The 269833-nt window shown below is 28.7% G+C and overlaps 9 protein-coding genes across 9 annotated transcripts; 6 read left to right on the forward strand and 3 right to left on the reverse strand.

Annotated features, from left to right (window-relative positions):
- The first annotated feature begins 1537 nt into the window (after positions 1-1537).
- On the forward strand, positions 1538-136014 carry ss (spineless). The gene is made up of 13 exons (XM_065498719.1): positions 1538-1930; positions 51882-52072; positions 90381-90511; positions 114018-114107; positions 127721-128118; positions 128191-128297; positions 128362-128440; positions 128503-128830; positions 128893-129273; positions 129340-130085; positions 130401-130693; positions 133872-133948; positions 135316-136014. Exons 1-13 carry the CDS (start codon positions 1875-1877, stop codon positions 136012-136014), a joined length of 3576 nt encoding a protein of 1191 aa, XP_065354791.1. The 5' UTR covers positions 1538-1874.
- Positions 136015-149237: 13223 nt separating this feature from the next.
- Positions 149238-154220, forward strand: LOC135964038 (solute carrier family 22 member 3). The gene is made up of 6 exons (XM_065516091.1): positions 149238-149810; positions 149880-150034; positions 152769-152937; positions 152997-153313; positions 153371-153505; positions 153566-154220. Exons 1-6 carry the CDS (start codon positions 149257-149259, stop codon positions 154144-154146), a joined length of 1911 nt encoding a protein of 636 aa, XP_065372163.1. The 5' UTR covers positions 149238-149256; the 3' UTR covers positions 154147-154220.
- A 20110-nt stretch (positions 154221-174330) lies between these two features.
- LOC135949458 (solute carrier family 22 member 13) lies at positions 174331-194065 on the forward strand. The gene is made up of 6 exons (XM_065499029.1): positions 174331-174467; positions 191056-191691; positions 191748-191902; positions 192577-193080; positions 193141-193281; positions 193355-194065. Exons 2-6 carry the CDS (start codon positions 191150-191152, stop codon positions 193756-193758), a joined length of 1746 nt encoding a protein of 581 aa, XP_065355101.1. The 5' UTR covers positions 174331-174467; positions 191056-191149; the 3' UTR covers positions 193759-194065.
- An 8587-nt stretch (positions 194066-202652) lies between these two features.
- Positions 202653-211021, forward strand: LOC135949233 (putative fatty acyl-CoA reductase CG5065). The gene is made up of 8 exons (XM_065498731.1): positions 202653-202689; positions 202926-203150; positions 203212-203375; positions 203481-203639; positions 203701-203996; positions 204059-204336; positions 204395-204611; positions 210910-211021. Exons 1-8 carry the CDS (start codon positions 202653-202655, stop codon positions 211019-211021), a joined length of 1488 nt encoding a protein of 495 aa, XP_065354803.1.
- An 810-nt stretch (positions 211022-211831) lies between these two features.
- On the reverse strand, positions 211832-219856 carry LOC135964037 (uncharacterized). The gene is made up of 9 exons (XM_065516090.1): positions 219603-219856; positions 216352-216731; positions 215078-216294; positions 213504-215000; positions 212877-213444; positions 212667-212810; positions 212329-212612; positions 212101-212262; positions 211832-211991 (listed from the first exon to the last, which is right to left on the reverse strand). Exons 1-9 carry the CDS (start codon positions 219808-219810, stop codon positions 211844-211846), a joined length of 4608 nt encoding a protein of 1535 aa, XP_065372162.1. The 5' UTR covers positions 219811-219856; the 3' UTR covers positions 211832-211843.
- Positions 219857-220992: 1136 nt separating this feature from the next.
- Xport-A (exit protein of rhodopsin and TRP A) lies at positions 220993-224695 on the reverse strand. Its single transcript, XM_065498732.1, has 2 exons — positions 224473-224695; positions 220993-221126 (listed from the first exon to the last, which is right to left on the reverse strand). Exons 1-2 carry the CDS (start codon positions 224693-224695, stop codon positions 220993-220995), a joined length of 357 nt encoding a protein of 118 aa, XP_065354804.1.
- Positions 224696-231835: 7140 nt separating this feature from the next.
- RhoGAP92B (Rho GTPase activating protein at 92B) lies at positions 231836-255638 on the reverse strand. The gene is made up of 5 exons (XM_065499031.1): positions 255353-255638; positions 254748-255007; positions 243769-243944; positions 233341-234304; positions 231836-233144 (listed from the first exon to the last, which is right to left on the reverse strand). The coding sequence occupies exons 1-5, from the start codon at positions 255400-255402 to the stop codon at positions 232039-232041; spliced, it is 2556 nt and encodes an 851-aa protein (XP_065355103.1). The 5' UTR covers positions 255403-255638; the 3' UTR covers positions 231836-232038.
- A 156-nt stretch (positions 255639-255794) lies between these two features.
- On the forward strand, positions 255795-257264 carry Surf6 (Surfeit locus protein 6). The gene is made up of 2 exons (XM_065499032.1): positions 255795-255998; positions 256479-257264. Exons 1-2 carry the CDS (start codon positions 255893-255895, stop codon positions 257234-257236), a joined length of 864 nt encoding a protein of 287 aa, XP_065355104.1. The 5' UTR covers positions 255795-255892; the 3' UTR covers positions 257237-257264.
- Positions 257265-258841: 1577 nt separating this feature from the next.
- ClpX (Caseinolytic protease chaperone subunit) lies at positions 258842-266524 on the forward strand. Its single transcript, XM_065499033.1, has 6 exons — positions 258842-259277; positions 261472-262408; positions 262474-262750; positions 265314-265463; positions 265542-265763; positions 265823-266524. Exons 1-6 carry the CDS (start codon positions 259205-259207, stop codon positions 266006-266008), a joined length of 1845 nt encoding a protein of 614 aa, XP_065355105.1. The 5' UTR covers positions 258842-259204; the 3' UTR covers positions 266009-266524.
- The last annotated feature ends 3309 nt before the right edge of the window (positions 266525-269833 follow it).

Raw genomic sequence — 269833 nt, forward strand, 5'->3', positions numbered from 1 at the left:
TTAGGACCCTTTTGGTCCCACCAAATACAGATAGTTACCTTAGCGTCATGGATTTTTGGCTTTGGTGTCGATTTGGCTGGTTGGCCGGGCTTCAAGTACCATCTCTTCGTAATGTCGTAATGGCTACATTACGCAAGTAATTATTCGGTGCAAAAAATATCTTCTTTTATAGCATTTAAGCAGCATTTCAGACATGCAAAATGTTCGTTCAAAGTCTCTCGGTTTCAATTCGTATGGTACCCAATTTCCCTGCTTTTAGATGAATCCTGCTGCTCGCAAACGTTTTGAAATTGCTGCTTGAGTAGCTCCCAATGACCTAGCACTGGTCTTGTTGAGTTTGACAACAATCATCATAGAGTAATGCTTTCAATTCATAGTCTTCAAACTTTTTTGGCTGGCATGAGCGATATTTGTCTTCTGTGTCAAGATCACCACTTCATCGCTTGCTCTTTGAAACCGGTGGAACACATTCACCATAAGCTTTGGTGTGCTTCAGCCGAACTTTTTTCAAATTAAAAATGTAAAGCAAAACTTCCCGCATATGACGCTTTGTTGGCACAACATTCGTTGCTTTCGAAGCAAAAATAAAATTGTTGTTTCCATTATAATGTTCAATAACTAAGTGAGAATAAATTACAGATACGTACTCTTCAAAATGACATATAATTTATTAAAAACAAAAACTGCGTTCAAAAGATACGCAGTTTTAAGTCATTCACACAATATTTTGAAAACTTGATTAATTCCGCTTTTACATTTCAAATTTTACATTGATCGCCTAAAAAGTTCTATTTATTTTGCAAATGATTTTAAAATTTTCTAGATTTTAAGGAAAATTTTTTTATACAAATTTTATTGTTGAAATTATTTACAAATTTCTGAAAAGTAGACACAATTTCCTATTTAATGATATATAACAAGTCTATATCTTTATTTAAACATATTAAACAAAAGGCAGCCAAAGAAATAACTTTCCATTTATGAGGTTTTACCTTGGGCTCCTTGTAGCATTAATTGAATATAAATTTTAAATCTATTTAAATAATATTTAGAAAGCCTAACACCAACTCTATTAATATAGCAAATTTAATAAACATCAGTTTTATAGTTTAGAAGTTATATCGATTTTTATCTGTCCCATTGTGTATTTAAGTTATTTTTTAGAATATATTTTGTTTTTAAACTTCATTTCTATAAAAAATCTAAAAAAATTTCATTTCAAAAACTAATTTTTATAAAAATTCTCTTCATTTTCTAGATCTTCTTTATAAATAATAATAAAAAAAGTAAACAACCCTTTAAAAAAGTGCAATAATTAAACAGAAATAATACAATAAAATAAAATAATCAAACAACAAATGCCCAAAAATAAAAATTCCTTTTAATTCCTCTGCAAAAAAAAAAAAAAAATCTAAAGAAAAAAAGTTTTAATTAATTAAAAAATCTCTTAACTAATGACAATCGTGTTAAAAATAACATAAATTGTAAGATAACAACCAACACAACAAACAAAAAAAAAAAAACATCAACTAACTAAAATAAAAAAATAAATAAAAAGTAAAAATCAAAACTTCCAACAAAAGTCTTTTAAGCGAAATAAAAACAGTGAACAACAAAAACAAAATCTCACGCCTTAAAAAAACAAAAACAAAAAACCTAAAATAAAAAATTAAAATAAAATAAAGAAGCAGCCAGCTTTAACAAACAACACAATCATTTAAACAAAGACAAGAAAAGTGCTGGGGCTGCAAGTTGGGGATTGTGCTGTTGTTACTGTTACTGCTGTGGCTGCTGCTGTAGTTTGAGCTTTTTTTGTGCTGGTTAGAGTAACAGAATCCTTCAAAACGGCGACCATAACGAACTCCGCCTTAGCAATGAGCCAACTGGGCACAGTGTATGCCACCAAACGGAGGCGACGTAATGGCAAAAGGTAAGTTTTTGTTTTTTATTTCTTTCTTTAGAATTCAATTGATGGTGATTTTTATTTAGTTTTTATTGTGGTTGAAAAAGAGAATAGAAAAAACAGGCAACCACTTTGGAAATTTGATAAGAAATTTTTGAATTATGAATGAATGGACTAAATAAATAATGAATTGAAATAAAAGTTAAGATTGAATGTGGGCGCATTTTATTTTCATGCGTTTTTAAAAGGAAAATGTCACTCATTAAGACCGTTCCAAATTATTAAACTTCTGAAGCGATCAGAACCAAATTTGCTATTTCAATAGAACAGGAGTTAAGCTTTCAAAATAGAGCTTTAATTAATATTATTAGAAGAATTTTGTATACATTGCAGTCCATATAACTTCTACATTTCTAAACCGATTTCTACCAAACATGCTTTATTATTACACAGAAAAAATTATATTTCAATTCAAACATTTATCCCATATTGAACTGGTTTCAATTATTTCATAATTAAATCAAGTATTCATTTGCTCAAAAACAAAATTTCTTGATATTTTCTATTGAATTTGATTATTTTGTCAATCGAATATACAATTTTCGTTATTGGTTCAATTTCAAATACAAAAATTATTGAATAGATAATTTTCGTAATTGAAAACACATTTTTGTTATTTTTTGTGTTTCAATTACGAAAGTTATCTATTCAATAATTTTTGTATTTGAAATTCAACCAATAACGAAAATTGTATATTCAATTGTCAAAATAATCAAATTCAATAGAAAATATCAAGAAATTTTGTTTTTGAGCAAATGAATACTTGATTTAATTATGAAATAATTGAAACCAGTTCAATATGTGACAAATATTTGAATTGAAACGGTTTAAGAAATAGTTTTTTCTGTGTAGAGAAAGACTTAAATCTACGTTTACAATGATGGAGTACTCCATTCGGCTAGCTCTTTTTATTCCTCATCAGAGTCAAACAACTTCTACTCTAGAGTGTAGATTATTTTTTATCATGGTTTCTTTTAATTATGGACAGATTCATTCATTCATAAGTTGTTTGAGAGAAAAATATAGGATTCTCGACTTGCTTGACTGTCAAATTATTTTCGTTGATTCTTTGATTGTGAACCAGAAAATTTCAGCGAGCGTGTTGTATTTCTCTTAATGTTCAAAAATTCGAACTTAATTTCGAAAATATTTTCGAACCCAGAAAAAATTTTTTGCACCTACAGATTTTAAATAAAATACAAATTTTGTATATTTCTGGCTTTATTTACAAGTTTTTTAATGTTCGAAAATTCGATTTTAATTTCGAAAATATTTTCGAACTACCAAAAAATTTGTTTGCTCCTACAGATTCTAAATAAAATACCAATTTTGTATATTTCTGGCTTTTAATGTTCAAAAATTTAAAATTAATTTCGAAAATATTTTCCTGCTGCAAAAAATATTATTTTTTTTATATTTCTGACATTATCTACAAGTTTTTTAATGTTCGAAAGATCGATTATAAGTTCGAAAATATTTTCGAACTACCAAAAAATTGTTTGCTCCTAGAGATTCTTAAAAAAATAAAAATTTTGTATATTTGTGGATTTTTCTAGCATTTTTTTAATGTTCGAAAATTTTTTCGAACTACCAAAAAATTGTTTGCTGCTAGAGATTCTAAAAAAAATATTTTTTTTTATATTTGAAGCTTTTGCTAGCTTTTTTTAATGTTCGAAAATTCCAGCTTAATTTCGAAAATATTTTCGAACTACCAAACAATTGTTTGCTGCTAGAGATTCTAAAAAAAATAAAAATTTTCTATATTTGTGGGTTTTTCTGGAATTTTTTTAATGTTCGAAAATTCGAACTTAAGTTCGAAAATATTTTCCGAATTACCATAAAATTGTTTGCTCCTAGAGATTCTAAAAAAAATAAAAATTTTATATATCTACAAGTTTTTTAATGTTCGAAAATTCGATTATAATTTCGAAAATATTTTCGAACCACCAAAAAATTGTTTGCTGATAGAGATTCTAAAAAAATTAAATTTTTTTATATTTGTGATTTTTTCTAGAATTTTTTAATGTTCGAAAAATAATTTTTTAGATTCGAAAATATTTTCGAACCACAAAAAAAGGTTGCTCCTGGAGATTCTAAAAAAAACAAAAATTTTGTATATTTGTAGCTTTTTTTACAAGATTTTCGAAATTTCAACTTAAGTTCGAATATATTTTTTTGGCCAGAAAATACTTTGGCCGTTAAAAATTGTAAATAATAATAATTTTCTATATTTTCTGTAATTTTTTAAAATTTCTTTAATGTTCGAAAATACAATTTTAAATTCGAAAATTTTTTTTCTTACCAAAAAATTCTTTGGGAGTTGGAGATTGTAAAAACATAAACATTTAATATATTTTCAGCCGTTTTATAGCATTTTTCTTAATGTTCGAAAATTCGAACTTAAGTTCGAAAAAATATTTCATTATCAAAACCTTCCTTAGGTGCTGGAGATTGTGAAAATATAAGAATTCTCTATATAAAAATATTTATTTAGTTAAAACCATAGAGAAATACACATAGAGCGGAAACTATAAAAAAACTTAAACCAAAAAATTACACAAAATAATCACACCTTTGAGTATTGTTTTTGTTTTCACATAGTTTATTATACTATTACATTCTCACCACTTAGGTTTTTACAACTGAGTTAGGTCTTTGATAGGAGAGTTTCCGATCTATGTAATTTTGTTGGAATTTAATCAAACACCCTACATTTAGCATTGTTAGAATATCAAATATTTTTCAACAAAAGTTGAAATATTGATCATATATGCAACATTTCTTTAGCTTATTCCAATTCAATTGTTAATTTCTTAATAATTTTTTTTACAGAAGATTATAGAATAACATGTTTATAACAATTTGGTCAATAAATACTGAAATCTACATACAATTTTGAATACGCGAGACAATTTGGAGGAGGAAGTCATATTTTTACCACACCAAAGTTTAACATTTCAAATCTGTATCATCACGTAGAAAAAGTTGATTTTTTTGGAGCTAAAAATAATTAAAATTTTTCGCTCGAAAAAAAGTAGAGCTACTGTATTTATAACAATATTACGATAATCTTTTTATAAATGAGAAAATCATATTTTTAAGGACATGTATTTAATATTAATTTTCAAAAAAATATTTTGAAAAATTTCGTTATTTTAACTAAAGTTAGTATATCTGGAATCCTCACATCTTAATCAATAAAATATATAAAAATCATTTCAATCTCTACTATTGATGCAAACATATTTGCAATAAAGTTTAAGTAAAATAATCATAGAATTATAATTTCATTATTTTTTGTTTTTATAACAAAAATCTTTAACGAATATTAACATTTGTGAAATATTTTTACATTTTTGAAAATTAGACACAATTTCCTATCCAATGATATATAATAAGTCTAACTGCTCATTTTCAAATGTGTAATAAATGGAAGCTAAAAAACAACTTGCTATAATTTTAGATATTTCTTACTCACTTCTAAAATAGATTTTCTATGCAAAAATTGGACTTTATCAGTCATAAATGTTTAATTTATAAATGTATCTCCACAAATTGCGCTCCAAATAAGTTCTATATACACAAAATTCATGTCACCAAATTTTGTTACGATCGGTCCATAATTAGTCATAGCTCCCATATAGACCCGCTTCCGAAAATCACTTTAACGTGAATAAATCGCTTAAAAATGTTGGTATACTCACAAAATTCAACATAGTAAACTTTCATACAGACACAAATCACACGACCTAATTTCACTTCCGAAAATCACTCAAAAATATAAATTATTCTTTTACTTAGTGTAGGGTATTATGTGGTCGGGCTTTACCGACCATACTTTCTTACTTGTTTTATCCTAGATTTAACAAATGGTCTCATTTTTAGATAAGGTCTTCTTTAAAGATTCAATTGTTTAAAAAACTTAGATATTTCTAAAAAATAGCCATAATTTCCTATCCAATGATATACAAAAAGTCTATTCTTTCAATTCCCTAGGTTAAATTAAGTTTAAGTGTTAAAATTATAGAAATAAAATTTTCACAATTTATCGTTTTTATTACAAAAGTCTTCAACAAAAGATAACTTTAGTACTTTTTTTTGTATACATTTCTTAAAACTAGTTATAATTTCCTATCCACTGATATACAATAAGTCCAACATTTCACTACCACATGTTAAACAAATCAAGGCAAAAGTCACAACTTACTATAAATCTGCCCAAACTGTGAAATTTTTTTCATATAAAAGTTACTCAACTTTGGCGCACTGTAGCAAGCTTTAAGCAAAAGTTTATTATATCTTTTAAGCTTTACATGGAAAGCTTTCCTGTTGCTTTATTTATGTTCGAAATTTGTTAGAGATCAATTATGTGGTTTAGAAGTTCTGTACTTATAAACATTTATAGCTTTCTATCCGCCCTATTCTGCATTTCTGTTATGGCTTGCATAAATTTGCAACTGATAGGTTGTTTTATTTATTTGCTTTATAACTTAATTTCATTAAAAAAACAATATTAATTTAAAAACGTTTTCTAAAAAAATCTAGTTTAAATTCAGCTAATAAATAAATAATGTAAACATTTATTCCATTTCAATATAAAAGCTATAAAATGAGTGGGGGTTTAATTAAATGCGAATATTTTTACAATATTTTTATTAGTAAAACGTTGTAACTTCCGTTTTTTTTCAAACCAAACAAATTTTTAAATTTTATTTATTATTAAACCTGGTGTGCAGCTTAAGCTTAAAAAAACTTTGGCATCTATTCTCTTTGATATCCCAGGACTTTGATTGCTTTATTACAACTAGAAAAATCTTTTAAAAGGATGTTTTACATGATTGCAACAAATGATCCTTTTGTTGTTTTGCTTAATTTTCTTGCTGTGTTATTGTGAACCCCTGGGGTTTTCTAGTGGCTTACATTGTTAAGCAACTTTCTTCCATTTCTTTTCTCCTGGGCTACTCAGTTTCAGTGATAATTGTTAATCATTTATAACCAGCATAATGTTGGTAGTTAATAAAACATTTATACAAAAATTTCCTGCGTAATTTTTGGTATATTTCATTCATGTTGTTATATGATGATGTTAAATCTCATCTTTGACTAATGATGTTAAAAATATTATTTTGACATTTATTAGATAAAGGAAATTTGTACTTGTATTATAATAATGACAAATAAAAGGTAATAAAATGTTATTTCTATAAGGCCAGCATAAAGTTAACAGTGTTCTATTAATCACAAAGAAATCAAAAGGTTTAAAAGTTAAATAGATTTGAAATAACAACGGTTCTATGACACTCCAATCTATAACAAGTTTTTTAATACCAAAGTAATTTTGTTAGGTCTTAAACCATGTCAAATATGTAAAAAATAGAAAAAGATACTTAATTTCTCTTAGAATTATAAAAATTTAATAAAGTTTTCATTGTTTACCTGGTAAATTTAGAGAAATTCATAAAAACTAAAATTTTCAATAATTTTTTTTTTAATAAAAATATAAAATTTTTTAAAGAAAGTATAATTTTTACATTGTTTACATGGTGTAAAATATGTAAAAAACCCAACAAGTGTTCAAGTTTATAAATTAAGTTAAAAATGTGCAAATTTGAGTTAAAATTAAAGATTTACATAATTGTTTACACTATGTCAACAATGTAAATAATTGGAAGGTAACACAGAAACTATAATTTGTAATACATTTAATTATTAATTCATCAGACAACTGATAAAACCTTAATTTACATGGTTTACATCATGTCAATAATGTAAGTAATTGCTTAAAACCTTATTTTATTTTATATAGAAATTGTAAAATACGCTAAAGAAAATATATTTTACATTGTTTACACGGTGTTAAATATGTACAAAAATCTGCAAGTGTTTAAAGTTTATAAATTCAGCTAAAAATGTGAAATTTTTTTATAAAGTTTAGGATTTATATAATTGTTTACATTGTGTAAACAATGTAAAGAATTGGAAAATATTGAAAAGCCTCCAAGTTTTAATAAACTTTATACCGTAAATCTTGAAATTAATAATAAAAACTTAATTTACATTGTTTACACCATGTCAACAATGTAAACTATAGGTAAAAACTTTAAATTTAATTGTATAATGGAAATGTAAAATGCACCAAATAAAGATAACTTTACATTGTTTACACGGTGTAAAATATGTAAAAATATTGGCAAGTGTTTAAAGTTTATAAATTAAGCTAAAAATGTTAACATTTTTAATAAAGTCTAAGATTTACATAATTGTTTACATTGTGTAAACAATGTAAATTAATGGAACAATTTGAAAAACCTTCAAGTTTTTATAAAGTTTATACCAGAAATCTTCAAATTATTAATAAAAACTTAATTTACATTGTTTACACAATGTCAACAATGTAAACTATTGGTAAAAACTTAAAATTTTCATAAATTGTATAATTGAAATGTAAAATGCACCAAATAAAGGTTACTTTACATTGTTTACTGCGTGTAAATTATGTAAAAAAATCGGCAAATGTTTAAAGTTTATAAATTAAAATAAAAATGTGAACATATTAAAGAAAATTATGGATTTACTTAATTGTTTACACTATGTCAACAATGTAAAGAATTAGAAAAATGTTGTAAAACTTCCAAATTTGAACAAAGTTTGTATTGAAAATTTGTGTATTTTTAGCGAAAAATAAATTTACATGGTTTACTCCAATGTCAACAATGTAAATAATATGTTAAAACCTTAAGTTTATATAAAACTGAATGTAAAATGCCCCAAAACAGGGATATTTTACTTTGTTTACACGATGTAAAATATGTAAAAAAATCGGCAAGTGTTTAAAGTTTATAAATTGTGCTAAACTACGCAAACTTTTATTAAAGGCTAAGATTTACACAATTATTTACATTGTGTAAACAATGTAAAAAAATAAAAAAAATTGTAAAACCTCCAAATTTTATCAAAATACATAATTGAAATAATTACCTTACAAATGAAAAGTTAATTTACATTGTTTACACTATGTCAACAATGTAAATAATTGGTTTAAGACCGAATTTTACATTAATGTAAAACTGGAAATGTAAAAGTTTTATCAAATTCATATAAAATATGCTTGATATTACTATATAAAAAGTATTTAATGAAAATTTTTATTAATTATAATGTTTATTAGCTAAAAGTGAAAAACAATTGATGAGAAAAACTCCAAATTGTTTTAAAAAAAAGCCTAGGAAAAAATACAGAAGTTAAAATTACAAATTTAATGCTCACTGAATCGGTTTGAATTTTTTTTTTGCATAAAAACTAAACAAAAAAAAAATAACTATATAAAAAATACCATTATTAAAAACCAACACTTTAAACAACAACAAAAGCAAAAAAAAAAAAGACACTAAATTAAATTTTATATTGAAATCATCGTCATCAGCAGCAACAAACTATACATCAAACATATAAAAATTCAGACATAAATGTAATGACCACATTGTTGTTGTTAGTGTAAATTTATAAAAAAAAAAAATAAAACACAGAGAGCCAACCATCGAAGCTTATCACTCAACAATGATCTTGGCTGCTATATATGAACACCCAGCACAAAAAAAGGTGATCTTTAATATAATTTGTTGCAATTTTCTTTGTTGTTGCAGTTTTTTTACATCAACATTTCAAACCAAAAAGGGGGGAGCTCATGCACTAATACCTGATAATAATTCCCTTTCTTTGAGCATTGCACTTTAACATTGACAGGAGAGTGTGGCGTATGGAAAGAACAAAAAACTAAAGCAATAAAAACATAAAATTTAATACAGCAACAAAAACAACATTTTACAACACCTTTTGTAAATGAAAGCTGCCTGGAAAAAAGGGTAAATTTAAAAAAAGTGCAGGAAAAAGAAGAAAAACTTTATTATTATTTTTTTTGGTGAGTCTACGTCCAGTCTAATTGCTGTAAGGAAAATGACAGCAACCATAAAAATAAAGCAACATTATATTTCACGTTTATATTACACCAAATGAAGGCAAGAAAATAGCAAGAGCGAGAAACAAATTTAAGCATCTACCCTTCTTTTTGGTCAAGTGTAATTAATTCAATAACAAACAAAAAAAAAAAAAAAAACAATTGATGGATGATATTTGAAAGGCAGCAGTATAAAAGAACAAAAGACAATTGTGTAAATTTATTAAAAAAAAAATAAAGAGAATAAAATTTTCCGAAATTTAAAATTTACTCAAGATTCAAAAATTTACATTGTTTACTTGGTGTAAAATATATTAAAAAATCGGCAAGTGTTCAAGGTTTATAAATTATGCTGAAAATGTGAAATTTTCATTAAAGGTTAAGATTTACACAATTGTTTACACCATGTCAACAATGTAAATAATTGGAAAGAAACATAGAAACTGCAATTTTTAATACACTTAATACAGGAAATCTTCAAATTATTATTACTAATGAAAACATGATTTACCTTGTTTACACCATGTCAACAATGTAAAAAATTGGCGAAAACCTTAATTTTTCATAAATTTTTTATAGAAAATATAAAATGTACAAAAGAAAAAAATATTTTACATTATTTACATGATGTAAAATATGTTAAAAAATCGACAAGTGTTCAAAGTTAATAAATTATGCAAAAATATGAAAATTTTTAATAAATGGAAGGTTTTACATAATTGTTTACATCATGTCAACAATGTAAATAATTGGAAAGAAACATAGAAACTGCTATTTTTAATACACTTAATACCGGAAATCTTCAAATTACTAATTAAAACTTATTTTACATTATTTACATCATGTCAACAATGCAAAAAATGGGTTAAAACCTTAAGCTTTCATAAATTTTATACTGAAAATATAATATAAGAGTGAATAATTTCCATTGTTTACATGATGTAAAATATGTAAAAAAATCGGAATTTGTTCAAAGTTCATAAATTATGCTGAAAATGTGAAATTTTCATTAAAGGTTAAGAATTACACAATTGTTTACACCATGTCAACAATGTAAAGAATTGTAAAAACTGGTATTTTTACTAAAGTTTATTTTGGAAATCTTAAATTATGTAAAGAAAAGTTATTTTACTTTAATTACACTATGTCAACAATGTAAACAAATTTTAAATTTTCCAAAAAAAAAAAAAATTAAATTTTTTTTAATAAAAAAATATTTTACATTGGGTAAAATACGGTTAAAAGTAAACAAAAAATTAAATATATAATTTCAGTTAAAATTTTTAAAATAATATTACAGATTTTGCTCTTTAGACTATTGTTTACATTATGTCAACAATGTAAACAATTGATAAAACCTAAAATTTTAACAAAGTTTATACTGAAAGTCATAAGTATTCAAACAAAAATTTATTTTACATATTTTAAAAAAAATTTTGTAAAAAATAAAAATTTAAAGAAAAAAATTTTTTGATTTCCTGGATAAAATATGTAGAAAATGGACAAGTGTTGTAATAACATTGATTTTCTAATAAAAATCTTGCAATTAATAAAGCTTATTTAGAATTACACCATTGTTTACATTATGTCAAAAATGTAAACAATTGCAAAAAATTTAATAAAACTGGATTTCTTTAATAATTTCATACTGGAAATTTAAAATATATTCATCGAAATTGATTTTACATTGTTTACACCATGTCAACAATGTAAAAAAATTATAAAAATCCAAAATTAAAAAAAAGTTTTCGAAAATTTTCTAGATTTTTAATTGTTTACATCTCAAAAAAAATTAGTTTACATTGTTTACACTATGTAAATAATATAAAAACTGCTTTAATTTTTCAAAGATTACACTGTTTTAAATTTCCCTCAGCTTTGTGTGTGTTAAATAGCGCTTGTATTTTCCTACATGTAAATTGCACAATAAAATACGACACATAATGACAAGCGTGGCTTAATTACTCCGTATTTGCCACAAAAAAACAAAACTAAACACATTTTTGCCACAGAAAACTATTTATGATGATGTTTTGTTGTGGTATGTGCACTTTATACATTCTATACTATACCAAGTAGTTCTTATCTTTTATAATGTTTAAGCTTTTAATAATGAAAAAATATAATTTAAACATTTTCATTACTTTCCTACAAAAAAAAATGAGAAAAAAATTAAAAAGAATGTGAAGAAGTTTAAAAAACAGGAGCTGTCTAGTGTTTTATGTTCTCTATGGTCGAGTGACAATTTAAATTGAACCCCCCGTCCTGTATCATTAAAAACGCTTTCAATTGTCCGCCTGATGTTTTGTGAAAAGCCGCTTATAGTTTATTCATTTTTAAAGTAATGAACACCTGTAATTATATGAGTCTTGTAACAATTTTTATACTTTGTGAATTTTTGTTATGTTAAGGGTTTATTTTTTTTTTAAATAAAAGTGTCAATGCTAGAATACAAAACAATGAAAAAGCCTTATTGATGTTTTTAAGAATATAAAATGGTATTTGAATAGCTTATACATTAATATAATGAAGCTTTTAATGAAATATTAACATCTGCCTTTTTGTTAATAGGTTTTCTATTAAGGAGTGAGATCGAAAAATTCTTAACATACATATATGTTTATAAAAAAGAAACCACTAAACTTACAGCTTTAATTTTTTTTTTATTTGATTGAAATTATTATTACAATTTACAAAAAAAATTATTTTTATAGTTTTAATCACTAGTGATGAAATTTTGAACCTTTTTCGGAAACCCTTCCATTAACGTTTTTATAGTGCTTTCTGTCACTTTGCTCGAACATGTAGTCCATCTCCGTTTAAAATCTACCACACTTTTGGACACCTTTTTTGTACTCTTCAATTCTCTTTTAACAAGAGCCCAATATCTCTCCACTGGCCTTAGCTCCGGGCAGTTTGGAGGATTTGCCTCTCTTGGTACAAATACCACATTATTGTTCTTGTACCACTCAAGGGCTTGTTTGCCATAGTGACAGGATGCCAAGTCAGGCCAAAAATAAGTGGACACATTATGAAGTCTTATGAATGGAAGCAGCCTTTTTTGTAAACATTCCTTGATGTAAATTTCGGTATTTATAGAGCCCGTTGTAACAAATGAGTGGCTTCTTTTGCCGCAACTGCATATTGCTTGCCATACCAAGAACTTTCTGGGAAATTTTGTCTGCTTTTGGGTCCTAAACTTTTCTTCAACATTCCCTCGAGCATCAGCAACATAAAATTTTTGACCTGGAAGTTGCGAAAAATCTGCCAGAACATACGTTTCGTCATCCATTATGCAGCAAGAATATTTTTTTATAAAACTTGACTTCAATTTCCGTGCTCTGTTTTTGGCCTCTAAATTTTTAGTAGCGTTCCTGTCAGGAACTTTTTGAGCCTTGTATGTTTTTAAACCTGCATTAGCTTTAACTTTTCGTACCAAATAGTCCGAGCACTGAGCTAACCGGGCTGCTTTCCTACCGGATGTGTTGGGAGCTCTTTTGAAAATGCGTTCTATTTTTTTGGCTTTAGAAACATCATGTGGACCATTCCTTCTACCTGAACCAGGTTTTCTATCAACTGACAAGTTCTCCCGGTACTGTTTAATAACATTGGAAACAGTTTGACGGCAGACCTTTGTATGCTTGGCCAACTTTTTGTAAGACCAAGTTGGGTTTTGTTGAAAATATTTAATAATTTCAGTACGCACTTTTTTCTGGTCACTCATTTTAATCAGATTAACAAAAAAATTAATATAATTGACATTACACATAATAACTGACATGTTTTTCAAAGGTAACTTGATCAAAAAAAAATTCAAATAATACTTGGGTTAAAAAATGTAATGAAAAACGTGTGTTAAGAATTTTTCGATCTCACTCCTTAATACAATTTTAATTAATAATAAATAAATTTATGCATATTTACCTTTAAAAACAGAGCAGCAATATATCTGTAAAGATAAATAAAAAAATTGATGAATAATTATAAGGAAAATCGTTCCAATTTTTCATTACTAAGCTGTAAAACCTAGTTTAAACTATTAGTATTAACAAGTTTAACGGTAAAAAAGTTATCCAAACATAAACAAATAAAACAAATTTTAAAAGTCGTAAAAAAATTTTTGTTAATCTTTGATTCTAAAATTAAACGAAGTTTAAACAAATTTTTATTTGAGAGTTTAACTTTAGAAAAGTTAACTAAAGCTAAACAAATTAAAAATGTATTTAAAATCTTAAACAAATTTTGGGTAAACTTTGATTTCAAAACTAAACCGAGTTTAAACTATTAGCATACTTGAGTTTAACTAAAGCAAAGTTCATCAAAGAAAAATAAATTAAATAAATTTTCAAAATATTAAAGAAAATTTAGCTAATCTTTGATTCTAAACTTAAACGAGGTTTAAACTTATTTTTGTTTGAGAGTTTAACTTTAAAAAAGTTAACTAAAGCAAAACAAATTAAAAATTTATATAAAACCTTAAACAAATTTTGGGTAAACTTTGAGTTCAAAACTAAACCTAGTTTAAACTATAAGTATAAGTGAGTTAAACTAAAGAAAAGTTCACCCAAGAAAAACAAATTACATATATTTTAAAAATTGTAAAGAAAATTTAGCTAATCTTTGATTCTAAAATTAAACGAAGTTTAAACTTTTTATAATTTGAGAGTTTAACTTTAGAAAAGTTAACTAAAGCAAAACAAATTAAAAATGTATATAAAACCTTAAACAAATTTTGGGTAAACTTTGATTTCAAAACTAAACCTAATTTAAACTATAAGTATAAGTGAGTTAAACTAAAGAAAAGTTCATCCAAGAAAAACAAATTAAATAAATTTTCAAAATTTTAAAGAAAATTTAGCTAATCTTTGATTCTAAAATTAAACGAGGTTTAAACTTATTTTTGTTTGTGAGTTTAACTTTAAAAAATTTGACTAAATCAAAACAAATTAAAAATTTATATAAAACCTTAAACAAATTTTAGGTAAACTTTGAGTTCAAAACTAAACCTAGTTTAAACTATTAGTATAAGTCAGTTAAACTAAAGAAAAGTTCATCCAAGAAAAACAAATTAAATAAATTTTCAAAATTTTAAAGAAAATTTAGCTAATCTTTGATTCTAAAATTAAACGAGGTTTAAACTTATTTTTGTTTGAGAGTTTAACTTTAAAAAAGTTAACTAAAGCAAAACAAATTAAAAATGTATATAAAACCTTAAACAAATTTTGGGTAAACTTTGATTTCAAAACTAAACCTAGTTTAAACTATAAGTATAAGTGAGTTAAACTAAAGAAAAGTTCACCCAAGAAAAACAAATTACATATATTTTAAAAATTGTAAAGAAAATTTAGCTAATCTTTGATTCTAAAATTAAACGAAGTTTAAACTTTTTATAATTTGAGAGTTTAACTTTAGAAAAGTTAACTAAAGCAAAACAAATTAAAAATGTATATAAAACCTTAAACAAATTTTGGGTAAACTTTGAGTTCAAAACTAAACCTAGTTTAAACTATAAGTATAAGTGAGTTAAACTAAAGAAAAGTTCATCCAAGAAAAACAAATTAAATAAATTTTCAAAATTTTAAAGAAAATTTAGCTAATCTTTGATTCTAAAATTAAACGAGGTTTAAACTTATTTTTGTTTGTGAGTTTAACTTTAAAAAATTTGACTAAATCAAAACAAATTAAAAATTTATATAAAACCTTAAACAAATTTTAGGTAAACTTTGAGTTCAAAACTAAACCTAGTTTAAACTATTAGTATAAGTCAGTTAAACTAAAGAAAAGTTCATCCAAGAAAAACAAATTAAATAAATTTTCAAAATTTTAAAGAAAATTTAGCTAATCTTTGATTCTAAAATTAAACGAGGTTTAAACTTATTTTTGTTTAAGAGTTTAACTTTAAAAAAGTTAACTAAAGCAAAACAAATTAAAAATGTATATAAAACCTTAAACAAATTTTGGGTAAACTTTGATTTCAAAACTAAACCTAGTTTAAACTATAAGTATAAGTGAGTTAAACTAAAGAAAAGTTCACCCAAGAAAAACAAATTACATATATTTTAAAAATTGTAAAGAAAATTTAGCTAATCTTTGATTCTAAAATTAAACGAAGTTTAAACTTTTTATAATTTGAGAGTTTAACTTTAGAAAAGTTAACTAAAGCAAAACAAATTAAAAATGTATATAAAACCTTAAACAAATTTTGGGTAAACTTTGAGTTCAAAACTAAACCTAGTTTAAACTATAAGTATAAGTGAGTTAAACTAAAGAAAAGTTCACCCAAGAATAAAAATTTTAAAGAAAATTTAGCTAATTTTTGATTATAAAACTAAACTTAGTTAAAAACTGGTGAGTTTACAGTTTGCACAATTGTTTACATTTACATTTTTCTTAAATAAAATATAGATTTTTCTTTGTTTATTCAAAACAAAATACTTATGCAGAATAGTTTTAAATTTTTTTTAATTTCTCTTCAAGTTTAATTACATTTTACCTGACCTCAAATCATTTTTAAACTTTTCATATATTCTCTGATTTCATTTAACATTTGCTCCATCCAGCCTTTTCTTTACCTTAAATAACTTTTAACATTTCCTTTTTAAACCCATATTCTGATTTTAAAACTTAATCTGCTTTAGTTTTAACAAATCTGTTACTAATTCTAATTTCTTTGCCATCTAAATTTGAACCAAAATGATTTGTTAGATTAGATTTTAATGCTCTACTAAGCTCTGTCAACAAAATGGTTTTACTTACAAACACACACAATTCCAAACACATTAAATTGACTCACTCACTGACTGTTGGGGCTGGCGCTCGCTGCCAGCTTGAGTAGAAAGAACAATTATACATTTTGCTATCGTTTTTAAACCATTTTTACACAAACACACACAACACTGCCTTAAATCCCCTCAGCTACTACAACAACAACAAAAAATACCACATACCATCAATAGCAGTAATAACAACAATGGAATTTTTGTTACTATTACTGTTATTTTCTGTTTTCTTGTTGTTTTGCTTTCCTTTGCTTTGTTTTTTTTTCTATTTCCATTTTTGCAGTCCTCCCGATTAGTTAAAAGGTGTGGGTGGGTGTGTCTAATAACTCAAGTCGCAGTAATAAGTCGTCACATTGTGTTGAAGAGAACAGACCCCGTCTATGTTTTATTTTTAACACAAAATCGACTTTTACTTTAAATGCCCTTTGGATTATTTTGCATAACCACACACACACCTAAACATATTGTACATAAATCCCTCTCCTGCCTACATTTGTGTAACATAGAGTGTGTTTGTTTTGCATAGAAAATGAAAATGACAAGTGATATTCGTAAACAAAAATGCAGCACTGATGCCAGATGGTTTATTTTTAGAGAAATACAACTTGATAATTAAGGAGATACAACAGAAATTTCAAGAAAATAATTCAAATCCATAGTAATTTGGCATCATAATATTGGAGAAATTATAAACTTAGTTTAAACTCTAAATATGGATGAGTTTAACTATAAAAAATTTTATTTATGAAAAGCAAAATGAAATATAAAATAAAACAATAAAGTAATTTTAACTAAACGTCTAAACTTAAACTTAGTTTAAACTAATAGCATTTTGATCTGCATTTCATTGAAATTATTATAATAAAAGCATATAAATCAAGAAAACTAAGAAATTAAAAACTTTGCAATTGTTTTTAATAAAATTTTTCATTATAAAACTCTAAAACCTAGTTTAAACTATTAGTATTAACAAGTTTAACTAAAAAAAAGTTGTGCAAACATAAACAAATTAAACAAGTTTTAAAAATCTTAATAAAAATTTGGCTAGTCTTTGATTTTAAAATTAAACTAAGTTTAAACTTTTTATGATTAGAGAGTTTAACTTTAGAATAGTTAACTAAAGCAACAGCAATTAAAAATGTAAATAAAAACTTAAAAAAAATGTTGGGTAAACGTTGAGTTCAAAACTAAACCTAGTTTAAACTCTTAATATTAGTGAGTTTAAATTAAGAAAAGTTCATCCAAGAAAGACAAATTGAATAAGTTTTCAAAATTTTAAAGAAAATTTAGCTAATCTTTGATTTTAAAATTAAACTAAGTTTAAACTTTTTGTAGTAGCAAGTTTAACTGCGGAAAACATAACCAAACATAAATAAATTAAGTAAGTTTTAGAAATCTAAAAAAAAAGTTTGCTAATCTTTGATTTTAAAACTAAACTAAGTTTAAACTTTTTATAAATCCAGAGTTTAAGTTTAGAAAAGTTAACTAAAGCAAAACAAATTAAAAATTTATTTAAAATCATAAAAAATGTTGGGTAAACTTTGATTTTAAAACTAAACTTAGTTTAAACTATTAGTATTAGTGAGTTTAAATAAAGAAAAGTTAAACCAAGAAAAACAAAATTTGCTAATCTTTGATTTTAAAATTAAACGAAGTTTAAACTTTTTATAATTTGAGAGTTTAAATTTAAAAAAGTTAACTAAAGCAAAACAAATTAAAAATTTATTTAAAAACTTAAAAAAAATGTTGGCTAAACTTTGATTTCAAAACTAAACCTAGTTTAAACTATTAGTATAAGGGAGTTAAACTAAAGAACAGTTCACCCAAGGAAAATAAATTAAATAAATTTCCAAATTTTTAAAGAAAACTTAGCTAATCTTTCGATTACAAAACTAAACTTAGTTTAAACTTATTTTTATTTGAGAGTTTAACTTCAGAAAAGTTATCCAAAAGCAAAACAAATTAAAAAACCCAAGAAATATGACAAAAAAAATGGTGCTATATACAAAATCTATAAAATAAATTAACTTTTCTTAACAATTTTTAAACCTAAACACTTTTCTAACTCTTTTCTATACAAAATTGTATGAATTTTCCTATATCCTTGCTAATTTTTGACTATAAAATCCCTTAACATTAACCAGCCCTTTAAAAAAGGAATTACAATCAAAACATTTAAAGGAATTTCAAAGAAAACCTTAAATGGGCAACACTGTTAAAGAGAATTGCTTAAGTACTCTCCTGTACATACATACATGTATGTATGAAAGTATGTAGGTGTAATTTTAGTTGTTGTTGTTTGGTTGGTCTCTTTTATATTGAACATGATGGCTAGTGTTGTTGTTATTATTATAACGGTGCTTATCTAAATCTGTCGCAGTTTTTTTTATTGTTGTTGTTTTTTTTGTGCATTTTTCTTGTTCTTTACTGTTATTGTTATTGGAGAGTATTTGTTTACGTTTTTTTTTTTGCTACTAGAGAGTAGAAAAATAATAGAAATTATTGTTTTAGTGTAGGCTTGATTGTTTATTTGTTTTTGTTGGTTGTGTGGAAGAGAAGTGTTAGAAGGAAAAAACAACAAAATATGGTATTTGTGTTAGTAATTAACACCATTGCGTAATGCAGCGTATCGAAGCCAGTGTAATGCTTAATTTTCATTATTAACTTTGGTTTTTTTTTGTGTTTTTTCGTTGGATTTGATAGTTGGCTAGAAGAGTTTAGGAGGTATGTTGCTTTTTTCCTTAAAAATAATGTAAACATTAGAGCATTTTATAGGTATTTGTCACTTGTTTTGATTTTTACAAAAGTGTGGTTTAAATGTTTAGAAAATTTTCTATTTTTTTTGTATTACTGGAGTTTTTGTGTTAATTCCATTTAAATAGGAAATTGAAAATGAAGGTTTTAGTTTTTTTCAAGGGATTATTAAAAGGATTACAGTCTAGTTGGGTATTCAAATATAATTTGAAAGGTGATTGAACAAAATTATAAAGGTAATGGATGAAATTTTAGTATTTTTAAAGTAAATTATTGATTTTTTTTGTATTTAATCTATTTCTGTTACAAAGCAGCAGTTCAGTTTCTACCTCCTATCTCTACAGCATATTGACGAACATATGTTGGACTAAGTTACACTCCCTCTCTCTCTACTTAGGCTATAAAATATTTAAAACATACGCCAGATAGCAGTAGTGAAAAAAAACATAATAAATTTTCATTATACCAAAATAAAAATAGAATTTTTCTACTAAAGAGTAATAAGAAACAAAAAGGACGAAGGAAAATAAAACCCAAAAGCCAGCGACCACTGACCAAAGAAAATTTTATTTACGAAACACACAAATAAGACTGAGTTTAGAAACAAAAACAACAAACACAGGGTTTTAAATAATTTTCAAAGGTGGTTGACTGACTGGCCAGGACACGAGTTAAATGTAGCACAATTTTTGTTTGTTGTTTTTATATGAAAATGATCCTAGTTTTCAAATTTTGTTTAAGCTGTTGTTATTGTTGCTTGTGTGGTGTGAATTAAATGGGGTTAAAAACGAAATGTCTGTCTTTTATCATATATTTTCTAAGGTTAATTAAAGAAATTTTGTTTTTTTTATTTTCAAATTAAACAACTCATATGTGTAGTTTAAACTACAGATATAGTTAATTAAAAATTAAAATGTTATGTAGTTTTTAAACGTCAGCTGGGCTTAAATGTCTATTAAAAAGGAATAAAATTTTAAGGATCTATATGAAATGTAACAGCAGCAGCTGTTAGAGTCAGGGTTTTACAGAAGTTGGCATTTTGTGGTTGAATTAAATAAATAAACAAAGCAGAACGATAAAGAGGGTTTGAAAAAAGTTTGAATTTGAATAAATTTTGCAAAAAATATTATAAATTATTAAAAATTTCATGGAAAATTACATAAAATATCTAAAATTTTATAAACTGTAGCCTATAAATCTCTTAGATTGTTTTGTTATTACAAAGATTTCTTAAATATTTTTATGAATTGCTAAGAGTAATTGATTTTTTTTTATAGAAAATGCAAAATTAGTTGATATTTGTAAAATTTTAAAATTTTTCTCTCGAAAAGTTATCAACTTTGGCTTACTATAGCGCCTTTTAAGTCTAAATTTATCAACTAACCAGTCTAGATTATGAAAGCTTAAGTCTTGCTCTATTAATATTCCATGTTTTGTATAGATCTTATTAGTAATTTAAAAGTTATACCAATAGTTATCTGCATAGAAAGTAATCAATTTTGAGCCACTGTACAGTCCACTGTGTCAAAATTTATACAACAATCCAACAATATTATAAAATTTTAAGTCCTCCTCTATTACTACCACAAGATTTCTTTAGATCAACATACAAAAAATTATCATTATTTTATAAATAATATTTATTTTGCCTCCAGGTCCACTGTATAACTAACATCTTTTTCCTAATAATTTCTCTAAAATAAAACCTAAAATCAATAAATTATTTATTAACCAAAGAAGTATCTTTTTTTTGTTTGGCAATTTAGCTACTGAAACGCCTTTTATTTGCTTAGAAAAAAAAATTCAAATTTTTTGCAAAATTAATTAGAAACAATGCAATATTTTTTTGCCAAAATGTTATGATGAAAAAAAAACTGACAAACCAGCCAGTCAACGCCTTCTTAAAACAATAAGCATAAGACAAAAATAATATAAAAGTTTAACTAAAAGCGCTAAATTAGCTTTGAAGTTTTTGAGAAAGGAAAAATACACACAAAAGTCAGGGGTGTGGATAGATATAAAGGAGTGAATTCATGAAATATAAAATGAATTTCAATTTTATTTAAAATTATAATGAAAAGTAATTTAACATAACAAGAAAACTAATTTTTTTTGAAGAATTTAAAAACTTTCCAATTTTTTAATTAAATTTTTCATTATAAAGTTCTAAAACCAAGTTTAAACTATTAGTACTAACAAGTTTAACTATAAAAATGTTATCCAAACATAAGCAAATTAAGCAAGTTTTAAAAATCTTAAAAAATTTTTTGCTAATCTTTGATTTTAAAACTAAACTAAGTTTAAACTTTTTATAATTTCAGAGTTTATGCTTAGAAAAGTTAACTAAAACAAAACAAATTAAAAATGTATTTAAAATCATAAACAAATTTTGGGTAAACTTTGATTTCAAAACTAAACCTAGTTTAAACTATTAGTATTAACAGGATTAACTATAAAAAAGTTATTCAAACATAAACAAATTAAGCAAGTTTTAAAAATCTTAAACATGTTTTTGCTAATCTTTGATTTTAAAACTAAACTAAGTTTAAACTTTTTATAATTTCAGAGTTTATGCTTAGAAAAATTAACTAAAGAAAAACAAATTTAAAATGATTTCAAATTTTTAACGAAATTTTGGTTAAACTTTGACTTCAAAACTAAACCTAGTTTAAACTATTAGCATAAAAGAGTTTAACTATAAAAAACTTAACACAAGAAAAACGAATTAAATAAATTTTCAAAATCTTAAAGAAAATTTAGCTAATCTTTGATTACAAAACTAAACTTAGTTTAAACTTTTTGTAATAGCAAGTTTAATTGCAGAAAAGTTAACTAAAGAAAAACAAATTAAAAATATATTTAAAATCATAAAAACATTTTGGGTAAACTCTGATTTCAAAACTAAACCTAGTTTAAACTATTAGTATTAAAGAGTTTAACTATAAAAAAGTTAACATAAGAAAAACAAATTAAATAAATTTTCAAAATCTTAAAGAAAATTTAGCTAAACTTTGATTTTAAAACTAAACTTAGTTTAAACTTTTTGTAATAGCAAGTTTAATTGCAGAAAAGATAATTAAATCAAAACAAATTAAAAATGTATTTAAAATCTTAAACAAATTTTGGGTAAACTTTGATTTCAAAACTAAACCTAGTTTAAACTATTAGTATTAAAGAGTTTAACTATAAAAAAATTAACACAGGAAAAACAAATTAAATAAATTTTCAAAATCTTAAAGAAAATTTAGCTAAACTTTAAATATATAATTAAACTTAGTTTAAACTTTTTGTAATAGCAAGCTTAACCACGGAAAAGTTAACTAAAGAAAAAAAATAATATTTTTAAAGTTTTATAAACTAAAAATTTGTAATTTGTTGAAATTTATTTAACTAAAACCAGTTTTAATTTCCATTTTGAGAAAATTTCAGCAGGCTTTATGTTCTTTCTAATCATTTGTTTACATAAATCTCATTTAATGTTGTATATATCTTCCGTATCTTTTTTCCCCTTGTCGTAAAATTGCGTGCAAATATTTTATTAGAAATTTATTTAGAAAACAAGCTGATGCAAACAAAAAAAAAAAAAAAAAATACAGAAAATAATTTCAATTTGGTAGCAAATACTTGGCACTCATAAACTTCAATTTAAGTAATTCATGGTCTGCACACACTCATCTTTTCGATACGGCTTAAGGTTTTTCATTTCATACTCATGTTGTTGATGTTGTTGCTTTAGTAGGCATGTTAAATCTCCAGCTAACTACAAGAATTGTTAGTTGCTACTCATGCTGCCAATGTTCCTTAGAAAACCAACTAATAAACTACAACTTAAAAAAGAAGAAACACACACTTCAAACTGCAACATCGTTTGCAACTCCGTACATATTCAGGCGGTTAACTACTGTAAGATTTTGGCGGCCTAAACACACACAAGGCAAGTTTGCAGCAACAAAACAAAAAACAAACAAAAAACAACAAATTTTGTACAAAATAAATATAAAAAATTTAGTTTTTTTTTTTATAGATTTGTTAAGAAAAAGTTCTTGTTTATGTAATTTTGTATAAAAATTAGAAAATATCTGTTAAAGAAAGTTATATTGAGAAAATTCTTTAAAAATTTCCTTTAAAACTGAAAACATTGTTTGCTGTTTAAAGAGTTTGAGTTGTAGTCCTAAGCAACAACAAAATATCAAGCAAAACATAATAATAGCAACAAAAATAACAACTACCACAATAATAGCAACAACAACAGCAAGCAACTAAGATTCATTTATTTTATCGATTAAACATTCGCGATGAGTGTAACATATTTTCTCTTTTTTTGTAGTAAAACATTTTTTTATTCAGCAAAAGCTAAAAAAAATAATAGAAAAATCAGTTTATTATTAAAATTATTCTTTTGTTTAAAAGTAAAGCACAAAATAATGACAATTTTAGCTTAGACACAATTTTTAAACTTGATTAAACTGAAATAATCTACCAAAATATTAAAACTTGATTTAAACTGTTAATATTGAAGATTAACTATCAATAATATTACTAAGCACAAAGCAATTCAAAATGCTTCAAAAATTTTTAAGAAATCGCAGCTAAACTTTAACTTTTAAAACAAACTTAGTTTAAACTGCTTCAATGTTTTTAAATTAAAAGAGAAAAAATTCCAAAAAAAAATAATTAGAATGTAAAAAACGCAAGATTTTTTAAAACTTTACATTAAATTGATACATCAAAAACATTAAACTTAGTTTAAACTCTTAACATTGATAAGATTAACTATAAAAAATGTTATTAAAGCAAATCTAATTTAAAGCTAAAATAAAAAAATTAAGAAATTTTAACTAAACTTTGATTTTTAAAATAAACTAAGTTTAAACTTTTTATAATAAAAAGTTTAACTATAGAAGACTTAACGAAATAAAAACAAATTAAAAAAGCTTTTAAAATCTTAAAGACATTTTAGCTAAACTTTGTTTTTTAAACTAAACTAAGTTTAAGCTAATAGTATTAGTGAGTTTAACTATAAAAAAAGTTATCCATAGAAAAACAATTAGATACATTTTAAAAATCTTATGAAAATTTTTGCTAATCTCTGATTTTAAAATTAAACTAAGTTTAATTATTTTATAATAACAAGTTTAACTAAAGAAAACTTGAATAGAGAAAAACAAACTAAAAATATTTTTAAAAACTTACAGAAATTTTAGCTAAACTTTGATTTTTAAAACTAAACTAAGTTTAAGCTAATAGTATTAGTGAGTTTAACTTTAAAATAAGTTATAAAAAGAAAAACAATTAAACATATTTTAAAAATCTTAAGACAAATTTAGCTAATCTTTGATTTTCCAATTAAACTAAGTTTAATTATTTTATAATAACAAGTTTAACTAAAGAAATCTTGAATAGAGAAAAACAAATTAAAAATATTTTTAAAAACTTTTTAAAATTTTAGCTAAACTTTGATTTTTAAAACTAAACTAAGTTTAAGCTATTAGTATTAGAGAGTTTAACTTCCAAATTATTTATAAAAAGAAAAACAATTAAACATATTTTAAAAATCTTATGACAAATTTAGCTAATCTTTGATTTTCAAATTAAACTAAGTTTAATTATTTTATAATTACAAGTTTAACTACAGAAAACTTAAATACAGAAAAACAAATTATAAATACTTTAAAAATCGTAAAGGAATTTTAGCTAAACTTTGATTTTTAAAACTAAACTAAGTTTAAGCTAATAGTATTAGTGAGTTTAACTATAAAAAAAGTTATCCATAGAAAAACAATTAGACATATTTTAAAAATCTTATGATAAATTTAGCTAATCTTTGATTTAAAATTAAACTAAGTTTAAACTTTTGATAATAAAGAGTTTAAGTGCATAAAAAATTTAATAAAATAAAAACAAATTAAGAGTGGTTTTATAATCTTAAATAAATTTTAGCTAAACCAAGTTTAAACTTGTTATAATAAAAAGTTTAACTATAGAAAACTTAAATAAATAAAAACAAATTAAAAATGCTTTCAAAATCTTAAAGACATTTTAGCTAAACTTTGATTTTTAAAACAAAGCTAAGTTTAAGCTATTATTATGAGAGAGTTTAACTATAAAACAAGTTGTACAAAGAAAAACAATTAAACACATTTTAAAAATCTTATGAAAAATTTAGCTAATCTTTGATTTTAAAATTAAACTAAGTTTAAACTTTTGATAATAAAAAGTTTAATTACAAAAAACTTACCTAAACAAAAACAAATTAAAAATGCTGTTAAAATCGTAAAGACATTTTAGCTAAACTTTGTTTTTTAAACTAAACCTAGTTTAAACTATTAGCATTAATGATTAACTATAGAAAAGTTAAACCAAGAAAAATAAAATAAAAGTATTTCAAAAAAATTAAAGAATTTTTAGCTAAACTTTGATTTTAAAACTAAACTAAGTTTAAACGTTTTATAAAAACGACTTTAACTATGGAAATGTTAACTAACGCAAAATTACAAAAAACTTACCTAAACAAAAACAAATTAAAAATGCTGTTAATATCGTAACGACATTTTAGCTAAACTTTGTTTTTCAAACTAAACCTAGTTTAAACTATTAGCATTAAAGATTAACTATAGAAAAGTTAAACCAAGAAAAATAAAATAAAAATATTTCCAAAAAATTAAAGAATTTTTAGCTAAACTTTGATTTTAAAATTGAACTAAGTTTAACCTGGCAATGAATATTATTATTTTAGCTAAGATTACAAGAACAACAAATTATTTATTATTATTTATAGCTATGTTTTGTATACTTGAAGGTTTTTATTAAATTTATAAGCCTAAACTTAGTTTAAACTAAAAATATTAGCAAGTTTAACTTAAAAAAAATTGTATTAAAGAGTATTAAATTTAAAACTTTTATGAAATCACAATGAAATGTTTGTTAAACTTCAAGTTTTCAGTTTAAACTTAGCTTAAACCATGGTTACTTTTGACCTTAATTATCCTAATTACAAGGTTAAATCAGCAGTTATATTATGCTGAAACTTTTTTTGTAAAATTTTTTAACTTCTTGGTTTAAACTTTGTTTAAACCATTATTGGGCGAGTTTAACTATAGAAAAGTTTACTAAGTTGAAATAATTTGAAAAAATTTTAAAAATCCAAAAGAATTTTTTGTCAAACTCGTGGTTTATGTGTAAACTTAAGTTAAACTACTTATATTAAAGGGTTTAACTAGTGAAAATGTTACTTAAGGTTAAACAAAAAACAAAATTTATAAGGATTAAAATATTTTCGAACTTTTCGTTTTAGATTTAAATCTACGTAATGAATATCTTTTCTTTTATTCGCCTTGCCTTTAAAAAGTACCTTCAATGTAATTTTATTTTCCCTTTAAATATTTTTGTGTTTAAATTTATATATCTTAAAATATTTTAATTTCTTAATCAGCAGTTTTATTCATTCTGTATGTGGATTAAATTGTTTCGATATCTTAAACTTTATGTAAGAAAAAATCTCAAAAAATTGCAAATTTCAATTAAATTGTACACATGCATTGCTGATCAATTAATATGCAAATGTAACACTAAATAAACTGTCGCACCTTCATCACAATGCAACAGCAGCAACTGTTGCAAGTTGCAATAAAAGTAAAAACCAACAAAAATATATCAGCAACAGTAGCTGCTTAACAACTTCGGTATCTAAAGTACAAAGACGGAAAATTCAAAAAAATAAAGCAACCAAAACTCCTGAAAACAATCAGTAGCTGGAGTAGCAGCAGCAAAATTTTTGTTTATCTTAAAGATACAAAAAAACACACAACTAAAGTTGCAAACGAAAAAACAAACGTAAAATAAAAACTTTAAATATGCAAATAATGTGTTGACAACTTAATTCTTTTGGTGGCTGTATTTTAGTTATTTTTTGTTTGCATCTAGAGCGGCATTTAAATTGAAATACACTTGTGTGTTGGAAAAAAAATAAAAACAAATATAAAAAAAATCAATTAAAATTCATGGAGAGACAGACATAGAATCAAAGCAGGAAAAAAATAAAAATTACGCAAAAAATTTAACCACAAACAAACAAACAATCTATAAAAGAAACGCGTATAGTCGTACAAAATGTTTTAACAATGCGACGACTACGACGACGTTTGCCTTTTTGCCAGTCAGCCAACCAGCCAGCTAAATTAACAACAACAGCAGCATTACACTGATGTGGTTGTTGTTTTTGTTGTTAAAAAACAGTAGCAAAAGGCCAAGTAGATTTGTTAAGTTTTCTTTCGATGGCTTTTGGCCACAACATGGACCATGTTTATATCGTTTGTTTTTCTGTACGATTGTCTGTCCGTATGTCTATTCATTCATTCATCTTGAGCTGGTGTTGAAAACTTACTTTAAGGGGAGGGTTTTAAAGAAGTAGTTTAAAACAGAATTAAAAATACTCGTTTAAATATTGTTAAATAAATCTAAAGCAACTTGAATCAGTTATCAGCAAACCAAGTGCTTAGTTTTAATGATATTTGAAAATTTTAGTAATTAAAACTTAGTTTAAACTATTAGCATTAATGAGTTTAACTACCAAAAAGTTTACCAAAGAAAAACTATTTTAAATATATATCAAACTCTACTAGAATAATTAACTAAACTAGTAACCTTTAGCTTAAACTTAGTTTAACTACTGAAAATATTATAAAACAAAATAGAATCAACAAATATATTAAAATCTACAAAAATTGTTAGTTAAACTACAAACTATTAATTAAACTCAGGTTAAACTACTATATTTTAAGAGTTTAACTTCTGAAAAGTTTGTAAAATAAAATAAAACTTATAAAGATATAAAAATCAACAAAGATTACTAGTTAAACTAGAAATTTTTAGTTTAAACTCAGTTTAAACTAGTAGCTATAAAGGCTAGTAGCAAAATTAATTTAAGAATTAAGTTATAAAAATATTTAGTTGAGCTTACAATTTTTCGACTAAATTTAGTTTGAACTAAGACTTTAACTTTGGCTTTAATCTTAGTTTAAACTACTTAGATGTGTAAGTTTAACTCTAAAAAAGTTCACTAACATAAAATAAATTTGAAAACTTAAAAATATTATCACTACATTTTTGTTAAACTTTAACTTTGGAGCTAAACTTAGTTTAAACTAACAAGATTTGTAAGTTTAATTCAAGAAAAGTTAACTAACATGAAACTTAATTAATTACTTTAAAATATTAGCAATAAATGTTTGTTTAATTTGTATTTTGTACCTAAACTTAGTTTAAACTTCTAACTGTTGCAAGTTTAACTGTTAAAAAGTTCTGTAAAAAGAAACTTTTTGATAAACTTTTATAAATTCTTATAGACCTTTGGTTAAACTTCAATTTTGGTTGTAAGCTTAGTTTAAACTACTAACATTTGTTAGTTTAACTTAAAAAAAGTTCTCTAGAATACTACTAATTAAAAAACTTGAACAAATTTCAAATAAATTTAAGTTAAACTTTAACTTTGAAACTAAACCTAGTTTAAATTTTTAACAATGGTAAGTTTAACTGTTTAAAAGTTTTTTAAACATAAACAAATTAATAAACTTGTAGAAATATTAAAATAATTTGTGTTAATCTTTAACTTTTCCTCTACTAATTAAAAAATTTGAACAAATTTCAAATAAATTTAAGTAAAACTTTAACTTTGAAACTAAACCTAGTTTAAATTTTTAACAATGGTAAGTTTAACTGTTTAAAAGTTCTTTAAACAGAAACAAATTAATAAACTTGTAGAAATATTAAATTAATTTGTGTTAATCTTTAACTTTTCCTCTAAACTTAGTTTAAACTTCTAACATTTGTAAGTTTAACTTAAAAAAGTTCTCGTAGTATTCTACTAATTAAAAAATTTGAACAAATTTCAAATAAATTTAAGTTAAACTTTAACTTTGGAATTAAACTTAGTTTAAATTTTTAGCAATGGTAAGTTTAACTGTTTAAAAGTTCTTTAAACAGAAACAAATTAATAAACTTGCAGAAATATTAAAATAATTTGTGTTAATCTTTAACTTTTCCTCTAAACTTAGTTTAAACTACTAACATTTGTAAGTTTAACCTAAAAAAAGTTCTCTAGAATACTACTAATTAAAAAACTTGAACAAATTTCAAATAAATTTAAGTTAAACTTTAACTCTGAAACTAAACCTAGTTTAAATTTTTAACAATGGTAAGTTTAACTGTAAAAAAGTTCTGTAAAAAGAAACTTTTTCATAAACTTTTACAAATTCTTATTGACGTTTAGCTAAACTTTAACTTTGGCTGTAAGCTTAGTTTAAACTACTAACATTTGTAAGTTTAACCTAAAAAAAGATCTCTAGAATACTACTAATTAAAAAACTTGAACAAATTTCAAATAAATTTAAGTTAAACTTTAACTTTGAAACTAAACCTAGTTTAAATTTTTAACAATGGTAAGTTTAACTGTTTAAAAGTACTTTAAACAGAAACAAATTAATAAACTTGTAGAAATATTAAAATAATTTGTGTTAATCTTTAACTTTTCCTCTAAACTTAGTTTAAACTTCTAACATTTGTAAGTTTAACTTTAGAAAAGTTCTCTAGAATACTAATAATTAAATAACTTGAACAAATTTAAAATAATGTTAAGTTAAACTTTATCTGTGGCTCTAAACTTGGTTTAATTTATTAGCATTTGTAAGTTTAACAACAAAAATGTGTTTTAGAAAAATTAAAATTTAAAAATTTAAGCACATTTTTAGGGAATTTTAGTTAAACTTTGCTTTAGTCTCAACTTTGCAACTGGTGCTTTTGAAGCCCCTTTAACTACATTTTTGCAGTGGCTTATCTGCGACACTTTTTGCACGTTTTTTCTTCTTATATATGATTTTTTTTTATAATTTGGCAGTGGAGTGAGTATTCTATAGCTTTTTAAAGAATTGTTTTAAATGTACGTTTTTCATTTAGTTTGTGGCGTTGTGCTGTGGTTGTGGGCCCATTGGAGTTCACAGCTACTGTAGTTTTTTAATGATTTCTTTAGATTCCCTTTAACAACAAAATAAACAACAACAAACAAATCTACCCAAATAAAAAGCGAGAAAAAAACCTTTTAGCCATTTAACATTTTAACGGCCTCACAAAACAGACAACGAGTCATTTTGTCTGGCTGATTTCCCGTTTTTTTTATTTTGTCTTGGTGTCTCCAGCTTTTTAAAGGTGACAAATATTTGAATTCCTTTAGAGCTGTTTTAGTCATACAATTTTAATGAGAGTCTGTCTTAACACCTTAGACCCAAAAGACCTTTTAAAATTTAACTTTTTTTTAGTTTTAATTTTCTATCTTTTGCTGCAAAGTTTCTGGTTTTAGTGCGAAATGTATGCGTGAACTTGACGCAAACGCATTAAGGTTTTTTTGTTGTCTTGGTTTTAGTCAGATTAATGCACATTTTTTCTTTTTCTTTTTGTTTCTGTTTTGGGTTATAAAAAAAGTGCCTTTTGATATCATGTTTTTATTGACAGGTATTTTAAATTTAATGGCGCTTAATTTAAATATTTTGTGTAACAACAACAACAATTTTAACTTAATTCAGTTTAAAGAAAAAGAGTTCCAGTTTTGTTTTTTTATCTTAAATTTAACTAAGACATCATATATAAATGATTCATGACTAAACGAACATTTTACACAATTTTCTGTCACAAGTTATTGACAGAAAATGTTTTAAAATTAAAGAGAATCTTAAGGAAATTAAATAACCTTTAGGAAGTTAAAACTTTGGAAGCCACATTGTTGAAAGAAAGTGTACAATTCTATAAGGTATTTAACAAAACTTTAAGATTTTTAATTATTTAAGAAAATTTTTAAGAAAAACTTAAAATTTTTTGGTGTAAAATTCATAGAGCCGAATTAGTTTAACTATAAGTTACTGCTTTTTATATGTAGTTTTGATATTTTAAATGAAACTGTGTATTATATCTAGAGATTCATGCAAATTTTGAATTTTAAAATTTTTATTTATGATGGCGTATGATTAATATTAATTATTGAGTTTTCAGGCAAAATCTTTAATATTTCTTAAACTAAACAAGGTTTTTTAAATATTCAAAAGCATTTAGAATTCCAACAGCTTAAGCTTTTATTTCTTAAACATTTTAACGTAATCAATAATATCTTTATATTAAAAAAATCCTTACGAACTTGGATTTTATACCAATATTCCAAAAAACTCTTTTGTAAATATTCATAATAAAATGTGTTTTTAACAATTGCTTTAATAAAACAAAACCCTGTATGTATTTGTAAAATAGTTTATTATTATTATGAAATAATATTTAGTTTTTTTTTGTGCCACCACTTTAATAGTTTGTGTTTTTTTTCTTTTCGGTCATTGATTTCAATCGCTTTGGTTACAAATTTGTGTACATTATGACAATGACCTTTTTTCCTACAAGAGCTTTTGCGATACCAATCATTATATGGTATACATACAAAAAACAAATGTTTTTTTGTATAATAGTATTAATAAATAACATATAATTAATACAAAACCGAAAACAAAAACTAGCAAACATTTATTTTAATCAAACAACATTTTATAAAATACAAGAGATATGATACTTTATGGAAGGAAAATTAACAAATCTATTAACGCTTATAAAGAGAGACAGATCAGATAGAAATTATTGAAAAAATTCTATAATTTTTGGATATTATTGTAAACTGGTTTCTTTTAATAGAATTTAGTTAAAGTTCTTTCATTCAAACTACAAACATTTGTAAGTTTTTCTACAAAAAAGTTCAGTTAAAGAAACCTAATTGAAATACTTAATTAATGTTTGTTAAACCTAGTTTAAACCACCAAAAGATGTAAGTTTAACGTCCAAAAAGTTGACTAGAAAACTAATTATTAAAAAAATTTACAAAATTTTAAAGAAATTTTGTTAAAATTTAACTTTGGAATTAATCTTAGTTTAAACTACTAACAAATATAAGTTTAACTAAAGAAAATTTCACTAACCTAAAACTTATGTAAATACTTTTCAAAATATATAATACATTTTAGTTAAACTTTAGTTTTGGTTTTAAACCCAGCTTAAACTACTTATTTCTACAAGTTTAACTTCTAAAAAGTTCACTAAAACTTAATCTCTTAATAAAATTTAACAAATTTTAAATTAATTTTTGTTAAACTTTAACTTTGATTCTAAACTTAGTTTAAACTAATAACTTTTGCAAGTTTAACTTTTAAAAAGTTCACTAACAAATAATATATTTATAAAATTCAACAAATTTTTAATTAATTTCGTTTAAACTTCCACTTTAGCTTTAAACTTAGTTTAAACCACTAACCATTTTCAAGTTTAAGTAAATAAAATTCCACTAAAATACAACTTATTTAAATACTGTAAAAAATTAGTAATACATTTTTGTTAAACTTTAGCTTTATTTCTAAACTTAGTTTAAACTACTAACTTCTGCATGTTTAACTTTTAAAATATTCACTAAAAATTAATTCATTGATAAAATTTAAAAAATTTTACATTTATTTTTGTTAAACTTCAATTTTGGCTTTAAACTTAGTTTAACTTAACTAACAATTTTTAAGTTTAATTAAAAAAACTTCACTAAAATAAAACTTATTTAATTACTATACAAAATGTGGAACATATTTTTGTTAAACTTTAGCTTTGGTTCTAAACTTAGTTTAAACTACTAACATTTGAAAGTTTAACTTTTAAAAAATTTTCTTAAAATTAAATTGTTGACAAAATTTAACAAATTTTAAATTAATTTTTGTTAAACTTTACATTTGGCACTAAACATAGTTTAAACTACTAAATTAATTTAAGTTTAACTAAACCAAATTCCACTAAAATAATATTTATTTAAATATTGTAAAAAACTAGTAATACATTTTTGTTAAACTTTAACTTTTGGTTTAAACTTAGTTTAAACAACTAATTTCTGCAAGTTTAACTTTTAAAAAGTTCACCAAAACTTAAGTTGTTGACAAAATTTAACAAATGTTTAATACATTTTAGCTAATCTTCAACTTTGGCGCTAAACTTAGTTTAAAGTACTACCCATTTTTAAGTTAAATTAAAAAAAAAATCTACTAAAACAACATTTATTTAAATACTTTAAAAAATGTGTATACATTTTTGTTAAACTTTAACTTTGATTATAAACCTAGTTTAAACTACTAACTTTTGCAAGTTTAACTTTTAAAAAGTTCATTTAAAATTAAATTGGTGATAAATTTGAACAAATATTAAATTAATTTTTGTTAAACTTTAACTTTTGGTTTAAACTTAGTTTAAACAACTAACTTCTGCAAGTTTAACTTTTGAAAAGTTCACCAAAACTTAAGTTGTTGACAAAATTTAACAAATTTTTAATACATTTTTGCTAATCTTCAACTTTGGCTCTAAACTTAGTTTAAACTACTAACCATTTTTAAGTTAAATGAAAAAAAAAAATCCACTAAAACAACATTTATTTAAATACTTTACAACATGTGTAATATATTTTTGTTAAACTTTAACTTTGATTATAAACCTAGTTTAAACTACTAACTTTTGCAAGTTTAACTTTTAAAAAGTTCATTTAAAATTAACTTGGTGATAAATTTTAACAAATATTAAATTAATTTTTGTTAAACTTTAATTTTTGGTTTAAACATAGTTTAAACTTATGGCAGTTGTAAGTTTAGCTAAAGAAATAATTGCTAATAAAAACTAATATAAATACCATTAAATTTTGTTAAATTAATTTTCTTAAACTTTAACGTTGGCTCTAAACTGAGTTTAAACTGCTAACCTTTACTAGTTTAACTGTTAGAAAGTTCACTAAAATGCATCTTATTGATAAACTAGAAAAATTCTAAATTAAGTTTTTATTAAACTTTAAGTTTGGCTCTAGACCTTGTTTAAACTACTAATATTTCCAAGTTAAACTAAAGAAAAATTAAATTAAAACTCATTTTAATACTTAAAAAAATGATTAATACATTTTTTCTAAACTTAAAATTTGGATCTAAACTAGCATAAATTGCCAACATATGTAATTTTTACCAAAGAAAATTGGTTTAAACTTGAGTTTAACTATGGAAAAGTTTATTGAAAAAATAAATTAATTAAATTTAAAACAAAAACTTAAATAAATTCTTAGGGAATTTTTGTTAGACTTGTATTTTGGGAGTTTAACTAAAAATAAGTTGACTAGATATTAAATAAATGAAATATTAGGAAAATGTTTAATGAAATACTTTTGTTTAACTATAATTTCGTTTCTAAACTTAGTTTAGAACTTAAATATCTATAAATCTTTTCAAAATTGCAATTATGCTAAAATTTTATGAATTGATCAAATTATTTTTCAAATTATTATAAAAATAATTTAAATTTCATTCTTTTGTTTGATGAATATTTAAAATATGGAACTTTGTTTGGTTTTTCATTATTTGTTTAAGAAAAATCTAAAAAAATTTAACATATTTAAGAGGAAATATCAAATATTAAAATTTTGTCTATGGTGACGTATGATTAATATTAATTAGGGACTATTTTAACATAATCGTTCATAACATTAGAAATAAGCAAGATATTAAAAAGATTTAAAAAGCAATAAAACAAAAACATTTCGTAAGTTGAACTGTGATATCTTAAGTTTTTCAATGATTTATAATAAAATATTTATATGTTTTTGTCGCTAGAATTCAACAAAAAAAAGAAAACCCCTGAAGAAGTTTGAAACAAACAAACGAAACGTTGGGTAAATAATAATAAAAATGAAAATACTTTGATTTTTATTTACACATTTGGTAACAAATGATTGACCATAAATAGCCCGTAAGATTGGAATCTTAAAAACTAAAAAAAAAAAAAAAAAAAAAAAAAAAAAAAACATTTCAAGTTTTAATTTGCTTATGATGTTGAATAGTTCAGGTGCTGCTAATAATTAAAAAATGTCAGTTGAACTTAAAAAAAAAATTTTAAAAAAATATTTTTAATTATTTAATATGAGTTTTGAATTAATAAGGAATCAGTTGTTTTAAGTTTTTCATTTTATAAAACATTTTCAAAATTGCGAAAGTTATCAATAAAATTTAATAAAATTTAATTTTTTTTTAAAAATCTTAGTTTTATTTTTTAATTTTTTGCGTAAACTTATTTAAAATATGAAATTTTGTTTAGGTTTTCATTAATTGTAAAGGAAATTGAATACATTTTAATAAGTTTCAAGGGGAAATTTCCAATATTTAAAATTTTTACGGTGACGTATGATTAATATTAATTAAAGAGTATTTTATTAAAAATATTCATAAGTCTGGAAATATGCCAGATATTAAAATTATTTAAATGTTATTAGAATTAAAACAACTTAAGCTTTAAATTGTTTAAGATTTTAAAGACTTTAATTAGTCTTTAATAATAGAAAATGTAACATAAACTTGAAAAAATGCTGGGAAAATTCTTAATATTATGCAATGATTTGCTATTTTCGTTGATTATTTATATGATATTTTTGTTAGTTTTTCAATGTCATGGTTAAAAATGCGTATGCGTGCCGGAATCACTGTCTGTACTCGTGGTACAAGCAGTTAACAGGTCTATATATAATAATAAGGAAAAAAACGAACAAAACAAAAAAATACTACGACTAAATGTGTGTCTACATGCAACTAAATTGAACAACATACCTCAGACAGACAAACATAGAGACAGACAGACAGTTAGTTAGTTGGTTTTAGTCAGAAATCATTCATGATTTCAAATTCAAAATAAATAAATACAAAAAAAAGAGCATGAGTGTAAACAAAACAATGCTAAAATACTTTTAGTTTTTTTTATTAGTATTTTGAAAAACGTTTTAGAAAAAAAAACGCAAGTTGGCGTGTCCAAAATTATGCGAATCCTACAAACGTACTTTTTTTCAAATAAATACTAAAGTATTGTTAACAACCCCAAAACCTAACTAAAATGTGTGTAAGTGTAACAAAGAGAGGGAGAGAGTCAGACAGAGAGGGTATGAGTGAGTAAATTGTGTAGGATGATTATGTTTGTGAGTGTGTGGCAGGGATTTTTCAAGTGCATGTTGCACAACATTTTACAAAATTTTGCATGTTTTTTGCTGTTGTTGTTGTTGTGTGGTAAGCGGTACTAACGCCAAAGGCGCTGTATGTCGCACATTCTTAAGTTCGTGTTAAAAAAATTGTTGTTTTTAAAATCAAACTCTCACACACATGCACACGGTACATGAATATATTCCCGTGCATACAAATACAAATTGTACAATTTGTTTAACAAAACTAAAAACTGCAAAAATAAATAATGAAAGAAAGAGTAGTTCAGTGGGTCAGGTTTGCATGAAATTCATCAGTTTTCATGTTTATTTCTCAATAGTTTTTTGTAGCCGCTTTTGTTTTTTGTATTTGTTTTTTTTCAAATTTCATCATAGTGTTGTTATAAATATTTTTAGTGCATGTTGAATACAACAACTTTTTTTTTATGTCCATGTAAAGAGCAACAACATCAATAACATACAACAACCAAACTATAAAATGCGTATAAATATGACGTGTTGGTTAGAAAATTTTCTTTAGACACATGAATGTGTATGAAACTTTTATTGAAACGTCATCAATGTTGCATGTTTGAAGAAATCAAGTCGATATAAAATTTGCCACCACATGCTAAAAAATTTTACTTTTCAAATTTGAAACACTTTTAAACAGTGACGTGTTGGTGTTTTTTTTTTTATTTTTTGAAAAAAAAGGTCAAGAACCTTTAAAAACGCAGGTTTCTTAAAACATATATTATCACTTAAGAAAAGCATTTAAAGATGATACAATGAGTTCCAATAATTCTTTTTAATTTAATTTGTATGTTTCTCACAAAAATTTGTACAACATTTCATTTTAAAAGGCCTTTAAATGATTTTGAAAAATTCTCATATGAAGTCGTATGATTAATATTAATTATTAAGTATTTTAACAAAATCTTCTCTAACTTTCAAAGTTACAGAGATTTTTTAACCATTTCAAGTGATTTTTAAATAAAAGACATGCAGCTTATATTTACATACAATTTAAATGTTATGCACCTATTTGAAATACATAAAAGTATTAAAGGAAGTGAAAATTTTTTTTCAAAAAATTTCAAAATCTTAAACATTTCAAAAAAATTTATTTAAATTAAACTAAAAATGCTAAATTAATAAAACTAAAAATTTATTTTAAAAATTTTTAAAATTTTTTAAGAAAATTAAAAGAAAAAAAATATAAATAAAAAAAATTTAATTCTTAAACATTTCAAAAAAATTTACTTAAATCCAACTAAAACTGATAAAATAAAAATTTTATTAATATTAAAGAAATTTAAAAAAAAATATTTAAGAAAATTAAATTGCTTTCAAAAATTTTGAATTTTTAGACAAATTCTTCTTCCCTTAAGATTCAGGGAATTCTATTAAAGAAATTTCTTTTAGGTAGCTTATTTCAAACAGAAAACTGCCTTAAATTTCTTATTAAAGGTAATTTTTCATTGGTTTTAAAGAAAATTGTATGCAGGCGTATGATTAATATTAATTATTGGGTATTTTAAGAAATTTACTTATAACTTTGTAATTTTTAGAGATTTTTAAAACATTTTTACTGAATTTCAATTAAAACACTTACTGCTAAATGATTTATATAAAAAACCTGTTTCTTATATTTAAAATACTTAAAAATATCGAATTAAAATCAAAATTTTTTTCAAGAAATATAAATTTTTTTTTAGAATTTTATAAAATTATAATTGCTTAAGAGCCTGATTCAGAAACATGAAATGAAAACAATTTTCAAATTGTTGTATGAAAAACACTTAAAAATTATTTAAAAACTGAGTGATTTTCATACAAAAATTTTAAAAACGTTTAACTTTTGTGTTTCTGAATCAGGCCCTAAATTTATAGTTATGTTTCAACCTAAAGTTAGACAATTTTCCGACAATAAAACTATAAGTTAACATATAAACAGACTTCGTGTTAAGGGATAGTTATTTTTATTTAAACAATTTAATATTTTTTTAAATTTAACTTTTCTTACTTGATTCTTCTTCCACTAGGTATTAAAGGTTTTTTGTAAAGTAAATTGGTTTTTAATTTTCTTATTTCTAACAAAAACCACCTTAAATTTTTGATTTAATATCATTTATATGGTTTTTAAAAAAAACTTTTTCAAGGCGTATGATTAATATTAATTATTGTGTCTTTTTTCGAAAAACATCTCAAAACTTTTGAAGTTATTGAGATATTTCGAAGATTTTAATATATTTTTAAATGAGACACCATAGGCTTTTATTTTTATGTAAAGTAAATGCCCTTACAATAATAAAAATGCTTCAAAAAATACCATTCAAATGAAAATAATTTTAGGAATATTAAAAAAATTAAATTGGAAATTTTAACAAACTTACTAAAACGAAAGAGAAAACACTTAAATTAAATCCTGTTTTAGCCAGCAAATTAAATATAATCTTACAAATTTAAGTTTGAATAAAAAAAGTTCTGTTCAACAAAAAAAAAAAAATAGAAAAAATCCTAACCCTAGTTAAGTGCTGTGTAAAATTTTGTTTTCAAAATTATCATTGTTGTTAGTAGTTTTACTATTGCTATTAAACTTGTTAGTTTCCTAAGCTATTTCCCGTAATTTAAAAAAAATAAAATTTTTTTGTGGGTGACGTATGATTAATATCAATTGGGGAGTATTTTTACAAAATTAGTCTTAACTTCTAAAGTAAATTAGATATTGGAAAAATTTAAAAGGATTTAAATTGAAAACAATTCAACCTTTAACCTGTAATAAATATAAATAATAGCCAAGGCAAAAGATGTCAAAGAAATTCCTATAAACTAAAAAAATTTTGTATAAATTTTTGTGAAAGTCTAATAAAACCCAAAAAAATTAACCAAAAATCATGTAAACAAAACTGATAATAATATGAAATTATTACTAATATTAACCATTGCTGGTAATCTTAAGAAATTTTTAAATTTTTCAGGTTGACGTATGATTAATATTAATTAGGCAGTATTTTTACAAAACTAGCTATAACTGCTAAAGTAAAAAAGATATTGGAAAAATTTAAAAGGCTTTAAATTGAAAACAATTCAACCTTTAGCATGTAATAAATATAAATAATAGTCGAGGCAAAAGATGTCAAAGGAATTCCTATAAACTAAAAAAATTTTGTATAAATTTTTGTGAAAATCTAACAAAACCCAAAAAAATTAAACAAAAATCATGTAAACAAAATTTAAATACTCCATAATTATTAAAGGTTCTCTTATTGCTTTTCAAGTTATTACTACCATTAACTATTTCTTGTAATCTTAAGAAATTTTTAAATTTCCAAGTTGACGTATGAGTAATATTAATTAGGCAGTATTTTTACAAAACTACATATAACTTCTAAAGTTAGTTATATATTTAAACAAAGTAAATGGCTTTAAATTAAAAACAATTCAACATTTAACCTGCAATAAATATAAATAATAGTCGAAGCTAAATATTTCAAAGAAATTTCTAAAAACTTGGAAATGTTTTTTATAAATTTTTGTGAAAATTTAATAAAACCCCAAAAAATTAATCAAAAATCATGTAAACAAAACTGATATACTCCATAATTATTAGTAATTCTCTTATAGCTTTTGAAATTATTACTAATATTAACCATTTCTGGTAATCTTAAGAAATTTTTAAATTTTCCAGGTTGACGTATGATTAATATTAATTAGGCAGTATTTTTACAAAACTAGCTACAACTGCTAAAGTAAAAAATATATTGGAAAAATTTAAAAGGCTTTAAATTGAAAACAATTCAACCTTTAGCATGTAATAAATATAAATAATAGTCGAGTCGAGATGTCAAAGAAATTCCTATAAACTAAAAAAATTTTGTATAAATTTTTGTGAAAATCTAATAAAACCCAAAAAAATTAAACAAAAATCATTAAAACATAACTGAAATACTCCATAATTATTAGTAAATCTCTTATTGCTTTTGAAATTATTACTACCATTAACTATTTCCTGTAATCTTAAGAAATTTTTAAATTTCCAAGTTGACGTATGATTAATATTAATTAGGCAGTATTTTTACAAAACTAGCCATAACTGCTAAAGTAAAAAAGATATTAGAAAAATTTAAAAGGCATTATATTTACAACATATCCACCTTTATTCAGGAAAAATATAAATATTATGGAGTTATTACATATTTGAAAAAAATTCACACAAACTTGAAAATTATTTTTGGTGAAATATTTGAAAAATAAAAAAAAATAAAAGAAATTGTAACAGTTAGTAAACAATGCAACCAAACTAAAAGGCTTCTAAACTATTAATGCAAACTGTCGTTAGTCGGAATATTTCTGTATTATTATTTAAATTTTTAATCAATAGATTCTAAAGTTTTTCTTATAATAAATCATATAGAAAAGATCTTATTAGCAATTACTATCTCTAGCTTTTAATAAATATTTTGACTTTAATTAACTTTGAAAATCCTGCTTTTTGAAACAGTGTTAAAGAAATGTGTCTGATAGCATTTAGTTTATTTTAACTTGAGTTATTTTTTTTTCCACATTTGATGACTTTGTCATATTGACAAAACTTTTACATAGACTTACATTACGTTTCTACTCCTTTATAATGAAAACTAAATTGCCTGTATTGTGTGTAGTTATTTCAAAATAATGATACGATTGAAGGGTGTTTTTAACTCATATAAAATTTATATGATTTGCTAAGTATTTTTTCCACTTTTGTGCAAAAAAAAAAAAACAAAACAAAAGACAGCAAAAATTGCAGGTTGTTATTTATGGAATTATTTTTTTGCGGTAGTTGTTTAAATTATTATTATATTGAAATTGATGTGAGTGATTATTGAATGTCATTGTAAAGTAGTTGTTTTTTTGTTTAGTTATTTATTGCTAAACAAAAAGGGTGGAAGAGGAGGGGTGGGTGTTGTTTTTAAATTATGATTGTAATGGCAATTTTGATTAATTTTTTTTATTTTTTTGAAATTTGTATTTATTGTTGTTTAGTTATACATGAAATTAAAGTATATTTTCGATAAAATAATAACAGTAACTAAAAAGTTTGTAATCTATAGTTTTATAATAGTAAATTAAAATTGTTTTCATATATTTTACAAGGCCTAAATGGAAATTGCAATTGCTTTGACTAGTAGCCTCAATTTGATTGGTTGGATAATTAGGTTTTTTTTTGTGTTTTGTTTAAAATATATAATTTTGTATTGTAAAACAATACAATTAAATATAAGGTTTCTCTTTAAAAACAATAAAAGCTAAATAATTTTATAACAAAAATATTGAACTTCAAAAAGTTTGGATTTTTAAAATAAATACTTTATGATGAAATGCTTTTTTTTCAAACATATTAACTAATTTTCATTTTTAATTAATTGGTAATAATATTTTGCTATGTTGTCTTTATAAAGCCTTTTAAATTTAATTAAAACCTGTGTTACTTTAAAAGTTATAGTTAGTTTTGTAAAAATACTCCCTAATTAATATTAATCATACGTCACCCCTTGAAAATTTTTTAATTTTTGAATATAATCGAAAATAGCAAATATTAGCTATGATTTTTAATGGCAAAATTGGAACTATAATATTTTGTTGCAATTTATGCTTTTGTATTTAAAACATAATGAAGTTTTAATGAAATAATTGAAGGGTTTTGTATAGTGTACGCTATATTTTTGTTCATGTCCACAGCTTCGGTTTTCAGTATAGTTAAATTTTTAGGCAAATACAGGGGCGGATTTAGGGGGTTGAAAAAATTAAGTCCCCCTCACCATTGAAATGTTTTAATATGAAAAAGAGAAAAATTTAAAATAAATTTTACTTTATTTCCCCCCTTCCAAATGATTAACCTGGATCCGTTCCTGCTCTAATAAATTTATGCTTTATTTATTGCATTGTGTTTAATTTTGTTTTAATGTAGTATTTTTGTTTTAATAAGTTTTTGTTGGTTTTTATTAATTTTATAAAAAATTTCAAATACTGGCTTTAACAAATTTCCAGTTTGTTTGCATTTTTTTATAATATTTAATAGTGCTTACTATTTAAATTTCTATCCAATAAATTGTGAAAATGTTTTAAATATAATGCTTTTTAAATTGTTCAAATATATCTTTTACTTTAGATGTTATGGCTAATTTTGTTGAAATACTCAGTAATTAATATTACTCATACGTAATTTTGAAAATTTTCCCAATTTGTTAAAATAACGAGAAATATGTAATGGAACAAATCATTTTTAAAGCAATAACTAATTTATTAATAATAAAGAATTATATTTGTTTTGTTGTTTTAAGTTTTTGTTTAAATTTTTTAATTTATTTAAATTTTTCAAATATTTAAAAAAAATATTTTCAAGTTTGTGTGAATTTTTGTTTAATATTTAATAACTATTACTAGTTTTATTTGTTATAGATGAAAGCCTGTAATGATTTAAATAAAAAGCTTTTTAAATGTTTCAAATATCTGTTTTAGCTAAGCAGTTATGGCTGATTTTGTAAAACATCCTCGTAATTAATATTAATCATACGTTAACATGGAAAATTTCTAAATTTGTTAAATTTACAAGAAATATGTAAAGGAACTAACAATTAAAAGCAAAAACTAATTAACTAATAATAAACAATTATATTTGTTTTGTTGTTTTAATTTTCATACATTTTTCAAATATTTCCCAAAAAAATATTTGCAAGTTTGTTTGAATTTTTGTTTATAATATTTAATAACTGTTACTTATTTTATTTATTATTATGAAAGCCTGGAGTAATTTAAATAAAATGCTTTTTAAATGTTGCAAATATCTCTTTTCGTTTAGCAGTTATGGCTAATTTTGCAAAACTACCTTCTAATTAATATTAACCATACGTCACTTTGAATTTTTCTAAATTTGTTAAGATTACAAGAAATAGTTAATGGAAGTAATAATTTCAAAAGCAATAACAGAACCACTAATAATTATGGAGTATTTTAGTTTTGTTTTAATGATTTTTGTTTATTTTTTTTTGGTTTTATTAAATTTTCACATCTATTTATAATTTTTTTTTTCAAGTTTTTAGGAATTTCTGTGAAATATTTAGCTTTGACTATTATTTATATTTATTACTGAATTGTTTTTAATTTAAAGCTTTTTACTTCTTTTAAATATGTAATTTACTTTAGAAGTTATGGCTGATTTTGCGAAACTACCTCCTAATTAATATTAATCATACGATAACCTTGAAAATTTCTAAAATTGTTAAAATTACAAGAATTAATTAATGAATCATATAATATTAAAAGCGGTAACAAAACTACTAATTATAATGAAATATTTATGTTTTCTTTAATAATTTAAAGTTAAATTTGTTGATTTTTTTAGATGTTTTAATATTTCCTAAAAATTATTTTTAAGTTTATAGGAATTTCTTTCAAATATTTTGATTCTTTTTTAATTTATATTTATTTACAGATTAAATGTGTTAATGTTTTTAATTTAAATCCTTTTAATTATTTTAAATATCTCCTTTATTTTAGAAGTTATGGCTAATTTTGTAAAAATACTGACTAATTAATATTAATCATACGTCAGTTTGGAAAATTTCTAAAATTCGTAAAATTACGAGAAATATGTGATGAAAATAATAATTTTAAAGACAATAACAAAATTTGTTTTTATTAAGATTCAATAACTGTTTGTAAATTTTTTTTGGTTTTATTCAATTTTTAAAATATTTCCCAAAATTTTTTTTTAAGTTTATATGAATTTCTTTTAAATATTATTTGCCTTAACTATTTGTAGTCATAACAGATTAAAGCTGAACATGTTTTTAATTCAAAGCCTTTTACTATTTTCAAATAGCTCTATTTTTTCAAGAGTTATGGCTAATTTTGTAGAAATACTGTGTAATTAATATTAATCATACGTCACCTAGAGACATTTTTTAATTTGTTAAAATTGTCTAAAATGTTTATGGTTAGCCATGATTTTAAAAGCAATATTAAAACATAAATTAATAAAGAATATTTTGTTTTAATTTGTGAAAACTAAAAACAATTCAAAAGTTATAAATTTTGAATGCAAAAAAAATTTATAAAATTTCAGTTATTAAAAAAAAAAAATTTCCAAAGCTTTTAAAATAATTTGGTATTTGCTTTTATATTTAGATTCTATTTCAAATGCTAAACCTTTAATAATAAATTATATACAATATTTTCTTATTTACTTGTTTTTGCCATAGAGTTAAATGTAACATATCCTACATTATATGCCATTTCCTTTGTCTATCCTTGAATAGCCAAAAATGTTAAAAATAAATGGAAAAAACTAAAAGAGATGTATTTGGGAGGGGGTTGTAAAGAAATAACATTAATTTTTTTTTGGAATAAAAAAACAAAATCGAAAATGTGGATAAAAAAGAAAGAAAAACATGCTGCAGAAATAAACACGCCTTTATACTAAAGTATAGTTTTTGCTGCTGTTTTTTTGTATTTATACTAAAATGAAATTTGTACTTTTTTGGCCAAAAGTAATTGTGTAATTTTTTTAAAAGCATTGTGGAATGTTTTCCGAACTATAAGAAGAATAAGAAAAGAGAAAATCCTAATTCACAGATAAAGCATTTAAATGTTTTGTTTGTACAACTTCAACAACTTATGTCTTTGTTGTGTATGGCCCTCAAAATACCAGAAACTGACGTTATTTCTGTTTTCTTTAATGGCCTTAAACATCCTTGTAAAGGTTTTTAGTTTCTCCAGTCTTAGGAGGTTTCGTTTTTCTTTGTTTTGTGTACATTTTGTATACAGTTTTGTTTTATATTTATTTCATTATTTCTTTGTTTGAAATTTCATTTATAAAGGTTTTTCTGGGAACTAAAAAGTTTTTTTTTCTTTGCTATACACAAAACAATAAAGGATTTTTGGTCATATAAATAATAAGAAAATTATACGGCTTTTAATTTCTTTTGTTTGGCAAATACCTTTAATTTTCTTGCAATTTATTTATTTTGCCAAAAATATTTTTAAATAAAATATAGGAAAATACTAAAATTTATGGTAAAGAAATATTTCTAAACAAATTACGAAAATTTTTGTTTTTTTGACCTTTCATTATAAATCAACTAAATTTGCTATAAATTTAATGATTTTATTTTCTTTCATGTATTTAATATGCTTTAATTAATTCTTTTTGTGGAATTCTAGGAGAAAATTTGTTTTAATTTGAGTTATTAAACATTTTGAAAAAACCAGTATTTTTCCAATATTCTACATACAGTTCCTCTAATTTGCTCATGTTTATATTAGAAAATCATTACCCTTGCTAAATTTAAGAAAACTGAGTTTTAAATTAAGAAAATAAACATTAGAAAAAAAACAGTATTTTTCAAAATCTTTTATATTTTATTCAATTTGCTTCAATTTTAAGCTGGATAATAATAATCTTAAAATTTAAGAAAATTATCGATTTCCGGAAAACCAGTATTTTTTTAAATATTATTTTTTTTACTCTAACTAATTCTTTTTATAAGATTCTTTCGAAAATTTTGTTTAAAATTACAGAACTTAGCATTTTGGAAAAACCAGTATTTTTTTATCTTGAAGAAATCTTAAAATTTCCTAAGTTTTTCCTTTTTAAATTAATTTTTCTTACTGTATTTTATTCAGTTTATAAAATTCTTTAAGAAAATTTGATTTAATTAAAAAAAATTTAGATTTTAGAAAAACCAGTATTTTTAAAATTGTCCAAATTTCAGCAAATTTGAATATTTTTTTAAAAAAAAATTGTTGTTTAAGCTGCAGTTCATTCAATTGATAAAATTCCTTGAGAAATAAGGTTTTATAAAAAACCAGTATTTTTGCAAACTTTTTCTTAATATTTCTTAGGTTTTCTTACTTTAAATTTCTTCTTTTTATTTTAATTGTTTAATTTGGAAAAATTCTTAAAGAAAATATGTGTAAAATTAAAAAAAAAACTGATTTTGAAAAACCTGTATTTTTTTAAATTTCCAAATTTCATTATTTTATTACAAAAACTTTAGACTTTTTTGTTTTTTTTAGGCCAATTAATTCTTTTTAAAGTATGTTTTGGGATATTTGATTAAAAATTAAAGAAATTAGCATTTTTGGAAAAACCAGTATTTTGCAAATCTTTAAATTTCTTAAGTTTTTTCACTTTAAGTTTGTTGTTCTTTATTTTAATTGATAAATTTGAAAAATTTCTTTATGTAAATTAGTTTGAAACTAAAAAAAAAATCAGTTTTTGGAAAAACCAGAATTTTTTAAATTTTCCAAATTTCTACAATTGATAAAATTCCTTTAAAAAATTAGTAAGATATTAGAGAAATTAAGTTTTTTAAAAAACTGGTATTTTTTTAAATTCTTTTAGCTGCAGTTTTAAGAAAATGTTGTTAAAATTCAAAAATATCAGTTTTTGGAAAAACCGGTATTTTAATTTTTTTTTCAAATTTCTGCAAATTTCATTATTTTATACAAAAAATTATTTGTTTTAGTTGCAGTTTTAAGAAAATTTGTTTAAAATTCAAAAATATCAGTTTTTTGAAAACCAGTATTTTTAAATTTTCCAAATTTCAGCAAATTTTATTAAATTAAATCAGTTGATAAAATTCCTTTAAAAAATTAATAAGATATTAGAGAAATTATGTTTTTTTAAATTCTTTTAGCTGCAGTTTTAAGAAAATGTTGTTAAAATTCAAAAATATCAGTTTTTGGAAAAACCGGTATTTTATTTTTTTTTCAAATTTCTGCAAATTTCATTATTTTATACAAAAAATATGTTGTTTTAGTTGCAGTTTTAAGAAAATTTGTTTAAAATTCAAAAATATCAGTTTTTGAAAAAACCGGTATTTTAATTTTTTTTTTTTTAAATTTCTGCAAATTTCATTATTTTATACAAAAAATATGTTGTTTTAGTTGCAGTTTTAAGAAAATTTGTTTAAAATTCAAAAATATCAGTTTTGTCGAAAACCAGTATTTTTAAATTTTCCAAATTTCAGCAAATTTTATTATTTTTTTTGAAAAAATTGTGGTTTTAGCTGCACTTAAATCAGTTGATAAAATTCCTTTAAAAAATTAGTAAGATATTAGAGAAATTAGGTTTTTAAAAAAAACCGGTATTTTTTAAATTCTCCAAAAATCTGCTAATTTGTTCCCTAAACAGTTTTTAAATTTTGTCTGGTTTCTAAACGTTTAGAAATAACGGTTAGTCATTAAAATTGTCTTAGTTCTTAATATTTTTAAAAATTTGATTCTAATAGCAGCATTTATGGCCCCTTATTTTAAAGTAAAAATAACAAATATTGCTAATTTTCAGGGCAAATTTATTTAATAATAATTCCTTTTTAAATTCCCTAATTTCTATACTTAAATTCTGTTGTTGTTTTGTTTATTTCTTAAAATTTTTGAAAATAAAATTTTTATAGTAATTGGCCAAAGCTATACAAAATTTCTCTTAATCATTGCGGTATTTTCAAATTATATTATTTTTGTTTTAGTTGTTGTTATTGATCATGCACCCTCTACTGTTAAATTAGTGAGTGACTCGTTTATACATTTAATTAAATAAATTAGTTTGTGGCAATGATGATGATGTTGGTTTCAACGACTGACTGTCTATTTGTAGTGGCCTGTGAGTATCTCTGTCTGTTTTGGATTTTTTTTTTTTTTTTTTGGGTTTAAAACCAACCTTTATTTTCGTTCCTTATGTTTTAGTGCTTTTGGTTTTGGTGGATTTTTATTGTCTTTAAATGTTGTGTTTTTTTTTTACCAATTTCTCTATATATTTTTAGTGGCTTTTGGTTTTAATAGTGGGGTTGTAAAATTCTTAAATAATATAAATGAAAAAAACGACTGCAATTTCTATTTTGTTTTTGCGCTCTGCCATACAATTATAGCAACCGTTTATTATGCTTTTATGACGTTTGTGTCTAAAATTTCTTAGGAATTTGAATGAAAACGAAATCCTTTACAATTTACTTAATATTCAAAAGAAATTTGCCAAGTATTTCTTTTGTTCAGCTAATTTTTTTTTAGTTTTATAGAGGAACAGGGAATTAAAGCGAAACATTTTAATATTAAAGGGAGAATCCATCCTAAATTGGACAGAAAATTGTTATTAAAGGATTTTTCCAATTCGAAATGTTGTTTAAATCTTTGGCAAACACCAAAGAATTTTAATATTAAAGGTTTTTCTGTTTAACAAACTGCACGTATTTCCTTAAGTTTTACAAAATACAGTTTAAATTCTTTAAACTGTTTCAGTTTAGCATATTTCCTTAAATTTCATTAAATTTTTGCTAAATTATTCATGTTAAATACATTAACCTTATGTTTTTTTTTATTTTGCTATTTAATTCACCCACAATACTACAATCTTCTTCAAATTCTTTGCCTTAATCATTCCCCCTAACCAAACATATGGTTGTTATAAACCTTAACAACCATAATATTGATTAACCTCAACGGGTGGTAACCACTCTACAATCCAATGCTAAAGATTCTACTACTTTCCCTGGTGATGATGGTGGTGGTTACAATGAATACAATGACTAGGATAAGCAACAAAAATGGTAGAAGAAAAAAAGGATTTGTTTTAGCAAAAAAAAAAATAGAAAAGAAAAGAAAATTATACAAGTTAAAGCGAATCATGTTGCACAATTACCTTTATTTGAATCTTGTTTAAAATAGTACTGCAAAATAAGGGGTGATTTTTGTCTTGAGTTTTACAAACCACAGGATATTCATGCTGCTGCTTGTCTTAATGTAATTATAAGATCAAGTGGCCATAGATAATCGATTTGTAATGAAAATTTCATACCAAATATATTCATAGATTTTTGGTTAGATTCAGCCTCCCTCCCCCTCTTGGAATAAATGAATTATACCCGTAATAATACTAACCACCCCTGCCTTAACAACATTTATGGGAAATAAACAACAAATGATTGTTAAATAATTGAACAAATAAACAATACATAACGAACATTAACACATAAACCATCCACCAGCAAACTTTTGGAGAGAAAAGGAAACAATTTTAAGAATTTAATAAAAAAATAATAAAAAAGAATTTTATAAAATTAATTAAGAAAAGCAAGCAAGTTTAAAGATTTTTATGATTTTTAATTTGAAAAAAAAAATCTATTAAGAACAATTGCTGATTTTTAAAAAATTTAAAAATACAGGTTTTTCAAGAATCAATAATTTTCTAAATTTAAACTAATTTCCTTAGAAAATTTTATAAAATTAATTGATTTCTGCAAAAAGAATAAATTTCCAATTTAAAAACTTAAAAAATTTTAGAATTTCTATAATTTTCAAAAAATACTTTTAAAATGTTAATTTCTTTATTTTGGAACAATTTTAAGCAAAGAAATTTAATTACAGTCTAACAATCAATTTAAAGCAATGAAATTTTAATTTTTAAAGGATTTAAAAAATACTGGTTTTTTAAAAATCGAATATTATTGAATAAACAAATAAAACTATAGCGAGAATAATGAATTTTAACAGAAAAATTGTAATAAATTTAATGATTTCTAAAATTTTGAAAAATACTGGTTTTTCAAAAAATTTATATTTCCTTATTTTGGAACAAATTGTTCAAAGAAATTTATTAAACGAATTACTTTCAGCCAAAAAAACATTTTACAGCAATTTTTAATGGATTAAAAAATATCGTTTTTTTAATTTATCTTTTAATTTCTTGATTTAAAACAAATTTTTTTAAATAACTTTATAAAATGAATTAAATACAAAAAGAAAAAAATACATTTAAAGTGAAAAAAACTTAAATGACATGGAGATTTCTTTAATATTACAAAAATACTGGTTTTTCCAAAACAAAAATTCTCCAAAAATTTCATGAAACTAATCAAAAAAACATAAATTTTCAGTTATAAAATCAAGAAAATTTAGAAATATTTAAAGAAAAAACTTAACAAAATTGAAGATTTTTAAAAAATTTAAAAAATACTGGTTTTTCGAAAAGCTTATTTTCTTAATTTAAAACACATTTTCTGAAAGAATTTTATTAATTGATTTATTTCCTCAACTTGAAACATATTTTCTTAAAGAATTTTCAAATTATTTAATGGATTTAAAATAATACTGGTTTTTTCAAATGCTTATTATCCCAATTTAAAGCCATTTTTTCAAAGAATATTATAAAAAGAATTAAATTCAGCAATAATAATAGATTTTGCAGCATTAAAATGAAAAAAAATTGTGGAATTATAAAAAAATTAAAAAAATACTGGTTTTTTTCAAATTTAAAATTCTTTAATTAAAACCAAGTTTCTCTAAAAAATTCATAAAAATAATTAATTTTAGAAAGCATAATAAATTTTCAACAAAAAAAATCTGAAATTTTTTAAAAAAAATTAAATTTCATATTGAGAGGTCAAAGGTCACACTATTAAAAACTCGAATTATCCAACTTTTTATAGAAATTTATTTTGTTTTAAATAAAAATTAAATTTTTACTTAAGTTTACTTTAATAATAAGAAATAATAATGATTTTTTCAATATATTTCATATTGAGAGGTAAAAAAAATTGAAATTTCATATTGAGAGGTCAAAGGTCACACTAATAAAAACTCAAGTTTCCATACTTTTTATACAAATTTATTTTGTTTTAAATTAAAATGTAATTACCCTTAAGTTTACTTTAATAATAAGAAATAATAATGATTTTTTCAATATATTTCATATTGAGAGGTCAAAGGTCATTCTAATACAAACTCAAATTTATCTTCCTTTTATAAAAATTTCTTAGGTTTTTAATAAAAAATCATATTATTAACTTTATTACACTTAAGTTTCTTTTAATATCAAAAAATATTTATGATTTTTCATTAAAATGTTTGAGAACCCCTTATATTTTATAACCTCAAATAAAACATATGCTTTAAATGACTGTCCGTCTGTCTGTCTGTATGTCAGTCTATTACACTTAAATGTTGAGAGGGTGGTTGATTTAGTGGAAAAAAATTAAACACCTTTTCTTTGTTACCCATTAAATGTTGTCTAATACCAAAACTGTTATATAAATTTATATAAAAAGCATTTGGAATGACTCTTGGAAAAATACAAAGGAAGGCATTTAAAGGGAGGGGGTTTAAGGCTATAATTGAGAAAGGTATAAAGGAGAGTGTAGGTATCTAAATAATAAGCGGTATCAGTTATTTCTTTAACATTTACATTTAATATTATTTTGAGTCCCTGTAATGAAATGTAATTAACAATTATGCTGGGAGTTGTGCTGACCTTTTCATCAAAGTTTCCTTTTCTTTTGTTTTTTTTTAGTTTTTCACTTTTTTATAATATTCAAAACTAATATTTCGTTGTTTCTATTTCATTTACAGTTTAAAACCTCCTCCCAAAGATGGCGTCACAAAAAGTAATCCGTCAAAACGTCATCGAGAACGTTTAAATGCTGAATTAGATTTATTGGCTTCATTGCTGCCATTTGAACAGAATATTTTAAGTAAATTGGATCGACTGAGCATTTTAAGGCTGTCTGTTAGTTATTTAAGAACAAAAAGTTATTTTCAAGGTGAGTACAAACAAAGTTTTCCACAATAACAATATACAAACATAATTACAAATTTTACAAACTTTAACAAATGCCTTCAAAAAATAAAACTGTAATTATATATTAATTTAAAGGAAGTTCAAACATTTAATAAACCTTACCATGGAAAATTAAACATTTCAAAAACACTTTAATGACCCAATTGTAGCTATAATTTCAACTTGATATTAAATTTCTAAACAAATTTAAAAAATACTGGTTTTTTCGAAACATTTGTTTCTTTAAATTTTAGTTATTGTTCTAAAAGATTTACTTAAAAATAATTAAATTAAGCAGGAAACATAAATATCTAGTAAAAAATCTATAAATTTGTTTATTTCTGCAAGATTTTAAAAATACTGGTTTTATAAAAATTTCTATTTCTTGAAAACATTCAAAGAATTGCTTTTTTAAATGGATTTTCTTGGAGAATTCCCTGGCATTAAGTAATTACTGCAAGAATTAACAAATTTCCAGCCAAAAATTAAACATTTATCTGATTTTTAGAATTTTTTAAAAAATACTGGTTTTTCAATAACCTATTTTTCTAGAAATTTTAATGGATTTTCTTGAAAACTTTACTAGTATTAATTAATTACAGTAGAAATAATAAAGTTCCAGTAAAAAATTAACAAATTTAAAAATACCGGTTTTTTGAAATTTAATTTTTCTTATAATTTGAAAGAATTTTCTATAAAAAATCCTAGAATTAATTAATTACAGTTAGAATTATAATTTTTCAGTTAAAATATAAACAAATTCAAGGACTTTCAATAACCCCCATTAACACGAAGCCTGGTTATGAATTAACTAATAGTTATACTGTCGTTTAAAATTATTTATGTATGAAAACTGTCAGTATAACTATTAGTTAATATGTATATAACCAGCCTTCGTGTTACTGGGGGCAACACTAATAAATTTCGAGGGAAAAAATTTACTAATTTAACGATTTTTAGAAGTTTTTAAAAATACTTTTTGTTTAAAATCCGTATTTCCTGAATTTTCTTGAAAATTTTTTAGAATTAATTAATTGCAGTAAGAGAAATAAATTTCCAGTTAAAAAAATTAACAAAATTAAGGATTCCTAAAAGTTTTAAAAAATACTGGTTTTTGAAAAACCGTATTTTCAATGAATTTCTTGAAAAATTTCCTAGACTTAATTTACTGCAGCAAGAATAATAAGTTTCCAAGCAAAAAATTAACAAATTTAAAGATTTTTAAAAAATTGGAAAAATACTGGTTTTTTGAAAATCCTTATTTTTTGGGATTTCAATGCATTTTCTTGAAAATTATACTAGAATTAATCAATTGCAATAAAAAATATAAATTTCCAGTTAAAAAATTTACAAAATTAAGGATTTATAAAAGTTTGGAAAAATACTGTTTTTTTAAAATCCCAATATCTTGAATTTTCAATGAAATTTTCTTGATTGAATTCTTAGAATAAATCAATTGCGCAAAAATAATAAATTTCCAAGCAAAAAATTTACAAATTTAAAGATTTTTAAAAGTTTTTAAAAATACTGGTTTTATGAAAATCCCATTTCTTGGATTTTCAATATATGTTCTTGAAAAATTTCCTAGAATTAATTAATTGCAGTAAGAATAATAAATTTCCAAGCAAAAAATTACAAATTTAAAGATTTTTAAAAGTTTGGAAAAATACTGGTTTTATGAAAAGCCCTATTTCTTGGATTTTCAATATATTTTCTTAAAAATTTTCCTAGAATTAAATAATTGCAGCAAAAATAATAAATTTCCAAGCAAAAAAACTACAAATTTAAAGATTTTAAAAAGTTTGGAAAAATACTGGTTTTTGAAATTTCTTATTTCTAGGCTTTTCAATGAATTTTTTGAAAAATGTCCTAGAATTAATTAATTGCAGTAAAAATAAGAAATTTCCAAGGAAAAAATTAACATATTTGAGGATTTTTAAAAGTTTGTAAAAATACTGGTTTCTTGTAAATCCATATTTCTTGAATTTTCAATGAAATTTTCTTGATAAATTCCCAGAATAAATTAATTGCAGCAAGAATAATAAATTTCTAGTCAATAAATTAACAAATTTAATGATTTTTAAAGTTTTTTAAAAATACTGGTTTTTTGAAAATCCCTATTTCTTGAATTTTCAATGCATTTTCTTGAAAAAATGCCTAGAATTAATTAATTGCAGCAATAAATATTTATTTCTAGCCTCAAAATTAACTGATTTGAGGTATTTTAGAAAATACTGGTTTTTCCAGAACTAATATTTCTTGAATTTATAATGCATTTTCTTAAATAATTTAAGAAAATGAATTATTTAAAGCACAAATTAGCTAAAAAATCAACAAATATAGACAATTTTAAGAAAATACTGGTTTTTCTCAAAACCTTAATACTTCATTTTATCATAAAATTGTTAATAAACTTTAGATTTTGCAGCTGTTAAATGCTAAAACATGGAATAAATATAAATTTTTCGAGACTTAACAAAAAAGCCTAAATTACCATTAAAAATTTTGAAATATTTCTTTTTTTTGTAATTTGTATTTCAATGTGTGTATGTTAACTGAAGTTTCTTTGCCCTATTACTTTAAACTCCAAAAAAACAACATCACTTTTGTCTGTAATTTGCAAAATTATAATGTTTTTCTTAGTTCTTTTTGGTTTCATTTGCAACTGCAGTATTTTAAATCAGAGCAAATTTAATTTCAAGGTCACATGGTCAATGTAAAAAACACTATAATCAACATAAATGCATAACGGTAACCAAAAGACAGACAGACAGAAAGTCAAGCATTCAAACGGAGGGACGGACGGACAGACAGACAGACACACAAAAACAAAATAAACATATAGGAATTTTTTTGCCTGCGTGTTTAGAATTAAATTGGTATCCTGATTTGCCTATATTAAGGCTGTTATTACTTGTTGTTGGTCATACAAAATTACTTATGTATAAAGACAGGGACTCTTTTAAAAACTCAATACTGAAGAAATTGTTATAAATTTTTAATAGAATTTGAATTTGAAATTTGCATTTGTGTGCCAAGCATTCGTTATTGAATGAATGCGTTTGTTTGCCTTTATTTAAAGTGTTTTGTGTTTATTATTACACATTTGTTTTTTTTTTTTTTTTCATAAACTGACATTTTTAAATATTTTATAAGACTCAATCATTGAGGCTTTTTAGACCGCTCGCTCAATTTATAGACTTCCCACATTCCCAATACGAAGGCATGAATGAATGAATGACTGACTCAGTGAGTGAATGAATGGATGATTGTAAGCATGATTTATTTATAAGATTATTAAAGGCATTTTTTTAACACTTACCTAGTTTTTCTTCATTTTTATTTGGTGTTCAAACTGTGTGTGTGATTTTTTTTTATTCCATAATTTTATTGTAAATATGCAATTTTTGCTGCTATTGAAATATTTATATTGTTTTGGCAGCCCAGAAATTTGATGTGTTGCTGACGTTTGGTCGTTTCGTCGTCGTAGGTCACGCTATAGTCTGGTGTTGTGACTGAAAGTAGACAAGAAAAAAAAACGAAAAAATATTTTATATTTTTACTCATATAGAGTCAGTCTCTGCTGGTTTTATATCAAATATTGCGTGACTTTGCCGTTGTTTGTTTGAAATTCATTTAAAGCTGCATTTAGTTTAAGTTTATAACAGATTTTTCCTTGTCGTTGCTGTTTTAGTTCCCTAGTTGTTGGCAATTTTGGTTCGTAAATCTTTGATATTTAGTAGGTCTTTATTAGCTTTTTATTTTTGAAAAAATACATTTTTTTTGGCAAATTTACACGTCAATAAATGACAGTACAGGGGAGAAAATTAGCACAAACATGAATAAGGAAGAAAGAAAAACTATTAATGAAACTGTCTGGTATTTCTATAACCGGTTCAAACTTGGTTTTTATACGATTCATATTCGATTAAAACTCAATTTTTATAAGAATCGAACTAATAATCAACCTCAGTTCATAAAATGTTTCCAAAATATTTTTCCGGTTACAAACCGGTTTTTATCCGGTTAAAAACCGGTTTTTATTCGGGTTTTATCCGGTTTTTATCCGGCTCATGAACCGGTTTATATTCGTTTCCAAATTAATTCATATGAAGATTCTATCTAATAATCAAAACCACGTTTTATACGGTTCCCAGCAGATTGACTAAGAAGCAACAAAAATATTGAGAAATTTTAAAAACTCTTAATGCAACCGGTTTTTAACCGATTCAAACTCGTTTTTTATTCGATTCAAGCTCAGGTTCGAACTAATAATCAACCTCAGGTCATATAAGGTTTCCAAAACATATTTTCCAATTCAAAACTGGTTTTTATCCGGTTCATTAACCGGTTTTTATTCGGTTCCAAATCAATAAATATTCTTTTTTTATTAAATTTAAACACGGTTTTATAAGTTTCTAACTAATAATCACGGTTCTTAGTAGTTTTTTTTGGCGGTTCAAACCAGGTTTCTATCCGGTTCAAGAACCGGTTTTATTCGGTTCCAATAAATATTTTTTTTTTTAATTCAAACACGGTTTCATAAGATTCTGACTAATAATCATGGTTCTTAGCAGTTTTTTTCCGGTTCAAACCCGGTTTTTATCCTGCTCAAAAATGGTTTTTATTCGGTTCTAATTTGATTTTTATCCGGTTCATTAACCGGTTTTTATCCGTTTCAAAATCAATAAATATTCTTTTTTTATTAAATTTAAACACGGTTTTATAAGTTTCTAACTAATAATCTCGATTCTAAGCAATTTTTTTGGTTCAAACCAGGTTTTTATCCGGTTCAAGAACCGGTTTTTATTCGGTTCCAATAAATATTTTTTTTTTAATTCAAACACGGTTTCATAAGATTCTGACTAATAATCATGATTCTTAGCAGTTTTTTTTGCGATTTTTATTTGGTTTCAAATTGGTTTTTGTAATTCCATTAAAACTAGGTATTAACTCATAATCATAAGATTTTCAGCAGTTTTTTTACGGTTCAACCCCGGTTTTTATTCCGCTCAAAAATGGTTTTTATTTAGTTATTATTTGATTTTTATTAGGTCTCAAATCGGTTTCTTTTTTCTGTCTTAAAAAATTAATGAATAGGTTTTTATATTTTAATTTTGATTTTAATCCAGTTTTTATTCTAATCAAAATCGGTTTTTATTAGCTGTGTTTTCATGAGCACATTAAAAATAATTAATAAAAACCTGTATAATTTTCAAAACTGGGTTTTATTCGATTAAAACTCGGGTTTTATTCGGTTCAAACTCGGATATTATTCGATTAAAACTTGGTTTTTATTCGTCTCAAACTCCCATTTTTTTTATTGTGGTTCAAACTCTATTTTTATCATGTTCAAACTTTTTATGCGAATCAACGCTGATTTTATTCGGTTGCTAATCGGTTTTTATTCGGTTAATTTTTTTATTCGGGTTTGGGTTGGTTCTAAATCCATTTTTATCACAATTTGTATTCGAGTCTAACTTTAGGTTTATTCGATTCATACTCTATTTTTACCATGTTCAAACCCGCTTCAGTTTACTACCGATTCGATTCCAAACCGATTTTCATTCGGTTCTAAATTGGTTTTTAACTGCTGTTAAAAATTTCCAAAGTCGATTTTTTACAATTTGAACTCGGTTTTTATTCGATTCAGACTTTAGTTTTATCATGTTCAAATAAGCTTTTGTTACGACTCGAACACGGTTGTTAATCGTTTTATAATCGGTTACTATTCGTTTCCAAATTGGTTTTTATTCGGTTAAAAAATCCGATTCAAACTCGCATTTTTTTGTGGTTCAAACTCTATTTTTATCATGTCCAAACTCGGTTTTTATTCGATTCAAACTCGGTTTGTCTCAACTCGCTTTTTTTTGGTTCAAACTCTATTTTTATCATGTCCAAACTTTTTATGCGAAAACCGAAGTCGTTTTATTCGGTCCTAATCGGGTTTAAATCGATTTTCAAAACCTAATTATTATTCGGTTCTGAATCTATTTGGTTTAAATCTTATTGAAAGTAGTTTTTATTCTGTTCAAAACTGGTTTTTATTCGATTAAATTTCGATTTTAAAAATCGAATCGATATTTATTCGGTCTTAAATCGATTTTATTATCTGCTTGTAGAAATTAATCAGAAACTTTTTAAAAACCGGTTTTGATCAGAACGTAACCCGGTTTATAACCGGTTCAAATCTAATTATTATTCGGTTCTGAAGCGGTTTTTATTTACCGATTTTTTAAATTAATGAAAAGCTCTATTATTTTAATAACTTAAAGTCCGATTTCTAACCGAATCAAACTCGTTTTAATCGGTTTCAAATTGGATATTATTGGTTTTTATTATAAGGAAAGTACTAAATTTTGTAATAGATTTTCCAATTGTACCCGTCTCCCTCTAACTTTGGCTATTTAAATCCTTTACTTATAATCTTTAAACTATCTTCGATTTAAACTCCAAATCCTTCAATTGCTAAATTAAGCCCCTTAAACCTGCTATTTTTGTTTCCCCTATTGTTGATTTAGGTTTGTTGATATTTTGATGAGTTTGACATTTTATGATTTCTTATACCTAACACTGACTGTCTCGCTCTTTAAAATCCCCTATGTTTTGGAAGATAATGATGACGACATTGTTTGTTTATTATTATTATAAATTTTGATTTTTTTGTTACTGTTTTTTTTCTACATATTTTGCTCCATGTTGGAATAAATAAATGTCAAACGTCAAATGTTTTGCAACATTTATAGCTTTACGCCATTTTGTTTTGTTGAGATTTGTTTTTCAGTTCTTTTTTTTCCTTGTAAATACAACATTTACAGACGGTTTTCTCTACATATCCATTCACATACATACTTATATACTTATCTGCAAGATTTGTATTATTTTTTTTTGTGCTAATTTTTAGGGTGGGGTTGTAGCGATTTTTTGTGTTTCTTTTCAAAGATGTCTTTGTAATATCTAAATGTTTTGTTGTTTTGTTCTTTGGTTTGGTTCTTTCGTTTTGTTGCCCTTTTTTTATTAGGGTGTGTTTTCTTCTATGGCTTTTCTGAATTGTTAATGCTCTGCAATATCTATCTAAACGACGCCATTTTATTTGTAGCTGGAATGTGTTTTTGTATCTTCTTTAACAACCCCAGCAGAGGCAAAGATTTGTTAAAGTTTTTCTTTTACATTATTTTTTTTTTGTTATTTTCCCATTTTCATTTTGTGTGTGTTTGTAGTTTTCTATACTCATAAACATTTATTTTCTTTTATTTTTTTCTACTTTAATCATTGCGATGGGTTTTAGTGTTTCTTTTTTTTTTTTGCTCTATAGAAATGTTTTTCTTTTATTTAGCCAGGGAGGAATAGTACTTTTTTTGGAGGGGGTTTTTTATTCCAATAAAAATTGGTATTTATTTAGTTCCAACTCGTCTTAATTCGGTTCCAAAATGATTTCTATTTGGTTATAACTCGGTGTTAATTAGATTCCAAACAGATATTTAATTGTTTTTAAATCGGTTTTTATTCGGTTCAAAACCAATATTCCAATGGTTTCAAGTAGATTTTTAATTGTTACTTACTCGGTTTAAACCCGGTTTTTATTCGGTTTAAACCCGGGTTTTAATCGGTAAAAATTTTATTTTTATTCGATTCCAATCCAAATTTCTAATGTTTTCAATTCGGCTTATTTCCAGCATCAAATCGATTTTAGTCGGTTTAAATCCGGTTTTTTTCGGTTTAAATCCGGTTTTTATTCGGAAAAAATTCAGTTTTTATTCGATTCAAATCCGTTTTAGTTAAGATTTCAATTCGGCTTATTTTATTTTTTAAACCGCTTGTTATCGTTATGAAATGGTTTTTATTCGGATAGAATTTTGGTTATATTCGGTTTTTATTCGATTCAAATCTGATTTTCTTAGGTTTTCGGCTTATTTTATTTTTTAAACCGCTTGTTATCGGTATCTAATGGTTTTTATTCGGATAAAACCCGGGTTTTAATCGGTAAAAATTTTATTTTTATTCGGTTCCAATCCAATTTTCTAATGTTTTCAATTCGGTTTATTTTCAGCATCAAATCGATTTTACTCGGTTTAAATCCGGTTTTTATTCGGTTTAAATACGGTTTTTATTCGATTCAAATCCGTTTTAGTTAAGTTTTCAATTCGGCTTATTTTATTTTTTAAACCGCTTGTTATCGTTTTTTATTCGGATAGAATTTTGGTTTTATTCGGTTTTTATTCGATTCAAATCTGCTTTTCTTAGGTTTTCAATTCGGCTTATTTTATTTTTTAAACCGCTTGTTATCGTTTTTTATTCGGATAGAATTTTGGTTTTATTCGGTTTTTATTGATTCAAATCAGATTTTCTTAGGTTTTCAATTCGGCTTATTTTATATTTTAAACCACTTGTTATCGGTATCTAATGGTTATTATTCGGATACAAATTGGATTTTATTCGGATAAAACCCGGGTTTTAATCGGTAAAAATTTTATTTTTATTCGGTTCCAATCCAATTTTCTAATGTTTTCAATTCGGCTTATTTCCAGCATCGAATCGATTTTACTCGGTTTAAATCCGGGTTTTATTCGGTTTAAATACGGTTTTTATTCGGTATTTATTCGATTCAAATCCGTTTTAGTTAAGTTTTCAATTCGGCTTATTTTATTTATTAAACCGCTTGTTATCGTTATGAAATGGTTTTTATTCGGATAGAATTTTGGTTTTATTCGGTTTTTATTCGATTCAAATCTGCTTTTCTTAGGTTTTTAATTCGGCTTATTTTATTTTTTAAACCGCTTGTTATCGTTTTTTATTCGGATAGAATTTTGGTTTTATTCGGTTTTTATTCGATTCAAATCTGCTTTTCTTAGGTTTTCAATTCGGCTTATTTTATTTTTTAAACCGCTTGTTATCGTTATGAAATGGTTTTTATTCGGATACAAATTGAGTTTTACTCGGTTAAAATCCGGATTTTATTCGGTTAAAATTTGGATTTTATTTGATTCTCAAATGGTTTATATCAGGTTATACATAATTTTTATATGGTTTGAAGTTTTTCCGGCATCAAATTGATTTTACTCGGTTTAAATCCGGTGTTTACTCGGTTTAAACCAAGTTTTTATTCGGTTCCAATCCGATTTTCTTAGGTTTTTAATTCGGCTTATTTTATTTTTTAAACCGCTTGTTATCGGTATCTAATGGTTTTTATTCGAATACAATTTTTTTTTACACGGTTAAAACCCGGGTTTTATTCGATTCAAATCCAATTTTCTTATGTTGTCAATTGAAACCTGGGTTTTATTCGGTTAAAATCCGGGGTTATTTGATTCTAAACATTTTTTTTAAATAGTTTTATTCTATTCGAAATTGATCTGTATATTCGTTTCAATCCTGGTTTTTAATCGATTTCAGTTTTAATTTTATTCGTCTACGTTTTAAATTTGATTGATTTGCATTCGATTAGAAACTATTAGTAGCAAAGTGGTTTTTATTCATTCTTCGATTTCTTTTTTTATTGTATTTATTCGGTTCTAAATAAATTTTTATTCGGTTAAAAATCGAATAAAAACCATTTTTTTAATCGAATAAAAACCATTTTTAAATCGAATAAATACCATTTTTAAATCGAATAAAACCTTTTTTATTCGAATAAAAACCGCTTTTTAACCGAATAAAAATTTATTTAGAACCGAATAAATACAATAAAAAAAGAAATCGAAGAATGAATAAAAACCACTTTGCTACTAATAGATTTAAAAACGGTTTTTATTCGATTGTGAATATGACTGGCTTTCTTCAGTTTTAATTGTATTAAAAATTATTTATTATTCGATTAATCTCAGTTTTTATTCGTTTCCATTTTTGTTTTTATTTTGATAAATTCTATTTAAATTTGACTATTATTCGTTTCAAAATCAATTATTATTCGATTAATTCCAAAGTTGGTCTTTAAGTGATTTTTTTATTGTGTTCTAAAACAGTTTTTATTCGGTTCTAAAAAGATTTTTATTCGGTTAAAAAACGGTTTTTATTCGAATAAAAAAGGGTTTTCTTCGATTTAAAAATGATTTTTATTCGATTTAAAAACGATTTTTATGCGATTTAAAAACGATTTTTATTCGAATAAAAATGGTTTTTATTCGATTGTGAATATGACTGGCTTTCTTCAGTTTTAATTGTGTTAAAAAATATTTATTATTCAATTCATCTCAGTTTTTATTCGTTTCCATTTTTTTATTTTCTTTTATTTTGATAAATTTTATTTAAATTTGACTATTATTCGTTTCAAAATCAATTATTATTCGAATAATTCCAAAGTTGGTCTTTGAGTTATTTTTTTATTGTGTTCTAAAACAGTTTTTATTCGGTTCTAAATCAATTTTTATTCGGTACAAAATCGGTTTTTATTCGATTCTAAATATGACTTTACTCTGGCTTTCTTTAGTATTTATTGAATTAAGCAACAGTTTTTATCCGATTCGAATCCAAATTTAGTTATTTTATTCAAAATCGGTTTCTGTTTATTTCAGACGCTGTTTTATTTCGATTTGAAATCGTTTATTTATTGTACAAAATCACCAAGCGAATCCTATTTGTATTTGGTCCACTATAGTATCAGATTTCAATCGGATTTTTATTCGATTCGAACTCAGTTGTTTTCCTTTCGATTCAAAACAGTTTTCAAAAAAGTACTTTAAAGTACGAAAAAGTACCTTGAAGTTAAAAAATAGCCCATAATAGTAAAATTGATCCTTGATACATTTTTAGTTTAACCTTTAATAGCCTCCTTTTTGTTTTGCCTCCTAAAAGTTTTTGCTTTAATCCCCCTCTGCTCTCCCCCTTCGACGTTTAGTATCTTCCACATTTTGTTTACTGGTTAATAAAGCAAGTGGAAATGTTGGTAGTTTATTTGTTGCCCTGTCATTTCCTAACGCTCCCTGGGTGCCCAGCAAAATATTTAACAAAGAATAACATTATGCGCTTAATAGCGCTCACTGTCTCTGTGGCAGTGTTTTTTTTGTCTAACCAACTGACGCACCCGCTCCTTTACAAAATTGTATATTCATTCGTAATAAAAATCGCAAGTTTGTTATAGACGGTCTAATTCTTTTTCTTTTTTTTTGTTGTAACTTTTTTTGGGGGAAATGGGCCACCTATGAATGAAAAAAACTGTGTTTTTTTTTGTTAATGTTAAACATTTAAACAGATAGAGGGTTGTTAGAAAATAAATAAATAACAAACAGCAGCAACAACAAAAAAACAATTTATAGAGAAAAATTAGTATTGGTATCAAAATAAAATTTACTACGAGGACTTGTACTACAGCTGCTACTAACTACTACTTGACCCTGACTTGCGCAGTTTTTCGCAAAAAATAACACAAATATTAGGAAAAAAAAAAGTAATAGCTAGAATGTGGTAACATTTTTATTGAAAATGTGTGTATAATAAAATACCAAACTAATGAAAATTGTAATTAAAGGTAAAAAGACCAACAACGTTGGGGTTAAAATTAAATTTTTTGGGAAAAAATTTTTGCTAAAGAAGCTTAAAGTTGAGGTAAATTGGATAAAAGATGACAATATTGCAGGCAAATTGTATTGGATTACAAGAATGTTATTGAAAAATTTGTGATTTGAAAAATGCTAATTTTACAAAGAAATTTTTTACCAGAAAAATTCCCTCAATCGAGATTTAAAATATCTGGGATTCATTTAAATCCTCTAAAGAACCTTTAATTTTGTGTTAAAAATTTGATTATACAAGAATTAGAGCTTTTTAAGAATTCCCAAAACCATCCCAAAAATCCCAATTTCTGGGGAAGTACAAAACAAGCATAAAAATGCAAAAACTTCATTTCAGAATAATAAAAACCCCACAATTTATACAATTTGAGGTTTTTTGCCGAATTCCCATAATGAACAAGAAAAATTTTCTAAACCGGGGTTTATGTTTTTTGGAAAGAAATCCCCAATTTCTGGGGAAGTAACAATTTTACAAGATTATACAAAATAATAATAATTTTACACAGTGAAAACTTTATATTTAAACAGATTTTAGTTATTTTTGGAATTCCTAAAAAATACCAGAAAAATTCCCTCAATCAAGATTTAAAATATCTGGGATTCATTTAAATCCTTTAAAGAACCTTTAATTTTGTGTTTAAAATTTGTTTATACAAGAATTTGAGCTTTTTAAGAATTCCCAAAACCATCCAAAAAATCCCAATTTCTGGGGAAGTAAAAAATAAGCTTAAAAATGCAAAAACTTCATTTCAGAATAATAAAAACCACACAATTTATACACTTTGAGGTTTTTTGACGAATTCCCATAACCAACTAAAATAATATCCCAATTCTGGGGAAGTAAAAACAAAAGCTTAAAAATGCAAAAACATCATGATACCATAGCAAAACCTTGCATTTTATAAAATTTTAGGTTTTTTGGTGAATTCCAAAAAAGTACAGAAACAAACAATTCCATCAACCGAGATTTATGTTTTCTGGGAATCTTTCAAATTTTTAACTAAATTCTTTATTTTAATACCTAAAAACATTTTTAGAAAAGCTTTCATGAATTCTAAGAATTCCCAAAACCAAAGAATAAATCCCATTTTCTGGGGAAGTCTTTAAGTAAAATAAACTGTTAAATAAACATTTTAAAAACATTATTGTATGATTGCGAAAACATTTAATTTAAATAAATTGAGGAGTTTTGGGAATTCCTAAAAAATGACAGAAAAATTCCCTCAATTCAGAATTATATTTTCTGGGATTCATTTAAATCCTTTGAAATACCTTTAATTTTGAACAAAAAATTGTTTATAGGGAAATAAGAGCTTTTTTGTGAATTCCCAAAAGCAACGAAAAAATTCCCAATTTCTGGGGAAGTACAAAACAAGCATAAAAATGCAAAAACTTCATTTCACCATTAAAACTAACTCACAATTTATACAATTTGAGGTTTTTTGTTGAATTCCCAAAAAGTACCAGAAAAATTCCCTCAACCGAGATTTATGTTTTCTGGGAATCATTTAAATTTTTAACTAAATTCATTAATTTGGTAACTAAAAACATTTTTAGGAAGATTTCGATGAATTCTAAGAATTACCAAAACCAAAGAATAAATCCCAAATTCTGGGGAAGTAAAATAAAATGTAAAATTAAAATTTGAAAATCATTATTTTATCACTGCTAAAATATTAAATTGAGCAGTTTTGAGAATTCCTAACAAAATTACAGAAAAATTCCCTCAATTCCGATTTATATTTTCTGGGATTCATTTAAATCCTTTGAAATACCTTTAATTTTGTGTTTAAAAATGGTTTATACAAGAATTTGAGCTTTTTAAGAATTCCCAAAACCATCCAAAAAATCTCCAATTTCTGGGGAACTCAACCGAGATTTATGTTTTCTTTAAATCTTTAAAATTTTTAACGAAATTCGTTAATTTTGAAACTAAAAACTTTTTTAGGAAGATTTCGATTAATTCTAAGAATTTCCAAAAGAATCCCCAATTTCTGGGGAAGTCAAAATTTAACAAAACCATACAAAATAATAATTTTGCACAGTGCAAACTTTATATTTAAACAGATTTTAGTTATTTTTGGAATACATAAAAAATATCAGAAAAATTTCCTCAAATTCCCAAAAATAACAGAAAAATTCCCTCTGGGATTCATTAAAATCCTTTAAAGAACATTTAATTTTGTGTTTAAAATTTATTTATACAACAATTTGAGGTTTTTAAGAATTCCCAAAACTAGCGAAAAAATCCCAATTTCTGGGGAAGTGCAAAACAAGCATAAAAATGTAAAAACTTCATTTCACCATAAAAAAAACCTCATAATGTATACAATTTAAGATTTTTTGAGGAATTCCCAAAAATTGCATGAAAAATTCCCTCAAACGAGATTTATGTTTTCTGGGAATCATTAAAATTTGTAACTAATTTCGTTAATTTAGTAACTAAAAACTTGTTTTGGAAGATGAATTCTTAGAATTCCCAAAACCAACGAAAAAATCCCATTTTCTGGAGAAGTCTTTAAGTAAAATAAACTGTCAAATAAACATTTTAAAAACATTATTGTATGATTGCGAAAAAATTAAATTTAAATAAATTGAGGTGTTTTGGAAATTCCTAAAAACTGGCAGAAAAATTCCCTAATACGAGATTTATATTTTCTGGGATTCATTTAAATCCTTTGAAATACCTTTAATTTTGAGCAAAACATAGTTTATAGGAAAATAAGAGCTTTTATGTGAATTCCCAAATCCAATGAAAAAAATCCCAATTTCTGGGGAAGTACAAAACAAGCATAAAAATGCAAAAACTTCATTTCTCCATTAAAAATACCTCACAATTTATTCAATTTGATGTTTTTTAAGAATTCCCAAATCCATCCAAAAAATCCCAATTTCTGGGGAAGTAAAAAACAAGCATAAAAATGCAAAAACTTCATTTCAACACAATAAAAACCTCACAATTTATACAATTTGAGGTTTTTGACAAATTCCCAAAAAGTACCAGAAAAATTCCCGCAACCGAGATTTACTTTTTTTTGGAAATTATTTAAATTTTTAACTAAATTCTTTAATTTGGTAACAAAAAACATTTTTAGGAAGAGTTTGATGAATTCTAAGAATTCCCAAAACATGAGAAAAAATCCCCAATTTCTGGGGAAGTAAAAAACAAGCATAAAAATGCAAAAACTTCATTTCAGAATAATAAAAATCCCACAATTTATACAATTTAAGGTTTTTGAGGAATTCCCAAAAATTGCAAGAAAAATTCCCTCAACCGAGATTTACTTTTTTTTGGAAATCATTTAAATTCTTAACAAAATTTGTTAATTTGGTAACAAAAAACATTTTTAGGAAGAGTTTGATGAATTCTAAGAATTCCCAAAACATGAGAAAAAAATCCTCAATTTCTGGGGAAGTCAAAAGTATTCAATATATAAATTTTTTTAATTCCTAAAAAATATCAGAAAAATTCCCTCAACCGAGATTTATGTTTTCTGGAAATCATTTAAATTTTAAAAAAACGTTTGTTGAATTCAAATCTGCTGTAAATTTTGGTTCATCCTATATGAGAGGGTTTCACAAATCCTTACTTTTCTTTAATAAAATAAGATAATAAAGAGTTTTTTTTTAATTTTCTTTTAAAAGATATTTTCTTAATTTCACTTCCTTTTAAATGCCTTATGTTTGATTAGTTAAAATTGTGTTAGGAAAAAAAAGGATAATGAACCATGACTCATTCATTCATTCGAGTTAAAAAAAAACATTAAAAAACCAAACCACAACTAAACAAAACTCCTGGCCTGTTAATGAAGTGAACATTTTTAATACACGTGCCTTTTTTCCTACTTTTTTTTCTTTCATCCATTATTTTATAACATACTTTCAAACACGGATTAACATGAGTTTTACAAAAAGGACTATTAGTTTCAGTGGCTGAATGTTGTTGTTGTAAGGTAAATTATTACAATAAAAACAACAACAAAAATAACCATAAAGAAATATGAAGAAGAAATGGTCTAAATAATAAAAACAGAGCAGAGCATTGAAATGAAATGAAACACAGACAAAGAGAAAATCAACAACAAAACATATGTTCTCTCTAAGGGTCTATTGTTGATGTTGTTTAAATTGTTGTTGTTCCACTCCAAGACAAATGACCAAACAAATGAGAGGGTATAAAACACAACACAATAAAAACACTAACAAATGTTGCCGGTTTTAGAAAATAGGGAATTTTTAATGGTCAAAGCGTATTTTAATGTTTTTCAAAACATTAGAATAATAGGGGGGAGGGTGAATTTTTAGCAAACCAACATTACAAAGGATAAATAAATAAATATTAATAAAAAGTAAGAGTTAATAGACCATTGAGTAGGACATTGACTCATATACAAAACTTTCTAAGCAAAAAGACACTGAGAAACATTAGAAAGGGGCCCAGCCAGCCAGTCAGGCAGGCTAATAATAAATTAATTTTGTTTTCTTACTCTTACCCTTACAACAGATGATACTTGTTTATTTTATTTGACGCTGACGATGAATAATAAATGACGTCTGTTTATAAAAGTTCAACAAAAAAAGACATCAAATTCTTTAGATCTACAAACAAAAAAAGAACACAAATGACAGGCCACAAAAACAAAAGTTATAGAAAATTAAATTTAAATTAATTAAACAACAACATCAACATCAGTAATAATAATAAAATCATCCACAACAACAACGAAATGAAATTGATGAATTGCTTTAATCATTAATGTCTTCATTAACTAAACAAGACAGAGAAATTACAGAGATACAAAGAAATTTGTTTAATTGAAAAATATACAAAAAAACAAAGAACATGAAAAAACAAAGACAAGCCCCAAAAGAACTTTAACTTAATAAAGGGTAAACCAAAATTTAAACATGATTTGAATTAAAAAAAATCATTTGTTTTTTACATGGAATCATAATAAAACATTCTCAAAACATGTCAAATTTAAATTTCTCGCAAAAAAATCAATTATTTTTCTTAGTTTTTGACTTCCCCAGAATTTGGGATTTTTTCTTCGGTTTTGGGAATTCTTAGAATTCATCTAAATCTTCCTAAAAATGTTTTTAGTTAACAAATTAACGAAATTAGTTAAAAATTTTAATGATTCCCAGAAAACATAAATCTCAGTTGAGGGAATTTTTCTGGTACTTTTTGGGAATTCAAAAAAAAAAACTCAAATTGTATAAATTGTGAGTTAGTTTTAATGGTGAAATGAAGTTTTTGCATTTTTATGCTTGTTTTGTACTTCCCCAGAAATTGGGGATTTTTTCGTTGGTTTTGGGAATTCACAAAAAAGCTCTTATTTTCCTATAAACTATTTTTTGCTCAAAATTAAAGGTATTTCAAAGGATTTAAATGAATCCCAGAAAATATAAATCTCGTACTAGGGAATTTTTCTGTAATTTTTAGGAATTCCCAAAACACCTCAATTTATTTAAATTAAATGTTTTCGCAATCATACAATAATGTTTTTAAAATGTTTATTTGACAGTTTATTTTACTTAAAGACTTCCCCAGAAATTGGGGATTTTTCATTGGTTTTAGGAATTCAAAAAAAGCTGTTATTTTCCTATAAAATATTTTTTTCACAAAATCAAAGGTATTTCAAAGGATTTAAATGAATCCCAGAAAATATAAATCGGAATTGAGGTAATTTTTCTGTAATTTTTTAGGAATGCCCAAAACACCTCAATTTATTTAAATTTAATGTTTTCGCAATCATACATTAATGTTTTTAAAATATTTATTTAACAGTTTATTTTACTTAAAGACTTCCCCAGAAATTGGAATTTTTGGGATGGTTTTGGGAATTCTTAAAAAGCTCAAATCCTTGTATAAATGATTTTTAAATACAAAATTAAAGGTTCTTTAAAGGATTTAAAAGAATCCCAGAAGAAATTTTTCTAGTATTTTTGGGAATTTGAGGAAATTTTTCTGATATTTTTTATGAATTCAAAAAATAACTAAAATCTGTTTAAATATAAAGTTTGCACTGTGCAAAATTATTATTTTTGTATAGTTTTGTAAAATTTTGACTTCCCCAGAAATTGGGGATTCTTTTGGGAATTCTTAGAATTAATCGAAATCTTCCTAAAACAGTTTTTAGTTGCAAAATTAATGAATTTAGTTAAAAATTTTAAAGATTTAAAGAAAACATAAATCTCGGTTGAGTTCCCCAGAAATTGGAGATTTTTTGGATGGTGTTTGGGAATTCTTAAAAAGCTCAAATTCTTGTATAAACAATTTTTAAACACAAAATTAAAGGTATTTCAAAGGATTTAAATGAATCCCAGAAAATATAAATCGGAATTGAGGGAATTTTTCTGTAATTTTTTAGGAATTCTCAAAACTGCTAAATATAATATTTTCGCAGTGATAAAATAATGATTTTCAAATTTTAATTTTACAGTTTATTTTACTTCCTCAGAATTTGGGATTTATTCTTGGTTTTGGGAATTCTTAGAATTCATGAAAGTTTTTCTAAAAATGTTTTTTGGTATTAAAATAAAGAATTTAGTTAAAAATTTTAATGATTCCCAGAGAACATATGTAAATCTCGGTTGATGGAATTTTTTCTGTACTTTTTTGGAATTCACCAAAAAACCTAAAATTTTATAAAATGCAAGGTTTTGCTATGGTGACATGATGTTTTTGCATTTTTAAGCTTTTGTTTTTACTTCCCCAGAATTTGGGATTTTTTCGTTGATTTTGGGAATTCCTCAAAAAACCTCGAATTCCATATATTGTGAGGTTTTTATTATGCTGAAATGAAGTTTTTGTATTTTTATGCTTGTTTTTTACTTCCCCAGAAATTGGGATTTTTTGGATGGTGTTTGGGAGTTCTTAAAAAGCTCAAATTCTTGTATAAACAAATTTTAAACACAAAATTAAAGGTTCTTTAAAGGATTTAAATGAATCCCAGAGATTTTAAATCTTGATTCAGGGAATTTTTCTGGTATTTTTTGGGAGTTGCAAAAATAACTCAAATCTGTTTAAATAAAAAGTTTTCACTGTGTAAAACTATTATTATTTTGTATAGTATTGTAAAATTTTGACTTCCCCAGAAATTGGAAATTTTTTCGCATGTTTTGGGAATTCTTACAATTCATCAAACTCTTTCTAAAAATGTTTTTTGTTACCAAATTAACGAATTTAGTTAAACATTTTGAAGATTCCCAGAAAACATAAATCTCGGTTGAGGGAATTTTTCATCTACTTTTTGGGAATTCCTCAAAAACCTCAAATTTTATAAATTGTGAGGTTCTTATTATGCTGAAATGAAGTTTTTGCATTGTTTTGTACTTCCCCAGAAATTGGGAATTTTTTCGTTGTGTTTAGGAATTTATAAAAAAGCTCTAATTTTGCTATAAAAAATTTTTTATACAAAATTAAAAGTATTTCAAAGGATTTAAATAAATCCCAGAAAATATAAATCTCGTATTAGGGAATTTTTCTGGAATTTGAGTTTTCATTTTGGGTTCATTGAACCCTAAATGCCCTTTATGAAACTATTTTTGCACAAAAATTTCCTTGACCACTTCTCCTCGTTCATGGCAAACTTTCCAACAATTTATTTATTGTATTAAAATTCCCATAAAAAAAATTACAACTTTAAACATTAAATATTGTACAAAAACTAAAACTCCCAACCATAAGACGACAATATTTTATAATTTTCCTCAATATTATAATTATTGTAAAAATTTACAATGTAATCATAAAGAAATCTCTCATGATTGTCTTTAAGTTTATTCCTGGGAATTTTCCATTTAGTTTTTCTATTTAATTTTCATTTTTGTAGTTGGAAATAAGAAGATTTAATCATAATAATAATAATATGTATAATATAAAATATTTGCTAGAGTTGTAGCTGGATGAATGATGAACAAAAAAAAGATGGTTGTTTGGGTGGCTGAATCAGTCATAATAATAATTTCATTCACATGCCATTAAAGATTTTTAAAAGTTAAAGATACCGCTAAAATACTGTTTTATGTTAGGAAATTTGAGCTTTTAAAGCGGTTTAAAAAGAAATGAAAAAAATAATACAAAAAAAATTAATTGAAAATGGGTCAATAAATATAACGCATAATGCACAATGGGGCAGATTTTTCTTCTAAACTTTTGCTCTAATTGACAAACAATGTATAGGAAAATTATAGACCAGGACTTAAGCTTTAAAAATGTGAAACTTAAAACTAAATTGTTTAAATAAAAGAACTAGTTTTCGTGAATCAAAATTGGTCATGTATGCTTGAATTTCTTCTAGGCAATTTTCCCAAGTGATTAATACAAATGTTTATAACTTCTAAACTATAACTCTAATTGAAAAACTATATCCAGGAAAATTATAGACAAGGACTTAAGCTTTAAGAATATAATTCTTAAAACTAAATTATTTAAAGAAAAAAGTAGTTTTCGTGAATCAAAATTGATCATGTATGCTTAAATTTCTTCTAGGCAATTTTCCTAAGTGATTAATACAAATGTTTATAACTTCTAAACTATAACTCTAATTGAAAAACAATATCTAGGAAAATTATAGACAACAACCTAAGCTTTAAGAATAAGGATCTTAAATATGGTCTATTTGAATTTATAATACGAGTTTTTGAGTCTCAATGTTGATCATGTAAGCTTTGATTTTTTTCTAGGAAATTTTACTGATTGATTGAAAAATATGAAAATAACTTATAAACTCCTGGTAACATAAAAATATAATAATAAGAAAATTGTAGACAAGGACTTAAGCTTTAAGAAAATTATTCTTAAAACTAAATTGTTTAAATAAAACAAGTAAGAGAGCTATATTCGGCTGTGCCGAATCTTATATACCCTTCACCAAATTATACTTTAAAATAAATTTTTTCAAATATTTTTAGGTAAACAAAATTTAATTTTTTTTCAAAAAATTTTTTTTTAATTGTTTTTCAAAATTTTTTTAAAAATTTTTTTTTGGAAAAAAATGTATGACAAAAAAAATTTTTTGATGAAAAAAAATTCGGGTTAAAAAATATTTTTCCCGATTTTGAGCCATTGTAGGTCCAACATACTATAGCCTTATCTACATCGTTGTAATGGACTTTGAAATATCTATCATTAGATATCCATATTGTCTATAGTAATGACTTAGTAATCCAGATATAGATCAAAAATAGGTCAAAAATCGAGGTTGTCCCGGTTTTTTGCTCATATCTCCGTTATTTATGGACCGATTCTCGAAAGCATGTCTGACAGAATTATTGAAGATTTGGATCCCGAAGATATCTGGGGTCTTCAGAAAATTGATTTCAACAGACAGACAGACGGACAGACATGGCTAAATCGACTCCGCTATCTATAAGGATCCAAAATATATATACATACTTTATAGGGTCGGAAATGAAAAATGTAGAAATTACAAACGGAATGACAAACTTATATATACCCTTCTCACGAAGGTGAAGGGTATAAAAATGAGTTGTAGAGTGTCAAAGTTAATAAAAATTTTTTAAGGCAAATAAATAGTTTTCTCACAATTTCCATTAAAAAGCTGCTCCATTCTTAGAATAAAAAAGATCTTGTTATAGCTAATGAATGTTGTAGCAAGTTGTTGAAATGTATTTGCATTTAAAATAATAAATTTTCTTTTGTCTCAAATAAAAAAGTACAATTTTATTGCAAAGCCTTGAGTTCGGGTTTATTTTTTTTTGAGTCCAGTCAACTGTAATAAAAAAGCTCCCTAAAGTATGCAGTACAAATTTAGATATTTTATTTGCAAATAAATGAGAACAGGCAGGTGTATGTGGGTTGAAGAAACTTGAAGAACTAACATTAGTAAATGCTACCGGGCGAAGCATTTAGTTTTCATTCACGACAGTAAAATTAGATATATTTTATATTAAAATAAATGGAATTGTGTCTAGTTTGTAAAATTGTATAAATTGTTTTAAAACTTTATTACAACAACAACAAAATTAAAACAATTATGTGGAAAATGCAAGAAAAGTGCAAATTTATTGCAAGACCTTAACATTGACTCCATTTATTTGCTATAAAATAATGTAAAGATGGTTTTAACTTATATCAAATTTAAAGAAATTGTTTCTGCTTAAAAATATATATAATGTATGATTTAAAATTTTAATATAAAAAAAATTTGAAAAAAAATGCAAGAAAATTGCAATTTTATTGCAATGCCTAGAGTTCGAGCGTATTTATTTGTTAAAAAATAAAAGACAGATGTTTATATTTTATATCAAATTAAAGAAAATTTTCTCTACATTTTTAAAATTCATAACATCGATTAAAATTTTAATATAACAAATCTGTTTTAAAACATTTTCGTAGAAAAAGCCAGAAAGGGCAAATTTATTGCAAGGGTTAAGTTTGAGTTGATTTTTATTTTTTAAATTAAAGGAAATTATGTCAGCTAATAGTTTTGTTTTTTAGAATAATTAGAATAATTAGTTTTTTAGAATAATTACTCATTAAAATCGACTTCCTGTTTCTATTAACGAATATTAATTAAATGTTTTATTAATTTTGTCAATTAAATTATCATAAAAATTGTTCTTTTATTGAATATATAGCTAATAAAAAAGGGTTAAAAACTTTGCCAATAAATGAAATTAATTTCGAAAATGCGTGCCTTAAATTATCTTTCCAAAATAAATGAACAATTGTTTTTGGCATTAATTTAATGACTTAATCACGTGTCTAAGATGGTCACCTTTGGCAATTGAATTACTACTAACATTTTATGATCTTCCCCTGCTTGCTGTTTTCCAAAGGCCATAAATTGTCATCTAAGTAAATATTTAGACAATTAGCGGTCAATTTTATTTGATGTTTAATTATCTTTATTTTATATTTTTTTTCTATTTCTCGTGTAAACAACAAAATGACTTCCCCTTTAACCTCTTCCTTTTAAATAAAACTCTTAATTTTAGTTGAAATGTTTATAGGTTTTGAAATAATTGCAAACTTTTCTATTGACATTTTCTCTAAAAGCATTTAAATCTATGGCACGTGTCCTCTCTAGCTGCCTATTTCTTTCTCTAACTCTGTGTTTAAACAACAACACCTTTGTTGGTTTTAATCAAGAATTTCCTATTCGATTTCTTATGTTTTCTAGTGTACAACAATTTCCTAAACACAGGTCATTTTGTTATTTCTCTCAAGTGACACGTGGCTCTCCTGATGTTGTTGTCTGTTGTCATCCTGTTTGAGATCCTTTTATAAATTTCTAATACATTTTAGGTCTTAATTTTGTAAATTTTCTAACAAACATTTTGTTTATTTATTGTTTGTTGTCATTTGTTTGTATACTTTACGTTGATTATCCGGCAGACGGTGTGCATTGCCTCCCTATCTCTCTCTCCCTCTCTTTCTATCTGTGTTTGTTTTGGGTTATTTTGTGTTTTTGTTGTTACTGTTTATTTTACAAGTACTGGCCCGTGCCACTGTACTGTCAAATGGTCTTTTGTTTAATTTCTTTGTTTTTTTGGGGAAATTTTGCTGAAAAGTTAATGGACCAGAACCTATAACCAAATGCTTTTTTTAAGTGATACTCACTCACAAATGGATAGAGACAAAATGCCAAACAACCTTATGACCCCTTTGAGTTAAATAGAGGTCAAAGTTTTATGATTATTATTGTTTTAAAATTGACCAAAACAAAGGGAAATTAATGGTTTTAAAAAGCAAATATAAGTAGAAACAACTTGTTTCAACATTTTGCTAGTATGACAAAACTGTTATTTCCAGAATAGGGCAGATTTTATTAATGCTAGAACATTAATAGGGAAACTATTAATGTTCTAGCAAAATATCATATCAAAACCAAGGAAAATTAAGTGTTTTAAAAGCAAATAAGTTTGAATAACTAGTTAGTAGTTAACTGAAGGTATGACTATATCATGATGCTAGTAATAGGGCAGATTTTGTGGAAATACTTTGAATTTTTAGTTAATTATTTATTTTTCTTAAAAGAAACTTAATTATTTTAAACAATTTATTAAATATGTCTATCTTTACTTTCTTTTATAACAAATAAATGGTGTCAAACTAAGGCCTTGCAATAAAATTTGCACTTTCATTGCAAACAGGATACAATTTCCTTTATTTTGATATGAAATATGTAAATCTTTGCTACCTTTTATAGCAAATAAATAGTGTCAAACTAAGGCAATAAATTTGCACTTTTCTTGCATTTTCCATATAATTGTTTTATTTGTTTTGTTATATTAACGTTTTAAAACTATTTATACATTTTTGAAAACAAGACAAAATTTCCTTTATTTTGATATATAATATGTCTATGTTTACTTTCATTTATAAAAAATAAATGGTGTCAAACTTAAGGCTTTTGCAAGAAAATTGCACTTTTTTTCATTTTTAAAAAAAAATTTTAAATTTTATCACTATTTTAATATATTAGAACTATTTATAAATTTTTGAAAACAAAACACAATTTGCTTTCTTTTGATATATAATAAGTCTATCTCTACTTTCCTTTATAACATATAAATGAGGTCAAACTTAAGGTTTTTGCAAAAAATTTGCACTTTTCTGGCATTTTCAGCTTAATTGTTTTACATTATTTTTTTGATATATTAAAGTATTAAAATTATTTATTAATTTTTGCAAACACAAGTCCATCTTTACTTTCCATTCATCTTTACTTTCTTTTATCACAAATAAATGGTGTCAAACCTAACACCTTTCAACCAATTTGCCATTTTTTGCATATTTTTTAAAATTGTTTTAAATTTATTTACTATATTAAAATATTAAAACTATTTATTAATTTTTGCAAACAAGACACAATTTCTTTTATTTTGATATAAAATATGTCTATCTTTACTTTCTTTTATAACAAATAAATAAATTTCAACTCAAGGCTTTGCAATGAAATTGCCCGTTTTGCATTTTTTAAAGAAAGTGTTTTAAATTTGTTTACTATATTAAACTATTAGAACTATTTATACATTTTTACAAACAAAATACAATTTCCTTTCTTTTGATATATAATGTCTATCGTTATTTTCCTTTATAACAAATAAATATTGTCATACTTAAGGACTTGCAATAAATTTGCACTTTTCTTGCATTATCCACCTAATTGTTTAATTTCTTTTTTATTATATTAAAATATTAAAACTGTTTATACATTTTTGCCAATAATAACAATTTCCTTTCTTTTGATATAAAATTAATCCATCTTTACTTTCTTTTTTAATAAATAAATAAACTCCAACTCAAGGCTTTGCAATAAATTTGCATTTTTCTTGCATTTTCCACTTTTTTCTAATTGTTTTAATATTTGTTGGTATTTTAAAACTATTTATACATTTTTGCAAACGAGACACAATTTGCTTTCTTTTGATATATAATATCTCTAACTCTACCTTCTTTTATAACAAATAAATATTATCAAACTTAAGGCCTTAAAATAAATTTTGCACTTTTCTTGCATTTTCTCAAAAATTGTTTCAGATTTTTTTTGTTATATTCATATTTTAAAACGATTTATAAAATTTTGCAAACAAGACACATTTCCCTTTATTTTAATATAAAATATGTCTATCTTTACTTCCTTTTAAAACAAAAATATTTGTCATCATATTTAAAGTCTTGACATACAATTTGCACTTTCTGGCATTTTTTTAAAAATTTTATATATTGAAATATTAAATATATTTATACATTTTTAAAAAGTAGAGACAATTACCTTTCATTTGATATAAAATATGTCTACCTTTACTTTCTTATTTAACAAATATATAGTCCTAAACTTAACACCCTTCAACAATATTGCACTAAAATATGAGAAATCTACAAGCAAGTTCAATTTCACTGGGTCAGTATGTTAAGTTTAGGAGCTTTTATTTGATAAGTAAAATCAAGAAACTGGACATTTTTTATATCAAAACCAAGGAAATCCGGTTTTCTTTTCAAAAATGTATAAAATAATTTATTAAATTGAAAAAACTACAAAGTTATTTCCTTTAAAATGCAAAACAGCTGAAAAGTTCATCTATGTTAAAAGTTTGCCTGCATTTATTTAATAAATAAAAAGATAAATAATAGACATATTTTATATCAAAAGAAAGGTAATTGTGTCAGCTTTTCAAAAATGTATAATTTTTTTTAATATTTTAATATATTAAGCAATTAGAAAGACTTACATAAATTATTGAAAAATGTAAAAAAAGAAATTTTTCCAAATCTTTGTTAAAAGTTTGCATATAATTATTTTTTATATAATAAAGAAAACCTAGACATATTATATAGCAAAATAAAGGAAATTGCGTTAACTTCATAAAAATATATAAATATTTTAAAAAATTTAAAAATTATAAAAAAAAAATTTCCATAAAATGCAAACATTTTGTGCATTATTTGAAATCTAGGTTAAAAAGTTTGCTCTCAATTTGTTTAATATTTAGGAAAGACAAGCTAGATATATTTTACATCAAAAGAAAGGAAATTGTGTGTAGTTTTCCATAATGTTTAAATATTTTTAATAAATATTTTATTTTAGTAAAAAAAACTACAATGAATTTCATGAAAAATGCAAAAATTTCAAAAAAGTGCATTTTGTGATAGAAATTGTTGCCTTTCAATTATTGCAATAAAAGAAAAACTAGACTTTTTATATATCAAAATAAAGGAAATAGTGTATAGTTTATAAAACTGTATAATTATTTAAATAAATTGTAAAACTATTAAAGCCTTTTGTAAAAAAATTAAAAATTTTGAGAATTAGATTTTATGAAATTAAGAAAAGTTTGTGTGCTTTTATTTAACTAATAAAAAAAGAAATAATAGATATATTTTATATCAAAAGAAAGGAAAATGTGTCAACTTTTCAAAAATACATAAATTTTTTTAATATTTCAATATATTAAACAATAAGAAAGACTTTCATAAAATATTTAAAAATGTAAAAAAAGAAATTTTTCCAAATCTTTGTTAAAAGTTTGCATACAATTATTTTCATTTTAATAGAGAAAAACCTAGACATATTTTATAGCAGAATAAAGGAAATTGCGTTAATTTCATAAAAATATATAAATTATAAAAAAAAAATTTCCAAAAAATGCAAACATTTTGTGCATTATTTGAAATCTAGGTTGAAAAGTTTGCTCTCAATTTTACATGTAGGAAAGGGAAGCTATACAAATTTTACATAAAAAGAAAGGAAATTGTGTGTAGTTTCCCGTAATGTATATATATTTGTAATATATATTTCAATTTAGTAAAAAAAACTACAATGAATTTCATGAAAAATGCAAAAATTTCAAAAAAGTGCATTTTCTGATAGAAATTGTTGCCTTTCAATTATTGCAATAAAAAGAAAAACTAGACTTATTATATATCAAAATAAAAGAAATTGTGTGTACTTTATAAAACTGTATAAATATTTTAATAAATTTAAAAACTCTTAAAGACTTTTGTAAAAAATTTAAAAATTTTGAAAATTAGATTTAATGAAATCTATGATAAAAGTTTGTGTGCTTTTATTTAACTAATAAAAAAAGAAATAATAGATATTTTTTATATCAAAAGAAAGGACATTGTGTCAACTTTTCAAAAATGTATACATTTTTTTAATATTTTAATATATTAAACAATTAGCAAGACTTTCATAAAATATTTTAAAATGTAAAAAAAGAAATTTTTCCAAATCTTTGTTACAAGTTTGCATAGAATTATTTTTTATATAGTAAAGAAAACCTACACATATTTTATAGCAAACGAAAGGAAATTGTCTCTACTTTATAAAACTGTAAAAACATTTCAATAAATTAGAAAAATATTAAAGACTTTTGTTAAAAATTAAAAAAAATTGAAAATTTAATTTTATGAAATTAAGAAAAGTTTGTGTGCTTTTATTTAACTAATAAAAAAAGAAATACTAGCTATATTTTATATCAAAAGAAAGCAAATTGTGTCAACTTTTCAAAAATATAAAAATATTTTAATATTTATTTATTTAAAATATCATTTTAGTAAAAAAAACTACAATGAATTTCATGAAAAATGCATAAATTTCAAAAAGTGCATTTTTTTGATACAAATTGTTGCCCTTTATTTATTGTAATAAAAAGAAAAACTAGACTTTTTATATATCAAAAGAAAGGAAATAGTATATAGTTTATAAAACTGTATAAATATTTTAATAAATCTAAAAACTATTAAAGACTTTAGTAAAAAAATTTAAAAATTTAAAAATTAGATTTTATGAAATTAAGAAAAGTTTGTGTGCTTTTATTTAACAAATAAAAAAAGAAATAATAGACATATTTTATATCAAAAGAAAGAAAATTGTGTCAACTTTTCAAAAATGTATAAATTTTTCTTAATATTTTAATATATTAAACAATTAGCAAGACTTTCATAAAATATTGAAAAATGTAAAAAAATAAATTTTTCCAAATCTTTGTTACAAGTTTGCATATAATTATATTTTATATAATAAATAAAACCTAGACATATTTTATAGCAAAAGAAAGGAAATTGTGTATACTTTATAAAACTGTATAAACATTTTAATAAATTAGAAAACTATTAAAGACTTTTGTAAAAAATTAAAAAAATTGAAAATTTAATTTTATGAATTCTATAAGAAAAGTTTGTGTTTTTTTATTTAACAAATAAAAAAAGTAATACTAGCTATATTTTATATCAAAAAAAAGGAAATTGTGTAAACTTTTCAAAACTATAAAAATATTTTAATATTTATTTAACTTTAAAAATGTTCTCTCCTTCCTACAGTTATCATTTGTATAAATTTTTGTAAATTTTTTGTAAATACTTTAGAGTTCCAGCCAACAATTGTTATGACAGTTGTTAAAACAATTTCAATTTCTTTGTTTGTTTTTTTATATAAAAAAATATTGTAATTTTGTTTGCAGTTGTTATTGTTATTGTTGTTATTTAGCTCATATAAATACAAAATAATAAAAATTTATTAACTTAAATCACCATAGTAACTCCAAATAGCAAATAAATAATATTTATAATATTAAAAACAAAACCAACAACAACCAGCCAGAATTGTTGTAAATGTTATTATAATTCTATGCAAGCAGCAGCAAAAAAAAAAAAAACTAAAACTACAAACAAGAATATAAATTTTAATGGTGTCACTAATATTTTATTACACAGACCCAGTTTATTTATGTTCTTATAAAAATCCACCAAACCCCCCTACCACCTACTCCTTCCTGGCAACCTTTTAACCCACAGCGATAACGCCAAAATAATCAGCAGCTATACAAAAACTAAAGAAAGAATGTTGGTAAATTATGACATTTATAATAGTTTATTAATATAAAATTCTAGTAAAGCATTTTCTTTGATTGCCAAAAAAAGAAATAAATTTAGAAATTTTAATAAATTTGTCAACCCAAAAAAAAAATAATGTTAAACAAAATTGATTTATAGACTGACAAAATGCTGGGTAAAACTAAAATAAACTTTTATTTCATTTTGCTAAAATAACAAAAGTTTTTCTGTTTTTCATATATTTTCTTGGCAACTGGCTGATGTCATAAATTACTGATTTTAATCAGTAATCAAAAATGTAAAATAGTTAGTTAGTTACTTTGTTACTTACTAATTTACGCATGAAAAATTTGTGATAAAAGTAGTGAGAGAGTGTTAATGTGATTAAAACAACCCTGCCCACCAGTAGTACCTTTTTAATACAACCCTGTGTGTCAGCAATGTTTATATTTTCTCCCCACACTCATTCACACAACAACAACAACACATTTATTGCAGTTTACACCACACCAGCAATAGCAACAACAACTAAAACCACATTTAAAATTATGATTCCTTTTTCTAATGTAACATTTTAACATTATGACTTGTTAAAATATTAAATATCCCGGCTGTATGAAGTACGAGTATGATGATGGTTTGAGAAAACAACATTAAATAAAAAAACCTCAAATATTATTTAAATGGACACTCCTTTTAAAGAAAACTGAAACAAAAAAAAAAACAAAAAAAAACATTAACAACTTTGTTGTTATGACTTTAGATTACAAATTTCATACTCTTAATTTGTTTGCTCTTCTAAGAAACTACACTCAAAGCGATTAAATAGTAAAAAATTGAATCGTTTATTTCAAAAACCAGTCAAGTAACAAAAAAAATTCGAAATTGAGTTATGGGGCGATTAATGTTTTGTAAAGGTAAACAAAAAATACTGCCCCCTATTAGACTGAAGCAAAGCCGAGAAATCCCTGGTTAGTGCAGAAAGAAGTCAAGTGACAGCGACTGGCCGTAATCTATTTTTTATTTTTATACCCTTCACTTTCGTGAGAAGGGTATATATAAGTTTGTCATTCCGTATGTAATTTCCACAATATATACTATAAAGTATATAGATAGCGAAGTCGATTAAGCCATGTCCGTCTGTTGAAATCAAGTTTCCGAAGCCCCCAAATACAATATCTCCGGAATTCTTCCGGCTCGGCTGATATTTAAAATCGAGAAAATCGGTCCACAAATGGCTGAGATATACTAAGGAACACGACAACCTCGATTTTTTACCTTTTTTTGACAATATGTACATCTAATGATAGACATTTCAAAGGCCTTTGCAACGACGTATATAAGTCCATAGTAAGTTGGACATACAATGGGTCAAAATCGGAAAAAATATTTTTTAACCCGAACTTTTTTTTCACCAAAAGTTTTTTTCGCTAAATATTAAAAAAAATTTAAAGTTTAAAAACAAACAATTCGAAAAAAAAACAACCTACAAATATTTAAAATTTTTATTTTGATGTATAATTTCGTGCAAAAAAAATAAAAGATTTACAAACTCTAAAACCCTGCTTAGTTGGATGTGAAGAATCTTATAGGAATAATTTTTAAGAAGTTTTCTTTGATTTACTCAAAATCAATAATTTGTTGCTTACCTGGTTTTTGAAATAAATGATAATTATGATAAAAATGAACATAAATATCAATATATTGTGAGTATGACTTATAACTGCGGAATTTTTTTTTTCAAATGTTTAGCTTTTATTTTGAAACATTTGTTCAATATAAAGTATTGGCCATTGTATGCTATGTTCTTCTCCCATCTTTCTGGCAACATATGGATTACGATCCAAAAGAACTGTTCATCTTTTGAGGCCAAGAACGAATCAAGCCAATTTCGGATACTCTGTTCCAAAAGGAAGAGTATCCCAGAGAGAGCGTTTTGTATCGATCAGAACGCTCTCTCTGACCGACAGGTATTGAAACATGTGGCCGAGCTTTGTCATGATGCAATATTACTGCTTCATGTCTCTCCGAATATTCTGGGATTTTTCGGCCCAAGGTCGCCAATTTCCCTGCTTTTGGATGAATCCTGCTGCTGGTAATCGTTTTGAAATTGATGCTTGAGTTGCGCACAAAGATTTTTCAAGCTCTTGTTGAGGTTTTAGAACAATCTTCATGGGGTAATGCCTCCAATTCCTAGTCCACAAACTTGTTTGGCTTACCACTATAAGCTTCTGTGAGCAATCGGTGTGCTTCAGCTATATATGCTTTGTTGGCACAAAATTCTACATTTTCGAAGCACCTGTGGTTCATATTAGGAGCAAACTTATTCCATTCAGTTCTGTTAGACGATTTATGCTTGATTTCTCTCCAATTATCTGAAATGCGTTATTTCGCATTCAAGTTGACGCCTCCATGTGTGCAATGGACGGCCTCTTTTTCGCGTATTACCCTGGTGTCTCCAGTCAATGGCGGTTTTTGATATGTTTTCTGTGGACCTTCGCAAAGTTTGGCTAATCCATCGCCATTTTCGATTGAGTATTTCAATCTGGATTGGTCGTTCATTTGTTCTGCTTCATAGATTTGCGTTTGATATTGTTACAGGAAAGAATATCAGAAGAATTCTTCACAACCATCGGTTGACAAATACCTGCATAGCGAGCCACGTCTCGGTGTCATATAGGAGGATATAGGATATATTGGTGTTGAAAGAGATGACGTTTGATTTCCATATTGGACTTGACATGCCGAATGCTTTATTGGCTTTTGATATCACTAGAGCCGTCAGTGTTCGTAATAGGGATGCCAAACGGGACTGGGTTTTACAAATCCCGGGATTCGGGATTTTAGAAATGTAAATCCCGGGATCCCGGGATTTTTCGGGATTTCGGGATTTTTCGGGACTTCGGAATTTTAATTAAATGTCAAAAAACATCAAGTTCAAAAATAAAAACTATTTATTTCGTTAATACACTAAGTAGAAATATAACAAAGCAAAAACTAATGGATTGAATTAATATATATATATAAAGTATTGAGGAAACCGGGCTACATTTGTCCCTAGTCCCCATACATGGTCCCCTTCAGAAAATGACTTTAACATTCATAGTTGTCTTATAATAATTAAAATAGTGATAAAATTGAATAAACAAGTTGCATATGAAAATTAATCTTTCTACCAACTCTTGTGAGGGCCAGTCCATAATAATATAACCTCTATATCAGAAAATATTTTATTGTCAATAAATAATTTATATATAATGATATTAACATAAATTTCATTCATTCATTCATAAATACTGATTCAAGTCCCCATAGAAGACCAAAACTACATATTGATGGTGGGTATAAAAGATGAATATACCACTCTTAGTTGTTTTATATTAGTATTATAAGTATGCTGAAATTTAGCTTTCTAGGTTTCATCCTAAAATATTAAAAAATCTCGTAATTTTCGGGATTTGTTAATCCCGAAAAATCCCGGGATTGTTTTTCACAAATCCCGGGATTCGGGAAATCCCGATCCCGAAAAATCCCGGGATTTTCGGGATCGGGATTTCGGGATTGGCATCCCTAGTTCGTAATGATGCTACCAAGGTAACAGAAAGATGTTACATCATCCAGGTAGACGTTGCATATCTTGAACCTGTTGATGTTAATGGTGTTACATCGTATGCCTTTGCTCTTGGCAGTGTTTATTTTTAGACCAGCCTCTGCCGCTTCGAGATCTAGAGCCTTGAGTTTTGATGCCTTGTCTGACTCCTGTTGGTAGTTCAAAGCGGTTGCTTAGGGTATTGTTATGCACAACTCGGTAACAAAGTGATTGGATAAGACTTATAAGTTTTGGTGGAATAATTTTAGAAGCAAGAGAGCTCCATATCGCGTCGTGTCTTAAGGTATCACACGCTTTTTGGAAATCGATAAAGACCGTGTTCCAAGGTGATTGCGGACTTTTCCGCAATCATCCACAAATTATTGCTGTGAGCAGTGCAAGACTTCTCTGGACGGAACCCAGCTGGGTCATGCCAAAGTTCCGGCAAAATAGCTTGGGATATTCGGGTATTTCTAATGTGCGCTATGATCTTGTTTACTGCGCTGAATACCACTCCAATTTTGAAGTCTCCTTTTTTGGGAATATTTACGATAACACCTTATTTGAGCTGGGGATCCAATCCTTTAGTAGACCAGAAGGTTTGGATCAGTGGTTGTAGGAAGGATGATGATGTTTGACTGTCCGCTTTGATCATTTTCGACTGAGACAGCGTTTAATATTTCGTTAAATTCGGGAGCTTTAATTGGGACATGCTTTCAGTAGCAAAGGGTGGGTTGGACATCGAGCTAGAATAGTGTTGTCTCCATATTTCAAGTTGTTCCGACCGGGATGTTGTTCACACTCCCTCGCTCTTCTTTAAAGGCTTTGTAGTTGCGAAGTTTTTACCAAAGATCTCTGTAGTCTGTGCTCTTCGGCATCGCATGCGAGTTTTGTGTAAAAACGTATTTTGTCGCTTCGTTTCACTTGTTTTTCTTGTCGGCTGTAGTCTTCCTTCAGCACAACTTTCTCCGATCAAGTTCTGGCTGCATTAAGTTTTGATTTAGCATCTCTTCTTGTTTGTATCAGATACCAAGTGTCCATTGCTTTTTCCATAGTGTTCTGTAACCAATATGATCTCTGGCAGCGTTCTCGAAATGTGATTGGATGCTTGGCGTTCGACGTTTAAGCCTTCCTTAAGCTGTGTGATGTAGTTATACCTCTTAGCAGGGATTATCAGATTCCTTACATCGTATTTATTCGCTGATGTTTTGGGTCTTCGAATTGCAGAGACCTAAAGACGGATAGATGCTATTAAAAGGTGGTGATCCGAAAAGCAGTCCAACCCGCTTTTAGCTCGTACATCAACAAGGCTTTTGCCTTAAATAAATGACAGTTATGTTGCCTTCAAAATAACTTATAATTTATTAAAAACAAAAGATACACCATCTCTTGTAAATCCCGCATTTTTAAGTCATTAACCCCAATATTATTTTCTAACTTATTCTTTTTGAAAAACTCCGTCAATGTAATTTTATCCCCCCAAACTTTGTGAGTGTATGTTAGAAAACAACTCACATATTATAATCCTTGGAAAATTTATGTAGATTTTCTTTGTTTTTTTTTTATTATTTTTTTTTTGATATTAAAACAAATTTGAAATAACATTATTATGTTCATTGTGCTGGAAGTGCGATAAAACAAAATGTCGTTAGAGGTTTAATTTCACTCCAAACCAGAAAGAAACAAAGAGTTTATATTATTTCTAGGAATTAGTTTAAAAGGCTCTACATTTTTGGTTAATTTGTAATATTTTTTTATTTATTTTTTTTTGTGTTACAATAGTTTTTAAAGCAGGTAATAAAAATTCACTGACAGAGATTGCATCACACTTGTTTCATGAAATCAACACAACATAAGTATTACTAGCAAGGTGCGTGTTAATTTATTTAACTGAAAGCTACTTTCAAAAACCCCAAACCCTGTCTTCAATATCACTTACTCTAGCAGTCATTTGCTCTGTTTTTTTTATACCCTTAAAATAAAGGTAATTAATTCATAATTTTAATTAGTCTTTTTCATTATATTTTTTTAAGTTCTAGTTAAGGTTTTTTTGAGCACTTTTGTTATTTTTATTATTGTACTCGTGCATAAAAATATTAAATTAATTTTTGCTTTTATTTTATTTTTTATTATTTATGTCCCCCCATTTTCCATTAAAATAAACTGATTATAAGCGAGAGAGAGAGTGAGAACGAGAACGCGACATTTGTATTAAGGGTCCTTTTTTATGATTTATTTTTGTTGTTTTTGTTTTAAGGATAACAAATCTGTTTTATTTGCTTAGTTTTGTAGTTGTTGTAATTAATTTTTACCAGGGAGTGTTTTGCTTACACATTTGTAAAATGAGCTCTAGTTTTATGACCTCAAGCTTTGTTTATTAGTTTCTAAGAAATTTTTGTGATTTTTTTTAAGGAAGTTTTATAGTAATTTAAACAAAATTTATTACATCCTTTTTATGCGTTTTTTTTTGGTGAGATTTTCTGGCTTTAATCATGATTTAGTGAATTATTTTTGGGGGTAATTTTTTGAAGATTTATTTTGTTAAGAAGCAATTATAGTTTTAGGATTAAAATATATATAAAAAAAAACTATAATATCAAAAAGGTTTCAATGTCCTAAATAACAAAAACCTTTAAAATACATTAAGAACTTTCAAAAGCTCTAGGTGATCATTGTGGAAATATATCAATCTAGTATTTTCGTTAGATTATTCATGAGACTTCTAGAAGATGGCGCTGTGTATATAAATAGTAACAGCGAGTTGTCAGTGACTGAGTGTATCGTAGGTGCTTTTGAACACCTTATGAATGTCAAAAATAAAAGCAAAATTATTTTAGAAATATGCAATAGCCCCGGGACTTTGTGAAATTCGGAAGATATTGGAAGATTAACAAAAATATTATGATAACTAACCAAGCTTTAATTTAAAGCAAAATTTTAAAACCGGTTTCTAACCGGTTCAAACCCAGATTTTATTCGGTTCCAAACCGGTTCATAACCGATTAAATTTCAATAATGCAACTAAATGGATCATAATTTGTCTTTAAAAAAAATTAAAATTGTTTAGTTTAAAACTAAAATAAGGTCTTGGTGGTTTTAAAAATATCAAAATTTTTGTTGAAAATATTTTCCAAAACTTGTTTTTTAAAATCTATAGAAAACACATTTAAATTTGAAGCAAAAATTTTGCTTAACCGATTAAAAATCAGATTCTAACCGGTTCAAACCCGGGTTTTATTCGGTTACAAACCGGTTCATAACAGATTAAAATTTGTTTCCATTATTCTGTTATTGTCAACAATTCAATTAAATAGCTCATAATTTGTTTTTAAAAAAAATTTTAATTTTTTTCTTGCAAATGAAGGAGATTTCTGAATTCAAAAAATCTAAATTTATTTGTTGAAAATATTTTCCAAAACTTGTTTTTTAAGATCTTTAGAAAACAGGGTTTTATTCGATTCCAAACCGGTTCATAAGCGATAAATTTGTTTCCATTATTCTGTTATTTAATTTTAAGAAAATTAAATTTTTTAGTTCAAAACTAAAAAATACTCACAAATGAGGGAGATTTCTGAATTAAAAAAAAATTCAAATTTTTTTTGAAAATACCTTCCAAAGCTTGTATGTATTTAAAGATCTTTAGAAAACAAATTTTAATTTGAAGCAAACATTTTTCATAACCCATTAAAAATCAGATCTTATCCGGTTCAAACCCGGGTTTTAGTCGGTTCCAAACCGGTTCATAATCAATTAATTTTTATTTTTCTGTTATTGTGTATAATTCAACTAAATGACTTATAATTTAAGTTTTTTTGTTCAACCTTAAAATAGTTAGATTTCTAAATTCGAAAAAAATCTAAATTTTTGTTCAAAATAATTCCCCAAAGCTTGTATTTTAAGATCTTTAGAAAACAAATTTTAAATTAAAGCTAAAATTAATCGTTTAAAACCGGGTTTTGAACCGAATGAAAACCGGTTTTTATTCGATTGAAACGCGGATTTTAATCAATTTACCATTTTGTTTTATTTTTTACATAAATAATATATTTTTATTTTAGAAAAATATAAATTTCTTAAATCAAAACTAAAATAAATTCGTCCGAAATCCCTGGATTTTTAATTTAATATGGAAAATTAAAAAAATTTTATTTTTTTTTACAAAAAATATAATACTTAGAAAACATCCTCAAATTTACTAAAAACATTTTTCATAACCGATTAAATTCCGGTTCAAACCCGGTTTTTATTCGGTTCGAAAACCGGGTTTTTATGGATTAACCAAATTTTATATATTTTATTTTTTCTAAACATCATTTATAAATTAAAATCTATGATAATTTTCATTAAAAAAATTAAAATTTTTTAGTTCAAAACTAAAATTGGTTAAAAAAAAAACTCAAAATAAAAAATTAAAAAAAAAATTTGTGTTTATTTTCAAAAATATTATTTGTATGTATGTTCCTTAGAAATTTGTTGCTAAATTTTTTGCAAAATTTTAGCATAACCGGTTACCATAACCGATTCGAACCCGGTTTTTATTCGGTTCAAACCGGTTTATAACCGATTTACTGAATTTTTTATATTTATTTTTTTTTGTCAATCATTTACAAATGATGAATTGACGATTTAATTTTCTTAAAAAAAATTTAAATTTTTCAATTCGAACTAAATAGCGGCCTAGAATTGGTTTAAAACCACGAAATAAAAATTTTTAAATTTAAAAAAAAATATTTTTTATATTCCTTAGAAAATTGTCATAAATTTAAAAAAAAAAATTCATATGCGGTAAAAACCCGGTTCTTAGACCGATTAAAACCCGGGTTGGAACCGGTTCCGAATATTTATTTAGCTTAAATAATTTTTTTCCCATAATATAAGCTTTCGTTTTGTATTTTTATTATAAATTATGTTTTAACATGTCTAAATTTAGTTATTTATTAAAGTTTTCGAACCGGTTATGAACCGGGTTTGAATCGGTTTTTTTATTTTGAAGTGAAATTTAAAAATTTATCTTTTTTATTATAAATTATGTTTTATTATGTCTAAAATTTTGGTACATAGCTGATTTTTCGAACCGGTTATAAACCCGATCTGAACCGATTTTTTTTATTTTGATGTAATATTGAATATTTTAGCTTTTATATTATAAATTGTGGTTTAACATGTTTAAATTTTGTTATTTAGCTAATTTTTCGAACCGGTTATAAACCGGGTTTGAATCGGTTTTTTTATATTTTGAAGTAAAATTTAAAATTTTTTTATTTTTATTATAAATTATGTTTTAACATGTCTAAATTTAGTTATTTATTAAAGTTATTTAGCTTAAATAATTTTTTTTCCTATAATATAAGCTTTCGTTTACAAAAAAAATCGATTAATCGGTTTTTAATCGGTCTAATAACCGGTTAGGAACCGGGTTTTTACCGGTTATGAACATTTTTTTTTGGTTATAAAAAATCGATTAATCATTACCAAATTGTTTTTTAATCGGTCATTGAACCGGTTCCAAACAATTTTGGAAAATATATCAAAATTTTTAGAACAAAAACTGGTTTTGCATCTATTTCAATAAGATTTTTAATCCATAGAAGAACCGGTTCTAAACGATTCAAATACCAGTTCCAAAATGTTTCTAATAGTTTCTGACAATTTTTATATAAATTAAATTATAGTTTTTATAGAAATATAAGAATCTTTATTTCCCCTCTTTTCAAACTAATCTCCTGTATTTTTTAACCTGCATTAATTATTCATTTATTTCCCCAAAAACTAAAAAAAAACCATACATTTGATTAATTATTATATGAAAATTGTTGATACATCTTGTTGTAATTGTTTTTATATTTATATGTTTTCGTTGTTGTTGTTGTTATATTTCCAGTTGTTATGCATAAGGATAAAGAAGAAAATGGTAATAGTGTCTTACCTCATATACACGCACATGATGGCTATCGGACACGAGAGCTGGGAGCTTTCGAACATGGTCTATTAGATGGTGATATGTTCCTGCAGGTAAGCAATTTACACAAATTATTTATTTTTTTTATTAGAAAGAAACCACAATACCACACACACTACATATATACTCGTACTTTTACTGCGAAAAAAAACAAAATAATTGAGAAATTAAGACATTAATAAAACAAAAAAGATTTAGTTTGATTAATGCCAAAGATAGAAAAAAAAGTTTGTTGAGAAGAAAAGTAAATGAATAATTAATATTGAAGACAATAATAATTATTAGCGGAAAAGAAAATACCATTTCCTAAAAGAATTTCGCATTTTTATGCTCAGAATTTTCTTATTTATTCGCAAAAAAAAAAATAATCGATTAAATAATCGGCTAAATAATCGAATAATATTTTTTCTAAATCATAATTTTTTTTCTATGAATTATGATTTTAATTTAACAAAATTTGTATATTTATAAAATTTGGCGAGTTGGTTATGTTTCGGCTTTTAAATTTAGTTTTTGATCAAATTTCCTAAACCGGGTTCAAACCGGTTATGATTTATTTTAATTAAAATTCAAAACTATTTAATTTTTATTGCTAAATATGTTCTAAACATGTATAAATTTTGTTAATTACTGAATTTTATGAATAGGTTATGAACCGGTTTCAAACCGGTTTTTGTTTATATGAAGTAAATTTTAAAAAATTTTAAATTTTTTATAAATTATGTTTTTAGCATGTACAAATTTGGTTCGTTAGGCAGTTTTTCGAACCGGTTATAAACCGTTTTTTTATTTTGAAGTAAAATTGAAAAATTTAGCTTTTATATTATAAATTATGTTTTAAAATGTTCAAATTTTGTTATTTAGCTAATTTTTCGAACCGGTTATGAACCGAGTTTGAACCGGTTTTTTTTATTTTGAAGTGAAATTTAAAAATTTTGCTTTTTTGTTATAAATTATGTTTTATTATGTCCAAATTTTGGTACATAGCTGATTTTTCAAACCGGTTATAAACCGGATCTGAACCGGTTTTTTTTATTTTGAAGTAATATTGAATATTTTAGCTTTTATATTATAAATTGTGGTTTAACATGTTCAAATTTTGTTATTTAGCTAATTTTTCAAACCGGTTATAAACCGGGTTTGAATCGGTTTTTTTATATTTTAAATTAAAATTTAAAAATTTTGTATTTTTATTATAAATTACGTTTTAACATGTCTAAATTTAAAGTTTTCCAACCGGTTATGAACCGGGTTTGAATCGATTTTTTTTTATTTTAAAGTGAAATTTAAAAATTTATCTTTTTATTATAAATTATGTTTTATTATGCCTAAATTTTGGTACATAGCTGATTTTTTGAACCGGTTATAAACCGGATCTGAACCGGTTTTGTTATTTTGAAGTAAAATTGAAAAATTAAGCTTTTATATTATAAATTATGTTTTAACATGTTAAAATTTTGTTAATTAGCTAATTTTTCGAACCGGTTATGAACCGGGTTTGAATCGGTTTTTTTTATTTTGAAGTAAAATTTTAAAATTTAAGATTTTCATTATAATTTATGTTTTAACATGTCTAAATTTAGTTATTTATTAAAGTTTTCGAACCGGGTTTGAATCGGTTTTTTTATTTTGAAGTGAAATTTAAAAATTGAGCTTTTTTATTATAAATTATGTTTTATTATGTCTAAATTTTGATACATATCTCATTTTTCGAACCGGTTATAAACCGGATCTGAACCGGTTTTTTTATTTTAAAGTAATATTGAATATTTTAGCTTTTATATTATAAATTATGTTTTAACATGTTTAAATTTTGTTATTTAGCTAATTTTTCGAACCGGTTATAAACCGGGTTTGAACCGGTTTTTTTTATTTTGAAGTAAAATTTAAAAATTTTGTATTTTTATTATAAATTATGTTTTAACAAGTCTAAATTTAGTTATATATTAAAGTTTTCGAACCGGTTATGAACCGGGTTTGAATCGGTTTTTTTTATTTTGAAGTGAAATTTAAAAATTTAGCTTTTTTATTATAAATTATGTTTTATTATGTGTAAATTTTGGTACATAGCTGATTTTTCGAACCGGTTATAAACCGGATCTGAACCGGTTTTTTTCATTTTGAAGTAAAATTGAAAAATTTTGCTTTTATATTATAAATTATGGTTTAACACGTTTAAATTTTGTTATTTAGCTAATTTTTGGAACCAGTTATGACCGAGTTTGAACCGGTTTTTTTTATTTTGAAGTAAAATTTAAAAATTTTGTATTTTTATTATAAATTATATTTTAACATGTCTAAATTTAGTTATTTATTAAAGTTTTCGAACCGGTTATAAACCGGGTTTGAATCGGTTTTTTTTATTTTGAAGTGAAATTTATAAATTTTGCTTTTTTATTATATATTATGTTATATTATGGCTAAATTTTGTTACTTAGCTGATTTTTCGAACCGGTTATAAACCGGATCTGAATCGGTTTTTTTATTTTGAAGTAATATTAAATATTTTAGCTTTTATATTATAAATTATGTTTTAACATGTTTAAATTTTGTTATTTAGCTAATTTTTCGAACCGGTTATGAACCGGGTTTGAATCGGTTTTTTTATATTTTGAAATAAAATTTAAAAATTTTGTATTTTTATTATAAATTATGTTTTAACATGTCTACATTTAGTTATTTATTAAAGTTTTCGGTCAAATTTTGTTATTTAGCTAATTTTTCGAACCGGTAATGAACCGAGTTTGAACCGGTTTTATTTTTATTTTGAAGTAAAATTTAAAAATTTTGTATTTTTATTATAAATTATGTTTTAACATGTCTAAATTTAGTTATGAATTAAAGTTTTCGAACCGGTTATGAACCGGGTTTGAATCGGTTTTTTTTATTTTGAAGTGAAATTTAAAAATTTAGCTTTTTTATTATAAATTATGTTTTATTATTTCTAAATTTTGGTACATAGCTGATTTTAATATTTACTTAAACAGTTATGAAACGGTTTTGAACCGGTTATGAAAAATAATAACTGGAAGTCGAAGCTCTGACTTCTTCAAACACAGAAAAACGATTATTCAAATATTTCTTAGGAAATTTAAATACATTTTGAATAATTTCTTATAAATTTACAAACATACAGAAGAAATTTCTTTAAATTTAAATGGGTTTTCAAAAATCGTTTTATCATCAATCATTTACAAAATGTATTTATGTTTTCGGAAACAAAGTTAAGTTTAATGTAGTCTTTATAAAACTTTCCTAAAAAAGTGAACATTTTTTTTGGACAATTTAGCTAAACACTTGACAAAGAAACTCCAAACAATTCATTTCAATTCATTCAAATGCAAATTTGTTCTATAATCCACCCCCTGTATGAAAAAAAACTGCACCTGCATTTAAAATGCACATTTCTTTCTTAGGAAACGAAACGTCCGTTATTTTTAGGGGGTTGAGCAGCACCTTTCCTGTTAAACATTTTCAAAAATTTCTAAATTTTATTGGGTTTTTTTGTTCGCAACACATGTGTGTAACAGAAATTATTCGTATTTAAGCAGAAAGTGCATTTATGTGTATGAATTTGTTGTCTTAGAAAATGCACCTTGTTTTTTAATGTTCCGTTTCCCAAAAGCTTTTTTTTCTTCTTGTTTGTTTTAGGTGGAAACTAGCGACAAAAACAACAAGTTTGATGGAAATATGCCAAAATTGTTATCAAGTTGTTGTTGTTATTGTTGCTGGGCAAAGCCAACAACATATTCATATTCATACACGTTTTTACTACATGAAATCCAAACGTTTTTTTAGTTTTTTGCTTAAAAGTACTTAAATGTCTGTGTGTACGAACGAGTGTTTTAAAAGTTTTTCAATAACACCTCTCATGTTTTCTAGTACTAATTGCTGAGTTGCACAATTGTGCACTTCCGGCCATATTTGTCCTGACACGTCACGTACTCTGTGTCAGTTCATTCATTCATTCCTTTTTATTCGTTGCACAACCCAACTCCTTGGTTTTTCTTTCATTCTATTTTTTTGCACCCATGAGAGCAAAAAAATCCTTTTTCTACAAGGAAATGCATTTTTGTATGCAATTCGTTGAAGAAGCCTGTAACACAAAAAACCACTCAGAGTTTAAAATTTCTTATTTTTTTTCGGTTTTTTTTACCTGTTGATGTTGGCTGGTTGTTTGGTTTGGCTTGGCTGGGTCGAGCAGGATTTTGTACTCAATTTACTCACTCGGTTTTTGTGTGTTTTTTCAGTTGTTTCTATTTTTTTTTGCATTTGTGAGAAGTCCTAATCATTTTCTTTAAAAATGGCATTTTGTCACGCATCCCAGTCGGTAAATATTCGTAAATATGTTTAACAAGTGAACTTGTTAGTAAAATAATAACAATAACAAAAGCTACAACAAAAACAAAAATATTTAACAGACCTATTGGGAGTTGTTAAATATTAAAGGAATTTTTATGTTAAATATTTGATTTTTATTTGTAGTTGTTGGCCAACAAGTTTTTTCTTTTCCAAAGAAATAAATAAATAAAACAATTTAATTGTTTTTCAAAACAGAAATTAAAATTCTTGACAAACTACAGGAAATACTCGATGTAATATTAAAATTTTGAGTTTTTCCAAACGGTTTTGAACCGAGTTTTTTAAGTAAACATTTTAAAAATTAACTTTTTATGGCAAATCTTTATTGAAATCTGTAAAAATTTTGTTTTTAAAAAATTTTTGAACCGGTTATGAACCGGGTTTAAACGGTTTTTTGTTTTTTTTTTCGAAAAAAACGGTTTTTTTTTAAAAAAATTAAATTTTAGCATTGTACCTTTTTATGGAAAATTTTTTTTGAAATCTGTAAAAATTTTGTTTTTTGGAAAAAATTTTAATCGGTTTTTAATCGGTTTTGAACCGAGTTTGAACCGGTTTTTGGTTTTTTTTTTAAAAAACTTGAAAAATTTTAAATTTATTGTAAATTTAGTTTTAATTGATTAAAACCTACACACATTTTGTTATTTAAAACAATTATTGATTCGATTAAGAACCGGGTTTGAACCGGTTTTTGGTTTTTTTTTTAAAAAACTTGACAAATTTTAAATTTATTGTAAAATTAGTATTAATTGATTAAAACCTATATACATTTTTTTATTTAAAACAATTATTGATTCGATTAAGAACCGCGTTTGAACTGGTTGTTTAAATAAAAAATTTAAATTTTATAATTTTGACTTTTTATGGCAAATTTAGTTTGAAATCCGTAAAAATTTTGATTTTAAAAAAAATTTTAAATCGGTTACGAAACCGGGTTTAAACGGTTTTTGGATTTTTTTTGTAAAACTTGAAAAAATTTAAATTTATTATAAATTTGGTTTGAATTGATTGTTTTAAATAACATCTTATTATTTATTTAAATAAATAAAACGGTTTTTTTAAATAAAAAATTTAAATTTTTGCATTTTGTTTTTTATGGAAAATTTTGTTTGAAATCTGTAAAAAGTTTGTTATTTAACAAATTTTTTGAATCGGTTATGAACCGGACTTTATCCGGTTTTTTGGGTTTTTATGTAAAACTTGAAAAAAATTTTAAATTTATTGTAAATTTTGTTTGAATTGATTAAAACTTATATAAATTTTGTTATTTAAAACAATTTTTGAATCGGTTAAGAACCGGGAAATTTTTTAAATAATTTTTTTTGGCTTTTTATGACATATTTTGTTTGAAATCTGTAAAAATGTTGTTACTTAACAAATAATTTGAATCGGTTTTGAACCGGGTTTAAACCGGTTTTTTTGAGTTTTATGTAAAACTTGAAAAAAATTATAATTTATTGTATATTTAGCTTGAATTGATTAAATCCCAAATAAATTTTGTTATTTCGGAACTTTCACGAAACGGTTAAGAACCGGGTTTAAAACGGTTTTTGAGTTTTTTAGTAAAACTTAAAAAAAATTGTAAATTTGGTTTAAATAATTAAATCCTATATAAATTTAGTTATTTAACACATTTTTAGAATCGCTTACGAAGCGGGTTTGAACCGCTTATTGTATTTTTTTTAATAAAAAATTAAAATGGTTGCATATTTATTGTAAATTCTGTCTGAAATCTGTCGAAATTTTGATATTTTAAAATTTCACGAAATGGTTAAGAACCTAGTTTGAACCGGTTTTAGTTTTTTTTTGTATAAAATTTAAATTTTTGCGTATTTATTGTAAATTTTGTGTAAAATCTGTCACAATTTTGATATTAAGTAAATTTCACGAAACGGTTAAGAACCGGGTTTGAACCGGTTTTATTTTTTTTTAGTATAAAATCAAAATTTTTTCATATTTATTGTAAATTTTGTCTAAAATCGGTCACAATTTTGATATTAAGTAAATTTCATGAATCGGTTAGGAATCGGGTTTGAACCGGTTTTTAAGAAAAAATAAATTTTTAGCTTTTGATTGTAAATTTGCTTTCAGTCCTCCCAAATTTTAGTTTTTTAACGTATGAACCGGTTTTTGTGTAGTTAATAAAAATTACCAGTTTTTGCTATTCATTGTAAATTTAGTTTTAAAACTGTTGAAATTACTTTATTTAAAATTGTTTCGAAACGGTTATGAATCGGGTTCAAACCGAGTTAAAACCGTTTTCTTTTTTGAGAAAACATGACAAGTTTTACCTTTTTATTGCAAATTTTGTTACAAATCTGTCTGAATTTTGTTATTCAGCAAATTTCTGGAATCGGTTATGAATCGGTTCTTATATTTTTAAGTAAAAATTAAACATTTTTTATTTTTATTGCAATTTTTTTTAAAACCTGTCAAAATTTAATTTTTTAACAAATTTCACGAAACGGTTAACAACCGGGTTTGAACCGGTTTTATTTTTTTAAGTTTTGTTTAAGCGTATCAAAATTAAATTTTTTTAAAAAATTTTGTTAATCAATTAACACCGGTTAAAACCGGTTTTGTGTTTTTAATCAACATTTAAAATTTCTCAATATTTTTTGTAAATTTAGTTTTTACATGTTTCAATTTTATAATTTATCAAAATTCGTTAATCGGTTATGAACCGGGTTCGAACCGGTTATCGGTTTTTTTTTAAATATTTTTTTATTTTTATTGTAGAATTTAACAAAGTTTTCGAATCGTTTTTAAATCCGGTTCCAATCGGTTTTTGAATTCTTTTTTTTTTACAAATTTCGTAATTTTATTGTAAATTTAGTTAAAACATGTGGAAATTTGGTTATTTACCAAATTTTTTGAATCATTTATGAACCGATTTTTTTAATTTTTAAATTTTACAAATTTTGATAAAGACTTTTGAAGCATCATTCCCTTTTTTATTAAATTAATCAAAATCCTGTAAAAGTTACAGGTTTTAAACACTAGAATTTAGCACTTAGTGTGAAGAGAAATGTGTGTGTGTATTGTAAATTGAAGATGTTTGAAATCTTTGTTTGGCTGACTGACTGGGTTATCATTGTTATAGTATCATTATAATCACTTTGACTTAATTGTTTCTTTTGTTTTTGTTTTGAGTTTTTGATTCAGTTTCAGTTCGTCTTAATTCAGGTTTTATTTTTTATTACTTTAATGTGTGTGTTATTGCTCTCAACCTTTTCCTTTCAATCTCAAGTATAACGCCATAAAACAGTATAAAAACTTGTTCATTCCTTTGTGATTCTTGCAATTATTTTGATTCAAATTTATTTTGTTTTCAGTTTTTGAATGTTTTATCAATGTGTCTTATTGTGTGTGTAAAACACTTTTACATCCCAAATGCAAAACGAAATTAATTTAAATTCACTTCAAATGTGTATCATTGCGCTAAGTAGTTTGCTATTGAAAATCAGCTAAATCGGTTTAGAAGAAAAAATTTTAGAAAAATTTTGAAAGCGACGTCAGTTGTGTAGGATATTTAAAATTCGTTTTAGCCGTATTGTTGTTTTCTCTCTCATCCGATCTTTCCATTTCCATTTACGGTAATCATTCGTTTAAAATTGCTTTTAAAGAAAGAAGCTGGACGAATGAAATGATGAAAATTGTTTCATCTCAACTGGTAGTTTCTAATGAGTTTTTAATAATACACGCCTGCGCTTTTGTTTTGTGCATTATCTGTGAGATTTTAATAACAAAAAAAACGAATTTTAATTGGTTGTATTTAAAAACAAAAATGCTGACATAGTTTTTACAAAAGAAGATACAACTTTTGACAACAAATTATTGAATAGATCAAATTCCTCTTTAAAATTGTTTTTTTTTAAGTATTTAATTGGCGTTTATAGGCCAAATATTTTCTTCGAAATGCTTTGTCTTGAAATAAGCATTTGTCTTACCTTTTTAGCATCATCTACTTTTGTTTAGTTTCGGGTTCATATCCTCAGTTCCATGATTTATTTCAAATCACAATTTGTGGCATGCACAATCATGCCTTAATTTAATATTAAACAAGTAAGAGAGCTAAATTCGAATGCCGAATCCTATATACCCTTCATTAAATTATACTTTAAAATAAAAATTTTAAATATTTTTATTTAAACAAAATTAATTTTTTTTTTTTTCAAAAATTTTTTTTTTCGAAATTTTTTCAAAATTGTTTTTCAAATTTATTAGTGTAAAAAAATTTATAAAAAAAAATTTTTTTTTAGTGAAAAAAAAAAATTTTTTTTAGTGAAAAAAAATTTGGGTTAAAAAATATTTTTCCCGATTTTGATCCATTGTATCCATTTTAAGTGTTTAATTGGCGTTTATAGGCCAAATATTTTTTTCGAAATGCCTTGTCTTGAAATAAGTTAAGCTGAATTTGGCTTACCTTTTAAGCATCATCTACTTTTGTTTAGATTCGGGTTCATATCCTCAGTTCCAGATTAAATTTAAATCACAATTTGTGGCCTGCACAAGTATGCCTTAATTTAATATTAAACAAGTAAGAGAGCTAAATTCGAATGCCGAATCCTATATACCCTTCATTAAATTATACTTTAAAATAAAAATTTTAAATATTTTTATTTAAACAAAATTTAAAATTTTTTTTCCAAATTGTTTTTCAAAAATTTTTTTTAAAAAAAATTTTTTTTACTAAATTTTTTCCAAATTGTTTTTTAAATTTATTACTGTAAAAAAATTTATAAAAAAAAAAATTTTTAGTGAAAAAAAAAATTCGGGTTAAAAAATATATTTCCCGATTTTGATCCATTGTATCGATTTTAAGTGTTTAATTGGCGTTTATAGGCCAAATATTTGCTTCGAAATGCCTTGTCTTGAAATAAGTTTAGCTACATTTGGCTTACCTTTTAAGCATCATCTACTTTTGTTTAGTTTCGGGTTCATATACTCAGATCCATGATTTATTTCAAATCATAATTTGTGGCATGCACAAGCATGCCTTAATTTAATATAAAACAAGTAAGAGAGCTAAATTCGAATGCCGAATCCTATATACACTTCACCAAATTATAATTTAAAATAAAAATTTTAAATATTTTTTTTAAACAAAATAAATTTTTTTTTTTCAAAATTGTTTTTCAAAATTTTTTTTAAAAAAATTTTTTTTTTCGAAATTTTTTCAAAATTGTTTTTCAAATTTATTAGTGTAAAAAAATTTATAAAAAAAAATTTTTTTTTAGTGAAAAAAAGTTTTTTTTTAGTGAAAAAAAAATTTGGGTTAAAAAATATTTTTCCCGATTTTGATCCATTGTATCCATTTTAAGTGTTTAATTGGCGTTTATAGGCCAAATATTTTTTTTCGAAATGCCTTGTCTTGAAATAAGTTAAGCTGCATTTGGCTTACCTTTTAAGCATCATCTACTTTTGTTTAGTTTCGGGTTCATGATTAATTTCAAATCACAATTTGTGGCATGCACAAGCATGCCTTAATTTAATATTAAACAAGTAACAGAGCTAAATTCGAATGCCGAATCCTATATACCCTTCACCAAATTATAATTTAAAATAATAATTTTATATATTTTTATTTAAACAAAATTTAAAATTTTTTTTTTGAAAATTGTTTTCAAAATTTTTTTTAAAAAAAATTTTTTTTCGAAATTTTGTCCAAATTGTTTTTTAAATTTATTAGTGTAAACAAATTTATGAAAAAAAAATTTTTTTTGTGAAAAAAAAAATTCTGGTTTAAAAATATTTTTCCCGATTTTGACCCATCTTAGGTCCAAATAGCCTTATATACATCGTTGTAATGGACTTTGAAATATCTATCATTAGATAACCATATTATCTATATTACTGACTTAGTAATCCAGATATAGATCAAAAATAGGCCAAAAATCGAGGTTGTCTCGGTTTTTTCCTTATATCTCAGTCATTTAAGGGCCGATTTTCTCGATTTTTAATAGCAACAGAGCCGAGAGAATTCTATATATTGATGTATGAATCATGTATGTAAGTTATTTGGGGGCTATGGAAAGTTGATTTCAACATACAGACGGACAGACGGACATGGCTATATCGACTCCTATCTATAACGATCCAGAATATATATATTTTGTGGTTTCGCAAATGAAAAATATAGAAATTACAAACGGAATGACAAACTTATGCATGATTTTAGTAACCTTGCATTAGTAAAATCAAGCGAATAGTGGTGGATCGGGATCGAGTTCTTCAACAACCGATCTCTGACGATCCTCAACAATTTCGTGCAGGAGAGAATGAGAAAATTGGAAATCAATGAAACACAATCTAGTCTATTAGGGAGTTTTATCATCAAAAATCAAATTATTAGACTTTTTTGAAAGAAATGATCATAAATCTCTTGTGAGTTTTGAAAAGCTAGCCCCTCTCCGTTAATAACACTCTTTTTAATTGCTGTTTATTGCCGTTCATAGTTTATGTATGTCTGCCTGCCTGAAAAGATGGTGGTAAATAATACCTCAACATTATTAAACATCCGCTTAAAAAAAAAAGATCATCACGAGGAGTTCAAAGCTAAGAGAGGGAGAGAGAGAAAAGAAACACAACCAAACTGATCTCAACAGTTTTGAGTCTGTGCTGTTGTGCGGTTTTCCGTCTGTGATCTTTATGATGATTATTGATGAGTTGGTGAGCTTGTGAGGAAATGCCCCTTAGGCTTGATGACAATGCCATATCCTTTAATACTTCCATATAAACAACCATGTGAGATACTGATATTCAACACACAGAGAGACTGAACGATCGCAGCCAAAGTTTTTTTTTTTGTTGAGATTTAACACTGATGCATTTTAAATTATGACGCCACTTAACATTTTATGATCATCTACTAAATTGTATATAATAAAGCTGGAGAGCAGGAAGGGAGGAAGGGGGAAAAGAAAAAAAGTATCAGTGAACTGTTGCAGAGCTGGGGCGTTAATGATCCATGCTGTGCGTTTATTATCATAAGCCAGCTTTTGCTTTTGATTTCTTTGTAAAATTCTTTTTTTTGTAGTTTAATTTCAGGCAAATGCGTGTGGTTTTGCTTTAAAAAAATTCTTATTGTAGCTTTTGGCTCATTTGTCTACTTCACCAGTTGTGTCCTCCCCTTTAGAGAGGTTTTGTGCTGCAATTCACTCATCCATCCACTAGTTATGCACACAATTTGTAGCAGAAAAGTAAAATCCCTCTTAGCGCCCCTCAAACTCAAGTGATATTTAAATACTCAAGTATTAATTGTTCATACTTATTTACTTGGCTTAAGCCCCCTCCCTTCTAGTTTCATTTTATTCTAAATACTACTCGTTTTTTTTTTTGTGAGGCATATTTAATATTCATATTTTATGCTGTTAATTTTAGTTTTTTCTTATTTAAAATAAGAAAAAATTTAAAATTTTACAAATGATCATGTTGTCGTCATTAGGTGTAGATGAAATTTATCTTACAAAGTTGCCAAGTTTAAAACTCCTTTAATATATGTGCGGCCAACCAGTTAGCCAGCCAGCCAACCAGCCGGCCGGCCGACCGTGTGTTTTAATTGTTAAAGGAAATTTATTATTTAATTGTTTATTTTGATCGTTATGGGAATAAACAAGTTATTAATGAAACTCTATAAATATATTCAAAATGAATTCAAAAACAATATTAGCTAAAAGTCCAATTTAACTGTTCTTAATACATATTTGTTTTGCCAAACAAAGGTTTTAGTTGCAGCAACAGAAATCGGTAACTCTAAACAAAATAGGCTCTTCTAGGTTAGAAAATTGAAAGGCCTCTAGCCAGACCATCACATGGAACCTGTTGTTGTTCGAATCATGTTGATAAAGGGAAAGATTTATTTGTCAACCACATTTGAAATACATTTGAGAATAAGGTTTGAGAAAAATTTTAATTCGCAAAGTGAAAATAAACTCTACTTTTTATTGATCAAATCAAGTAGCAGTATTTGTTATTTGAGAAAGGAAATGATTTATTAGTTATTCACATTTGAAATACACTGGAGAATAAGGTTTGAGAAAAATTTGAGAACATTTGGAGAAAAATTGTATTTATTTAAATACCATTTAAATGAATTGGCGACAAATGCAATAATATCTAACATTTTTTTTTTCATTTATTTGCCATCTACATTTGAAATACATTTGAGAAAAAAGTTATTTCTCAAATTGAAAATAAACATGCCTTTTTTTGTTGTTCAAATCATGTTGAGAAAGGGAAAGATTTATTTGTGATCCACATTTGAAATACATTTGAGAATAAGGTTTGAGAAAAATATTAATTCTCAAAGTGAAAATAAACTCTACTTTTTATTGCTCAAATCATGTTACAGCATGTGATATTTGAGAAAGGGAAAAAATTATTTGTTATTCACATTTGAAATACACTGGAGACTACAACTTGAAAACAGTTTGAGAATAATTGGAGAAAATTAGTAGTTCTTTAAATAAAACTTGAGTGACTTGGCGACAAATTCAATAATGTCCTACATTTTTTTTTCATTTATTTGCCATTCACATTTGAGAAAAAAACTATTTCTCAAACTGAAAATAAACTTCACTTTTTTTGTTGTTCAAATCATGTTGAGAAAGTGAAAGATTTATTTGTTATTCACATTTGAAATACATTTGAGAATAAGGTTTGAGATAAATATTAATTCTCAAACTCTACTTTTTATTGATTAAATATTGTTATAACGTTAAATATTTAAGGAAGTTATCAATTTCAAATCATGCTCATAAATTAAGGATTTTTTTTATAAAAAAAACAATTTTTTTTCCTGTTTTCCCAAATTTCTTTTGATTTCATGTTAATAAGGTGCGAAAACAATTAAAGTTTTTTTTTTAATATTTTGAAAAATAAATTTATGAAACCCACCATTATTATTAAACAAGCTAAATAAGCAACATGTTTAAATAAATTTAACAATATTGGCTTGAATTAAACATAATGTTTATGATTTTAATAAAATTAAATGATTTTTTTTGGTTTTGTTAACAACAAATCTAATGTAACAAGGTGGCTTACAGCATAAATAACATACAAAATTCTTTCGGTTTAAAAACATTTAAATGTTGGTTGATAACCCAGCAGAAAAATCAAAAACATTAGACACATTCAAGAAATCATTCACTAAATCACTTATTGATTATTTAAAGCAATGTTTAATGAAAACAGACATGATCAAACATGAATAAGCACGATTTTGCATGAAATATATTGAGCTAATGAAACATTTGTAAACAAGAGTGTGATTAAAAGAGCCTTGTCAGGGGAATGAAGTAATTTTTTTCAAATAGAAATTCCATTACTTTTTCACTTCCTAGGAAGTTGTTGTGCTGTTTTTTGCTGGGTTGCAATATTTAAACTAAAACCACATTATGACTTGTGAGATACATGTGGCAGATTAAGTGTTAAATAATTTTTCATTTGTCCATTTGTCTGTGTCCGTTGTCCAAGTGTCGTTTTTAAGCATCTGTAAATAAATTAAAATTGATTTTAAAATGCATTTTTTTGTTCTTTTCAAATCTCTTAAAGTTTTTGGTGTTTTTTTGTAGTTTATTTTTATGGCTTAAAGCAGTGGTGGCTTTTAGTATGTGTTAATTGTTGAAAATCATGCGAATTTATACATATTAATAAATAAATATATAAATTTATCTAGGTTTTTTTATAAGCAAAAACTTTATTTTTTATGATGTCTAGTCTGGGCTTTGGTTTGGCTTGGTTTTTCATTTTCTTTAAACAAGCAACCGTAAAATGTATAATTTTCGGTTAGTACAACTAACAAATGTAGTTATTAATAATTTTAATAAATATTTATGTTTTGAAAACAGTTAACCATAAATATTAAATAAACTCATACGTGTAAAAACTTTATTTTTTTACTTTACTTTGCTTTGCTACGTTGAAAATCATTCGGCGTTTTTAGCGCCAAAACATGATTATTTTTTTCTTCTTTACTTTACTTTGTTGGCTTTAAAATCATGTATTTTCACGCTCTGGGAATTAGATTTTTTTTTTTCAATTTCATTTATATTTTTTTTCATTATTACTCATCATCTATTAAAGAAATGTTATGAAAAGCTGGCCACAAATATTGTAATATTATAAGACGATTAAATCGTTGCTTTGCTGTTAAAACAGGAAAAAAAATTGTTTCAATTTAATCTTGAAATAGATCAAAAATGGTCTTGGCAAAGTCGTCGGGGATATCAGTTACAACAGGTTGCTGTAGGATTTGAATTTCTTAGCAATTTGCTTCACAGATAAGATAAGAAAAGTTGCGGGAAAAATTTATTTTGGTTTAAAATGTGTCATCGGAAAGTTTAGTGAACTTTTTAATAGCAGATGCTATAAGTGAGAAATGTAAAATTTACTAACAAAAAAAAAATCAGTTAAAAAATTTTCTTTCTTAATTTTTGTGAAGTTTTTGTCTCAGAATTTGAAATAATATTGAGCATAATTTGAAATTGATAACTTCTTAAAATTTCAAAGGTTGTAATATGTTTTGATCAATCAAAAGTAGAAATTATTTTTTTTTTGAGAATTAATATTTTTCTCAAACCTTATTCCCAAATGTGAATGACAAAAAAATCATTCCATTTCTCGAATATCAAATGTTGTAGCATGATTTGATCAATAAAAAGTAGAGTTTATTTTCAATTTGAGAATTAATATTTTTCTCAAACCTTATTCTCAAATGTATTTCAAATGTGTTTAACAAATAAATCTTTCCCTTTATCCACATGAATTTAACAACAAAAAAAGGGAAGTTTATTTTCAATTTGAGAAACAGCTTTTTTCTCCAATGTATTTCAAATGTGAATAACAAATAAATCATAACCATTCTCAAATATCGATCATTGGAACATGATTTAATCAATAAAAAGTAGAAATTATTTTCAATTTGAGAATTAATAATTTTCTCAAACCTTATTCTCAAATATATTTCAAATGTGTTTAACAAATAAATCTTTTCCTTTCTCAACAAGATTTAAACAACATAAAAAGGATTTTTTTTTCAATTTGAGAAATATCTTTTTTCTCCAATGTATTTCAAATGTGAATAACAAATAAATCATAACCTTTCTCAAATATCAAACGTTGGAACATGATTTAATCAATAAAAACTAGAATTTATTTTCACTTTGAGATTTAATATTTTTCTCAAACCTTATTCTCAAATGTATTTCAAATGTGTTTAACAAATAAATCTTTCCCTTTATCCACATGAATTGAACAACAAAAAAAGGGAAGTTTATTTTCAATTTGAGAAATAGCTTTTTTCTCCAATGTATTTCAAATGTGAATAACAAATAAATCATTATATTTCTCGGATATCAAATGTTGTAGCATTATTTGATCAATAAAAAGTAGAAAATATTTACAATTTGAGAATTAATATTTTTCTCAAACCTTGTTTTCAAATGTTGATCACATATAAATCTTTCCCTTTCTCAACATGATTTGAACAACAAAAAATAGAAATTTATTTTCAATTTGAAAAATAGCTTTATTCTCAAATGTATTTCAAAGGTGGATGTCAAATAAAAGAAACAAATTTAAGACATTTTTGAATTTGTCAAACGTTGGAACATGATTTAATCAATAAAAAGTAGGGTTTATTTTCATATTGAGAATTAATATTTTTCTCAAACCTTATTCTCAAAGGTATTTCAAATGTGGATCACATATAAATCTTTCCCTTTCTCAACATGATTTGATCAACTAAAAATAGAATTTTATTTTCAATTTGAGAAATAGCTTTTTTCTCAAATGTATTTCAAAAGTGAATGGCAAATAAATGAAAAAATGTAAGACATTATTGAATTTGTCACTTAAGTTTTACTTAAATTGTCCATCCTGCCTTATTCTCCAGTGTATTTCAAATGTGAATAACAAATTAATCTTTCCCTTTCTCAGTTATCAAACGTTACAACATAATTTAATCAATAAAAGGTAGAGTTTATTTTCTGTTTGAGAATTAATAATTTTCTCAAATTGTTCTCAAGCCTTATTCTCAAATGTGGATGACAAATAAAACTTTCCCTTTTGTCATCATGATTTGAACAATAAAAAAAGGGAAGTTTATTATCAATTTGAGAAATATATTTTTTCTCGAATTGGTCTCAAACCTAATTCTCAAATGTATTTCAAATGCGGATGGCATTTGAATTTGTCGCCATATCGCTTAAGTTGTATTTAATGAAAACTATTTTTCTACAATTCTTCTCAAACTGTTTTCAAGCCTTATTCTCCAGTGCATTTCAAATATGAATAACAAATAAATTATAACTTTTCTCAAATATCAAACATTATAACATGATTTGTTCAATAAAAATTAGAGTTTATTTTCACTTTGAGAATTAAAATTTTTCTCAAACCTTATTCTCAAATGTATTTCAAATGTGGTTGACAAATAAATCTTTCCCTTTCTCAACATGATATGAGCAACAACAAAAGTTAAGTTTATTTTCATTATGAGAAATACTATTTTTCTCCAATTTTTCTCAAACTGTTTTCAAGCCCTATTCTCAAATGTATTTCTAATGTGAATAACAATTAAATGATTCTCTTTCTCAACAAGATTTGAACAACAAAAAAAGTGAAGTTTATTTAAAATTTGAGATATAACTTTTTTCTCAAATGTGGATTCCAAATAAATGAAAAATTTTAAGACATTTTTGAATTTGTTGCCATGCCACTTAAGTTGTATTTAAAGAAATACTATTTTTCTCAAACTGTTTTCAAGCCTTATTCTCCAGTGCATTTCAAATATGAATAACAAATAAATCTTTCCCTTTCTCAAATATCAAATGCTGTAGCATGATTTTTTCAATAAAAAGTAGAGTTTATTTTCACTTTGAGAATTAATATTTTTCTCAAACCTTATTCTCAAATGTGTTTAACAAATAAATCTTTCTCTTTCTCAACAAGATTTGAACAGCAACAAAGAAAAGTAAAGTTTATTTTCAGTTTGAGAAATAGCTTCTTTCTCAAATGTGGCTGGAAATTAAATGGAAAACTGAAATTTTTCTCAAATTGCTCTCAAACCTTATTCTCAAAAATGTTGTGGTTATCTTTAAACTAATTTTATTTAGCTCTCATTAAACAACCCTCGCTTTTTTTTGAATTTATAATAATAATTTTTTCTTGGCTACTGTATTGTTTTAACTATAACAAATATTTTACCGCCCCCAGCTTATAAGATTAATCATTCGTACAATATTTGAAAGCAAATCATTGATTTAAACTAAATGTAAAGTTTTAATGAATGAATAAATTCCTATCTATCCCTTTTACTCTCATTACGATCGTGAGCATTATCAATGTTGAAAGTAATTACTTGGATGTTGGATCATTCTAGTCTTAAACTACTTACATTAATACTTGAACACAAGTAAAAATGTGCTGCTTAGAGCTGCTGTGGGTCATTATATGTAACTACCTGATCGTGTGTTTGATCGGTTGGTCGGTCTGTTTGTGTCAGTTAGCCCAGGAAATGAGAGCTAATTAAATCAATGATTCTGTTTTTTGTTTTTTTTTTTTGTACTGATCTGCTTTTATTTTATTGTTTCTTGAGTTTTATTCATTCATTTATTACAATTCTACGTTTGTTTCTCTTCTTGTCAATGTGATTTGTTAACAGGTTCTTCTTTTGTTATTATTCTTCATTTAAATCATGAATGAATTCATAATTTCTGTTGTTGGTTGGTTTAAATCTGATTTGATTTGAAATTGTTAAACAAATGTATGTCAGTCAGTTCTCTCATCATCATCAGTTTTGTGTCTTTTTCTTTTTTTTTTTTTGATATCATCTTAAATTGTTCATAATTATAGTTTTCAAATATATTTTGAGTATTTTCTTCTTTGGTTTTTGGTTGTTAAGGAAAAGGTTTAATTTCATGTAAACTACCAGTTTTACACATTCCTAATTACATTTTAAATATTTGTTTCATTTGTTTTCTTACTTATTCAAGTACTGTCTTGTAGTTTTATTTGTTTGACTGCTTTGATTTCTTCGTAAGTTTAATGAGTTTTTAATTTTCCAAACAAAAATGTTAGAAATTTTTGAATTTTTTTTTTAAGAAACAGGAAGTAGAAGGCGCCTTCTTTTGGGAGACTGTAATGGATTATAAATCTGTGCTTAAATTTGTTGTTTGTGGGTCAGTTTCAAATAACTTTTCTCCCTTCCTTCGAATATGTCCAGTTAAAGTGATGTATAGTATTTTTGAATTGCATTCAAACTCGAATAAATATTTCATCAGTCATAGCTAACTGTCAAATTAAGTTATGAGTTTTGCCATGTTCTAAAATCTAACCGAACCTGCAAATTATTTTCAAAAGCTTTTTCATGTTTTTCTTTACAAAAACTTCCTCTTTTACATATTTTAATTATAACTTTACAATGTTTGCTATTATTTTCTATTAGCATTTAGATGCAATAATTATATACAGCTACAATATCTCTCTCTCTCTGTATTAAATGTATAATTTATAATTATAAGATGATGCGTTCAAAACTTTTTATTTAAAATTTTCATAAATGCAACTTTGTTGCAAATTATTATTTATAAATGAAATTACAATGAAATTTAAATCATAATTTACGTACTGATTATTTAATAAATTAACCGTTTAATAGGAAAACAATTATTAATGAGATTTTGTTGTTTTGTTATAAAATAACAATAATCAGGAAGCATTTGGAAAAAAAAAACTTAAAATTAATTTAACACGCATCTTAAAAAACCAGAGAGGAGGGAGGGGGAGACATTTAGATAATTCTCTGAAATCTGACCAGACCTGTACCAAACGCAACTGATTCGTTTGAAGCGAGCATTGGCCGAAAAACGCCCCGAATATGAGGCCAGACATGAAACCGTAATATTACATCATGACAACACTCGGCCACATGTTACAATACCTGTTTAAAAGTATTTAAAATGAAGTGGTTGGCAGGTTTTGCCTAACCCGCTTATTAGTCCAGACCTTGCCCTGTCCGACTATTATTTGTTTCGATCGAAGCAGAACGATCGCTCTGGGAAACGCTTCACTTTCTAACATAGTATCCAATATTTACTTGATTTGTTTTTGGCCTTAAAAGATGAGCAGTTCTTTTGGGTCGGAATCCATATGTTGCTAAAAATCTATAAAATTATTTAAGGCTTTTTCCTAAAAAAAATGCATAAAATTCTTTTTCCTAAAAATCTATAAAAAGCTTTTCTTATAAAATCTTAAAAAGACTAATGGAAGCTTTCACCTAAAATGCTAAGAATGCTTTTAACTAAAAAGTTATAGAGCTTTTTTTTAAAAAAATATATAAAAAGCTTTTTCTAAAAACCTATGGAAAGCTTTTATCCAAAAAGCTATAGAAAGCTTTTTTCTAAAAATCAATACAAATTTTTTATTAAAAGCTTTTTCCTAAAAATCTCTAAATTATAGATGGCTTTTTCCTAAGAAAAAAATGTATAAAAAACTTTATCCTAAAAAGCTTTTCTTATAAAATATTAGAAAGACTACGGAAAGCTTTCATCCAAAATGCTAAGAATGATTTTACCTAAAAAGTTATAGAAAGCTATTTTTTAAAAGAATATATAAAAAGCTTTTTCTAAAAACATATAGAAAGCTTTTTTCTAAAAATCAATACAAATTTTTTATATAAAGTTATTAAAAGATTTTTCCTAAAAATCTATAAAATTATAGAAAGCTTTTTCCTAAGAAAAAAATGTATAAAAAACTTTTTCCTAAAAATCTTTAAAAAGCTTTTCTTATAAGATCTTAGAAAGACTACATAAAGCTTTCACCTAAAATGCTAAGAATGATTTTACCTAAAACGTTATAGAAGTTTTTTTTCTAAAATCTATAAAAAGCTCATATCTAAACAGCTATAGAAAGCTTTTTTCTAAAAATCAATAAACATTTTTTACATAAATCTTTTTGCCTAAAAATGTTTAAAACATTGCCATCTAAATCTTTTATTCGAAAAAGCTTTTTCTCAAAAAATTTAAAAATACTTTTTTCTAAAATATATTAGAAATTTTTTTAATGGAAAGCTTTTATCTAAAAAGCTATAGAAAGCTTTTTCTAAAAATCAATACAAATTTTTTATATAAAGTTATTAAAAGCATTTTCCTAAAAATTTATAAAATTATAGAAGGCTTTTTCCTACAAAAAAAATGTATAAAAAACTTTTTCCTAAAAATCTATAAAAAGCTTTTCTTATAAAATTTTAAAAATACTACATAAAGCTTTCACCTAAAATGCTAAGATTGATTTTAACTAAAAAGTTATAGAAAGTTTTTTTTTTCTAAAATATATAAAAAGCTTTTTCTAAAAACCTTTGGAAAGCTTTTATCTAAAAAGTTTTTTTCTAAAAATCAATAATAATAATAATTGTTAAAACATTACCTTCTAAATCTTTTTTTCGAATAAGCTTTTTCCCAAAAAATTTAAAAATACTTTTTTCTAAAATATATTAAACAACTTTTTTAAGTAGTAGCAAGCTTTTTTTACAAAAATTCTATAAAAATCTTTTTTTTTTCTAATATGTACTATTAAAAACTTTTAAGAAACAAACTACTTTCTAAATCCTTTTTTCTTAAAAGCTTTTCCCCATACAATTTTAAAAAAGCTTTTACGTTTTCTTATGCTAGCTTTATTCTAAAGAAAAGTTTTTCATAAAAAGCTTTAAAAAAGTTTTTTTTTCTAAAAAGCAATAACAAAGCTCATTGTAAAATGTTGTAAAAAAAAGCATTAAAACCTTTTTTTTTTCATAAAAGTTTACAACAAGCTATATTCTAAAAATTTTTGAAAAACCTTATTTTTAAGAATGTATTAAAAATATTCAGGTCTATTCCTAATCTCACTTTCACCATTCACCGTATTTTTGGAAACATAATTACAACAATATTTATATTGTTACGTTTTAACCTTTTTAAAACGCTGGTTTATTTCCTTTAAATAAACCGGATACTTTTGATTGCAAATAAAAGCCGTTTAGTAGTTTGAAAATTGTAACAACTCTTAATTTATTTAAAATGTACAACAACAGAATTAAATAGTCACTCAATGTTTTTTTATACACGTTTATAAATTCGCAGAAATACAGACACAATTTATAATGTACACGAATTCACTTGAAAAACACAACACACTTTAAGGCACTCAGTTGATGTTTATTCGAAAAGCGTCTCTGATAAACTCACTAACGACTGCAACCTCTGCCACTATTTATAACACTGCCATCTGCACTCTAGATTGTTCTTTAACTGTCTAGAGCTTTCTAATACATACGCCATCTGTGGTGTACTTTCTACAATGTTCTTTAACTGAATATTCGAATTCGAATATACGGTCGCAGCAAACAGCTTTGCCAACTTACGATCAATGGTCAACTGAAAGCTAATAATGCCCACAGATTTGTTACAGTTTGCTATTACAGCACTGCTATTTAATAGCATTATGCTACTTTTAAATCAGCCGTTAAAATCGTTATATCTGAATTTGAATTCAAGTACAATTTCGTAACAATATTAAACACAGTTTATAAAATCATATAATTAAGGTTAAAAAAATCACGTGTAAATATTTGTAATTAGAAATGCTGAGGAAATTGTATAATATTGTTGTAATTATGCTTCCAAAAATACGGTGAATGGTGAAAGTGAAAACAGAAATAGCCCTGATTATCTTTTATAATAAAATATATTTCATAACAAGTAAGAATCTATATTCGCTTGTGCCGAATCTTATGTACCCTTCACCAAATTATACTTCAAAATAAAAATTTTAAATATTTTTAGGTAAACAAAATTTATTTTTGTTTTCATTTTTTGTAAAAAAAAATTTCGAATTGTTTTTTTAACAAGTAAGAGAGCTATATTCGGCTGTGCCGAATCGTATATAACCTTCACCAATTTATACTTTAAAATAAATTTTTTTAGGTAAACAAAATTAATTTTTTTTTTAATTGTTTTTCAATTTATTTTTTTTTTGAAATTGTTTTTCAATTTTATTTAAAAAAAGTTTTTTCCAAATTTTTTTTTTAAATTTTTTTTTTTTGGAAAAAAATTTATGACAAAAAAAATTTTTTGTTAAAAAACAAATTCGGGTTAAAAAATATTTTTCCCGATTTTGAGCCATTGTAGGTCCAACTTACTATAGCCTTATCTACATCGTTGCAATGGACTTTGAAATATCTATCATTAGATATCCATATTGTCTATATTAATGACTTAGTAATCCAGATATAGGCAAAAATTGGTCAAAAATCGAGGTTATCCCGGTTTTTTGCTCATATCTCCGTTATTTATGGACCGATTTTAAATAGCAAACTTCTCGAAAGCATGTCTGACAGAATTATTGAAGATATGGATCCCGAAGATATCTGGGGTCTTCAGAAAATTGATTTCAACAGACAGACGGACAGACAGACGGACATGGCTTAATCGACTCCGCTATCTATTAGGATCCAGAATATATATACTTTATAGGGTCGGAAATGAAAAATGTAGAAATTACAAACGGAATGACAAACTTATATATACCGTTCTCACGAAGGTGAAGGGTATAAAAATTTTTTAAATTTTAAAAAGTTTGTTTTTAAAATTTTTTTTTGGATTTTTTTTTAAATTTTAGCGAAAAAAAACTTTTGGTGAAAAAAAATTCGGGTTAAAAAAATATTTTTAACCCGATTTTGACCCATTGTAGGTCCAACTTACTATTATGGTCTTATATACGTCTTTGCAAAGGTCTTTGAAATATCTATCATTAGATATCCATATTATTTCTATTAATGACTTAATAATCCAGATATAGGTCAAAAATCGAGGTTGTCCTGGTTTTTCCTTATATCTCAGCCATTTGTAGACCGATTTTCTCGATTTTAAATAGCAACCGAGCCGGAAGAATTCCGGAGATATTCATGTATGAATCGTGTATATATGTAAGTTATTTGATGGATTCGGATTGATTTCAACAGACGGACATGGCTTAATCAACTCCGCTATCTATTAGGATCCAGAATATATATACTTTATAGGGTCGGAAAAGTTAATTATTAAATTAACTTATATATACCCTTCTCTTGAAAGTCAAGGGCATAAAAAACAATTGTTTCCTTAAAAAGTATTTATTTATTTCTAATAATATCTTTTAATTTCTCTGTTTCATTTACAGGCTTTAAATGGTTTTCTCATGATACTCACCTGTGATGGCGAAGTATTTTTTGCCACCCACAGTATTGAAAGTTATTTGGGGTTTCATCAGGTAAGTTATATGCCAAAAATAAACATATACAGCCCAATTATGAATAAAAAATCCCTGGGAGTTTTTTCCCCTTTCCTATTTTCAACATTGAAATTTGAATAGGAAAAATACATCTAGCAAATTGTCTCTAATATTATCAAACTTGCAACAGTTGCATCAAACTGATTCAAGTTGCAAAAAATATAAATTCGATTTTATCAAAGAAAACTAGATCAAACAAGAAATGTCTCTAATGCTATCAAACTTGCAACAGTTGCATCAAACTATTTAAAGTTGCATCACACTACATTCAGTTTGATGAATCTAAAAAAAATACTATTTAACAAGCAAATGGTCATTGATGTCTATAATTTGTTATTGATTTCTTATTCCTTTTCCTTTAATATCAAGTATGTAAAACTAGGCTCTTAATTTCAAACTTCTAATGTCTGTTATCAAATTCAAACTTTATTTTTCATCTTCTAAAAACTTCAAACGCGCCATAAAATTAAATCAATTTGTGGAAAGAACAGCCAAAATCGGTAAACGATTTTAAAATAAGAAGATTTGTTCATTTCTATTACATTCCGAAGCTTGTCCAACTATCTTCTGTTGCATCAAACTAAAAGGAGTTGCATCATACTAAAACTTAATAATCATTGGGTTTTTTCCGAAATTAACTGAGAGTCTCAAATAGTTCAGTGTTATTGCATCTATTTGGTTTTGAATTCAACTATAAACAGGAGGGCATTTGAATTCATTAAACTTTAACTGGTTGCATCATACTGCTTTTGGGGATTAACAAAGCAATTCAAAGTAGAAATTATATAAAAAAACAACATCAATTCCCAAAAGAACATCAAAAGCACTTGAGAGTTATGAAAATAATAAGATTTTTTAAATTCTATTAGACTTCCAAAGCTTGTCAAACTATTTTAAGTTGCATCAAACTAAAACTAGTTGCATCATACCAAAAATATACAAAACAAACTTTGAAGTTTAAATAATGAAGTCATAAAACCTAAATTGAATTCATTTCAAGTATGTCCACGAAGAAGCCTGAATTCTTAACATTATATAGGAGAATTTACCTAAATTTCATAAAATTCTTGTGAATAAATTTCACAAAATTTTAGTTCATATTCCAATGAACCCTTTGCTGGCCAAAAGTTTCTTTCAAATGATACATTTATATTTCATATTTCTTCGTTTTCATTTGTTTAACTTTCTTATCAATAAACAAACATCTTTAATAAACATTTGTATAAAACTCTTTAATATGAAATCGCTTTCAATAACCAGAAGTAGAAGAGCAAATACTGTTCAACCTGTTTTCTTATATTATTCAATATTTTTATAGCCTTCACTATGAACTGAAAGGGTTGCAGTATTAGTTTGTCATTTCATTTGTATTTAATTCAAAATTTATATTCTGGTTCCCTATAGTTTGAGGAGTTGATTTAAGAACGTTCGTCAGTCAGTTGAAATCATTTTTCCAAAAGCCCCTGAAGAACATATTATTAGGAAATTGCACTATCAATTTGAATTTAACGATCTGTAGCAACTGCTTGCAACATTCATCAGGTTTATAAACATTTCTATCAGTAGAAACTTCTAGTTATCAACAATGTTGAGAACACGCTGTTATTAACATTGTTTGTAACTGTTAAAGCTGCTAAAAGCTCTAGAAATAGAACATTCTAGTTTTGTCCGTTAGATAATTCATGAAACTACTAGAAGATGGCACTGTTTATATAAATAACTAGCATATTACCCATATTTCTATGTCCATTATTACAGAAAATTCAAAAAGGTACCATTAGAATATAGAAAAAGTACCAAAAAGCAGCCACTTGTGGATTCCCACCCACTCGGGCCCATGTAAGCTTTATTTCATGTTTCTAGGTTCATTGGTGAAGAAATTACAAAAAGTACCATTCGAATAAAGAAAAAGTACCAAAAAGTTTTCCCCTAGAATTCTCATTCACTTAGGACCATATATGCTTAATTTCATGTTTCTCAGTGCATTGTTATAGAAAATTCAAAAAAGTACCATTAGAAGAACAAAAAAGTACCTATAGTTCAGTTCACACATTTTGGTACCTAAATATTATCCCCTATTCCTAACACTAACTTCATTTAGAAGCATATCAGCTAACTTTAATGTCGATAAGTGAAATAATTTAAAATATTAAAAAAAGTACCATTAGGAGAAAAGTACCAATTTCCCTTTTCCTCCTTGAACACCCCTCAAATTTGAAATTTAAAAATATTTCATTTTGCAAAAGTTGTTTATGCTACAAACATGTCTCAATCGATTAAAATCTGTGTTAATGTACTTAAGAAAAAATATGTTTTAAAAAAAATACCAAATTGTTTACCCGGATTTGGCCCAATATTACACCTATTCACTCGAGTTCCAAATAACACCCTGTTAATTAATTTATGTTAAAAAAATTATCAAAATTGGCTTAATAATTTCAAATAAAATGTATTTTCCCGGATTTATCCCCTTTTTGGTACCTTTTTTATCCCCATATTTTATTCATATAATTTTCTGTATCGTGGTGGGGAGCTCATAGTAAAATAGTCGTATGTCTATGTCAATTTATAGAAAAACATATTTTATGAAAAAGTACCAAAAATAAACACAATTTTTATCCCTTAAGGGTTCGAATTTCCAAAAAGTACCAAACTTATATTTTTTATTTTTTGATAAGTAAAGAATACGATTTAAAATTTGTTTCTATGTTTATTGGTTTAAAAGATACATAGGGTGTCAAAAAAGTACCAAAATACAGTTTTTACCCGTTTTCTCCCCTAAAAGGTTCGAATTTTGAAAAAGTACGAAACACCTGTCAGCTTATTTTTTGAATAGAGTAACATGCAATTTTAAGTTTTTTTATATCTTTATTAGTTTTGAAGATATACGGTTACTGTATTTACCCGTTTTTACCCCCTAAACTTTCGAATTTCCAAAAATCCCTTCTTTTCGGATCGTTTCGGGGAGGGAGGAACCAACAGTTAAAATTTCATGATTCTAGCTTCAGTCGTTTGGGCTGTGCGATGATGAATCAGTCAGTCAAAATACAGTTTTTACCCGTTTTCTCCCCTAAAAGTTTCGAATTTCGAAAAAGTACGAAACACCTGTCAGCTTATTTTTTGAATGGAGTAACATGCAATTTTAAATTTTTTGGTATCTTTATTAGTTTTGAAGATATAAGGTTACCGAATTTACCCGTTTTTACCCTTTTTTACCCCCTAAACGTTCGAAAGTCAATAACGTTACTCTACACTAACTCCTCTGCCAGTTGCAGAAGAGTTAGTGTATTTTAGGCCCTGTTAGATTTAACATCAACTGTATTACCAGTTTGATTTTAAAGTTTGTAATATAAGTGTGTGTAATAAAAGAAAGTGATTAAATAAATACTGATCGCTTTTATTCGCAATTAAAAGAATTAGATTTATTTAAGGGTAAAAAAACCACCGTTTTAAAAGGTAAAAACATAACAATATGATCCTGAAAGATTCATCAATATGTCAGGTTTATTTCTAATAATTTTGTTATTGAAAATCATGGAAATTGGATCAGTAAAATACACGAAAAATAAATATTTCTTTGCTCTACACTTCACCATAAGCAGTGATCATTTCTTGAAATGGCCCAAGCAACAACTCAACTCAAGAAGGATTTAGATGGGTATTGTTTGCAGAATTTCAATTCCAATAGAAAATTCATTAAGAAGAGTAAACAAAATTCGTTACATTCCTTTAAAAAAAACTTTAACTTTATTCTTGATCAATATTTTTGTTTTTGTTTCCAATAACAAGATCATCCTCAATAGTTTGTCTCTACACAAAGCAATAAATAATAAATCAGTGTTTGAACAGCGGCGGGAGGATTGCGCAATCGCATTGTATTACAATTCTGACTGTTCTGTTCTGTTCTGCAAATGTACGATCATGTGTATGATCTCTAAACGTACAACATTGTAAATGAATCGATCGGCTTTAAAGGAGCTCGCTCACATGTGCACATATATGATGTTGTTTGGTTGGCCTTACGGCAGCCGTGTTAATGTTTGTTTTGCTGGATTTGTTTTTATTTTTTTTTCAGTTGTGTTATGTTTATTATTTACATACAACACATGTGTTTTATATTATTAACTTGTTTTAAAATTATTTTTTTCTAAAAAGATTTGTTCAAAGTAAATTGAGTATTATTTTAAATGGGCTGGGAAATGTGAGGAAAACAAACAAATGAAAGATCGTGTAAAGAAGACCCAATAGGAAAATTGTTGATAGAGAAGCAACAAAATTTAGTAGAAGTATTCCAGAGAAGTATTCTAGGAAACCAACCTAAGGAAGTTAAGTTAGTTTGATAGAACCTTTCGAATCGGTTCCTGCTGCCTCAAACTTCAATTAGTTGTTTTTGTGGGGCTTCAAATCTTCGACTAACTATGCCTTGTTGTATCAAACCTTAGCTGGTTGCATTATACATAACTTGAGTTGATATCTCTTCTGTTTCAATTATACATTCAATCTTAGAGCTGCCTGAAACTAGCGTTCAGTGAGGTTCAAATATGTACTTCAATTAGTTGTTTTTGTGGGGCTTCAAACCTTCGACTAACTATGCCTTGTTGCATCAAACCTTAACTGGTTTCATCATACATAACTTGAGTTGATATCTCTTCTGTTGTAATTATACATTCAATCTTAGAGCTGCCTGAAACTAGCGTTCGATGAGGTTCAAATTACACATCATGTACTCCAAGGAATAATATTCAAATATGATTAATATCTTTAAGAGGTTTCAGTTAACTCCACATATACAATTTCCGATAGAAAACTCTAGAAAAAAAACACTTTTCAAACATGTCAAACTTTAATGTGTTCCATCAAACCTTATCGGGTTGCATCACACTACTTTAAAAGCATATCAAACCAGTTATCCTACTGCCCTAGGTAGGAATGCAACTCGAACTGTCGTAAAAAAATCATACCTTTCAAAAATTACTAGAAAACTCCATGAATTTTCAGCATCATGTTTCAAACATTTCAAGCTATGCCAAGTTCCAAGTTTTCCATTCTTAGCTATGACCTTTTCCCATCATTCTGGCCACATATGGATTCCGAGCCAAAAGAACATTTCAACTTTTGAGGCCAAGAACATCAGAATCAAGCCAACATCGGATACTATGTTCCAAAGTCAATCGAAACAAATAATAAACTGACGGGCAACGGTCTGGACTATAGAACGGATGAGGTAAAACTTCCCAACCACTTCATTCTAAATAGTTTTCAACAGGTATTGCAACAAGTGGCCGAGCGTTGTCATGATGGAATATTACGGTTTCATGTCTAGCCGCATGTTGTGTGCGTTTTTCGGCCAATGCTCGCTTCAAACGAATCAGTTGCATTCGCTACAGGTTCCCTGTGATGCTCTGGCCAGATTTCAGCAGCTCATAATTGATAGGAGCCTTTTGCTTCCACCAAATACGGAGAATTACCATAGCGCCATGGATATTTGGATTTGGTATCGATTCGACTGGTTGACCGACCTTCACATAAGATCTCCTTCGCTTCGAATTATCGTAATGACTCCATTTTTCATCGCAAGTAATAATTCGGAGCACAAATGATATAAAATCGTCTTTCAAGGTCTCTCGGCTTCAATTTGTATGGTACCCTGCTTTTGGATGAATCCTGCTACTCTTAAACTTTTTGAAATTGCTGCTTGAGTAGCTAACAATGATTTTGCAAGCTCTTGTTGAGTTAGACAGCAACCTCCTTAGAGTAATGCCTCCAATTCTTGGTCTTCATAAATTTTTGGCTGGCCTGGGCGATATTTGTCTTCCTTGTCAAACTGACCACTTCTGAAGCGTACAAACCATATCTCGCACGTTGAAACCGATGGAACACATTCACCATAAGCTTTGGTGAGCAATAGGTATGCTTGAGCGGCATTTCTTTCAGATTAAAGTAGTTGCATTATTTCCTAATGATTTCTTTAAAAATTGTTCCATCAAACCTCAACTGGTTGCGTCAAACTACCTTTGAAGGATATCAAACCACTTAAAGTTGTATATTCTTGTCTTTACATCAATTCTTGCTGTTTGAGTTGACATCACAGTACTTTAAAATATTCCAAATCTTATTTAAAATGATCCTCTAAAACTGTCACACCATTAAGTTTGACATCAAACATTAACTAGTTGCATCAAACTGCGTTAGAATGATATCCAGCCACTTCAAACTGGATCTGTTTTTCTTAAAAACAAAGCAATGCACTTAATAGATGCAGGATATGTTGAAAGGTTTCTTTAAAACCACGTTATACCACGTCATACCATTTGGTGTTGCATCAAACTACAAACTAGTTACATCACTCTTCTTTTAGGATTCGATATAACCGTTTCCTTCGAAATGTTTGGCAGTCTATCTCTGACATGAATTGAATTGAATCGAACAAATGGCCGAACATTAGAAAAGACTTTGTACAGCTTAAATCCTACTGGATTTTTTTAATCAATCCCCAACTGAAAGCCATCATGAAACTGTTCGCTTCAATGTTTTGAATCCAAGTCTAGACTATGTTTGTCATACCATTTAGAGTTGCATCAAACTACAAATAAGTTGCATCAGTCTTTTACTGGAATAGTATTAAATCGTTGCAAGGGAAACTCCACTCCACTGAATTTATATCGACAATAAATACATGACATGATCTCAAAAGCTTGAAACGGACTACAGACAATATTTTCAAACAACTTCAAGGTTAAACAATAGCAGAGCTTTTATATCTTGTTATTTAAAAAAAAACAAACACTAACTGCAAAGCGTTTTGCTTGTCTGCAGATACACTTAGAGGCTATGGTGGGAATCGAACCCACAACCCTCAGATATATAGGCCAGCTCAATATCGTCGTGTCTGGTTACAACCATAGAGCAAAACTACAAGGAAGAATGGATCGAAACGAACAAATTAAGACGGACCTTGACGAAGCATATATGAGGAATTATGATTGATTCGAAGCGAAGGAATTCAATTGAAAACTGAATCGTTAGATTTAGAGTGACATGCAAAAATTGATGCTAGACTTTGTTCATCACATAACAAAGCTTCTGGAATATTCAAGAACATAATGAAATAGACGGTCTCTTCATTGATTGAACCTATTCATATGTCAAAGTCATGTTGACTCCTAATTTCAACTCAACTTCAAGAATAAAAGCATCGAAAAGAACATATACAAATTAGGACGGACCTTGACGAATCAAATATCTCTCCCTTATGAGGAATTATGATTGAATTGATGGGTAGGAATTCATGAGATTTTAGAGTGACCTGCACAGTTGATACTAGAGTTTGTCCATCATATAACGAAGCTTCAGGAATATTCAAGATCAAATTCCATTCATTGATCGAACCAACTCATATGCCAAAGTCAAGTTCAACTTAACAAGTCCTGTTATTGCTTCAAATGGTCTGACTTATTAAATCAGTATTTCGAGGATTTGTGATAAAAATTTAGTCTAATTGTGTCCTAAACTCAATGGGGTTTTAGCAAAGTTCTTCTTTGAATAATAAAGATCAACGAGCATGTCGTCAATTACACCACTCGTCAAGCAAATTCTTAAGTCAGAACTTTGAATCTATAGTTATTTGTCTATGATTGTATCCATGTTGTAAAGACGACTAGAAAGTTAAGTTTGAATTCAACAAATGGCTACATTTGGAACGAACTCTACAACCATTTTCTCATTAAAATATTTTGAGAGATTAATTGTTTTTAACAGCTGAGTTTGGTTACCAGCTCTAACGACCATGCCTATTACTGGAACCATAGATAAATACACATTGATCGGAAACTATATAAAAATTTACCACTTAGGTTTTTGACAACTGAGTTGGGTCTTTGACAGGTGAGTTTCCGATATATGCGAACTTATCTATGACTGTAACCCTTAAACTGATCCACATCAAACTAGTTTATGTTGCATCAAACTTCAACTAGTTGGAACATTTCAAAAAACCCAAAAATAGTGAAATATCAATATTTTACAAAACCTAGAACCCTAAAGAATCCAACATTTAAATTTTCTTTTCCTCAATTCAAAATAAAAAAAAACACTTTCCCCAAAGCTTTCCAACAATTTATCGAGAAATTATGTTGTGCAATTTGTTGCTTAAAACCCTAACAATTATTAATTTCTGGTAATTTCTCTTCTTCCTCAAAAAAAAAAAAAACAGAAACCTCCACATTTCCATTCCAACTTCTGGCCACACTCTCTCTCACTCTCTTCCCACAAAACAACATAATTTTTAATTGAGATACTAAAGTGGGCGTAACTATTTCGTATTTATTTCTCCAACCAACAAAAAACATTTCACTTCACTTCATGCTTGTGATGTTTTTCAACTGTTTTTCTTTTTAGTTGTTTTTATTCTTTACACATTTACAAGTAAATTAAACGAACTCCAGCCAATGTGACCATCAGTCCGCGCCAGCAGAGCAGAGGCAGGAGGATTGAGTAGTCTGCTTTTTTTTGTACTTAAATCAATATTAAACGAAATGTTATGTTGCATTTAAACTGCAACACGTTCCAAATGCTCATGCAATAATAATAATATTGTTATTATTTAAGTGCCGATGAAGTTGAAGTTTAAAAATTTCATTTCAATTTCTTACATTAAACTGGACGCGCAATTGTTCGTTGAGTTTTTATTGTCTTAAAAAATTGAGAAGAAAAAAAAATACGTTTGATTTTGTATGTGCCGTCATGTATGAATGGGGGGGACAGTCATTGTTGTAAATTGAGTGTGAGAGGTAGAGAGAGATATTCTGGGCTATTCAGGAAAAAATAATTTTTAAAAAATTCTAAAAAAATTTCAATTCAGAGTAATGGAAATGTTAGGATCAAATCTTAATCTTAAATTTAATTAAGATTTTATCCTCAATTTCAAATACCTCTTTTCATGTTTCGCATTAAGTCCAAGTTTCTGTTTCATCATCAGGGCTATTCATTAAAATTGATCACTGATCTTTATATTCCAACATTTTAGATCGAATTGTTTTCCAGAATGGCCCTGTTTTTTCCAATAAAAAAAAAAAGAAATGCGTGGCTCGTGTGTTTTCAAACGTATGCGCGCACAATTTCCAATCGATGACGCTGATGTTAGTGTTTTACTGCTTCTGCTAAATGTTTATACTTGTGATCGTTTGATTTTTTATTATTTTTTTTTTGTTGTTCATATGTTCTTCACTTGTTTTGTAGTTATTTGTGATGATGTTGATGATGACGATGTTGAGGATGGTGGTTTACAGTTCGTATGTTTTGGAATATTAGTTATCGTTAAGCAAACAAATATTGTTTGGTGTAGATGGCTGCTTGGCCTGAGAAATTAAGGGGCTGGTAGGAAATTCGAAAATCTGAGTCTGTAAAATTCTGCTTTGATCACATCACATTAAATCGTTGTTTATGGACTGATTCATAAACTCGATTGAATTTTGCAGAGTTCGTCCTTGCGGATTCCCATTCGAATTTGGATCCAAATAGTCATAGGCCTGAGATGTGAGACACCTAAATTTAAATTTTAATTTGCCCGCTTTGCTTTCAAATCACTGCTCACATTAAATCAGTCTTTCTTGGCATTTGTTTTCCAAATTTAGTCGTTTGTTTCCCAAACTCTATTGCGATCTTGGAAAGTTCTTCTGTGGTTTCCCTGTTCCACAAATCCTCGATTGTTTGATATCAAATGTATGTCTATGATCACGTTATTTATCTGTTCTTCTGCTAATAATCTTCATATTTAAAATATTCAGATCATCAACGAACTCTCACATCCTAGTTTAATATTAAATCAGTCATTCGAAGAATTTGTTATCCAAATTAGGTCAAGTTCTTCTGTGTTCTACAGTATCTGGAATATTAAAGATTACAGAGGATCAAATTATTCATCGTTGTAAACAATGTTCAATCTAAATCTCCACACTCTCCTTTTCGAGGATTATCCAAAAGATTTTATCAAATCAGAGATAAACGACATCTAAGATGTCGTTATTATCTTATTTCAGGTTCATGATGCCAAATTGAAATCTGAGACTTGTTGAAGTTGGTAAACCTGAGTTGGTTGGCTTCAAACAACTGAGTTGCAATCAAATTATCCACAAAGCTTGGAGGATTATCAATCGCTGAATGGGAATGCTCAAATATCCTTCTATTATTCATATCAACTAACATCATGCTGAAATCTAAGGTACACGACATCTAAGATGGGTTCTTAATTCAAGTTCATGATTTCAAGTTGAAATCTGAGACTTGTTGAAGTTGATAAACCTGAGTTGGTTGGCTTCAAACAACTGAGTTGCAATCAAATTATCCATAAAGTTTGGAGGGTTACCAATCGCATCACTGAAAGGGAATGCTCGATTATCCTACCATCATTCGTCTTAACTGATATCACAAAGATGTGTGTGAGAATTCTTCCTGTTTTTTTTTTTAGAATCTAATCCTATTTTCCTAAATACAAACATTGTGTTTTTCTTTAAGACGTATTGTTATATTGCAAGATATTTAAAATATAAAAGCTCTTCCGGAACCACTTCATTGAATAGTGTTAATAAGTCTCACGCTTGGACCATTAACTCAATTCCTTTTCGAATACACAAATATCACTTCTTTTCATATCTTCTCATACTGAACGTCTTACGCAATCCTCTCATCTGACTAAAGGAGGAGAGTAGGCTCCAATATCCTGTTATTATTGTTCCCTTTAACTGAAATCCTAGAGTTTTGAGTAAAATTTCTTCCATTCTTTTCGGGTGATCAGTGAAACTCTAGAATTTCTTGGAAATCTAAGACTAAATTTGTCGTTGTTTCGTTTAAGTCATATTGTTATATTCAGTTTCAAATAGTCAAATATCTTCTCATATTGAACGTCCTAAGCAATCCTCTCATCTGACTAAAGAAGGAGTAGGCTCCAATATCCTCTTATTATTATTCCCCTTAATTGAAATCCCAGAGTTTTGAGTAAAATTTCTTATTTTCTCTTCTGGTCATCAGAGAAAATCTTGAATTTCTTGGAAATCTAATCCAAAAAATTTTCGTTATTTCCTTTAAGTCCTATTGTTATATTCAATATCAAATTGTCGAATCTCTTCTCATATTCAACGTCCTAAGCAATCTTCCTAGCTAACTAAAGAAGGAGTAGACTCTAATATCCTCTTATTATTCCCCTTAACTGAAATCCCAGACTTTAGAGTAAGATTTCGTCTTTTCTTTTTGGATGATCAAAGAAACTCTAGCATTTCTTGGAAATCTAATTCTAAATTTATCGTTGTTTCCTTTAAGTCCTATTGTTATATTCAGTTCCAAATAGACAAATTCTTTTCTATTGAACGTCCTAAGCAATCATCTCATCTAACTAAAGGAGGAGTTGGCCCTAATATCCTCTTATTATTGTTCCCCTTAACTGAAATCCCAGAATTTTGAGTAGAATTTCTTATTTTCTTTTTGGGTTATCAGAGATACTCTAGAATTTCTTGGAAATCTAATCTTAAAATTTGTCGTTATTTTCTTTCAGTCCTATTCTTTATATTCAGTTTCAAATAGTCAAATATCTTCTCATATTTAACGTCCTAAGCAATCCTCCCATCTGACTAAAAGAGGATTTGGCTCTAATAACCTCTTATTATTGTTCAACTTAACTAAAATCCCACAGTTTTTAGCAAAATTTCTTCTTTTCCTTGCAGGTGATCAGAGAAACTCTAGATTTTCTTGGAAATCGAATCCAAAAGTTGTCGTCTTTTCCTTTAAGTCCTATTGTCACATTCAGTTTCAAATCGACAAATCCCTTCTCATATTGAACGTCCTAAGCAATCCTATCATCTGACTAAAGGAGGAGTAGGCTCTAATATCCTCTTATTATTATTCCCCTTAACTGAAATCCAAGAGTTTTGAGTTGCAATCAAATTATCCTGAAAGATTGGAGGATTTCAATCACATCGCTGAAAGGGAATCCTCAAATATCCTTCTATTATTCCTCTTAACTGACATCACAAAGGTGCTACACGAATGGTATTGGAATCACATCTAAATTGGCATTGACATTTCAGGATGCCTACGAAAAACAAACTCTTTTAATGTGGGACTCTCAGTCTAAGGATTGGACCATTAACTCAATTCCTTTTCAGTTTCAAATATAAAATCTCGTCTCTTATTGAACGGAATCTTCTCAAATGTCTAAAGGAGGAGTAGGCTCTAATAGGAGTAGGCTCTAATATCATCTTATTATTGTTCATCTTAACTGAAATCCCAGAGTTTTGGGCAAAATGTCGAATTTACTTTTTGGGTGATCAGACAAAGTCTAGAATTTCTTGGAAATCTAAGACTAAAATTTGCTGTTGTTTCCTTTAAGTCCTATTGTTATATTGCAAGACATATGGAATCTAATTACTCTTATGATTACTCTTAAATCTGGCATTTCTAAACGGCTGGTCCTATCGGGATAAAATTTGTCGTGACCGTAGCCAAGGAGTATTCGAGTTTAAGATATTAAAATGGATCCTACAAATGCTCCAGGGGCGGCGTTATGGGTGCTCAAAGTAGGGTACCTTCGACATGTAAAATTCCTAAAAATTGGAGCGAAAATCCCAAAAATGGTGTTTTTTTTTTTTAAATTTTGCCATTTTTTTGAGCATTTGTAGGATCCATTTTAATAACTTAAACTCGAATACTCCTTGGCTACGGTCACGTTAAATTTTATCCCGATCGAACCAGCCGTTTAGAAATGCCAGATTTATTTCCAAAAAATTTCGATTCTGCCCCACTGTGCACCAGTGGATAACCTTAATGATCCTGTTAATAGTTCTTATAACTGTAATGGAATCAGACCTAAAGTTAAATTGACACCTTGGGATCCCTACCAAAGACACAAAGGTTTTAATGTGGGAATTTAGGTCCACTCAATTCTATATCAGTGTCAAATTGACAAATCTTTTCTCATATTGAAAAACCAAAGCAATCCTCTTATCTCACTAAAGAAGGAGTATTCTCCTCTACCAATAAAGAACCCAAAACATCTACCAAAAGCTATAGTTCTTCAAACACCTCGAATACTTCAAATCTAATGATCCTTTTTCCCTATCATTTATCATATTGTTTGGCAGTTGGCAACCCATTTCTTATATTGATTTGCAATCCACTTGTTTCAATTAATTCCATAAATATTTGTTTCTTCATTTGTTTTGTTACTAAACTTGATCTCACCTTTGAGTTTAGAATTTGGCGAAAAAGTAAGCCACAGAAGATTGAACACTTAAACAAAAATCAAATATTTAAAATAAAACAACACCTTCTTTTGGAAATTATAACTCAATCTGCTACAGCTACCTGCAGAGTTAAGCAGCAGCATAAAAACCAAAGCATACAAACAAAACAAAATTGAGTTTTCAATTTAGTTTTAAAGATGATTTATTTAACAGCAAAAAACTGAAATAAAACAAAAGAAAAGGGTATGAGAAATCAATAATAAAAAAATCTAAAAAAACCCACAAATTTTGAAACAAAGTTCTTTAACCCTAAAACTTGAATTCATATCTCTTCCTCTTTCATTTTCTGTTTCCTTACAGTCCGACATTGTCCACCAATCGGTGTATGAACTGGTGCACTCCGAAGACCGTGAGGAGCTGCAAAGACAACTACTATGGAATTCCTTTTTACCAGCCGACATGTCGAGTATGCAATTGGCCGAGACTTTGGCTCCCGACAAGACCATCTATTTGGAGCGCAGCTTCACGGTAAGATTTCGATGTCTGCTGGATAATACCTCGGGTTTCTTGAGACTGGATATACGGGGCCGCATTAAAATACTGCATGGCCAGAATCGTAAAACCGAAGAACCTCCTTTGGCTTTGTTTGCCTATTGCACGCCATTCGGACCACCCAGTTTGCTGGAGATTCCTCATAAAGAAAATATGTTCAAGTCTAAGCATAAATTGGATTTTTCTTTAGTGTCAATGGATCAAAGGTACGTACTGCGCTCTCCCTCCATAATATATCAAGTTATATGAAGACTAAGCTAATGTGTTTCTACTTTTAGGGGCAAACATATTTTGGGTTATTCGGATGCGGAACTGGTGCATATGGGTGGCTATGATTTGGTGCACTATGATGATTTGGCTTATGTGGCCAGTGCTCATCAGGAATGTAAGTTTTGTTTTACTCAAAAATAAACTGAAATTTAAATTAATCTGTTTTCTATTCCATTTAGTGCTTAAAACTGGTGCTTCCGGCATGATTGCCTACAGATACCAAAAGAAAGATGCTGAATGGCAGTGGCTGCAAACTAGGTGGGTTTTTAAGCCTTTCAAATAAAGTTTAAATCAATTTTTAATCTTGAATTTCCTTAAAGCTCCCGTTTGGTTTATAAAAACTCCAAGCCAGACTTTGTGATTTGCACACATCGTGTGTTAATGGATGAGGAGGGCTATGATTTGTTGGGTAAACGCACCATGGATTTCAAAGTCAGCTATTTGGATACCGGTTTAGCTTCCACCTATTTCTCGGAGGCTGATCAATTGGTGGTGCCGCCCAGTAGTTCTCCCAACTCCTTGCCTCCTCCCGTCACACCCACAAGACCCAATAGAAGATACAAAACTCAGTTAAGAGACTTTTTGTCCACCTGTAGATCCAAACGCAAAATGCAGCAACAAACTCAGCAAACCTCTCCTCTGGGACAGGTAATTTCTAATGAAATTTTAGCAAATTAAAAAGAACTGTTACAAATTTCTTTGCTATTTAGGTCTCCTCACCCGCTCCTGTGGTAGAATATCTTCCAGATCCTGCGGTGGCTGTGGCGGCCGCTTACTCCAATCTCAATCCCATGTATACAACTTCACCTTATGCCACTGCAGCCGATAATATTTATATGGGCACTTCGGTGCATTCCACCAATTTCTATCCAGTAACCGAAAATCTTTTCCATCAATATCGTCTGCAGGGTGTGGGCGGTTACTATGCTGATTATCATCATACGGCAGCTCCCGCCTCTGCTTATGTGGCCAATGGTTTTCTGTCCTATGATGGTTATGCCATAACCTCCAAAGAGGAAAAATGGCAGGATACGGGCAAATACTATAGCGGCTATAGTAGTGGCTATGGCAGTCCCACATCCACACCACAGGTAAGTTTTCACCAATATCTCCATAACTTTCTATAAAATTTATTGCAGTTTTCCACTAATTTCCAGCAAGTTCCTTTAAAAACGCCAAAGTCTTCACCTCATGTCATGGAAGTGGTATCCTGTTCATCGGATGGTCCCTCTCCGGTGGCAGGCTCTGTGAATAGCCTTAATAATCCTGCTAATAACTCTGCGAATGGTGTTGTGGTGACACCCAAAGTAGAATTAACACCCCAGGATCCCTATGAAAGACAAACTGTTTTAATGTGGGGCTCTCAGTCCAGCGGTGTGCCCATTAATAGTCTACACAATTCCACAAATCGTCAAATCTCTGCTCATGCCGAACGTTCGCCACAATCTACGCCTTTAACAAATGGAGGCGGTCTTAGTTATGCCAATAGTGAACCAGAAAACACCAACAAATGGAATGGTTCCACAAATAACACGGCGACAACAAAAGATGCTAAAAGTGCTTCCACTCCTGATAGCTATCAAATGCATCATGATGATTCGGGCCTGTACTCAGCCTCATCGCACACCACCTCTCCCCAGCATAGACTCAGCAGTAGTGGCAGCAGTACGGGTGGTGTGCCAGGCGGAGGAGCAAGTGGCAGTCATAATACGGTGGCTGAAAGTCTTTCTACTAGCTCAGCAACAGCACATCATAGCAATCATCAAGCCACTGCACCCACAACACCAGCACCTACGCCAGCTACAGCTACTACCGAAAGCAATAGCCTAATGGCTGGGCCACAACTGGCCAACACACATGCAATGCACCAATCACAACAGCAACAACAACAACAAACTCACACAAACAATGCTCAATTACAAAATACGGTGCATCATCATCAACTCTCACCACATCAGGTGGCGGCAACCTCCGCCACAGCCAGCACAACACATGCGCATCTCACAGGACAAACACATCAGCATCATCAACATCATCATATTGCTGTATCACCACATCATCATCATGGTCACACCACCTCAAATGCACATCAACATCATGCGCATCATCCGCCACACACGCACCACCATCATACACAGCATCATCATCCACCACCACCGCCAGCACCACCATCTGCAGCATCAATAGCAACATCCTCAACACCACATCATCCCCATCTAACACATCCGCATCCGCATCATCATCACCACCACCACCACCCTGCCCATCATCCGCATTCGCATCATCATCATCATGCAGCAGCCAGCTCTAATAGCACCTCAGCAACCACCCCCAATGGCAGTGAGGTATGGAGTCCTGCATCCTATGCAACCCAATATGCTTCACAATATTTCTCTTATGCCCACCATGCTCACGCTCACCACCATCACCATCATGCTCACGCTCATGCGGCAACGGCTGCCAGCAGCAGCAACAGCACCATCACCACTACGGCACCTCCACCACACATTAGTAGCAGCACTCAGTAGTTTGTTGTTGTGTAAAAATCACCGTTTACTTAAAAAATTCGCTAAAAAGAATCTCAGTATCATATCAAGAAAAAACCCTTAAACAAAGAAAATTCTGTTTAGTTTTTTTTTGTTTGTTGTTGTATGGGTTGCCCTAAGAAAAAGAAAAGTTCGGGTGTGTAGACCAAGTTGTAAAATGTATTATATGTTGTAGTATGACTTTATTACTTATGATATCTGGTAGAGGTTTGAAAGGTTTAAAGGTTGCACTTTTGAATTGCATGTCATAAAATTTGTATATTCTATTAACTTCTCTTTGTCTTTAATTAATTAGAAAATCTTTAAAAAATCTCACCACTATTCTTATTTGGTTTCAAATTCCTTCTCTATCGTTTTTCGAAATCAAAAGATTCTTATTATTATGCTCTTTTCATGCTAACAAATCTTCTTGTAATAAAAATTATTATATACTAGCTGACCCGGTGCGCTTTGCCACCCCAATTAGAAGAGTGAAATAGTACTATTAAGTCTCCCTTTGTGAATCTGATTGTAAATGTCTAATTGTCTAATTTCTGGGTCCATTATTATAGAAAATGCAAAAGAATGTTACCACTAAAGTCACCTTTTGTGAATTCAAATTCATTCAGAATCATGTGTGCCTAATTTTAAATTTTTAGGTTTATTATTATAAAATAGTACCATTGCAATAAACAAATACTTAGTACCATTGATTATGACTTTTGAATTCTCACTCACTAAACCATAACCTGTCAAGTGTGAATTTTAAATTTGTATAGCCTTTCCTATATTATCAAATAATTTTGTTTCTATAACAATTAATATTTAAAAATTATCATAAAACCGAAAAAAAAACGAAACCGCGGTTTTGAAATTCTTGGGTTTTTTGGAAACTCTAGGTCCGTTATTATAGTAAATTCAAAAAAGTACCTATGAGAATAAAGAAAAAGTACCAAGAAGTATGGCCTTGAATTTTCACTCACTTGGGACCATAGACGCCTAATTTCATATTTTTATGTCCATTTCATATTTCTAGTACCATTAGAATATATAAAAAGTACCAAAAAGCCCCCACTTGTGGTTTCCCACTCACTCCCATATAAGCTTAATTTCATGGTTTTAGGTTAATTGGTGAAGAAATTACAAAAAGTCGATTAAAGAAAAAGTACCAAAAAGTCTACCCCTAGAATTCTCACTCACTTAGTACCATATATGCTTAATTTCATGTTTCTAAATCCATTGTAATAGAAAATTCAAAAAGTACCATTAGAAGAATGAAAAAGTATCTATAGTTCAGTTCTCACATTTTGGTACCTAAATATTGTACCCTATTCCAATCACAAACTTCACTCAGATACATATCAGCTAACTTTAATGTCGATAACTGAAATAATTTAAAATATTACCATTAAAATAGTACCATTAGGAGAAAAGTACCAATTTCCCTTTTCTTCCTTGAAACAATCAAGTTCGAACATTAAAAATATTCCATTTTGCCAAAATTGTTTATGCTACATGTCTCAAAATATTAAAATCTGTGTTAATGTGCCCAATAATAAATATGTTTTAAATAAAGTACCAAACTGTTTACCCGGATTTGGACTAAAATACACCATGGCACTCGAGTTCCAAATAACAACCTGTTAGTTAATTTTTGTATGAATCCAGGAACCAATGTTAAAAAAAATTATCAAAATTGGCTTAATAATTTCAATAAAATGTATTTTCCCGATTTTATCCCCTTTTTGGTACCTTTTTTATCCCCATTGCTTTGGTAAAATTTAATTCAAATAAATTTCTGTATCGTGGTGGGAGCTCATAATAAAATATTCGTATGTCTATGTCAAGTTATAGAAAAACATATTTCATGAAAAAGTACCAAAAATAAACACAAATTTTATACCTTAAGGTTCGAATTTCCAAAAAGTACCAAACTTATATTTTTTATTTTTTGATAAGTAAAGAATACGATTTAAATTTTGTTTCTATGTTTATTGGTTTAAAAGATACATAGGGTGCAAAAAAAGTACCAAAATACAGTTTTTACCCGTTTTCTCCCCTAAAAGTTTCGAATTTCGAAAAAGTACGAAACACATGTCAGCTTATTTTTTAAATAGAGTAACATGCAAAAGTTTTTTTGTATCTTTATTAGTTTTGAAGATATAAGATTACCGGATTTACCCGTTTTTACCCCCTAAACGTTCGAATTTCCAAAAATCCCTTCTTATTGGATCGTTTAGGGGAGGGAGGAACCCACAGTTAAAATTTCATGATTCTAGCTTCAGTCGTTTGGGCTGTGGTATGATGAATCAGTTAGTCAGTCAGTCAGTAACGTTAATCTTTTATATATATAGATAATTTGTAGAGTAAAATATAATGGCTTCCGTTTATAACCTAAATATTGATTCCAATTTCCTGACTGAGTGTTCCAATAAATGAAGCTTATTTCAATCATATGACCTGATAGTTTAGATGATTGTGAGCTGGACTATCAGTCTAACGCTTGCGGGTTCGATTCCCGTTCGGGTTGGAGACAAAAGCCATTGTGAAATCAAATGAAATCAAATTCATCATAGGAAAATGCTGAATCCTTAAACACAATATCTGGAGTGTTATTAAATTTCGTCTCTTGATTCGTCTCAACCATTAAGAATAATCTCCACCAAGTTGCATAATACGTCCGTGACTTTATGAATGAAACACAGATAAACAATTATTTAATTTTTCAACATAGTCTTCTTTGAGCTCCAGACACTTTGTCCAACGTTTCTCCAATTTTGTATCCCTTCCAAAATATAAGATTTGTCGAGGTCATTAAAATAGGAATTTTTTTGTGAGATGATTTCATTGTTGTTGTCAAATCTCTTTCCACCGAGACATTTCTTCAGGTTTGAAAACAAGCAATAGTCAATCGCGGCAAAATCCGGAGAATAGGGCGGATGAAGGAGCATTTTGTAGCCTAATTTATGGATTTTTGCCATGGAAACTGCACCATTTTCTGCACTCGATTGTGAGCAAATGCGGCAGCCATCTAGTGGAAAGCTTTCCCCTCATATCCAAGTGATCATTCAAAATTGAAACCAATGAGCCATATCATATGCTTCCACAATCTCTGGCACTTTCAATCTCCGTCTAACATGAATTATCATGAATTTTTTCAATAGTTTCGGGTGTAGAGACCTCAACTGAGCCTCCAGAACGTTCAGCATCTTCCGTTCTGGTACGGCCACAACCAAATTCAGTAAACCACTTTTTATACCCTACATCACCATAATGGGGAGGGTATTATGCGTTTGTGCAGATGTTTGTAACGCCCAAAAATATTAGTCTAACACCCACCTTAAAGTATACCGATCGACTTAGAATCACTTTCTGAGTCGATTAAACGATGTCCGTCCGTCCGTCTGGTCGGCTGGCTGGCTGTCCATGTAAACCTTGTGCGCAGAGTACAGGTCGCAATTTTGAAGATATTTCGATGAAATTTGGTACATATTATTTTTTCGGCTCAAGGACCAAGCTTATTGAAACTGGCTAAAATCGGTCCATTATTTCACCTAGCCCCCATACAAATGTCCTCCCGAAATTGGACTTTATCGGTCATAAATGTTTAATTTATATATGTATCTCCACCAATTCCGCTCCAAATAAGTTTTATATATACAAAATTCATGTCACCAAATTTTGTTACGATCGGTCCATAATTAGTCATAGCTCCCATATAGACCCGCTTCCGAAAATCACTTTAACGTGCATAAATCGCTTACAAATGTTGCTAAACACACAAAAATTCAACATAGTTAACTTTAATATAGACATAAATCACACGACCTAATTTCATGGTGATCGGTCCATAATTGGTCATAGCCCCCATATAACCCCACTTCCGAAAATCACTCAAAAATATAAATTATTGAAATTTTAAAAGAAAATTGTTTTGGTCTTTTACTTAGTGTAGGGTATTATGTAGTCGGGCTTGACCGACCATACTTTCTTACTTGTTTTCAAAATGAGTTAGATCTAAAGTTCCTTAAGGAGATTTTCTTTTTTATTGAACTCCATTCCTACCTTAATTGATTTTTATTCCTTTGCAACAACTGATTTCAAACAGTCTAATCCTGGACATGATTTGTCCTTTATTCCCATTCCTTGTCATAATTAAAATGTTCCTTTCATTAACCTGAAAGATCATTAAATTTGAGATGTTTAGGATGATGCTTTTTTTTAAGTTATTTCGCCTAGGGGCTATGAGTGTCGATCACTGATCTAGACAAAGTTAATTAAAAATATAGAAATGAGAGAAAGGAACTAAGGCTTTGAAAATAAAAATGGATTGATTAACCAGAAATGAGAACCTCTTATACTAATTTTCACTATCTGAAAATAAAGCTAATTTAAGTAATATTTAGAGTAATCAACACAATTTTTTTTTAATTTTATCACCAGTCGAAGCACTTTAGCACCTTAAACACTTTTTGTTTGTTATACACAATTTTTTTTTTAATTTGTTTTCATTTCTAATGAAAATCCCTTACAAAACACTAACGAAAAACATATTTTATTTTTGAATCCTCAACAAAAAACAACTCCAACAACTACCAACCACAACAGATCATGATCAGTCAACAGTCACAACATCAGCAAAACCAACAACAACAACATAACCATCAAATCTTACAACTCAGTGCATACAATCAACATTTACAACCGCTCGAGTCATTGGCATCCGGAGTTCAAGTTAGTTGCCACAATACCATCCTAACAACAGCAGCCTCAGCCAGTTCATCACCTTCCTGTACCTCCCCCATCACCCAGACTCAACAATTGCCAGCCATTAGCAGTGTTATAAATGGATTAAATGGTGGCTCTTTGCATCACAATGGTTCACCGGGCTCGGCAGGTCTTACAGTTACCTCTTCGCCCTATCATCAGTTGGCCATAATAGCTTCGCCCATAGTCATAACCTCAGCTACTTTGGATGGTTGTGGAGCTGAAATGGGTGCTCAAAGTGTGGCTTTGCAGCAATTGGGAGGATCTCTAAATGCTGGTAGAGTGTCTACATCTCTGGGTCAGTTAGGAGGAGGAGTAGGAGGCGGTAGCGGCTTAGGATCAGCTGTTGGTTCTTCCTTTAAGAGAGGCAGTAGTGTAATGCATCCTTCTTCATTGGCTTATGCCACCAATGCCTATGTTATTGGGGCTCCTGGTACAGCCACAACCTGTGCCTCAGCTTTAGGTGGCTTGGAGCAAACTATGGATGGCAGTCCTTTGCTGTCGTTTTCCGAAGTTACTAATACTCTATTGAATCAGTAGATGTTAAAAATCAAGGACTTTAGAGCAAAAAAAAAAAGATGTGCAGAAAGTGAGTTATGAGAAGAATAATAATTATGTTCGGCTTTAAAGTTAAATTTCTTTAATTATGTTAAACTGGTAGGGAAAAACCTTTATATCTCCAGAACTAAGACTCTTTGATTAAAGTTTTCAAATATTATTTGGCCACAGCCGTTAAAAATTAAAGATTGCACTCTTGCCACATTAAAAGTATTTCTCTCAAATCAATAATTTAATATCTTGGCTAGATTAAAGAGCGGTTTAGCCAAGCATACAGTTAACCGACGTTTAGCTAACCCAACCTTCAAGCTTAAAAGAGAGTAGCATGAAAATAAAAGATCGTAAGTTTTGCGGTAATCCTGTAAAAATACCGAAAAACTTATTTTAATTTAAATTTTGTTTTCAAAACCAATATTAATGAATAATCTCCATAACGAAAAACATTCCATAAATTGTATTTGTAAAGAAAACTAAGGAAATATTTATGTAATTATATAATTTTTGCCAAATAATAAATAGACTATCGTATCTTCCATAATCATATCCGCACTTAGTAACTTAACATAACAACTTTTTCATCATCAACACAACACAATACAATTGAAAAATATTGTAAAAAATAATGAATTTATAAAAGAGGGAATGAATTGTAATAAGAATCTGTAGATTCCTTAAAAAATCGTTCTATATATAGCTGATATTTAGTCAATTAACTTCAATCTAACATCATTATATTCCACATAATTTTTATCACACTTTCCTTATTATTAAACTCCTGAAAATCGATTAATTGAAAACAGTATTCGGTATATAGAGAACGTGACATTATGCTCGTTCTTTCTCTGACCAGCTATTTATTATATGTTTTATTTTTATGAACTTCTTTGACATTAATTTTGTCTAAAGGTAAACAAGCAAGAGAGCTATATTTATATACCCTTCACCAAATTATACTTCAAAATACAAATTTCAAATATTTTTAGGTAAAAAAAAATTTTTTTCCAAGGTTTTTTTCCTCATTTTTTGAAAAACAAATTTTTCGAATTGTTATTTAAATTTAATTTTTTTTTTTAAATTAAAAAACAAATTTTTTTTTTTTTTTAAATTAAAAAAAAAAAAATTCAAATGACAGTTCGAGAAAATTTTTTTTCCAAAAAATTTAAAAAATAATTTTTTTTTTGGTGGAAAAAAATTCGCGTTAAAAAATATTTGTTCCGATTTTGACCCATTGTATGTCCAACTTACTATGGTCTTATTTTTAGGTAAACAAAATTTATTTTTAGTAAAAATAATTAAAAAATTTTTATTTTTAAATTTTTAAAATTTTTTTTATGGTCTTATATACGTCGTTGCAAAGGTCTTTGAAATATCTATCATTAGATATAAATAGTGTCTATATTAATGACTTAGTAATCCAAATATAGGTCAAAAATCGAGGTTGTCCTGTTTTTTCCTCATATCTCAGCCATTTGTGGACCGATTTTGCTGATTTCAAATAGGAAACTTCTCGAAAGCATGTCTGACAGAATTATTATTATTATTTCCCTATATATAATTTGTCATCATATCTATGGGAGGTGCCATGCCCACTATTGTTAATTTGCTCATTTTTGGCCTAAATAATTATTTCATACCAAGATTCAATGCTTTACATATCACAATTATACAAATAGATATGAATTGTAGTATTTAGTTTGTATGTATGGGAGGTGCCACGCCCTTTGTGACTACTACTCCCATTTTTGCTTCAAATATTAATACAAACGGTGGAATTGCTCATGCAAATTTTGATGACTATAGCTATTATAGTTTCCAAAATATTTGATATTTAAAATTAACTTTGTATGGGAGGTACCACGCCCACTTGAAAATTCAAAACAAAAATTATCCTATTGTTCCTTCCAGATATAGAAAAACATACAGTCAAAATTTCAAGCAAATCTGGTTAGCCGTTTAGCCGTCTATAGACTTCAAACCAATAAATATACATATATACATATAAACACACATTCACTTTTATATATGGGGCATTTCATGTCAAGTGAACCAACTTTTGAAAACGATGTTTCCGATCGGGATGAAATTTGCACCAAGGTTAGTTCTATTGGATAGTAACTCAGACTAAATTTTTCAACAAGATCGGTCTAGAACTCTCTGAATCAAGATATACAATTTTTGATTTTTTTGGCAAAATCAAAAACTTTTTGACTTTTTTTTAAATGGGCCCTTTTTGTAATTTTTTTTTTGCTATAAGAAAGCTTAGGTCTATTCCTTTAAGATGGTTTTGGTCGCTTAGTGTGATGCGAGTGGAATATATATCAAAATAAATGTTTTGTAACTCAAGACATACAATTTTTGTGTTAAAACATTTATATTGATAGATATCCCACTCGTATCCCACTATGCGACCAAATAGGTCTTAAAGGTAAAGAACTAAGCTTTCTTTTGAGCAAAAAAAAAAATTTAAAAAAGCGCCCATTTTGGAGAAAAATCGATTTTGCAAAAAAAAAGTCAAAAATTGTATTTCTTGAGTTATAAAATATTTATTTTGATATATATCCCACTCGCATCCCACTAAGGGACTAAAAATATCTTAAAGGAATAGACCTAAGCTTTCTTTTGACTAAAAAAAATTTTAAAACAGGGCCCAATTCAAAAAAAATTCGAATTTGCAAATAAAAGTCAAAAATTGTAAGTCTGGAGTAAAACAATATTTATTTTGATAGATATTCCACTTGCATACCACTAAGCGACCAAAAGGGTCTTCAAGAAAAATATCTAACCTATTTTTGAGCTAAAAAAAAATTAAAAAAGGGTCCATTTTGAAAAAAAAAGTCAACATAGTTTTTGATTTTGCAAAAAAAGTAAAAAATTTTATGTTTTAAGTTACAAAATATTTATTTTGATAGATATCCCACTCGCATCCCACTAAGCGACCAAATAGGTGTTCAAGGAAAATATCTAAGCTTTATTTTAAGAAAAAAAGGGATCATTTTAAAAAAAAATCAAAAAAGTTTTTGATTTAGGAAAAAAAAATTTAAAAATTTTTTATTTTTTTTTTAAATATTTTTTTTTCGAAAGATTGAAGAAAGAGCTATCTAAACTATTTGGGACACATTTTGCTAAGAACAATAGGTAATAAGTTACATGGATAAGAAAAAACACCTGCTTGACCAAAATGTCAAACTTTGACCCCCTCTAACTCAGAGAGTTCTCGAGTTACTACCCAATAGAACTAACCTTGGTACAAATTTCATCCCGATCTGAAGACATCGATTTCAAAAGTTGGTTCACTTGACTTTATAGGGTCGGAAAATCCCTTTTTATAAGTTTGTCATTCCGTTTGTAATTTTCACATTATAATTTTCCGACCCTATAAAGTATATATATTCTGGATCCTTATAGATAGCCGAGTCGCTTAAGCCACGTCCCTCCGTCTGTTGAAATCAACTTTCCGAAGCCCGCAAATAATTTACATACACGATTCATACATCAATATCTCCGGAATTCTTCCGGCTCGGTTGCTATTTAAAATCGAGAAAATCGGTCCAAAAGTGGCTGAGATATAAGGAAACGAGGATAACCTCGATTTTTTTACCTCTTTTTGACCTATATCTGGATTACTAAGTCATTAATATAGACAATATGGATATCTAATGATAGATATTTCAAAGACCTTTGCAAAGACTTATATAAGACCATAATAGTAAGTTGGACCTACAATGGGTCAAAATCGGAGAAAATATTTTTTAACCCGAATTTTTTTTTCACCAAAAGTTTTTTTTCGCTAAATATTTAAAAAAAAAATGAAAAAACAAAAAAAAAATTTTTAAAATTTAAAAAAAAAATTGAAAAAATTTAAAAAAACAAGAAAATATGGTCGGTCAAGGCCGACCATATAATACCCTACACTAAGTAAAAGAGCAAAAACATTTTTCTTTTAAAATTTCAATAATTTATATTTTTGAGTGATTTTCGGTAGTGGGCCTTATATGGAGGCTATGACCAATTATGGACCGATCACCATGAAATTAGGTCTTGTGATTTGTGTCTATATTAAAGTTAACTATGTTGAATTTTGTGTGTATACCAACATTTTTAAGCGATTTATGCACGTTAAAGTGATTTTCGAAAGCGGGTCTATATGGGAGCTATGACTAATTATGGACCAATCGTAACAAAATTTAGTGACATGAATTTTGTATATATAAAACTTATTTAAAGAGCAATTTGTGGATATACATTTATAAATTAAACATTTATGACCGATAAAGTCCAATTTCGGAAGGACATTTGTATGGGGGCTAGGTGAAATAATGGACCGATTTCAGCCAGTTTCAATAGGCTTGGTCCTTGGGCCGAAAAAATAATATGTACCAAATTTGATCGAAATATCTTCAAAATTGCGACCTGTACTCTGCGCACAAGGTTTACATGGACAGCCAGCCAGCCGACCAGACGGACGAACGGACGGACATCGTTTAATCGACTTAGAAAGAGATTCTAAGTCGATCGGTATACTTTAAGGTGGGTGTTAGACTAATATTTTTGGGCGTTACAAACATCTGCACAAACGCATAATACCCTCCACACTATGGTGGTGTAGGGTATAAAAATTCGAAAAAAAATGTTTCCCAAAAAATTAAAAAAACAACTTTGGAAAAAAGTATCAATAGCCATCACTCGTATGTTGAAACCGATGGAACCACATTCACCATAAGCTTTTGGTGAGCAATCGGTGTGCTTCAGCGGCCCAATTTTTTCAAATTAAAGTAAAGTAAAGCAAAACTTCCCACACATGACGCTTTGTTGGCACAAAATTCGTTACTTTCGAAGCGAAAAAAACTTTGTTTTTTACTCTATTATGTTCAATAACTAAGTGATAATGAATGACAGATATGTAACCTTCAAAATGACACAGAAGTTATTAAAAACAAAATCCGCCTTCAAAAGTTACGCCATGTATTGTAAATCCCACATTTTTAAGTCATACACCCAATATTTTTCCCAAATTTGATCTATTGTATGTCCGAATTACTATGGCGTTATAGACATCATTGGAAAGGCCTTTGAAATATCTATATTGTCTATATTAATGACTTAGTAATCCAGATATAAATCAGAAATAGGTAAAACAAGTAAGATTTTGGATCCCGAAGATATCTGGGGTCTTCAGAAAATTGATTTCAACTAACAGACGGACATGGCTTAATCGACTCCGCTATCTATAAGGATCCAGAATATATATACTTTATAGGGTCGGAAATGAAAAATGTAGAAATTACAAACGGAATGACAAACTTATATACATATACCCTTCTCACGAAGGGTATATGTCGTGGTTTTTTGCTTATATCTCAGCCATTTGTAGGCCGATTTTCTCCATTTTAAATATCAACTGAACCGCAACTATAGCGGATATATTGATGTATCAATCATGTTTGTATGTTATTTGGGGGCTACGGAAAGTTGATTTCAACATTCAGACAGACAGAAAGACGGACATGACTATATCGATTCCGCTATCTATAACGAGCCAGAATATATAGACTTTATGCCTGTCACTCATGGTAAAGGTTATAATTCTAAACAATTGTTGAACATACCTGTAAGCGGCCCAATAATATTGTAGAAAGCCAAAAATCTTTTAGTGTTTTAATGATCTGAAATGACATAAAAAATGGAGTTCAATTAGAAAAGTTTGTTAATAATTGTTTCCACTAGTTCTCATGCTAGCGATCTGAGACTTAAAATGATCGAGAGTATTTTCAATATTTTGTTGGAATAGCTTCAACACAGAGAAAATTTAAAGGTCGAATAAATGGAATTAGTAACCAAATCTTATATCTTTTCTATCAGATTTAAAGGTTATAACTCAATATTAGTAGAAAATAGAACAAATAAAACCCTTAAAACCTTTTAAAAAAGTCGTTAAATTCATTTATAAATTCATTATTTTACAAAAACCATATTTTTTTTTTCTCTTAAAAACCACCTCAAAAATACATATATTGAAAAAACAACCCCAAGAGTTTCAGACAATTTAATACAAATAACCAACCAACCAACAATAAGATCTTAAAACTGTATATATAAAATAAACCTTAAAAATATTTCCATAAATTTAAAGAAAAGAAAACTATAATTTAATTTTATTTTCTGTGATAAAAAAAATATAATATAAAATGAAATAAAACATTCCTTTTTTAATTTTTCCATATAAAAAATAAAACAATTTTAAGCTCAAAAAATCAATAATTTAGATACAGAAAAAAAATAAATTGAAAATTGAAAATAATTTTTGAAATTAAAGAAAAAAAGCACAAGAAAAGAAAATTATAACAAAATAAAATTGAATTAATGAAATTTCAAATAAAAAGTAAATTTCATACATATTACAAAAAAAAAAGGATAAAATGGTGTGGGTTTAAGCAGCTACAACAAATTTGTTTATTATTAAGGAGTTTGAAAAGGAATTATTAGTTGATGTTATTAAATTTGTTAACAGCAACTAAATTTTTCTTAAGTATTGGTTGCCTTAACAATATTTATAAGGAAGCACTAGAAAATTACTTTAATAATGAATTATTTATGGAATTCATTATTATTCTAGTAATATCTAAATGTTTAACTGTTTAATTTCTTAATTTATAATACGACTACCCTTTAACAGCTTTAAATTTATTTCAAATTAGTTGTTGCTATAAAATTTGTTAACAGCAACTAAATTTGTTTTTATTTTAGAGGGATTTTTTTAATTTCTTTAAACAAAATCAGTAATAATTTTATTGAAATCTTCGTTATTAAAGTAACTTATAAATTTTTTAATAGTTTCATTTAGAAATTTATTTGAATTTCCTTTACCGGCTACAAATTTGTTACAAATAAAAAAAATTACCAAAAATTATCAGTTGCTGCCATTAAACTTGGTAACACCAACTAAATGTTTCTAGGTCTTTGCTGGATTTTGGTTTTCTTTTAAAAAATCAGTAGTATTTTCATTGAAATCTTTATTATTTATGTAATTTATATAAATTCCCTTTAACAGCTATAAATTTGCTTCAAATCACATTAATTTTTAGAAATTATTAGTTGTTGCTATTAAATTGGGTAACAGCAACTAAATTTGTCTTTGTTTTAGCAGGGTTTTTGTTTTCTTTAAACAAAATCAGTAATATTTTTATTGAAATCTTTATTATTAAAGTACTTTATAAACTTTCAATCAATTTCCTGCAAGAGACTCTGGGTGTTTCTGCAGACAAGCAAAAAGCTTCGCAGTTTGTGTTTTAAAAAAAAAAAAAAATTTCGTTTGCTCTAAAAATTTGATGTTTCATTACTTGAAAACCAGTATTATTTTTAATGGAATTCATTGTTATTCAAGTAATTTAAATAATTTTAAAGTTTTTAAACATTTTTGTTACAAATCCAATTATTAATGAGAAATTATCAGTTGCTGTTATAAAATTTGGTAACAGCAACTAAATGCTTCATTGTTTTTGCCGGATTTTATTTGCTAAAATTTAAAATCAATAATGTTGTAACTAAAATCTTTATTGGGAGCAAAATTTGTTACAAATCAAATTATTCTCAAGAAATTATTAGTTGTTGTAACCAAATTCGGTAACAGCAACTAAATATTTTTTTGTTTTTGCAGAATTTCTGTAGCTACAACTGAAAATCGGTAATATTTATATTGCTATTTTTATTAGTTAAAAATTTGTATGTATTTCTTTAAAAATTATTAAATATTACCTCCAAAATTAAGAATTGTTTTGTGGTTTTTATCAAAATTTTGTAACAACTACAGAAAATATTGGTTTAGTGTTAAATTTCAAAACTTTTATACGAATTTCCTTTAAAACGAAACAGATTTGTTACAAATCAAATTATTTACCTGAATTAATCAGTTGTTGTAACTAAATTCGGTAACAGCAACTAAATTATTTTTTGTTTTTACAGAATTTTGGTAGCTACAACTGAAAATCGATAATATTTATATTGAAATCTTTATTAGTTAACATTTTATAGCATTTTTTTAAAAAATTTTGACATCTTATCTCCAAAAAAAAAAATTTTTTTTTGTGGCTTTTGTCAAAATTTTGTAACAACAACTGAAAATGTTGTTTAGAGTTACTAAACCATTAAATTTCACAGCTTTTATATGAACTCCCTTTAAAAAAAAAAAGATTTGTTACAAATCAACTTATTTATCAGAAATTATTAGTTGTTGTTACCAAAATCGGTAGCATGAATCAAATTTGTCTTTAGTTTTAATGATTTTGAAATGTTTAATTGAAATCAATAATATTTTTATTGAAATCTTTATTAGCCCTGCAATTTTAACATTTGTTATCAAATTAAAACATATTACTTGTAAAACAAAGAAAATTTTGTAACAGCAACTGAAAATAGTTGTTTAAACACACTAAACCATTCAATTTCAAAATGTTTAAATTTTTAGTTGTTGTTACCAAATTCGGTTACATAAACCAAACTCTTCTTTGTTTTTTCTGGATTTAGATAGCTCTATAGGCGCAAATCTTCTATCTCTATTGGGCGAGACAGTTTTACATTTTGTCATTAACAAATTTATTCCTATTACTGCCAAAATAAAGAAATTTTAATTGTTTGAACCAAAATGTTGTAACAACAACTGAAAATTTCGTTTACAGCTATTATATCATTCTAAAAACTTCTTATTTCAACGAAATCAGATCAATATGTTTATTTGCTATAAGAAATCGTTTGTTATTACCCGTTTCAGATGCTAGAAAATAAAGTTTTTAGTTGGTGTTACAAAATTTCTGTTGAAGCATTTAAGATTTCATTAATTTAGTAATAATTGTGTTTTTACAATTGAAAATCAATAATATTTTTATTGAAATCTTTACCGGGTCAGTAATTTAATCATTAATTAAGAAATTCATTTATATTTCTGATAAAATAAAGAAATTTTAGTTGTTTTAATCAAAATTTTGTAACCAGAACTAAACATTTTGTTTATAGCTATTAAACCATTCTAAAAACTTCTTATTTTAACTAAATTAGTTCAATTTGTTTATTTGCTATAAGAAATCGTTTGTTATTTCATGTTTTAGTTGCAAGCAATTAAAGTTTTTAGTTGGTGTTACAAAATGTATGTTAAAGCAACCAAGATTTCTTTAATTTAGTAATATTTGTTTTGCTACAATTGAAAATCGCAAATATTTTCATTAAAATCTTTATTGGTTTTGTAATTTAATCATTAATTTATAAATTTATTTATATTTCTGCTAAACTAATGAAATTTTAGTTGTTTTAATCAAAATTTTGTAACTAGAACTAAAAATTTTCTTAAGTGAATCCAAACTATTCAATAGTTTTCTGATTTTAACTGATCTACTTCCTTTTATTTATGTTTTTTTAATAAGAAAACTAACTTCTTAAAGGTTTTAGAGTTTGGGAAATTAACCATATAGTTGCTGTTACAATAGCTTTATTAAAGCAACTAAGATTTCTTTGCTTAACCAACATTTGTGGGTTTCTTAATTAAATTTGTATATAAATGCCTTTAAAATAATTCAATTCATTTCAAACTAAAACAAATTTTGTTTGTTTAACCCTTTAAACACCGTTTTATCTTAACATTTTTTTTTTTTTTGTAAATTTACCAAAACAACCAAAGATTTTAACATAAACTATAATAAATTTATAAACAATTGTAAAGATTATTTAAAAATAAAAAAAAAACTAAAGGTTGTTGCTCCAAAATATAGTAATAATATTGTAATTATAATCAAATAATAAGCAATTTTTTTTCCTAATTTTTAAAAAGTTAACTAAACTATTAAACATTTATTTCTTTAAGACAAACTAATGTTACCAAGAAAATGTTTTTAACTTTATAAATTTATATAAATAATCAATAAAAAAAGAAAATTCCTATTATCATTATTAATAAATAATAATAAAAACAAAAAAACATTTCCTTTAGCCTGTAATTTAGCCAATCAATATTGTAAATTAATATAAAAAAAATAAAACAGAAATTTTAAATTATTTTAAACTAAAATAACAACATCTAGTCGTATATACTATAAATAAAAAAAAACAATTAAATTTTAAATAATAATAAATAAATAAACAATTAAATACTTTTAATAATTAAGTTTTCCTAAGGTAAAATTTTAAATTTATTATAAAAAAAACTAAAAAGAAAACGCAATAAATTGTTTAAAAACAAATAGTTTTTTATTATTAAAAGACATCATTAAAACAAATCCAGAAATTCTTTAGCAAATTAAGCTCCTTCTAAATTAATTAAAATTAAAACAAATTAATTAATATCTTGTCTAAATAAAAAATTATAAATTTAAAGAAAACAACTAAAAAAACAACCTATGTAAAATAACAATCAATTCATAATAAATTAATTAAAATAAAAACAATATTTAAAAATCTTAATTAAACATAAATTTATTTACAAAAAAATGGCCACAAATAAGAAAAAGGTAAGTTAAACAAACATGTTCTATACACCGTTTGCATTACTTAGGACTAGTCTGGTAATAAGTAACTTACATTCTATATATAAAAAAGGGTAACGTTACTGAGTGACTGCCAGATTCAACATAGCTCAGTCCAAACTAAAAAAGGTAGACAGGAAATTTGTTGGAAATTAATTCGTAAAAAAAAATTTTTTTGTTGAAAAAAATTCAGAATATTTTTGAAGAAAGGCGTTTTAAAGTGGCATATTTTTGAATCTAATTCAGATATTGACTTGAAATTTATTTTGTAAGATCAGAAAGGTACTTTCTTCAAAAGCTACTTTCAAAATGTACTTTCTTCAAAAGGTACTTTCTTTAAAAAGGTACTTTCTTTAAAAAGGTACTTTCTTTAAAAAGGTACTTTCTTCAAAGGGTACTTTTTTCAAAATGTACTTTCTTCAAAATGTACTTTTTTCAAAAGGTACTTTCTTCAAAAGGTACTTTCTTCAAAAGGTACTTTCTTCAAAAGGTACTTTCTTCAAAAGGTACTTTCTTCAAAAGGTACTTTCTTCAAAAGGTACTTTCTTCAAAAGGTACTTTCTTCAAAAGGTACTTTCTTCAAAAGGTACTTTCTTCAAAAGGTACTTTCTTCAAAAGGTACTATTTTCAGAAGCTACATTATTCAAAAGGTACTTTCTTCAAAAATGTACTTTCTTCAAAAGGTACTTTCTTCAAAAGGTACTTTCTTCAAATGGTACTTTTTTCAAAAGGTACTTTTTTCAAAAGGTACTTTCTTTAAAAAGGTACTTTTTTTAAAACGGTACTTTCTTCAAAATGTACTTTCTTCAAAAGGTACTTTCTTCAAAAGGTACTTTTTTCAAAAGTTACTTTTTTCAAAAGTTACTTTTTTCAAAAGTTACTTTCTTCTAAAGGTGCTTTTTTCAAAAGGTACTTTCTTCTAAAGGTGCTTTTTTCAAAAGGTACTTTCTTTGAAAAGGTACTTTTTTTAAAAAGGTACTTTCTTCAAAAGGTATTTTCTTCAAAAGGTACTTTCTTCAAAAGGTACTTTCTTCAAAAGGTACTTTCTTCAAAAGGCACTTTCTTCAAAAGGTACTTTCTTCAAAAGGTACTTTCTTTAAAAAGGTACTTTCTTTAAAAAGGTACTTTCTTTAAAAAGGCACTTTCTTTAAAAAGGTACTTTCTTTAAAAAGGTACTTTCTTTAAAAAGGTACTTTCTTCAAAAGGTACTTTCTTCAAAAGGTACTTTCTTCAAAAGGTACTTTCTTCAAAAGGTACTTTCTTCAAAAGGTACTTTCTTCAAAAGGTACTTTCTTCAAAAGGTACTTTCTTCAAAAGGTACTTTCTTCAAAAGGTACTTTCTTCAAAAGGTACTTTCTTCAAAAGGTACTTTCTTCAAAAGGTACTTTCTTCAAAAGGTACTTTCATCAAAAGGTACTTTCTTCAAAAGGTAATTTATTTAAAATGGTACTTTCTTTAAAATGGTACTTTCTTTAAAAAGGTACTTTTTTCAAAAGGTACTTTCTTCAAAAGGTACTTTCTTTAAAAAGGTACTTTTTTCAAAAGGTACTTTCTTTAAAAAGGTACTTTCTTCAAAAGGTACTTTCTTTAAAAAAGTACTTTCTTTAAAAAGGTACTTTCTTTAAAAAGGTACTTTCTTTAAAAAGGTACTTTCTTTAAAAAGGTACTTTCTTTAAAAAGGTACTTTCTTTAAAAAGGTACTTTCTTTAAAAAGGTACTTTCTTTAAAAAGGTACTTTCTTCAAAAGGTACTTTCTTCAAAAGGTACTTTCTTCAAAAGGTACTTTCTTCAAAAGGTACTTTCTTCAAAAGGTACTTTCTTCAAAAGGTACTTTCTTTAAAAAGGTACTTTCTTCAAAAGGTACTTTCTTCAAAAGGTACTTTCTTCAAAAGGTACTTTCTTTAAAAAGGTACTTTCTTCAAAAGGTACTTTCTTTAAAAAGGTACTTTCCTCAAAAGGTACTTTCTTTAAAAAGGTACTTCATAAATACTGCGTTTCGTAAATAAGCTCAATCTATGATATTTCATATTTTATACCAAAAATCGATATTTAGAACAAAAAATTTAAATATTTTCAATCGGTAATAACTTCATAAATACTGCGATTTTAGGGAAAGTAAGCTCAATCTGTGTCCAATTGATTTTTAGTATAAAAAACTCAAATATCTTGCAGACAAATCCGGGTAAAAAGTTTGGTACTTTTTTTTAAAAATATGAATACAGATTTGAAACTTGGTTTACTATGTTTTCTGTAGCGAAGGCAACAGAGTTCTCTAGTATAATATAAAACACACGTCAATAAACTTTTAATTTCACTAAAACACAAGTTAAATATAAATTCTACTCATTTGCAAATTCGTGTCTTAAATAAATCAAACATCATAAATAGTTGTAATAACAATTCCAAGCAATTTGTTTAAACTAAAAATTAACAAACCTCAACATTTTTGTCAACTGTGACTATATTTAGCTAGAGAGCTTGAGATCAATTGCGATCAAACGGCAAAAATATACATATTAAGCATAATACAATTATCAATTTATTAGCACTCAATACAAAATCAAATTAAATCGATCAATAAATAAATATAATCGTAAACAAAATCGTGTGAAATATTGCGCTGAAATTTCCACGAAAACTCGACATTGCAAACAGTTGCGAATTGAAAGTCCACAGAGAAAGACAAGTGTTCAAAAAAAAAAAACTGTTCAAAATAGTAATGAGCGGATTTAAAAATCAAGAAGATATCGTACAAACAATAAATGGAAATTTCGGAAGATGGCAATTACGCACCATAGTATTGATATTTTTGTGTAAAATTCCCACCGCTTGGTTTACAATTTGTGTTATTTACACGGCACCCACTCCCCAAAAGGGCGATTACTATTGTAAACCTGGGGAATTTCTAGAGACTAACTCAACTTTAACAGACAACTATATGTCTTACAATTTGCAAAAGGACATCCAAAGCACAGATAAACAGTTTCAAGTGGATGCTTGTCACACCTATAAAGCCACATTGGAAACGAGTTTTGCTCATAAAAATTTAAGAAATTACTCGAATCCCTTCTCCAAACCCAAGCAGAGAACCACACAACAGTTAAATGTTCATTTGGTGCCTTGTATCAATTTTGAGCACAATTCCGAATATCAATCGTTGGTAACGCAGTTCGATTTGGTGTGCTCACGAGAGCTGTTGGTCTCGATGACCCAATCGTTTCATGCCTTGGGGGCTTTAATAGGGGGTTTGGTGGCGAAAAAGGCTTTGAATCAGTAAGTTTAAGAGATTTCAATGTTTTGATTTTAAGAGATATTAAAGTGTTTAATTTATTTTGTTTAAAGTATTAGTCCCCGCCGTCTGATGTTGTATGGCATGTTGGGCCAGATTATGTGTGGCAATCTGACGGGTTTGGTGTCCTCGTTCGTTTTACATGTCTATTATCGCTGTTTGACTTCGGTGTTTTGTGCTTTCATGTACACATCGGGACAAGTTATATGTGAGTTTTATTTTGTTACTAATTTATCGATAACTTGAATTTTTCTAAAGAAAAAATTTTCATAATATTTTATTTAACAAAAATAATAGAATTTATAAAGAAAATTTATCGATAACTTTAATTTTATACAGCAAAATTTATCGATATTTAACAACATATAGAAAATTTATCGATAACAAACTTTTTTTTGGAGAAAATTTATCAATAACTTAATTTTCTAAAGAAAATTCATCGATAACTTAAATTTTTTAAGGAAAATTTATCGATAACTTTTTTAAGAAACAAAATTTATCGATAAATTTAATTTTCTAATAAAAATTTCTAGATGCCTTTAAACAATAACAAAAATTTTTTCTAAAAAATTCATCGATAACTAAAATTTTCTATAGAAAATTTATCGATAACCTGAAATTTATATAGAAAATTTATCGATAACTAAAATTTTCTATAGATAACTTGAAATTTATATAGAAACTCTATCGGTGACTTGAATTTCTCTAAAAAGGTACTTTCTTTAAAATGGTAATTTCTTAAAAAGGTACTTTCTTCAAAACGTACTTTCTCTAAAAAGGTACTTTCTTTAAAAGGTACTTTCTTTAAAAAGGTACTTTCTTCAAATGGTACTTTCTTCAAAAGGTACTTTCTTTAAAAAGGTACTTTCTTCAAATGGTACTTTCTTCAAAAGGTACTTTCTTCAAAAGGTACTTTCTTCAAAAGGTACTTTCTTCAAAAGGTACTTTCTTCAAAAGGTACTTTCTTCAAAAGGTACTTTCTTCAACAGGTACTTTCTTCAAAAGGTACTTTCTTCAAAAGGTACTTTCTTCAAAAGGTACTTTCTTTAAAAAGTTACTTTCTTTAAAAAGGTACTTTCTTCAAAAGGTACTTTTTTCAAAAGGTACTTTCTTCAAAAGGTACTTTCTTCAAAAGGTACTTTTTTCAAAAGGTACTTTCTTCAAAAGGTACTTTCTTCAAAAGCTACTTTCTTCAAAAGGTACTTTCTTCAAAAGGTACTTTCTTCAAAAGGTACTTTCTTCAAAAGGTACTTTCTTTAAAAAGTTACTTTCTTTAAAAAGGTACTTTCTTCAAAAGGTACTTTCTACAAAAGGTACTTTCTTCAAAAGGTACTTTTTTCAAAAGGTACTTTCTTCAAAAGGTACTTTCTTCAAAAGGTACTTTTTTCAAAAGGTACTTTCTTCAAAAGGTACTTTCTTCAAAAGCTACTTTCTTCAAAAGGTACTTTCTTCAAAAGGTACTTTCTTCAAAAGGTACTTTCTTCAAAAGGTACTTTCTTCAAAGGTACTTTCTTCAAAAAGGCACTTTCTTCAAAAGGTACTTTCTTCAAAAAGGTACTTTCTTTAAAAAGGTACTTTCTTCAAAAAGGTACTTTCTTTAAAAAGGTACTTTCTTTAAAAAGGTACTTAATAACTTAATTTTTTTTTGGAAAATTTATCGGTAACTCGAAATTTTTAGGGAAAATTTATTCTTTACTTGAATTTTCTATATAAATTTATCGATAACTTTAATTTTCTGGAGACAATTTACAGTTAAATTTATTTTTCTGTAGAAAATTGATCAGTAGCATTATTTTTCCAAAGAAAATGTATCTATCTATAATTTAAATTTTTTAGGGAAAATTTATCGATAACTTGAAATTTCTCTAAAAAAAATCATCGATAACTTGAATATTGCCAAATAAATCTCGATAACTTTAATTTTCTATTGCAAATGTATCAATAATTTATCGATAATGGCATTTTACTCTAAATAATTATCGATAACAGAAATTTTCTTCTAAAATTGTATCGATATCTTAAAATTCTTATAAAATAATAACGATAACTGAAATTTTTTTTTTTTAATTTTCTAAAGAAATTTTCCAATAACTTAAATTTGTCTATAGAAAACTTACATCGATAACTTTTTAGGGAAAATTTATCGATAATAAAATGTTCCTCTAAAAATTTAACAATTCTTTATCGATATCTTAAATTTGTATAAAAGAATTATCGATAACTGAAATTTATTTTAAAATAAAATTTGAATAACTGACATTTTTTTTTTAAATTTATCGATAACAGAAATTTTTCTTAAAAATTTATCGATAATGGAAATTTGTATAAAAAACGATAGATAACAGAAATTTTTAAGGAAAATTTATCGATAACTTGAATATTGCCAAATAAATCTCGATAACTTTAATTTTCTATTGAAAATTTATCAATAATTTATCGAGAATGGACATTTTTCTCCAAAAAAATTATCGATAACAGAAATTTTTCTCCAAAAATTTATCGATATCTTATTTGTATAAAAAAATTATCGATAACTGAAATATTTTTTTAAAAAAAAATTGAATAACTGAAATTTTTTTCTAAAAATTTATCGATAATTAAAATTTTTCTCCAAAATTTATCGATAACAGAAATTTTTCTCTAGAATTATCGATAACTGAAATATTTTTAAAAACAAATTTGAATAACTGAAATTTTTTTCTAAAAATTTATCGATAACAGAAATTTTTCTCTAAAAGTTTATCGATATCTTAAAATTTGTACAAAAAAAAAAGTTGGATAACAGAAATTTTTTTTCTAAAGAAATTTTCCGATAACTTAATTTTGTCTATAGAAAACTTCCATCGATAACTTTTTAGAGATAAATTTATGGATAACAAAAATGTTTTATTTAAAAATCAAAATATTTCATCACTCTTTATTTAAATCTCCTCTTCTTCTAGTAACCGATATAACCGCTGGCAAAGCTAGAACCATAATTGTCACGCTCTCCGAATTATTTTGGTCCATTGGTCTTATACTCTTACCGGGCATATCAATATTTTTTGATAGTTGGAGTTATCTATACATAGCGATATCTACTTCCGTAATACTCCTGGTATTTTTGCACAGGTACTGTAATATTCACTTTAACAAAATACAAATTCTAATCCATTCCCTTTTAATTACAGATGGATTTCCGATAGTCCTCGATGGCTCTTGAAACACAATAAAATCGAAAAGACTTTACAGCTGTTATTGGAATCGGCTGCTTTTAATAATCGTGAAATACCTTTAGATTTGGAAAATCAACTGGAGTTGTATGCCCAAAATTTGAGAAACACCAAAGAGAGTAATTATTGGTCTATATGGGATGGTAAAACTCCGAGAGTTTTTATTATTTTAATTCATTGGGCCTGGGTGGTATCGGCTGTTCTGTACAATGTCATGATTTTGATGATTAGAACCCTGGGAGTGGAACATTTACATGTTAATACAGCCTGTTTGGGTAAGTTTCTAATAAGAGAAAATAATTAACTTTAAAATTGTTAATTTTATAACTCAGGTTTTGCTGAAATGTTGGGAGTGTTTTTGGGTTTATATCTGATCTTGTATACCCGACATCATTGGCTTTGGTGTGGCTATGTAATGATGCTGGCCGGGTTCATTACATATCTTATATGGTTTATACCAGACACAAGTAAGTAGCGGAGAAATGAAAACTCAAATTTAAATAAATTTCTTTTTCCTCAATTTCTAGTCAAAGAATCCCGCAAAATAGGCTTTGAAATGTTATTCTGGATTCTACTCAAACTGGCCAACTCTGCCTATCTCTCTATACTAACCACCTGTACCGGCCAATTGGTGTCTGCGGAGAAACGTTCCATCTTAATGTTGTCCTCTTCGTGTTTCAGTCGTTTCTGGTTGGTTTTTGCCCCCTTCATTATCATAACCACCAAATTTCACATACTTATACCCATCACAGTGTTCGCTTCGTTGGCTGTTAGTAGCGGGGTGTTAATGTGTTTTCTAAACATTCACTTTTGGAATGATGAACAGCCAAAAATCTGTAAAATTCCTACACCCAACACCTACAGAAGAAAATCATCCACAATTTTGCTACAACGTCGTCGTAGTTCATGCATCTCCGAGATGAGTGCAATGGAAAATCAAAGTTCTGAAGGTGGTGGTGGTTACGATAATCCCTTGACAATAAGTATAACGGATTTATGGCATATGAATCGAGGTATGGGTTGTATAGAAGAATTGGAAATGTATGATAGTGTCTCGGAGGGGAGTATGAAGGAGGAAATGAAAGAGAATAAAATGCAAAGAATTTAAACAGTGGAAATAAATAGATTAAATAGAATAAATAGAATTTTAATGAATTATTTATACTTAGCAGAATTTTTGTTTAATTTAAAAATAAATAGATCAAATAAAATAACAAATTTAAATAAAATTATTTTATATAGAATTAAATATGGGAAATTGAATAAATTTTTTTAAAGAGGAAACCAAAATTTAATTTTCTATATAAAATATGTCGATAACTTGAAACTTTTAGGGGAAAATTTATCACTAATATTAATTTTCTATAGCAACTTTATCGATAATTTGAATTCTGTGGAGAAAGTTTAGCGATAACTTGAATTTTTTAAAGAAAATTTATCGATTACTAGAAATTTGTATAGAAAATATATCGGTAATTTTATTTTTTAAGAAAAGCTTATCGAGAACTTAAATTTTTTATAGACAATTTGTCGATATCTTAAATTTTCTTTTAAAAATTTATCGATATTTTCAATTATTTCCAAAAAAAAAAAAATTATTTTCTCCAAAAAAAATTTTAGATTAATTGAATTTTCTGTAAAAAATGTATCGATAAATAATTTTCTTTAATTTTAGAGAAAACTAAAAAATGTTCGATATCTTAAGTCTTGTAGAGAAAATTTATCGAAAACATAAAAATAAAATTTATCGATAATTTGAAGTTTCTTTAGAAAATTTATCAAACTTGAATTTTGTCTAAATAATGTATCGATAATTGTTAGTATCCTTAATAATTTATAGATAGGAATATTCCTTAACAATTTATCGATAATTTAAATTTTAATTTTTAAAAACTAAATTTTCCTTAAGAAATATTTCGATAACTTGAATTTTTTAAATAAAATTTAGCAATAGCTTTACTTTGCTTAAAAACTTTACAGATACCTTGAATTTTCTTTAAAAAATGTATCAGTAACTGGAAATTTCTTTAAACAAATTATTAATAGCTTAAAATGTGTTGAAATCCTGAATTTTTTCAAAAAAAATTGATCTGATAACTTGGATTTTCTAGGGAAAAATTATCGATAACTTCAATATCTATCAAAAATTTAATTTTTAAGAAAAGTTTATCGATAATTCAATTTTTTCTTTAAAAAAAACTTATCGATAACTCTTAGTTTCTTTAGAAAATTTATCGATAACTTCAATAATATATAAACAATTTTAACTATTTATATTAAGTATAACTCAGTAAGCACCAAAGCCCCAAAAATCCAAGCACTTGAACATATTGTTGAAATTTGACTTGAATGCAAATGTAATTATTTTAAACTTGAAAAATATTTGAAAAATTTAAATATTTTTCTAACAAAAAACATACCCAATAAGCACCCAATAAATTGAAATTCAAGTATTGGAAATTTAATTGGAATTCAACTTGAATTTCAGGCCCTTTTTCAAGTACTTTTCAAGCTATAAAATGTTTGAAGATATTTTTGTTTTTTGTCAAACAAATAATAAATATTAATCAATTTTGTAAAAAAAAAATTTGAAATATTTAAAATCAATGTACAAAAAACTGCAGAGCAGCACAAACAATAAATAAGCAAGTCTTCCGTCAAAATAAAACAGTGAGTAAAATCGTAATAGCAATATCAAATTAATAACAAATTGTTTCGTCATCACACAGAATTCAATATATTCATCTAGCGCTCACAAATAGTCAAAAATTAACAGATTCCTGGATAAATATTAATAAACAAGCTTTCAAGAACGAATCTACGAAGTTAAAATTAATTTTTTCAATATATTTGCTCCTATCCTAAATCAAGATCAAATTTATTTATATAAGTTATTTGACATTCATTATTAACTAATTATTAACAGACATTTTGTTTGTTATAACTTAAAACATTTTAATATATCTTAAAAAATAAAAGTAATCAAAATAATAACAGATTAAAGCTTGAATTCAATTACTATTTCGACATGAATTATACATTAATTAAAAGATTGAATTAAACTGTATTTCAGATCTTGAATTCAATTTTAATTCCTACTTGAATTTCATTGAAATTCAAGGCTGGAATTCAACTGTATTAACACTGTAATGTTCGACTTGAATTCAAGTTTCCTTTCCAACTGTATTTCAACCCTTGAAGTTTGAATGTATGACTGGAATTCAACTTGTTTTACACTTGAATTCCAGCAAAAATGCTTATTGGGTATGCCTTTAGCTTGACTATAATTCAAGGCTTGAATAACACTTGCTTTCAACATGAATTCCAGTAAAAATGCTTATTGAGAAGGGTTGAAATACACTGGTATCACACTTTAATTCAATAGCATTCTCCAGTGAAAAGGAAACTTAAATTCAAGTCAAACATTACAGTGTTAATACAGCTGAATTCAAGCTGAATTACTTGAATTTAAGCTTTGAAATATAGTTTAATTCAACCCTTGAATTGTGGTTGAATTTAAATCGAAAAATAATTTAACAAGTTCTAAATTCAAAAACAAATTTGATTTGTTATATTTACATTAAAGGTATTTTTCTAGTTCTAAACCGGCTTTTATCCGGTTCAAACCCGGTTTTATCCGCTTCAAGAACCGGTTTTTATTCGGTTCGAAATCAATTAATATTCGGTTTTTATTCAATTCAAACACTGTTTTATATGATTCGAACTAATAATCAGAAACACCTTTTTACATGGTTCTTAGCAGTTTTTTTCCAGTTCAAAACCGATTTTTATCCAGTTCAAAAATCGGTTTTTATCCGAATGTCATTATGAAATTTCAGCTAATGTTATACTGGATATAATGTTATGTAAGTCTAGTATTTATATAACCGTTTCAAACTCGGTTTTTAAACGATTCATAATAAATTTTTATTCGATTCATAACAGGTTTTTATTCGATTCAAATTCAGTTTTGTTAAGAATCTAACTAATAATCAATCTCAGTTCTTATAAGGTTTCCAAAACATGTTTTCCAGTACAAAACCGGATTTTATTCGATTCAAAACCGGTTTTATCCGCTTCAAGACCCGGTTTTTATTCGGTTCCTAATCAATTAATATTCTGTTTTTATTCAATTCAAACAAGGTTTTAAAAGATTTTAACTAATAATCAGAAAAACTGTTATATGATTCTTTTTTTTTCGATAGTTATTTTAAATTTAAAATTTTTTTTTTTGATTTTACAAAATTTTTTTTTGTGAAAAAAAAATTCGGGTTAAATTTTTTTTCCGATTTTGACCCATTGTAGGTCCATCTTACCATGGTCTTATATACGTCGTTGCAAATGTCTTTGAAATATCTATCATTAGATATCTATATTGTCTATATTAATGTCTTAGTAATCCAGATATAGGTCAAAAATCGAGGTTGTCTTGGTTTTTTCCTCATATCTCAGCCATTTGTGGACCGATTTTGCTGATTTTAAATAGCAAAATTCTCGAAAGCATGTCTGACAGAATTATTGAAGATTTGGATACCGAAGATATCTGGGGTCTTCAGAAAATTGATTTCAACAGACAGACAGACGGACATGGCTTAATCGACTCCGCTATCAATAAGGATCCAGAATATACATATATACTTTATAGGGTAGGAAATGAAAAATGTAGAAATTACAAACGGAATGACAAACTTATATATACCCTTCTCACGAAGGTGAAGGGTATAAAAAGGTATTTATACTTGAATTTTTTTTGTCTTTGGTGCTTCTTCTGTTTTTTTTACATATTTTATTCGTTTTTATTATGTATTTGCTTGACAAGAAAAGAACAATTTTAAAATATGTTCGAACATTTTATAAAGTTGAAAAAAACTTGATAAAGAGACTGAAATTCAGTTAAATTTCCAATATGTACTTCAATTTAGGTGTTTATTGGGTTATATATAAAAATATTTAGTTAAGTCTTAAACCGCTGCAACAAAAAGATTCCTGTAGTAAATGCTTAAACCTATTTGCTTAACTTAGCTAAGACCCGCACCGTCTAGCAGTGTAATAACGTAGAATAACGGCTATATTTGTTTAAACAATGATGCCACTGAATTGATTTTTCTTTATTGCTAATGAGAAAACAACTGAAGCTAGGAGGAGTATTCGAATTATTGTCTTATAAAGGGATACAATGGGATTTTAAATCACTTGCATTCAACGGTGACTTATAAGCTCATTTTATAAATCAAAATGATTTGAAACATAAGACATTTGTATGACAAATGCAGGGAAAAAGTTTTGAAACTAGAATTTTTTTTCAAAAGTTTGTCGTTTCGTTTTATAAAATTTCTTAAGAATAATGTCAAGTAAATGAAATATTAAAGTCTTTCTTCCAACTTCGGTTCTTCAAAAGCTATTTTAGCACCTTTAAATCTCCTATTAAGAAAGTTTTGACTCTTTAGATTCTTTTTAAAAACAAATAATCGAGTATAATTAAATTAAGGAACTTTTTCGCTTGGGGGAAGAGAAAAAAACTATTCTCTAGTACTTATTAGTGATTTTATATCAAAAACCAATATTTTCTCATATAGTTATCATATGATCAAACTCATTTCGCAGACACAATCTCATTACGTTGTTAAATAATTGTGTCTAGATTAAAACATTTCTATTTTTGATTGATTTTATTAGCAAATTTTATAACATCTTCATTGAAAATTCCAACACTTCATAATTAATAGTTTATTTTAAAGATAAATACTCAGGTGCCGCAGTTTATGATGCCATCATAAAAAATAGCATTACTAGAGCGATAAAAGCCAGGGGATAAAAATAACCACCTCTTATTAACATTGGCCAACTAATTTTAAATATAAATAGAACTAAACCTTCCCCCTCCTAACTTTGATAGTTAATTCTGTTAACTTTTTCTAACACGATCTTATTAAATGACTCAATTGCTCAATTGTCAGGGTTTATATATGTGAACGTGAACAAATTATCACTAGATTTTTATTAGTCTGGCAAATATTTATATCAAATTAAGTAAAGAGAGTTAGACTGAAGGCATTTGCGTTATAAAATATTCATAGCCATTGTTGATAATTTACATTATGAGTTTTTCTTTTTTTTATTCACTGTTTGCCAATTGTGGCGTTTTGTGGGGGGTGAAAAGTTGTAGGATTATAAAATCCCACCTTTAGATAACGACGAGTTATATGGCACTTACATTCATACATATTAGTGAGTGCAGGCTATTGTAAAGATTTGATTAACACTTGAAATGTTACAATAATTATTATAAATATCAGATAGTGATCGATATGGTTTCAAGTTTAACTAAATGGGTTAAGAGACTTTATAGATCTTGTTGAATCAAGGTCAATCGTGTTGGAAAAAATCGTATAGCTTCCAGTTTTATTTATGTCATTCATTCATATATTTATATGTGGGCTTTTAATCTTACTGACCACTATAACTTTAATCAATGTAGAGGTCATTGCCTTTGTTTTATTGGTGAAACCCCCCACAAAAAACTTTTAGCAAAATCATATTTACTTGCAATTACAATATTTGAAAAATGTTGCAAACTTTGTTAAAGGTAAACTGGTTAATTTGCAACTTTAACTATTTTCTTACATGTTTGTGGCTAGATCAAAACTTTACATGGGGATTTACAAAGTAATTAAGTTTATTATGAATATCTTGGTAGATCACTTAAGTAATACTTATTTACATACATGGATTTTAAATAAATATTAAATAAATTTAATTTAAATATTTCATAATAAAAGGTAAAACAAGTACAACACGTCAATGAGTTCTCTACACAAGCTGAATAAAATAAATTCTTATACTGCCATCCAAGTTGGAAATTGAGAATTGAAGACAATAGGCCCATGAGTCACGACATTTCAGACTAAAACCGGTTGAAACTTGGTTTTTTTACGATTCATATTAGATTTTCATTCGATTTAAATTTAGTTTTGATAAGAATAATCAACCTCAGTTGTTATAAGCTTTCCAGAACATTTTTTCCAATTCAAAACCAGTTTTTATCCGCTTCAAGAACCGGTTTTTATTCGGTTCAAACCCGGTTTTTATTCGGTTCCAAATCAATTAATATTCGGTTTTTATTCAATTCAAACACGGTTTTATAAGATTCTAACTAATAATCAGAAACACTTTTATATAGCTTTTATCAGTTTTTTTTCAGTTCAAAACCGGTTTTTATCCGGTTCAAGAACCGATTTTTATCCGAATATCTTCATGACATTTCTGGCAAATTTTATTCTTCAGTTAACCGTCTAGTATGTCTATAACCGGTTCAAACTCGGTTTTTAGACGATTCATAATAGATTTTTATTCGATTCATAATAGGTTTTTATTCGATTCAAACTCAGTTTTGATAAGAATCTCACTAATAATGAACCTCAGTTCTTATAAGCTTTCCAAAACATTTTTTCCAATTCAAAACCGGTTTTTATCCGGTTCAAGAACCGATTTTTAACCGGTTCAAAACCGGTTTATATTCGGTTCTAAATCAATTAATATTCGGTTTTTATTCAATTCAAACACAGTTTTATAAGATTCTAACTAATAATCAAAAACCATTTTTTATATGGTTCTTAGCAGTTTTTTTCCCAGTTCGTTTTTTATCCGGTTCAAGAACCGATTTTTATCCGTATGTCTTTATGACATTTCAGATAATGTTACACTGGATATAATGCTATGTAAGTCTAGTATTTCTTCAACCGGTTCAAACTCGGTTTTTATTCGATTCAAATTCAGTTTTGTTAAGAATCTAACTAATAATCAAACTCAGTTCTTATAAGGTTTCCAAAACATTTTTCCCAGTTAAAAACCGGTTTTTATCCGGTTCAAACCCGGGTTTATCCGCTTCAAGATCCGGTTTTTATTCGGTTCCAAATCAATTAATATTCTGTTTTTATTTAATTCAAACAAGGTTTTAAAAGATTTTAACTAATATCAGAAAAACTTTTATATGATTCTTAGCAATTTTTTTTGTGGTTCGAAACCGATCTTTATTCGGTTCAAGAACCGGTTTTTATTCGGTTCCAAATATATTAATATTCTGTTTTTATTCAATTCAAACATGGTTTTATAAGATTCTAACTAATAATGAAAAACACCTTTTTATATGGTTCTTAGAAGTTTTTTTCAAGTTAAAAACCAGTTTTTAGCCGGGTCAAGAACCGATTTTTATCCGAATGTCTTTATGTCATTTCTATAACCGGTTCAAACTCGGTTTTTAAACGATTCATATTAGATTTTCATTCGATTCAAACTTAGTTCTGATAAGAATCTAACTAATAATTAACCTCAGTTCTTATAAGGTTTCCAAAACATTTTTTCCAATTCAAAACCGGTTTTTATCCGGTTCAAAACCGGTTTTTTATTCGGTTCAAATCAATTAATATTCGGTTTTTATTCAATTCAAACACAGTTTTATAAGATTCTAACTAATAGTGAAAAACACTTTTTAAATGGTTCTTAGCAGTTTTTTTTCCAGTTCAAAACCGATTTTTATCCGGTTCAAGAACCGGTTTTTATTCGGTTTCATATCAATTAATATTCGGTTTTTATTCAATTCAAACACGGTTTTATAAGATTCTAACTAATATTTTTAATTCTATTTTATTCGACCTTTTTATTTACTTTTAAGTTTAATAATTTATTGAGCTTTAGGTCACTTTTATAGTAAACAATGTTGAGTAGCGAAATATTGGAAATAAAATAAACATTGTTTATTATAAAAGTGGCCTAAAGCTCAATAAATTATTAAACTTAAATATTCTAACTAATAATCAGAAACACTTTTTATATGGTTCTTTGCAGTTTTTTTCCAGTTAGAAACCGGTTTTAATTCGGTTCCAAATAAATTAATATTCTGTTTTTATTCAATTAAAATACGGTTTTATAAGATTCTAACTAATAACCAAAAACACTTTTTATATGGTTCTTAGCAGTTTTTTTTCGGTTCAAACCCGGTTCAAGAAGCGGTTTTTATTCGGTTCAAGAAGCGGTTTTTATTCGGTTCTAAATCAATTAATATTCTGTAACCCGGCTTTTATCCGTTCCAAAACAGATTTTTATTCGGCTCTTCTTAGGTTTTTATTAGGTTTAAAATCGATTTTTGTTTTCGAAAACGACAGCAAAATTTCTTTGATTTTTATATTCGATTTAAACCCGGAAAAATACCATATTCTTTAAACAGTTTTTAACTTGCGACAGCTGAACTGTCAACCGTAAGAAAAAGTTGAAATTTTAATTGGAAATTTTATCTTCCTGCTGTAAGTAACCATCGACATGATTGTTGCAATCATATAATGATTATAGTAATTAAGTATATGTTTGTGGTAAACATTTCTATGATGAAATATTAACCATATTGTGTTGTTCTCGGACTATGGTAATGATAATCTGAGAACAACATATTATGATAATGATTAATAATTATGAATATGATTAACATAAACACATATATATTTACTACAATCATATATGTATATGATTGCAACAATCATGTGAATGGCAACTTAACCCTTTCGCTACAAGTTTTAACTGGAGGTGTTAATAGATGTTTTAAGTTTATCATATGGTTGGTATTGATATCAATATTGACTGATATTAATATTAAGGTCCTACGTGTCCTGGTTTATCCGTTATACCAAATTAAATTTTTAGTCCTGGAAGCTTATCCTGAAGCACCCAATGATTTTTTTTAAAATATTTTTTATTTTTATATTTCCCTAATATGTTTCTAAGCATTCTAAATAATTTCTATTACAAAATTATAGTTTTTACAAATTTTATATGCAAAAAATCGAAGGCACTTTTTTAAAAAAAAAATGTTGGATTCAAAAATCTATTTTCACACATTTTCAAATTGCTATCAATCGAACACGAATAGCGATAATTCAATAAAATAAATTGTAAACATCTCTAAATATATTCCAAAAATAGACTCAAAGACTATTTTTTAAAAATATTCATAATTGTCGAAGTTATGTGCAAAAATCTAAAATGTATCCATATGGATACAATATAGCGAAAGGGTTAAACATATTATGATTACCGCAACCATATAAATAACTACAGTGACCACAATATTGTTAAGAAACTTGTAATAATGTTGAAATGGTTATTTTAATCATTCACAACTATATTTTTTTTTTCTGTGTGTACAGTTTAATAGCAGCTAATCAATTTCTATCTAACTCGATCACCAAAGACTCTAACTAGACATTGTATGATCACTTTTGATATTTCCTACTGGGTTAGTTCTGGAGTGTGTTTTGAACTACCTCAATTAATTGTAACTAGTTTCTGGCGGTAGTATTTTGTACTCGTTATAAATTTATGATCGATATAAATTAATTTAATAGATAATGATTAGGAATTGGTTCGTTATTTATAACATGAAACACATGTTAAAATGACGTCACTTTGTTGCAAATAATAAGGCGCAATTGCAGATAATTTTATTAAATCAGGTTAAGGATTTAAATAAAAAAACAAAGAACTGAATATTTAAAAAAAAAACTAGAACTTGAAGCTCAAGCTAAATTAAATGTTCGCATAAAATGTTCTATAGAAATTTTAGAGAAAATTCTATTAATTTTTTAGTGAAGATTCTAGTTGTCGATTAATTTTTGAAAGAAAATTTAAATTATCGATAATTTTAATTAAAGAAAATTCAAGTTATCGATAATTTTTTAGAAAAATTTCAAGTTATCGATACATTTTTTTACAGGAAATTCTTAAAATATCGATAAATTTAGCTGAGAAAACTGAAAAAAATCGATAATTTTCAGGAAAAAACTTAAAAATTCGATAAATTTTCAGGAAAAAATTTAAAAATTCTATAAATTTTTTAGAGAAAATTTGAAAATTTCTACAGATAATTTAAAATATCGATTAATTTACTATATTAATATCGATTCGTTTTTTATAGAAAATTGAAAATATTGTGAATTTTTCCATAAAAAATTAATAATATCGAAGAAAACTTCAAGAATATCGATAAATCTTTAGATAAAATTGAAAATGTTGATAAATATTCTATACAAAATTGAAAAAAATCGAAAAATTTTCTAGAGAAAATGTATAATATATCTATAGAAAATTAATCGATATTTTAGATTAATTTTCTAAAGAAAGTTAATCTAAAATATCGATAAAGTTTTTAGAGAAAATTCAAATAATCGATAAATTCTCTTTAGAAAATGAAGTTATCGAGATATTTTTCATAGAAATTCCAAGTTATCAAAAATGTTTTTTGTTAAATTTTCTATATAACATTTTTAATATCGATAAATTTTCTAAAGAACATTTAAAATATCGATGAATTTTCTAGAGAAAATTTCGAAAAATTTTTCGATAATCTTTAAATGCAAATATAGATAAATTATCTATAGAAAATTAATAATATCGAAGAAAATTTCTATAAATTTTTTAGATAAAATTGAAAATGTTGATAAATTTTCTATAAAATATTGAAAAAATCGAAAATTTTTCTAGAGAAAATTTACAAAATTAATCGATATTTTAGATTAATTTTCTAAAGAAAGTTAATCTAAAATATCGATAAAGTTTTTAGAGAAAATTCAAGTAATCGATAAATTCTCTTTAGAAAATTAAGTTATCGAGATATTTTTCATAGAAATTCCAAGTTATCAAACAATTTTTTTATTGAAAACTTTAGTTATCGCCAAAAATTGCTATAGAAATTCAAAATTATGAAAAATTTTCTCTAGAAAAATAATGCTATCGATACACATTCTGTGAAAATTTTAAATTATTGATAATTTTTTATACATTTTTTTTTTTTAGAAAAATCGAATCTCCTATTATGTTAATATCAATTTCAGTTTGATCACAATATTAAGTTATTTTCTCATGGTTTATGGCAGGTGGAATAATTATATTAATTATTGTTAAAAAACATTTATTAATAAAAATAAATTTAATTAAAATTATTCTAACAATATTGAGAATTTTCATTGCAACAACATTTTCCGCATAAACTTTAACAATGTAATGCAAATTGTTACGAAGTTTTAAAATATAATTAATCAATTAACAAGTGCCAGAATAAATAACTAAGGTAAGCAAATATGTACTAAAAACTTGCATGAGAAAGAAAAAATCAATTTGAATAAAAATTATTAATTATTTATGCAATTGGTGCAAGGTACGTCCATAACAGGGTGTTAAAGAGAGTTAGTTGGGCATTTGTCAGCAGGGATTTAAAGGAGTTTATTGTTATAAGGTGAATAATGCACAGAAAAAATTATATTTCAATTCAAACATTTATCACATTTTGAACAGGTTTCAATTATTTTATAATTAAATCAAGCATTCATGTGCTTAAAAACAAAATTTTCTGATATTTTCAATTGAATTTTGAGTTTTGAATTTGATAATTTTGACAATTGAATATACAATTTTCGTTATTGGTTGAACTTTAAATACAAAAATTATTGAATATATAATTTTCGTAATTGAAAACACAAAAAATAACAAAAACGTGTTTTCAATTACGAAAATAATTTATTCAATAATTTTTGTATTTAAAGTTCAACCAATAACGAAAATTGTATATTCAATTGTCAAAATTATCAAATTCAAAACTCAAAATTCAATTGAAAATATCAGAAAATTTTGTTTTTGAGCACATGAATACTTGATTCAATTATAAAATAATTGAAACCAGTTCAATATGTGATATATATTTGAATTGAAACGGTTTAGGAAATAGTTTTTTCTGTGTGAAAGCAATGAATATAATAATGCCTTCCAATTAGAGTTTTTTACACGCCTTTATACTCTAAAATGACAAGTAAAAGTCTTCACAAATCAAGTGTTTGTTACTCGAGATATAGAAGGTCAAAGGTCACTTTTTTTCTATCTCGATTATTATACGACCTACGAGAAAACTTTTATGTCACGTAAAATTATGAAAATGTTAGGTATTAACTGCTAAACTTGAAGGACGCTTAATAAATAATCAAGATCTCAGTAAAAAAAAAACTGATATTTGTAACCTTTGCCCAAGAGAGTAAAAGAGGGAGAATCCAACTTAGTTTAAAAGCTTAATATCAGATTATTAAACATGGTTTAATTCATCCTTAAGTTTAGACTCTCTAAATTTCCAATTAGTATCAGACACAACCGTTTAACTCTTCTATAAAAAAAACAAGTAAGAGAGCTATATTTGGTTGTGCCGAATCGTATATACCCTTCACCAAATTATACTTTAAAATAAATTTTTTAAATATTTTTAAGTAAACAAAATTTAATTTTTTTAATTGTTTTTAAAATTTTTTTTTTTGAAATTGTTTTTTAATTTTTTTTAAAAAAAAGTTTTTTCCAAATTTTTAAAAAAATTTTTTTTTTTGGAAAAAAATGTATGACAAAAAAAAATTTTTGATGAAAAAAAAAATCGGGTAAAAAAATATTTTTCCCGATTTTGACCCATTGTAGGTTCAACTTACTATTATGGTCTTATATACATCGTTGCAATGGACTTTGAAATATCTATCATTAGATATCCATATTGTCTATATTAATGACTTAGTAATCCAGATATAGATCAAAAATAGGTCAAAAATCGAGGTTGTCCCGGTTTTTTGCTCATATCTCCGTTATTTATGGACCGATTTTGCTGATTTTAAATAGCAAACTTCTCGAAAGCATGTCTGACAGAATTATTGAAGATTTGGATCCCGAAGATATCTGGGGTCTTCAGAAAATTGATTTCAACAGACAGGCGGACATGGCTTAATCGACTCCGCTATCTATAAGGATCCAGAATATATATACTTTATAGGGTCGGAAATGAAAAATGTAGAAATTACAAAAGGAATGACTAACTTATATATACCCTTCTCACGAATGTGAAGGGTATAAAAACAATTAATATAATAATACATTCTAATTAGAGTTTTTCATACGCCTTCATATTTTAAAAATGCTGGTAAAGGACTTCACAAATCATGTATCCTCGAGATCAAGATATCGTAGGTCAAAGGTCACTACTCTATTATATCGATTATTATGCGTAAAAATTATGGAAATTTTAGGTATTAACTCCTAAACTTATAATCAAGATCTAAATAAAAACAAGTAAGAGAGCTATATTCGGCTGTACCGAATCTTATATACCCTTCACCAAATTATACTTCAAAATAAAAATTTTAAATATTTTTGGGTACAAAAATTTTTTTTTCCAAAGTTGTTTTTTTTTCATTTTTAGGAAAAAAAATTTATAATTGTTATTTAAATTTTTTAAAATTAAAATTTTTTTTTTTAAATTTAAAAAAAAAAATTTTTTGTTTTTTAATTTTTTTTGGTGAAAAAAAAATTCGAGTTCAAAAATATTTTTTTCCGATTTTGACCCATTGCAAAGGTCTTTGAAATATCTCTCATTAGATATCCATATTGTCTATATTAATGACTTAGTAATCCAGATATAGGTCAAAAATCGAGGTTGTCCTGGTTTTTTCCTCATATATCATCAATTTGTGGACCGATTTTGCTGATTTTAAATAGGAAACTTCTCGAAAGCATGTCTGACAGAATTATTGAAGATTTGGATCCCGAAGATATCTGGGGTCTTCAGAAAATTGATTTCAACAGACAGACATACGGACGGACATGGCTTAGTCGACTTCGCTATCTATAAGAATCCAGAATATATATACTTTATAGGGTCGCAAAATTATATTGTGAAAATTATAAACGGAATGACAAGCTTATATATACCCTTCTCACGAAGGTGTAGGGTATAAAAAATACATTAGAACTTTTTCAAAAGCAAATATTTGGTGTAATTTTAACAATGTTTAAACATCATTTCCTTAAACTATCCGATCTAGATCTAGAGTTTGAAACAATTTTAACTGAATTTTATTTAATTCCTTTAAATTACTGTTCCGGCTTAATACATTTTTAATCAATTAAAATGTTTTCATGTTAAGGGATTCCAAAAGGAAGTACCTTCAATTAATGGAATATTCATTAATACAATATTGTATTACGGAAAAAACTAATAATATAAAGTATTATAATAGATTTATTCGACTAAAACGAATCATTTAGGCCCTAGACCATAGAAAATCGTCTTAATATTAAAGAAATAGAATAAAAAGTATCAACAGATAGGAGATCTGAAAAGTTGTACATGACAAGTTTAAGTTTTCTCCTAACTCCTTAAATTATGGACCGATTTGGACAAAGTTCAATACTGATCATTTTAGAAATATAAGATACGGGAACAAATTAAGAAATATGGTTCAAATTGTTGGTTGTAGGAGAAAATTTGATTTAAACACACACTTACAGAAGATATCGAGATAAGCTAAATCGAATATCAATCAATTTAGAACCAAAAATAGAAATCAAATCAAATTTTTAGCTTTCATTTTGAAACATTTGTACAATATAAATTTATTCAACATATTGGCCATTGTTAGCTATGAACTTTTCCCATCTTTCTGGCAACATATGGCTTCCGAGCCAAAAAAACTGCTCATGTTTTGAGGCCAAGAACGAATCAAGCCAATTTCGGATACTCTGTTTCAAAGTGAAGAGTATTCCAGAGAGAGCGTTCGGCATTGATCGAAACAAATAGTAGTCGAAAGGAGTAAAGTCTGGAATATAAGGCGGGTGAGAAAACAACTCAACACAATATCGAATACTCTGTTCCAAAGTGAAGCTCATCCAAGAGAGAGCGTTCGGCATTGATCGAAACAAATAGTAGCCGGAAGGGGCATGGTCTGGACTATAAGGTGGGTATTGCAACATGTAGCAGAGTGTTGTCATGATGGAATTCTCGCTTCAAACGAATCAATTGTATTCGGTACAGGTTCTCTGTGATGGTCTGGCCAGATTTCAGCAGCTCATAATATATAGGACCCTTTTGGTCCCACCAAATACAGAGCATTACCTTGGCGCCATGGATAATTGGCTTTGGTGTCGATTCGTCTGGTTGGCCGGGCTTCACATACGATCTCTTACGCTTTGGGTTATCGTAACAGATCCATTTTTCATCGCAAGTAATGATTCGGTGCTAAAATCAGTTTCTTTTATAGCGTTCAGACATGCAAAATCATCTTTCACGATCTCTCAGCTTCAATTCGTATGGTACCCAATTTCCCTGCTTTTGGATGAATCCTGCTGCTCACAAACATTTTGGAATTGCTGCTTGAGTAGCTCCCAATGATTTTGCAAGCTCTTGTTGAGTTTGACAACAATCTTCATGGAGTAATGCCTACAATTCTTGGTCTTGAAACTTTTTTGTATGAAATTGTGGGTTACACCACTTTTGCGCTGATGGCCTCAAATTATTTTTATATACTTTCGTTACTGTTTAAATAATCCTTTTAAAACTGTTACCAACCTAATAACAAACTTTGTTGCCACCCCCTTCTTTCTCCTGTAAGGTAAACAATTTGAAAACCTAACGGAAACAATATAAATATTTACAATTTTCATTTGATATTTAACGGAAATCTATTTATTATTCAGTAAGGAAAAGGAAAAATTTTATTAGAATGTTACATTTTAAAGCTAGTTAATACTTAATCAAATTGTTTTTAGAATTATTATTATTGATTTTGTTTTCAAACGTGTCTAACAAATTAAGCTTGTGTCCATATAAAGTTTATGAAACTCAAATAAATATTTAAAAATCTGTTAGATTTCCAAAGTGGTAAAAAGTAAATAAAAATTTAGCTAATAAGAGGAACAGCAAAGATAAACAAACAAGGGCCTTTAGTAATCAAGAGTTCTACTTTTTAAACATGCTTTAAGGTTCTTAAGCAATTTCTATGAATAGTTCAGAATAGTTCAGAAACGTAAGCAATTTGTATAAAGAATACTGGGAAAAAGGTTTTAAACTTGATTTTTTTCATAGCAAATTAGTTTAATGTTTGTCGTTGCGTTTTATAAAATGAAGCCCTCTGAATAAGAGGTAAACTTGTACATATTCTATTAAACCAGTGATTGGCACTAATAGCCATTAATGGTCGAACATGATTGGTTATTTACCCGTTTAAATAACACGTATGTCAACGAAGTTCATACAACGAACGAGCATATTATAATATTATAATCCAAGTTTCATGTTCTCATCAATCCCACCACTGATTTGAACCCTAAACTAACAAATAATTCCCCGGCAAAAACTTGATAATGATTTTCAACTAATGAATATCAATGACTATTATTCATTACTTTGAAGTAGTCTAGTAATGACTTCTTTATTATAGGGAGCATGACTTAAAAATGCGGGATTTTTTAAGGCTACATATCTGTCATTTATTCTCACTTAGTTATTAAACATTAGAGTGTAAACAACAGTTTCTTTTTTTGCTTCGAAAATGTCGAATTTTGTGCCAACAAAACGGGAAGTTTTGCTTTACTTCTTTAATTTTAAAAAAAGTGCCGCTGAAGCACAACACATTCACCAAAGCTTATGGTGAATGTGTTTCATCGGTTTCAAAGTGCGAGAGATGCGGTTGTGAGATTCAGAAGTGGCGATTTTGACACGGAGGAAAAGGATAGTCCAGGCCAACCAAAAATGTGTGAAGACCAAGAATTAGAGGCATTACTTCATGAAGGTTGTTGTAAAACTCAACAAGAGCTAAAAAAATCATTGAGAGATACTCAAGCAACAATTTCAAAACATTTACGAACCGCAGGATTCATTCAAATACAGGGAAATTGGGTACCATACGAATATAAGCCGATAGAGCTTGAAAGGCGATTTTGCATGTCTGAAATGCTGCTTGAACGATATAAAAGAATCAGCCTTATCGGCAAAACATGTGAAATTTATGTTCCCATGAAATATTCATTTCCCTCGAAGTGAAAACTGCTATTGTGATATTCCCATGAACTTTTCATTCACAATAGTCGATTTTGTTCGTAACAGATGTTTATTGTTTACAAAATTCCAATTAAAAATTTCCCATGTTGGGGAATTTTTTCACGTGAACAAAGTTAATGAACGAAAAATGGGAAAAGGGAAAATATTTCATGTGAAATATTGTTTCGCGATTGGAGTGAATATAATTTTTGCACCGAATCATTACTTGCGATGAATAATGGATCCATTACGATAACCGGAAGCGTAAGAGATCGTATTTGAAGCCCGACCAACCAGCCGAATTGACACCAAAGCCAAATATCCATGGCGCTAAGGAAATGCTCTGTTTTTGGTGGGAGCAAAAAGTGTCCTATCTATTATGAGCTGCTGTAGTCCGGCCAGAGTATCACAGGGAACCTGTACCAAACGCAACTGATTCGTTTGAAGCGAGCATTGGCCGAAAAACGCCCAGAATATGTGGTCAGACATAAAATATTCCATCATGACAACGCTCGGCCACATGTTGCAATACCTGTTAAAAAGTATTTAGAATGAAGTGGTTGGGAAGTTTTGCATCACCCGCTTTTTAGACCAGACCCTGCCCCGTCCGTCTACTATTGGTTTCGATCGATCCAGAACGCTCTCTCTGGGATACTCTTCACTTTGAAACAGAGTATCCGAAATTGCCTGGACTCGTTCTTGGCCTCAAAAGATGAGCTGTTCTTTTGGCTCGGAATCCCTTGAGCTATCTACACTTTGTTCAACATTATACACATTTTTTATCCCTTCCAAAAACTAAAATTTATCGAGATCACCATTTATTTTGGGAGATAATTTCATCGTTGTAGTCAAATCTCTTTCCGCCGAGTCATTTCTTCAGGTTTGGAAACAAGTTATAGTCACTCGGGGCTAAATCCGGAGAATAAGTAGGAAAAGGGAGACTAAGTCATGGATTTTTTCGGTTAAAACTGCACATGTGTGAACCCTTTTGTGCATCCGATTGTGAGCAAATACGGCAGCCATCTTGCGGACAGCTTTTTCATACGCAAGTGATCCTTCAAAATTGAAACCACTGAGCCTAGTGAACTGCCTGTGGCTTCCTCAATTTTTTGCACTTTCAATCGCCGTTTGGCAAACCCCATGTCGTAAATTTTTTCAATTGTTTCGAGTGTAGAGACCTTAACTGGGCGTCCAGAACGTTCGGCATCTTCCGTGCGTTGTACGGCCACAATGAAATTCAGTAAATCACTTTTTTACCATTGAAATTGATGGTGCAGAATTCCCATAGTATTTATCAAGCTTAGCCTTGGTTTTTTCCATTTTATCCTCAAGTCACGTGGTAGTCTGCTATCAATGGCTGTCAAACTCAAACTAAATGACGCAACTTGTTTAAATTTTGACAGGAGTCAACTGATAGATTTCTGTTGACAGCAGCAGAGTTGCCCTTTTGAGTTAAGGTCAGGGAAATTCAAAGAGTCATGGATTTATCATCTACATTTTTTATTCGTTTGAAAGTTCTATCGATTGCATTATGTATGGAATATAGCGCCACCCGCGGTTTCCCTGGGTGGCGCGTATCCGATATGTCCAATTCTCCATGACTCTGGACCATACATCAGGCAGAATTTTACCGATGCCATGAGTGGCCATTTTGGCATAGAGCCGCGACTTAAGAAAACCGCACAAGAAAAAGTCTATCGGGATAAAATCACACGTTCTCGGTAGACAGTTCAAATTACAACCACGTAAGATGGCCATGCCCTCAAATTGCTCGGGTCATCTATCTGGTATCTCGAAATTTCCAATTATCCATGATTCTGGCGCATAAATCGTGCTGAATTTGACATGGGTTATGTTGGCTTAAAAAGCCGCTGAGGTTTGTGGCATATCCGCATAGACCTGCGACGTAAGAAAATCCAGCAAGAAAAAGTCTAATCGGTCAAATCGCCAGTTCACATGGCACGTAGTGCCGTTCTCTGGAAACCACATATCGTTGGTGTTCATGGCATTCAATTCAGGCCAAAAGAAGTTGGTAGTCATCGACCTATAGCACTCGCCTTTGATGATGAATGATTGCCCAGCATCGTTCTCAAATAAAACGCCGCCAGACCAAAATCCCCACCAAACTGTGAATTTTTCGTGATTCATTGGACGCTCTTGGATCTTATGAAGGTTCGCCCAGGCCAATGAATTTTGCAAAGCTCTTGTTGAGTTTTACAACAATCTTCATGGAGTAATGACTCCAATTCTTGGTCCTCAAACTTGTTTGGCTGGCCTGGGCGATCATTGTCTTCCGTGTCAAAATCACCACTTCTGAACTGCACAAACCATCTCTCGCAAGTTGAATCCTATGAAACACATTCACCACAAGGTTTGGTGAGCAATCAGCAGCACTTTTTTTCAAAGTAAAGCAAAACTGCCCGCATATGACGCTTTGTTGGTACAAAATTCGACATTTTCGAAGCAAAAAACAGCTGTGTTGTTTTCTTTATAATGTTCAATAACTAAGTGAGAATGAATGACAGATATGTTCTCTTCAAAATGACATATGAGTTATTAAAAACAAACATCGAGTTAAAAAGATACGCCATCTATTGTAAATCCCATATTTTTAATTCAAATTTCCCAGTATTTAAAGTAAATTCTGGTGTCGTTCAGAATTCATCCAGAAAATGGGCAAAGCGTGCGAATCGTTGCCCAAGCAGAACATCCATTTTGATAAAATAATTTTATCATTTGCACCTATTGTTGAACGCTGTAATCGTCCATGGTGTTTTGGCAAAACAAACTGAATAAATGACAGCCAATTAGACAGAGGAAGCTTCAACAATATGGCCTCTATCAACTGTCAAAGTTCTGAAGTTGCTTTTGGAACACCCTCTAACTTATTACTTGGCAATGAAAGTCCTCGATGCCTTCGAAATTAAACAATCAGCCTTTAAATTCTTTAAAGAACTTTTTGTATCTTACAGCCTGTCGCCTAAATTGTAATCTTCCCTTACACTCTCTTTATGATTTACTACAGATTGTGACATTATTTTTTATACACATAAATTGTCAACTGGCTGTGGTGGTATTTATTTAAACAATTAAATCAACCATTTTTATTTGCAAATTTATTAAACAAATTAATAATTAATAAACAAACATTACAACAATAATAAAACTACAATAAAAGCAAGAAAAACCACAACCACTTTACTTTACTTTGCTCAATCAATGAAGAGAAAAATTTACGTTTAAATTGAGCAAAACGAAACGAAGATTTCAAATTTACATTCGTAACGAACGGACGACAGCAACGACACGAGCAAAAGGGTGCCAAATTGTCATTAACGATTATTTATTTATTTTTTCAAAAAGTTTTGAATAGAAAATTAAGAGCATTTTCTTTAGTTTTATAGCGGATCTCAAAGTGTTAACACGGACTAGTGCAAGACGAGTATTGTTGATTCTAAGTGTCGTGTGGTGTGTGGCAGTTTTTCTTGTCTCGTTATAAATATTGAATGAAAAAGAATTAACTGCAAATTAATTTATTACTAGTTGTTGTACGTTACTATTTTCAATTTGTTTCATTTTTTAAATTTTTTTTCTTTTTATTTCATTTTACTGGCTGTGTTAATTTGTGCGCGTAGAATTGTTGTATAAAAAAAACATCTATTTTTAATTGAGTGAAATTGATTTTAAATGTTTTGATATTCAAAAGAAATTGTAAAAAGACAGTTTAATGATGTTTGGGGTTTTTCTTAAATAAAAAAGTTTGCTACAGATTTAATTAAGAACAATTTATGATTTTATAGACAATTTAAATTAATGGTTTTAGTGTAATGGGAGATTTTTTTAATTCAAAAATGTAATAAATCAAAAAATTAAATCTAAAAAGAAATTTAAGATAAATTAAAAGCAGCTAACGACAAGGCAAAAGTTACAGAGAGTGATTAAGGACAGAAAATAATTTAAAAAGTTTCAAAAATCATTAAATTAATACGGAATTTTAAGCTTTTATTTTGAAACATTTGTACAATATGAATTTATTCATAGTATTGGCCATTGTTAGCCATAACCTTTTCCCATCTTCCTGCTAACTAATGGATTCCGCGCCAAAAGAACTGCTCATCTTTTGAGGCCAAGAACGAATCAAACCAATTTCGGATACTCTATTTCAAAGAGAAGAGTATCCTAGAGAGAGCGTTCTCCATTGATCGGATGGTGCATGGTCTGGACTATTAAGCGGCTGAGGCAAAACTTCCCAACCACTTCATTCTAAATACTTTTCAGCAGGTATTGCAACAAGTGGCCGAGAGTTGTCATGATGGAATATTACGGTTTCATGTCTGGGCGATTTTCGGCCAAAGCTGGCTTAAAACGAATCAGTTGCATTCGGTACAGGTTCCGTGTGATGGTCTGGCCAGATTTAAGTAGCTCATAATAGTTAGGATCCTTTTGTTCCCACCATACTTACTGCCATGGATATTTGACTTTAGTACCGATTCGTGTGGTTGGCCGGGCTTCACTTGTGCCCTCTAACGCTTCGGGTTATCGTAATGGATCCGTTTTTTATCGCAGATAATGATTCGATGCAAAAATGATACAGTTCAAGCATCATTTCGGACATGCAAAATCGCCTTTCAAGGTCTGTCGCCTTCAGAGAGGATACAATCGAATCAAATAGTAGTCGGAAGGGGCATGGTCTGGACTATAAGGCGGATGAAGCAAAACTTTCCAACCACTTCATTCTAAATACTTTTAAACAGGTATTGTAACATGTGGCCGAGTGTTGTCATGATAGAGTATTGAAGTTTTTGGCCGCATTTTCCGGTTATTTTTCGGTCAATGCTCGCTTCAAACGAATCAGTTGTATTCGGTACAGGTTCCCTGTGATAGTGTGGTCAGATTTAAGCAGCTCATAATAGTTAGGACCCTTTTGTTCCCACCAAATACAGAGCATTACCTTAGAGCCATGGATATTTGACTTTAGTACCGATTCGTGTGGTTGGTCGGGCTTCTCTTACGACCTCTAACGCTTTGGCTTATCGTAATGGATCCGTTTTTTATCACAGATAATGATTCGGTGCAAAAATGATACCGTTCAATCATCATTTCGGACATGCAAAATCATCTTTCAAGGTCTCTCGCCTTCGTATGGTATCCAATTTTGGATGAATGATGCTGCTTGCAAACATTTTCAAATTGCTGCTGGAGTAGAACCCAATGATTTAACAAGTTCTTGTTGAGTTTTACAACAAACTTGATGGAGTAATGCTTCCAATTCTTGGTCTTAAAACTTTTTTTTAGCTGGCCTGTGCGATCTTTTTCTTCCGTGTCAAAATCATCACTTCCGAACCGCACAACCGCATCTCTCGCACGTTGAAACCGATAAAACACATTCACCATAAGCTTTGTAAAGAAGTATAGCAAAACTTCCCGCATATGACGCTTTGTTGGTACAAAATTCTACAATTTTGAAGCAAAAAAAACTGTTTTGTTTTCTTTATAATGTTCAATAACTAAGTGAGAATGAATGACAGATATGTTCTCTTCAAAATGACATAAAAGTTATTTAAAACAAAAACCGCGTTCAAAAGATACGCCATCTATTGTAAATTCCACATTTTTAATTCATACTTCCCAATATTTAAAGTAAATTCTGTTTAGAACTCTAAAAACCATTAGGAAAAACTACTCTAGTCTAAATTTGTGTTAATTATATTAAACGTCCCGTGACTAGTGAAAAGGGGGGCAAATCACTTAAATGTTGACAAAATTTCAATTAATGAAAAATTATCAATTAGCAATTAATTTTAATTAAATTGTAAACACAATGAATTAATATACACCAGTGACCAATCACAGAGCTGAAGATATCTTCCTACTACAAAGACGCCATGTTAAATTCCCTGACCTCTCATGTAACTACTACTGTGACAAACCCCTTTACTTTACCCTGCACCCTTCGTTTTAAATTTAACTCACAAAAATACCTTTATTTTAGTAGCAGTAATTAGTGTGTTAGTCTTGTAAAAATATCATTAAAAACATATCAAAAACAAATACAAATATATCCGCGTTTATTTTTAAATAAAACCAAATAAAATTCAACATGTTTTTTCTTCATTTTCACGTTCAAGTTCTTGGCCACTCTCAATACATCGCAATATGAATTTTTTTTTTTCGTAAATTGTGGGAACATTTAAAAAAAGAAAAAAATGATTTTAAAAATAAATTACAAAAACTAAAACAATGTAGTCAACAAGTGGTTAAAGACAGCAAGCACAACTAGTGTTAGCAGTTTGACGAATCGATTATTCAACGTAGCAACCGACTGATTACATTAATTTGAGAACATGAGAAGAGAATATCACCGAGTATATCATTATAAACAGTTTTCTTTTTAACATTTATGAGGGAGCTATGACTAATTATTGTGTTCAATTGTTTCGGGTGTAGAGACCTCAACTGGTTGTGCAGAACATTCGGAATATTTAGTGCTTGTACGGCCACAACGAAATTCAGTAAAACAATTTTTTATAGCCTTCACCTTCGTCAGAAGGGTATATGTATATAAGTTTGTCATTCCATTTGTAATTTCCACAATATAATTTTCCGACCCTATAAAGTATATACATATATTCTGGATCCTGAGTTGATTAAGCCATGTCCTTATGTCTGTCCGTCTGTCTATCTGTTGAAATCAACTTTCCGAAGCCCCCAAATATCTTACATACACGATTCATACATCAATATCTCCGGAATTCTTCCGGCTCGGTCCACAAATGGCTGAGATATAAGGAAAAAACCAGGACAACCTCGATTTTTGACCTATATCTGGATTACTAAGTCATTAATATAAACAATATGGATATCTACTAATAGATATTTGAAAGTCCATTGCAACGACGTACTATATAAGACCATAGTAAGTGGGTCAAAATCGGAAAAAATATTTTTTAACCCGAATTTTTTTTTTCACCAAAAGTATTTTTTTCGCTAAATATTAAATAAAAATTTAAAAAACAAAAAAAAAAAATTCCAAAAAATTAAAATAACTTTGAAAAAAAAAAATTTTGTTTACCTAAAAATATTTAAAGTTTTTATTTTGAAGTATAATTTGGTGAATGGTATATAAGATTCGGCACAGCTGAATATAGCTCTTTTACTTATTACCATTTAAATTGATGGTGCAAAGTTTCCATGGTATTAATCAAGCTTAATGCTTGACGAAATTCACCTTTTTCCATTTTCTCCTCAAGTTTCGCGGTAGTCTGCTATCAATGGCTGTCAAACACAAACTAAACTAAACAAGTAAGAGCGCTATATTCGGCTGTGCCGAATCTTATGTATATACCCTTCACCAAATTATACTTTAAACTAACAATTTTAAATATTTTTAGGTAAACGAAATTTAAATTTTTTCCAGTTGTTTTTTCGAAATTGTTTTTAAAAATTTTTTTTTTAGTTTTTAATTTTTTTTTTAATATTTAGTGAAAAAAAATGTTGGTGAAAAAAAAAATTCGGGTTAAAATTTTTTTTCCGATTTTGACCCATTGTAGGTCCAACTTACTATGGTCTTATATACGTCGTTGCACAGGTCTTTGAAATATCTATCATTAGATATCCATATTGTCTATATTAATGATTTAGTAATCCAGATATGGGTCAAAAATCGAGGTTGTCCTGGTTTTTTCCTTATATCTCAGCCATTTGTGTACCGATTTTCTCGATTTTAAATAGCAACCGAGCCGGAAGAATTTCGGAGATATTGATGTATCATTCGTGTATGTAAGTTATTTGGGGGCTTCAAAAAGTTGATTTCAACACACAGACGGACAGACGGACATGGCTATATCGATTCGCTATCTATAACGATTCAGAATATATATACTTTGTGGCGTCGCAAATGAAAAATGTAGAAATTACAAACGGAATGACAAACTTATATATACCCTTGCCACTCATGGTGAAGGGTATAAAAATGACGCAGCTTGTTCAAATTTTGACAGGAGTCAACTGCAACAGCTGCCTGTTGACAGCATCAGTGTTGCTCTCTAAGTTACGAGGCGAGAAATTCAAAAAGTCACTGACTTATTGATCCGTCCTCGTATATGAATCTTATTTATGTTGAATTTTATTTGGATACTAACATATATATATTAGAGATTTATGAACATTAATGAAATTTTCAATAGAGTGGTCCTAAAATTCAATAGGGTTTCTTTTTAAAATTGCGATGTCAGATGAACGGAAGAACATCGCTTAATCGTTTCAGTAACTGATCCTGAGCAGATTAGTATACTTTTTTTAGTTATTGACTTAAAAGTGAGGGAATTACAATAGATGGCGTATCTTTTGAATGCAGTTTTTGTGTCATTTTGAAAATGTACATATCTGCCATTTATTGCCAACACAGCGTCATATGCGGAAAGTTTTGCTTTACTTCTTCAATTTGAAGCACACCGATTGCTCACCAAAGCTTATGGTGAAAGTGTTCTAACGGTTTTAACGTGCGAAAGATGGTTTGTGAGGTTCAAAAGTGGTGATTTTGACACGGAAGACAAAGATCACCCAGGCCAGCCAAAAACAGTTTGAAGACCATGAATTAGAGGCATCAATGCATGAAGAATGTTGTCAAACTCAACAAGTGCTTGCAAAAATCAATGAAGGCGAGAGACCTTGAAAGACAAATTAGCATGACCCAAAATAATGCTCATTTTTGTACCGAATCATTACTTGTGATGAAAAATGTATCCATTACTATAACCCGAAGCTTAAAAGAACGTATGTGAAGCCCGACCAACCAGCCAAATCGTCACCAAAGCCAAATGTCCATGGCGCTAAGTTAATGCTCTGTATTTGGTGGGAGCAAAAGGATTCTATATATTATGAGCTGCTAAAATCTGACCAGACCATCACAGGGAACCTATAACGAACGCAACCGATTCGTTTGAAGCGAGCTTTGGCCAGACATGTATCCGTAATATTCCAGTATGACAACGATCGGTCACATGTTACAATACCTGTTAAAAAGTATCTTGAGTGAAGTGTTTGGGAAGTTTGGCTTCACCCACTTTATAGTCCAGACCTTACCCCGTCCGACTGCTATTTGTTTCGATCAAAGCTGAACGCTCTCTCTGGAATATGCTTTACTTTTTTGGAACAGAGTATCTGAAAATGTCTTTATTCGTTTTGGCTTCAAAAGATGAGCAGTTCTTTTGGCTCGGAACCCAGAAAGATGGGAAAAGTTCATAGTACAAATGTTTCAAAATAAAAGCTAAAAATTTTAAAAAATATCGCATTTTTAAGTCATACACCCAATAAAAAATTATTTTATTGCGAAAAACGTTTATTAGTGCAAAATGATTATCGTATTTTAAACAAGTAAGAAAGCTATATTCGGCTGTGCCGAATTACCCTTCACCAAATTATACTTCACAATTTATTTTTCTTTTTATTGTAAAAAAAAAATTTCAAATTTTTTAAATTTTAATTTTTTTTTTTAATTTGTTAAGTTCTTTTTATAAAATTTTAAAAAATTGTTTTGGTTTTTTAAATTTTTTTTTTGGTGAAAAAAAAATTCGGGTTAAAAAATATTTTTTCCGATTTTGACCCTTTGTAGGTCCAATCTACTATGGTCTTATATACGTCGTTGCAAAGGTCTTTGAAATATCTATCAGATATCCATATTGTCTATATTAATGACTTAGTAATCCAGATATAGGTCAAAAATAGGGCAAAACAAGTAAGAGTGCTATATTCGGCTGTGCCGAATCTTATATACCCTTCACCAAATTATACTTCAAAATTTTAAATATTTTTAGGTAAACAAAATTTAATTTTTCTTCCAGTTGTTTTTTGAATTTTTTGGAAAAAAAATTTTTCGATTGTTATTTTAAATTTTTTTTTTTAAATTTAAACATTTTTTTTTTTAAATTTAAAAAAAAAAACATTTTTTAAATTTAAAAAATTTTTTTTTTTAAATTTTAAAAAATTTTTTTTTTTAAATTTTAAAAATTTTTTTTTTCGTTTTTTCAATTTTTTTTTTTTAAAAAAAATTCGGGTTCAAAATTTTTTTCCCGATTTTGACCCATTGTAGGTCCAACTTACTATGGTCTTATATACGTCGTTGCAAATGTCTTTGAAATATCTATCATTAGATATCCATATTGTCTATATTAATGTCTTAGTAATCCAGATATAGGTAAAAAAATAGGTCAAAAATCGAGGTTGTCTTGGTTTTTTCCTCATATCTCAGCCATTTGTGGACCGATTTTGCTGATTTTAAATAGCAAAATTCTCGAAAGCATGTCTGACAGAATTATTGAAGATTTGGATCCCGAAGATATCTGGGGTCTTCAGAAAACTGATTTCAACAGACAGACAGACAGACAGACAGACAGACAGACAGACAGACAGACAGACAGACAGACAGACAGACAGACAGACAGACAGACAGACAGACAGACAGACAGACAGACAGACAGACAGACAGACAGACAGACAGACAGACAGACAGACAGACAGACAGACAGACAGACAGACAGACAGACAGACAGACAGACAGACAGACAGACAGACAGACAGACAGACAGACAGACAGACAGACAGACAGACAGACAGACAGACAGACAGACAGACAGACAGACAGACAGACAGACAGACAGACAGACAGACAGACAGACAGACAGACAGACAGACAGACAGACATACAGACAGACAGACAGACAGACAGACAGACAGACAGACAGACAGACAGACAGACAGACAGACAGACAGACAGACAGACAGACAGACAGACAGACAGACATACAGACAGACAGACAGACAGACAGACAGACAGACAGACAGACAGACAGACAGACAGACAGACAGACAGACAGACAGACAGACAGACAGACAGACAGACAGACAGACAGACAGACAGACAGACAGACAGACAGACAGACAGACAGACAGACAGACAGACAGACAGACAGACAGACAGACAGACAGACAGACAGACAGACAGACAGACAGACAGACAGACAGACAGACAGACAGACAGACAGACAGACAGACAGACAGACAGACAGACAGACAGACAGACAGACAGACAGACAGACAGACAGACAGACAGACAGACAGACAGACAGACAGACAGACAGACAGACAGACAGACAGACAGACAGACAGACAGACAGACAGACAGACAGACAGACAGACAGACAGACAGACAGACAGACAGACAGACAGACAGACAGACAGACAGACAGACAGACAGACAGACAGACAGACAGACAGACAGACAGACAGACAGACAGACAGACAGACAGACAGACAGACAGACAGACAGACAGACAGACAGACAGACAGACAGACAGACAGACAGACAGACGGACGGACATGGCTTAATCGACTCCGCTATCTATAAGGATCCAGAATATATATACTTTATAGGGTCGGAAATGAAAAATGTAGAAATTACAAACGGAATGACAAACTTATATATACCCTTCTCACGAAGGTGAAGGGTATAAAAAAAAAATTATAAAGTCATAAGACCATTTTCTATACTTTAACATCAAAGTTAATCAAATTTAATAAAATATTTTTAAGAAAAATATAAGGCGCGAAAGCTAAATATCTCAAAACTACTAAAATGGAGATGTGATTTTCTTTCTTAGTTTCAAGTAAAGAATATATTTCACTATCAATCAAATTCCTCAATTAATTGTTAAACTTTGTCAGATATGACAAGCATATTTAGATAATTTAACTTAATTACAATATTTTTATTTGCAATAAATATTACAAGTATAATTAATAAAGCGAATATTACGATTTCTCTAAAATAAACTTTTTGCAAGTCACAATAGAAAATTTATCATTGTGGAACAAAATTTCTGTAGATAATTCATTCTATACTAATAACAAAATAGCTGTGCTATTTCTCTAAACCGAATTAATTAAAAATTTTGGTCAATTGGAGTGTTTATGCTCTACTTAGAGCCAGCGAAGTAACTAGCTAACTCCATATTGGAGCACTCAGAAGGAAATTTTCTTTCCTCTCAAACCTTTTGAAATTCCCACCTGGGGGGAAAATTTATGGTTTGTGTTGAACATAATTGTCACCAAGTCTGGCTACTGAAAATATTTTTATATAAATTATTGCTATTCTACACCATTTCCTATTGTTTTTCAAAAAATTCCAATATCTACTTATATTTCAAAATTTTTGTAATTGAGTTTAAGAATATTTCAATTATATTTCCGAAATTTCCTATAGTATTTCAGAAAATTCTAATAGCATAACTAATGGAAATTTCTGAAATACAATTACAAAACGTTTAAATATAAATTAAAAATTCTGAAATTCAAATGGAAAATTCTGAAATAGAATTGGAAATGGTGTAATCACAAATCTTTAGAGTAAATTTCAAGTCATCTTTTATTTATTCTTATCAGGTTCGGCCTTCAAATGTATATTTGATTGTCAAGTTTAAATAAAAATCTTAGTTTTTGTTTCAAACAAAAACAAAAATCCAAAATAAAGAATATTTTAATATATTGACATAAATACTAACAAAAGTTGAGTGATTGAATTGTGAGTTTTATTTACTTATGGGAAACTTAAAATAATAACATTTAAGAACTATTAAAAATAGTTTGACAAAAAATAATATATTATTCCCTTAGTAGACACTTCTTATCGTTTTCCCTTAAAATTCACTAATATTTAAACAACAACTCTTTGATTCCTCATTTAAAACCAACATTTACCAACCACCAATATTTATTTAGAAAACACCAGTAGTATCATTTCACTAGAAAGACTAACTTATTTATCCAACTAATTAGTTAAGTTAAATTAAACTAATTAATTAATTTCAAAAAACAAATACGTTAATTAACATGTGTTCAATGATTGCAACCACTAAAGAAAGAACAATTGTTAAAAGAAATGTGTAATCGATATTAAAATACAGCAAAAACGTTTGAAAAAAACCCATAAAAACCAGAATGTAAATAAAGAAAATTTATTAAACTTTTCCTCAATAACTTGTGTATTGGGGGGACACTTTAAGGCGTAAAAGTGTCAAAACTAAAATAAAATATAAATAAACGGCAATAAAGTCAATTTAAAATTATGAACTTTCTTTTTATTAGCATCATTACAATTAAACAAATAAAACATTTGTGCAATTCACAAGATATCCTAACATGTCATAATGTTGTAATATTTGACGGTTTGGCGGCTCGGCTTAACCGACTCTTGGTAGTTCGGCGCAGGTCTCTGCTGGTTGGTTACGATAACAGAACAAACATAGCATTTAGGACATTTTTCGCTTGAAACCATTGTGAAATATTACAACATTATGACAATATGACATAATAGGATACCTTTTAAATGGAATATCCTAAATGTTGTTGTTATTGTAATACAACATATACCGGATGACAAAAAAGTGGTCACATTAAAACAAGTAAGAGAGCAGCTAGCTATATTCTGCTGTGCCGAATTTTATATAGCCTTCACCAAATTATACTTCAAAATAAAAATTTTAATTATTTTTAGGTAAACCTTTTTTTATTATACCCTTCACCTTCGTGAGAAGGGTATATATAAGTTTGTCATTCCGTTTGTATTTTCTACATTTTTCATTTCCGACCCTATAAAGTATATATATATTCTGGATCCTTATAGATAGCGGAGTCGATTAAGCCATGTCCGTCTGTCTGTCTGTTGAAATCAATTTTCTGAAGACCCCAGATATCTTCGGGATCCAAATCTTCAATAATTCTGTCAGACATGCTTTCGAGAAGTTTGCTATTTAAAATCAGCAAAATCGGTCCATAAATAACGGAGATATGAGCAAAAAACCGGGACAACCTCGATTTTTTACCTATTTTTGATCTATATATGGATTACTAAGTCATTAATATAGACAATATGGATATCTAATGATAGATATTTCAAAGTCCATTGCAACGATGTAGATAGTAAGTTGGGTCAAAATCGGGAAAAATATTTTTTAACCCGAATTTTTTTTTTCATCAAAAATTTTTTTTTGTGTTAAATTTTTTTTTCCAAAAATAAAAAATTAAAAAAAAAATTTGGAAAAAACTTTTTTTAAAAAAAATTAAAAAAAAAATTTCAAAAAAAAAAATTTTTGAAAAACAATTAAAAAAAAAATTTAATTTTGTTTACCTAAAAATATTTAAAAAAATTTATTTTAAAGTATAATTTTGTGAAGGGTATATAAGGTTAGGCACAGCCGAATATAGCTCTCTTACTTGTTTTTATTTGTATTTATATAAGTTTGTCATTCCGTTTGTATTTTCTACATTTTTCATTTGCGACCCCATAAAGTATATATATTCTGGATCGTTATAGATAGCGGAATCGATATAGCCATGTCCGTCTGTCCTTCTCTCCGTCTGTGTGTTGAAATCAACTTCCCGAAGCCCCCAAATAACTTACATACACGATTCATACATCAATATCTCCGAAATTCTTCCTGCTCGGTCGCTATTTAAAATCGAGAAAATCGGTCCACAAATGGCTGAGATATAAGAAAAAAACTAGGACAACCTCGATTTTTCACCTATTTTTGACCTATATCTGGATTACTAAGTCATTAATATAGACAATATGGATATCTAATGATAGATATTTCGAAGACCTTTGCAACGACGTATATAAGACCAAAGTAAGTTGGACATACAATGGGTCAAAATCGAAAAAAATATTTGTTAACCGGAAATTTTTTTCATCAAAAAATTTTTTTTTTCATAAATTCTTTTTAAAAAAAAAATAATTAAAGAAATTTAAAAAAAAAATTTTGAAAAAACTTTTTTAAAAAAAATTAAAAAAGAATTTGGAAAAATTTTAAAACATTAAAAAAAAAATTTGATTTTGTTTAAATAAAAATATTTTTAAGTATAATTTGGTGAAGGGTATATAAGATTCGGCACAGCCGAATATAGTACTCTTACTTGTTTTTTCTAAAGTTGTTTTTTTATTTTTTTTAAATAAATTTTTTTTCGAATTATTTGTTTAAAATTTTTTAAAATTTAAAAAAAAATTGTTTTTAAATTTTAAATTTTTTTTCGTTTTTTAAATTATTTTTTAATATTTACCGAAAAAAAACATTTGATGAAAAAAAAAAATTTGGGTTAAAAAATATTTTTTCCGATTTTGACCCATTGTAGATCCAACTTACTATGGTCTTATATACGTCGTTACAAAGGTCTTTGAAATGTCTATCATTATATTAATTACTTAGTAATCCACATATAGGTCAGAAATCGAGGTTGTCTTGGTTATTTCCTTGTATCTCCATTTGTGGACCGATTTTCTCGATTTTAAATAGTAACAGAGCCGGAAGAATATAGATGTATGAATCGTGTATGTAAGTTATTTGGGGGCTTCGGAAAGTTGATTTCAACAGACAGACACATGGACATTGCTTAATCGACTCCGCTATATATACCCTTTTCACGAAGGTGAAGGGTATAATAAAAGTTCATAAAAAATCAGGAATTTCTGTGAAAAATTACATTTACATGAACAATTGCAGTTTATGGCTGAAGCCTTCTAAATTCCAAGTTATTTGCGTTTAAAGCAAGATTGGCTACCGTTACCACTAAAATACCATTTCAGCTCGAATACCGTTACCGCTAAGCAACCGTTAGCGTAATAACTGCATTTACCGTTACCGGTATAATTGTAAATACCGTTACCGTTATTCTGTAAATAATTATAATTTATTATGAAAATACAAATTTTTGATTTTATTGAAATATAGAGAATTTAAAATATAAACTACTATATCACCTTATTTTTTATTTTTTTTTTTGGAATTTACTAATCAACGTTTCCGAAATAATCCAAACTAACGTTACCGTTACCTTTCAAACGTTTCGAATCAGTAGCCAACCATGATTTAAAGCTTTTTCCAAAGTTTTTCTGACTGTTACCTTTAAAATATGTTTTTAGCTCGACTACCGTTATCTCTAAAATAGCGTTTCCAAAATAACTGCAACTACCGTTACCGCTAAAATATCTAAATAATCGAATAGGAACATACACTCCTCTAAAATATCGTTATTCTATAATTATTTTTTAACAATTATTTATTGAATCTGAATTATTTTCTTAAAATAGCTGGAGTCTCATAAAATCGCTAATTTAAGCAAATCGCTTAAATAGACTATTTAATGAAAAATCGTTAAATAAATTCTTTAATTTGACAAAAGAAATCACAAAATATAAATTATATCATACAATTTTTATAAAAAAAATCACAAATTTTAAGAATTAAAACCAAAAATGGTTAAGGTAAAAAATCGCTAAATTATAAAAAAAACGCAAAAACATCATTTATATCATAAAAATTGTATTAAAAATACTCTAAATTAAAATAAATATCGATTAAAATTAAAAATCTAATAAGAAATAATTAAAAAAGCGGAATATTTTCCCAAAATAAATTTAATACAAAAAAATCGCTAAATTAAAACACGCAAATTTTACAAAACACTTAAGTTTCTATAAAGTTATATAAATAATAAAACAAGGACAACTCCACAATAAAAATGTTAATTTCATTAAAATAGCAAATTTACCTAAAACCGCTGATACCACAAAAAATCTTTAAAATCGCTAATTTATTGTACACAAAAAACAAATCACCAATATAATAACAAAATTTCAAAAGGAACAATAAAATCTCTCATTTGGAAAACAAATAGAATCATCTATTGCGATAAATATTTTTTAAATATCTTAAAAAATCGCTAATTTAAAAAGATTGTTAAAATCGCTAATTTGTTAAAAAAAAATCACCAATATAACAAACAATTTCAAAATCAACAAAAAAAATTTCCAATTTGGAAGAAAATAAAAGCATCTACCGTAAAAACAAGTTATGAACATTTTTTTAAGTACAATCTTAAATATCATAAAAAGTAAAAAAATCGCTAATATAAAAAGATCGCCAATTCTACAATAAAATTGGTATTTTTATAAAAAAATCCTTACACTTTCACAAAATTCACTAAAAATAACTAAATTCCCACAAATCGTTAAAAAAAAATCTTTCAATAAAATCGAAAGTTTGATAATCATAAAAAGATAATTTTATAAAAATAATACAAAAAAAATAACGCCAATTTAACAATAAAATTGCCAATTACACAAAAATTTTCCATTTCTACATTTTATGTAATCGTTAATTTTACAAAATATTTCTAATATTGTAAAAAAGGCAAATTTATAAAGAAAAAGCTTTAAAATCGCCAATTTCAAAAACCAAAAATCACCAATATAACAAAAATATCTCTCATATAGAAAAAATATAAACATTTTTCACAAAATTCGAGAAAATAGACCAAAAATATTTAAGAAAATAGTAAAAAATTTTGTAAAATCGCTTAAACAAAAAATCGCTAATTTAGAAATAAATCTGTAAAATCGCTAATTTTACAAAAATTCCCCCAATTATTCTTCAAAATCGCAAATTTCACAAAAACTAATAGTTCAAATCATTAAAAATAGTTCAAATTTATAAAATAAAATCTCAAATTTCATGAAAAACAATAATAAAACAAGTAAGAGAGCTATATTCGGCTGTGCCGAATCGTATATACCCTTCACCAAATTATACTTGAAAATAAAAAATTTAAATATTTTTAGGTGAACAAAATTTTTTGCAGTTTTTTTAATTTTTTGGAAAAAAAAAATTTTGAATTGTTTTTTTAAAATTTTTAAAATTTTGTTTTTTTAAATTTTAAAATTTTTTTTGGTTTTTTAAATTTTTTTTTTTGGTGAAAAAAATTCGGGTTCAAAAATATTTTTTCCGATTTTGCCCATTGTAGGTCCAACTTACTATAGCCTTATCTACATCGTTGCAAAGGTCTTTGAATTATCTATCATTAGATATCCATATTGTCTATATTAATGTCTTAGTAATCCAGATATAGGTCAAAAATCGAGGTTGTCCTGGTTTTTTCCTCATATCTCAGCCATTTGTGGACTGATTTTACTGATTTTAATTAGCAAACTTCTCGAAAGCATGTCTGACAGAATTATTGAAGATTTGCATCCCGAGGCTATCAGGGGTCTTCAGAAAATTGATTTCAACATACAGACGAACATGGCTTAATCGACTCCGCTATCTATAAGGATCCAGAATATATTTACTTTATAGGGTCGGAAATGAAAAATGTAGAAATTACAAACGGAATGACAAACTTATATATACCCTTCTCACGAAGGTGAAGGGTATAAAAAAAACAAATTCCACAGAAACCGTTTATTTCATAACATAACTTCATAAACTGTATAATTCCACAAGAAATCGTAAATATTTAGAGTTTAATCGGTTCCGGATTAGGCCAAAAATCACGTGTCATATTTCACAAAAAAGTTTATTTCATAGCAGCTTCAAAAATTCACTATTTCCACCAAAGATCGTTAATATTTTGAATTCAAACGAATTCGATTTAAAATTTTGACCAGCATTTTACCCGAAATATAAAAAATTTTTAAATTTTTATGAAGAAAAAACTATAATTATGAAATTTTTAATGAGAAACGTAGCTTAAATTCCAGGACTCATATGTTATTTGAAAGTACCTAAGAAAACTACAAAAAACTAGATGTAACCCCTTTTATTGCCACTAGCTGTATGCTTGAACCCTTAAGAGAAAATTATTTTACGCTGCTCTTTTTTATACCCTTCAGCTTCGTGAGAAGGGTATATATAAGTTTGTCATTCCGTTTGTAATTTCTACATTTTTCATTTCCGACCCTATAAAGTATATATATTCTGGATCCTTATAGATAGCGGAGTCGATTAAGCCATGTCCGTCTGTCTGTCTGTCTGTCTGTCTGTCTGTCTGTCTGTCTGTCTGTCTGTCTGTCTGTCTGTCTGTCTGTCTGTCTGTCTGTCTGTCTGTCTGTCTGTCTGTCTGTCTGTCTGTCTGTCTGTCTGTCTGTCTGTCTGTCTGTCTGTCTGTCTGTCTGTCTGTCTGTCTGTCTGTCTGTCTGTCTGTCTGTCTGTCTGTCTGTCTGTCTGTCTGTCTGTCTGTCTGTCTGTCTGTCTGTCTGTCTGTCTGTCTGTCTGTCTGTCCGTCTGTCTGTTGAAATCAGTTTTCTGAAGACCCCAGATATCTTCGGGATCCAAATCTTCAATAATTCGGCCAGACATGCTTTCGAGAATTTTGCTATTTAAAATCAGCAAAATCGGTCCACAAATGGCTGAGATATGAGGAAAAAACCAAGACAACCTCTATTTTTGACCTATTTTTTACCTATATCTGGATTACTAAGACATTAATATAGACAATATGGATATCTAATGATAGATATTTCAAAGACATTTGCAACGACGTATATAAGACCATAGTAAGTTGGACCTACAATGGGTCAAAATCGGGAAAAAAAATTTTGAACCCGAATTTTTTTAAAAAAAAAAAAAAAAATTTAAAAAACAAAAAAAAATTTTAAAATTTAAAAAAAAAAAAATTTTAAAATTTAAAAAAAAAAATTTTAAATTTAAAAAATAAATAATTAAATTTAAAATAACAATCGAAAATTTTTTTTTTTCAAAAAATTCAAAAAACAACTGAAAAAAATTAAATTTTGTTTACCTAAAAATATTTAAAATTTTGAAGTATAATTTGGTGAAGGGTATATAAGATTCGGCACAGCCGAATATAGCACTCTTACTTGTTTTATTTTTTTTTTATTATTTTCCTTTAGCTCCTTCACAATTTTACTCAAATTTATTTTGCTAAACAGTTTGAAAAGAGGATTCAACAAAAGAACATGCTTAAAATAAAGTCGTAAACATGTAACACACATTTTAAAATCAACAAGTGAAAATGTTTAAAACAAAAGCATGAAATGCATTAAAAAAAAGTTTCAAATAATCAGGGGAAAAGGAATTAATATCAAACACACTTGAAAGTAAATTTATGATTGACATAGAATTTGAAATTGTGGTTTCATGCCTGATTGAAACACTGAATTTTAAATTAATGTTGCAGCAAATAGCTAAAAATAATTTCTAAACAATGTTAATTAAAAAACAAAAATAACACAACAATTGAAAGCATGACGAGATTAATTTATAGTTTTTTTTTATTAATTTTCAGGGTCACAATTATGAGAGGCTTTAAGCTTTAATCTTAACAGAGAAAGCAAAAACAAAAAAATATAGAAATAATCTCCTCAAATATAAACTTCAACATGAATCACACAAATGGCCCCAAATCCTCACCTAAAGTCTCTCCCAAAGTGGGCCAACGTAATTTAGCCTATATATCAGAGGCCCCCGACATAAATCATGCAACAACACAGCAACACACAAATCCTCCTCCCAGAGCAGCCACATCTCCTGCTACTGATATAATAGGAGATATTACTGGGGACTTTGGTGTGTGGCAAATCAGAACGATACTCATTATATTCCTGTGTAAAATTCCCGCCTCTTGGTTTATGGCCTGCATTATATTCACCGCTCCCGAACTTTATCCAAGCACGGAGTTTGTTTGTGACTCGACATCTTTAATGCCAAATCAAAGTATTTCCCCGGATCAATGTTATGTAGATGATGCAGTGACGGGTCATCGTCGGGAGTGTACACAATTTTTGTACGATTTTAATTTTCAATCTCTGATTATGGAATTCGATTTGGTGTGTTTGAGGGATATATTTGTGGCGTGGACCCAGTACTGGCATTTGTTTGGTGTCTTGGTGGGAGGTGTAGCAGCTACCAAAATGATGTTATTGTAAGTGGAGGATGAAAATCATTGAAATACATTTTATTTAAATCTTTTTATTGCAGCATTAGTCCCCGAAATGTGTATTTTATTGGCCAAATAGCCCAGATTATATGTGGTGTAGTGACGGGTTATGCCAGGGACTTTAGTTTACATTGTGCTTTTCGCTGTTTGTCGGCTGTTTGCTGTGCTATCATGTTTACTTCGGGCCAAGCGATATGTAAGTATTAAAACAGAACTAGAACAGAACTAGAACAGAACTAGAACAGAACTAGAACAGAACTAGAACAGAACTAGAACAGAACTAGAACAGAACTAGAACAGAACTAGAACAGAACTAGAACAGAACTAGAACAGAACTAGAACAGAACTAGAACAGAACTAGAACAGAACTAGAACAGAACAGAACTAGAACAGAACTAGAACAGAACTAGAACAGAACTAGAACAGAACTAGAACAGAACTAGAACAGAACTAGAACAGAACTAGAACAGAACTAGAACAGAACTAGAACAGAACTAGAACAGAACTAGAACAGAACTAGAACAGAACTAGAACAGAACTAGAACAGAACTAGAACAGAACTAGAACAGAACTAGAACAGAACTAGAACAGAACTAGAACAGAACTAGAACAGAACTAGAACAGAACTAGAACAGAACTAGAACAGAACTGGAACAGAACTAGAACAGAACTAGAACAGAACTAGAACAGAACTAGAACAGAACTAGAACAGAACTAGAACAGAACTGGAACAGAACTAGAACAGAACTAGAACAGAACTAGAACAGAACTAGAACAGAACTAGAACAGAACTAGAACAGAACTAGAACAGAACTGGAACAGAACTGGAACAGAACTAGAATAGAACTAACTACTTCAAATCCCTTCCAGTTGCCGACATCACCTCCGGTATTTACCGAGCCGGCGCCATCATACTCTACGATACATTCTGGTCCCTAGGAGTCATCTTTCTACCCTCTCTCTCGTCCTTTTTCACAAGTTGGACTCACATTTATCTCGGCATAACATTCCCTACATTATTCTTAACATTGCTGCTGCAATGGACACCCGAATCTCCACGTTGGCTCTTGAAAAATGGCGATGATAAAGTGATTAATCGTGTAGCGGATATTGTGCGTGAAGGTGCAGCCATAAATCATCGTCTCGATAAAATACCAGAAGATTTTCTACAACAATTGCAGAATTTAAGGACAAAAATGAAATCAGCTCCAGCACCGGCCAAATGGTTGGAATTATGGCAGGGTCCCAGAGCAAAAGTGCACATGGTAGCGGCTCATTTGGCTTTGGCAGCGTTTATTATAAACTTCATGGGCATGTTGCTGAATATGCGATCATTTGGCCGGGATTATTTGGTGCCTAACACTGTGGCGATGGGTATGTCTAGAAATCTTATTAAAAATTAAGGAATTTTTCATTTCCCATCTATTCTTTAAGGCTTTTCTGAAATATTTGGCTGCTTTTTGGCCTTACACTTTACTTTGAAGCACAACAAGTGGAAATGGCAATGGGCTGGTGGTTTTAATATATTAGCGGGTCTATTAGGCTGCCTAGGCTGGTTATTTAGTTCGGCAGATAGTAAGTACTTCCCAAAACCTCGCAAAATAAGGAAATATTTCTTAAATTAAAACAAATTGATTTCTTCCCTTAGTGAATCCCGAACTAAAAGTCACGTTATGGATGATAATTGCCACCATACCCAAGGCGGCGGTCTCCTGTGCCCAATCCATGATATTAGCCTGCATGCATGAGGTAATGCCGGCCAATAAAAAAGTTCCCTTTGTCTTCTCGGTGGTAACATGGGCACGCATCTGGCTGCTGTCAGCTCCATTTGTTAATGTCCTCAAGAAAATCGATGTAGCCATGTCCTTAACTGCTTATTGTGCTCTAAGTATATTTGGTGGCTTTTTCACCTGTCTTATACTGACACCCCGGGCGCCTACACCTGCCGCCATAGAAGAGCAAGGAAAACCCAGAAATAATAATAAAAATGCATCACCACTGGCAAAACCTGTCTGGACAACGGAAACGAATGTAAATAATACTCGTCTTTGAAACAGTAACACAAAAGGGCAATAATTGCCGCAGGAAGTAATAGGAAGAAAGGCTATTTGTAGTTAATTTAGTTTAATTGAGAAGAAAACTTTATTGCAACAAGTGTGATAATAAAATATTAAAACAAAAAGAAAAGAAAGAGTTTAGCTAAAAGCAAATGACAGAATGAATGAAATGAAATGAAACACGTGTATTGTAGTCGTACTTAAACTAATTATAAGAATTAATGTAAAGTTTTATTTTATTTTTTATATTAAAAGAAATCAACTAATAAAAAATGTGATTTGTACGATAAAAAACTGAAAAATAAGTGATCACAGATCAATCTCCTTTTCTCGATTTAGATATTTAGAAAAATAGATTTTTAGAACTGAACTAGAACTGAACTAGAACTGAACTAGAACTGAACTAGAACTGAACTAGAACTGAACTAGAACTGAACTAGAACTGAACTAGAACTGAACTAGAACTGAACTAGAACTAGAACTAAACTAGAACTGAACTAGAACTAAACTAGAACTGAACTAGAACTGAACTAGAGCTGAACTAGAACTGAACTAGAACTGAACTAGAACTGAACTAGAACTGAACTAGAACTGAACTAGAACTAGAACTAAACTAGAACTGAACTAGAACTGAACTAGAGCTGAACTAGAACTGAACTAGAACTAGAACTAAACTAGAACTGAACTAGAACTGAACTAGAACTGAACTAGAACTGAACTAGAACTGAACTAGAACTGAACTAGAACTGAACTAGAACTGAACTAGAACTGAACTAGAACTGAACTAGAACTGAACTAGAACTGAACTAGAACTGAACTAGAACTGAACTAGAACTGAACTAGAACTGAACTAGAACTGAACTAGAACTGAACTAGAGCTGAACTAGAACTGAACTAGAACTGAACTAGAACTGAACTAGAGCTGAACTAGAACTGAACTAGAACTGAACTAGAACTGAACTAGAACTGAACTAGAACTGAACTAGAACTGAACTAGAACTGAACTAGAACTGAACTAGAACTGAACTAGAACTGAACTAGAACTGAACTAGAACTGAACTAGAACTGAACTAGAACTGAACTAGAACTGAACTAGAACTGAACTAGAACTGAACTAGAACTGATCTAGAACTGAACTAGAACTGAACTAGAACTGAACTAGAGCTGAACTAGAACTGAACTAGAACTAGAACTAAACTAGAACTGAACTAGAACTGAACTAGAACTGAACTAGAACTGAACTAGAACTGAACTAGAACTGAACTAGAACTGAACTAGAACTGAACTAGAACTGAACTAGAACTAGAACTAAACTAGAACTGAACTAGAACTGAACTAGAACTGAACTAGAACTGAACTAGAACTGAACTAGAACTGAACTAGAACTGAACTAGAACTGAACTAGAACTGAACTAGAACTGAACTAGAACTGAACTAGAACTGAACTAGAACTGAACTAGAACTGAACTAGAACTGAACTAGAACTGAACTAGAACTGAACTAGAGCTGAACTAGAACTGAACTAGAACTAGAACTAAACTAGAACTGAACTAGAACTAGAACTAAACTAGAACTGAACTAGAACTGAACTAGAACTGAACTAGAACTGAACTAGAACTGAACTAGAACTGAACTAGAACTGAACTAGAACTGAACTAGAACTGAACTAGAACTGAACTAGAACTGAACTAGAACTGAACTAGAACTGAACTAGAACTGAACTAGAACTGAACTAGAACTGAACTAGAACTGAACTAGAACTGAACTAGAACTGAACTAGAACTGAACTAGAACTGAACTAGAACTGAACTAGAACTGAACTAGAACTGAACTAGAACTGAACTAGAACTGAACTAGAACTGAACTAGAACTGAACTAGAACTGAACTAGAACTGAACTAGAACTGAACTAGAACTGAACTAGAACTGAACTAGAACTGAACTAGAACTGAACTAGAACTGAACTAGAACTGAACTAGAACTGAACTAGAACTGAACTAGAACTGAACTAGAACTGAACTAGAACTGAACTAGAACTGAACTAGAACTGAACTAGAACTGAACTAGAACTGAACTAGAACTGAACTAGAACTGAACTAGAACTGAACTAGAACTGAACTAGAACTGAACTAGAACTGAACTAGAACTGAACTAGAACTGAACTAGAACTGAACTAGAACTGAACTAGAACTGAACTAGAACTGAACTAGAACTGAACTAGAACTGAACTAGAACTGAACTAGAACTGAACTAGAACTGAACTAGAACTGAACTAGAACTGAACTAGAACTGAACTAGAACTGAACTAGAACTGAACTAGAACTGAACTAGAACTGAACTAGAACTGAACTAGAACTGAACTAGAACTGAACTAGAACTGAACTAGAACTGAACTAGAACTGAACTAGAACTGAACTAGAACTGAACTAGAACTGAACTAGAACTGAACTAGAACTGAACTAGAACTGAACTAGAACTGAACTAGAACTGAACTAGAACTGAACTAGAACTGAACTAGAACTGAACTAGAACTGAACTAGAACTGAACTAGAACTGAACTAGAACTGAACTAGAACTGAACTAGAACTGAACTAGAACTGAACTAGAACTGAACTAGAACTGAACTGAACTGAACTGAACTAGAACTGAACTAGAACTGAACTAGAACTGAACTAGAACTGAACTAGAACTGAACTAGAACTGAACTAGAACTGAACTAGAACTGAACTAGAACTGAACTAGAACTGAACTAGAACTGAACTAGAACTGAACTAGAACTGAACTAGAACTGAACTAGAACTGAACTAGAACTGAACTAGAACTGAACTAGAACTGAACTAGAACTGAACTAGAACTGAACTAGAACTGAACTAGAACTGAACTAGAACTGAACTAGAACTGAACTAGAACTGAACTAGAACTGAACTAGAACTGAACTAGAACTGAACTAGAACTGAACTAGAACTGAACTAGAACTGAACTAGAACTGAACTAGAACTGAACTAGAACTGAACTAGAACTGAACTAGAACTGAACTAGAACTGAACTAGAACTGAACTAGAACTGAACTAGAACTGAACTAGAACTGAACTAGAACTGAACTAGAACTGAACTAGAACTGAACTAGAACTGAACTAGAACTGAACTAGAACTGAACTAGAACTGAACTAGAACTGAACTAGAACTGAACTAGAACTGAACTAGAACTGAACTAGAACTGAACTAGAACTGAACTAGAACTGAACTAGAACTGAACTAGAACTGAACTAGAACTGAACTAGAACTGAACTAGAACTGAACTAGAACTGAACTAGAACTGAACTAGAACTGAACTAGAACTGAACTAGAACTGAACTAGAACTGAACTAGAACTGAACTAGAACTGAACTAGAACTGAACTAGAACTGAACTAGAACTGAACTAGAACTGAACTAGAACTGAACTAGAACTGAACTAGAACTGAACTAGAACTGAACTAGAACTGAACTAGAACTGAACTAGAACTGAACTAGAACTGAACTAGAACTGAACTAGAACTGAACTAGAACTGAACTAGACTGAACTAGAACTGAACTAGAACTGAACTAGAACTGAACTAGAACTGAAACTAGAACTGAACTAGAACTGAACTAGAACTGAACTAGAACTGAACTAGAACTGAACTAGAACTGAACTAGAACTGAACTAGAACTGAACTAGAACTGAACTAGAACTGAACTAGAACTGAACTAGAACTGAACTAGAACTGAACTAGAACTGAACTAGAACTGAACTAGAACTGAACTAGAACTGAACTAGAACTGAACTAGAACTGAACTAGAACTGAACTAGAACTGAACTAGAACTGAACTAGAACTGAACTAGAACTGAACTAGAACTGAACTAGAACTGAACTAGAACTGAACTAGAACTGAACTAGAACTGAACTAGAACTGAACTAGAACTGAACTAGAACTGAACTAGAACTGAACTAGAACTGAACTAGAACTGAACTAGAACTGAACTAGAACTGAACTAGAACTGAACTAGAACTGAACTAGAACTGAACTAGAACTGAACTAGAACTGAACTAGAACTGAACTAGAACTGAACTAGAACTGAACTAGAACTGAACTAGAACTGAACTAGAACTGAACTAGAACTGAACTAGAACTGAACTAGAACTGAACTAGAACTGAACTAGAACTGAACTAGAACTGAACTAGAACTGAACTAGAACTGAACTAGAACTGAACTAGAACTGAACTAGAACTGAACTAGAACTGAACTAGAACTGAACTAGAACTGAACTAGAACTGAACTAGAACTGAACTAGAACTGAACTAGAACTGAACTAGAACTGAACTAGAACTGAACTAGAACTGAACTAGAACTGAACTAGAACTGAACTAGAACTGAACTAGAACTGAACTAGAACTGAACTAGAACTGAACTAGAACTGAACTAGAACTGAACTAGAACTGAACTAGAACTGAACTAGAACTGAACTAGAACTGAACTAGAACTGAACTAGAACTGAACTAGAACTGAACTAGAACTGAACTAGAACTGAACTAGAACTGAACTAGAACTGAACTAGAACTGAACTAGAACTGAACTAGAACTGAACTAGAACTGAACTAGAACTGAACTAGAACTGAACTAGAACTGAACTAGAACTGAACTAGAACTGAACTAGAACTGAACTAGAACTGAACTAGAACTGAACTAGAACTGAACTAGAACTGAACTAGAACTGAACTAGAACTGAACTAGAACTGAACTAGAACTGAACTAGAACTGAACTAGAACTGAACTAGAACTGAACTAGAACTGAACTAGAACTGAACTAGAACTGAACTAGAACTGAACTAGAACTGAACTAGAACTGAACTAGAACTGAACTAGAACTGAACTAGAACTGAACTAGAACTGAACTAGAACTGAACTAGAACTGAACTAGAACTGAACTAGAACTGAACTAGAACTGAACTAGAACTGAACTAGAACTGAACTAGAACTGAACTAGAACTGAACTAGAACTGAACTAGAACTGAACTAGAACTGAACTAGAACTGAACTAGAACTAGAACTGAACTAGAACTGAACTAGAACTGAACTAGAACTGAACTAGAACTGAACTAAAACTGAACTAGAACTGAACTAGAACTGAACTAGAACTGAACTAGAACTGAACTAGAACTGAACTAGAACTGAACTAGAACTGAACTAGAACTGAACTAGAACTGAACTAGAACTGAACTAGAACTGAACTAGAACTGAACTAGAACTGAACTAGAACTGAACTAGAACTGAACTAGAACTGAACTAGAACTGAACTAGAACTGAACTAGAACTGAACTAGAACTGAACTAGAACTGAACTAGAACTGAACTAGAACTGAACTAGAACTGAACTAGAACTGAACTAGAACTGAACTAGAACTGAACTAGAACTGAACTAGAACTGAACTAGAACTGAACTAGAACTGAACTAGAACTGAACTAGAACTGAACTAGAACTGAACTAGAACTGAACTAGAACTGAACTAGAACTGAACTAGAACTAAACTAGAACTGAACTAGAACTGAACTAGAGCTGAACTAGAACTGAACTAGAACTGAACTAGAACTGAACTAGAACTGAACTAGAACTGAACTAGAACTGAACTAGAACTGAACTAGAACTGAACTAGAACTGAACTAGAACTGAACTAGAACTGAACTAGAACTGAACTAGAACTGAACTAGAACTGAACTAGAACTGAACTAGAACTGAACTAGAACTGAACTGAACTAGAACTGAACTAGAACTGAACTAGAACTGAACTAGAACTGAACTAGAACTGAACTAGAACTGAACTAGAACTGAACTAGAACTGAACTAGAACTCAACTAGAACTCAACTAGAACTCAACTAGAACTGAACTAGAACTGAACTAGAACTGAACTAGAACTGAACTAGAACTGAACTAGAACTCAACTAGAACTCAACTAGAACTCAACTAGAACTGAACTAGAACTGAACTAGAACTGAACTAGAACTGAACTAGAACTGAACTAGAACTTTTTTTTTTTTTTTTTTTTTTTTTTTTTTTTAATTAATAACTAGAACTGAACTAGAACTGAACTAGAACTGAACTAGAACTGAACTAGAACTGAACTAGAACTAGAACTGAACTAGAACTGAACTAGAACTGAACTAGAACTGAACTAGAACTGAACTAGAACTGAACTAGAACTCAACTAGAACTCAACTAGAACTCAACTAGAACTCAACTAGAACTCAACTAGAACTCAACTAGAACTCAACTAGAACTCAACTAGAACTCAACTAGAACTCAACTAGAACTCAACTAGAACTCAACTAGAACTCAACTAGAACTCAACTAGAACTGAACTAGAACTGAACTAGAACTGAACTAGAACTGAACTAGAACTGAACTAGAACTGAACTAGAACTGAACTAGAACTGAACTAGAACTGAACTAGAACTGAACTAGAACTGAACTAGAACTCAACTAGAACTCAACTAGAACTCAACTAGAGAACTCAACTAGAACTCAACTAGAACTCAACTAGAACTGAACTAGAACTGAACTAGAACTGAACTAGAACTGAACTAGAACTGAACTAGAACTGAACTAGAACTGAACTAGAACTGAACTAGAACTGAACTAGAACTGAACTAGAACTGAACTAGAACTCAACTAGAACTCAACTAGAACTCAACTAGAGAACTCAACTAGAACTCAACTAGAACTCAACTAGAACTCAACTAGAACTCAACTAGAACTCAACTAGAACTGAACTAGAACTGAACTAGAACTGAACTAGAACTGAACTAGAACTGAACTAGAACTGAACTAGAACTGAACTAGAACTGAACTAGAACTGAACTAGAACTGAACTAGAACTGAACTAGAACTGAACTAGAACTGAACTAGAACTGAACTAGAACTGAACTAGAACTCAACTAGAACTCAACTAGAGAACTCAACTAGAACTCAACTAGAACTGAACTAGAACTGAACTAGAACTGAACTAGAACTGAACTAGAACTGAACTAGAACTGAACTAGAACTGAACTAGAACTGAACTAGAACTGAACTAGAACTGAACTAGAACTGAACTAGAACTGAACTAGAACTGAACTAGAACTGAACTAGAACTGAACTAGAACTGAACTAGAACTGAACTAGAACTCAACTAGAACTCAACTAGAACTCAACTAGAGAACTCAACTAGAACTCAACTAGAACTCAACTAGAACTCAACTAGAACTCAACTAGAACTGAACTAGAACTGAACTAGAACTGAACTAGAACTGAACTAGAACTGAACTAGAACTGAACTAGAACTGAACTAGAACTGAACTAGAACTGAACTAGAACTGAACTAGAACTGAACTAGAACTGAACTAGAACTGAACTAGAACTGAACTAGAACTGAACTAGAACTGAACTAGAACTGAACTAGAACTCAACTAGAACTCAACTAGAACTCAACTAGAGAACTCAACTAGAACTCAACTAGAACTCAACTAGAACTCAACTAGAACTCAACTAGAACTCAACTAGAACTGAACTAGAACTGAACTAGAACTGAACTAGAACTGAACTAGAACTGAACTAGAACTGAACTAGAACTGAACTAGAACTGAACTAGAACTGAACTAGAACTGAACTAGAACTGAACTAGAACTGAACTAGAACTGAACTAGAACTGAACTAGAACTGAACTAGAACTCAACTAGAACTCAACTAGAGAACTCAACTAGAACTCAACTAGAACTGAACTAGAACTGAACTAGAACTGAACTAGAACTGAACTAGAACTGAACTAGAACTGAACTAGAACTGAACTAGAACTGAACTAGAACTGAACTAGAACTGAACTAGAACTGAACTAGAACTGAACTAGAACTGAACTAGAACTGAACTAGAACTGAACTAGAACTGAACTAGAACTGAACTAGAACTCAACTAGAACTCAACTAGAACTCAACTAGAGAACTCAACTAGAACTCAACTAGAACTCAACTAGAACTCAACTAGAACTCAACTAGAACTGAACTAGAACTGAACTAGAACTGAACTAGAACTGAACTAGAACTGAACTAGAACTGAACTAGAACTGAACTAGAACTGAACTAGAACTGAACTAGAACTGAACTAGAACTGAACTAGAACTGAACTAGAACTGAACTAGAACTGAACTAGAACTGAACTAGAACTGAACTAGAACTGAACTAGAACTCAACTAGAACTCAACTAGAACTCAACTAGAGAACTCAACTAGAACTCAACTAGAACTCAACTAGAACTGAACTAGAACTGAACTAGAACTGAACTAGAACTGAACTAGAACTGAACTAGAACTGAACTAGAACTGAACTAGAACTGAACTAGAACTGAATTAGAACTGAACTAGAACTCAACTAGAACTGAACTGAACAATAATTCGTTTTTTTAACTTAAAATAAAGAAGATTAATGGAATAAATTTCTCAAAAATTTAAAACGTTTCAGGAAAAGTAGGTCGCTTATAGTTTATTAACCTGTTATCCGCTGGAAAAATGTGTTCGTATCGATCAAATAATCTTCGTTTGATTATATTACAAAAGAAAGGAGTACACTTTCAGTCGACCTGTTTGCCTCATTTTTCAAATCAGTTGCCACAAGTGGAACTTGTTTTAAGAGGATTTGATGCCAAAGCTTTTGTATACAGGTTGAAGATGTTTTCTAAGCCAAGCAAACCAACAGTTGGCTAACAGCCGTTGCAAAGTGAAAACGTTTTAGTGGCAATAAATAGAAAAAGAAAAGGTGAGTGAACAGTTTAAAAAAAAGGAAAATTGAAACAAATTCCAATAATAAATTGTTAAGGTTTTAAACAAATTTTAGGAACGACAACATGGACTTTTACAATAACGCGGTAATATTTGTAACGGGTAAGTGGGTCAGTGTTATAGAAATAATAACAATTTTCAATGAAATTTAAAAAAAAGATTTCATCATCATTTTGTTTATAACAGAGGAGATCTTATCTAATACAAAATGTCTTTCATCATGTTATTCAATTAATTGCATATGCAAAACCAATTCAAAATACTTTCATTCATGTTTTCGTTTCATTTTATGTTTTCTTCGTTTTTCTGGTTTTCCGGTTTTGCTTTGAGCCACTTAGGAGCCACTGGTTTTGTGGGCAAAACATTGTTGGAAAAACTACTTTGGAGTTTTCCTCAACTGCAGTGCATTTATATGCTGATACGCGAGAAATATAACAAAAGTGCTGAGCAACGTTTTCAAGAGTTTGTGCAGCATAAAATCTTTGAGCGCGTAAGATCAGCATATCCAGAGCGTTTGAAAAAGCTGAAATTTTTGGCGGGAAATATAGAGAGGGAAAATTTTGGTAAGCTTTCTTTTTATAGTTGGGTGTTTTTTATTGTTTTTGTTTTGTTTGGTTAAAACAGGTCTCAGTAATGTGGACAAGAAAATGTTGTGTGCTGAAGTCAATATTATTTTCCATAGTGCCGCCACGGTGCGTTTCAATGAAAGACTTAAAGTGGCGGCACGTGTTAATACAGTGGCCACTTGGAATCTATTGGAAATGTGTAAAGATATGCCTTTACTAAAGGTAAGAAATCCAGGGATATGAATTCTCCAGCCATCTTAAAAGGCTGAACAATTTTTGAAATTGAAGATCCCAGAAACCATAATTGAGAAACCTTGATTTTTTCAGAGTTTTGTATATGTTTCGACAGCCTATTGCAATCCCGGACGCAAATATGTAGATGAGCAAATCTATCCTACTTTACCTCCAGTAAATTGGAAGCATTTTGTTGATTGCACTTTAAAAATACCAGATGAATACTTTAACAGTTTGGCCAACTATATAAAGGTCAGTTGTAATCTAAAGATAATAACATTTTATTGACCTTTAACCTTTAACCTTTACCTAGGGACCCCATCCAAACACTTACACCTTTACCAAATCCATAGCCGAGCAAATAGTCAATGACTACAAACACTTGATACCCATAGTCATAGTCAGGCCCTCCATAGTGACAGCCGCTCATCGTGAACCCTATCCCGGCTGGATAGATAATATACAGGGTATTACCGGCATAATGATGGAAATCGGTAAGGGTTCCATAAGCAGCATTTTGGGAGATAAAAATGTTATATGCGACATAATACCGGTAGATTTTGTGGTCAACTCTATGATATTGACAGCGCCAAGGGCTATAAAAAGAACGTAAGCCATTTCTTTTAAACAGAATTATTAAAAAATCCTGCTATTATATGAATATCTTGCAGAGTTTATATATCCAACTCTACATCGGGTGCCACCAATCCCATTACCTGGCAGCAATTGGGTAACTTAACGCTGAAATGGTCACGCATTTATCCCACCAAGAAACTGCTTATGTATCCCTATTTTAAATATCGCAAAAGTTATTTTTTCCATGACATGGCTGTCTATTTGCTGCACTATATACCGGCCATATTAATGGATATTTCAACACTGTTGCAGGGCGGCAAGCGCCGCATGGTATTGCCCATAGCCAAAAAGTTTAGGCAAGCTTGTTTGGCCGGTAAGTTTTGTGGAGATATTTAAAGTGATTTTTTATTGTAAAAGTGCTTTAATTTCAGGCAAATGTTTTTCTCTTAACGAATGGATATTTTTGAATAGCAGCCGCTATTATTTTGCCGATACTGTCAGTACAGGCTTATATGCTAGTCTGGATTGGAATTTACAATCCTTGAACTATGACACTTATATACGACAATTTGTTATGGGCATACAAAAGTATTTGCATCATGAACAGATGGAAACACATGGAAATTCGAATAAGTTTAAGATAACCAGGTGAGTTGGAAGTCTTATTAAATTCCTAACCTGTAGGTACTTCAAAAATAGAACGCATACTACTTTAGGGGGGTCAAATTTTAATTTAACTTTGTAGGCTTTGGATTTGCTGATTTGTATTATATTTGCTGATTCATACCCCGCTTATTATTGGTTGTATGACATACAAATGGAGGATTTTAGCTTGAAACATTTGTATTCAAAGTATTGGCCATTGTTAGCTATGACCTTTTTCCATCTTTCTGGCAACATATGGATTCCATGAACGAATCAAGCCAATGTTGGATACAACAAATTGTCCCTACAGATCATTCTGTGACTTTTGCTTTTATCAACTCCGTGGCTCGTTTAATGTTGTTGTTGGCCCTTGTAACAGAGTCCATCTTAGATCCATTAGTGAAAACTGCACCCCCCTTCGAACAGTTGATCGGATCCAATCCATTCAAGCCAATGTTGGATACAATAAATTGTCACTACAGATCCCTCTGTGACGTTTGCTTTTATCAACTCCGTGGCTCTGCGAAGATCTCTGCCTGGAAGACGCTACATTCATCTGATAGTCCTTATGACCGTTTGGTGTTGTTGGCCCTTGTACCAGAGTCCATCTTAGATCCATTAGTGAAAACTGCAAAACCTTCGAACAGTTGATCAGATCCAATCCATTCATACACCGAAGTTAAAGGTCACAACCCAATGATCCGAGATTCGAATTGAAATATTATCCTCCTGGAAGACGCTGCATTCGCCTGAGAGTCTGTATGACCGTTTAATGCTGTTGTCGGCCTCTTTACCAGAGTCCATCTTAGATCCATTAGTGAAAACTGCAAAACCTTCGAACAGTTGAGCAGATCCAATCCATTCATACACCGAAGTTAAAGGTCACAACCCAATGATCCGAGATTCGAATTGAAATACTATCCTCAATGGTTTTACTAACGAGAACTCAAACATTCTAAGTGAGTTTCTTCTCAATAGGTAGTAGATTTAGGACTATATCAAACGCCGCCTCTGTGATGCTATCAATGGCACCTGTTATCCATAGCCATGCACACCTTTGAGCTTTGTTGAGAGAAACAGTATCAATTTCCCATTATTCTGGCAACATATGCATTCCGAAACAAAAGAACTGCTCATCTTTTGAGACCATGAACGAACTAAGCCAATTTCGGATACTCTGTTTAAAAGTAAAGCGATTCCCAGAGAGAACATTCTGCTTCACTCCAAACAAATAGTATTTGGACGGGACAAGGTCTGGACTAAAAAGCGGGTGAGGCAAAACTTCTTAAACACTTCATTCTAAATAGTTTTTAACAGGTATTGCAATCGCTTCTATCAGCGATATGTTCCCATGAAATACCCATTTCCCTCGAAGGGAAAATAGCCATCGTGATATTCCCATGAACTTTTCATTCACAATAGTTGATTTTGTTCGCAACAGCTGTTTATTGTTTAAAAAATTCCATCTAAAAATTTCACGTGAACAAAGTTGATGAACGAAAAATGGGAAAAGGGAACATATTTCATATGAAATATTGATTCGCGATAAAGGTGAATATGTGGCCGAGCGTTGTCATGATGGAATATTACAGTTACATGACTGGTTGCATATTCTGGGCTTTGATCACTTCAAAAGAATCAGTTACATTCGGTACAGGTTCCCTGTGATGGTAGGACCCTTTTTGTCTCACCAAATAGAGAGTATTACCTTAGCGCCATGGATATTTGGCTTTGGTATCGATTCGACTCGTTGACCGGGCTTCTAATACGATCTCTTACTCTTCGGGTTATCGTAATGGATCCATTTTTCATCGCAAGTAAATATTTGGTGCAAAAATGATTTTCTTTTATAGCATTCAAGCATCATTTCGAACATGCAACATCGTTTCTCCAGGATTCTAAGCTTCAGTTCGTATGATACCCAATTTACCTGCTTTTGCATGAATCCAGCTACTTGCAAACGTTTTGAAATTGCTGCTAGAGTAGCTCCCAATGATTTTGCAAACTCTTGTTAAGCTTTAAAGCAAACTTCATGGAGTAATGCCTTTAATTCTTGGTCTTCAAACTTTTTTTGGCTAGCCTGGGCAATCTTTGTCTTCCGTGTCAAAATCACCACTTCTGAACCGAACAAACCATCTCTCGCACATTGAAACCGATGGAATACATTCACCATAAGCTTTGGTGAGCAATCGTTGTGTTTCAGCGGCACTTTTTTAAATCAAATTAAAGAAGTAAAGCAAATCTTCCATATATGCCGCTTTGTTGGCACGAAATTCGACATTTTCAAATTTATTTTAAAATTTTTTTTACAATTTTTTTAAAAAATTTTTATTTTTAAATTTATTGATGAAATAAATTTTATGAAAAAAAAATTTGGTTTAAAAAATATTTTTCCCGATTTTGACCCATTGTAGGTCTGCCTTACTACGGCCTTATATTAGCTGTTGCAAAGTTCTTTCAAATACCTATTAGTAGATATCCATATTGTCTATATTAATGACTTAGTAATCCTGATATAGCTCAAAAATAGACCAAAAATCGAGGTTTTCCAGATTTTTTCCTTATTAGGACAACCATTTGTTGGCCGATTTTAAGTAGCAACCGAACCGGGTCTATAGCGGATAAATTGTTGTATGAATCATGTTTGTAAGTTATCTGAAGGCTATGGGAAATTGATTTCAACATACAGATGGACAGACGGACATCGCTATATATTGCGCAACTAAATTTGACTAATGTGAAAGGGCTCGTTTCTTAAATTTGTTTTTAATAATTTATGTCAGACCGAAATTACCTTTATCATTTAAATATCGTTACCGAAATAAACGAAAATACTGTTTTCGCTAAGCAAATTATCGTTACTTTTACTCTTTAACCAGTTCATAATAAAAATAAATTTTATACCAACAATTGCACAGGCAATCCAATATACACAAACAACAAACAGACACCCCGCTAACAATATGAACATGATTGATCAAGTAGGTATTAAAAACAACAAAGCTTTAACTAACAAAACTATAACAAGACGTTTGTGCCTGTGGCCAACTTCTAAAATTTTAACAAATCCTTATAATTTGCTTAAACAACATTTTAAAATCACCAGAAACCATTAAAACTTTAATTATAAACACAAATTATAAAATAAAAAGCTAAAAAAAACTATACACTTACTTTGGCAGACAAAGTTTTCCGCAACAATTTTTCTTTTCATTCTTTTAATTACTAAAATCTTTGCTATTAACATGATTTAAACAAAAATAAACACTTAACACTTCTTTAATTACACTTTAGTAACGTTTTTATATTTAAAACACTTTTTAAATTAAACTTATACATTTTTAATTGCGGAACTAACCGAAAATCACCTGTTGATGAGGCGCGATGGACTGAAAACTAAAGTTGGACGACACTGAACATACTGCTTTGTTTACTTTTATACACCGGGCGAAATGAGTGTGTAATTTGTGGGATATTAAGGAAAGAGAATGTTGCAATAACATAGTTTTATAAAATGATTGTAATTTGCTATGTTTTTCTTAAAAAAACATCTATATTTAAATAATTTGAATATATATTTGGGTTATTATTTATATGAAATAATATTTGTCAATATTTTAAAACAAAAGTAAATTTTACTTATTTAATTATAAGTGATTATAGATAAGTCTAACAAAATTTTTTTATATAAAAATGGATTTTTATAAGAAGTGATAAAGCAATGATTTTGTATGACCTCCGATTTTAATATAATTTGCTATAACTACTTTCTTTAATCCATGTCCCACTTTTTCATTTCCGAATAGAATACTGTGACAAAATTTTTAAATATTTCTTTAAGAAATCAAAGAGTTCATTATTATTTTTATACCCTACACCAACAAAGTTTGGACTGATATTTGTTATACCCAAAAATATTAGTCGAACACCCACCTTAAATTCAACTTAGAATCACTTCCTGAGTCGACTTAACAATGTTCGTCTGGCTGGTTATCCGGGATGGACCAAAATTGGTTAAAATCGGTCAATTATGTCACCTAGTATCCTTCACTTGGTATCCTCGGCTTGTAAAGGGTATTTTTTAAGCCCGATAGAACTTACGAAAGGGTTAACTCTCAAACGAACTATTATACTGCACTCTCTTTTTTTATAATTATGATCAGTATACTCTGGCGAATCTTCATGAATAGATTACCGCTTGAACAACGCTACCAAATTATCCAAATTTACTTTGAAAATCTATCATCGATTCAAGCAACTTATAGACGACCGATTTATCTCAAAATTGTGTTCAGTGATTAGGTTCATTTTTGGCTTAACATGTTTGTTAAACAACAAAACTGCAGCATATGGAATGAGACCAATCCACAATAGACCCTACAGACTCCATTACATCCAGAAAAATGCTCCGTTTGGTGAGGTTTACACGCTGGTGGCTTCATCGGAATTTATTTCCTCAAAAATGAAGCCGGTCATTGGAGATCGTTACCGCACCATGATTTTTTATTTTGAAAATATGGATGACATTGATCCGGGCGAGATGTGGTTTCAATAAGATAGCGCTACGTGCCATACGGCGACCGCAACCATAGATTTATTGTAATCAATATTTGGAGATAACTTGATTTCGAGAAATGGATCTGTCAATTGGACTCCAAGGACGTGGGATTTGACACCTCTCCATAATTGTCTATAGGGCCACGTGATGTCACTGGTTTTTTCTGATAAACAAGCAACAATTGACGTCTTGGAGGCCATCATTGTTCGTATTATTCGTAACATAGCGCCAGTAATGCACGAAAAAGTGGACAAAAATTGGACGTCCAGAATACAGCGGTGTCTATATGACCGAAATCATTTTCAAATGTTAATGCCATGTATTGATCTTTCGACTAAACAATTATTTTGTATTAAATTTAATTTGTGTTATTTTTTATACCCTTCACCTTCGTGAGAAGGGTATATATAAGTTTGTCATTCCGTTTGTAATTTCTACATTTTTAATTTCCGACCCTATAAAGTATATATATTCTGCATCCTTATAGATAGCGGAGTCGATTAAGCCATGTCCGTCTGTCTGTCTGTTGAAATCAATTTTCTGAAGACCCCAGATATCTTCGGGATCCAAATCTTCAATAATTCTGTCAGACATGCTTTCGAGAATTTTGCTATTTAAAATCAGCAAAATCGGTCCACAAATGGCTGAGATATGAGGAAAAAGCCAAGACAACCTCGATTTTTGACCTATATCTGGATTACTAAAACATTAATACAGACAATATGGATATCTAATGATAGATATTTCAAAGACGACGTATATAAGACCATAATAAGTTGGACCTACAATGGGTCCAATTCGGAAAAAAAATGTTTAACCCGATTTTTTTTTTTCAAAAAAAAAAATTTAAAAAACAAAAAAAAAACATTTAAAATTTAAAAAAAAAAAATTAAAAAAAAATTTTAAATTTAAAAAATTTAAAATAACAATCGAAACAATTTTTTTTCCAAAAAATTAAAAAACAACTAGAAAAAAATTAAATTTGGCTTACCTAAAAATATTTAAAATTTTGAAGGGTATATAAGATTCGGCACAGCCGAATATAGCACTCTTACTTGTTTTTTTTTATTTTTGTTGTTATTTTTTTTCAACATATAATTAAGGTATACTTTGGTGAAGGGTATATAAGATTCGGCACAGCCGAATATAGCTCTGTTACTTGTTAAAATTTAAAATTATATCGGGCTTAAAAATTTAGTTACCTGAAGATTTTATCAATAGCGGAGTTCAGTATTAAGTGCGAATGGTATTGCATGTATTTTTTTATTGGATTACGGTAAAATTTTGCATTTGCAATGATGCTAGACCATTCGCACTTAACAGTGAATACCGCTAATGAAACCGATTATTTTATGTTGCACAACTAATAATTGTAGCTAGCAACTATTAGTTTTTGGATAAATTGGATACAAAAATCATTAAAATTCTATAGGTCATATTCAATAAAGAATTCCCATTGCTTGCACTTGTTTTTTTTCAATACATTTTTTATAATAACATCATTAGCACCTTAGTTAATACTTTACATATCTTAAGTAACATTTTATTAACACTTTCATTTCAATAACACCTTTAAAATTCAATTTCCAACACTTTTATTTACGGAAATAAAAAGAAAAACATTATTACCGACTCTCGCCACTGTATTTTGTGTTTGTTTACATTTCCCCACACTGAACATACCTTTCGCTTATTTACGATACACTCTACAAAATTAATGTATTTATTTTTGTTTTTTTCCAGATTGTATTGGTCTTGGATTTTTGTGCATACCTTCATGATTTTAATGTTGCTGTATATTTTATTTGCCCAATTCACAACTGGTGTTGTAGCGTTGTATCGTTGTATGTCGTAAATATTTTTCAAACAAATTTTTCGAAACAAAAACAAAACATTAATAAAAAAAATTACGACATACAACGATACAACGCTACAACACCAGTTGTGAATTGGGCAATTGTAATTATTGTATTAATTAAGAAATATTGTATTTGTTTTTTTTTATATTTAAGGGTTGTAGAAAATAATAAATAAATTAATATTTTTAAGGTTATGTTTTCATTTAGTATATTAACAGCAATGAACTTGGTGACTGTCCCGAACTAGTGATTTTAGCTATCACTTAGGGTGACAACTAGTTACATGTCCTAAGCAGGGGAGAGACTGTCTGATAGCTGGCCCAAAGTAGCCAACGCATTGAATTTACATGCCTTTTACATAGATTCAGTTACCCTACTAGCTACCTCAATGAGTCCTGACTCAGTTATATAGTTAGTTATAAAGACATATCATAAACAGTCCAAATCTTCCTCCGACAACTCTCCAATAGACTACTTATGGTGAGTAAAATAACTACCTTCTAAAGTGCATTACAAAATGAAAGTTTAAAGTGACTGAACTCTAGGTTACTAAGATATTCTAAGATGACAATTGACTTCACTATAGGTTACATGGAATGTATAAAATAACCAATTGACTTCTCTCTGCACTACAAAGATCATGTAAATGTCAAATTACCCAAAATATATAAATTGTAGTCAGCCAAGTGATCAGACATTGCTTCAGTGCTGGTTTGTTAAAGATAATTTATTGATTTTTGTAATATTATTGTTGTTTAACAATATTTAGTTATTTTTAGAGATTTTAAATTAAAAGGGAGGCGGCAGGTGTAATTGTTTTAAGCCAAACAGTGACTTGGATTAGGGCCCAGTGTTGGATAAGTACGCAAACGCTGCAATTCCAATATAGTTTTTAATTCCATTATATGAACATAATCGCGACGTACGGTCTCTATTAGATTACTATGACGTTTGATTTTCTCCATTCTGTTGGCGATAAAAGAAATTAATTAATATTTAAAAAGAAGTTTGAAACAGTTTCCATTTGATTTCGTTTTAAAACCTTTTTTAGTTTCTGCATTCTGTCCAAACTTACTTTTCATTTTGTTCTCTACGCTTCTTGTCCTCTATCATAAAGTCTCGATTTGTATGAGCAAATGATACCGCCACCTTGAGATCATCAATTTGTCTATTAATTCGCTTATTACACTGTTTCATTTCATCGATTTGCTGGCGCACTGCTGAGATCTTTTCCGTTCTAAAAGGTAAATAAATCTTTCATCATTCTGTTGCAATTTATTAATTAATTCATTTATTTTCTTACATTCTTATTATCTGCCTTCTAAAGCCGGTTAGTTTCTCTTCGGCCACCTTCTCCAGCAGACCCAGGCTATTAAGTATTTTCAGCTTATCTGCTTTAACTTTCTTCCAATTTCTTAAAATATTTAAAAACTCTATGGATACCTTACATTTTCCTATCACATACAGCATATTTTTCAAATATTCTATATTAACGCTGACCACTTTATGCTCCCATTCTTTGTAGATGACCTGGCGGCGAAAGAAGGCTACCCGTTGCATGGCCTTTAGTTTCATTTGGCCGGCTTTCTTGGAAATTAATGAAAATTACAGGAAATTCGTAATATGTTTAGGAAAACTTACCAGAATTAAGGTGTTTATACCACTGACATCATCTTCATGCATTAGAACACAATTCTTTAAGTTCTTTAAGGAGCCCATGATGTTTAATTCCACCTGGCCCATGGTTAACCGCAATTCCAGAGTTTGATTTTGTACCAATTTAAGCTAGGGAGAGCAAGAATTAAATCTGATTGTCTTATTACTTTTTACAATCTATCCCTTGTAACTCACATACTCCTCTTGAGCCTCATGCATTCTTCTAGCTGCTTCCACTTTGACACTCTTCAAATTGGCCAACTCCCTGCTGTATGAATTCATGCCCGCACAGCCATCTGCCAATTGTAAATTGACAGCTCTTATTTTCAATTCCATTTCCACTTTTTGGCGTCGCAATTTAACAAATTGTTCCCAATGTTTGGTTTCCAAGGAAACTGGAATATTGCCATTCTCATCCAAAGTATTTAAACCCTCTAAATATTCATAGACATCTTTGGGCAAAGAAAAGGGAAACTTGGGTTGGGTTTTAGTATTAACACGCAATGCCAGCTCTTTGCATATAAGAGTGGAGTTTAAAAGTTTGGGCAGACTTTTGGGACGTTTCTTAAATAATTTTGTCATTTCCGGACCCAAATGCTGGGGTATACTATTAAGAAATTGTGCCTTAAACTGGCGTTCTATGGATTTCTCTTTAAGCATTAGAGTATCAACTTTCAGGCGTAAATCCTCCACAGATTTGGCCCAAAACTCCGAGAGTTTGTTATATTTTTGTATATATTCCGCTATTAAATCAATGTCCTTTCTTTAAAGTGAAAAAATACATAATGAAATCCTTTTAAATTTTCTTAATTTTTAACTAACCTTAACATATTGATCCTGTTAAGCCATTGCAGCTTTTTGAAATACATGATTTTGGTATTTAAATTCCTTAAGCGCACATGTTTTATGGCAAAATCATATTTCAGTTTCAACATCATCATTTCACTAACATTTTCATTTAATTTAAGTATATAATTGGTTTTCAGATCATTGATCTTGTGCTCATTGTCGGTGAGAATTTTTAAATATTTCTTGCGATCTTGTTTTAGAACCCGGCATTTCTCTTCATATTCTTTTAAAGCTTTTTGATCTTCTAGATTAAATTCGGTGGGATCTTTTTTAGTTAAAAATTCCGGCATTGTTATGTTTTTCTTGATTTCCTCTTGCCACAACTTTTCCAAAACACCATCCATCATGGTGACTAAGGATTGCACCCAGAAATCCACTGCCCATAATAGCAAACGTCCTCGTTTGGCTGCCTGTATTTCAGCTTTCTTTTTACGACGATTGATGGCTTTTATTTCGGAGTCATCTACTTCCAAAATGCTTTTAACAAATTCATCCTTTTGCCATTCGGGCTTGCTTAACAAGGGAGGTTTGAATTGTTCTTGCTCCAAAAGTTTAAGCATGCAATTCATGTTTTCATAAATTTCTATTAATGAGCTATTGGTGGCCAATATGGCTTCCATTAGCTGGCTTTTTATCTGCCGTATATCCTCAAATTTCTTATTGAAATCATATTTCAAGCGATCGGTAAGTAGCACCCGAATTTTGGCATCTTGATTATACATTTGATTGCCGGTTACATAGTTTAATTCCTGCATGGCCATTACCTCACTCATTATATGATCATAGGTTGAGCCCTGAACCTCAAAATAATTTAATTGCTTTTTAGAGGTTGTTTCCTTCAGTTCATCGACTTCTTTGGATTCCCTAGTTTCATTTCCCTCTTCCGAGTCCTCCACCTCCATCGTATCCAAATCATAAAACCTATACAATTCAAATAGCTGGGAAAATTTATCATTTCTTTGGCGCAGACCATAATTTTCCAAAGAAAAGTTGGAGAATATGGCTCGAATCTTAAAACTAATGCCACTATTTGTCGACATAATAATGAAATAAAACCAATCTCTTATTCTACATTGATCCTGGATGGCAGCCTCCAAACTAGAGCGTTCAGCTTCACAAAGTTTTTCAGCTTCTTTTAGCAGTTTCACCAGCCATTTGTGATTTAAACAGAACTTCTTAAAAATGCCCTGGGACTTGCCCGTCACCGCCATATCATAGTCGATGAGGGCAGTTATCTCCTTGCCAATATTTTGGATATTTTGCAAAAGCTTAGCTCTAGCTAGAACTTCTTCTGGTGCATGTTCTATTATAACTTCATTGGTTATTTGATTTATTGCTAGGGTTGTAGAGAGTTGAGGTTCTATGACCAGGGGAGTATCATTGATGAACTGATTTTCAAGGGTGGTTAAAGCGTTGGAGGCAACACGCATTACCTTTAGGCCGCCCAAAGAGTACATGTAGACCAGGTATCTGGAAAGTGAAAACAAAGGAGATTTATTGAATCTTCAAACTTTAAATAAAACTCTCCCTCTCTCTCTCTTACTTACTTGGCATTAAAACAATCCACCACCTTTTTTACCACTCTCGGTCTATATTTAATCTGCAGTATTTGACAAATAGCATATAATTTCGCCGACTTCTTATGCGAACGATAGTGAATATAAGTGCCATCAACACCCCAGGTTAATAGATTCCTGGAGCCCACTATCCCATTAATGCTAGACAAATGATTTGTCTGCAAAGAATAAACAATAACCAACTCATTGGTATCCATTTTGAATTGCAAATAATCCACAATATTCGATTCCAAACGTACAGCAAAGAATTCCACAATATTTTTCAAGAGCCCAATTACCTCGCCCACATCTCGATAGGTATAGGGCAACTGATACTCCAAAAGTTTTATATTTTTACAATCGGCCAGCCACTGATAACAGCTCATAATATTGCAATGAGGCAATAAAGAGCTGGAGTCACGATTGATAAACATGAAAATAACATTATTTTCAGCCAGAAAATATTGGCAAATGCCCACCTTCTCAGTTATATGTTCAAAGGGGCCAATTTCATAGAACTTGCTGTCATAGAAGTCTGCTTTAACCAAATAGAAATCATAATAAATAGTGCGATAAACCGCCAATTTATCCATAAGCTGTAAAGATCCCAAGGGATAACCTTGTGAAGTTTCTATGCAGGCCATTTCCAAAGGTTCTCTTATATTTAAATAGTTAATAAAATAAAGTTTTCCAGTGGAACAGCCCACCATCACAAATGGTCCCACATTATGAGCCACTAAGGTATTAGCATTTGCTATTTCTATTTTGGAATATTGTTTATAACAAGACATTTGTAAGGCCTTTAAACTCCCTTTCGTGGTCAGTTGTATCAAGCATTCCTCCTTCACCCCCTTAAGCACTACAAAATCTATGCTATTCTCCTGATCAACATTGATCGGTTTCATTCTTACTTCCTCATTTAAAACTTCCAAATGATATAGATTACCTATAGCAGCAGAGGCATAAATTTCACCATTGTTATTCGCCAAACATTTACGTAGTCCCAATTCAGGCATTGAAACCTTCAAAAGCTTCCACTCACACTGCCATTTGTTAAGTTTTTTGCGCAAATAATAAACAATTTCATTACTATACACCAGCAAACCTTGTTTGTAACTCTCCAACAGGAAATACTTAAAACTAGAGCAAATTTCCTTAGGATCGCTTACACTCCACTGAGGCTTTAAGTAAAACTGAGCCACTTCCACCTAAAATACAAAAATAAATTAAGAAATTTTGTAAATGTACTGCTAATTCCCACTTACCATTGAAACATTTGCCAAATTATCCACCACATATAAATTATTATCCTCGCCATAACACATGCTATCTATATTGCTCAAGCTAAACTCTTTGCTTAGCTCTATTTTCGAAACTTCATGTAAATCCACCCCACTGGAGGAATAACACAATTCCCACACTAATATTTCACGATTCCATTTCGAAAATTGTACAATTTGTGGTATGTGGTGAAAGGAACAGAGCAGAGAGTGCGATAAGGACTCTTTTAAAGTATCGTATTGCACTAGCAGCTGGCCGGTGCGAAAATTCCAAATGCACAGAGTGTAGTGTGGGTAACCGGAGAGGGCCAATAGTAAATCGTAGTCATTGAAGCGTATGTCCACAAAAGTGATAATTTTTTGGGCTGCAAGAGATTTTATAATAGAAATTTTATGGACTTGAATTTGGAATAGACTATGGACTAGACTACAGACTAGACTATGGACTAAACTATGGACTAGAATATAGACTGGACTATGGACTACACTTTCGAGTAGACAAGACTATGGACTAGAATATGAACTAGACTATGGACTAGACTTTGGAGTAGACAAGACTATGAAGTAGACTATGGACTAGACAATACTGTGAACTAGACTATGGACTAGACAAGACTGTGGACTAGACTATGGACTAGACTTTGGAGTAAACAAGACTATGAAGTAGGGTATGGACTAGGCAAGACTGTGGATCAGAATATGGACTAGACTATTAACTAGACTTTGGAGTAGACAAGACTATGGACTAGACTATGGACTAGAAAATGGACTAGAATATGGACTAGAATATGGACTAGACTATGGACTAGACTTTGGAGTAGACAAAACTGTGGACTAGACTATGGACTAGACAAGACTATGGGCTAGACTATGGACTAGACTTTGGAGTAGACAAGACTATGGACTAGAAAATGGACTAGAATATGGACTAGAATATGGACTAGACTATGGACTAGACTTTGGAGTAGACAAGACTATGGATTAGACAAGACTATGTACTAGACTTTGGAGTAGACAAGACTGTTGACTAGACTATGGACTAGACTATGGACTAGACTTTGGAGTAGATAAGACTATGGAGTAGACAAAACTATGGACTAGACTATGGACTAGATTTTGGAGTAGACAAGACTATGGACTAGACTATGGACTAGAAAATGGACTAGAATATGGACTAGAATATGGACTAGACTATGGACTAGACTTTGGAGTAGACAAGACTATGGATTAGACAAGACTATGTACTAGACTTTGGAGTAGACAATACTGTTGACTAGACTATGGACTAGACTTTGGAGTAGATAAGACTATGGAGTAGACAAAACTATGGACTAGACTATGGACTAGACTTTGGAGTAGACAAGACTGTGGACTAGACTATGGACTAGACTTTGGAGTAGACAAGACTATGGACTTGAAAATGGACTAGAATATGGACTAGAATATGGACTAGACTATGGACTAGACTTTGGAGTAGACAAGACTATGGATTAGACAAGACTATGTACTAGACTTTGGAGTAGACAATACTGTTGACTAGACTATGGACTAGACTTTGGAGTAGATAAGACTATGGAGTAGACAAAACTATGGACTAGACTATGGACTAGAGTTTGGAGTAGACAAGACTGTGGACTAGACTATGGACTAGACTTTGGAGTAGACAAGACTATGGACTAGAAAATGGACTAGAATATGGACTAGAATATGGACTAGAATATGGACTAGACTATGGACTAGACTTTGGAATAGACAAGACTATGGATTAAACAAGACTATGTACTAGACTTTGGAGTAGACAATACTGTTGACTAGACTATGGACTAGACTTCGGAGTAGATAAGACTATGGATTACACAAGACTATGGACTAGACTTTGGAATTGACTAGACGATGGACTAGACAAGACTGTGGACTAGACTTTGGAGTAGACAAGACTATGGACTAGACTTTGGAGTAGACTAGACTTTGGAGTTGACTAGACGATGGACTAGACTATGGACTAGACAAGACTGTGGACTAGACTGTGGACTAGACTATGGACTAGACTTTGGAGTAGACAAGACTATGGACTAGACTTTGGAGTAGACAAGACTATGGACTAGAAAATGGACTAGAATATGGACTAGAATATGGACTAGACTATGGACTAGACTTTGGAGTAGACTAGACTATGGATTAGACAAGACTATGGACTAGACTTTGGAGTTGACTAGACGATGGACTAGACTTTGGAGTAGACAAAGCTATGGACTAGACTATGGACTAGAATATGGACTAGACTATGGACTAGACTTTGGAGTAGACAACACTGTTGACTAGACTATGGACTAGACTTTGGAGTAGACAAGACTATGGATTAGACAAGACTATGGACTAGACTTTGGAGTTGACTAGACGATGGTCGAGACTATGGACTAGACAAGACTATGGACTAGACTTTGGAGTTGACTAGACGATGGACTAGACTATGGACTAGACTTCGGAGTATATAAGACTATGGATTACACAAGACTATGGACTAGACTTTGGAATTGACTAGACGATGGACTAGACAAGACTGTGGACTAGACTTTGGAGTAGACAAGACTGTGGACTAGACTTTGGAGTTGACTAGACGATGGACTAGACTTTGGAGTAGACAAAACTATGGACTAGACTATGAATTAGACTTTGGAGTAGACAAGACTATGGACTAGACTTTGGAGTTGACTAGACGATGGACTAGACTTTGGAGTAGACAAAAGTATGGACTAGACTATGAATTAGACTTTGGAGTAGACAAGACTATGGACTAGACTTTGGAGTAGAAAGACTGTTGACTAGACGATGGACTAGACTATGGACTAGACTTTGGAGTAGACAAGGCTATGGACTAGAGAAAACTGTGGACTAGACAAGACTGTGGACTATACTTGGAGTAGACAAGACTATGGAATAGACTATGGACTAGACAAGACTATAGACTAGACTAAAATGTGGACTACATTAAAATATGGACTAGACAAGACTATGGACTAGGATATGGACTAGACTTTGCGGACTAAACTATGGACTGAACTATGGACTAGACAAGACTATGAACTAGAATATGGACTAGACTATGGAGTAGACTTTGGACTAGACAAGACTATGGATTATATATGGACTATTTTTTATATCGACCGAATTAAAAAACTTCATCAATTAACTGAAATTTCCTCTAAGATTCTTTTAAATAGGAAATTTCAACTTACTACTAAAAACTGCATATTTGGCAAAATCAGGATATTGAATTATATGCACCGCCGGTCTTAAAACCACTTCCGAAAATGCCACCAAAGCAAATTTATTATGACCCGTCATTGCTGAAATACTCAAACCCAACTGGGGACTTTCGGCTTTGTAATAGGAAATACTGTGAGTCTTTAAATCGGTGAAAAATAAGATATTATCGCATAACATGCAGACGGCCTCAGAACCTACATTGGCCAGTGAAGAGGGTACAGCAAAAGAGGTCCAGCTGTAAAATAGAAAAAGATTTGTTCAAAGGAGATTTCAAATTGATGTATTGAGATACTTACGCCACAGTGGACACCATTTTTAAATATTTTTATTGAAAATTCCTTTTATATTTCAGGTATTTATGTTTATTGCTTAAAATATTTCAATATTTAGTTGCTATTTTTAGTGGCAAATTAGTTTTTGTGTGTTTTATTAATATAATTTGTATTTTGTAAAGAATTTTAGATTGTTAAAACTTGACAGGAAATATTAAGTGCCAGGTTACCATGGTAAATAAATAAAAATAAATAAATTGGAAATAATTTAAAACAGTCTGTAGTTAGAAGAGTGAGGACAGCCAGTCCGGGAATAAAACATGATGGAGAGAAGATAATTTCAGCAAGACTATGAAAAAAGATTAAAAGGTGGAGGTCACGCCACATTGAATTACTAAATAAATTTGAATTACTTGCAATTTATGGTCCTTCTGTAAGAAGCTTTTGCTTATTTCCTTTTAAGTTCCTTTAATTAATAAAATATTTATTGATTTAAAATGACATTTAAACTTAGTTTTATACATTTATTACATAAAAACTAAATAAATTAAACATAAAACTTAAACTAATTCATCTTATAATTCGATTTTACTATAAACCGTTGAAATATTTTTATTTTCATTTTCATTCAAAGCACATATGGGATTTTTAAATGGATGCATTTTATTATAATTATAAATAATTGTAAATAAAATATTTAAAAACTCTTTTTTGCTATTCAAACGATAACAATATGTCATATTTTCTAAAGAACTTAAATTTAAATCATTTCGATCCTTTAACTCAATAAAATCCTGTAGCTGTTCTTCACTGCTCCATTTGTCTTCAATCATTTCTATATTCACCAGTTGCTCCATGTCACTTAAATCATATATTGGGGCTTTATTAAGAGCCAGTTTTTGTTGATTTATTTCAGTTTTAAGTTTACGATTAAATTCGCCTCTATAGTAATCATTGATCATGTTAATAAGACCCTTGGAGTACCAATAGATAATGCCCATTAGCAGCATGCCTTGCATGAAGGGACCCACCATTTTGTTTGATTTTTGTTTTTATTAATATTAAATGTTGTTTGTTTAAGCTGTATTTAGTATGATTCTTGTTGATAGGATTCCAACCATTCCATAAACCAAAAATATTGCATTTTGACATGAGGCCAGGCCATTGTAACAATCACCATAACTGTATTGGCGAATATAAAGATTTTCATCATTTCAACACCTGCAATGAAATGGAATTAAAGTGTGACATTAGTTTTGTAAAGGGCAGACTTGAGTTTCTTTTTTTTTAAAAATAAATGTTGCCCTGTTGCAAAATGTTGCTCTTTTGACCCCTTTCACACTAGGCAATTTGGTTGCGCAAATCTCTTGTGTTTGTAGATGCCAGAGGTAATGTCGGGTTAAGGAGAAGAAAATTTTACATGCTGTTTTGTTGTTGGGCAAGAGACTTGCGCTACTAAATTGCCTAGTGTGAAAGGGGTCTTACATCAGCTCAAGAAGAAGAAAATATATGCCTTTTAAAGTAGAGTTTGAGCTATTTTAAGAATTCTAAAAAACATGATAAAAAATTAAGTAAAAAACAGTTAAACAGTTTATTTTATAACTAAAAAACTTAAAATTTAAAAAATTTTGATATATTTTAGAAATTCCCAAAACAATCGAAAAAATCCCAATTTCCGGGGAAGTCAAAAATAGGCAAAATTACTTAAAATAATAACTTAGCACAGCGATAACTAGAAATTTCAAAAAACTGTAGGTATTTTAGGAATTCCCAAAACAAGCGAAAAAATCCCAAATTCTGGGGAAGTCAAAAATAGGCTAAACTATATAAAATAATAATTTAATACAGCATAAACTTTAAATTTAACCAATTTCATATATTTTAGGAATTCCCAAAAGAATCAAAAAAAATCCCTATTTCTGGGGAAGTCAAAAACAATTCTGGGAAAGTCAAAAACAGGCAAAACTATTGAAAATAATAATTGAATACACCGTAAACTCTAAATTAAAACAAATTTCACATATTTTAAGAATTCCCAAAAGAAACAAAAAAAATCCGAATTTCTGGGGAAGTCAAAAACAGGCAAAACTATTCAAAATAATAATTTAATACAGCATACGCTTTAAATTTAAACAAATTTCACATATTTTAGGAATTCCCAGAAAAAATCCCAATTTCTGGGGAAGTCAAAAACCATTCTGGGAAAGTCAAAAACGGGCAAAGCTATTCAATAATAATAATTTTACACAGCGTAAACTTTAAATTTTCACAAATTAGGAATTCCTAAAACAAGCGAAAAAATCCCAATTTCTGGGGTAGTCAAAATCAGCCAAAACTATTAAAAATAATAATTTAATACAGCATACGCTTTAAATTTAAACAAATTTCACATATTTTAGGAATTCCCAAAAGAATCAAAAAAAAATTCCTATTTCTGGGGAAGTCAAAAACAGGCAAAACTATTGAAAATAATAATTGAATACACCATAAATCTAAATTAAAGCAAATTTCACATATTTTAAGAATTCCCAAAAGAAAGAAAAAAAATCCCAATTTCTGGGGAAGTCAAAAACAGGCAAAACTATTAAAAATAATAATTTAATACAGCATACACTTTAAATTTAAACAAATTTCACATATTTTAGGAATTCCCAGAAAAAACAAAAAAATCCCAATTTCTGGGGAAGTCAAAAACCATTCTGGGAAAGTCAAAAACAGGCAAAGCTATTCAATAATAGTAATTTTACACAGCGTAAACTTCAAATTTCCGCAAATTAGGAATTCCCAAAACAAGCAAAAAAAATCCCAATTTCTGGGGAAGTCAAAAACAGCCAAAACTCTTTAAAAATAATAATTTTACACAACATAAACCTTAAATTTAAACAAAGTTCACATATTTTAGGAATTCCCAAAACAAGCGAAAAAATCCCAATTTCTGGGGAAGTCTAAAACAATTATGGGTAAGTCAAAAACAGGCAAAACTATTGGAAATAATAATTGAATACACCATAAACTCTAAATTAAATCAAATTTCACATATTTTAAGAATTCCCAAAAGAAAGAAAAAAACATCCCAATTTCTGGGGAAGTCAAAAACAGGCAAAACTATTAAAAATAATAATTTAATACAGCATACACTTTAAATTTAAACAAATTTCACATATTTTAGGAATTCCCAGAAAAAAACGAAAAAATCCCAATTTCTGGGGAAGTCAAAAACAGTTCTGGGAAAGTCAAAAACAGGCAAAACTATTCAATAATAATAATTTTACACAGCGTAAACTTTAAATTTCCACAAATTAGGAATTCCCAAAACATGCCAAAAAATCCCAATTTCTGGGGAAGTCAAAAATAGGCAAAACTATATAAAATAATAATTTAATACAGCATAAACTTTAAATTTAACCAATTTCACATATTTTAGGAATTCCCAAAAGAAACAAAAAAAAATCCAATTTCTGGGGAAGTCTAAAACAATTCTGGGAAAGTCAAAAACAGGCAAAGCTATTCAATAATAATAGTTTTACACAGCGTAAACTTTAAATTTCCCCAAATTAGGAATTCCCAAAACAAGCAAAAAAATCCCAATTTCAGGGGAAGTCAAAAACAGATAAAACTATTTAAAAATAATAATTTAATACAGCATAAACTTTAAATTTAACCAATTTCACATATTTTAGGAATTCCCAAAAGAAACAAAAAAAATCCCAAATTCTGGGGAAGTCAAAAACAATTCTGGGAAAGTCAAAAACAGGCAAAGCTATTCAATAATAATAATTTGACACAGTGTAAACTTTAAATTTCCACAAATTAGGAATTCCCAAAACAAGCAAAAAAATCCCAATTTCTGGGGAAGTCAAAAATAGGCAAAACTATATAAAATAATAATTTAATACAGCATAAACTTTAAATTTAACCAATTTCACATATTTTAGGAATTCCCAGAAAAAACAAAAAAATCCCAATTTCTGGGGAAGTCAAAAACCATTCTGGGAAAGTCAGAAACAGGCAAAGCTATTCAATAATAGTAATTTTACACAGCGTAAACTTCAAATTTCCACAAATTAGGAATTCCCAAAACAAGCAAAAAAAATCCCAATTTCTGGGGAAGTCAAAAACAGGCAAAACTATTAAAAATAATAATTTAATACAGCATACACTTTAAATTTAAACAAATTTCACATATTTTAGGAATTCCCAGAAAAAACGAAAAAATCCCAATTTCTGGGGAAGTCAAAAACAATTCTGGGAATGTCAAAAACAGGCAAAGCTATTCAATAATAATAATTTTACACATCCTAAACTTTAAATTTCCACAAATTAGGAATTCCCAAAACAAGCCAAAAAATTCCCAATTCCCGGGGAAGTCATAAACAGGCAAAACTTATAAAAAAATAACTTAATATTAAATTAAAACAAATTTATGGTATTTTAGGAACAATTTTTAAACAAATTTTAGGTAAGAATTCCCAAAAACAAACGAAAAATTCCAAATGCCAAATTCCGGGAAAGTGAAGAACAGGTTTTTGAAATAAAATCTAAGATAGGATATCTAAATATTACTTACCCTCATTTGATCTCAAGTAATCACCAAAACCTGAATTCAAATCAGTATCTGGATCCTCCACAATCGGTTTCTCTGCTGCCTTCTCAGCATTTTTGCATTTCTTCTCAGCTGCAGTAGATTCTGGTGATTTTGAGGATTTATTATTAGATTTATTTGTATGAGAATTATGGCGTTTACTATAACCGGTGGCGGAATTGGCAAAAGCGCCTCTTTTCGATTTCATTCTTAAAAGCTGAACATGAATTAAGTTTATTGGTTCTAAACTACTTCAAATATTGAAATATGTTCGCTTTGGAACAGCTGCAAAACAACTAAATTAAAATTTAGTTAAATGCAATAAACCTAATAAAACCTTTGAAATAATTTTCTGTGCATTTAAAAGAAAAAACACAGGGATTTGTATAAATTTCTAAGGTTTCTAAGAAATCGATTTTTTTTGTCTAAATAATTGTGCTTGGCTTTTTAACCTACTTTGGTTTTTCAGTTTTCTATTCCATTAGTATTTAAAACTCAGTCATTTGTAATTTTATAATATTTCTTTATTTATTTGTTTGTTTTAAGTTATTTTTAATTGGTTTGTTAAATATTTATTCTCAGTTTCATTTTAGTAGCAACTAATAGTTTAAGTATTTCCCATATATACTTTGTATTTCATGTTTGTATATCATTTCAAAAATATCTATGGATAATCTAATTATTATTATTATTACTTTATATTTATTGAATATGTATGTATGTTTATTTTGCTTTTCTAAATTTATTTCTTATTGTTAACTATATTTAACACTGTTCTAGAACAAAATTATTAACAATTTCTTGTTTTTTTTTTCAAACATTTACAGTGTTTCTTTAAAGGATTTTAAATAAAAAATGCTTTGTTTAATTATATACACCATTTCCATTTAAATTGTTGAATTCAATTTGTTTGAAAAAAGTAACTGATTTTTTTAAGTTTTAAAATTTATTTAAATGCAACTGGATTTTTAGCAATATAAATGGAAATGGTGTTATTTTGTTTATTACTGTTACACTACATTTAAGCACAGGATTTTTAACACAACACAAATTACAAACCTTTCAAATCACAACCATAAAAATAAAATTTATGACAAAGAAATAATAAAAATCAATAGTGAACAAAAAATTAAATTAATTGGACGAAAATACTAATACATACTTCCCTAGTCCGTTTGAAAGCAGTTTGCTCTATGTTACCAAGATTTCGAACCAAAGCAAAGTTCCCGAAATAAATACAAAAGTCGATGCCTTCAACCATGTTTCCCTGATTTTAACTTTCTTCAAAAAGTACTTTCTTCAAAAGGTACTTCCGTTAAAATTTACTTTCTTCAAAAGGTATTTTCTTCAAAAAGTACTTTCTTCAAAAAGTACTTTCTTCAAAAGGTACTTTCTTCAAAAGGTACTTTCTTCAAAAGGTACTTTCTTCAAAAGGTACTTTCTTCAAAAGGTACTTTCTTCAAAAGGTACTTTCTTCAAAAGGTACTTTCTTCAAAAGGTACTTTCTTCAAAAGGTACTTCCTTCAAAAGGTACTTTCTTCAAAAGGTACTTTCTTCAAAAGGTACTTTCTTCAAAAGGTACTTTCTTCAAAAGGTACTTTCTTCAAAAGGTACTTTTTTCAAAAGGTACTTTCTTCAAAAGGTACTTTCTTCAAAAGGTACTTTCTTCAAAAGGTACTTTCTTCAAAAGGTACTTTCTTCAAAAGGTACTTTCTTCAAAAGGTACTTTCTTCAAAAGGTACTTTCTTCAAAAGGTACTTTCTTCAAAAGGTACTTTCTTCAAAATGTACTTTCTTCAAAAGGTACTTTCATCAAAAGGTACTTTCTTCAAAAGGTACTTTCTTCAAAAGGTACTTTCTTCAAATGGTACTTTCTTCAAAAGATACTTTCTTCAAAAGGTACTTTCTTCAAAAGGTACTTTCTTCAAAAGGCAATTTCTTCAAAAGGTACTTTCTTCAAAAGGTACTTTCTTCAAAAGGTACTTTCTTCAAAAGGTACTTTCTTCAAAAGGTACTTTCTTCAAAAGGCAATTTCTTCAAAAGGTACTTTCTTCAAAAGGTACTTTCTTCAAAAGGTACTTTCTTCAAAAGGTACTTTCTTCAAAAGGCACTTTCTTCAAAAGGTACTTTCTTCAAAAGGTACTTTCTTCAAAAGGTACTTTCTTCTAAAGGTACTTTCTTCAAAAGGTACTTTCTTCAAAAGGTACTTTCTTCAAAAGGTACTTTCTTCAAAAGGTACTTTCTTCAAAAGGTACTTTCTTCAAAAGGTACTTTCTTCAAAAGGTACTTTCTTCAAAAGGTACTTTCTTCAAAAGGTACTTTCTTCAAAAGGTACTTTCTTCAAAATGTACTTTCTTCAAAAGGTACTTTCTTCAAAAGGTACTTTCTTCAAAAGGTACTTTCTTCAAAAGGTACTTTCTTCAAAAGGTACTTTATTCAAACGGTACTTTCTTCAAAAGGTACTTTCTTCAAAAGGTACTTTCTTCAAAAGGTACTTTCTTTAAAAGGTCCTTTCTTCAAAAGGTACTTTCTTCAAAAGGTACTTTCTTCAAAAGGTACTTTCTTCAAAAGGTACTTTCTTCAAAAGGTACTTTCTTCAAAAGGTACTTTCTTCAAAAGGTACTTTCTTCAAAAGGTACTTTCTTCAAAAGGTACTTTCTTCAAAAGGTACTTTCTTCAAAAGGTACTTTCTTCAAAAGGTACTTTCTTCAAAAGGTACTTTCTTCAAAAAGTACTTTCTTCAAAAGGTACTTTCTTTAAAAGGTACTTTCTTCAAAAGGTCCTTTCTTCAAAAGGTACTTTCTTCAAATGGTACTTTCTTCAAGGGGTACTTTCTTCAAAAGGTACTTTCTTCAAACGGTACTTTATTCAAACGGTACTTTCTTCAAAAGGTACTTTCTTCAAAAGGTACTTTCATCAAAAGGTACTTTCTTCAAAAGGTACTTTCTTCAAAAGGTACTTTCTTCAAAAGGTACTTTCTTCAAAAGGTACTTTCTTCAAAAGGTACTTTCTTCAAAAGGTACTTTTTTAAAAAGGTACTTTTTTAAAAAGGTACTTTTATCTAAAAATGTACTTTTTTCTAAAAAGGTACTTTTTTTCTAAAAAGGTACTTTTTTTCTAAAAAGGTACTTTTTCTAAAAAAGGTACTGTTTTTCTAAAAAGGTACTTTTTCTAAAAAAGGCACTTTTTTCTAAAAAGGTACTTTTTTTCTAAAAAAGGCACTTTTTTTCTAAAAAGGTACTTTTTTTCTAAAAAGGAACTTTTTTCTAAAAAGGTACTTTTTTTCTAAAAAGGTACTTTTTTCTAAAAAGGTACTTTTTTTCTAAAAAGGTACTTTTTTCTAAAGAGGTACATTTTTCTAAAAGGTACTTTTTCTAAAAAGGTACTTTTTTCTAAAGAGGTACTTTTTCTAAAAAGGTACTTTTTGCTAAAAAGGTACTTTTTTCTATAAAAGTACTTTTTTCTATAAAAGTACTTTTTTCTATAAAGGTACTTTTTACTATAAAAGTACTTTTTTCTATAAAAGTACTTTTTACTATAAAAGTGCTTTTTACTATAAAAGTACTTTTTACTATAAAAGTACTTTTTACTATAAAAGTACTTTTTACTATAAAAGTACTTTTTACTATAAAAGTACTTTTTACTATAAAAGTACTTTTTACTATAAAAGTACTTTTTACTATAAAAGTACTTTTTACTATAAAAGTACTTTTTACTATAAAAGTACTTTTTACTATAAAAGTACTTTTTACTATAAAAGTACTTTTTACTATAAAAGTACTTTTTACTATAAAAGTACTTTTTACTATAAAAGTACTTTTTACTATAAAAGTACTTTTTACTATAAAAATACTTTTTACTATAAAAGTACTTTTTTCTAAGAAGGTACTTTTTTATAAAAAGGTACTTTTTTTCTAAAAAGGTACTTTTTTTCTAAAAAGGTACTTTTTTCTAAAAAGGTACTTTTTTTCTAAAAAGGTACTATTTTCTATAAAAGTACTTTTTTCTATAAAAGTACTTTTTTCTATAAAAGTACTTTTTTCTAAAAAGGTACTTCTTTCTAAAAAGGTACTTTTTTCTAAAAAGGTACTTTTTTCTAAAAATATACTTTTTTCTAAAAAGGTACTTTTTTCTAAATAGGTACTTTTTCCTAAAAAGGTACTTTTTCCTAAAAAGGTACTTTTTTCTAAGAAGTTACTTTCTGCAAATATTGAACAAAATCAGATATGGTGTTGGCCGATCGGAGATTGAAAGTGCAAGAGATATAAATGTCGTGATGTACGAACGTTTGTTTCCGCTTGAAATTGATATCGTCCCAAGATGCTTAACAAAATTGTATTTCCTGATAGAAGGTCATTAACTTTTACAATGATTGTTTCAAGTTGTACGAATGGGATCTTCATCTCTGTATATCGTGATGCCTCTCAGATCACACGGAGTTTCAAAAAAATTGTGATTCGGACAGGCGAGGTTCGAATGTGGACTCCACAAATGTCGTGATTGTATATTCTGCTATAGCGGATTCTACGATCCTCAGAACGAAAACAGGTCTTGTCTGTCGATCATATGAGATCGCTGGGCAGTTTAACATAAGATGGGGACTTTTTGAGACAAGTTTTTAATGCTTTTTTGGAGAGCAGCAATATGCAATTAATTGATTCAAGGTAAATCCACAAGATTCAAACCTGGTTCGAAGGACTATACATAATTTTTATCTTATGATTGGTAAGTTTAAGAGAACGTTGCGCTGAGATAATTCAGGCACTTGTAAAAACAAGATTTGAATGGTTTTCTTTAGAGCAGCGAACTGTAAATCCAGAAGCCAATGGTTCATATCCAATTCAAAGGACCATAAACAATATATTTAAGCTTATGGACATTTACAACTCGATTGAATAGGAGAAATAAAGTTATTTATTTAGTTAAATAATAAAAAATAAATGTTTTTCTTTAAATAAAAGATTAGATTTACTACTCAAGAATGATGTGGGAAATAAGAAAAGAAATAACATCCTTTGAAGTTGACTAAACAAATGTCAACTGTTAATCTTTTTTACATCATTCACGATAGTGAAAATGCCCAAGGCATTATGGCAGGAAACAAGAATGCATCTAAATTTCATTACACGTTATAAAGATGATCGTTCAAGTGCTATAAACATATTGCAAATATCAACTTTCAAGCTTCTTAAACATCATTCACAATAGTGTGTAAACTAGAGGCAAAATGATAATACTAAAAATTGTAAACTTTCAATATTCTTGAACATCATTTACAATAGTTAAAATAACCACTGACCTAGTTACAATAGGCGATTACAGAGATCCATGATGAAGTCTGGAATAAGATCAGAATAACCAGCTAACAGTTTTAACACATTATAAACATAAAATCATCCATTACAATTCACTTTAAGAATCAGTTCTTATAAGAACCTCATAAAAACAATAGATAGATTTTATATAAAAAACAAATATAAATTTCAGATTATTAATACATACATTTATTTTAATTGAAAACTAATTAATGTATATACAAAAAAGAAAACATAAAATAAAAGGAAATACAAATATTAATTAAATAATAATAAAAATAAAAGAAAATTATAATAATAAAGAGAAATACTAAACAAATTACAAACACTCTCAAAATCAATCATGGAAGTAGGGCTAAAACAAAAAGTCTTTAAGGGAAAAGCCACAATAAATTGGGGAAGGAAGGATAGAAAGGTAGAAAATACAGATAGATATAAATTACGATAATACTACTACAAAGACTAAACATAAATAACTATTTTATTATATTATAGAAGTAATAAATCATATGTATTTCAAATATAAGTAAATTACATATGTATGTATGTTATGTATATAAGAATATATGTATTGTAAGTATAAGAATATGTATGTAAATGTTTTATCATACTACATACTTATATATTGTTTATATAAGTATTATATATTAAATTTTATAAGTATTTATTATAAATATTTGCTTTCTTTTAGTTTAAATGATATGACTAAATAATAATAATAATAAAATATGTATGTAAGTTTAAATGAATATTGTGGTTATTATAGCACTTTTTAAAGCATTCAAAATTTATATATTTTAAAATATATTTTTGTATTTATGTATATGTTAAACAGTTTTTAAAGAAATTTTTTAAAAGCATTATACTTTTATTATTAAGTTATATTTGCTTAGTTAATGTTAATTTTAAAGGAAGGGTTAGAAAAATGCTTAAAGAAATGCCAATAATTATGACAAGAGTTTTTCATTTTCATGTCTTTTTATTATTTTATAGTTTTTCTTTATTTTTTGTTGAAGAAAATTCTTTCATTTATAAGATGTGCGCTTAAATTTTTCTTTGTTTATAATAGTATTTTAAAACATAAAAGTTAAACTTTATAAGTATTTAATTTAAATTGTTTAAGGTTTTATTTACATAAAAAAAGGAACATGATTTTTTGGGATAAGAACAAAGGTTTTTTTATGGTAAAATTATAAAAGTAACAAAGAGGTTTTTTAAAAAAACACTAAGGAGTCTTACGAAAATTTATTAAATTAAATAATAAAATTAAAAGAAATCTTAAACAAAAGGGATACATACACACACTTAGCAAACAGACAGAGGATACAGCAGTTTTAGACAGGTTTGGAATTAGTGAAACAATAAAGATTTTCTTAACAATTTGCTCTCTAAAGAGATATTTTCTAGTTAAGGTACTTTCTTCAAAATTATCCTTTTACAAAGTAACTTTCTTCAAAAGGTACTTTCTTCAAAAGGTACTTTCTTCAAAAGGTACTTTCTTCAAAAGGTACTTTCTTCAAAAGGTACTTTCTTCAAAAGGTACTTTCTTCAAAAGGTACTTTCTTCAAAAGGTACTTTCTTCAAAAGGTACTTTCTTCAAAAGGTACTTTCTTCAAAAGGTACTTTCTTCAAAAGGTACTTTCTTCAAAAGGTACTTTCTTCAAAAGGTACTTTCTTCAAAAGGTACTTTCTTCAAAAGGTACTTTCTTCAAAAGGTACTTTCTTCAAAAGGTACTTTCTTCAAAAGGTACTTTCTTCAAAAGGTACTTTCTTCAAAAGGTACTTTCTTCAAAAGGTACTTTCTTCAAAACGTACTTTCTTCAAAAGGTACTTTCTTCAAAAAGTACTTTCTTCAAAATTACTTTTTTAAAAAAAGTACAATTTTGAAAATTCAGTTTTTTAAAATAGTACTAGTAAAATTCACAAAAAGTACTATTTTGAAAATTCGCTTTTTTGAAAATTAATTTTATTAAAAAAGTACTATTTTGAAAATTAATTTTTTAGACTGAAAAAGTTGCTAAATTCAGGCTTTTGGTAATTTCAAAAACATTTCAATTATGCCTTTACATTTCAGCCAATTTATTTCAAAATAAATCACTGTAATATTCATAACCTGCTTTTTCAAAAACTTAAAATATAAATCTTCTTTTGAAATCAAAATGATAAAAAAACAAAACTTCTACACACACTTAACACAAGCACTCACTAAATCACATCACATCATCTTAAAAATGAAATCATTCGACCTGTTTTTTAACACTAGTGGGCGGGGGTGGAGCAGGCACTGTAGGTCGTTTGGGTGTCATAATCATGTTGGGCGATACAGGGGTAGTGGGGGTAGTTAAGCGTAACTCTAAAGGTTTATCTGTGTTAGCGGACGATGATGACGTGTTAGTGTTTGCTATTGTAAGATTTGTTACATTAGAATTATTTGAATTTGTTGTCATAACTTTTGCCACTGTAACAGCCGGAGGAGGAGGTATAACGGGCGGAGGCATTGCATTAGCATTCACTTCCAAATTAACTTGATTAGTAGTCGAGTGATTTAAGTGGTTGTTATGATTGGTTTCTTTAAGTATAGCTGAGGGTATAGAGGTATTGCTGCTGCCAATATTGGCCTGTAAAGCTGTAACATTATCACAATGTTCTTGTACCAATTGTTCGGCAGTTTTATGACCACGCAGTGTGCCATTTGTGGCAGTACAATCTTCAGCAGTTAGGCTGTTGTTAGTTGGTGTGCATTCGTCATCACTTTTATAGCCCATGCCACCGCCACCACCTCCCCCTGTAGCAGTGGTCGATGTTAAACCCAATACCATGGGACGTTTGGGGATTTTTGGTTTTTGTGGGAGATCAGGTTTAAAGTTTAGGGAGCTAACGCTGTCATTACTTTTGCGATCCGCAGTGGGTGAGGGTAGATTGTCCAAACCGAAGAATTGTGTACGAGTCATGGGCACCGGTTTGGCTGAAATGGGAGGATGTTGTGAGTTCGTTGTCGTAAAATTATTGGATTCTGGTTGTGTCTGCGGTTGCTGTTGCTGCTGTTGTAAAAGCAATTGTTTAGGTAATGGTGGTATTTCAGGTTTCTCTGTATGGCCGCCAGTGCTATTGTTGTTATTATTAGCCACCACCTGAGCGGTGGTTGTGTTGTTTGTGGGAAAAAGTTCTTTAGCTCTTTGGTGATTATTATGCTGCAGTTCTCCATTGTTTTTATTGGCCATTGTATCGGCCGTTGATGAACCATTTGGATCGGAGCTAACAATATTTAGTAGTTTTGTGGGTGGTGAGGGAGCACAGGGCTTTTGGCGTCGTATGGTACCATAGCGGGGACTTTCGGAGATGTCTGGAAAATTAATAAAAATTATTAGAAAAATGTCAGCAGAATATTGTGTACAAACTGGTTTTCTATAGAGAAAATTGTGTATTAAAGTTCTCTCTATAGAAAGTATTGTGTATGATAGTTTTTTCTAGTGAAAATATTGTGCATAGCAGTTTCATCTATAGAAATGATTGAAACATATTATAAACAACAAACTCACCACACATATCATGACGATCTAAATTTTCATTGGATGAATTCGATTTACTTTTATCCTCCACAAACAACTTGCCACGCTGTAATGTGGCAAAGAAATCCACCTCGCCCTCAAAGAAATAATCCCATTGGCTAATCAACAGCTCTACAATGATATTTACAGCCGATGAACTATTCACCTGGCCCATATAATCGGCTGGATTGTTTTTGTCCAATCGAGGCCACAACATATTCGGCGACATAACAATGGCCAAATTGTGTGAGCTCATTTTATTGCAGTCGACATTCTGGGTAACCAACCACAGAAATTTGGTTAGATAACGTAAATTTAGATAGTTTGCAGAGGGCAGTTTGGCCAAAGTGTTTTTAATCTCAATTTTACGCTCCTCCTCGGTGTGTTTCTCCACGGCCCGCAAAAATTCTTTGTAGCATTTGAAGGTCAACAGGGGTTCAGGTAGTTCGCGTAAATACAATTTCAAAATAGAACCAATCACATGGGGATCCTGATAGTCGACCGGCAAAGGGGTCTTGACGTATTGGGCCTCCAAAGCATGTTTCATGCGTCTCAATTTCGTACTAGCACAGCCAACACGCAACAAACCCTCTTCGCTGAGGCCATTCTCCACCAAACAGCAGACACACAACTCAATAATATAGGATATTTCACGATTTGTAGAGTCCAGGTGATCGGTGAGCGAGGTGCCAAAACGTGACTTCACCGTGGACTGTATAATATCTTGTATGTTTGCCAATGAGGTGTTGACCTTTTGTAAAGCACGCTCATGATAGTTTCTTTGGTTGAGTACATAATCTCGTATGCATTGGACAATGACATCTTCTTTGGCAATCAGTTCAAACATTTGAGCAGCCCACGAGTCACGCTCCTTTTCCAATTTTATCTCACATTGTTCCTGTTGATCTTTAATGTGATTGATTTTCGCCAGGGGCTCATCTAGACGTATGGCAGCCTAAAATTAATAAAATCAATAATTATTATTTAAAACTATTGCGGAAATTTGCCATGTTTTGTAGGAATTTATTTCTATTATTATTTGTTTATACTTGTAAATGTCTATGTATCTAGTTTATTGATTGTTTTGTGTTTTTTTCTTTTCTTGTTATATTTTATTTTAACAAATGTGCTGCATGTTTATGACCTAATAAACCAATTTCCTCTTTTAGTTGTCATGACTCAAATGCAGTTTTGTTTAAAAAAGAAATTATTGTCTGTCTTTTTGTTTTGTCTTGATTTTTTTTAATTGCAAATAATGTTTTCATTTCAATTTTATTAGATAAAGAAGGCAAATCTTATCATTTAAACGTTCATTTACTTTTCTTGTTTTTGCTTTACCAACCCAATTTGTAGGAGTGGAGGTCTACTTATTTCATTCGATCATTTGTAACACGGGGAATTGTTCATTGCACAATGGGGGAAAAGTAAATACGCAAGTTTTATTTGATTAATTAGGTATTTAGGGTTAGGGGCTCAAAATGTTGAAAACAATTTCTAATGAAAACAAATTTTAATGAAAACAAATATTTTTGGTGAAAAAATATTCGGGTTAAAAAATATTTTTTCCCGATTTTAAATCACTTTCTTCAAAAGGTACTTTCTTAAAAAGGTACTTTCTTCAAAAGGTACTTTCTTCAAAAGGTACTTTCTTCAAAAGGTACTTTCTTCAAAAGGTACTTTCTTCAAAAGGTACTTTCTTCAAAAGGTACTTTCTTCAAAAGGTACTTTTTTCAAAAGGTACTTTCTTCAAAAGGTACTTTCTTCAAAAGGTACTTTCTTCAAAAGGTACTTTTTTCAAAAGGTACTTTCTTCAAAAGGTACTTTCTTCAAAAGGTACTTTCTTCAAAAGGTACTTTCTTCAAAAGGTACTTTCTTCAAAAGGTACTTTCTTCAAAAGGTACTTTCTTCAAAAGGTACTTTCTTCAAAAGGTACTTTATTCAATAGGTACATTCTTCAAAAGGTACTTTCTTCAAAAGGTACTTTCTTCAAAAGGTACTTTCTTCAAAAGGTACTTTCTTCAAAAGGTACTTTCTTCAAAAGGTACTTTCTTCAAAAGGTACTTTCTTCAAAATGTACTTTCTTCAAAAGGTACTTTCTTCAAAAGGTACTTTCTTCAAAAGGTACTTTCTTCGAAAGGTACTTTCTTCAAAAGGTACTTTCTTCAAAAGGTACTTTCTTCAAAAGGTACTTTCTTCAAAAGGTACTTTCTTCAAAAGGCACTTTCTTCAAAAGGTACTTTCTTAAAAAGGTACTTTCATCAAAAGGTACTTTCATCAAAAGGTACTTTCTTCAAAAGGTACTTTCTTCAAAAGGTACTCTCTTCAAAAGGTACTCTCTTCAAAAGGTACTTTCATCAAAAGGTACTTTCTTCAAAAGGTACTTTCTTCAAAAGGTACTTTCTTCAAAAGGTACTCTCTTCAAAAGGTACTTTCATCAAAAGGTACTTTCTTCAAAAGGTACTTTATTCAAAAGGTACTTTCTTCAAAAGGTACTTTATTCAAAAGGTACTTTCTTCAAAAGGTACTCTCTTCAAAAGGTACTCTCTTCAAAAGGTACTTTCATCAAAAGGTACTTTCTTCAAAAGGTACTTTCTTCAAAAGGTACTTTCTTCAAAAGGTACTTTCTTCAAAAGGTACTTTCTTCAAAAGGTACTTTCTTCAAAAGGTACTTTCTTCAAAAGGTACTTTCTTCAAAAGGTACTTTCTTCAAAAGGTACTTTATTCAAAAGGTACTTTCTTCAAAAGGTACTTTATTCAAAAGGTACTTTCTTCAAAAGGTACTTTATTCAAAAGGTACTTTCTTCAAAAGGTACTTTCTTCAAAAGGTACTTTATTCAAAAGGTACTTTCTTCAAAAGGTACTTTCTTCAAAAGGTACTTTCTTCAAAAGGTACTTTCTTCAAAAGGTACTTTCTTCAAAAGGTACTTTCTTCAAAAGGTACTTTCTTCAAAAGGTACTTTCTTCAAAAGGTACTTTCTTCAAAAGGCACTTTCTTCAAAAGGTACTTTCTTCAAAAGGTACTTTCTTCAAAAGGTACTTTCTTCAAAAGGTACTTTCTTCAAAAGGTACTTTCTTCAAAAGGTACTTTCTTCAAAAGGTACTTTCTTCAAAAGGTACTTTCTTCAAAAGGTACTTTCTTCAAAAGGTACTTTCTTCAAAAGGTACTTTCTTCAAAAGGTACTTTCTTCAAAAGGTACTTTCTTCAAAAGGTACTTTCTTCAAAAGGTACTTTCTTCAAAAGGTACTTTCTTCAAAAGGTACTTTCTTCAAAAGGTACTTTCTTCAAAAGGCACTTTCTTCAAAAGGTACTTTCTTCAAAAGGTACTTTCTTCAAAAGGTACTTTCTTCAAAAGGTACTTTCTTCAAAAGGTACTTTCTTCAAAAGGTACTTTCTTCAAAAGGTACTTTCTTCAAAAGGTACTTTCTTCAAAAGGTACTTTCTTCAAAAGGTACTTTCTTCAAAAGGTACTTTCTTCAAAAGGTACTTTCTTCAAAAGGTACTTTCTTCAAAAGGTACTTTCTTCAAAAGGTACTTTATTCAAAAGGTACTTTCTTCAAAAGGTACTTTATTCAAAAGGTACTTTATTCAAAAGGTACTTTCTTCAAAAGGTACTTTCTTCAAAAGGTACTTTCTTCAAAAGGTACTTTCTTCAAAAGGTACTTTCTTCAAAAGGTACTTTCTTCAAAAGGTACTTTCTTCAAAAGGTACTTTCTTCAAAAGGTACTTTCTTCAAAAGGTACTTTCTTCAAAAGGTACTTTCTTCAAAAGGTACTTTCTTCAAAAGGTACTTTCTTCAAAAGGTACTTTCTTCAAAAGGTACTTTCTTCAAAAGGTACTTTCTTCAAAAGGTACTTTCTTCAAAAGGTACTTTATTCAATAGGTACATTCTTCAAAAGGTACTTTCTTCAAAAGGTACTTTCTTCAAAAGGTACTTTCTTCAAAAGGTACTTTCTTCAAAAGGTACTTTCTTCAAAAGGTACTTTCTTCAAAAGGTACTTTCTTCAAAAGGTACTTTCTTCAAAAGGTACTTTCTTCAAAAGGTACTTTCTTCAAAAGGTACTTTCTTCAAAAGGTACTTTTTTCAAAAGGTACTTTCTTCAAAAGGTACTTTCTTCAAAAGGTACTTTCTTCAAAAGGTACTTTTTTCAAAAGGTACTTTCTTCAAAAGGTACTTTCTTCAAAAGGTACTTTCTTCAAAAGGTACTTTCTTCAAAAGGTACTTTCTTCAAAAGGTACTTTCTTCAAAAGGTACTTTCTTCAAAAGGTACTTTCTTCAAAAGGTACTTTCTTCAAAAGGTACTTTCTTCAAAAGGTACTTTCTTCAAAAGGTACTTTCTTCAAAAGGTACTTTCTTCAAAAGGTACTTTCTTCAAAAGGTACTTTCTTCAAAAGGTACTTTCTTCAAAAGGTACTTTCATCAAAAGGTACTTTCATCAAAAGGTACTTTCTTCAAAAGGTACTTTCTTCAAAAGGTACTTTCTCCAAAATGTACTTTCTTCAAAAGGTACTTTTTTAACAGTTTATCAACAGTTGATACATTTGAACTCTTGTAAAGTATTTTTCTAAAAATTATTTCTTATTTTTAATTGGGAAAAGTTTTATGTAGACTTCTCTGGAAGTTGTTAGAAATAACTTCTAAATAATAGCAAAAAATCCAGTTGTAAAGTAACGAAATTGTGATTCGATAGAAATTTATTTTACTTCATTTACTGTAAATTAATTAAATTAGAAATACATGGTAGGGTATGTATTAAATTCACGTTTGTCTAAATTTGTCTGTAATCTATTGTTTTTTTGTTATTTATGTATGTTTTCTTGTTTATTATTGTATTAATTTAAATTTGTCTTATTTATTAGTTATTTTTTTGCTGTTATAATTTCTCTGTTTCTACTATTTTAGTAGGTGTATAATTTAAAGCCCTGCCATAATGAGACATACATTAGGGGTATAATATGAAGATAAAATAGAAGCCAAGTAAAAATCAAAATGAATAAAATAAAAAAAATGATTCGAAAAAGTGCCATGAGTATAGCATCATCGGACCTTATTTCTTCAAAACTGATGCCGGAGAATGGAGATCGTTATCGCATCATGATCAATGATTTTTTGTTTAAAAACGGGATGACGTTACGTGTCTTACGGCGACCGCAACCATCGATTTATTGAAATCAAAATTTGGCGATATCTTGATTTCGAGAAATGGATCTGAAATTTTGCATCCAAGGTCGTGCGATTTGACACCTCTCTATTATTTCCTGTGGGGTCATTCGAAGTCACAGGTTGATGCTGATGAGCCAGCATCATTTGACTCCTTGTAGGCCAATATTGTTTGGGTTATTCATGACATACGGCCAGCAATGCTCGAAGAAGTGGCCAAAAATTGGAAGTCCAGAATGCGTTTCGTCAAGCAATTCCATGGTGGCCTTACGAACAAATTCTTTTTTTTATTAAAATTAACTTTTTTGTGTTAATTTTTTCAATTTCAAGTTCTATTGAGACCTTTACATTTGTGTCCCATTTAAAATTTGTTTATGAATATGGATTTTAATAAATTTCTTTATTAATTAAAAAAACTTCTTGCTTTACTACCCGAATACCCCTAATACATTTGTGTGTCTTTCCATTTAAGGCATCAAAGCCATTATAGTTTCAAATACTACTTATGGTTAAAGTGGATGTTATGACACATTGTGGTTTAAAATATTATAATTAACTACAATACAACAAAAAACAACAACAACAACAAGAATAACACAAAAAAATATAATAGTAATTTATAATAAGGCATTAATTGTTTAAGAAAAAAATAATTGAAAGAAACAAAAAAAAAAGAAAAAGATAAAATAAAACCAAATCAATTCCTCATTGTTTTGATTTAAAAAAGGTGTGAGTTTTTTTATTTTTTTGTTAAGCAAAAATAAATCTTTTCAGCTATAAATAAATAAAAAAGAAATAGAAAGAGGTTTCTTGCATAATAATTAAAATGGGTTAATAAATATACATAAATAAAATTGAATATATGTAAATTATAAATTAAATTATGATAACAAAAGTTTAAATATCTTTTAAAATATTGTAAAAAACCGTTATGACAAATAACAAATGTTTGTTTACTTTTTTCGGAGGGGTGGTCAACGGATGACGGAGTTATAAAAGAAAAATTTTTAACAAAAAATGTCTTTAAAAACTTGCATTGAAAAAGTCTGGTTTTTGACATACAGATGGACATGTTTGTGCTTATAATCACAGATACCAAAAACGATCCTCGGATTTACGATCCTTCGTATCAGAAAATACCTCAATGCAATACAAAATATAAGGCATTAATTTAGCATTAGCCATACCCATCCTAATAGAACTAGGAAAATGTATGTTTATCAAGCTAGTATGTATAGGAATATTTAAGAAATATGTCCTTATAACGAGTTATAAGGCTGATGGTAACGAATTCCCAAACTAAAAAGGAATCTCACAATCTTGTTAAAATACCTTTTCAACGTAGCAAATCCACTACCCTTTGGACCAGAAACTAACTCAATACAATACAGAATTTGTGGCATTTACAAGTCATTAACCATACACATCCTAAAAAGGAAGAAAATTATATTCCGGAAGAAAATCCTTGAACGTGATCCTCAATCAAGATACCAAGACATTTCATTCAATTAACAAACTCAATACATGGACCATCGAAAATAATCTAAACACATCACGGGACAATAGGTTAGGTTAGGTTATAAAGGCAGCTAGTATCAACCAGCTCACTTGGGTCCATGAATTGGTCCCTTTGTTATACCCTAGAGGATCATGCTCAGGATCTCAAGAGGTCCTTCACATGTCAGAACTAGGTTCAGTGCCGAACCAACCTGACGCACGAATGAACGAATCCATCTTCCTGATATCCAGAGTAGATAGATCCTCTAGGCCGTGCAAAAATGGACTACCTATTGTCGCAGTCCTAACCCCTGATAGAGCAGGGCAGAGACAGAGGAAATGTTCAACCGTCTCATCCTCGTCTTCATCATGGCAGTGCCCCGTAAGCACTGACCTAACCCGTGGTAGCCCGTGAAGGGCATTGACCTGTGATGGTCAAAAACGGGCCATGTGAGCCTCGATATCGAGCAGTTTGTCAAATTAGACCATCTGAGCTGAGCAGACTCTAATAATTTACGCTGTATGATTAACTTACAGCAAGATAACGGTGTACCGACCAAATGATCGATCTCATCACTTTGTAGACGTGAGCCTCTTTTGGCCAGTTCATCCGCAATAGCATTGCCAGGTACACCAGAGTGACCAGGCATCCAGAATAACTCCAGGTTAGAATGTCTCGTCATCTCATTAAGAGATACCCGGCATTCATGTACCAATCTGGATGTCGAGTAGACGCCAGATAGAGATTTGATAGCAGGCGGATATTCACACCAAATAGCCTATAGTACTTCATCCAGTGTATTGCCCTTTTAATCGCTGAGATCTCAGCTGAATTACACTACATTGATCATGTAGCCTGAAACACACCCCCTCTGAAAATGGGGAATATAAAAGACAGCACCCACCCCAACCGCAGACTTGGAACCATCTGTATATATGACATACGTGTCCCTAGAAGAAGGAGACTCGCCCACCAACGATACAGAGAAGCGTCTGTCAATAAAGGGTAAGGAGTGCAATAGTTAAAGGGTAGGAGTGCAAATGTTAACATTGAGATAAGATATACTTCCCAAAATAGACGCATGGCCAGTACAACTAGACCTCCATGCTCCTACAGTACTTAACCTAACCGCCGAGTTTATGGCCAGTTGTTTGGCCATTAGATCAGCCGGTAGCCAGTGCATCATTACAAACAGAGCACGAGACGGAGTACTGCACAGCGCACCCGCAATCATTAGTGCAGAGATACGCAGGATTCTCTCAATTATCCTACAGTAGATGGATTTACTTAGAGCCTTCCACCATACTAGTGCAGCGGGACAATAAATCCGTGACTTTTTTCAATAAAACACCCAAGTAATTGAATAAAAAAATAATTTTATTTTTACTCCTTTGAGCTCTACACACTTTGTTCAACGATTCTCCAATTGTTTTATCACTTCCACAAACTAGGATTTGACGAGGTCATCAAAATAGGTATATTTTTTTAAGATGATTTCATCGTTGCAATCAAATCTACTTCCGCCCAGCCATTTCTTCAGTTTTAGAAACAAGAAATAGTCACTCGGGGCTAAATAAAGACAATAGAGCGGATGAGGTTGCAATTCACAGTCTAATTCTAATGGGTGCCCCGATTGACTAGATGATAGTGTACTGGACTATCAATCCAAAGGTTGCGGGTTCGATTCCTGCCAGAGACTCTGGGTGTTTCTGCAGATAAGCAAAAAGCTACGCAGTTTGGGTTTGTTTTTAACAAAAAAAAAAAAATCATTTTTGTTATGGAAACTGCACATGTGTGCACCCGATTGCGGAAAGCTTTCTCATACCCAAGTGATCATTCAAAATTGAAACCACTGAGCCATGTGAGATGCCTATGGCTTCCACAATCTCTCGCAATTTTAATCTCTGATCTGCTACTATGAATTTTTTCAATTGTTTCTGGTGTAGTTACCTCAACTGGGCGTTCGGCATCTTCGGGAACGAAATTTAGTAAACCACTTTTTTACCATTGAAATTGATAGTGCAGAGTTCCCATAACACCATTAGGCATTGAGCCTGTTGCTTCATCTTGACCTCAGATGTACCAGAGCTACTCTTGGTATCCGCGGAAGGTTTTTCTCCGAGTAAGCTATGGGCGGTGGGCGACCTCAAAATACAACATTCAGGCGGTATTGATAGCGTCTCTATGAATGTCATTCAAAGCTGCCATATACGAATTGCAATCCAATAGATCTTGCACTTACTGTATGATTTCCTCGTAAACTCGATCCTTCCTGAAATGCCTCGGGTGAGGCTCCAGCTAGTATGACTCCCCTGATGAAATTCCAGATGGAAATATTTTAACAACATGACGTTGAGTTCATTTACTGGAAGAATCTTCTTCATAGCGTCATATGCGGGAAGTTCTGCTTTACTTCTTTAATTTGAAAAAAAAGTGCCGCTGAAACACACAGATTGCTCACCAAAGCCTATGGTGAATGTGTTTTTGACACCGAAGACAAAGATAACCCAGATAGCGAGCCAAAAAAGTTTAAAGACCACGAATTAGAAGCATTACTCCATGAATATTAATATCAAACTCAAACAGAAGCTTACAAAATCATTGGGTGATATTCAAGCAGCAATTTCAAAATGTTCCCGATCAGCTGGATTCATCCAAAAGCAGGGAAATTGGGTGCCATACGAATTGAAGTCGAGAGACCCTGAAAGACAATTTTGTTTGTCTGAAATGTTGCTTGAACGCTACAAAAGAAAATCATTTTTGCTACAAAAGAAAATCATTACTTGCGATAAAAAAAATGGATCCATTCCGACAACTCGAAGCGTAAGAGATCGTATGTGAAGCCCGGCGAAACAGCCGAATCGACACAAAAGCCAAATATCCATGGCGCTATGGCAATCCTCTGTATTTGTTGGTACCAAAAGCGTCCTATCTATTATGAGCTGCTGAAATCTGGTCAGACCATTACAGGTAACCTGTATCGAACGTAACTGATTTGTTGGAAGCGAGCATTGACCAAAAACCGCTCAGACATGAAACTGTAATATTCCATCATGACAAAGCTCGAACACATGTTGCAATACCTGTTAAAAAGTATTTATAATGAAGTGGCCTCATCCGCTTTTTAGTCCACACCTTGTCCCGTCCGACTACTATTTGTTTCGATCGATGCAGAACGCTCTCTCTAGGATACGCTTCACTTTGGAATAGAGTATCCGATATTGGGTTGATTCGTTCTTGGCTTCAAAAGATGAAAAGTTCTTTAGGGTCGAAATCCATATATTGCCAGAAAGATGGGAAAAGATCATAGCTAACAATGACCAATACTTTCAATAAATTTATATTGTACAAATCTTTCAAAATAAGAGCTAAACTTTAGAAAAAATCCCTTATTTTTAAGTCATACACTTAATAATTTATCTTAATTTTATTTGAAAACTTATTTAATTATTATTCCTTTTAAATTATAAATCTAACCCAATGTGCTGCATTCATACAGTAATAATAAATTCATGAACAAACTATTTTATCAAAATGTAAACAAATCAACAATATTAAATAACATAAATGAAATGAAGCAAAAACGTTGCTTAATCTGTCATTTAAATATATCAATAAAGAAATTCTTGCTATAAATAAATATAAAAAGAAACTTTTAAACAAGTATAAATAAAAATAAAATACAACTTAATGTAATGATAAGGTTAAACTGTAACTATAACAAAAATATTTAAAATATTTCATTTTTAAAGAAAAACTCACCTCATAATTTCGTTTTAATGATGCATATTCTTGCAGCGTACGGGATACATTACGCTTTAAGGTTGAGATCTCTTGTATTTCATTGTCTAAAATTAATTTAAGACGCCGCACCACTTCGCATTCTGTTTCCAATTCACTGTCAACAATACACTCAGCAATTGACTTTTCAAGTTCGCCTGTGAAGAAAGAGTAACAAAAAACAAAAAAACATTTAAATCCCTGTTTAAAATCTAAAGAAGCAGCCAGCCAACAGAGTCATGAATCAAATTCACAGACCATGAATGAAGTTGAAGTAAAAGTAATAACAGGAAATATTAAAATATAAAAATAAATTGTTTATTAATCTGTCTTGATTTTTTATTTTACTTAAATAACCAAAAAAAAAAAAGGAAAATAAATAAGACTTAAATAATTCTGTTTTATTTTTCAAAAATTAAGTGGCAAATCCAACAAGGTTGATGACTTGTTTATGAACACTCGCATACACTGCTAGCAAGTGGTTGGATATATAAATTCCATGTTCGTAATCGTCTCTTCTATCCATTTAAAATGTGTTTAACAAGACATTTTAATTTAGAAAATGCTCAATGTATTTTATTTCATTTCATTTTATTTAGATCTATATGTATCTTTTATATACAAGTAGTAAGGCGAGTTAGGTGGAGGGAGGGTGTTGTGGTATTTGCAATTTATCTGCATTAAATGTGTGAATTTAATTTAAATTGTGTGGATTTTGTTTGTTTGTGTTTAATTGTGTTTAGTTTTTTTTTTTTTTTTTTTGCAATTGAGAAATTTCGTTTGCCTCTAAAAGAGGATTAAAATAAATTGACCATAAATTGTAACCACTAAGATACACATACGACAGCCACTTTACTTTCAACGAAAGTGACAAATGATGATGATTATTATCTAATGCGGAAAATAGTCAAGATTTATACATAAATACACTTATTACAAATTTTAATTAATTTTTCTGTCAATTAAATGACAATAATTTATTTATGCCATGTTAAGTTATGGATTTTGATCACTAATATTGTACGAAATTAGTAGAGTCCCAACAAATCCATTTTTTTTCTGGCAGAAACCAAACTAAGTCTAATTCGAAATTTCCAAAATAAATTAATGGCATACATTTTAGAATATCTGACTGCTCCTGTCAACATGCATCTGTCAGTTAACTCCTGTCAAAATTTCAACAAGCTGCGTCATTTAGTTTGTGTTTGACAGCCATTGATAGGAGACTACAGCGAGACTTGAGGAGATGGAAAAAAGTGAATTTCGCGAGCTCATTGGCGTAAACGTCATACGCCTACGACAGTTTCGTACTAGATTAAAGACACAGTTTGCATTTTATCTTTAATCTAGTACGAAACAGTCGTAGGCGTAAGACGTTTACGCCAACCACGATAAGGGTGATTATTTGTTGCGGAAAAACAAACGTAACTCAAACCAAGACTAAGCTTTCTAAATACTATGGGAACTCTGCTCCATCAATTTCAATGGTAAAAAAGTGCTTTACTGAATTTCGTTGTGGCCGTACAAGCACGGAAGATGCCGAACGCCCAATTGAGGTAACTACAACCGAAACATTTGAAAACAATCAAAATATAGTGTTGGCCGATCGGCGATTGAAAGTGCGAAAGCTTGTGGAAGCCAAAGGCATCTCACAAGTCTATGGCTTCAACCAAACATTTGAAAACAATCAAAATATAGTGTTGGCCGATCGGCGATTGAAAGTGCTAGAGCTTGTGGAATCCATAGGCATCTCACATGTCTATGGCTTCCATGAATTAGGCTATGAAATTCAAAAGGTCTCGTACTTATTGACCCAACATCGTAAATGGATTTTTGTAGATTTTTTTTTAAAAAAAATTTGAGACCCGAGATGCCCATCATTGAGGGGCCACTCCATTCCGCCTGCGAAGCTGAACAACAGTAAAACAACTAAGGAAACCTCAGCTCCAAACTTGTAAAACTTTGTTACGATATCTCTAATAGTTCCCGAGATACCGAATTATTTAAAAAAACAAGTAAGAGGCTGTGCCGAATCTTACATACCCTTCACCAAATTATATTTTAAAATAAAAATTTTAAATATTTTTAGGTAAACAATATTTATTTAATTTATTAGTGAACAAATTTTATGACCAAAAATTTCATTTTAATTTTAAATATTTTTAATTTAAAAAAAATTTTAATTTTTAAAAAAAAAATTTTTAAAAAAAAATTTCAATTTTTTTAAAAAAAAAATTAATTTTTTCAAAATAATTTTTTTTTGAAATTTATTAGTTTTTATAACAAATTTTATAAAAAAAAATTTTTTTTATAAAATTAAAATTCGTGTTAAAAAATATTATTACCGATTTTGACGCACTGTAGGTAAACAAAATTAAGATTTTTTAATTTATTAGTGAAAAAAATTAAAAGTTTTTTGATTTTTTTTAAAAAAAATTGTTTTTTGAAATTTATTAATGAAAAATTTTTTTGGTGAAAAAAAAATCGGGGTAAAAATTATATGGCAAAATTTTTTTTTTAAATTTCGGTTTTATTTTTTTTTTTTTTTGATTTTAAAAAAAATATTTTTCCTGATTTTGAAGCTCTGTAGGTAAACAAAATTAAGATTTTTTAATTTATTAGTAAAAAAAAATTAAATTTTTTTTGATTTTTTTTTTTTTTAAATTTTTGTTGGTGAAAAAAAAAATCGGGGTAAAAAATATTTTTTCCGATTTTGACCCATTATAGATCCGCCTTATATTCGCCATTGCAAAGGCCTTTGAAATATCTATCATTAGATATCCGTATTGTCTATATTAATGACTTTATAACCCAGATATAGATCTAAAATAGGTCAAAAATCGAGGTTGTCCTGGTTTTTTCCTCATATCTCAGACATTTGTGGACCGATTGTCTCGATTTTAAATGGCTATAATTTTGAAACATTTGGACAACATAAATTTATCTTTATGGCAACATATGGATTTCGATCCAAAAAAGAACTTTTCATCTTTTGAGGCCAAGAACGAATGCAACCAATTTCGGATACTCTATTCCAAAGTGAAGCGTATCCCAGAGAGATCATTCTGCATCGATGGAAACAAATAGTATTCGGACGGGGCAAGGTCTGGACCCAACCACTTCGTTCTAAACAATTTTTAACAGATATTGCTACATGTGGCCGAGTGTTGTCATGATATTTCTTGGCGTTTTTTTTTTGACAAATGCTAGCTTCAAACGTATCAGCTGGGTGATGGTCTGGTCAGATTTCTGCAGCTCATAATAGATAGGACTCTTTTAGTCCCACCAAATACAGAGCATTACCTAAGCGCCAGGGATATTTGTCTTTGTTGATTCAGCTGGTAGCTTTACGTACGATCTCTTACGCTTCGGATTATCGTAATGAATCCATTCGGTGCAAAAATTATGTTCTTTTATATTATTCAAGCATCATTTCGTACATGCAAAATCTTCTTTCAAGGTCTCTCAGCTTCAATTCGTATGGTTTCCAATTTCCCTGCTTTTGAATGAATCCTGCTGCTTGCAAACGTTTTGAAATTTCTGCTCGAGTAGCTCCCAATGATTTTGCAAGCTCTTGTTGAGTTTGACAACAATCTTCATGTAGTAATGATGCCTCCAATTCTTGATCTTCAAACTGTTTTGCCTGACCTGGACGATGTTTGTCTTCCGTGTCAAAATCACTACTTCTGAACCGCACAAACCATCTCTCGCACTTTGAAACCTATGAAACACATTCATAATATGCTTTGGTGAAAAATCCATGTGATTTAGCGTTACTTTTTTTCAAATTAAATCAATAAAGCAAAAGTTCCCTTATATGACGCTTTGTTGGTACAAAATTCTACATTTTCAAAGCAAGAAAAACTTTGTGGTTTACTTTATAATGTTCAATAACTAAGTGGAATATGCACCCAAAGTATACCTATGTACCCTTCAAAATGACATCAACAGCTGAGAAGGAAAAAAATCCCCTCCATGTTTAATGGTTTTTGTAGTATATTTTGTATTGTATTCAGAGTTTTGAGGACGCCTGACGTCTGAACGAGAACCTTTTCCACCAAACATAACAACTTTACTCTCTTCTGCCTATAAAATTTTCTTCCACTTTTGGACTGGCCAATTTAGATGTTAATTTGCGAACTTCTTGCGCTTGACGATATGTTTTGCTTTTAAAAGAGGGACCTTTCATGGTCTACGCATTTAAATTATGTTCTCTGAGACATATGCGAACTGTTTGAACTGTTGCTGTTATATTAATATCATTTTTTAGCTCTGTTGCAACTTTGAAAGTATAATTTTATCTCTAGCGGATCAATCTTTTGACGTGTAGCGGGAGTCAGTACTCGTTTTCTTCCACATCTTTCTGCCTTTTCTTTAAAATTAATTGCGATATGAATCATTTTGTTCGAACACCCAACCAATCGACCAATTTTGCTATAAGATTTTCCATCTGATATTAATTTTTTTGATTATTTCGCCAATTTTATTCAAAACTAGTTGACGGTCCCGGCTTCGCCCGGTAGCATTTACTAATGTTAGTTCTTTAAGTTTCTCCAACTCACATACACCTGCCTGTTCTTATTTAATTGCAAATAATATATCTAAATTTATACTGCATACTTTAGGGAGCTTTTTTATTACAGTTGACTGGACTCACAAAAAAAGAATTTCCGATTTTTACCCGGAATTTTTAAATTTTTTTTCTATCTATCTCCTGAAAATTTTGAATCGAATGAAAAAAAAATCAGCAAAATCGCTGCAGCCGTTCTCACGTGATGCCATTACATACTTGGACCATTTCATTTTTATAGATATTTGCTTTTTGTTAAACTTTATGATCGAAATAATAACAAGTAAGAGAGCTGTATATTCGGCTGTGCCGAATCTTATATATCCTTCACCAAATTATACTTTAAAATAATTTTTTTTAAATATTTTTAGGTAAAAAAAAATTTACGAGAAAAAAAATTTTTTGATGAAAAAAAAAATCGGGTCAAAAAATATTTTTCCCGATTTTGACCCATTGTAGGTACAACTTACCATATCTACATCGTTGCAATGGACTTTTAAATATCTATCATTAGATATCCATATTGTCTATATTAATGACTTAGTAATCCAGATATACATAGATCAAAAATAGGTCAAAAATCGAGGTTGTCCCGGTTTTTTGCTCATATCTCCGTTATTTATGGACGGATTTTGCTGATTTTAAATAGCAAACTTCTCGAAAGCATGTCTGACCGAATTATTGAAGATTTGGATCCCGAAGATATCTGGGGTCTTCAGAAAATTGATTTCAACAGACGGACAGACGGACATGGCTTAATCGACTCCGCTATCTATAACGATCCAGAATATATATACTTTATAAGGTCGGATATGAAAAATGTAGAAATTACAAACGGAATGACAAACTTATATGTATATACCCTTCTCACGAAGGTGAAGGGTATAAAAATTAAAGTGTCATAGTGGTGCTATTATTTTTTTTTTTCACAACTGTAAGTTATTAAAAACAAAAACTGCATTCAAAACCCCGCATTTTTAAGTCATACAACCAATAACATATTTGCATTTCTTACAAAATATAAGAAAACAGCCGTTTCATAAAATAAATTAAATTATTCTTAAAATAAAAGTTCTGTAGTATTGCTGCGGTTATTTAAATATAACTTTAAGACCACATATTACTATATACAAGAATTTAATCAATTTAAAGCGATTAGATTAGAAAATTAATAAATAAATAAAGTCTGTGGCAGAAAAAGTATTTTCGTTTACAAAAATAAATGATGGCCTGCATTAATAATAAAATTAAATGGATAAAAATGATTAAGTAGTTGATTACACATTGAGTTTGTTTGTATACATATTTAGTATTTAAACCCTGACCTTCCTGAACTCTTTGCCCAGACTTTCATTTAAATATTTTTACAACTTTTTTCGTTTTTATAAATAAATTAAAAGAACATAAAAGCCGCCACAGCAAACAAACTATATATTTAAAAGGGTCACTAGTCCATTAACTCTTTTAACTTAATTAATTTATTTAGCTGCCAAAAATGGTTTAAAAAAAAATGACATTTTTACAGCAAACGTCAAAATGTTTTACACAACAAATCACGAATACTTTTGTAACTATAAATGGCCCACATGTAATCATCATCATGAGTTCCAACACCCCTCAAATGTTAGCATAGTATAATGTACCTGGTTAAATTTTTAGTTAGTGTGTTTTTTTTTTGCTGTTTACAAAACAAGGTCAAGCTGAACTAAGGTGAGGCGAGGCTACTTGAAAATGTACAGAGAAAAAAACAAACAACAAATAAACAAATACATCACATATGTATAAACAAAATCCAAAACAAACAATACAAAAAAATATCATAAAAATAATATTATGGTTAAATTTACAAAAAACGCTCGCACAACAAAAACAAGTGGTGATGATAATATGTACGATGACACAATGCAACAATAACAAACTGACCAACTAATAAATATTTACTACTTAAAAAAGAAAGAAACACTTTCATAGATTCCTTTAAAAAGCAAATAGCAAAAGAAAGAAAAGAAACTGTTATAATAAATAAATATGAAATTGACACGCAAAGTTTTCCCCCTAATGAATAAAAAAAAAGACATAGATAAACCCTTTTGCCAACTAATGTGGAGTTTTCCATATTAATTTTTTAAAGAAATTAATTTAATCAAGTTTTTGTTTGTTTATAAAAGATTATGACTAGCGAGTGGTTGGAGTTTAATGGAATATTAAGGCAAGTGTAACGAATTTGAAATGCTATTTTTAGGGCCATTGATTGCAATGCTTACAGGTGCGGTTTGTTAAGGAATACAAAAGAGTTTTTGAATAACTTTATTAATTAAGAAGAACATAATTTATAAAGGGTCTACCAATAGAGAACGACTTCCCAAACTTTGACAGTTGATAGCGGCCATTTAGTTGAAGCTGCATCTGTCAAATTGGCTGTCATTTATTCAGTATGTTTTGCCAAATCACCCTGGACGGATATAGAGTTCAACAATACATGCAAATGATAAAATTCCCTGCAGTTAATTGAACTAGTTCCGCCACGTAGAATTAGTTAGCCACTGAGAACTACTACTAGTGAATTTTCAACCCACTCGCAATATTAATGACTGGTAAATTTAACATTATATAAACGTAATTATACCCTTCACCTTCGAGAGAAGGGTATATATAAGTTTGTCATTCCCTTTGTAATTTCTACATTTTTCATTTCCCACCCTATAAAGTAAATATATTCTGGATTCTTATAGATAGCGGAGTCGATTAAGCCATGTCCGTCTGTCTGTCCGTCCGTCTGTCTGTTGAAATCAATTTTCTGAAGACACCAGATATCTTCGGGATCCAAATTCTGTCAAACATGCTTTCGAGAAGTTTGCTATTTAAAATCAGCAAAATCAGTCCATAAATAACGGAGATATGAGCAAAAAACCGGGACAACCTCGATTTTTTACCTATTTTTGATCTATATCTGGATTACTAAGTCATTAATATAGACAATATGGATATCTAATGATAGATATTTCAAAGTCCATTGCAACGATGTAGATAAGGCTATAGTAAGTTGGACCTACAATGGGTCAAAATCGGGAAAAATATTTTTTAACCCGAATTTTTTTTTCATCAAAAAATTTTTTTGTCATACATTTTTTTTTCCAAAAAATTTTTAAAAAAAATTTGGAAAAAACTTTGAAAAAAATTTTTTTAAAAAAAAAATTTGAAAAACAATTTAAAAAAAATTAAATTTTGTTTACCTAAAAATATTTAACAAAATTTTTTTTAAAGTATAATTTAGTGAAGGGTATATAAGATTCGGCACAGCCGAATTATCTTACTTGTTGCCCATAACATTGAAACTACTCAAAGTCCAACATAATTTGTGATTCCCTTTTAAAGCCAAAGAAATATATTGTCCTTAAAATGGTATGAAGATTACGGTGTTAAAAATTAAAAAGAAACATGGTATGATGACACCTAAACTCTCTACTATATTCGTGCAAAATAATTTCGATGGAGACTCAATTAGTGCATATGATTCTACTCTCAACTTCAGCATTTTCTGCATCATCAGTGAGAACGAGAATACGAACGGCCACATTCAGGTCATGGAAGTGGTATATTTTCGAGGATTTTATTTGTCTCAAAATTTATTTTCAAAAACTTAAGACAAATAGCTGACAATTGAAATGTAGTTCAAATGATAAACACTTAACTACCACTTTTTCAGCCACATCAAACTAGTTAGTTGTACAAGTAGTAATATAGCTAGTGTAAGTTTTCTAATTGGCACTTTTCCAACTGCTGGTTTATTTTATCAAAATGGATGATAATTTTTCATAGTTTTTAATAAAAAAAATCATCTTCAGCGATGATACCAATTTACATGGGATCCAAGATCTTCGAATGCATCCCGAAAAAGTTACTTTTTGTTGTGGATTTTCTGTTGACGACGTCATCGTTTCATATTTCATTGAGAACAACATTGTCCAGGTCATCACCATCAACGGCGAGTGCTATAGGTTTATGATTACCAACTACTTTTGCCTGAATTGGATGATATGTGACTGCGTGCTGCATAGCTCATGTCCCACTAGATATTATGCACGAGAGATTTGAGAAATATTTGCTGAGTTGACAGCCCTTTGGGTGGGTAAACTCGGGTCATTCCGTTGCGTAGAACCGGTTATCGTGGGAATTTGAAGGCATGCTCATCTCACCTGCAGATGATATAATTTGGGCACCGAGATCATGCGATTTGACCCCGTTAGACTTTTTCAGGGGGTTTTCTTAAGTCGCAGGTCTATGTGAATAAGCCACAAACATTAGCGGCCTTACAAAGCCAACATGATCCATGCCATCGGTCAAATTCAGTCTGATTATGGAAAACAGTTTTTTGCCAAATTTTTGCACCAAAAAAGTTTTTTTCATCAAAACAAAAAAAAAAATTTAACGAAATTTTTAAATTTTTTGTTTTCCCTAAAAAAAATTCACCAAAAAATTTTGGTTCTGATAACCGACTTTATTGTTAATCAAATGATTTTGGCAAAATAACAGGATTTTTCTGTTTTGACTGAAAAATTTAGATGTGTGGGACAAAAATCGATTATTTAAATCGTAATTTCTCTATGTTAACTGGTTTTCTGTTGCTAAATAATCAATGATTGGCATCAAATATAAGTATGTGATTTGTAACTTTAAAAAGAATAACTTATAAAGAAATTTCACGACAAAAATTCAAAAAAAGAAATTCCCGATTAGGAACCCTACTCCAAATTGTGGTTTTATACCCTTTACACCCATCCGTTTGCAATTTCTAAATTTATTCATTTGCATCCCAATGAAGTATATAGTATATTCTGGATCGTTATAAGATATATAAGTTCCTGTAGTTCCCACAAGGTGCATAGGGCCATTTCGTTATAGAAAGTGGAGTCGTTAACGGCATGTCCTTCTGTATGTTGAAACTTTTCGAAGAGCCAAAATAACTTACATACATTATTGATAAATCAATATATCCGCTATAGTTCCGCTAAGGATGCTTTTTAAATTCGGGAAAATCGGCCCACAAATGGCAGAGATATGAAAAATATTATATTATTATTTTTGATCAATATCTGGGTTATTAAGAAAATTCACCCACAAATGGCTGATATATTAGCAAAAATCCATGATATAACGCCATCAAAATTCGGACCGACAATGGGTCAAAATCGAGAATAATCAGCCCAATTATGAATAAAAAATTCACCGGGATTTTTTTCACATTGAATTTGAATAGGAAAAAGGGGAAAAGGGAGAAAACTCCCGGGGAATTTTTATTCATAATTGGGCTGTATATGTTTTAATCTGAATTTTTTCATCATTTTTATACCCTTCACCTTCGTGAGAAGGTTATATATACATAAGTTTGTCATTCCGTTTGCAATTTCCAAAATATAATTTTCCTATTATATATTCTGGATCCTTATAGATAGCGGAGTCGATTAAGCCATGTCCGTCTGTCTGTTCGTCTGACTGTTTGTTGAAATCAATTTTCTGATTACTCCAGATATCTTCGGGATCCAAATCTTCAATAATTCTGTCAGACATGCTTTCGAGAAGTTTCCTATTTAAAATCAGCAAAATCGGTCCACAAATGGCTGAGATATGAGGAAAAAACCAGGACAACCTCGATTTTTGACCTGTATCTGGATTACTAAGTCATTAATATCGACAATATGGATATCTAATGAAAGACCTTTGCAAAGACGTATTATATAAGACCATAGTAAGTTGGACCTACAATAGGTCAAAATCGGAAAAAATATTTTTTAAACCGAATTTGTTTTTTCACCAAAAAAAAATAAAAAAAATTTTAAAATAATTCGAAAAAAATTGTTTTCCAAAAAATTAAAAAACCAACTTTTGATAAAAAAAATAAATTTTGTTTACATAAAAAATATTTAAAATTTGTATTTTGAAGTATAATTTGGCGAAGGGTATATAAGATTCGGCACAGCCGAATATATCACTCTTTCTTACTTGTTTTTCATCAAAATTGAAAACTTCCAATATCTTACAGAAAGATTTTTCTGAATTTATCGCTTTTTAAATCAGAAATTTCCAAACAAATGCTAAAAATCACAATTCTTTAAACAAATATTGAACATAAAATTCGTCTAAGATTATCTACAGTTCTAGCTTTTATAACAATCCCAAAGACAAACTAAATAGACCAAACATTTGCTTGAGGGCCAAAGTTTATGATAGATATTAAATGGCGGATATTGACAAAACATCTTATCAATAATTGATTAAAAAAAAAAACTAAAGTGTGTATATAAGCACAGAATTATTAAGAACTTATCTATCTAGTAAAAAAAAAATACAAGACATTTCCTTAAAGCAACTATAAATATTTGCCTTAACTTACCACAATTAACTAAAACATAATGCAAAGGCATATCTTTCGATAATTCCTTGGAGGATTCTTCCAGGGCTTGGCCAATTTTATAATGTGTTTGTTTTTTAATACGCTTATCGCGCTCCTGTAAATCGGCTGAGCCACCGCTGCTACTGCTGTTGGGCACAGTCGGCAATTTACGCACCATTTTATCCAAGACATCACGATATTTTTCCACTTGTTTTTCGATGGTGTCTAATTCAAAATCCTTGCGATCTGGTTTGGTAGATCTGCAAGGAAGAGAAAAATTCCATTACATGATAATACAAAAGAAGTTACACCCTTTGGCACATAGATGCATTAAAACCAACAACAACAACAAATGAAACCCAAACTGACAGTTTTTTTTGAAGTCTTTGTGTTGTTGTAGGCGAAACAACCAACCAAAAAAAAAAATTGAAGTGAAAAGAAAAACTAAATGTTGAATGCATTACGCCAGAGACACATTCCGCAACACCATGGTTATGTGGCTCTGTGTAACCTTTTGTCATCGTCTCCAATAAGACAATCTTACACAAAAAAATAATCCACAAAAACACACATAGATAGACAAACACGAAAAATAACAATTTTACCTTGAAAGATTTTCAGCTGCTATTTTAATTTTGGTAAATTGTTTTTTCATATTGAATCCTTAACACTCTCAATAACTTGTTTCTTTTATTTATGTAATATTTTATGCACTGCTTTCAAAATTCTTTATTATTTTTATAATTATTCCATAAAATTAATAATAATTTTTCTTTTATTTTTTTTTTAATAATTTTTTTGTTAAACAAAAACACACTCACGAAAATTAGTCATTCTTTGATAATACAAGAAGAACGTATAAAAATGCAAAGGCGTTGACAGTTGTCACAATACAAATAAAAAAAAATATTCGCACTTTTTGTTTAACGTTCAGTGTGAGATCATAAGAACAACTCTGTCTATTTCTTCCTCACTAACTGAACATACTCTTTCTGCTTTTTGACAAGTGCTTTGTCACAACTGTCATTTAGTTTTTGTGTTTTTCTTTGAGTTTTGTTTTGATTTCATTTGAACCACCACACACGTGTTGTAGTATTTGTTAAAACAGAATTTTTGTTTAAAATTATTAAGAAAATTAATTAAAAATGACCATACAAATAGATAAAAAACATTTGCAAACGTTTATGCGTTCGGAAAATGAGAAAATCATTGATTTGCTGTTGACATACAATGTGCCAGATTCAATAGAAGGTAAGTCACCAACGTGAATGGAAATTTTTGGAGAAAACGTTTTTAGATTTGGCCATGATTATAGGGGAATCTTAAGGGGTTCCTTTTAGTGTTTCATAAATAAATGTGCAGCTCAAATTGTTTGAAGAAGTCTGAATTTTGAAACATTTCAATGGATACATGCAAAAGTTTATGAATTGTTGACCATGTAAGCGATTTTATAATAAGGATGATACCATGTTGTTCTTAGTGAGTTCCAACTTGTGCCAAATACAATTTAATGGCTACATTTATAATTTATGCTGAAAAATAGTTTGACTCAAATTTAGGAACAAGACAAACTTTAAGAAGCACCACTAATCCGAAACTTAGCGTTCGTTCAAATTGGCCAAGACTAACAGACAAACGTTGCTCAAGATTGCCTTATACTTGACTATTATAATCGAACTCCATAGCTCCCGATAGTAAAACTTTTATTAAAATTTATATTTTTCCCTTCAGATAACGATTGCGATGCCTACCTACTGACCAACAGTAAAACAGTCTCGAAATCTATGCCTGCCAAACAGAAAGCCTCCTCCATCGATGAGTTGGAAGATCGTTTAAATACCATTAAAAATAAAATGAAAACGAAAAAGGGACCTATTTCGGAAAAGTCACGCAAGAAAAAAGAAGCCAAAAAACTAAAGAAAAATAAAGAATTCAAAAAAGTACTCATCTCCGCCGCCAAATCCATGAAGAATGAACACTCCAAGCACTCTAACGGCGACGAGGAGGAACAGGAATCCAAACAAGACATTAAACCCGTCATGGCCAAACCGGTCTTCAATGAAGACGGTAAAATAGTTTTCTCTAAATTTGATTTTGCCCAAAAGAAAAAGAAATCCCATCAAAATCCTCGTGAAATTTTGAAGAAAATCAAAGACACCGACAAGAAAATCGCCGAATTGAAGGAAATGGGTGAAACAGAAAAGGCGTTGGAAATGAAAAATGATATTGCCTGGAAGAAGGCTTTCGATAAGGTGGACGGTAAAAAGGTTAAGGATGATCCTAAGCTTTTGTACAAGGCCATCAAGAAGCGCAAGGTGGAGAAGAAGAAGGCCAAGAAACAATGGACGGATCGTAAGCAGAAAGTGGAACATGATATTGCTTCACGCCAAAAGAAACGCAATGAAAATATTAATAAACGTATTAAGGATAATCAAAATAGAAAACTTAAAAAGGCCACAAAGAAGGGCAGAATTATACCGGGTTTTTAATAAAATTTTAGATTTTTATAAAAATATATGTTGAATGGAGTTTTTTTGGGGAAAGGGGGAGGTGGATATTTAGATAAGTTATTTATATGTATGGGGTTTATTATTAGCCGTCTTATGTCATGCTAGATCAGAAGTTGTTATCATAAAAAAACAGAAATATTCCACAACGATCAATAATATCTGTTGTTATTTTAGAAGGATTCGTTTTATCACAGTAATTTATGAACCTTTTAAGTGATATTGATTCTATATATCACCTTAACTGCTGCATAACAGCATTAATAGTGTTTCCGATTCAAAGTCGAATGGTTTAAAAATTGTGTCTTGCTCTCATTTGCTTTAGAATTAATTCAGTAATTAAATACGGGTTTTGAAATACATATTGTTACGTTTTTACCTTTTTAAAACGGTTTTTTATTATCTTAAATAAATCGCATTACTTTAATTGCAAATAAAAGCGATCAGTTCTTTAAAAATTGTAACAACTCTTTATATAAATTAACACAACAATTTTAATACCCAGCAGTTCTAAGAGACTGTCTCAAACTAGTGATTTTACCTATATTTAGGGTGAATACTAATTACAAAACTAGCTACCTTACTAGTTATTTTAACACTTGTATGTCCTAAGCAGGGGGTCAATTGAACCTTTTGGATTAAAATGAGATTGTCTGATAGCTGGTCCAAAGAGGTGAACTATCGACCTGACTGTTTATTTGATCAGTTACGTAACTAGTTATTTTAACATGTACGGCTGCTAAGCGGAAGCTAATTGTCAGTTAAAAAGACATGGACATGCTTGTAAACAAACCTTCCTCCTATAATTCTCCAATAGATTATTTCTTGTGGGTAAAATAACTACATTCTAAAGTGCAGTACAAAATAAATGTTTAAAGTGACTACACTCTAGGTTACTTAGAGACACTAAAGTGACAATTAACTTCACGCTAGGTTACTTGGGAAGTCAGTATACTTAAGCAAAAAGAAAATAAACTGTATGAGAATTATATCAACACAATTTATATAAAACCAGTAAAAGTTTAAAATGACTACACTCTCGACTACTTAGAGACACATAAGTGTCAATTGTGTTCACGCTGGATTTCATGGGAGCACATACATATCAAATGACTCAAAATATATAAATTAGACATAAATCACAATACCTAATTTCATGGCGATCGATCCATAATTAGTCGTAGCTCTCGCATAAGATCAACTTCAGAATATCATTCATGAAAATAAATTATTACAATTTAAAAAATATTTATATTTTGGCATAGAATGGCTTTGTATTACAATGTTGAATAAATAAATAAAAAAAATGTGAACTCATTTGGTCAGTGTAGGGTATTGACCGACCATACTTTCTTACTTTTTTATATTTCAAATTAACATGAATATCTGTTTTGTAAGTTTTCCCACATTAATCACATCTATTTTCATTATATAACCAAATATTTACGACAACCAAGCCACTGTGCAAACAGCTGTTACGAAAAACGCGTTCAAAAGAAAAATACAAGAAATAAAAAACAGTCACTCACTGAACATACTACCAGCTGTCATGACATTTCCTTTATAGTGTGAAAGAAAACAGCAAAAGAAAGAAATGACAAGAAAATTAAGCAGCAAATCACACAAAATAAAATAAAGCACTAGAACAAGCAAGAAAAAGAGTGAATATTTTTTTTTATATATTATTTTGACAAAAAAGTGCTTATAAAAAATTGCGTATTTAAATAATAAAAAAAGAATATTTAATTTTCCATTTTTTAATCACAAACAGACATCAAAAACAAAGAAAACGAATTTGACGTGGAAAAATAATTCATATTTTTGATTTGGTTTGATAATATAAGTACAGAAAAAATTAAATTGTGTTGGGGAAAACTAAAATTGTATTAATTTTGAAGAAATTGAAAAAAATCAAAAGATAACAGAGCTGCTGACTGTTCCGGTCTGATTATGAGTGTTGTACGCCACATTGTGTTATTGTCCCAGCTGCCGAAAGCTGGAACCCATTACTATTGGTTAAAAGGTGAGATTTTTTTCTGTATTTTTGATTAACTATGTGGAAAAGGGAGAATTTCATAATAGGCCAATTTTTTCTTCTTCATTATTATCAACATCAGCAAATATTTTGTGAAATAGAGGAGGGAATAAACTTTGAAATAAAAAATGCACAGAAAGAGCAACACGAAAAAAAAGATCGCAATTGTTTAATTTGCAACAAATTGGTGTTATTTTATTTTACGTATTTGTTTGTTTTGCGTTATAGGGATTTTAGGAAATTGTGTGCAAACAAGTTATGCAAAATACTAATAAACAAATACATATTAAGAGTTAATCATTTATTTAGCAAACAATTATTTAGCAATAAATGCATTTTAATAAATTTCCTTAGAAATCAGCTGACATTGTAATTTAATTAGTTCTCCTTAATTTCTTGATTAATTGTTTTCTTACGCAGTTTTCCCCTTCCCCTGCTGTTTAAATTAAAACGATCAAGGTCATTTTTATCACTCTATTCAGTTTTCAATCACTGTCTTTATTATTTCTCAGTAGTAGTCGCTGTTGTTGTTATTGTTTTCAATTAATTTAGCTTATTTATTTATTGCTTTTTGTTGTTTACCTCTTGAATGTATTTATTATAATGTCATAGAAAAAAAATACAACAACTAGACTAAACCTTTAACAACAACACTAACTAAACTTGTATTTGTAGCTGTTATTAAAGCCTAGAATCTGTATTATGACAATAAACATGTTTTTATTTTAATAACACGACCTGTCTGTCTGTCTGTCTGTCTGTCTTTGGTAATGCTAAGGTTATTGTACCGATTTTGTTTAATTATTTATACCTATTCCATCGTCTTGTTTTATAAGTCAAGTTTATGTAGGTTTATTTGATAGTATTTGTGGTTGTTGTTTTAGTTAAAAAGTCAGACTTCAACTTCCTATTTTAGTCTACAATTGTATAACCTAACTACAACAAAAATAATTTAGCAACAATAACAACAACTACAGAAATAAATAAAATGTAAAACCGTAGATTACTGTTATTTAACAGTGGGAGTAAATTACTGTAATATGAGTTGAATGTTAAAGAGTATGTTCAGTGTAGATAATTACAATAGTGTTTTTTAGTAGTTTACGGTAAATTTTTTACAAATAATAGTGTTAATTATTATTTATCGGAAATAACACATTTTTAAAAGCTATTGAAATATGAAAATTATCAAATTTATAAAGTAGTATAAAGACGTAGGTTACTGGTTTTTTTAACAAAGAAAATTGTTAAACTTTGAGTGATTGAATGTTAAATACAGTGTTGCTAGACAAATTTTACCGCATGTCCACAATCTCAAAATCGATGTTCCCGAAGAATCCCCATTTCAAAATAGAAATTCCCAATATTGTCCCCAAAATGTTATTTTAGAAATACATTACATATTTATAAAAAGAGCATAAATTTTATTAAAAAATAAATTTTTCTAACTTTTTGTTGATGCAATGCCAGCTTGTTATAGTTTTTGACAATATTTTCTAGAGTTCGAACGAATATTCGGTTTCAGATTAGGACAAAAACGGGCCTAATACAATTGGTCAATTCACAAGGTCTCTTATCATGTCATATTGTCATAATGTCCTAATATTTCACAATGGTTTTTATTGCTTTTCAAGCAAAAAATGTCTTAAAATAATACTACTCTGTATTCTATGTTTATTGTGTTATCGTGACCAACCAGCAGAGACCTGCGCCGAATGCCTAAGAGTCGGTTAAGCTGAGCTGCCGAGTCGTGATATATTAGGACATTATGACAATATGACTGATAAGAGAACTTGTGAATTGACCAAATATAATAGTCCCGAAATCCATGTCAAAAATTTTAGTGTTTTTCACTAAATTCGGAATAAAAAAATAAAATTAGTTTACTTAATTATTTATTGATAGTATAAAATCAAAACTGACTAAACATATAAAATCCCCAAAAATTGCATAAATTACATGTAATATAAACAATTTTTTTTAAAATTAATCAAATTAATCAGGAAATATCCAATTTGGGAAGAAATCCCCTCATCTGGCTACACTGTTTAAATATGTGTGTGTATGTTCAGTGAAGGGAAATAAAATAATGAGAATGGCCGTTAAGACAATAACAGAATTTTTTTTTGCGGAATGAGAAACAATTTCCTTTAACGAAAAAAAAACTCCTATTTTCTCCTAGGTATTTGCTGTTCCAATCATCACACACAAGCCGGATGTTTAGCTGCTTTAACAACGCGTTGCCTACACTTGGCAACTAGTCCGAAAATTGATATAACCCTCTCCCATGCAGCAGCGGGCGCTGGTGCAGGTGGTGGTGCAGCTGGTTCCGGTACAGGTTCAGTTGGTAGTGGCAGTGGAGGCAGTGCACCCACATCTGGCTCATCATCCGGCAGTTCTGGTGAACCACCAAATGATAAAAATTTCCTTTCATGTCCCAAATGCGGTAGTCCCTGCACACAAGTAGAGACCTTTGTCAGTTCGACACGTTTTGTTAAGTGTGCCAAGTGCAATCATTTCTTTGTGGTGCTGTCCGAGGTGGACACAAAGCGTAGCGTTAAAGATGAGCCGAAAAATCAACGTAAACCCCCACCTCCGCCACAAAAGATCATGGAATATTTAGATAAACATGTGGTGGGACAAGATTTTGCCAAAAAGGTATTGGCTGTGGCCGTGTATAATCACTACAAACGCATACACCACAATCTACCGCAATTGAGTCCGCAACAGCAGCAACAAATGTCTCAGGCCAATTCGAATATGATGAATGATCCCATGGGCACCAGAAACGATTTGCTGCACATAACAGGCATTGGTCATACCATGGCCAATTCACCGGGCACTGAATTGCCACCCAAACAGGCTCAAAGTCATCATCATGGTCATGATTCGGGTTCAGAAATTTTGGAGAAACAAAACTATGACATTAAATTGGAAAAAAGTAATATCATAATGTTGGGCCCCACCGGCTCCGGTAAGACTTTGATAGCTCAAACTATAGCGAAATGTTTGGATGTTCCATTTGCCATCTGTGATTGTACCACACTAACACAGGCCGGTTATGTGGGCGAAGATATAGAGAGTGTCATCTCAAAGTTATTGCAAGATGCTAATTACAAGTAATTAACACGTTTGTTTTTATTGTTCAACTATATGAGTGTAATTTCTTTTTTGTTTTTTTTAGTGTGGAACGTGCTCAAACTGGTATTGTTTTCTTGGATGAGGTGGATAAAATCGGTGCTGTACCCGGCATACATCAACTGAGAGATGTAGGCGGTGAGGGTGTGCAACAGGGCATGCTGAAAATGTTAGAAGGTACCGTTGTCAATGTACCCGAGCGTAATTCCCCACGCAAACTGAGGGGCGAAACTGTACAAGTGGACACTACTAATATTTTGTTTGTTGCCTCGGGTGCTTACACTGGCTTGGATCGTCTTATAGCCAGAAGGTTAAATGAAAAGGTTAGTTTAAGTTTTATGTTTCACCAAAAATGTAAAAGGTAATGGTTTTGTTAAAAACTGCTAAAAATTTGTTACCGCCGAAAAGTATGCACGAGTGTGTGTGTCATTGTTTTGAACTGAGTGTGAGGGAGTATGTTCAGTGAGAGCAAACTAAATAATAACTGCACAACAGTTATTACTAGAGTTTTAAATTTATGTAAATTAAATTAAAAGGGATATAATTACTTTTTAAACATATCCTATTTAAAAAATTGTTCCAAGGTTCTTTTAACAAAAAATAAAATGTAGTAAAACAAGAAAAACCTCGGTAGTTAAGAATATAATGATAATAATATGATTAATAATGATTAATATTTTCTAATTTGAAATATTCGAAAATGTGGCATAATTATTGACAATCTATTAGTATTTGGCTTCATAAAATAATTTAGAAACTTTAGCTTTACAACTGATGTCATGGTTATTTTTAAAAGTGAATGTATGTGCTATTTCTCAAATACCTCTTGAAATTATAAGAATTTTGAGATGCGGTCACACGATACACTCGTTTGATTAAACTTTTTTGTATTATATTCTACTAAACAACCCATTTGTTATCTTATCAGGTCCATAACTAAAGTGCACTATTTTAAAGATGCGTTTTGAAGAACGTACACATTTCAATTGTCTCAACAACAAAAAAAGCAACTGTCAAATTTAATAAATAACTAAATTGAACCCATAAACTGGGTTAACACGGTTCGTAATCGGTTTATAATCGATTCCAAAGATTTATTAAATAACAAAATTTAGACAGTTTTCAAAAAAATTTAAAATTAATAGGCAAACATTCAAATTTTTACTCATAATTCCAAAACCCGGTTCAAACCCAGATCATAACCGATTCGAAAATCTCACTAAAAAACGAAATTTGGAAGGATTTTAAATAAAACTTACCATGAAAATAAGAAATTTGGAATTTTACAAAAAAAAAAACCGGTTGGAACCTGGTTCAGAACCGATACGAAAAATTTGATTAACAACAAAATTTGCAATAAAAGTGCATGAACTTGGTTCATAATCGATTCGAAAAATTGCTAAATAACGAAAATTTTACAGGTTTCAAACTAAATTTAGCATCAAAATACGAAATTTTACAAAAAAAAATAAACGGGTCCAATCAGTTTAGTAACCGATTCGTAAAAAGTGGTAATATGTAACAAAATTTAGACAGTTTTCAAAAAAAATATAGAATTAATCAGCAAATATTTTAATATTTACTTATAAATCCAAAAACCGGTTCAAACCCGGTTCATAACCCAGGTTTCAAACAAAATTTACAAAATAAGAAATCTTTAATTTCGAAAAGTATCTAAAATTACAGAATTTGCTATAAATATACAAAAAAAAATCAAAAACCGATTCAAACCCGGTTCATAACCGATCCGATAAACTGGATAAAAACGAAATTTGAACAGATTTCAAACAATATTTACCACAAAAATAAGAAAATTTAAATTTTTGCAAGAAAATAAAAATCGGTTCAAACCCGATTTATAACCGATTCAAAAAATATGGCTAATAAAAAAATTAAGAAAGGTTTAAAACAAAATTTTGCCATAAAAATAAGAAATTTTTTAATTTTTACAACAAAAAAGTTAAAAACCGGTTCAAACCCGGTTCATAACCGATTCGAAAAATCTGTAAAATTAAAAAATTTGTACATAATATGCAATACATATGTAAAAATATAAACAAAACGAAATTTGGATAGGTTTAAAAAAAACCGGTTCAAACCAGATTTATAACCGATTCAAAAAATATGGCTAATAAAAAAATTAAGAAAGGTTTAAAACAAAATTTGCCATAAAAATAAGAAAATTTTTAATTTTTACAACTAAAAAGTTAAAAACCGATTCAAACCCGGTTCATAACCGATTCGAAAAATCTGTAAAATTAAAAATTTTTACAGAATATGCAATACATATGTAAAAATATAAACAAAACGAAATTTGGACAGGTTTAAAAAAAACCGGTTCAAACCAGATTTATAACCGATTCAAAAAATATGGCTAATAAAAAAATTAAGGTTTAAAACAAAATTTGCCATAAAAATAAGAAAATTTTTAATTTATACAACAAAAAAGTTAAAAACCGGTTCGAACCCGGTTCATAACCGATTCGAAAAATCTGTAAAATTAAAAAATTTGTACGGAATATGCAATACATATGTAAAAATATAAACAAAACGAAATTTGGACAGGTTTAAAAAGAACCGGTACAAACCAGATTTATAGCCGATTCAAAATATGTGGCTAATAAAAAAATTAAGAAAGGTTTAAACAAAATTTGCCATAAAAATAAGAAATTTTTAATTTTTACAAAAAAAAAATAAAAAACCGGTTCAAAACCGATTGATAAACGATTCTAAAAATATGTCTTCTAATATTTACAACAAAAATTTAATTTTTTTTTTAATTTCCACAAAAAAAAATTTTATCGTATCGAACCATTTCACCAAAATAATTATTACAAAAATTATTTATTTTTAGATAATATTTATTATTTATATATGTATTTTTAGTATTTGGGTTTTGGTGCTCCCACATCTGGTGCTTCTGGTCGTCGCGCTGCCCAATCTGCCGCCAGTCCCATGGACAATGATCAAGAAGAACGTGATAAATGTTTGACTAAAGTACAAGCTCGTGATCTCGTTGAATTTGGCATGATACCGGTAATGTTATATGATAATATTCCAAACATTTTATAAATCTTTATTAATTTCCAATTTCTTTGATTGTGCATGTTCAAGGAATTCGTTGGCCGTTTCCCCGTTATTGTGCCCTTCCATAGCCTTAATGTTAATATGCTGGTGCGCATTTTGACCGAACCAAGAAATGCTTTGATACCTCAGTATAAGGCTTTAATTGGTTTAGATCATGTTGATTTAACCTTTACCGAAAATGCCATCAAAGCCATTGCCAAATTGGCCATGGAACGTCAAACGGGCGCCAGAGGTTTACGTTCAATTATGGTGAGTAAAAAGAAACAATAAATATTTGAAAAACTTTTTATTTACTGTTACCTTTCCAGGAACAACTTTTACTTGATCCCATGTTTGAGGTGCCCGGTTCCGATATCAAGACTGTTCATATTACATCATCCTGTGTTAAGGGCAAGTCCGAGCCCATCTATGTACGTAGTGAGGAAAATACTACAGAGACTAGTGACGATAGTAGTGAGGATAGTGAAACAGCTAAAGTTCGTGTTACGCAATAAGTTTCTCTCTCTTGTTTAAACACTCACTCCACCAACGTTAAACAAATTATATTCATCCCTCCTTCGCCCCTTCTCAATTGTCGAAAACTGTTTGTATTTAAACATACTACTTACTAATTATGCTTTAAATAGTTTAATTCTTAAGAGTTTTATGTTACAAAGGAATATAAGAAACATATTTTTGTTAGTTTTTACTTTCATCTTAATTTAATGTGCTGGAGAAAAAAGAGTTTTTAAAACGTTTATCTCTTAGAGAGACTTTTAATGAAAGTTTCCTTCCTTCCTCCCCTCTGTGAAGTGTTCGTTTAAAAAACCATTAAACAACAAACACCTTTAGGAAATTAAAAACGAAAATGTTGAGGAAAATTATTAAATTGTTTTAGATATTTAAAAAAAAAACAAAACAAAGAAATTGTAATATTTTGTTAGATAATCAAGAAAAAATATAAGTAAAATTTTAAGCAAACTTTAAATAAAATCGAAATAATGAAAAAAAACAGCAAAACATAAATACAATGTTTATTATTAAACTATATTTTAAAGATTCAATTACTGTAATGTATATTTTTAGTTGTAATTTTAATTATTTTTTTTTGGAAATAAACGAAAAATAAATTAAATAATATTTAACTCTATATGAGGCAAAATGGATCAAGCTGGGGCTGAAATTGATTGCATTTGTAACAAAAATTCGATTTTTTAAATAACTCCGAAGAAAATAAATAAGCTTATCTGTTCAAAACTAGAGATATCAATACAGGAGGACTAAAGCTTTAAGAATATTAGTTTCAGAAGAGTAAATTTAAATATGGGTTGAACTATAGTATCCATAATTGACCCCTAAAATAAAAATATTCCAACTCATACATGGACAACACACCATCAGCATTTATATAAACACAATGGAGCCAGTACTGGAAAGCGTTGGATGTGTGTTTATCCTCCTCGGGCAATAGAAACCAAACAAAATCTGTAAAAAAAAAATTTTTCCGGATTGTTTCTTGTCGGTGCAAAAACAAAGCAGGGACACTGTCCAAATCTGAAAAAATATTTTTTAACCCGATTTTTTTTTCACCAAAAGTTTTTTTCGCTAAATATTAAAAAATTTAAAAAAAAAATTTAAATTTAAAAAAAAAACAATTCGAAATTTTTTTTCCAAAAAAAATTTTTTAAATTTTTATTTTGAAGTTTAATTTGGTGAAGGGTATAAAAGATTCGGTACAGCCGAATATAGCTCTCTTAAACTGGGTTTCCTCATACACCGTAATCGGCGCCGATAACGAAAACTGAAACTGAAAAACGTTGGTGTTCGTCACCGTCTCGTATCTGAATTTTTTTCGTTTCAGTTGGTTGCGTTGCGGCTAAAACAGAAACGAAATTATTTTTTTAGTTGTCATTTGGAAATTAAATAGAATTTCATTATTTTTGACAAAATCTATTATTTTTTCCTCTTCCAATAAAGAAAATTTATTTTTATACCCTTCACCTTCGAGAGAAGGGTATATATAAGTTTGTCATTCCGTTTGTAATTTCTACATTTTTCATTTCCGACCTTATAAAGTATATATATTCTGGAGTCGATTAAGCCATGTCCGTCTGTCTGTTGAAATCAATTTTCTGAAGACCCCAGATATCTTCGGGATCCAAATCTTCAATAATTCTGTCCGACATGCTTTCGAGAAGTTTGCTATTTAAAATCAGTAAAAAACCGTCCATAAATAACCGGGACAACATCGATTTTTGACCTATTTTTGAACTATATCTGGATTACTAAGTCATTAATATAGACAATATGGATATCTAATTATAGATATTTCAAAGTCCATTGCAACGATGTAGATAAGGCTATAGTACGTTGGACCTACAATGGGTCAAAATCTGGAAAAATATTTTTTAACCCGAATTTTTTTTTCATCAAAAATTTTTTTTGTCATAAATTTTTTACAAAAAAAAATTTTTTTAAAAAAATTTGGAAAAAACTTTTTAAAAAAAATTAAATTTTGTTTACCTAAAAATATTTAAACAAATTTATTTTAAAGTATAATTTGGTGAAGGGTATATAAGATTCGGCACAGCCGAATATAGCTCTCTTACTTGTTTTTATTCATTTAGATTTTCTATAAATTTGAAATAAAAAAATAATTAAAATAATTTCATTCCTACAGCACCGAAAACAACCTACTTGAAGTTGTTTTCGTTCCGGCCCCAAATGAAAGGTTTTTCGTTACTGATCGGTGCCGTTTAGTTCCCAATTTTCGTTGCCGATTTCTGAAACGAAGTTTTTTTCAGTGCAAATGAATGGAATTTCGATTTCGGTGCCGATTACGGTGTATGCGGAAACGTAGCTTTACTTGTTCCTATTCAAATTCAGTGTTAAAAATGGGAAAAGGGAAAAATATCCCGGGTATTTTTTTCTTCAATAATTGGGCTGTATAAAAGTTACTTCTCACGACAATTGGATCCCAAATCATACATGGCAAAGGTTAAAGAACAGCTCACATGGGTTCAAACAGTAGGTGCCTTTGTGTTACCTGAAAATAGAAATAAAAGAGTGCCAGATAGAGATGAAAAGAGAAGGGGAAATCAGATAGAATAAAGGAATAGAAGAAATAAAGTGGAAGGTGGTCAGAAAAGCAGATGTGAGGAGAATAGTATGCACCAGTCGTTTGACGGATACATGGTCACTCCGTTAAGATTCCCGTATCTGGGGCTTGAGTAGCCAATTCCTATTAATAATAAAGTTATTAATGCATTCTAACCTCATGTCCGACAGCTCAGAAAGAATATTTAAAGAACGATGTCTTATGCGTAGATCTCCTAATGTCGGGCATTGACAAAGAAGATGAAAAATGGTCTCATTCTTCTCTTCATTTTGACAACTTGTACAGGGGCCAAATTACCGCATTCGATATTGAGTAAAATTTATCGTAATTTTCTTATTTGAGATTATGGCATTCGATACGAGCAAGAAATTTAGTACATTTTATCATAATTTTGATCACGAATGCTGTAATTTGGCCCCAGAAGTCGTTTTAGCGCAGGCCAAGTCTCCACTCACCGCCACTACATTGCTTAATTATGAGCGTGTCAGGCCAGGAAGATATGTTGTTCACTCTCGGTTTAGTCGGGGTCATATCATTCTGGTACAGGTGGGTTCACATCCACCCATCTTGTCAGCGAGAGCTCATAGTAAAATTTACTTATTTGCTGCTTGCAATTTGATAAGGGATTCTCCTTCAGTCATCATATAGCCTTTTTCGCCAAATCATCAGCAACTCAGTTTCCCAAAGTATCACCGTGTTCACACGTATGAGAACGACTGTTGAATGTCTCGCCATCCTATTTAAGGATGCCCGGTATTCCTGGCATATGTTCGATGTTGTGTACACACTTGTCAGAGATTTTATAGTGGCTTGACTATCAGTATCCCTGCCTGATATCTTGTTAAAACTGAGCCAGTTAGCCGCCCTTTTAATAGCCTATATTTCAGCCTGAATTATGGCCACATTCATTTGGAATTCTAAAAGATAACCTAATTCCTGAATGTAGACACCTACGCCAACTCGATTTCCCTTTCTAGAATCGTCCGTATAGACTGAGAGATTCGTTGTGTCATGTAAAAGTCCATCCATTAATTTCATGTTGTATGGAATTGAGAAGCCGAAGTTCCTCGATAGGAAGGGCCTGGAAGTACAATAATCAATATTCAGCCTTATCATGTAAGGCGTAGTCATTTTACGACAACGACAGTTTCGTACTAGATTAAAGAAATTATTCAATCTGTTTCATTAATCTAGTACGAAACTGTCGTTGTCGTAAAACGCC

Source organism: Calliphora vicina, chromosome 1, assembly GCF_958450345.1.
Source record: "Calliphora vicina chromosome 1, idCalVici1.1, whole genome shotgun sequence".
Classification (NCBI taxonomy): Eukaryota; Metazoa; Arthropoda; class Insecta; order Diptera; family Calliphoridae; genus Calliphora; species Calliphora vicina.

What these genes read in the sequence shown, in the direction of transcription:
- ss (XM_065498719.1), top strand. Translation starts at nt 1,875, where the DNA reads ATGAGCCAACTGGGCACAGTGTATGCCACCAAACGGAGGCGACGTAAT. An exon ending in GTCCCACATCCACACCACAG is followed by an intron (nt 129,274 to 129,339) that starts GTAAGTTTTCAC and finishes ACTAATTTCCAG; the next exon opens with CAAGTTCCTTTAAAAACGCC. An exon ending in TACGGCCACAACCAAATTCA is followed by an intron (nt 133,949 to 135,315) that starts GTAAACCACTTT and finishes CAACCACAACAG; the next exon opens with ATCATGATCAGTCAACAGTC.
- LOC135964038 (XM_065516091.1), top strand. Translation starts at nt 149,257, where the DNA reads ATGAGCGGATTTAAAAATCAAGAAGATATCGTACAAACAATAAATGGA. An exon ending in GCGAAAAAGGCTTTGAATCA is followed by an intron (nt 149,811 to 149,879) that starts GTAAGTTTAAGA and finishes TTTTGTTTAAAG; the next exon opens with TATTAGTCCCCGCCGTCTGA. An exon ending in CACATCGGGACAAGTTATAT is followed by an intron (nt 150,035 to 152,768) that starts GTGAGTTTTATT and finishes CTCTTCTTCTAG; the next exon opens with TAACCGATATAACCGCTGGC.
- LOC135949458 (XM_065499029.1), top strand. Translation starts at nt 191,150, where the DNA reads ATGAATCACACAAATGGCCCCAAATCCTCACCTAAAGTCTCTCCCAAA. An exon ending in TACTTCGGGCCAAGCGATAT is followed by an intron (nt 191,903 to 192,576) that starts GTAAGTATTAAA and finishes AATCCCTTCCAG; the next exon opens with TTGCCGACATCACCTCCGGT. An exon ending in GTTATTTAGTTCGGCAGATA is followed by an intron (nt 193,282 to 193,354) that starts GTAAGTACTTCC and finishes TTCTTCCCTTAG; the next exon opens with TGAATCCCGAACTAAAAGTC.
- LOC135949233 (XM_065498731.1), top strand. Translation starts at nt 202,653, where the DNA reads ATGGACTTTTACAATAACGCGGTAATATTTGTAACGG. An exon ending in AAGATATGCCTTTACTAAAG is followed by an intron (nt 203,376 to 203,480) that starts GTAAGAAATCCA and finishes TGATTTTTTCAG; the next exon opens with AGTTTTGTATATGTTTCGAC. An exon ending in CCAAGGGCTATAAAAAGAAC is followed by an intron (nt 203,997 to 204,058) that starts GTAAGCCATTTC and finishes AATATCTTGCAG; the next exon opens with AGTTTATATATCCAACTCTA.
- LOC135964037 (XM_065516090.1), bottom strand. Translation starts at nt 219,810, where the DNA reads ATGTTATGCGATAATATCTTATTTTTCACCGATTTAAAGACTCACAGT. An exon ending in GTATAAACACCTTAATTCTG is followed by an intron (nt 212,613 to 212,666) that starts GTAAGTTTTCCT and finishes TTAATTTCCAAG; the next exon opens with AAAGCCGGCCAAATGAAACT. An exon ending in AGAAGGCAGATAATAAGAAT is followed by an intron (nt 212,263 to 212,328) that starts GTAAGAAAATAA and finishes TTTACCTTTTAG; the next exon opens with AACGGAAAAGATCTCAGCAG.
- Xport-A (XM_065498732.1), bottom strand. Translation starts at nt 224,695, where the DNA reads ATGAAATCGAAAAGAGGCGCTTTTGCCAATTCCGCCACCGGTTATAGT. An exon ending in TTACTTGAGATCAAATGAGG is followed by an intron (nt 221,127 to 224,472) that starts GTAAGTAATATT and finishes ATTTCATTGCAG; the next exon opens with GTGTTGAAATGATGAAAATC.
- RhoGAP92B (XM_065499031.1), bottom strand. Translation starts at nt 255,402, where the DNA reads ATGAAAAAACAATTTACCAAAATTAAAATAGCAGCTGAAAATCTTTCA. An exon ending in GCAGCTGAAAATCTTTCAAG is followed by an intron (nt 255,008 to 255,352) that starts GTAAAATTGTTA and finishes TCTTCCTTGCAG; the next exon opens with ATCTACCAAACCAGATCGCA. An exon ending in AGATCGTCATGATATGTGTG is followed by an intron (nt 233,145 to 233,340) that starts GTGAGTTTGTTG and finishes TTAATTTTCCAG; the next exon opens with ACATCTCCGAAAGTCCCCGC.
- Surf6 (XM_065499032.1), top strand. Translation starts at nt 255,893, where the DNA reads ATGACCATACAAATAGATAAAAAACATTTGCAAACGTTTATGCGTTCG. An exon ending in TGTGCCAGATTCAATAGAAG is followed by an intron (nt 255,999 to 256,478) that starts GTAAGTCACCAA and finishes TTTTCCCTTCAG; the next exon opens with ATAACGATTGCGATGCCTAC.
- ClpX (XM_065499033.1), top strand. Translation starts at nt 259,205, where the DNA reads ATGAGTGTTGTACGCCACATTGTGTTATTGTCCCAGCTGCCGAAAGCT. An exon ending in TTGAATTTGGCATGATACCG is followed by an intron (nt 265,464 to 265,541) that starts GTAATGTTATAT and finishes TGCATGTTCAAG; the next exon opens with GAATTCGTTGGCCGTTTCCC. An exon ending in GAGGTTTACGTTCAATTATG is followed by an intron (nt 265,764 to 265,822) that starts GTGAGTAAAAAG and finishes TTACCTTTCCAG; the next exon opens with GAACAACTTTTACTTGATCC.